The sequence below is a fragment of the Salvelinus namaycush genome, chromosome 36, assembly GCF_016432855.1.
Source record: "Salvelinus namaycush isolate Seneca chromosome 36, SaNama_1.0, whole genome shotgun sequence".
Taxonomy (NCBI): domain Eukaryota; kingdom Metazoa; phylum Chordata; class Actinopteri; order Salmoniformes; family Salmonidae; genus Salvelinus; species Salvelinus namaycush.
The window spans coordinates 20830218-21112214 of NC_052342.1; the positions used below are offsets into that span (position 1 = coordinate 20830218).

At 42.4% G+C, this 281997-nt stretch overlaps 9 protein-coding genes, 1 non-coding gene and 1 pseudogene across 18 annotated transcripts; 6 read left to right on the forward strand and 5 right to left on the reverse strand.

The window, feature by feature from the left end:
• Positions 1-4547: 4547 nt before the first annotated feature.
• Positions 4548-5977, reverse strand: LOC120030471 (annotated as a pseudogene).
• Positions 5978-31422: 25445 nt separating this feature from the next.
• On the forward strand, positions 31423-82302 carry LOC120030401 (protein inturned-like). The gene is made up of 17 exons (XM_038975792.1): positions 31423-31679; positions 36171-36754; positions 39294-39379; positions 61720-61938; positions 68241-68359; positions 68794-68883; positions 69247-69324; positions 69546-69729; positions 70375-70428; positions 70714-70776; positions 71348-71587; positions 71880-72094; positions 75402-75711; positions 75896-75990; positions 76241-76430; positions 79164-79306; positions 80667-82302. Exons 1-17 carry the CDS (start codon positions 31528-31530, stop codon positions 80776-80778), a joined length of 2934 nt encoding a protein of 977 aa, XP_038831720.1. The 5' UTR covers positions 31423-31527; the 3' UTR covers positions 80779-82302.
• LOC120030402 (INO80 complex subunit B-like) lies at positions 82268-87819 on the reverse strand. 2 transcript variants are annotated; one of them, XM_038975795.1, is made up of 5 exons: positions 87287-87819; positions 85750-86023; positions 85328-85470; positions 83559-83737; positions 82268-83344 (listed from the first exon to the last, which is right to left on the reverse strand). In XM_038975795.1, exons 1-5 carry the CDS (start codon positions 87327-87329, stop codon positions 82877-82879), a joined length of 1107 nt encoding a protein of 368 aa, XP_038831723.1. In that variant the 5' UTR covers positions 87330-87819; the 3' UTR covers positions 82268-82876. The 2 variants fall into 2 exon arrangements, with proteins under 2 accessions (XP_038831723.1, XP_038831722.1); XM_038975794.1 differs by having other exon boundaries at positions 85316-85470.
• Positions 87820-89992: 2173 nt separating this feature from the next.
• LOC120030553 (microfibrillar-associated protein 3-like) lies at positions 89993-113875 on the forward strand. Of its 3 annotated transcripts, XM_038975967.1 has the most exons (14): positions 89993-90079; positions 91845-91916; positions 92090-92276; positions 93934-94066; positions 95105-95263; positions 96268-96641; positions 97405-97497; positions 99062-99123; positions 99360-99481; positions 100173-100270; positions 101120-101221; positions 103984-104404; positions 111453-111748; positions 111942-113875. In XM_038975967.1, exons 12-14 carry the CDS (start codon positions 104131-104133, stop codon positions 112608-112610), a joined length of 1239 nt encoding a protein of 412 aa, XP_038831895.1. In that variant the 5' UTR covers positions 89993-90079; positions 91845-91916; positions 92090-92276; positions 93934-94066; positions 95105-95263; positions 96268-96641; positions 97405-97497; positions 99062-99123; positions 99360-99481; positions 100173-100270; positions 101120-101221; positions 103984-104130; the 3' UTR covers positions 112611-113875. The 3 variants fall into 3 exon arrangements, with proteins under 3 accessions (XP_038831895.1, XP_038831896.1, XP_038831897.1); XM_038975968.1 differs by lacking the exons at positions 89993-90079; positions 91845-91916; positions 92090-92276; ... (4 more) ...; positions 99062-99123; positions 99360-99481 and having other exon boundaries at positions 100120-100270; XM_038975969.1 differs by lacking the exons at positions 89993-90079; positions 91845-91916; positions 92090-92276; ... (6 more) ...; positions 100173-100270; positions 101120-101221 and adding an exon at positions 102931-103102.
• A 3547-nt stretch (positions 113876-117422) lies between these two features.
• LOC120030631 (H(+)/Cl(-) exchange transporter 3-like) lies at positions 117423-178263 on the reverse strand. Of its 5 annotated transcripts, XM_038976061.1 has the most exons (15): positions 178152-178263; positions 172484-172676; positions 144060-144220; positions 141026-141125; positions 140081-140268; positions 138173-138295; positions 137409-137615; positions 136840-136920; positions 136061-136609; positions 135306-135492; positions 134784-135001; positions 134336-134516; positions 124743-124959; positions 121274-121349; positions 117423-118690 (listed from the first exon to the last, which is right to left on the reverse strand). In XM_038976061.1, exons 2-15 carry the CDS (start codon positions 172647-172649, stop codon positions 118514-118516), a joined length of 2631 nt encoding a protein of 876 aa, XP_038831989.1. In that variant the 5' UTR covers positions 172650-172676; positions 178152-178263; the 3' UTR covers positions 117423-118513. The 5 variants fall into 5 exon arrangements, with proteins under 5 accessions (XP_038831989.1, XP_038831991.1, XP_038831992.1 ...); XM_038976063.1 differs by lacking the exon at positions 121274-121349; XM_038976064.1 differs by lacking the exons at positions 172484-172676; positions 178152-178263 and adding an exon at positions 165722-165992.
• A 495-nt stretch (positions 178264-178758) lies between these two features.
• On the reverse strand, positions 178759-181680 carry nit1 (nitrilase 1). The gene is made up of 6 exons (XM_038975723.1): positions 181323-181680; positions 180614-180850; positions 180357-180460; positions 180112-180248; positions 179865-179990; positions 178759-179548 (listed from the first exon to the last, which is right to left on the reverse strand). The coding sequence occupies exons 1-6, from the start codon at positions 181418-181420 to the stop codon at positions 179279-179281; spliced, it is 972 nt and encodes a 323-aa protein (XP_038831651.1). The 5' UTR covers positions 181421-181680; the 3' UTR covers positions 178759-179278.
• On the forward strand, positions 181651-185131 carry LOC120030348 (prefoldin subunit 2-like). The gene is made up of 4 exons (XM_038975724.1): positions 181651-181832; positions 182706-182794; positions 183092-183215; positions 183822-185131. Exons 1-4 carry the CDS (start codon positions 181752-181754, stop codon positions 183999-184001), a joined length of 474 nt encoding a protein of 157 aa, XP_038831652.1. The 5' UTR covers positions 181651-181751; the 3' UTR covers positions 184002-185131.
• Positions 185132-186347: 1216 nt separating this feature from the next.
• trnas-gcu lies at positions 186348-186429 on the reverse strand. The gene has a single exon. It is a non-coding gene; the product is annotated as a tRNA-Ser (tRNA).
• A 4577-nt stretch (positions 186430-191006) lies between these two features.
• On the forward strand, positions 191007-195630 carry LOC120030407 (beta-1,4-glucuronyltransferase 1-like). Of its 2 annotated transcripts, XM_038975800.1 has the most exons (3): positions 191007-192413; positions 194177-194377; positions 194751-195630. In XM_038975800.1, exons 1-2 carry the CDS (start codon positions 191307-191309, stop codon positions 194366-194368), a joined length of 1299 nt encoding a protein of 432 aa, XP_038831728.1. In that variant the 5' UTR covers positions 191007-191306; the 3' UTR covers positions 194369-194377; positions 194751-195630. The 2 variants fall into 2 exon arrangements, with proteins under 2 accessions (XP_038831728.1, XP_038831727.1); XM_038975799.1 differs by having other exon boundaries at positions 194177-195630.
• Positions 195631-211552: 15922 nt separating this feature from the next.
• LOC120030692 (homeobox protein SIX6-like) lies at positions 211553-218662 on the forward strand. The gene is made up of 3 exons (XM_038976141.1): positions 211553-211963; positions 217457-217620; positions 218449-218662. Exons 1-3 carry the CDS (start codon positions 211556-211558, stop codon positions 218660-218662), a joined length of 786 nt encoding a protein of 261 aa, XP_038832069.1. The 5' UTR covers positions 211553-211555.
• Positions 218663-221860: 3198 nt separating this feature from the next.
• LOC120030661 (actin-related protein 2-like) lies at positions 221861-230693 on the forward strand. The gene is made up of 9 exons (XM_038976101.1): positions 221861-222061; positions 223154-223264; positions 226749-226907; positions 227150-227279; positions 227465-227601; positions 227791-227940; positions 228341-228486; positions 228909-229041; positions 229228-230693. Exons 1-9 carry the CDS (start codon positions 222014-222016, stop codon positions 229396-229398), a joined length of 1185 nt encoding a protein of 394 aa, XP_038832029.1. The 5' UTR covers positions 221861-222013; the 3' UTR covers positions 229399-230693.
• The last annotated feature ends 51304 nt before the right edge of the window (positions 230694-281997 follow it).

Genomic DNA, 281997 nt, shown 5'->3' on the forward strand with positions numbered 1-281997 from the left:
AACCTTGAAATCAGCCCTTGCCTTAACAGGAAGCCAGTGTAGGGAAGCTAGCACTGGAGTAATATGATCAAATTTCTTGGTTCTAGTCAGGATTCTAGCAGACGTATTTAGCACTAACTGAAGTTTATTTAGTGCTTTATCCGGGTAGCCGGAAAGTAGAGCATTGCAGTAGTCTAACCTAGAAGTAACAAATGCATGGATTCATTTTTCTGCATCATTTTTGGACAGAAAATTTCTGATTTTTGCAATGTTACGTAGATGGAAAAAAGCTGTCCTTGAAACAGTCTTGATATGTTCGTCAAAAGAGAGATCAGGGTCAAGAGTAACGACGAGGTCCTTCACAGTTTTATTTGAGACGACTTTACAACCATCAAGATTAATTGTCAGATTTAACAGAAGATCTCTTTGTTTCTTGGGACCTAGAACAAGCATCTCTGTTTTGTCCGAGTTTAAAAGTAGAACGTTTTCAGCCATCCACTTCCTTATGTCTGAAACACAGGCTTCTAGCGAGGGCAATTTTGGGGCTTCACCATGTTTCATTGAAATGTACAGCTGTGTGTCATCCGCATAGCAGTGAAAGTTAACATTATGTTTTCGAATAACATCCCCAAGAGGTGAAATATATAGTGAAAACAATAGTGGTCCTATAACGGAACCTTGAGGAACACCGAAATGTACAGTTGATTTGTCAGAGGACAAACCATTCACAGAGACAAACTGATATCTTTCCGACAGATAAGATCTAAACCAGGCCAGAACTTGTCCGTGTAGACCAATTTGGGTTTCCAGTCTCTCCAAAAGAATGTGGTGATCGATGGTGTCAAAGGCAGCACTAAGGTCTAGTAGCACGAGGACAGATGCAGAGCCTCGGTCTGACGCCATTAAAAGGTCATTTACCACCTTCACAAGTGCAGTCTCAGTGCTATGATGGGGTCTAAAACCAGACTGAAGCATTTCGTATACATTGTTTGTCTTCAGGAAGGCAGTGAGTTGCTGCGCAACAGCTTTTTCTAAACATTTTGAGAGGAATGGAAGATTCGATATAGGCCGATAGTTTTTTATATTTTCCGGGTCAAGGTTTGGCTTTTTCAAGAGAGGCTTTATTACTGCCACTTTTAGTGAGTTTGGTACACATCCAGTGGATAGAGAGCCGTTTATTATGTTCAACATAGGAGGGCCAAGCACTTGAAGCAGCTCTTTAAGTAGTTTAGTTTGAATAGGGTCCAGTATGCAGCTTGAAGGTTTAGAGGCCATGATTATTTTCATCATTGTGTCAAGAGATATAGTACTAAAACACTTAAGTGTCTCTCCCGATCCCAGGCCCTGGCAGAGCTGTGCAGATCCAGGACAGCTAAGCCCTGGAGGAATACGCAGATTTAAAGAGGAGTCCGTAATTTGCTTTCTAATGATCATGATCTTTTCCTCAAAGAAGTTCATGAATTTATTACTGCTGAAGTGAAAGCCATCCTCTCTTGGGGAATGCTGCTTTTTAGTTAGCTTTGCAACAGTATCAAAAATAAATTTTGGATTGTTCTTATTTTCCTCAATTAAGTTGGAAAAGTAGGATGATCGAGCAGCAGTGAGGGCTCTTCGATACTGCACGGTACTGTCTTTCCAAGCTAGTCGGAAGACTTCCAGTTTGGTGTGGCGCCATTTCCGTTCCAATTTTCTGGAAGCTTGCTTCAGAGCTCGGGTATTTTCTGTATACCAGGGAGCTAGTTTCTTATGACAAATGTTTTTCATTTTTAGGAGTGCAACTGCATCTAGGGTATTGCGCAAGGTTAAATTGAGTTCCTCAGTTAGGTGGTTAACTGATTTTTGTCCTCTGACGTCCTTGGGTAGGCAGAAGGAGTCTGGAAGGGCATCAAGGAATTTTTGTGTTGTCTGAGAATTTATAGCACGACTTTTGATGCTCCTTGGTTGGGGTCTGAGCAGATTATTTGTTGCGATTGCAAACGTAATAAAATGGTGGTCCGATAGTCCAGGATTATGAGGAAAAACATTAAGATCTACAACATTTATTCCATGGGACAAAACTAGGTCCAGAGTATGACTGTGGCAGTGAGTAGGTCCAGAGACATGTTGGACAAAACCCACTGAGTCGATGATGGCTCCGAAAGCCTTTTGGAGTGGGTCTGTGGACTTCTCCATATGAATATTAAAATCACCAAAAATTAGAATATGATCTGCTATGACTACAAGGTCCGATAGGAATTCAGGGAACTCAGAGAGGAACGCTGTATATGGCCCAGAAGGCCTGTAAACAGTAGCTATAAAAATGATTGAGTAGGCTGCATAGATTTCATGACTAGAAGCTCAAAAGACGAAAACGTCATTTTTTTTTTTGTAAATGTTAGCAACACCTCCGCCTTTGCGGGATGCACGGGGGATATGGTCACTAGTGTAACCAGGAGGTGAGGCCTCATTTAACACAGTAAATTCATCAGGCTTAAGCCATGTTTCAGTCAGGCCAATCACATCAAGATTATGATCAGTGATTAGTTCATTGACTATAACTGCCTTTGAAGTGAGGGATCTAACATTAAGTAACCCTATTTTGAGATGTGAGGTATCACGATCTCTTTCAATAATGGCAGGAATGGAGGAGGTCTTTATCCTAATGAGATTGCTAAGGCGAACACCGCCATGTTTAGTTTTGCCCAACCTAGGTCGAGGCACAGACACGGTCTCAATGGGGATAGCTGAGTTGACTACACTGACTATGCTAGTGGCAGACTCCACTAAGCTGGCAGGTTGGCTAACAGCCTGCTGCCTGGCCTGCACCCTATTTCATTGTGGAGCTAGAGGAGTTAGAGCCCTGTCTATGTTGGTAGATAAGATGAGAGCACCCCTCCAGCTAGGATGGAGTCCGTCACTCCTCAGCAGGTCAGGCTTGGTCCTGTTTGTGGGTGAGTCCCAGAAAGAGGGCCAATTATCTACAAATTCTATCTTTTGGGAGGGGCAGAAAACAGTTTTCAACCAGCGATTGAGTTGTGAGACTCTGCTGTAGAGCTCGTCACTCCCCCTAACTGGGAGGGGGCCAGAGACAATTACTCGATGCCGACACATCTTTCTAGCTGATTTACACGCTGAAGCTATGTTGCGCTTTGTGACCTCTGACTGTTTCATCCTAACATCGTTGGTGCCGACGTGGATAACAATATCTCTATACTCTCTACACTCGCCAGTTTTAGCTTTAGCCAGCACCATCTTCAGATTAGCCTTAACGTCGATAGCCCTGCCCCCTGGTAAACAGTGTATGATCGCTGGGTGATTCGTTTTAAGTCTAATACTGCGGGTAATGGAGTCGCCAATGACTAGGGTTTTCAATTTGTCAGAGCTAATGGTGGGAGCCTTCGGCGTCTCAGACCCCGTAACGGGAGGAGTAGAGACAAGAGAAGACTCGGCCTCAGACTCCGACTCGCTACTTAATGGGGAAAACCGGTTGAAAGTTTCTGTCGGCTGAATGAGCGACACCAGTTGAGCATTCCTACAGCATTTCCCTCCAGAAGCCATGAGAAAGTTGTCCGGCTGTGGGGACTGTGCGGGGGGATTTATACTAACGTTACTATCTGTACTTACTGGTGGCACAGACGCTGTTTCATCCTTTCCTACACTGAAATTACCCTTGCCTAACGATTGTGTCTGAAGCTGGGCTTGCAGCACAGCTATCCTCGCCGTAAGGCGATCGTTCTCCTGTATATTATGAGTACAGCGACTGCAATTAGAAGACATCATGTTAATGTTACTACTTAGCTTCGGCTGTTGAAAGTGCTGACGAACCATGTCCAGATAAAGCGTCCGGAGTGAAAAAGTTGAATGAGGGAAAAAAGTTGTGATGGAAAAACTAAAAATATAAACGGTAATTAAAAAGAAAAAAAAAAAAAAAACGTAAAGTTTGTCAGCTAGCAAAGTAAGGTTGGCAACAAAACGCACAGCAACACGTCTGCAAATTCAAGAGGAAGTGACGACAAGGCTTTAATGTAACAAAATGTGGAAAAAGTTAAGCGATCTGAATACTTTCCAAATACGCCGTCTATTACTTTGTTTTTTTCTTTTGGAAAAGTTTTATGAGTTTTATGATTGCATTTCCTTTAACAGCAGCTCATATTTTTGTACACAAAAACAGCATAAAAGCCTAAAAACTGCATTTGAATTACATTTCAATTTGTTAAAACAATAGAAACAACCATAAATAAAAGTACTTTTCCTTGTCCAAACATAAAATCTGTAAAAGCCATTTAACATGTGTACAAATGATTGAACAAAATTAAATCATTTTTAAGACATGAAAACATGTTTAAAAAAAAAAACTTTGTTAAAAAAGCTGTCTTCGGTCCTTTGTACAGGAGCAGGGTGAGTCCTTATCAAACTCGCCTCCTCCTGCTCTTCCGAATCGTTCACCGTCCCGTCTTTCGGGGTCCAGAGAAGATCCATCCCCTAAACGCATCGCACCAGGCACCGCAGCGCTGTCAGGCCGTGGCCGCCAGGACCTTAGGTGTTGTGGGGGACCCTTCACCTGGGGTCGAGGCCCCCTTTCTTCTGTACTACCCCAGGGCTTCCGTGGCTACCATGGCCACTGTCTGGGGGGGTGGTCTCTACTCGTTTCACTACCAGCAGGTTGCGGGAGGACCACAGTGCTTCCTTCAGACACGTGAGGGTGGGCCAGAGCTTGGTGAAGGCCTTTTGTGGAATAGGCCTTCGGCCCACCCCATACAGCACGAGCTGGGGCGTTAGGTCCTCCCCTGCTGGCAGACACGGGGCGATCAGGGGGCCTGCTTCCTTCCATAGGTCCCTGGTGGCTCTGCACTCCAAGAGCAAGTGCCTCATCGAACTCATTTTGGCCGCAGCGTGGTCGGGGGCAGGCGGATGTCCTCGCCATGCCTCGGGAGTGCATAATGGCCCTGACCGGGAGGATCTCATGGGCGACCATCCAGGACAGGTCCCGGTGTCGGTTCAGCAGAGCAGGATAGGCCATGTTGCGCCAAACCGTTGTGGGCTCGCCTGTAGCAAGCCCGCGCACTGGACACACTGGTTCCCACTCCTGCACAAGAGAGAGAAGAGAGCAATGTTTAGTTAAAACCGTGACTGCCTCTTTTTCCAGTTTAAAATGTATTAAAAACTTTTGGAGCTGGACGTAGTGTGTGGGGAGCAGGAAAGAGACTGGGGCTCACAGGTCGAACGGGATCAGCCTCAGGGTCCTGAGGTAAGATCCCAGCCAGAACTGTGTGAGGGACTGGGTCTTGTTGTTAACCGGGGAGATGGCAAGAGTGAGATGTAACGCTGTGTAGCAGCTGCCCAGGAACAAGTAGAGGTCAGGCAAGCCTTTCTCCCCCTTGGACCTGGGTCTCTTGACAACCTCCCTCTTCAGCCTCTCCCACTTGCTTCCCCACAGGAAGTAAAACAGCATCCGTTCCAGAGCTAAAAGAGTTGTTCGTGGGGGGATAAAAACAGAACTGATTAATAACAGCACCGGTAAAATCACAGCTTTAATGATTAAAACATTGCCCTCACAAGTCAGCTGTCAAAGTCCCCAAAAACCCAGTCTCTGTCGTACAGTCCCCAGGATCCCACTCCAGTTGCCGCTTCCTCCTCCCTCCCTGTCAAACTTTACCCCCAGTACCCTTATGTCGGTCATTTTAACTGTCAGTGGTAGTCTGGTCAAGTCTGGGTCTGCCCATGGTCCGAAAAATTGGGCTTCTGTCTTGTCTCTGTTCAGTCTCGCCCCAGAGGCTCATCCATACCAGTCAGTCCTGTCCAGGGTCCTGTCGACAGATTAAAGGTCAGTGCATAAAATCACAGCACAGATTGATGGGTACACTTCCAGCTTTTACTTACTACTTTACTCCTATGGGTGCACTCACAATGGCCGGAAGTCCACCCATTATGCCATCATTGTCTTGAATGGATACAACCATTCAATTCAATGAGGGGATTCGATTACTCTGGCCTGGGCGCAGGGGTAGGTGTGTCTCATCCAACAAGTGCTCTGCATATATGGGAACTCCTTCAAGACTGTTGGAAAAGCATTCCTCATGAAGCTGCTTGAGAGAATACCAAGAGTGTGCAAAGCTGTCATCAAGGCAAAGGGTGGCTATTTGAAGAATCTCAAATATAAAATATATTTTGATTTGTTTAACACTTCTTGGGTAACTACATGATTCCATATATGTTATTTCATAGTTTTGATGTCTTCACTATTATTCTACAATGTAGAAAATAGTAAAAATAAATAAAAACCCTTGAATGAGTAGGTGTGTCAAAAGTTTAGACACACCTACTCACTGTATACTGCTTATGAAACAAACAGTCCGCCTCCTGCTCATATCAACACAATGATGCTGATAAAGCGATGGTGATAGAGCACCATAAAGCGTGACACATTATAGACTATCTCTTGTTTGTCTCAGAATATGTTTCAATGAAATTTATGCACTTGGATTTTGACCCATCTTTCCACTTTATTACATCCAGTGGAACTTGCAGGTTGCAATGACTCAAATGTCAATATTTTTCCTTTATCTTTCAAGAAAGAGTCAAATAATAGTAGGAGCCAGATCAGTATTTATTGACTTGGTCATTGCCGTGACTTCCAAGTGAGGCTTTCAAATTCTGAAGAATACCATTTTTATTAAAGGCAGTTCATTGTCTTTGACGGTTGATGTGTAACATGAGACTAGTGGGAGACTGGAAAGGGGGTTGTGTAATTTCTTAAGAACTGACATACTTCCAGGATTTTGACAACTATGTGCAGTGGTGGAAATGGGGTGGAAATGGGGGAACTGTGTTCTGGGAGCGAAATCCAAGACAGAACTTGTGTAATTTTGACTTGGAAAAACGTGCACCTAACATTTTACAAGAAGTGAACTGTAAAAACATTCAATGATTTTACATTGGAGTGATCCCGGAGTCATATTTTTGGTAATTTTCCTCCAATGAATGTGTGATAAAGAATCTCAGCAGTGAGGTTCACTTTTAGAGTGAAAACAGTATGAACATCCAAAATGTTATGCAAAAATATTATTTTCTGGTTATAACTACAGTGTTAACCAGTAATGTTATTATTAACCAGGTATTACCACTGGTTACAGTTAAGTACTATCCAATAGTAGTAGGCCTGATAACCAACAATGACAAGACAGCCTACAGGGAGAAGGTGAGGGCCCTGGCAGAGTGGTGCCAGAAAATGAAGGAGCTAATCGTGGACTTCAGGAGACAGCAGAGGGAGCACGCCCCTATCCACATCGACTGGACCGCAGTGGAGAAGGTGAAGTTCCTTGGTGTGCACATCACTGACAATCTGAAATGGTCCACCCACAAAGACAATGTGGTGAAGAAGGCGCAACAGCGCCTCTTCAATCTCAGGAGGCTGAAGAAATTTGACTTGGCCCCTAAGACCCTCATAAGCTTTTAAAGATGCACAATTGAGAGCATCCTTTCGGGCTTTATCACCGCCTTGTACGGCAACTGCACCGCCCGCAACCGCAGGGCTCTTCAGAGGGTGGTGCTGTCTGCCCAACTCATCACCGGGGTCACACTGCCTGCCCTCCAGGACCTACCGTACCCGATGTCACAGGAAGGCCAAAAAGATCATCATGGACATCAACCACCCGTGCCACGGCCTTTTCTCCCTGCTATCATCCAGAAGGCGAGTTCAGTACAGGTATATCAAAGCTGGAACCGAGAGTCTGAAAAACAGCTTAAATCAAGGGCAATCAGACTGTGAAATAGCCATCACTAGCCGGCTACCACCCGATTACTCAACCATGCACCTTAGAGGCTGTTGTCCTATGTACATAGACATGGAATCACTGGTCACTTTAACAATGTAACACTAGTCACTTTAATAATGTTTACATACTGTGTTACTAATTTCATATGTGTATATACTATATTCTACTGTATTTTGGTCAATGCCACTGACAATGCTCATCCTAATATTTAGATATTTCTTAATTCCATTTTTTTACATTTAGATCTATGTTTATTGTTGTGAATTGTTAGATACTACTGCACTGTTGGAGCGAGGAACACAAGCATTTCGTTACACCTGCAATAACATCTGTTAAATATGTTTTTGAGACAAATAAAATATGATTTGATTTGAATATTCTGATAGTTACAACAGACCAAGAAGTTTGTACAACATGTCGATGAAATGGTCCTATTTCTTTGGAATGTTCATGCAAATCAGAGGTAAGTGAGGAGGGGGAGGGAGCAGCAGAGGGAGTGCTTGTTTTTGCGGTAAGTAACACATACACAGAATGTAAGGTTTCCTGGGGGAGGGATGAACACGGGTCGCGCAGCCACTTCGTACAGGGAAAATGTTTATAAGTTATAGGAGGGATCATCAACTAGATTCAGCCGTAGGACGTTTTTTTCTTGAGCGGATGGTCAGAGGGCAGGAACATAATTACTAGTAATTTATAGACTGCAAATTGACTGCAAGAAGCCCAAACTTATAATATCTGACTAAAGCAATAATTTCAAACCTTTCTTACATTTGTATACGATCACGTGACTCTATTATGTGTGGGAATACTTGGGAGCAGATTTCCAAAATTAAAATAACTTGGAGCTGATTTCCTGGTGTTTTTACAGTCTTTTATGTCCAACAATGAAAATTATATATATAAAAAGGATATATAGAGTGCCTTCAGAAAGTATTCATACCCCTTGACCTATTCCACATTTTGTTGTGTTACAGTCTAAAATCAAAATGGATTAAACATTTGAGCAACATTTGCCCATTATTCTTTTCAAAATTCTTCAAGCTCTGTAACATTGGTTGTTGATTATTGCTGGACAACCATTTTCAGGTCTTGCCATAGATTTTCAAGTAGATTAAGTCAAAACTGTAAATTGACTACTGAGGAGCATTCACTGTCATCTTGGTATGCAACTCCAGTGTAGATTTGGCCCTGTGTTTTAGGTTACTGGTAGAAAGCAGACTGAACCAGGTTTCCCTCTAGGATTTTGCCTGTGCTTAGCTCCATTCCATTTATTTTTTATCCTGAAAAACTCTCCAGTCCTTAACGATTACAAGCATACCCATGACATGTTGCAGCCACCAGTTTGTTTGAAAATATGGAGAGTTGTACTCAGTAATGTGTTGTACTGGATTTGCCCCAAACATAACACTTTGTATTCAGGACAAAAAGTTGATTTGCCACATTTTTGCAGTATTACTTTAGTGCCTTGTTGCAAACAGAATGCATGTTTGGACAGGCTTCCTTCTTTTCACTCTGTCAATTAGGTTAGTATTGTGTAACTATGTTGTTGAACCATCCTCAGTGTTCTCCTACTACAGCAATTAAACTCTGTAACTGTTTTAAAGTCACCATTGACCTCATGGTGAAATCCTTGAGTGGTTTCCTTCCTCTCCGCCTGTATTTTTGTAGTGACTGGGTGTATTGATACCCCATCCAAAGTGTAATTAATAACATCACCATGCTCAAAGGGATATTCAATGTCTGTTTGTTTTTTTACCTATGTACCAATAGGTGCACTTCTTTCCAAGGCATTGAAAACCTACTTCGTCTTTATGGTTGAATCTGTGGTTGAATCTGTGTTTGAAATTCACTGCTCAACTGAGAGACCTTACAGATAATTGTATGTTTGGGGTACAGAGATAAGGTAGTCATTCAAAAATCATGTTAATCACTTTTAATGCACACAGAGTGAGTCCATGCAACTTATTATGTGACTTGTTAAGCACAATTTAACTCTTGAACTTATGTAAGCTTGTCATAACAAAGGGGTTGAATACTTATTGACATTTCAAATTTTATTTTTTATTCATTTGTAAAAATGTCAAAAAACATAATTCAACTTTGTGTGTAGGCCAGTGACCAACAATCTCAATGTATTCCATTTTAAATTCAGGCAGTAACACAACAAACATTTAGAAAACGTAAACTTTCTGAAGGCACTGTATATTTTTGGGGGGCTCACCCGTGGGCCGCCAGTTGGGTAAACCTGAGTTATAGGTTTATCTTACCAGTCTCTTCAGACTATACAGGTTTGATTAATGCTGAAAGGAAGTAATAATAATACATTTTTAAATGACTGACTAGTAACAGGAACGAAGACTCCACTCATGCAACTAGACTACAGGATGATCAGTTCATGTGCAATCTAGCTGCATAAATACATGATATAATTGTTTTAAATATTTTTTTTAAATAAACATCAGACACTTTCCAATGTCAAGGCTCGTATATAAAAGCACTGAGAGACTTGAAGGAATCTTAGATACTCACAAGTGTTTTGTTTCAAGTATTTCACAAGGTTAACAACAAGTAAACAAAACAAGATTCACTGGGATAACAAAATAAACATAAAACTGCGTTCATCCGGCAAACCCTCTTTATTTATGTATTGAACCAAAACTTCCACTAAATAGGTCATAGTGGCTATTTAAGTAACACCACATGCTTACAGAAGAAGGCCCTGCATGTTAACCACTGATACAGGAACAGAAATACACTGAGAGTACAAAACATTAGGAACACCCCCTTTTGCCCTCAGAACAGCCTCAGTTCATCGGGGCATGGACACTACAAGGTGTCAAAAGTGTTCCGCAGGAATGCTAGCCCATGTTGACTCCAATGTTTCCCACAGTTGTGTCAAGTTGTCTGAGTGTCTTTTGGGTAGGGACCAATCTTGATACACACAGAAAACTGTTGAGTGTGAATGAAACAGCAGCGTTGCAGTTCTTGAAACACTCAAACCGGTGCACCTGGCACCTACAACCATACCCCGTTCAAAGGCAATCAAATATTTTGTCTTGCCTATTTACCCTCTGAATGGCACACATACACAAGCCATGTCTCAATTGTCTCAAAAACCCTTATTTAACCTGTCTCCCCCCTTCATCTACATTGACTCAATATTTATCAATAAGGGGTCATAGCTTTCACCTGGTCCGTCTATGTCATGTTTTGTTCACTCAGTTTCCCATCCCCCTGGTGGTTAGGGGTATAATTTGATCCTAGACCTGTGGTTATGGGAAACTAACTCCTATACCTCAAGCATGGGACCTACTGTACTACTTACTACTGTAAGATCACACAAATTTACTTATTTACAATGGCAGCCTAGGAACAGTCGGTTAACTGCCTTGTTCGGGTGCAGAACAATAGATTTTCACTTTGTCAGCTCAGGGATTCAATCCAGCAACCTTTCAGTTACTGGCCCAACGCTCTAACCACTAGGCTACCTGCCACCCCTAAATCCCAGAGGTTTGTTTGAGTTATCTCTCTGGGTGCATCCCCATTGGCACCCTATTCCCAATACAGTTTGTTTGGTCAAAAGTAGTGCACTATATAGGGAACAAGGTGACATTTGGGATGCAAGCTCTGTATTTCTGCATGAGGTCCTCTGCCTGTCCAGCAGGTAAACAAAAATGGACACTTCTGCCACCTTGTGGACGATTTGTGCAATGTTCCCATTAAGTACGATACCAACAACTGTCCTTCCTAATCCTACTGGTTCAGAAACCCTCTTTAGAACGGAGGTTATTGGATTGATTGTATATATTTACAGAAATAATACAAATACAAATAATCTGTTGCCTGTTTGAGTGTTTGTTTAATAGCCTACTGATTCCGTGAGCTAGAAGCCTCACACAACCACATGTTAGATAAATAATTTCGCAAATGTGGCTGTTTTTAATCTTTGTTATACTGCAATAAAGGCTTTACACATTTTTTTCGTTAGAACAGCCTCTCTGGTATTACTTATGATATATTTAGTGTTGTTTACACTTTTACAAATAGTCCAAAAAATAATATTCATAATAACAATAATAATAACCCTCCATTTTCTTGATCTCCTTCTTATTGTTATTATTATTATTATTATTATCATCATTATAATGAGAAGTAATGTCATTATCATTAGTAGGCTTAGTATGGCAACCTTGTAAAGCCACCATCGAGATGTAGGTCTAAGAGCACATCCTGTTGAGTCTTAATACCGTAACTTACTTAGGCCCTTTATTTCAAAACTTTTATAGGCTACTGTATCAATCAATCATTCATTCGTCCGTGTCATCATGTTTTAGTTTTTGCTGTAATAAAAGTTTTACAAAAAAAATAAAAAAATTACAACAGGTAAAACATATCATTTATTTTGTGTTGTTTACATTGTCTAAACGGTCAGACAAATTATATTGTAATATAACAGCGCCTGTTTAGCTCCTTACCCTCTGTTTCTTGATCTCCTGTGTTTCCTACAACTAGTCAAATGTATTACATTCACGCGTTTACATTTTATTTGTCACGTCCTCTGCATCCGTTTTGCTGTCACGTGTTACGGTGTTCGGAGTTTGTTATAACCAATTTATTAATGTGATTATGATATGCTAGAGGTCAGGCCCTATTGGTCACGTGCATGCAATGCATATATTATGTCACATAAAGAGTTGAGGGAATAGGGAATGTTTTTCCTAAACAAATTATGGATTTTGGTAAAATAACTTTTCAGTCAGAAATGGCTGTAATTATGTTGCAGCTTCAGCAACAAGGTTGGTCGCTGCAGCAGGGAGGAGACAATGGGTGCTAGTCACACAGTCACTTGCTGAGCCCAGCATGGCACAATCAAATCCATTGTGGTCGGACACTCTAATCATTTATGTGTCTTAATTATTTCATCAATAAGTGCGCTTAAGCATCAGACAAGCTTAATTCATATAGTTTGATTAGAACACATATGTTTCTACATATGAAAAATACAAGTCTTAACACTTTGACCAATCGATTGGTCGAAAGAACAGTCACCAATATATTTTTGGGGTCACCAATATTTTTTGGGGGTCGGGACAGCCCTATAGTGTTTTCAGTATAGTTAATGATTTCTTTTTTTGCCATGTAACAGTGTAGCTAATTATTGGAACTACACAACTTTTTTTTTAAATGTATGCAAATGTATTGCAAATAAAATACAGAAATATATAATCTACATACGTTTTTACACCCCTGAGTAACTACTTTGTAGAATTAGCTTTGGCAGTGATTACACTGCCAAAGCTAATTCTACAAATTCTTCAAGCTCTCACAAATTGATTGTTAATCATTGCTAGACAACCATTTTCAGGTCTTGTCATAGATTTGCAAGTAAATTTAAGTCAACATTGTAACTCGGCCACTCATGAACATTCACTGTCATCTTGGTAAGCAACTCCAGTGTAGATTTGGCCTCGTGTTTAGGTTATTGTCCTGCTGAAAGGTGAATTAATCTCCCAGTGTCTGGTGGAAAGCAGACTGAACCAGGTATCCCTCTAGGATTTTGCTTGTACTTAGCTCCATTACTTTTATTTTCTATCCCGAAGAACTCCCCGGTCTTTAATGATTACAAGCATACCCATAACATGATGCAGTCACCACTATGCTTGAAAATATGGAGAGTGGCACTCAGTAATGTGTTGTATTGAATTTGCTCCAAACATAGCACTTTGTATTCAGGACAAAAGTTGAATTACTTTGTCACATTTTTTTGCGGTGTTACTTTATTGCCTTGTTGCAAACAGGATGTATGTTTTGGAATATTTGTATTCTGTACAAGCTTCCTTCTTTTCACTCTGAAGATGGATCAACAACATTGTAGTTACTCCACAATACTAACCTAAATGACAGTTTTCTCCTATCACAGACAATAAACTTTGTTACTGTTTTATGGTCACCATTGTCCTCATGGTGAAATCCCTAAGTGGTTTCCTTCCTCTCCGGCAACTGAATTAGGAAGGACACATGTACAGTTGAAGTCGGAAGTTTACATACACGTTTAATACATTTAAACTCAGTTTTTCACAATTCCTGACATTTAATCCAAGTATAAATTATAGTCTTAGGTCAGTTAGGATCACCACTTTATTTTAAGAATGTGAAATGTCAAAAAAATAGTAGAGAGAATGATTTATTTCATCTTATAGTTCTTCATCACGTTCCCAGTGGGTCAGAAGTTTACATACACTCAATTAGTATTTGGTAGCATTGCGTTGAAATTGTTTAACTTGGGTCAAACGTTTCGTGTAGCCTTCCACAAGCTTCCCACAATAAGTTGGGTGAATTTGGCCCATTCCTCCTGACAGAGCTGGTGTAACTGAGTCAGGTTTGTAGGCCTCCTTGCTCGCACACGCTTTTTCAATTCTGCCCACAAATTTTCTATAGGATTGAGGTCAGGGCTTTGTGATGGCCACTCCAATACCTTGACTTTGTTGTCCTGAAGCCATTTTGCCACAACTTTGGAAGTATGCTTGGTGGCCATTGTTCATTTGGAAGACCCAATTGTGACCAAGCTTTAACTTCCTGACTGATGTCTTGAGATGTTGCTTCAATATATCCACATAATTTTCCTCCTCATGATGCCATCTATTTTGTGAAGTGCACCAGACCCTCCTGCAGCAAAGCACCCTCACATCATGATGCTGCCACCCCGTGATTCAAGGTTGGGATGGTGTTCTTCGGCTTGCAAGCCTCCCTCTTTTTCCTACAAACACAACGATGGTCATTATGGCCAAACAGTTCTATTTTTGTTTCATCAGAACAGAGGACATTTCTCCAAAAAGTATGATTTTTGTCCCCATGTGCAGTTGCAAACTGTAGTCTGGCTTTTTTATGGCGGTTTCGGAGCAGTTGCTGAGTGGCCTTTCAGGTTATGTCGATATAGGACTCGTTTTACTGTGGATATAGATACTTTTGTACCTGTTTTCTTCCATCATCTTCACAAGGTCCTTTGCTGTTGTTCTGGGATTAATATGCACTTTTCGCACCAAAGTACGTTAATCTCTAGAAGACAGACCGCGTCTCCTTCCTGAGCAGTATGACGGCTGCGTGGTCCCATGGTGTTTATACTTGCGTACTATTATTTGTACAGATGAACGTGGTACTTTCAGGCGTTTTGAAATTGCTCCCAAGGATGAACCAGACTTGTGGAGATCTACAATTTTTTCTCTGAGGTCTTGGCTGATTTCTTTTGATTTTCCCATGATGTCAAGCAAAGAACCACTGAGTTTGAAGTTAGGCCTTGAAATACATCCACAGGTACACCTCCAATTGACTCAAATGATGTCAATTAGCCTATCAGAAGCTTCTAAAGCCATGACATCATTTTCTGGAATTTCCCAAGCTGTTTAAAGGCACAGTCAACTTAGTGTATGTGAACTTCTGACCCACTGGAATTGTGATACAGTGAGGTAAAAGTGAAATAATCTGTCTGTAAACAATTGTTGGAAAAATGACTTGTGTCATGCACAAAGTAGATGTCCTAATCAACTTGCCAAAACTATAGTTTGTTAACAAGAAATTTGTGGAGTGGTTGAAATACAAGTTTTAATGACTCAAACCTAAGTGTATGTAAACTTCCGACTTCAACTGTATCTTTGTAGTGACTGGATGTATTGATATACCATACAAAGTGTAATTCATAACTTCACCATGCTCAAAGGGATATTCAATATGTGCTCTTTTTATTTTTACCCATCTACCAATAGATGCCCTTCTTTGTGAGGCATTGGAAAACTTCCCTGGTCTTTGTGGTTGAATCTGTGTTTGAAACTCACTGCTCGACTGAGGGACCTTACAGATAATTGTATGTGTGTGGTACAGAGATGAGGTAGTCATTCAAAAATAATGTTATACACTATCCATGCAACTTAGTTCATTTTTACTCCTGAACTTATTGAGGCTTGCCCTATCAAAGGGGTTGAATTGACTCAAGACATTTCAGATTTTCATTTGAAATTAGTTTGTAAACATTTCTAAAAACATAATTCCACTTTGACATTATGGGGTATTGTGTGTAGGCCAGTGACAAAACAAATCTCTATTTAAACCATTTTAAATTCAGGTTGTAACACAACAAAATGTGGAAAAAGTCAATGGGTGTGAATACGTTTTTAAGGCACTGTAACATCATATCGAAGTGAACTTGGAGTCACACACTTGGAGTCATGCAATGATGTGGTGTGTGGTCCTCCCACTACCACTCGGGAAACCATGCAGTTTATTAGGCTACAGATTAAATCAATTATGATGAACTTCACAGGGTGGTGAAAGTGCACGGTGATGAGCTTGATGCTCCTTTCCAATAAATATCGAGGGTCTAATTCTGGTGACATGATGATCGATGCTTGACTGCCATTTGACAAATAAAAATATTATCTTATCTATAATCTCATCATGTAGACTAGCCTACCTGCACCTCACTGTATCTGTGAGCTGTTGGCTAGAGCGCACTTGCCAAGACCAGAGTAGGCATATCTGCTATTTAAAGCAAATAAAATTGTGACAAAACTATCAGTAGGGTTAAAAATGCGATGAAAACACTTGAACTTTAAATTTTTGTTCGGTACATGAAACCTTAAGCAAAAAAGTACATTTTGTGTGCACAGTATTAGATTTGTATCCGCAACAAGTCAATTTGGTGGAAAGACACTACTGGTGGGAAAATGTGCATATTTTCTTTATGCAGATTTGAGAATAGTCACATCTATCTTATGACATTTCAGATAGATATGATCATTTATCACCAAGTAGTTTGGATGTAGTGAACTACTTTTTCAAAGTAACTTTAGTTAAGTAAACTATATTTTTATTAAGGTTAGCTTTAGTGTAGCTTAACTTCTTCCAGTGTGAAAACTATATTTTCAGAGTAGCTTCCCCAACACTGATGATACCATTCAAACAGTTGCATTTCAAACATTGAGTACATTTGACTTACTATATAGCTAATTTTGTGACGTTTTGTTGCAGTCTGACAATTTTGACAGGAACTATCTAAAATATCACAAAATGTAACGTCAAAGACAGTACAGTATGAAGATAGGTTAAAACGGCTTCTGCAATAGAAGTGCCCGATCACACTTGTAGGCGACCTTTATTTATTTATTAAATGTTTTATTACAATACAATAACAAAAAAAACATAGGACATCACTATATGTATATTTTCTCTAAAGAAACATAAAATAACATTAAAGTAAAAAATACAATAAAGTTTCAAAAAGTTTCAAAAGTTAAAGTACCTATAATAAAATAAGGTCAGGGGTTACAATTGTATAAACCTATGATAGAGTTGTAAGAATACAGTGTTTTTTTGTTTTTTTGTTATTGACTAATTCTAGAGATTTTATTAAATATTCGATTTCAAGTAAAAATATATTGCATTTGGGGACAGATTTCAACTATTTGTTTTGGTGTATATAACATTTACCAGAGAGAATGAAGAAATGCACAACTAATTCAGTCGTTTTGTTTTCATTTGAATAATAACATATTACATCTTTCACTGTAAATACAAGGGTCTTATTAATTAAATAAAAAATGTAATTACTTAACTCGCTCCAAAATAACTTCACAGAGTCACACATAAAAAATGAGTAATAATAAGAATTTCCCTTCTTTATCACAGAAAAGGCATGTCATCCAAGACAACAAGTTATTGCAAGAGTATATTTTGTGCAAGTTAAAGTTAAAGTTCATTTATTTTATTTTATTTGATATACCAAATTTGTGAGGGAGAAACCAAGCTTTGTTCCATTCAATTTCGGTATATATGCATTCCAAGAATAATTTCCCTCTAGGAGAGATCTTGTTCTTGGAGTTAAAAATTTATCTTAAGAGTGTATTATTACATTTCTTATCCAGCAGGGAGCAACCTTCTAACATAAGTTGTGCATCTATCTTGACATGTTCTCCAAACACAAATGAGATTTCATTAATTGAGTAAATCCTGAAGGTATTGCTTTGCATGCTTAGTATTACATTCTTTCTAATGCATTGTGAAGTTCTATGTTTTTAAGAACTTTCTATAAGATAGTATTGTCCCTTCTTTATCAAATAAATCAAGCACAAATATAATATTTCTTTCAAACCACTTAGGGAACAACAAAGACTTGTTTTCAACAAAAATGTATTTGTTGTTCCACAGAAGGGCTTTGTGTAGGGAGAAGTTGTGGACATTACATCGTTTCCAGGCTAAAAGGGCTGTTCATTAAATTTGGACAGTTTGATTGGTAATTTTTCTGGAGAAAAGTTGCACTTCCACAAAAATTGAAGACAACACAATTTCATGGAAATGTGACAGGAAATGAAGTACCATATAGATTCAGAGCTAAGCGTACATCTTGTTATTCAATTTCCTTTAATGGTATTTTTGATATCATTTAAATCTAGTACTTCAAACCCACCGTCAGTCTTTAGTTTGATATTACATACTTCTTAAGTTTGTGTTGTTTATTTTTCCATATAAAGTCTAGGAAAATGTTGTCGATATCTCTGAGAGAAATTGAGATGTTGACGGAGAGTATGATTTTTCGCCATTGCTGACTAGCTAATCTCGGGGCTAACGTTAGTCTCGCGCTGAACTGCGCATGTGCAGGTGTCAAATCAACAGCACTCCTTCAATATAAAATAGTACTTGACAAAAATGAAAACGTATCAGTTTCTCACTTTCCCGAGATTGGAGTAAAAATGTTATCAACTACTTATGACATTGGCTCTAATCTAAGTTGTGCCTTTAGATTTCGAAAAAAATAACAACTAAGGAAGAATTTTTCACTACTCTCAATGACTTCTCAAACTCTAAACCCCGGGCATTTCAGTTTGGTCAGTTCGCAAGCATTACCAGAAGTATTTTACATGTCTGGTAATATGCAGAATATCAGAAAGGGAGAAGTCAGGTTTGAACATTGTCTTCATAATGAATATATCTGTGAAACCATGTGAAGGGCTCCACTATGTCTGTACTCCAGTCATTCCCTCCTTTTCCCATTGGGGGGAGGAGTATGGCAGTGTCTGGAACCATTGTATTACCCCTCTGATGTTGCACTTATCTTTCATAGTATATGACCTAGAGGCTCACTCCCCTCCGTGGGCTTGTCCAGGAGGGGGTGTATTTGAGATGGGAGTATCTAGAATTGACAATTGATATATGCCATTGGATGAGGTAATGTTTTGGTACTAGGAAGTACCAAGAACGAGAAGTAGAACCTCGTCTAAGAGACCAAACTGAACGATAATTTATAGCTAATGCTATCTGGCTACGGGATACTCCTCTTTTAAGTAAAAGGCCCTTTGTGAAGTTTCTAAGATCTGTGGTTCGTCATGTGAGTTGAGAGGGGTGTATCTTGGCTATAAAAGATACTAAGTATTCTTTTGTAAGCACTCTCAGAGAATTCAATTATAGACACTGAATTGATCTGAGAGTCAAAGGGCTATGGTGAAGCTAATTTAATTAAAGATGGAGTTTAAAATATAACTGACTTGTGTGTGGTTTGTAAACTCTCCTCATTTAGTAATACAGGAAATTACCACGACACAATAGAGAATGAATACCTCATCCCCATACTGTATTTTTTTATCTTGCTCCTTTGCACCCCTGTATTCTCTACTTGCACATTCATATTCTGCACATCAATCACTCTTGTGTCTAATTGGTATATTGTAATTACTTCGCCACCATGGCCTATTTATTGCCTTACCTCCCTTATCCTACCTCATTTGCACACACTGTATATAGATTTTCTTCAACTGTATTATTGACTGTATGTTTTGTTTATTCCATGTGTAACTCTATGTCGTTTGCTGTATGTGTCGAACTGCTTTGCTTTATCTTGGCCAGGTCGCAGTTGTAAATGAGAACTTGTTCTCAACTTGCCTACCTGGTTAAATAAAAGCTGGGGGGGAAAGAATTGTAAGCACCAAAGTGTGTTTGTCAAAATAATATCTGAAAATGTCAGCTGTTGAACATAATACTTCTATTTGCAATAGCAATTTATGATATATGCAGTTGAGGAATACTCCATGTACTAACACTACATGTAGGACGGACATAAGACATTCCCACATACAGCATTTTTTATTTTTTTATTTCACCTTTATTTAACCAGGTAGGCCAGTTGAGAACAAGTTCTCATTTACAACTGCGACCTGGCCAAGATAAAGCAAAGCAGTGTGACACAAACAACAACACAGAGTTACACATGGAATAAACAAATGTACAGTCAATAACACAATACAAAAGTCTATATACAGTGTGTGCAAATTAAGTAAGATTAGGGAGGTAAGGCAATAAATAGGCCGTAGTGGCGAAATATTTACAATTTTGCAAATAAACACTGAAGTGAGATGTGCAGAAGATGAATGTGCAAGTAGAGATATTGTGGTGTAAAGGATATATCTTTTTTTATCAAATAAAAATAACAATATGGGGATGAGGTAGTTGGATGGGCTATTTACAGATGGCCTATGTACAGGTGCAATGATCTGTAAGCTGCTCAGATAGCTGATGCTTAAAGATAGTGAGGGAGATATGAGTCTCCAGCTTCAGTGATTTTTGCAATTCGTTCCAGTCATTGGCAGCAGAGAACTGGAAGGAAAGGAGGCCAAATTAGGAATTGGCTTTGGGGGTGACCAGTGAGATATACCTGCTGGAGCGAGTGCTACGGTTGGGTGCTGCTATGCTGACCAGTGAGCTGAGATAAGGCGGAGTTTACCTAGCAAGGACTTATAGATGACCTGAAGCCAGTGGGTTTGGTGACGAGCCAACGAGAGCATACAGGCAGTGGTGGGTAGTATATGGGGCTTTGGTGATGAAACGGATGGCATTGTGATAGACTGCATCCAATTTGCTTGGTGGAGTGTTGGAGGCTATTTTGTAAATGACATCGCCGAAGTCAAGGATCGGTAGGATAGTCAGTTTTACGAGGGTATGTTTGGCAGCATGAGTGAAGGAAGCTTTGTTGCGACATAGGAAGCCGATTCTAGATTTAATTTTGGATTGGAGAAGCTTAATATGAGTCTGGAAGGAGAGTTTACAGTCTAGCCAGACTGTATACAGAATGGTGTCGTCTGTGTAGAGGTGGATCAGAGAATTACCGGCCGCAAGAGCGACATCATTGATGTGTACAGAGAAAAGAGTCGGCCCGAGAATTGAACCCTGTGGCACCCCCATATAGACTGGCAGAGGTCCGGACAACAGGCCCTCCCATTTGACACACTGAACTCTATCAGAGGAGTAGTTGGTGAACCAGGCGAGGCAGTCATTTGAGATACCAAGGCTGTTGAGTCTGCCAATAAGAATGCGGTGATTGACAGAGTCGAATGCCTTGGCCAAGTCGAGCGATACGGCTGCACAGTATTATCTTTTGTCGATGGCGATTATAATATCGTTTAGGACCTTGAGCTTGGCAGAGGTGCACCCATGACCAGCTCGGAAACCAGATTGCATAGCGGAGAAGGTACGGTGGCATTCGAAATGGTCGGTGATCTGTTTGTTAACTTGGCTTTCGAAGACCTTAGAAAAGGCAAGGTAGGATAGATATAGGTCTATAACATTTTGGGTCTAGAATGTCTCCCCTATGAAGAGGGGGATGACCGCGGCAGCTTTCCAATCTTAGGGGATCTCAGACGATACGAAAGAGAGGTTGAACAGGCTAGTAATAGGGGTTGCAACAATTGCGGCGAATCATTTTAGAAAGAGAGGGTCCAGATTGTCTAGCCCAGCTGATTTGTAGGGGTCCAGATTTTGCAGCTCTTTCAGAACATCAGCTATCTGGATTTGGGTGAAGGAGAAATGGGGGAGGCTTGGGCAAGTTGCTGTGGGGGGTGCAGAGCTGTTGACCGGGGTAGGGGTAGCCAGGTGGAAAGCAAGGCCAGCCGTAGAAAAATGCTTATTGAAATTCTTGATAATCGTAGATTTATTGGTGGTGAGTGTTTCCTAGCCTCAGTGCAGTGGGCAGCTGGGAGGAGGTGCTCTTATTCTCCATGGACTTTACAGTGTCCCAGAACTTTTTTCAGTTTGTGCTACAGGATGCAAATTTCTGTTTGAAAAAGCTAGCTTTTGCTTTCCTAACTGCCTGTGTATATTGGTTCCTAAATTCCCTGAAAAGTTGCATATCGCGGGGGCTATTCGATGCTAATGCAGTACGCCACAGAATGTTTTTGTGCTGGTCAAGGGCAGTCAGGTCTGGAGTGAACCAAGGGCTATATCTGTTCCTGGTTCTACATTTTTTGAACGGGGCATGCTTATTTAAGATGGTGAGGAAAGCACTTTTAAAGAATAACCAGGCATCCTCTACTGACGGAATGAGGTCAATATCTTTCCAGGATACCCGGGCCAGGTCGATTAGAAAGGCCTGCTCGCTGAAGTGTTTTAGGGAGCGTTTGACTGTGATGAGAGGTGGTCGTTTGACCACGGACCCATTACGGACGCAGGCAATGAGGCAGTGATCGCTGAGATCCTGGTTGAAAACAGCAGAGGTGTCTTTAGAGGGCAAGTTGGTCAGGATGATATCTATGAGGGTGCCCATGTTTACGGATTTGGGGTTGTACCTGGTAGGTTCCATGATAATTTGGGTGAGATTGAGGGCATCTAGTTTAGATTGTCGGACGGCCGGGGTGCATATCCCAGTTTAGGTCACCTAACAGTACAAACTCTGAAGATAAATGGGGGGCATTTAATTCACATATGGTGTCCAGGGCGCAGCTGGGGGCTGAGGGGGGTTTGTAACAAGCGGCAACAGTGAGAGACTTATTAAAGTAGAAGCTCGAACTGTTTGGGCACAGACCTGGATAGCATGACAGAACTCTGCCGGCTGTCTCTGCAGTAGATTGCAACTCCACCCCCTTTGGCAGTTCTGTCTTGGCATAAAATGTTGTAGTTGGGGATGGAAATTTCCAAATGTTTTGGTGGCCTTCCTCAGCCAGGATTCAGACACGGCTAGGACATCAGGGTTGATGTCAACCATACATAGAGGCATTTTTCAACTATGATTTTACCACTCAGAATCCAGAATGGAAATGACAATGGGGCCAGCACAGGACGTAATACACCCTTACAACTTTCTACTTTTTGATCTTCTTGACTTCTTATCTGGTAAACTGCTACTGTGTGTCAAGAAAAGAGCCCTGATTAGGGGTTAGTGTACTCCAGTAAAAAAGGTCTGGTTTAGATTAAAAACTATTGCCCTGTGTCCCCGTTCATAGGGGCATGAGAGACTAGTCAGTGGTAGAATTGAGTTGGCACTTTATCGGCCCAAACACCCATAGACCCACAAGGTTGAGGTTACTCATGGACAGTAATTAGTAATAAAAAATTGTTTGCATTGATGCATTGTGTCTTCTAACTGTCCAAGAAAAGGATCCAAAGTGTTAGGAAATATTTGTTCCCATAAACACTGTGGAAGGACCACCAGAGGGCAGGCTGTGCTCACGGATGGTAGCCCAACAAGGCATGGGAGACAAGGTAACCAGAGGCAATTAAGCACAGCTGACACTACTAATGAGATATTCTCCTTCCCCTATAAGAGAGAGTATGGAACCAGCAGAGAGGGAAACTATCTCTGGAAGATGGCCACCGAGACAGAGGAGCTATCTATGAAGAACCATTAAGACGGTGACAATGCCGTGACTTTTTGTTGTAGTTTAAAGACAATCATATTGTGTTCCTGTTTTGATCTGGAGAAGAAGATATGTTTTCTTTTTCCTTTGGGAGATTTTCGTTGATTACGTTGGAGTGTTTGTGTTGACCAAATGCCCTCAATATAGAACTTTGTTCAATCAAGAAAACCTACTCCTGACTCGTTTGTTCCACCTTCCTGCTTTTGAGTGACGCCCAATTACTTGGTCCGCTCACAATACAAAGGAGGATGTCTCTCCTCATACCTCTGGCACTTTAGTCAGACTGCCAGACTGTGCACCACAGAGCCAATCAGGAGAGAATACATACAGGTCAAAGGTGCCAATTGAAAGTCAAGGGGTGTCTGTGCCTTTTGGATTACTCTCTCTTTACAGATAACCCCTGTGGTTCAAGTCTGCTCTGCTCATGTCTGAAAGTGACAACGCCAGCAGCCAAGAGAGTTTTTCACAGTATGTCATAAAAAACTATTACACTTATGAATGTATGTAAAATGCTAATATGTATTAGATACAGTACAATGGAATAACTAAGACCTGAATTTGAATGCAGCGTGTTCCGATTCCTCCTTCTCTTTCTGTCCAGCAGGGTCAACCAAAAACACTTGGCCTGATGGTTCATGCAGATACTGGGGAAGCAATATAGAAATGTATTGATCCATTAAATGATTTTACTATTAAATGACCCATATCACAACCCTCGTACCTCTTCACAAAAATGTACCTAAATCAATTTTGGAAAAAATATTTTACTCACAAAAGACATAGGAATTTATTTTCCCAGTTAGAAATAGTATGCCAATCATCAAATAACTATTTTCATCAGAAAAACGAACCCTCAAATGCAATATTGCATTTTGTAAGTTGTCTGCAGGTGGCTTGTTGTGAATGCACTCAAATATCAAGTCATTATCAGGTTATGTAAACTGCGTTCTAATACTCAACGTAGAAGGATTTGTCTTAATGTACAGTATATGAAAGTGATGCTATGAAAAGGATTATTTCACGTTATCAAGCTCACTGTGACTGACAAATCACTGCCTATTACTGTGATTAAAAAGAGCATATGAAACAGTGTTTTTCATGAGGCCTACCTTTAAGCACCTCTGTTTGAACACCTCTCCTGTCCTTGATCCATACCACATACAGCCATTTGTGGATCTTTTCAGTGTCCATGTGAAAGATAGTTATTGCGAGGATGGAACATTTGTTGACTTAAAAAAATATAATTAAACACCCATGTAAAATGAAGGCCTGCAAAGCTTACAGATTTAAGTCTAATAGCATGAGATGAAAGTAGACAAACATCAGAGTGTGCGATATGGAGTGGACATTCTGAACCTTGTTTGAAGTCACCAGGTCACATGAACAAGGAGCTATTGAAATTCTACATTTTGAAAAATTCATGTAAAAGCATGTGAGATAAAAATGGACAAACTAAATGGTGTGCAATGTGTAGGGCCACTGAGTGGACATTCTGAACCTTAATTGAAGTCACATGACCAAGGAACTATTGAAATTTTACATTTTGAAAAAGTCATGTAAAATCATGTGAGATGAAAATGGACAAACTAAAGGGTGTGCAATGTGTAGGGCCACTGAGTGGACATTCTGAACCTTGTTTGAAGTCACTAGGTCACATGACCAAGGAGCTATTGAAATTATACATTTTGAAAAATTCATTTAAAACCATGTGTCACGCCCTGGCCTTATTATTCTTTGTTTCCTTTATTATTTTAGTTAGGTCAGGGTGTGACATGGGGAAGGTATGTGTTTTTGTATTGTCTAGGGTGGTTGTATGGTTTAGGGGGTTAAGTAGAGTAGATGGGTTTGTGTTTAGTGTAGGTGTCTAGCTGTGTCTATGGTTTCCTGAATGGTTCTCAATCAGAGACAGATGTCATTAATTGTCTCTGATTGGGAGCCATATTTAAGACAGCCATAGGCACTAGGTTAATGTGGGTAATTGTCTATGTTGTACGTTTGTAGCTTGTGTGTGCACTTACGTCTATAGCTTCACGGTTGTTTTGTTTCAGTTTGTTAAAGTGTTCGTTACGTGTTTTTTCCTTTCTCTAATATAAAAGAGAATGTATTTTGCACACGCTGCGCCTTGGTCCACTCTCTCTCAGCAAGACGATCGTGACACCATGAGAGATAAAAATGGACAAACTAAAGGGTGTGCAATATGTAGGGTCACTGAGTGGACATTCTGATCCTCGTTTGAAGTCACCAGGTCACATGAACAAGGAGCTATTGAAATTCTACATTTTGAAAAATTAATGTAAAAGCATGTGAGATAAAAATTGACAAACTAAAGGGTGTGCAATGTAGAAGGGTAGTCAGTGGACATTCTGAACCTTGTTTGAAGTCAATAGGTCACATGACCAAGGAGCTATTGAAATTCTACATTTTGAAAAATTCATGTAAAAGCATGTGAGATAAAAATGGACAAACTAAAGGGTGTGCAATGTGTAGGGCCATTGAGTGGACATTATGAACCTTGTTTGAAGTCACTAGGTCACATGACCAAGGAGCTATTGAATTTTACATTTGGAAAAATTCATGTCAAATAATTTGAGAAGAAAATTGACAAACTAAAGGGTGTGCAATATGTGTCTATGCCATTGGGTTAGCTACAACCAGTTTTGAAAGTGTTAGGAGTAATGGTTAAAGAGCTATTGAAATTTGAAAAAAATCATTTGTCACTATGTTGACGGTCCCTAACTGCTGTTGGTGGGCGTAAGGAAAACTACAGGCGAATATCCTTTGAATATCCAACCTGAAACTGTCTTTACCTCGGTCCGTTCCATGTCTTCTCTGGGGATATGGAGGAAGTATGATCAGAGGGGTAGCCTTGTATATTTGAGAAAGTCAAAGATGTTGTTTTTTTTTACAAAATATATGAGACTCAAATAAGGTGTAAGTCCTACAACAAAGCTTGTATAGTATATTCATAGCTACACAGAGATGTGTCTGGTTAGACTGTAAACTCTCCTTCCAGACTCACATTAAGCATCTCCAATCCAAAATTAAAGCATCCTTCACTCATGCTGCCAAACATACCCTCGTAAAACTGACTATCCTACCGATCCTTGACTTTGGTGATGTCATTTACAAAATAGCCTCCAACACTCTACTCAGTAAATTAGATGCAGTCTATCACAGTGCCATCCGTTTTGTCACCAAAGCACCATATACTACCCACCACTGCGTCATGTATGCTCTCGTCGGCTGGCCCTCGCTTCATATTCGTCGCCAAACCCACTGGCTCCAGGTCATCTATAAGTCTTTGCTAGGTAAAGCCCCGCCTTATCTCAGCTCACTGGTCACCATAGCAGAACTTTAACTGGTCACCCCAAAAGCCAATTCCTACTTTGGCCGCCTTTCCATTCAGTTCTCTGCTGCCAATGACTGGAACGAACTGCAAAAATCACTGAAGCTGGAGACTCATATCTCCCTCACTAACTTTAAGCACCAGCTGTCAGAGCAGCTCACAGATCACTGCACCTGTACATAACCCATCTGTAAATATCCCATCCAACGACTTCATCCCCATACTGTTATTTATTTTATTTATTTAGCTCCTTTGTACCCCAGTATCTCTACTTGCACACTCATCTTCTGCACATCTATCACTCCAGTGTTTAATTGCTATATTGTAATTATTTCGCCACTATGGCCTATTGATTGCCTTACCTCCCTTATCCTACCTCATTTGCACACACTGTATATATACTTTTTCTATTGTATTATTGATTGTATGTTTGTTTATTCCATGTGTAACTCTGTGTTGTTGTTTGTGTCGCACTGCTTTGTTTTATCTTGGCCAGGTCGCAGTTGTAAATGAGAAGAATGTTCTCAACTAGCCTACCTGGTTAAATAAAGGTGAAAAAAAATTAAAAATTAAAAAATGTGTACAAAGCTCTCTCTCGCCCTCCATTTGGCAAATCTGACCATAATTCTATATTCCTGATTCCTGCTTACAAGCAAAAAGTTAAGCAGGAAGCACCAGTGACTCGATCAATAAAAAAGTGGTCAGATGAAGCAGATGCTAAGCTACAGGACTGTTTTGCTAGCACAGACTGGAATATGTTCTGGGATTCTTCCGATGCCATTGAGGAATACACCACATCAGTCACTGGCTTTATCAATAAGTGCATTGAGGACGTCGTCCTCACAGTGACTGTACGTACATACCCCAACCAGAAGCCATGGATTACAGGCAACATTCGCACTGAGCTAAAGGGTAGAGCTGCCACTTTCAAGGTGCGGGACTCTAACCCGGAAGCTTACAAGAAATTCGAAACAGGCAATGTGTCAATACAGGACTAAGGTTAAATTGTACTACACCAGCTCTGACACTCATCGGATGTGGCAGAGCTTGCAAACCATTACATACTACAAAGGGAAGCACAGCCGAGAGCTGCCCAGTGACACAAGCCTACTAGACAAGCTAAACTACTTCATGCTCGCTTCGAGGCAAATAACACTGAAACATGCATGAGAGGACCAGCTGTTCCGGACAACTGTGTGATCGCGCTCTTCGCAGCCGATGTGAGTAAGACCTTTAAACAGGTCAACATTTACAAGGCCGCAGGGCCAGATGGATTACCAGGACGTGTACTGCAAGCATGCAATGACCAACTGGCAAGTGTCTTCACTGACATGTTCAACCTCTCCCTGTCCGAGTCTGTAATATCAACATGTTTTAAGTAGACCACCATAGTCCCTGTGCCCAAGGACAGTAAGGTAACCTGCCTAAATGACTACCGACCCGTAGTACTCAAGTCTGTAGCCCTGAAGTGCTTTGAAAGGCTGGTCATGGCTCACATCAACACCATTATCCCATAAACCCTAGACGCTCTCCAATTTGCATACCGCTCTAGCAAATCCACAGATGATCCAATCTCTATTGCACTCCACACTGCTCTTTCCCACCTGGACAAAAGGAACACCTATGTGAGAATGCTATTCGTTGACTACAGCTCAGCGTTCAACACCATAGTGCAATCAAAGCTCATCAATAAGCTAAGGACCCTGGGATTAAACACCTCCGTCTGCAACTGGATCCTGGACTTCCTGACGGGCTGCCCCCAGGTGGTAAGGGTAGGTAACAACACGTCCGCCACGCTGATCCTCAACACAGGGGTGAGTGCTCAGTTCCCTCCTGTACTCCCTGTTCAATCATGACTGCACGGCCAGGCACAAATCCAACAACATCATTAAGTTTGCCGATGACATGCATTTGGTGGTTGATCTACTTCTTTTCTGTGGGTGGCACTGTGTGCTCTTTTCGACGGATGGATCCCGGACTCTCCGGGGCTATGGGATCCGGGGGGTCGGGGGTGGTCTGCCGGGCATTGGGATGACAACCCAACTCGGGATGAGGAGGGCTTTTAGCGGGTGGAATAGTGGTGACCAATTGGAGGTTTACTTAGTAGCAATGCAAATATCATGGTACAGCTATATAGACACTCAATCATCATGTTACTTTTTGATGGTACGTTTACAAACATATATTATGATAAATAGAGTTGAAACTTGTATCTCATTATGGTAAGTGGTGAAATAAGTATAGCCAGTTATAATTGTAATGGCTTAGCAGATAATAAGAAAAGACGATCAGTATTTACCTGGCTAAAAGAGACGGAATATAATATCTATTGTTTACAGGAAACTCATTCAACAACTTTAGATGAAGTTTTGTGGAAAAAGGACTGGGGGGGCAAAATATATTTCTCACATGGGCAAAGAAATTCAAAAGGGGAGATGATATTAATTAACAGTAATTTTGATCCAAATGTGCAAATTGGCCAAATAGATCATCAAGGTAGATGGATTATTTTAAATATGTTATTGGACAATAAACAGATATGGCTTATTAACCTATACGGTCCAAATAATGATGATCCAAGCTTTTTTGAAAATATATATAAGAATTTATCAACTCTACAAGCAACACTAGACTCTATTATTATGGTGGGAGATTTTAATACGGTCTTAAATACCTTTATTGGACCGGAAAGGAAATAACACTACAAACTATCACCCTTAGGCACTTAATGAAATCATGAATGTCATGGATATATTGGAATTAGTAGATATATGGAGGCTTAAATACCCTGACCTAGTTAAATATACATGGCAGAGGCTTAATCATGCTAGTCGTCTTGATTACTTTCTTATGTCATTCTCTCTGGCACCAAAAATTAAAAAGGGGTTGATAGGGGACAGAATGCGGTCAAATCATCACATAATTGGTATATATATTTCTCTTAAAGAATTTCCACGTGGGCCAGGATATTGGAAATGTAATCAAAGCCTACGTGATGACAACTTGTTTATAACTAGGACAGAAGAATTTATAACTGACTTTTCCCGACATTACATAGGTACAGCAAATCCCCTTATTGTATGGGACACTTTTAAATGTGCTTTTAGAGGCCATGCAGTTCAGTACCCTTCTATAAAACAAAAGCAATTTAGATCAAAATAGTCCATATTAACAAAGGAAATTAATAACACTACCTACATGTACTGATTACCTCAATTACTTCCACTAACCTTCATTGACTCTGTACCGGTACCACCTGTTTGTAGTCTCGCTATTGTTATATTACTGCTGCTCTTTAATTACTTGTTCCTTTTATTTCTTATTATAATTCGTATTTTTTAAACTGCCTTGTTGGTTAGGGGCTTGTAAGTAAGCATTTCACTGTAAGGTTCTATTCGACGCATGTGACTAATACAATTTGATTTGATCTATTGAGCAAAAGAGGCAGCATTTTACGCCACCTGCCATGTACACCCGCTAGACCAGAAGCGGTTCAACTCGTGCATGTGCTGCCTTGCGCTCGCTTACCGACTGGAGTCTGGGGAAGTATTCAGGACTGCTTTCTTTTCGTTTTCAAAAGCATCGGGAGGGAACTGCGTGTCCTTGAGTCCGTGATTGACGTGAGAAATCGTGAGGATAAGTTTATATAATTTTTGTTAGGATCGACAGCAGCATTAGGCTTTTCATTCAGACTAGGGCATGGATTCTACATTCACCACCGGACCACGATTTAAACATGTAAAATGCATTTAAAAATGTAGAAAACGCCTGCTGGTAGACGACTGGTCCAAAACGGCACTATTCATCCCAAGCCGTGAGTCAGGACTTTTTGTCCGGATTGGAAATGTTTTATCGGAAAGCCTTGATGATCTGTGCTGAACTCACCCTATCCGTTAAAACATGAAACATAAATGATGTTTAATATTGCTACAGATAGGGGAACGTCCAGGTCATTCTCTAATAATTTTGAGGATTTTGATTCCATACGCAGGGTGCTTCTATACAGGTCAGTATATTGATACATGCTATGCTATGGCAACGACGAAGGGAGTTGATATGAACATGTTTAGGTAAACTATTTGCACTTTCTTTGTCTTTCTTCTCGCATTCATTGCACTTTTGTTTGACTGTTGTTGCTTTGTCCAAAGCACTCTTAATGCCATATGGGATTTTAAAGGGGATTTAAAGACCTCGTGCAGTTCGTGAGGATGGGGAGGGGGCGAACTAAACATAATTGGTGCTCCTGCCCATCTATTCAGAGTGAGATAGCGTGTTAAAATGTCGCAATGTTTTTGATTTAGCTGCGTTTGTGATTTTATTAGATACTTTGCACATTTGAGATACATTTGTATCTCATATTTCCAGAGCGTTTCAGACAAATGTTTCGCTTAGTTTAGGCATAGTCAAGAAGAGGTACCTAACACTAGTTTAGATTTTTGTTATATTAACGTTGTTACACTGAAACATTTATTCAATCAACCTCTTTTTATTGCACGCGTATTAGTGGCTAGACGGGGGCACGGGTGATTCTGTGTCCCTACTCCCTTGTCTGTTTTCTACCCTGCTAACGGAAAGCTTCCATGTTGTCAAGGAAACACGAACATCAGCCAACCACACTGAGACAATTTGCGTCACGTGGCGTAGTTGAAGAGCCCGTATGCAGACAACATGGCGATAGACTGCCAATGCTCACAAAGTAGAAAGTAGCTCAAACGTATTAGCTTAATGTTTAGAGTTATGACCTGTATCATCTTGTCGAACACATTTAACGAATGGAATTATGACTACTAAAGATTATAGCGGGACGCTCGAGCCCCATGCAGCTGCGCGTAAGCACCCGAGACGGGAGGGCGACGACAGGGAGGAACTGCATGACAACGGGAATGATAGTGAATCAACATCATCAAGTTACTGTCAGTCCGACTACTCGGAGTAAGATAACCCTGTACATTATTGCTTGTTGCTTCCAAAGAGAAACCCTATTTTTGAGAGGGCTATGGTATTGAAGGGCTGCCTGACTGTTTGCAAAATACAAATCATATCAAATTGTATTGGTCACATACGCATGGTTAGCAGATGTTAATGCAAGTGTAGCGAAATGCTTGTGCTTCTAGTTCCGACAGTGCAGTAATATCTAACAAGTAATCTAACAATTCCCGAACAACTACCTAATACACACAAATCTAAATGGTTGAATGAGAATATGTACATATAAATATATGGATGAGCGATGGCCGAGCAGCGTAGGCAAGGTGCAATTGATGGTATAAAATACAGTAATACATATGATATGGGTAATGTAAGATATGTAAACATTATTAAAGTGGCATTGTTTAAAGTGACTAGTGATCCATTTATTAAAGTGGCCAGTGAGTGGGTCTCAATGTAGGCAGCAGCCTCTAAGAGTTGGTGATTGCTGTTTAGCAGTCTTATGGCCTTGAGATAGAAGCTGTTTTTCAGTGTCAAGGTTCCAGCTTTGATGCACCTGTACTGACCTCGCCTTCTGGGTGGTAGCGGTGTGAACAGTGGCTCGGGTGGTTGTTGTCCTTGATGATCTTTTTGGCCTTCCTGTGACATCGGGTGCTGTAGATGTCATTGTGGGTAGGTAGTTTGCCCCCGGTGATGTGTTGTGCAGACCGCATCACTCTCTGGAGAGCCTTGCGGTTGAGGACGGTGCAGTTGCCGTACCAGGTTGTGATACAGCCCGACAGGATGCTCTCGATTGTGCATCTGTAAAAGTTTGTCAGGGTTTTGGGTGACAAGCCAAATTTCTTCAGCCTCCACCACACTGTCTGTGTGGGTGGACCATTTCAGTTTGTCTGTGATGTGTACGCCGAGGAACATAACTTTCCACCTTCTCCACTGCTGTACCTTCGATGTAGATAGGGGGTGCTCCCTCTGCTGTTTCCTGAAGTCGTCAATCCTCTCCTTTGTTTTGTTGACATTAAGTGAGAGGTGTTTTCCTGACACCACACTCCGAGTGCCCTCACCACCTCCCTGTAGGCTGTCTCGTCGTTGTTGGTAATCAAGCCCACTACTGTTGTGTTGTCTGCAAATGTAACCGATGTGAAATGGCTATTTAGTTAACAGTGGTGCGCGCTAATAGCGTTTTAATCGGTGACGTCACTCGCTTTGAGACCTTGAAGTAGTGGTTCCCCTTCCTCTGCAAGGGCCGCGGCTTTTGTGGAGCGATGGGTAACGATGCTTCGTGGGTGACTGTTGTTGATGTGTGCAGAGGGTCCCTGGTTCGCGCCCGGGTCGGGGTGAGGGAACTGACTAAAGTTAAACTGTTACATTGATGCTGTTGACCCGGATCACTGGTTGCTGCGGAAAAGGAGGAGGTCGAAAGGGGGGTGAGTCTAACCGATGTGAAATGGCTATCTAGTTAGCGGTGGTGCGCGCTAATAGCCTTTCAATCGGTGACGTCACTTGCTCTGAGACCTTGAAGTAGTGGTTCCCCTTGCTCTGCAAGGGCCGCGGCTTTTGTGGAGCGATGGGTAACGATGCTTCGTGGGTGACTGTTGTTGATGTGTGCAGAGGGTCCCTGGTTTGCGCCCGGGTCGGGGCGAGGGGACGGACTAAAGTTAAACTGTTACACAAACTTGATGATTGAGTTGGAGGCGTGCAGGGAGTACAGTAGGGGGCTGAGCACGCACCCTTGTGTGGCCCCAGTGTTGAGGGACAGCGAAGTGGAGATGTTGTTTCCTACGTTCACCACCTGGGGGGCGGCCCGTCAGAATGTCCAGGACCCAATTGCACAGGCCGGGGTTGAGACCCAGGGCCTCCAGCTTGATGATGAGCTTGGAGGGTAATATGGTGTTGAATGCTGAGCTGTAGTCAATAAACAGCATTCTTACATAGGTATTCCTCTTGTCCAGATGGGATAGGGAAGGGTGCAGTGTGATGGCGATTGCATTGTCTGTGGACCTGTTGGGGCGGTATGCAAACTGAAGTGCTTCTAGTGTGGTTGGTAAGGTGGAGGTGATATGATCCTTGACTAGTCTCTCAAAGCACTTCATGATGACAGAAGTGAGTGCTATGGGGCGGTAGTCATTTAGTTCAGTTATCTTTGCCTTCTTGGGAACAGGAACAATGGTGGCCATCTTGAAGCATGTGGGGACTGCAGACTGGGATAGGGAATATGAATATGTCCGTAAACACACCAGCCAGCTGGTCTGCGCATGCTCTTAGGACACGGCTAGCGTTTAAATGTTTTACTCATGTCGGCCACAGAGAAGGGGGGGCAGTCCTTGTTTGCAACCTCAGCTGTCTAGCTGTCTAGTTATCGTTATCAGTTGCCACCTCAACTTTATAACTTGACAACCGAGGCAGCTCACTGGAAGCGACTTGACAGGTGAAGCAGGATGCACACCGACTGTAAAGTGGTCTAGAGGTGGCTTACTGGCTACTGTTATTCTTCACCAATGTGTGGACAGTGATCGATGCATGGCTTTGCAGTATCAACATCTGTTTCATTAAGCTCATGGCATACATTCTTATTATAAAGGCAAGGTAGGCCTTTGCTATGTTCACCTAACAAATTCTGTGTAGTGTATGGATTCTATGAGATTAGTTTATAATTATAATTTATTACATTTCTATAGCGCTTTCATAGAATCTCAATGTACTTCAAGAGCAAAAAACAAACAAGCAATATATCATGACAGATCAACCAATAGAGGCCAAGTCTTTGAAAGCTGCATGGTTGATGATGGTGATGGAGTCTGCTGTTGATCTTATAGCCACTGGACTTCTCTTCCACTCTGTGTAGCAGACACTTGATGCTTCATCAGGTCTGGGCGCCAGAAAGATCACCATTCACAGTTCAGAATAGTAGCCAGTTGTCCTCACTACGTGCCCTCTGCCTCAGCACTGCTGTAGTCCTCTATCTTACGCTTCAAGCGACTCTTGCAAACAAAAAGCTAGCCAAGCCAAAAAGTGCTAATTTGTCAGTCAATATGGAAATCCGGGGCTCAAAAACAGCAGATACTGTATATATACAATTAAAACTCTTATGTTATCAAAAACAAAAGAGCTGATTTCAAATTCTATAATTAAAAACACCTAAAAAATAACTAAATATGTAGCTACACTTTTACCGGAGCTCTGTGCTGAGGCTGCTACTAGGGCTCCATGGCAACTATATGTTATTATTTGTATGTTTTTATTGTTGTCTGGCCGTCTCATTGACTTGGCCATTGTTTGCCTCTAGTCTACCAATTCCAAGCAATCCAAATACAATCAGTTTAAATGTTGAGTTCACCGTATCCAACGAGCCTCTCAGAGTATGAGTACTGATGTAGGATCAGTTTAGCCTTTTAGGTCACCGTGAATAACATTATATGGACTGGTTGGGACCTGATCCTAGATTAGTACTCCTACTCTGAGATGTTTTGAGGATAATGGACCAGAGCTCTATCTGCACTGCTGCACTGGTATGGACAGATCATCAGTGTAGTTGCACTATTCCGGGCCTAGTATACTACTCTCCTCCTCTTTTCTATCAAAGTTTGGGGAAATGTATTTTTCCAGTTTGGAAACTTAACCTTCATAAATAATTATATGCTATTTACCATCCTTAGTGAATTTATGGATGTGTTTTCCAAGAGTCTACCAGAGGCAGCACAGCTTCATTTAGAGGGAGACCGACTGACAGAAAAAAATGCCTGGCAGAATTTTTTTGGTTTTCTTTTTTGCTGAGATAGGGAATTTTCTCCCTCGGGGCGGTGATGTGGGTTTCCCTTTTTCTCGTCTCTGCCTGTCTCAAAAAATGCAATTTCTAGTCTTTCTCCAGGCGTGTTGTTTTCTTTTCCCCCAAATGCCACACGATAAATTAGAACAGAAATGCACTCCACTGGGAATGAGTAAGAGAGAAGATTAGGGGATAATAAAACATCTTGTAAATGTAGTTGTTTTGAAGTATTATTAAATTAAAACAACAATGTATGTCATACAACTTTATACCTGTAGCCTACATGGTGGTTGTCCTCTTACAAATGTACCTTTCAGTCATCGCTCTCTCCTTGACTGGAGTTATTCACTGACCCAGAACACAATACAAGATGGGCTATCAGACTTTCTGTCTGTTTGACGGAGTTTCACTTGTTACACAGTAGTATAATTGTGTTACTAACCCGTTTGAATAGCATCATACAAGACTCATACAAGACTCATGTTTAGATGGGGATTGAAGTCGACAAGGGCTAATCTGACATACTGTGATGAAAGCCAATGTGCTCTAAATTGATTAGAATATATGCACTTTTAATCCTCAAGCGAGCCTTACGCCTCTACACTGTAGTTCTTGCCAAATTAACCTGACAATCCCTATCAGATGGGTTCACTGGGCAGGCAAACCATCACTTTTGACTCTGCTCTCAAACAGTTTCACTCAGTCTATGCTTTTTGTCTGTTCATTCCCAGCGACCTAGAGCCAGAATGGCTGGACGATGTCCAGAAGAACGGCGAGCTCTTTTACCTGGAGCTGAGCGAGGGCGAGGAGGAGGCGGCATTAGCTCAGGCTGCCGCCAATAACGGCCTCTCCACCAATCACGTGCACTTCAGCGAGAAGGAGGCGGAGATCATCAGTGAGGAGTGCAGGAAGTGTCCTGATGGCACTCCAACCAAAGGAGAGCCCAAGCTGAAAAGACTGGCCAGGATACTACGGAGGAAGAGGCGGCCATCCCAGCGGAGTGGGCCCGACGGAGGAGCCAAAGACTCGTCATCGCTTCCGACGTCCATCTTGAAAAACCAGGCGGGGCAGAGGGCGGGGCTGGTGGTCCAGCAGCAGCAGCTGAAGGAGGTGTGTGTCTACCTGAACCCCAAACGGCTGGGCAGCTGCTCCCCTCCTCCCCCGGAGAGAGGGGGTCTACTGGAGGCTCTGCTGGGGGTGGTGCATCGCCCGTCCTGGGGCCAAGGAGACCCTGCAGGGGGGAGGGGGGAGAGGATCACTGTCCACGGCCTGGTGCCCAACAGCCCCGCCATCAAGTGTGCACAGATACTGATCGGTGAGTGTTCAAAACCTCACTGTGGGGATGTCCGAAATGGTACCCTATTCCCTATATAGCCAACTGATTTTGACCATAATCGCCCTGGTCAAAAGTAGTGCTCTTTAAAGGGAATAAGGGTGCCATTTCAGACTCACCTAATGTGTCTGTCATATACACATTGCCAGACCTTTGGATGGGCACTGGCAGAAATCCCAGAAAGACATTTTTTATTGACATAATTGACATGATATTAAGTACTTATAAAATTGTGTTTTACAGCAAATCGTTTCTTTTGTGGAGACTGACGTCGACACAGTTGCTTTGGGCAGACCAAGGAATGCAAAGAAACTCCACATGAGTTAGTGTTTAAAGCCATGCCTTTCATGTAGCCTACCACTCCATGCTAAAACAATTAGCCTAGACTCGTTAAATACTTGATATAATTGAGGTGAAGTCTTTGTTAGGGAGATAGGAATGGATAGAGGTCTGCACAGGGGCAGGTGAAACTCCTTGATATACAAAAAGAAACAACAGCACGTTTGGCTATTTCTATATCCGTGGACTGTATCTCCAGACTGTGCTCCTCTACTAAAACCGTACTATTTGGAAAACAGATGACACAATACTTTTTCGCCGTACCAACCAAAGTTGTTAGGAATTCGACTTAGTGCAGCTCATTTAAAACAGGGCCGAAAAGATACACGCATACATGCAGTTGAAGTGGGAAGTTTACATGCACCTTAGCCAAATACATTTAAACTCAGATTTTCACAATTCTTGACATTTAATCCGAGTAAAAATTCCCTGTCTTTGGTCAGTTAGGATCACCACTTTATTTTAACAATGTGAAATGTCAGAATAATAGAACAGAGAATGATTTATTTCAGCTTTTATTTTTTCCATTACATTCCCAGTTGGTCAGAAGTTTACATACACTCAATTAGTATTTGGTAGCATTGCGTTTAAATTGTTTAACTTGGGTCAAACGTTTCGGGTAGCCTTCCACAAGCTTCCCACAATAAGTTGGTTGAATTTTGGCCCATTCCTCCTGACAGAGCTGATGTAACTGAGTCAGGTTTGTAGGCCTCCTTGCTCGCTCACGCTTTTTCAGTTCTGCCCACAAATTTTCTATAGGATTGAGGTCAGGGCTTTGTGATGGCCACTCCAATACCTTGACTTTGTTGTCCTTAAGCCATTTTGCCACAACTTTGGAAGTATGCTTGGGGTCATTGTCCATTTGGAAGACACATTTGTGACCAAGCTTTAACGTCCTGACTGATGTCTTGAGATGTTGCTTCAATATGGGGCGGCAGCGTAGCCTAGTGGTTAGAGCATTGGGCTAGTAACTGGAAAGGTTGCAAGTTCAAATCCCCGAGCTGACAAGGTACAAATCTGTCATTCTGCCCCTGAACAAGGCAGTTAACCCACTGTTCCTAGGCCGTCATTGAAAATAAGAATTTGTTCTTAACTGACTTGCCTAGTTAAATAAAAAGATATATAAAAAAATCCACATAATTTTCCTCCCTCATGATGCTATCTATTTTGTGAAGTGCACCAGTCCCTCCTGCAGCAAAGCACCCCCACAACATGATGCTGCCACCCCAGTGCATCACAGATGGGATGGTGTTGGTCATAATGGCCAAATTGTTCTATTTTTGATTCATCAGACCAGAGGACATTTCTCCAAAAAGTACGATCTTTGTCCCCATGTGCAGTTGCAAACCGTAGTCTGGCTTTTTTTATGGTAGTTTTGGAGCAGTGGCTTCTTCCTTGCTGAGCGGCCTTTCAGGTTATGTCGATATAGGACTCGTTTTACTGTGGATATAGATACTTTTGGACCTGTTTCCTCCAGAATCTTCACAAGGTCCTTTGCTGTTGTTTTGGGATTGATTTGGACTTTTCGCACCAAAGTACGTTCATCTCTAGGAGACAGAACGCGTCTCCTTTCTGAGCGGTATGATGGCTGCGTGGTCCCATGGTGTTTATACTTGCGTACTATTGTGTGTACAGATGAACGTGGTACCTTCAGGCGTTTCATAACAGAACATGGTCAAGATGTTCAAATGTTCATAAATGACCAGCATGGTCAAATAATAATAATCACAGTAGTTGTCGAGGGTGCAACAGGTCAGCACCTCAGGAGTAAATGTCAGCTGGCTTTTCATAGCCGATCATTGTGAGTATCTCTATCGCTCCTGCTGTATGTGAACTTCTGACCCACTGGAATTGTGATACAGTGAATTATAAGTGAAATAATCTGTCTGTAAACAATTGTTGGAAAAATTACTTGTGTCAAGCATAAAGTAGATGTCCTAACCGACTTGCCAAAACTATAGTTTGTTAAGACAAGAAATGTGTGGAGTGGTTTGAAAACGAGTTTTAATGACTCCAACGTAAGTGTATGTAAACTTCCGACTTCAACTGTACATTCATTTGTATAGCCTACAGTACGGACTCGATAGAGTACGTTTGCAGAAATATCACTATTGACGCTTATTTTTGCTATCTATGTCAACATGCTGCTGTTATGCATTGACTTCCTCCTCCTCTTCCTTAGGTGATGACCTAGTAGCAGTGGACGATGTGGATGTTACCACAGAGAACATTGAGAGGGTTCTCTCCTGCATTCCTGGGCCTACACAGGTGTGTATGTGTGTGTGTGTGTTTCCAAGACCACCCACCCCACTCATTACTGCCGTATTAAAAGAACAGTAGTTAGAGGGAAGTATGCACTGTTGTGTTTGAGGTAAATTTATTATTAGCTGTAATGCTGCTTTCACAATGCAAAAATATACCAAAGACCTTCAACAGATTAGATGTTTGTTGAGCTCTATTCACATGAATTGACCCTAGTGATCATGTATCTTTCTCAGCTCTTGGTTTTCTTCATGAATAGACCACATAAAACCTACACGTCTCTGTGTCCCAAATGGCACCTGGTGCCGATCAAAAGTATTGCCCTATGTAGGGATTAGGGTGCAATTTTAGGCGTGGCCTCTGCAACAGCCACCAAAGAAAGGGAAGTCCTCCACATGAACTCAATTAAAAACAAACACATTTTTTCAAACCACCACGTCTGCTCGAAAGTGTTAGAAGCTGGTTTCTACACACAAGGCAGAAACACACACACTAAGACGCAAGGTAGACACACATACAGACACGCAAGGCAGACCAAGAATGTGTGTCAGGATCATTCCACTGCCCCACACGTTAAGTGAGGGCTAGGATGTCACTGCAACATGTTGGCATAAACCCAATGGATGCTATACTGTAGCTCTGATCAAAGTCACACATTCATAAGGCTAGAATGCCTTGAGTTGGCCGAATTCAGAGCTGAGATAAGTGAGCTACATCATTAATTGACCTCAATGAGAGACGTGCTTGAAGTTTCAAGATAAAGTGTGTGGATCTGAAGTACGAATACCAGATACTTATCTTGCTCTGCACAATGAATTAATGAACCAAACCAAGCTAAATGTACAGTGCCTTCAGAAAGTATTCACACCCTTTGACTTTCTCCACATTTTGTTGTTACAGCCTGAGTTTAAAATTAATTAAATAGAGATGTTGTGTCACTGCCCTACACATGAATCACATTATTCAATAAATAAATGAACCAAACCCAGCTAAGTGTACAGTGCCGTCAGAAAGTATTCACACCCTTTGACTTTCTCCACATTTTGTTGTTACAGCCTGAGTTTAAAATATTGTGGTAAACCGTGGGGTGTTGGGTTGAGCGTGCAGAGATTGACACAGAGACGGGGAGGTTTTAGTCCGCAAAAACAACTTTAATAAGACAGAAAATAAACATAACAAAGAAAATCACTTAGGTTTGGCTCGGTCCTTCTCTACTGTGGCTTGGTGTCGGTCTCTCCCCGGTCTCTCTCGCGGTTTGCCACCGTGCTCCTTTTATTTGGCCTCCACGGCTGGTTGGCACTTTCCTCTAATTACCTCCACTTAGAGCTGTCTGTGTCACGGTGCCCAGCTCCCGTATTCCCAGCAGAGGGAGCCAACGTCGCCTCACCAACCTCCCCTCTATTACCATCCCCCAGGGTAGACCTCCTGGGATAGTCGGGCCTTTGTTAACCTGTCTCGCCCCCCGTTCCGCTAGCGGAACTCCTCCCACATTCCACTGAAAAGGCAGAGCGCGAAATTCAAAAAATATTTTTTTAGAAATATTTAACTTTCACACATTAACAAGTCCAATACAGCATTTGAAAGATAAACATCTTGTGAATCCAGCCAACATGTCCGATTTTTTAAATGTATTACAGCAAAAACACCACGTATATTTGTTAGCTCACCACCAAATACAAAAGAGGACAGACATTTTTCACAGCACCGGTAGCATGCAGGTAGCATGCACAAAGCCAACCTAACTAACCTAGAACCAACCTAACTAACCTAGAAACAACTCCCTCAGATGACAGTCCTATAACATGTTACACAATAAATATATGTTTTGTTCAAAAAATGTGCATATTTGAGCTATAAATCAGTTTTACATTACTGCTACCATCATAGCTACCATCATAGCTACAGTCAGAAATCGCACGGGAGTAGCCAGAGTAAATACAGACACCAACGTCAACTACCTAATTACTCATCATAAAACATTTCAGAAAAATATATGGTGGATAGCTAATGAAAGACAAAGATCTTGTGAATACAGCCAATATTTCCGATTTTTTTAAGTGTTTTACAGCGAAAACACAATATCGTTATATTAGCTTACTACAATAGCTAACGCACAGCAGCATTGAATCAAGGCAAACGGTAGCGATAGCACAGTTCGACAGATATATGAAATAGCATCCCAAATTGGGTCCTTATCTTTGTTGATCTTCCATCAGAATGTTGTACAAGGGGTCCTTTGTTCAGAACCGTCTTTGTTTGGATCCAGAACGAACTATTTCCCTCTTGAATTAGCAAGCACACTGGCCGTGCGGCGCTAACCTCTCCTTCTTGAACAAATTCCTCCGACGCATCACGTCTAAAGTCCCGAATAAATTTCAATAATATAATTAAACTATATTGAAAAAACATACTTTAGGATGATATTGTGACATGTATCAAATAAAATCGAAGCCGGAGATCATATTCACCTATAACGACGGTTTTCCAGGAGGCGATTCCAGGTCCAACTTCGCGCCTTCCAAAAAAATATAATGGCGGACTTCTCACTCCAAGAGGTTGTATTCAATCCCAGAACGAGATAATCAAGTCATTTCTGCTCTCACTTCCGCATGACACCCAGGGGAAGGTGTATGACGTGTTTCTACAGTCATAAGTGACATGCCCTTTTATAGACAAGCTCTTGAAGAGAGACCTCGCTTTTGGAAATCTCACTTCCGGATAGGAAATGGGCTGTAAAAAGAGTTCTGTTTCACTTAGAGAAATAATTCAAACGGTTTTAGAAACTAGAGAGTGTTTTCTATCCAATAGTAATAATAATATGCATATTGTACGAGCAAGAATTGAGTACGAGGCCGTTTAAATTGGATACGATTTTCCCCAAAAGTGAAAACTGCACCCCCTATAGTCTGTGGGGAGAAGCTATTGCGGCAAAGTTAGGTACAAATCTACTGTAGTACCCTGCTAACCCCAGGAATGACTTCACCTGCCTCTTGGTTTGGGGGACCGGCTATCCCCTAATGGCAGCAATCTTTCTTTCTTTCTTGGGGTTTCACATTTCCGCTCCCGATCTGATAGCCCAGGTACTCCACCTCGGTGTAGCCCAGCTTGCACTTGTGGGGGTTCGCGGTCAGACCTGCATCCCTTAGCGCATCCAGCACGGCCTGTAACCTACAAAGATGTTACTCCCAACTGTCACTGTGCACAATTATGTCTTCCAGATAAGCAGCGGCGTACTCACTGTGCGGCTGCAGGACGCGGTCCATGAGTCGCAGAAAGGTCGCTGGTGCCCCGTGGAGCCCGGAAGGCAGAACTCGGTAGTGGTATAGCCCCCCCGGGATGAAGGCAGTCTTCTCCCGGGAGACCGCTGCCAGTGGCACCTGCCAGTACCCCTTCGTCAGGTCCAAGGTGCTGACGTATCTCGCTATCCCCAAGCGGTCGATCAGTTCGTCCATCCGGGGCATGGGGTAGGCATCGAACTTACTGACCTCGTTCAGGCTGCGGAAGTCATTACAGAAGCGGGCGGTTCCGTCCGGTTTCGGAACCAGCACTATGGGGCTAGACCACTCACTGTGTGACTCCTCCAGTACCCCCATTTCTAGCATTGTCGCCACTTCCCGCTGGACCGCCACCCTCTGGGCTTCTGGTATCTGGAATGGCCGTTTACGCACTTTTTCTCCTGGATGGGTGTGAATATGATGTTCCACGAGATCCGTGCGCCCCGGCACCTCGGAGAACACGGCTGTATTCCGCTGGACCAACTCTCTGAGCTCTTGTCGTTGGGTCGGGCTGAGGTCTTCCCCCATTGCAACTTCGACCGAGGGCGGGCCCTGCTGTGGCCGGGTCCATGTTACGCACAGCGCCTCGCGTCCGTGCCATTTCTTCAGTAAATTCAGCTGGAGGGGTTTTCTCCACCCCGGTTGGCGGACCTTATAGTTGACGTCGCCTACCCGCTCAACAATGTCGTAGGGCTCATGCCACGTAGCCAGGAATTTACTCTCTGTTGTAGGGATCATCACCAAGACCTTCTCACCTGGTTGGAACTCTCGTGGTTGGGCCCCCCGGTTGTAGACACGCTCCTGGGTACGTTGCGCCTGGGCCATGTGCTCTCTCACCACTGGCCAAATCACCGTCATCCTCTCCCTCATCTCCTCCACATGTTCTACTACACTGCGAAGGGGGGTCGGCTGCTATTCCCAGATCTCCTTGGCTAGGTCCAGCAGCCTGCGGGGCAGACGGCCATACAGGAGCTCAAAGGTGGAGAACCCCGTGGATGCTTGGGGTACCTCGTGCACTGAAAACATCAGGTGGGGCAGCAGCTGGTCCCAGTTCCTCCCGTCTCTCTCGGTGACCTTCAGCATCTGTTTTTGGGTCTTGTTGAAGCGTTCCACCAGCCCGGCCGTTTGTGGATGGTACACACTGGTCCTCACCTGTTTTATTCGTAACAGATTGCAGACATCTTTCATCACCCGAGACATGAACGCGGTGCCCTGGTCCATCAGGATTTCCCGCGGAATACCCACCCGACTAAATAAATGGAAGGGCTCCCGTGCGATACCTTTTGTTGCTGCCGTGCGTAGCGGGATTGCCTCAGGATACCGGGTGGCGTAATCCACGATGACCAGGATGTATTGATGTCCCCTCGCGGTCTTCACTAACAGACCCACCAGATCCATTTCCACCCGCTCGAATGGCACTCCTATAATGGGCAAAGGAACCAAAGGGTTTCGATAATGCACCTTCGGAGCTGTGATCTGGCACTCCAGGCAACTATGGCAGTAGTCCTCCATGGCACGCTTGACTTCGGGCCAGTGGAACCGGTTCCCGATCCGCTCCCTGGTTTTCTCCATCCCCAGGTGTGCCCCAAGCAGGTGGGTGTAGGCAAGCTGCAACACAGTCCTAACATACTGGCTGGGTATGAGTAACAAGTCTTGTCTCCCCATTATGCTTTACTACCTGATACAATAAATGATGCTTGATTGCGAAGTGGGGGTAGCGCCAATCACTTACCCCAGGTAGTATGCCATCCACCGCAATCACCTGGCCCCTAGCGTTCTGGAGATTGGGGTCTTCTAACTGGGCCATCCCGAACTGACCCGTGAGGATTCCAGTGTCAGGAGGTCCATCTAGGGCCTCCACCTCCATAAAGGGAAGCCTGAGGTCTTCCTCGCATGGTGGCTCGCTTGCCGAAGCGGGGTCATCTCCCTCCTCCAGGTCCGACTCAGGCCCAGTGGACACATCTCGTGGCGGGGGTTGGGTTGCACAGTCTTTTCTTCCCACCTCCCGTGCTCGCCTCCCCTGGTCCCTCCTCCACAGGGCCTGGAAGAGAGGGCAGTCTCGACCGAGGAGAATGGACACGGGTAGGTTAGGGACAGCTCCCACGCACATCTGGCACTCCCCCGTTGTGGTGGTTATCCTCACTGGCACCGTTGGGTACCTCTGTCACCTCCTCGTCCACCGGTTCCTCCTTCCCCTCTCGTGTGAGCCACAGCGGGTGGGCCAGGGTCACCATGCTGCCGGAGTCCAGCAGAGCGCTGGTGTCGATGCCATTGATTCGTACAGGAACCATCGGAGGGGCCGTCTCGGTGTGCGCCCAACAGGAGGTGACGTAACTTGCCATCCGGGTTACCCCAGAGCTGGGGGATGCGGAGGGCATGGCCTCCTCCCGGCCGGGACAGTGCCACGCGAGGTGCCCCGGCTCAGCGCACTTATAGCAGCGTCTCTGATCTGGGTCCAGCAGCAGCAGCCGCCGCGGTCGGTTTGGGTCACCCTCCCGCTTCACAGCCTCTGCTGGTTCCGTCCGGGCCCCCTTCAGCCCCTCGCCTCTCTCTGTGTTGTTCGTCCCCCTCGCCGCATCTCCTCTCTGCTCGGGCCCCTCTCAGCAGGTCCTGGGTGTTCTGGTGAATTTCCACCGCAGTCAGCAATTCCTTCAGGCTCTGGGGGTTCTGCATGCTCACCGTCTTCTTCATCTTGTATGGCAGGGCCCGAAGGTATTTATCCAGGACGAGCTTGTCGAGCATTGGGAAGGATCGGTATTTCCGTCAGTAGCCAGCCCTTGGTCAGGTGCACCAGGTTGCTCATCTGAGCATGGGTGGAAAGGGTGGGGTCAAAGGCCCAGTTGTGGACCAGTTGTGCACGGCTTGGAAGATTGAACCCGTAACGGCTCAGTATCTCCCGTTTGAGTCCCTCATAATTTGAGGCCTGGTCAGTGTTCGAATCAAAGTAGGCCTTCTGGGCCTTCCCAGAGAGGTAGGGTGCCAACAGGCTAGCCCACTTGGGCTTGGGCCATCCTTCCCTCTGGGCCGTCCTCTCGAAGGTGCACAAATACGACTCCACGTCATCTTCCTCCCTTAACGGCTACCAGTCTGCGGTTTTGTTGGGGCTGCTCCTCCAGTGCTTGCTCCTGGAGAGCCTGTTGCTTCTGCTGGCTGAGGATGAACTGAGCCACCAGCTCCTCCATGGTAATCTCCGTACGCTCGACCCCACGGCACCCAAAGCTACTGAGATACCCGCATTCTCCACCATATGTGGTAAACCGTGCAGTGTTGGGTTGAGCGTGCAGAGATTGACAGAGAGACAGGGAGGTTTTAGTCGGCAAAAACAACTTTACTAAGACAGAAAATAAACATAAAGAAAATCACTTAGGTTTGGCTCAGTCCTTCTCTACTGTGGCTTGGTGTCGGTCTCTCCCCGTTCTCTCTCGCGGTTTGCCACCGTGCTCCTTTTATTTGGCCTCCACGGCTGGTTGGCACTTTCCTCTAATTACCTCCACTTAGAGCTGTCCGTGTCGGGGTGCCCAGCTCCCGTATTCCCAGCAGAGGGAGCCAACGTCGCCTCACGTACCTCCCCTCTATTACCATCTCCCGGGGTAGACCTCCTGGGATAACACAATATATTAAAACAAGATTTTGTGTCACTGGTCTACACACAATACCCAATAATGTCAAAGTGGAATTATATTTTTTGAAATGTTAACAAATTATTTAAAAATTAAAAGCTGAAATGTCTTCAGTCAATAAGTATTCAACCCCTTTGTTATGGCAAGCCTAAATAAGTTCAGGAGTAAAAATGTGCTTAACAAGTCACATAATAAGTGGCATGGACTCATTCTGTGTGCAATAATAGTGTTTAACATGATTTTTGAATGACAAAAAAAAGCAGACATTGAATATCCCTTTGAGCATGGTGAAGTTATTAATTCCACTTTGGATGATGTATCAATACACCTAGTCACTACAAAGATAAAGGCGTCCTTCCTAACTCAGTTGCCGGAGAGGAAGGAAACTGTTCAGGGATTTGACCATGAGGCCAATGGTGACTTTAAAACAGTTACAGAGTTTAATGGCTGTGATAGGAGAATACAGAGGATGGATCAACAACATTGTAGTCAGTCCACAATATTAACTTAAATGACAGCGTGAAAAGAAGGAAGCATGTAGAGAATATTTTTTTTTCCAAAACATGAATCTTGTTTGCAATAAGGCACTAAAGTAAAACTGCAAAATATGTGGCAAAGAAATTTACTTTATGTCCTGAATACAAAGTGTTATGTCTGGGGCAAATACAACACAACACAACACTGAGTACCACTATTCATATTTTACTAAAGTAAAACTGCAAAATATGTGGCAAAGAAATTTACTTTATGTCCTGAATACAAAGTGTTATGTCTGGGGCAAATACAACACAACACAACACTGAGTACCACTATTCATATTTTCAAGCATGGTGGTGGCTGCATCAAGTTATGGGTATGCTTGTCATCGGCAAGGACTAGCGAGTTTTTTGGTATGAAAATAAATGGAATACAGCTAAGCACACGCAAAATCTCAGAGGAAAACCTGGTTCAGTCTGCTTTCCAACAGACACTGGGAGACAAATTCACCTTTCAGCAGGACATTAACCTGAAACACAAGGCCAAATATACACTAGAGTTGCTTACCAAGACGTCATTGAATGTACCTGAGTAGCCTAGTTACAGTTTTGACTTAAATCGGCTTGAAAATCTATGGCAAGGCTTGAAAATGGCTGTCTATTAATGGTCAACAACCAGCTTGACAGAGCTTGAAGAATACATTTATTTTTTTAGGTGAAAATATTGTACAATCCAGGTCTGCAAAGCTCTTAGAGACCTTCCCAGAAAGACTCACAGCTGTAATCGCTGCCAAAGGTGATTCTAGCATGTATTGACTCAGCTTGATTAGATAAGTATTCAACCACCTATGTTAGTGTTTTATTTTTCATAAATTATAACATTTGTAAAGAAAATTATCTTCCGCTTTGTCATTACAGAGTATTTTGTGTAGATTGTTGACAAAAAAAGGACAATTAAATCAATTTTAATCCCACCTTGTTACACAACAAAATGTGGAAAAAGTCTAGTTGTGAATACTTTCTGAAGGCGCTGTATCTACAATCTCTGTGTGTGACTGTTTTAGGAATTTTATGTTTGTCCATATTTAATTGGCTCCCTTGATCAAGAAAGATGTCTTTGTCTCTGTAAATCCATTGTAGGAGGAATGGTTGAGTAGAATGGCGCTCACCACATAGGAACGGTGGGTTAACTGCCTCGTTCAGGGGCAGAACGACAGATTTTTACCTTGTCAGCTCGGGGGATTCAATCTTGCAACCTTATAGTTAACTAGTCCAACGCTCTAACCACCTGATTACATTGCACTCCACGAGGAGCCTGCCTGTTACGCGAATGCAGTAGAAGCCAAGGTAAGTTGCTAGCTAGCATTAAACTTATCTTATAAAAAACAATCAATCAATCATAATCACTAGTTAATTAACTACACATGGTTGATGATATTACTAGTTTATCTAGCATGTCCTGCGTTGCATATAATCGATGCGGTGCGTATCGTTGCTCCAATGTGTACCTAACCATAAACATCAATGCCTTTCACAAAATCAATACACAGAAGTATATATTTTTAAACCTGCATATTTAGCTAAAAGAAATCCAGGTTAGCAGGCAATATTAACCAGGTGAAATTGTGTCACTTCTCTTGCGTTCATTGCACGCAGAGTCAGTGTACATGCAACAGTTTGGGCCGCCTAATTTGCCAGAATTTTACGTAATTATGACATAACATTGAAGGTTGTGTAATGTAACAGGAATATTTAGACTTATGGATGCCACCCGTTAGATAAAATACGGAACTGTTCCGTATTTCACTGAAAGAATAAATGTCTTGTTTTCGAGATGATAGTTTCCGGATTCGACCATATTAATGACCTAAGGCTCGTATTTCTGTGTGTTATTATGTTATAACTAAGTCTATGATTTGATAGAGCAGTCTGACTGAGCGGTGGTAGGCAGTAGCAGGCTCGGAGGCATTCATTCAAACAGCACTTTCCTGCGTTTTGCCAGAGGCTCTTCGCTGTGCTTCAAGCCTATCAACTCCTGAGATTAGGCTGGTGTAACCGATGTGAAATGGCTAGCTAGTTAGCGGGGTGCGCGCTAATAGCGTTTCAAACTTCACTCGCTCTGAGACTTGGAGTAGTTATTCCCCTTGCTCTGCATGGGTAACGCTGCTTCGAGGGTGGCTGTGTCACGATCTTTCAAGATCGAACCCAGAAGCAGACCAGGACAAGGAGCGTAGGAAGAAGGTGAGTATTTATTTACAATTAAATGTGAAAAGGTAGATATATCCAGATGGCGTAGCGGGCAGCGGTGGTGAATAGATGAGGGGAAAAAGGTGAATCCAATGTAGTAGTAGAATCCTCTGTCAACCAGGCGGGAATGGAGTGAATGATCCAGGTGAGTAACTGAAGGCAAAACAAACGGAGGTAAGTTCAAGGCAAGCAATACGTAAATGAAAACAACAAAACAAATACTATCCAACTGGAGTCTGGTACTCAGGCACAACATACTGTTCATGGCTAACGATCCGGCAGGGAATGGAAGTCAGGTCAGAGCTTTTGAAGGGAAGAGATGATGATCAGGACAGGTGTGCAGATTACTGATGGGAAACAGGTGCGGGTGAACATCAATCTCCCAACGAGCTAATTCGCCCGGCAACCAGACAGGGTGCGTTCCAGGACACCTGAAACACACTCCAGGACAGACACACAGGCAAACCCAGACTCAGGAAGCGGGATTCGTGACAGGCTGTTGTCGTTGTGTTCCTGGTTCGAGCCCAGGTAGGAGCGAGGAGAGGGATGGAAGCTATACTGTTACACTGGCAAAAAAAAAAAAAAAAAAAATGCCTATAAGAACATCCAATAGTCAAAGGTTTATGAAATACAAATGGTATAGAGAGAAATATTCCTATAATAACTACAACCTAAAACTTCTTACCTGGGAATATTGAAGACTCATGTTAAAAGGAACCACCAGCTTTCATATGTTCTCATGTTCTGAGCAAGGAACTTAAACGTTAGCTTTCTTACATGACACATATTGCACTTTTACTTTCTTCTCCAACACTTTGTTTTTGCATAATTTAAACCAAATTGAACATGTTTCATTATTTATTTGAGGCAAAATTTATTTTATTGATGTATTATATTAAGTTAAAATAAGTGTTCATTCAGTATTGTTGTAATTGTCATTATTACGAATAATGACAATTATTCGAACGAATTGCAAAAATCTCTGAAGTTGGAGACTTTTATCTCCCTCAACAACTTTAAACATCTGCTATCTGAGCAGCTAACTGATCGCTGCAGCTGTACATAGTCCATCGGTATATAGCCCACCCAATTTACCTACCTCATCCCCATATTGTTTTTATTTATTTACTTTTCTGCTCTTTTGCACACCAGTATCTCTACTTGCACATGATCATCTGATGATTTATCCACCCCAGTGTTAATCTGCTAAATTGTAATTATTCGCTCCTATGGCCTATTTATTGCCTACCTCCTCATGCCTTTTGCACACATTGTATATAGATTCTCTTTTTTTTCTTTTTTTCCCCTACTATGTTATTGACTTGTTTATTGTTTACTCCATGTGTAACTTTGTGTTGTTGTCTGTTCACACTGCTATGCTTTATCTTGGCCAGGTCGCAGTTGCAAATGAGAACTTGTTCTCAACTGGCCTACCTGGTTAAATAAAGGTGAAATAAAAAAATAAAATTACAAATATTTTTTTTTTAAATCGTCCGATTAATCGGTATCGACTTTTTTTGGTCATCCAATAATCGTTATCGGCATTGAAAAATCATAATCGGTCGACCTCTAATATAGTAGGTAACAATCTCCACTTTTTTACGTGAGGAAAACTGTCCAATTCTGAGAAATGGTGCTTTGATCGCCATTCAGGAAACCGCTCAAGCTTTTTGCTCATTCGTCTCCTCACACAGTCAAAACAGGGCCTCCAAGAAGTAGGAATTTGTAAATGACAGAGTGTCTGGGGAGTGATGGCGTTTACAAAGAGAGAGGGAGACAGAGGTAGAGAGAGCGAGAGAAGCCAGACTGCGGCGGGGGTTGTTTTGGATAACCACAGGAAAACGACCATTACGCTGTGGCCACTGAGAGAACAGCTGATTAGAAGACTCGGCCAGATAGAAAATTACACTGTAGAGAAGAGAGGAAGAGAATAGATGAGAGGAGAAGAGAGGAGAAAAAACAACAAGGCCTCTCGTCGGTCCGTCGTGGCTTAGGACGGAGCTACTGTAGAACTGGCATACTCCGAGGAAACTTCAACTTTGGTGGTGGTTCTCTCTGTGTGTGTTTTGTCTGTGTGTGTGGCTACATGCGCGGCTGGCCAGCTGTATGTATGTTGGCACTTTTGCATGTGTGAACGTCTGCCCTCCCAGGTAGAGCATGGTAGACAGTAGCTATTACATGGGCGTAGCAGCAGTTTGTATAAAGGTTTGGACCACCATGCCCTCTGCCTACCCTCATAGTAAAGTATCACTGATGATACTATACTATTCTGTCTCTCTCTATCAATTACATTCAAAGGGCTTTATTGGCATGGGAAACATACGTTTACATTGCCACAGCAAGTGAAATAGACAATAAATAAAAGGGAATTATACAATCAGAAATGAATAGTAAACATTACTCACAAAAGTTTCAAAAGAATAGAGACATTTCAAATGTTATATTATTGGCTATGTACAGTGTTGTAACAATGTGCAAATACAGTGCCTTCGGAAAGTATTCATACCCCATGACTTTTCCACATTTTGTTACGTTAGACTTATTCTAAAATTTAATAAATAAATAAAATCCTCATCAATCTACACACGATACCCCATAATGGCAAAGCAAAAACAGGTTTTTAGAATTTTTTTGCAAATGTATTAAAACTAAAAAACAGAAATACCTTATTTACATAAGTATTCAGACCCCTTGCTATAAGACTCAAATTGGAGCTCAGGAGCATCCTGTTTCCATTGATCATCCAGATCTGGGGAAGGGTGCTCAAAAAAAAACTGCAGCGTTGAAGGTCCCCAAGAACACAGTGGCCTCCATAGTTCTTAAATGGAAGAAGTTTGGAACCACCAAGATTCTTCCTGGAGCTGGCCGCCCTGGCCAAACTGAGCAATCAGAAGAGCTTTGGTCAGGGAGGTGACGAAGAATCCGATGGTCACTCTTAACAGAGCTCTAGAGTTCCTCTGTGGAGATGGGAGAACCTTCCAGAAGGTCAACCATCTCTGCAGCACTCCACCAGTCAGGCCTTTATGTTAGTGGCCAGACGGAAGCCACTCCTCTGTAAAAGGCACATGACAGCCTGCTTGGAGAAATTGCCAAAAGGCACCTAAAGACTCTCAAACCATGAGAAACAAGATTCTCTGGTCTTATGAAACCAAGATTGAACTCTTTGTCCTGAATGCCAAGCGTCACATCTTTTAGGAAACCTGGCACCATCCCTACGGTGAAGCATGGTGTTGGCAGCATCATGCTGTGGGGATGTTTTTCAGGGGCAGGGACTGGGGGACTAGTCAGGATCGAGGCAAAGATGAATGGAGCAAAGTACAGAGATCCTTGATGAAAACCTGCTCCAGAGCGCTCGGGACCTCAGACTGAGGCAAAGGTTCACCTTTCTACAGGACAATAACCTTAAGCACACAGCCAAGACGATGCAGGAGTGGCTTCGGGACAAGTCTCTGAATGTCCTTCAGTGGCCCAGCCAGAGCCCGGACTTGAACCCGATCGAACATACTACTGCAACTCGCTGTTGGCTGGGCTCCCTGCCTGTGCCATTAAACCCCTACAACTCATCCAGAACGCCGCAGCCCGTCTGGTGTTCAACCTTCCCAAGTTCTCTCACGTCACCCCGCTCCTCCGCTCTCTCCACTGGCTTCCAGTTGAAGCTCGCATCCGCTACAAGACCATGGTGCTTGCCTACGGAGCTGTGAGGGGAACGGCACCTCCGTACCTTCAGGCTCTGATCAGGCCCTACACCCAAACAAGGGCACTGCGTTCATCCACCTCTGGCCTGCTCGCCTCCCTACCTCTGAGGAAGTACAGCTCCCGCTCAGCCCAGTCAAAACTGTTCGCTGCTCTGGCACCCCAATGGTGGAACAAACTCCCTTACGACGCCAGGTCAGCGGAGTCAATCACCACCTTCCGGAAACACCTGAAACACCACCTCTTTAAGGAATACCTAGGATAGGATAAAGTAATCCTTCTAACCCCCCCCCCCCTTAAAAGAGTTAGATGCACTATTGTAAAGTGGTTGTTCCACTGGATATCATAAGGTGAATGCACCAACTTGTAAGTCGCTCTGGATAAGAGCGTCTGCTAAATGACTTAAATGTAAATGTAAATGTACATATCTGGAGAGACCTGGAAATAGTTGTGCAGCAATGTTCCCCAGCGAACCTGACAAAGCTTGAGAGGATCTGCAGAGAAGAATGGGAGAAACTCCCCAAATACAGGTGTGACAAGCTTGTAGCATCATACCCAAGAAGACTCAATGCTGTAATCACTGCCAAACGTGCTTCAACAAAGTACTGAGTAAAGGGTCTGAATACTTGTGAATTGATTTTTCCGTTTTTTATTTTAAATATTTTAGCAAAACATTTTAAAACCTGTTTTTGCTTTGTCATTATGGGGTATTGTGTGTACAGTCGTGTCCAAAAGTTTTGAGAATGACACAAATATTAATTTTCACAAAGTTTGCTGCTTCAGTGTCTTTAGATATTTTTGTCAGATGTTACTATGGAATACTGAGGTATAATTACAAGCATTTCATAAGTGTCAAAGGCTTTTATTGACAATTACATGAAGTTGATGCAAAGAGTCAATATTTGCAGTGTTGACCCTTCTTTTTCAAAACCTCTGCAATCCGCCCTGGCATGCTGTCAATTAACTTATGGGCCACATCCTGACTGATGGCAGCCCATTCTTGCATAATCAATGCTTGGAGTTTGTCAGAATTTGTGGGTTTTTGTTTGTCCACCCGCCTCTTAAGGATTGACCACAAGTTCTCAATGGGATTAAGGTCTGGGGAGTTTCCTGGCCATGGACCCAAAATATCGATGTTTTGTTCCCCGAGCCACTTAGTTATCACTTTTGCCTTATGGCAAGGTGCTCCATCATGCTGGAAAATACATTGTACGTCACCAAACTGTGTTGGTACCATTCTTTATTCATGAATGTTTTCTTAGGCAAAATTTTGAGTGAGCCCACTCCCTTGGCTGAGAAGCAACCCCACACATGAATGGTCTCAGGATGCTTTACTGTTGGCATGACACAGGACTGATGGTAGCGCTCACCTTGTCTTCTCCGGACAAGCTTTTTTCCGGATACACCAAACAATCAGAAAGGGGATTCATCAAAGAAAATGACTTTACCCCAGTCCTCAGCAGTCCAATCCCTGTACCTTTTGCAGAATATCAGTCTGTCCCTGATGTTTTTCCTGGAGGCCATCCTCCAAAAGTCTTCACCTCACTGTGCGTGCAGATGCACTCACACCTGCCTGCTCTCATTTTTGAGAAAGCTCTGTACTGGTGGTGCCCCGATCCCTCAGCTAAATCAACTTTAGGAGATGCCCTGGCGCTTGCTGGACTTTCTTGGGCACCCTGAAGCCTTCTTCACAACAATTGAACCACTCTCCTTGAAGTTCTTGATGATCCAATAAATGGTTGATTTAGGTGCAATCTTACTGGCAGCAATATCCTTGCCTGTGAAGCCATTTTTGTGCAAAGCAATGATGACAGCATGTGTTTCCTTGCAGGTAACCATGGTTGACAGAGGAAGAACAATGATTCCAAGCACCACCCTCATTTTGAAGCTTCCAGTCTAGTATTCGAACTCAATCAGCATGACCAAGTGATCTCCAGCCCTGTCCTCGTCAACACTCACACCTGTGTTAACGAGAGAATCACTGACATGATGTCAGCTGGTCCTTTTGTGGCAGGCCTGAAATGCAGTGGAAATGTTTTTTGGGGATTCAGATAATTTGCATGGCAAAGAGGGACTTTGCAATTCATCTGATCACTCTTCATAACATTCTGGAGTATATGCAAATTGCCATCATACATACTGAGGCAGCAGACTTTGAAAATGTATATTTGTGTCATTCTCAAAACTTTTGGCCACGACTGTAGATTGATGAGGGGAAAAACTATTTAATACATTTTTCGAATAAGGCTATATCATAACAAAATGTGGAAAAAAGTCAAGGTGTCTGAATCCTTTCTGAAGGCACTGGAGTTGAAGTATGAAAGAGAATAAATAGACAGATAAATGTAGGTTGTATTTACAATGGTGTTTGTGCTCCACTGGTTTCTTGTGGCACAGGTCACAAATCTTGCTGCTGAGGTGGCACACTGATAGTTCACCTAATAGATATGGGAGTTGATCAACATGTGATTCTTTGTGAGTGTGTGTGTAATCTGAGGGAAATATGTGTGTCTATTATGGTCATACATTTGGCAGGTGGTTGGAAAGTGCGGTTCGGTTTCCACCTTGTTTTGTGGGCAGTGGCCATATAGCCTGTCTGAGAGCCAGATCTGCCTATGGCAGCCTCTTTCAATAGCAAGGCCATGCTCACTGAGTCTGTACTAGAGGTCGACCGATTATGATTTTTCAACGTCGATACCGATTATTGGAGGACAAAAAAAGCCGATACCGATTAATGGGCCGATTTAAAAAAAAAAAAATATATATATATATATATCATACACACACACACATTTTTGTAATAATGACAATTGCAACAATACTGAATGAACAATGAACACTTTTATTTTAACTTAATATAATACATAAATAAAGTAAATTTAGTCTCAAATAACATGAGAACATATGTTAAAATGAACCACCAGCTTTCATGGGTCTTCAATATTCCCAGTTAAGAAGTTTTAGGTTGTAGTGCAGAAAGCAGAGCTTGTCTGCATGGTCCCCTGTCAGTCTGCTCCTCCGCGAAACACAGACCTTATTTGAAGTAGATCAAGACATTCTCTATGGAAGACATGAACGGTAAAATAACGAAGGAACCCCTTTCAAGTTCAGCCGCAAGTTATTACAGGAATTATAACGCGTCGACTATTTCTCTCTAAACCATATACCTTTGACTAATCCGGAAACTATCACCTCGAAAACAAAACGTTTATTCCGTTCCGTATTTTATCTAACGGGTGGCATCCATGAGTCTAAATATTCCTGTTACATTGCACAACCTTCAATGTGATGTCATAATTACGTAAAATTCTGGCAAATTAGTTCGCAAAGAGCCAGGCGGCCCAAACTGTTGCATATACCCTGACTCTGCGTGCAATGAACGCAAGAGAAATGACACAATTTCACCTGGTTAATATTGCCTGCTAACCTGGATTTCTTTTAGCTAAATATGCAGTTTTAAAAATATATACTTGTGTATTGATTTTAAGAAAGGCATTGATGTTTATGGTTAAGTACACATTGGAGCAATGACAGTCAGTTTTTTATAAGATAAGTTTAATGCTAGCTAGCAACTTAGCTTACTGCATTCGCGTAACAGGCAGGCTCCTCGTGGAGTGCAATGTAATTAGGTGTTAGAGCATTGGACTAGTTAACTGTAAGGTTGCAAGAATGGATCCCCCGAGCTGACAAGGTTAAAAATCTGTCGTTCTGCCCCCGAGGCAGAACATTCCTAGGCCGTCATTGAAAATAAGAATGTGTTCTTAACTGACTTGCCTAGTTAAATAAAGATTAAATAAAGGTGTAAAAATAAAATAAATAAATAAATAATATTAATCTGCAAATCGGCGCCCAAAAATTCCGATTGTTATGAAAACTTGAAATCGGCCCTAATTAATCGGCCATTCCGATTAATCGGTCGACCTCTAGTCTGTACATAGTCAAAGCTTTTCAATGTTTGGGTCAGTCACAGTGATCAGGTATTCCGCTACTGTGTACTCTGTGTTTAGGGCCAAATAACATTTGTTAATTCTTTCCAATGTGTCAAGTAATTACCTTTTTGTTTTCTCATGATTTGGTTGGTTCTAATTGTGTTCCTGTCCTGGGGCTTTGTGGGGTCTGTTAGTGTTAATGAACAGAGCTCCCATACCAGCTGGCTAAAGGGACTCTTCTCTAGGTTCATCTCTCTGTAGGTGATGGCTTTGTTATTGAAGGTTGGAGAATCACTTCCTTTTAGATGCTTGTAGAATTGAATTGCTTTTTTCTGGATTTTGATCATTAGTGGGAATCATCATCCTAATTCTCCTCTACATGCATTATTATTTACGTTGTACACAAGGATGTTTTTGCAGAATTCTGCATGCAGTCTCTCAATTTGGTGGTTGTCCCATTTTGTGAATTCCTAGTTGGTAAGTGGACCCCGGACGTCAGCAATGGGTTCTATAACTGATTCAAGTATTTTTTGCCAGATCTTAATTGGGATGTAAAATGTTATGTTCCTTTTGATGGCATAGAAGGCCCTCTCAGATCGTTCACAGCTTTGTGGAATTTACCTGTGGTGCTGATGTTTAGGCCGAGGTAGGTATAGTTGTTTGAGTGCTCTAGGGAAACAGAGTCTAGGTGGAATTTGTATTTGTGGTCCTGGCAACTGGAGCTTTTTTGGAACACCATTATTTTTGGCTTACTGAGATTTACTGTCAGGGCCCAGGTCTGACATAATCTGTGCAGAAGATCTAGGTGCTGCTGTAGGCCCTCCTTGGTTGGGGACAGAAGCACCATATCATCAGCAAACAGTAGACATTTGACTTCATGGTGCACAAGACACGTCTGATTCGCACCTGATTCCGTTGTGGGATGGTACAGTTCATCACTCTAAAATGTGATACTGAATTTATAAATGGTTATATTATGTAAAGATAATGGTGCAACACTAATAAATCAAATATTATTTTATAACAAATGCGCTTTCTCCCGCGTTGGATACAGTCGCTGTCTGCGGTTCTGGAACAATCTTCAGTGCGCTGTAGAATTGGCACCTTTCCCTATGTTGCTATCCTGTTTGGGCTAGGCATCCCGCTGGCGGGACAACTTCCGTTGAAACTGGAGGGCGTGCAATTCAAATAAATAATCATAAACATTATGGATATTAAACATTTAGGTACATACAAGTGTCTTATATCGGTTGAAAGCTTAAATTCTTGTTAATTTAACTGCACTGTCCGATTTACAGTAGCTATTACAGCGAAAGCATGCCATGCGATTGTTTGAGGACGGCGCCCCATATCAAAATATTTTTCCACCAACACAGGTTTCATAAATTCACAAATAGCGATTAAATATTCACTTACTTTTTGAAAATGTTCCTCTGATTTGTCATCCAAATGGTCCCAGCTATAACATGTAGTGTCGTTTCGTTAGATAAAATCCTTCTTTATATCCCAAAAAGTCTGTTTAGTTGGCGCCATCGATTTGAGTAATCCACTCGTTCAACATGGAGAGAAAGGAATCCGAAAATCTACCAGTAAACTTTGTTTCAACAAGTCAAATTACGTTTCTATTAACTCCTCAGATACCCTAAAATGTAATCAAACTATAATATTTCTTACGGAAAGAAGTATGTTCAATAGGAAACCGATTTTAGCAGGTGCGTCTTGTCTTCATCGCTCGCCCAAACACAAATTTCCAAGACTGTGTCCGTGTACTAAAACTCATATTTCTTTATCGTTTTGGAAGTTACAAGCCTGAAACCTTGAACATAGACTGCTGCCAGCCTGTGGAAGCCATAGGAATTGCATCATGGGAGCTAGAATTCAGTATGTGTCATGACTTCCACCGAAGGTGGCTCCTCTTCCTGTTCGGGCGGCGCTCTGCGGTCGTCGTCACTTGTCTACTAGCTGCCACCGATTCCCTTTTCTTGTTCTGTTGGTTATGTCTGTATTGGTTTCACCTGTTTCTTGTTTGGGGTTGTTTCAGGGCTATTTAAGCCTTCTATGCCCGCCTGCTTTTGTGCGGGCATGTTCTCTGTTCTGTTTGTGGATGGTTGTGTTTTTGTTCTTTTTCGGACTGTTTGTTGTCCTGTTTGGGTCGGTCTTTATTGCGCCTGTTGTTTTTGGTGTGACCATTACTTACCGGAATAAATACGGTTTTCCCTATACCTCTGCTCTCTGCGCCTGATTCCGCACCCACCACTCCTAGCTACGTGACAGTATGCCCCTATACTTTCTATTGTTAAGAGCATGGGCTCTCAAAAGAACAATTCTGGTTGGTTTTTCTTTGGAATTTCTCCTACCATATCTATTGTGTTAGTCTCCTACATTATTTGAACCTTTCTACAAACTTATAAGTGTTTTCTTTCCAATGGTACCAATTATATGCATATCCTGGCTTCAGGGCGTGAGCAACAGGCAGTTTACTTTGGGCACGTCAGTCAGGCGGAAATTGAGAAAAAAAGGGGCCTAGCCCTTGTTCTTAACTGACTTGTCAAGTTAAATAAAGGTTAAATAAAAAAATAGACATCCCTGTTTTTTGAGAGGAATGTCTGACTTTGACAGGTGTTGCCTACGGTTTGAGCAAGAAAACAATAACTGATTCGATAAATTGAACGAAGTTGCGCATAGTGCTATCGGAAAGTATGCAGACCCCTTGACTGACTTTGACATTTTTGCAAATGTATTAAAAATAAAAAAACAAATACCTTATTTAAATACAGTACCAGTCAAAAGTTTGGACACAGCTACTTATTCAAGGGTTTTTCTTTATTTTTTGACTATTTTCTATATTGTAGAATAATAGTGAAGACATCAAATCTATGAAATAACACATATGGAATCATCTAGTAACCCCCCAAAAAAAAATTATTTTATATTTGAGATTCTTCAAAGTAGCCACCCTTTGCCTTGATGACAGCGTTGCACACGCGTGGCATTCTCTCAACTAGCCTCACAAGGTAGTCACCTGGAATGCATTTCAATTAACAGGTGTGTATTGTTAAAAGTTAATTTGTGGAATTTCTTTCCATCTTAATGCGTTTGAGCCAATCAGTTGTGTTGTGACAAGGTAGAGTGGTACACAGAAGATAGCCCTATTTGGTAAAAGACCAAGTCCATATTATGGCAAGAACAGCTCAAATAAGCAAAGAGAAACGACAGTCCATCATTACTTGAAGACATGGTCATTCAGTCCGGAAAATTTCAAGAACTTTGAAAGATTCTTCAAGTGCAGTCGCAAAAACCATCAAGCGCTATGATGAAACTGGCTCTCATGAGGGCCGCCTCAGGAAAGGAAGACCCAGAGTTACCTGTACCAGCTGAGACACAGGGGTGACCTACTATGCTATACTATACAATACTATGCATGCCTGTCTCTCTTGGCTAAGAGTCGAGGAAAGACTGACCGCATCGCTTCTTGTTTTCATAAGAAACATTCATGTTAGAAATTCCAAATTGTTTGCATAGTCAACTTACACACAGCACTGACACACACACACCCTACCAGACAGGCCACCAGGGGTCGTTTCACAGTCCCCAGGTCCAAAGCAAATTCAAGGAAACGTACAGTATTACACCGAGCCATGATTGCATGGAACTCCCTTCCATCTCATATAGCGCAAGCGAACAGCAAACCTGGTTTCAAAAAACAAATAAAGGAACACATCACGGCACAATGCCTTTCCCCCCAATGTGGCCTACTTTTTGTGTGTACGTCCTGACATGTACGTGTAACTGCTAGATGCACGCACACACACTACATGTTCATGTTTTTAAATGTATGTAAATTGTAAAGTATTTTGTCTGTGATGTATTTTCCCGTTATGTGTCGGACCCCAATAAGACTAGCTGTTGCCATTGGCGTCTGCTAAGGGGGATCCTAACAAAATGAAAAACTACGCAAATCAACAGCGTTGGATTGGTGTAAGAATGGACTTTCTACCATATTTCTGACACCAGTCCATTCATTTGTAATCCATTAGGGCAGTGAACAATTCTTGGAGAGATAGACAGACCGTTGCCAGTGTCACAGTGTTGAAGACGCATCCACATGCGCACACACACACACACACATCTGGTCTCTGGTCCTGATTTGTCTTGATTAAAGTCAACCAGAAATCCATAGCAGACCTCTCAAGTGGTGACAGGTTACTTCCCAGAGCCAGCCTGGTGCGTATGTGCATCTCGTGTGTGTGTGTGTGTCTACACAATTCTTTTCGGCATTTGTACAGTGTGTTTGAGTTTGAAGCTGCGCGTGTGCAGGCCATAGTATTTAGGGTCTGTTTTGAAATGTGAGGATGACCGACATTAATATTCATCTATAAATTTGTCAAGCATGAATCTCTCCACCATACTGTTTCTGTATGTGTTTCCATTTGTGTGCCTGTCTGCCTGGGTTGGTTTGTAAAGTGTGTGTGTGTGTGTGTATGTGTTGTACAGTGTGGAATGAGCTCTGAGAATGACAGAGGGTTGTGCAGCTCTATGTTCTTCTGTCACTATTCTGGGTCGTGCCTTGTGGTGGAATCTGTTTCTGATTCACACACACACCCATGTCGCTTCACTTTCAGTGATCAGGAGGAATATAATCTCTCTCTGACAATCAACATTTTTCTGTTTACGCTCCTTCCTCTTTTCCTAAGTAAATCACATCACTGATGGCTCTGTATACGTGGTTTAACTGAACCCTTTCCTGTAGTGCCAGGCCAAACCATGAAATGGGGAGCACATGAGTTAAGCTGCAGCCCTAATGGACGGGATAAAATGCTGTTTATGACCATATTATGATCACAGTGTAGTTCCCATGCTGATTCTTGCCAACAGTGATTCTTCAGACTCGTACAAACTCACTGCTGGCTTATGTTCTGTGGCCAAACCCACAAACGGGTCTTTTTTAAAGTGTTCAGAAAGGAAAAACTATGTAGAATGTGGTGGAAAGATGATGATCTCTTTGGATAGCTAACTTGCTTTGTCTCTCTCTCCCTTCCCTCTCTTTCTTTTCCTATTCCCCCCACCCTCTCTCTCTCTCTCTTCTCCCCCCTCCCGCCCGCCCAGGTGAAACTGACCCTGGTGACAGCCAGTCCAGGAGGACCAGGGGAGGGGGGTGTGGACGTGTCCTCTGCCCCCAGGCTCAGGCCCTCTCCCCCGGTCAGCCAGCTGGTGCGTCTGCTGTGGGGCGAGGACACGGTGGAGCTCCAGATGTCTATAGGACACATCCCTCACATCGTCATGTACCTGTCACTCAAACTGGACTCAGACTCCCCCCTGGAAGAGGTCAGTTCAGTTGGTCTCAGAAATGGCACCCTATTCCCTATATAGTGCACTGCTTTTGACCAGATCCCATAAGTAAAGTGTAGGACTGGGCGTTACGGTAATCTGATCAACGGTCTAAGGTAACCTCTACCGTGATCTTTCTTTACATTCACCAACACAAATCTACATTTAAAGATGCAATTTGTACATTTTGTCACCCAATCTGCAAGTCGAGGTAGTAGGAACACATTCGACCAAGAAGCAAAACCTGAAATGAAATAAAACGTATTGTGCCTCTAACTCAGTACTGCTCTAACTGCAGTTTAAGTGCTTCCTTCAGACCCAGTGAAAAGCACCTCATGGATGCAGTTAATTTTTATACAGTCAATAAATGAGTACTTGACTGCATTAAGAGTCATTAAATGTAAAAAAAAAAAAAAAAAAATACCCATGGAGGAAATTCCTTGGCTGTCACGTTCTGACCATAGTTCTTGTGTGTTTTGCTTGTTTTAGTGTTGGTCAGGACGTGAGCTGGGTGGGCATTCTATGTTGTGTGTCTAGTTTGTCTGTTTCTATGTTTGGCCTAATATGGTTCTCAATCAGAGGCAGATGTTTTGTGTTGTCTCTGATTGGGAATCATATATAGGTGGCTTGTTTTGTGTTGGGGATTGTGGGTGGTTGTTTCCTGTCTTTGTGTTTTCTCTGCACCAGATAGGGCTGTATCGGTTTGCCACATTTTGTTATTTTGTATTGTTGTAAGTGTTCACGTTATTGTTAATTAAACATGTTGAGCACTGGCTACGCTGCGTGTTGGTCCGATCCCTGCTACACCTTCTCTTCTCTTGAAGAGGAGGAAGGCTGCCGTTACATTGGTGCAACACTTAAAAAGCTTGTTGGCACACAATGTTTTCTGACACAAAGCAGAAGCTTTAGAGAACAGAACTACCGCTCTGGTAGGCTTTCAGATCCAGGGCCTCTGGCTCTTTATAACAACATCCAAAATGTGTGTGCACACACACACAGTGGAAAAATAGAAACAGGAGAAAGGTGTGAAGAATAAAGTTAGTTCCTCTTGATAATATCTCCCCTGACGATACAAAACCATTACATCAGTAATGGGATAAATAAATGCCAATAATTGCACAAGGATTGAAGTGATTAACGTTAGTTTCACTGACTTCAATACAACAAATTAATTGGATTATATGATGCTTTTCCAAGTGCTCAAAGTGTTTTACATTGTAAGGGGTGAACTCACACCTCATAGATACATATTAACTATTTTATACTTTTTGGGCCAGTTTTCCCGCACACAGAACAAGACTTCTCGTGACATAAAAAGAATGCTCAATTGACAAAGTCTAGCAATAAGCCTAAACCTAAACTGTGTCCGGGAAACTATCCCTTTAGCTTTGCGGAAGGCAGCCATGCTGGGGCAGACTCAGCAGAGGTCAGAGGTCCTGTAGTGAAGGGCTATGTTTTCTTGCTCTGTGGGAAAGTAAAGTACACTGAACAAAAATATAAACGCAGCATGTCAAGTGTTGGTCCTATGTTTAATGAGCTCAAATAAAAGATCCCAGAAATGTTCCATATGCACAGAAAGCTTATTTCCCTCAAATGTTGTGCACAAATGTGCTTGCATCCCTGTTAGTGAGCCATTTCTCTTTTGCCAAGATAATCCATCCGCCTGACTGGTGTGGCATATCAAGAAGCTGATTAAACAGCATGGTCATTACACAGGTGCACCTTGTGCTGGGGGCAATAAAAGGCCACTCTCAAATGTGCAGTTTTGTTACACAACACAATGCCACAGATGTCTCAAGTTTTCAGGGAACGTGCAATTGGCATGCTGACTGCAGGAATGTCCACCAGAGCTGTTGCCAAATAATTGAATGTTAAGCCGACTCCAACGTTGTTTTCAAGAATTTGGCTGTACGTCCAACTGGCCTCACATCCACAGACAACGTGTATGGTGTTGTGTGGGCGAGCGGTTTGCAGATGTCAAGGTTGTGAACAGAGTGCCCCATGGTGGGGTTATGGTATGGTCAGGCATAAGCTACGGACAACTAACACGTGTATTTTATCGATGGCAATTTGAATGCACAGAAATACTGTGATGAGATCCTGAGGCCCAACATTATTTTTTTTATAAGGTATCTGTGAGCAACAGATGCATATCTGTATCCCCAGTCATATCATGTATTTATTTAAATTGACTGATTTCCTCATACAGTGGCTTGTGAAAGTTTTCACCCCCCTTGGCATTTTTCCTATTTTGTTTCCTTAAAACCTGTAATTAAAATATATTTTTGGGGGGTTTGTATCATTTGATTTACACAACATGCCTACCACTTTGAAGATGCAAAATATTTTTTTATTGTGAAGCAAACAAGAAATAAGACAAAAAAACACAACTTGAGCGTGCATAACTATTCACCCCCCCAAAGTCAATACTTTGTAGAGCCACCTTTTGCAGAAATTACAGCTGCAAGTCTCTTGGGGTATGTCTCTTTATGCTTGGCACATCTAGCCACTGCGATGTTTGCCCATTCTTCAAGGCAAAACTGCTCTAGCTCCTTCAAGTTGGATGGCTTACGCTGGTGTACAGCAATCTTTAAGTCATACCACCGATTCTCAATTGGATTGAGGTCTGGGCTTTGACAAGGCCATTCCAAGACATTTAAATGTTTCCCCTTAAACCGCTCGAGTGTTGCTTTAGCAGTATGTTTATGGTCATTGTCCTGTTGGAAGGTGAACCGCCGTCCCAGTCTCAAATCTCAGGAAGACAAACAGGTTTCCCTCAAGAATTGACCTGTATTTAGCGCCATCCATCATTCCTTCAATTACAGTTTCCCAGTCCCTGCCGATGAAAAACATCCCACAGCATGATGCTGCCACCACCATGCTTCACTGTGGGATGGTGTTCTCGGGGTGATGAGAGGTGTTGGGTTTGTGCCAGACATAGCGTTTTCCTTGATGGCCAAAAAGCTCAATTTTAGTCTCATCTGACCAGAGTACGTTCTTCCATATGTTTGGGAAGTCTCCCATATTCCTTTTGGCGAACACCATATGTGTTTGCTTATTTTTTCCTTGACGCAATGTTTTTTTTCTGGCCACTCTTCCGTAAAGCCCAGCTCTGTGGAGTGTACGGCTTAAAAAGTGGTCCTTTGGACAGATACTCCAATCTCCACTGTGGAGCATTGCAGCTCCATCAGGGTTATCTTTGGTCTCTTGGTTGCGCCTCTGATTAATGCCCTCCTTGCCTGGTCTGTGAGTTTTGGTGGGCGTCCCTCTCTTGGCAGGTTTGTTGTGGTGCCAAATTCTTTCCATTTTTTAATAATGGATTTAATGATGCTGCGTGGGATATTCAAAGTTTCTGATATTTTTGTATAACCCAACCTTGATTGTATTTCTCCCCAACTTTGTCCCTGACGTGTTTGGAGAGCTTCTTGGTCTTCATGGTGCCGCTTGCTTGGTGGTGCCCCTTGCTTGGTGGTGTTGCAGACACTGGGGTCTTTCAGAACAGGTGTATATATACTGAGATCATGTGACAGATCATGTGACACTTACATTGCACACAGGTGTACTTTATTTAACTAATTATGTGACTTCTGAAGGTAGTTGATTGCACTAGATCTTATTTAGGGACTTCATAGCAAAGGGGTGAATACATATGCACGCAACAGTTTTCCGTTTTTTTTTTTTTTTTTTTTTTTTTTTTAACAAGTAATTTTTTTCATTTCCCTTCACCAATTTTGACTATTTTGTGTATGTTCATTACATGAAATCCAAATAAAAATCCATTTAAATTAGTAATCCAACAAAATAGGAAAAACGCCAAGGGGGATGAATACTTTTGCAAGGTACTGTATGAATTGTAACTCAATAATTGCATTTATATTTTTGTTCAGTATAGTAGCTGCGCTTCATTTCAGACACTTTCTCTCTTCTCTCTCTCTTAAAATTCTAATTCAAATTCAGATTGCTTTATTTTCAATTTCAATTTTTAGGTATTGCCAAAGCAGTAGAGTGGTACAGCATTTCAGTAAATACAGAACACTGCAATGAGGATCATGAAATCCAGTTCATTTCAGTAGTAGTAATAATAGTACAGTTGAAGTTGGAAGTTTACATACACCTTAGCCAAATACATTTAAACTCAGTTTTTCACAATTCCTGACATTTAATCAGAGTAAAAAGTCCCTGTCTTAGGTCAGTTAGGATCACCACTTTATTTTAAGAATGTGAAATATCAGAATAATAGTAGAGAGAATGATTTATTTCAGCTTTTATTTCTTTCATGACATTCCCAGTGGGTCAGAAGTTTACATACACACAATTAGTATTTGGTAGCATTGCCTTTAAATTGGGATAACTTGGGTCAAATGTTTCAGGTAGCCTTCCACAAGATTCCCACAGTTGGGAATGTTCCTGACTAATGTCTTGAGATGTTGCTTCTATATATCCACATCATTTTCCTCCCTCATGATGCCATCTATTTTGTGAAGTGCACCAGTCCCTCTTGCAGCAAAGCACCCCCACAACATGATGCTGCCATCCCTGTGCTTCACGGTTGGGATGGTGTTCTTCGGCTTGCAAGCGTCCCCATTTTCCTCCAAACATAGGATGGTCATTATGGCCAAACAGTTCTATTTTTGTTTCATCAGACCAGAGGACATTTCTCCAAAAAGTACGATCTTTGTCCCCATGTGCAGTTGCAAACCGTAGTCTTGCTTTTTTATGGCGGTTTTGGAGCAGTGGCTTCTTCCTTGCTGAGAGGCCTTTCAGGTTATGTCGATATAGGACTCGTTTTACTGTGGATATAGATACTTTTGGACCTGTTTCCTCCAGAATCTTCACAAGGTCCTTTGCTGTTGTTCTGGGATTAATATGCACTTTTCTCATCAAAGTACGTTCATCTCTAGGAGACAGAACGCGTCTCCTTCCTGAGTGGTATGAAGGCTGCGTGGTACCATGGTGTTTATACTTGCGTACTATTGTTTGTACAGATGAACGTGGTACCTTCAGGCGTTTGGAAATTGCTCCCAAGGATGAACCAGATTGTGGAGGTCTACAATTTATTTTCTGAGGTCTTGGCTGATTTCTTTTGATTGTCCCATAATGTCAAGCATAGAGGCACTGAGTTTGAAGGTAGGCCTTGAAATACATCCAGAGGTACACCTCAAATTGACTCAAATGAAGTCAATTAGCCTATCAGAAGCTTCTAAAGCCATGACATCATTTTCTGGAATTTTCCAAGCTGTTTAAAGGCACAGTCAACTTAGTGTATGTGAACTTCTGACTCACTGGAATTGTGATACAGTGAGGTAAAAGTGAAATAGTCTGTCTGTAAACAATTGTTGGAAAAATGACTTGTGTCATGCACAAAGTGGATGTCCTAACCGACTTGCCAAAACTATAGTTTGTTATCAAGAAATTTGTGGAGTGGTTGAAAAACGTGTTTTAATAACTCCAACCTAAGTGTATGTAAACTTCCGACTTCAACTGTACATACTGTGTAATCATATATACAGGTACAGCACTACTGTTGTTGTATGGTGGAATCTTCGGTGGATACATTTAATTTAAAAAAAAATTTAAAGGCTAGTAAATCAACAACAATGTGTAGCCTGTGTGTGTGCATTTTGAAATCTGTGTTTCTGTGGGCACACACACAGTGTGAGTGTTTCTAGATTTATTTTCATGGAAAAAGGAGGACTTGACAGACTTGACAGGTGAAAGCGATATGGTGGAAGCTGATTTTTAGGTCAGAACATTAAGATGCATCTTGAAGACTGTGCTGGACAGAAATGTTTATTACTAGGAAGCCAATCATAGTTTCAGTGCCTGAAGTGTATACTACAAAGCAGGATCAAGGAGTTAGCCAGCTAACTTGCCTGAATATAACTTTGTCTGTGGTACGAGTGTTGGTGTTGTTGACCGCGAGGTGAATGTATGGCATTTTAAGGATTCTCCCAGCTTTTGTCCTTGTTTCCAGGGCTATGAGGCCCTACTCCTCATTCACCCCCCCCCCTCTCAGCCCCTGTCCAAAGTGGTCGGCCCAAACTCACCCCGGCCCTCTCCTGAAGAGGTCGGCTCCACACCCTTCATAACAGACAGCATGTTGTGGAGAATACTAATATAACAGACAATACAGGGAACCTGCCCTGTGCTCTGTCTTCTCTAACTGTCTGTCTGTCTGTCTGTCTGTCTGTCTGTCTGTCTGTCTGTCTGTCTGTCTGTCTGTCTGTCTGTCTGTCTGTCTGTCTGTGTGTGTGTCTGTGTGTGTCTGTGTGTGTCTGTGTGTGTGTGTACCTTCTCAGCAAGAGATCCTGTACCAGTACCCTGTTTCTGAGGCATCCAGCCAGCTGAAGGGAGTCAGAGGGATCTTCCTCACTCTGTGTGACATGCTGGAGAATGTCACCGGGGGACAGATAGTCAGGTAAACAAAGTCTGTACAATCATATACATATTGTGGGAGCTCAGTAAGTTTTCCAAGGAAATAAGAAAATGTCCACTTCCTGTTTGCCGTGGCCTCCAGAAGTACTGAAGAAGTTTATTGGGAACAGCAAATAGAGGGTTAGGTTAGTCATGTAAGACTGCGACGGAGGTAGTGAATATACAAAGCCCCAATTAAATATACAAACTACTAAAAATGGAAATTCCTGCCATGGTTATATTTCTTCACTATCTTTTCTCCTGCACCGGTTCTTCCTCCCTATTTCCTCTCCTCCTCTCCCCCTCTTTTTTTCTGTGCTCTAACCTTCTGCCTTCTCCCCCTCCTCTCCTCTTCTGTCTTATTCCCCCTCTTTTTTTGTCTGCACTCTACCCGTCTTCTCTTCTTCTTTCTCCTCACCTCCATCCCCCTCTCCTCAGCTCGTCTCTCCTGCTCAGTAAACAGCTGGTCCATGTGGGCTACTGGAAGGAGAGCAACAACCTGCTGGTGATCGGCCTGCCTGCTGAGAGGTACCGACCAGTGGAGGCTGCAGAGGGGAGGACGGCTCATAATAATGTCTGGAATGGAGTAAATGGAATGGCATCAAACACATGGAAACCATGTGTTTGATGTATTTGATACCATTCCACTTATTCAGCTCCAGCCATTACCAAGAGCCCGTTCTCCCCAATTAAGGTGCCACCAACTTCCTGTGGTACCAACACATCCAATGTCAATCATAGCATCAAATACATACTTCCATATTCAATACACTGTCTCACTCAATCACATGTCAGCTAAATGTTATAGCTTTTCTTGACCATGTGCTCTAATAATTTGTTTGATGTCCTCCTCCTCGTTGACTGTGTGTTATGTTCTCTTGTTTCCTTCAGGGTTCCTCTGCTCTCTCTGCAGACGGTAGTGGGAGGTGTGGTCAGGACTCTCAACGTGATGTATGGCTCTCTGGGCAGGTCTGTTGACGGTCTCCAGTCCTGGTCATGGACTAGGGATGCATCCTAAATTTGACCAAAAGTAGTGCACTATGTTAGGAATAGGGTGCCATTTCGGACGCTGGTTTGATTTCCTGGTTCAAGCGGTTCCAGTCTTTATATTATATAATATTACATCAAACCTAAATAGGCTTCTTTCCCTCCACCTCTTCCCTTCCTCCATCCCTTCTTCCTCTCCTCAGTGCGTTCTGCCAGGTGGACCACGCCCCCAGACTGGACCATTTCTTCTGCCTGTTCTTCCAGCAGCTGATCCACCCCTCCAGGTTGAGTGACAGCTCTGTGGCCACGCCCCCTGACATCTCGGAGACTCTCTTCCTGGACGGACTGCCGGCGGTCCGGTGGCTCACCCTGCCCCCTGAGATAAAGGTCTGCATGGGTCACAGCTTCGGGCCATGGATGTGATGAAGCACTTTTAGGAACTCCAGTTCATTTGTGTCTTCACCATTTGGTGTTTGTGCTTTCTCATGCTTTAACTACCTTTCTTGTCCTATGAAAAGTGTTTTAGACTCAGGTCAGTGATACGTTTAGGAATTTGCTCTTGCTATAATATGAATGTTTTTTTTTCAATCTTGATCAGGGATTGGCAACTCCAGTCCTCTGGGGCTGGAGTTGTCACTCTTTCCCCCCATCCCTAGCAAAACACAGCTGATTTAAACTATTTGCATTCTAAACTGAAGATCATGATTAGTTGATTATTGGAGTCAGGTGTGTTAGCTGGGACTGGGGCAAAAGTGTGACACCAATCAGGCCCCGAGGACTGGAGTTGCCCATCCATGATCTTGGATGTCTTTATTGATTTATGTCTCGTCTTTGCTGCCCTCTGCTGTCTGGCGGTAAAAATGACAAGTGATCCTGCCAACCAGTATACTGCTCAGACTCTGTTCCATGTCGAGATGCTCCAGACCGTGGTTGACTCTGCAGCCATTGTTAGTGCAGAAATAAGTCACTACGTCTGTGATGTAGAATTACAATGGTATGTCAGAATTCTACTGATCATCTGTCTATCCACAGATGGAGGTTGACACTGTTCTCTCAGACTTTGAATCATCAGATTTTGGAGAAATGGTAAGTCAAATCGTTACATAGGACTCTGGTTAAATCAGTGCACTTTATAGGGAGTAGGGTGCCATTTCAGGCGCACAGAAGAAGGTCCAGTCCCCATCCCCATTAAACAGAGCCACCAGCTGTCTCCTTCCCTCTGTTGGGCCTTGTAGTGAGGAGAAGGTGAGTCTATTTCTGGACCTGCCTGTGGATATTTAATGAGCCAGTGAGTGAGAGAGCAGCAGGCTACTGAATCTTTCATGTCTGACCTTCTGAAACTGATAATGAAGATAGTCTTCTCTCTCTCAGTCAGAGGACTTCTATGGCATGAGGCGTCTCTACGTGACGCTGGGCTCCTGTCTGTTCTACAAGGTGGGTGTCACACACACACACACACACACCTGTCTGCTGGAGCGCTGTCCTTTCCACACACACTTGACACCTGGGCTCACGGTGAAGCCCAACACCTCACAGACACCCTTGGATGGATAGGAAGAAAGAGCCAGTTAAATGTGATTATATAGATAGCATATCATCACCCAGGATAACACGCTGTACTTCTTCATTCCCTGGATGTCACACCATCAGCCTAACAACTAATGCTGACATATGAATGATGTGTAGAAGTAGGTCGTTCAGTAGACTCCAGTCTCCATCCCCATCACCTTAAGTGTAGAGAAGGTGTGGCTCTTTAATAAGATCAGGCAACCTGTGTTACTAAAAATATCAACACTATTTTATATTTATTGGGTTATCTGTGTGTGTGTGCGTTCTTTCGTTCCTGTGTGTGTGTTCTCTGTTTGTCTACGTGTGTGTGTGTGTGTGTGTGTGTGTGTGTGTGTGTGTGTGTGTGTGTGTGTGTGTGTGTGTGTGTGTGTGTGTGTGTGTGTGTGTGTGTGTGTGTGTGTGTGTGTGTGGGTGTGTGTTCTCTGTGTCTCTACAGGGCTACCTGATAGCCAACCACCTCCCCAAGGAGGACCTGCTGGATGTTTGTCTGTACTGCCAGCACTACTGTCTCCTCCCCCTGGCAGCAGAGCAGCGCGTGGGCCAGCTGGTCATCTGGAGAGAGGTGTTCCCACGACATCGCACCCAGAACCCACAGACACAGACCAATAACAACCACTGTACCAGGCCAGGCTACTGCCAGCCACAGGGACGCTACTTCCTGCTCATAGTGGGACTGGTAAGATCGTAGTATTAAATAGAACACTACGGATGGACATTGGTATCCCGGCAACAGCACTAAAAGGACAGCCATCTTGGTCTGGAAAGCTTTCATTCTAGAAACACATTATTTTCTTCTGCATTACTAAAAATAAGAAATGCATCTTAATCCAGTTAGACTTGATCCCTGACCAAAATGGCTGCCATTATCAACTTAGACTCCTATCAATCTTTTCCATCTGTGAGTGAGTTGACCCTTTTCCTCCCAGACACTTCTGTGAACCCACACATTCTCTCTCCTTCTCCCCCAGAGGCACTTCATGCAGTGCGTCCTCCTGGAGGCGGGGGGCTGTGCGTCCCCTGCCCTGGGGGCCCCGGGACCAGACTGTGTGTACGTGGACCAGGTCAAGGCCACCCTCCTGCAGCTGGAGGGGCTGGAAGTAGGGATGGAGGAACGCCTGGCCGCCCCGCCCACACCCTGCCTGTCTTGTGCTGACTGGTTCCTCCCCTCCTCTGCCCGTGACAGGTTAGTTTTAGTTTAATAGTTAAGTTTAGTTTGTTTACAACAAATTAAACTTAGTTTAGTAGTAAAACACACATACACATTTAGGATCTTAATTTGAGCCAGTTTGCTACACCTGGAAAATAAGTTTGCAGCAACAGGAAATGTGAATTATAATTAATTGACATTTTTGTAGGGTTGATACCTTTTTTGTAAGGGAAAATCAAGTCTGAAATTTCAAAGTGGAAATTACAAACTTCAGAAGCCTTTTTAAACCTCAAATACAGTGCTTTCGGAAATAATTCAGACCCCTTCACTTTTTCTACTTAGTTACATTAGAGCCTTATTCTAAAATTGATTAAATACTTTTTCCCCCTCATCAATCTACACACAATACCCCATAATGACAAAGTGAAAACTTGTTTTTAGACATTTTTGCAAATGTATTAAACTTAAAAAAACAGAAATACCTTATTTACATAGCTATTCAGACCCTTTGCTATGAGACTCAAAATTTGAGCACATGTGCATCCTGTTTCCATTGATCATCCATGAGATGTTTCTACAACTTGATTGGAGTCCACCTGTGGTAAACCCACAGTTGACAGTGCATGTCAGAGCAAAACCAAGCCATGAGGTCGAAATAGATCTGGGGAAGGGTAACAGAAAACACAGTGGCCTCCATCATTCTTAAATGGAAGAAGTTTGGAACCACCAAGAAACTGAGCCATCGGGGGAGAATGGCCTTGGTCAGGGAGGTGACCAAGAACCCGATGGTCACTCTGACAGCTCCAGAGTTCCTCTGAGGAGATGGGAGAATCTTCTAGAAGGACAACCATCTCTGCAGTACTCCACCAATCAGGCCTTAAAACCTCTTATGGCTGAGACGGGCTAAGATCCCGTTAACAGGATCGATTTGACAGCAAGCCAGTGAAAGTACAGGGCGCCAAATTCAAACAACAGAAATCTCATAATTAAAATTCCTCAAACATACAAGTATTTCACACCATTTTAAAGATACACTTGTTGTTAATCCCACCACAATGTCCGATTTCAAAAAGGCTTTACGACGAAAGCACACCAAACGATTATGTTAGGTCAGTACCTAGTCACAGAAAAACACAGCCATTTTTCCAGCCAAAGAGAGGAGTCACAAAAAGCAGAAATAGAGATAAAATTAATCACTAACCGTTGATGATCTTCATCAGATGACACTCATAGGACTTCATGTTACACAATACATGTATGTTTTGTTCGATAAAGTTCATATTTATATCCAAAAATCTCTGTTTACATTGGGGCGTTATGTACAGTAGTTCCAAAACATCCGGTGATTTTGCAGAGAGCCACATCAATTTACAGAAATACTCATAATAAACATTGCTAAAAGATACAACTGTTATGCATGGAATTTTAAATCCACTTCTCCTTAATGCAACTGCTGTGTCAGATTTCAAAAAAACTTTACGGAAAAAGCACACCATGCAATAATCTGAGTACAGCGCTCAGACAACAAAACAAGCCATACAGATATCCGCCATGTTGTGGAGTCAACAGAAGTCAGAAACAGCATTATAAATATTCACTTACCTCTGATGATCTTCATCAGAATGCACTCCCAGGAATCACAGTTCCCCAATAAATGTTTGATTTGTTCGATAAAGTCCATAATTTATGTCCAAATACCTCCTTTTTGTTTGCGCGTTTAGTACACAATCCAAACGCAAGTCCAAGTGAAAGTTCAGACGAGAAGTCATATTACAGTTCGTAAAAACATGTCAAACGAAGTATAGAATCAATCTTTAGGATGTTTTTATCATAAATCTTCAATAATGTTTCAACCGGAGAATTCCTTTGTCTGTAGGAATACAATGGAACAGAGCTAACTCTCACGTGAGCGTGCATGATCAGCTCATGCCACTCTGGCAGACCTCTGACTCATTCAGCTCTCATTCCCCCCTCCTTCACAGTAGAAGCGTCAAACAAGATTCTAAAGACTGTTGACATCTAGTGGAAGCCTTAGGAAGTGCAATGTGACCCCATAGACACTGTATATTGGATAGGCAAACCTACAAACCTCAGATTTCCCACTTCCTGGTTGGATTTTTTCTCAGGTTTTTGCCTGCCATATGAGTTCTGTTATACTCACAGACATCATTCAAACAGTTTTAGAAACTTCAGAGTGTTTTCTATCCAACTCCACTAATAATATGCATATATTAGCAACTGGGCCTGAGTAGCAGGCAGTCTACTCTGGGCACCTTATTCATCCAAGCTACTCAATACTGCCCCCAGCCATAAGAAGTTAATGGTAGAGTGGCCAGACAGTAGCCACTCTGCAGTGAAAGGTACATGACAGCCTGCTTGGAGTTTGCCAGAAGGCACCTAAAGGACTCTGACCATGAGAAAAAATATGATCTGGTTGATGAAACCAAGATTGAACTCTTTGGCCTGAATTCCAAGTGTCATGTCTGGAGGAAAACAGGTACCGCTCATCACCTGGCCAATACCACCCCTATGGTGAAACATTGTGGTGGCAGCATCATGCTGTGGGAATGTTTTTCAGCAGCAGGGACTGGGAGACTAGTCAGGAATGAGGGAAAGATGAATGGAGCAAATTACAGAGAGATCCTTGATGAAACCCTGCTCCAAAGCACTCAGGACCTCAGACTGGGGCGGAGGTTCACCTTCCAACAGGACAACGACCCTAAGCACACAGCCAAGCCAACGCAGGAGTGGCTTCGGGACAAAGCTGAATGTCCTTGAGTGGCCCAGCCAGAGCCTGGACTTAAACCCGATCGAACATCTCTGGTAGGAGACCTGAAAATAGCTGTGCAGCGACGCTCCCCATCCAACCTGACAGAGCTTGAGAGGATCTGCAGAGAGGAATGGGAGAAACTCCCCAAATACAGGTGTGCCAAGCTTGTAGCATCATACCCAAGAAGATTCGAGGCTGTAATCGCTGCCATAGGTGCTTCAACAAAGTACTGAGTAAAGGGTCTGAATACTTATGTAAATGTGATATTTCAGGTTTTTTTGCAAAAAAAAATAATCAAATAACCTTTTTTTTTTGTTGTCATTATCGAGTATTGTTTTTAGAAAAAAAACGATTTAATACATTTTAGAATAATGCTGTAACGTAACAAAATGTGAAAAAAGTGAATGGGTCCGAATACTTTCCAAATGCACTGTACACTACAAGTTTTACATTTCCTGCATTGTAAGGAAGTTATCCTGCGAAAGGGTGATCAAATTAAGATCCGACATTGGTATAAAATCCTCCAGGATGAGACAAAAAGGTCAGAATACTTACTTCCATTGTGGTCCTCAGGTTGGACACCATGGCTGCATCGTCCCCTGTCCTCAGTAAGCTGGCTGGGGCTGTGAAGCCACCGTCCTCCACCCAGGGAGGGGGGAAGGGAGTGGGCAGGAGCCTCTTCGGAGGGGGTGCCCGGAGACCTAGCCCCCAGAGGAGTCAGTCGGACAGTGGGAGCGAGGGACAGCCGGAGGGGGGTGTAGGAGGGCAGACAGGGCTCAGTCCACACTCCACCCCGGACTCAGCCCGGAAGCTGGACGGGCGGAGAGACTCGCTGGGTTCTGGTGGATCTGATGGGAGTGGAGCCAGTGGAAGTATATTCAAGGTATCGTCATAACCTTCCCCCTTGCTAAGGTTCCATCAGCTGTATTGACTTTGATACATTACATTTGGTAGACACGCATACACAACTAGGAGAAAGGATAGTTTTTAGTGAGCACAGTATGCGTGGGAATCTATGGCTTTTGTCATTTACCAATGGATCTTTTGTTGTCTATTTGTCCCCCTAGATTCCCAAGATGAAGCACCCTAACCCATTCTACCTGGGCACCCTGAAGAAGAGTCTGACAGAGAGAGAGACAGAGGAGATGTACCACACCATTAAGTGAGTGAAACAGGCCAACAATGTTATAAGTTAGTTTATCCTTGTTGTAATAATGGTCTAACGCCCCATTCCATCTCATTCAATTCCATTCCATCATTTTTTTATTACATTCCATCCATTCTATTCCATTCTCTATCATTCCATTCCATTATTTTCTATTCCATCCATTCTATTCCATTCGTTTCTATTCCATCCATTCTCTACTATTCTATCCCATTCCACTCTCTCTCTCTCTGTGCTGTGTTCCCAGGTTGACATCTGGGGCAGAGAACACTCTGTTCCACTATGTGCTGATGGAGACAGTACAGGGTATCTTCATAGCTCCGACACACAGGGAGCTGGCCAAGCTCAGCGGCTCCATCCACCCTCAGCTCATACGTAACTTCCACCACTGCTGCCTCTCCATACGGGCCACCTTCCAGCAGAGTCTACCGTCCAGGGTGAGATACAAAACACACACACGGGTGTGTACATGCACATGCACGCACATACCCAGACACACTCGTGCGCATGCTCTCACACACACACACACACACACACACACACACACACACACACACACACACACACACACACACACACACACACACTTTCTCTCTCTCTCTCTCTCTCTCACACACACACACACACACACACACACACACACACACAACACATCCTCATATGTAACAATGTGTCTGAGTTGTAATAGCCTCGTCGCGAACTAGGCTTCCCTAAAATGGGAAGCCTGGGGAAGTTCCATGGCAGAAATCATCTAGAGAGGGGTCGGAACCCGTTGTAAATCAGTGACGCCTCGCAACACATCAAACCAATCAAATTAGTGACGTAGGGACAACATTTCTCTGTTATTTCGAGATGAGCTAAAGCTGCAGCAAGAGGGGAGAAATGGCCTACAATGCTGACCATATCAATATTTTAAATGTTGATGTATTTGGCTGGAAAGCATGAGGGACAATAAATAGCTAGCCACAATGCGGTTCGTGTTGATAAGTCAGCTAACCTTGTAAGCTACCTAGGTATAACTAACTAGCTAGTTACATTTCTCTCACGATTATAAAGCCTACACATTTTTTATAAAAACAGCATATTATTGACCTAAAAGGTTAGCTGTGTTAGCCCAGTCGCTAGCTTATACAGGGTCAGTGATACATAGAGCTACCATGTGCTGTCTATCTATGGGAACAACTACAATCATTTTGCATGTAACATTGCTAAAATGAATGAATGACCGCAGTGCTGAGGCGCCACTACAGCCTGGTGTTTGATCCCAGGCTGTTTCACAACCGGCTGTGACCAGGAGCCCTATAGGATGGCCCAGCGCAGTCCGGGGCAGGGGAGGGTTTCGCCGGTGGGGCTTTTCTTGGCACATCGTGCTCTAGCGACTCCTTGTGACTGGGCCGGGTGCCTGCAAGCTGACCCTGGACGTCAGTCGAACGGTGTTTCCTCCGACACATTGTTGCGGCTGTAGGCTAACTCAACTGAGCTGCTCTCTAGTTAACTTTTCACACTGTTAAACTATATTCATTCAATGTCATCAGCTAGCTAACTTTCTATTAGATCGCTGCGGGATAAGCGAGCAGTGTGATAAGAAGTAGCGGAACACACCTGTTCAGGGCCTGGTTAGTACTGGGATGGGAGACCGCCTGGGAATACCAGGTGCCGTAAGCTAAAAATATATATATATATTTTTTTTAAATACAATGTTACCTTTTATGCTCATCCCCTATACCAGCGGTGGCCAACCTTGCTCCACTGATCCCTGATCTATTGGGTGAGCAGACTTCTATTCGAACCCAGCAATAGCACACTTGATTATCAACTCATTAGATTTGATATGTAGAATCAGGTGTGTTATTGCTGGGCTGAAACAGAACCCTGCACACCCAGAGACCTCTAGCAGGATTGGCCTGCTCCAATTCTAATAGGTTTATACATTGTGTGTGATTTCTAACTGTATTTTTGTATACAACATTTGCTAACATATAGGATATACCCTTAGTCTCTTGGGATATTCATTGGAACTCTATTCATCTGCAAACATGCTTTCACAGCTTTCCATATCTGTGGACAGAAAACATCACAAAGAAACAGGCTTCAGAATACTCATATTAGACAATACTGAATATTATGTTGCTATTATCTCTCTCTCCTCAAAGTTGTCCTCTCTAGGGACTGGAACAGGAGAATATTTTCCTGCCACAAAATTACCTGCCCTATCCAGTAGCCTTTACTGACAGCTGGAGCTGCAATTTCACCCTCTCCCATGGCTGTTATCTACAAATGCATTTGGAGACTGTTTTTAATTTACAATGATTACATCAAGATAGCGATCTAATAGGAATTTAGCTAGCTGATGACATTTAATTAACTTCGCTAAACAGTGTGAAAAGTTAGCTAGATAGCAGCTCAGTCGAGTTAGCCTGCAAAGTGGCCTACTGTAGCCAGCTAGCTAGCTAATAATACATTGTTTTTAACATTTAAAAAATTGATTTACTTACTTGAAAATGTTCTCCCGTTGCATCTGTTTTTTTGGTCCTTACAAAAACAAAATAATGGACAATCTTTACGATATTTTTGGTGGTAGCACGCTGCGGTCTAAGCCACTGCATCTCAGTGCTAGAGGCGTCACTACAGACCCTGGTTCGATCCCGGTTTAGAACGTGCTAGGACGTTTGACTTTACCAGCGTAATCCACTCTCAATTTCAATATATATAAATCACAGACTGTCGGCCACACTTGATAACTTAAAAAATAGCACTTGAAACTAGCATAGGGAACAACTACCCAGACGGGAAACAGTGACACACAGAACACACCCTTCTATGGGTGTGTGGGGGAGGGTTCTTGAAATCTAACATCCTATCAAAATCTTGCAGTTGAGGAATAACGGGGCATTGTCTGTGTCATATTTTGATGATTGTTAAATTGTAAAAAAAAGAAATGCCAATAAATATATTCTACCAAAAAAAATATTATCTTGCCGTTGGGAGCCAGCAAACAATTCAAACTGTTTTTGCAATACAAAATTCTCCATACCTCCAAGGGAGGTATGACAACGATGATTTTTGGGATGTATGGCAATGCGAGACTAGAGTTGAAATAACAAAGGTAGTGTTTATGTATAAAATCATAGACTTCTCTCTCTATATAAATGTGTGTTTATCTCTGTTAGCAGGGTAGGCGGGGTACAGACAGACCCCAGAGGACCCATGGGCTGGGCCCAGTGAAGGAACACGGGGTTCTGTTCCAGTGTAAACCTGAGAACTGGACCGACCAGAGGAAGCCTGCTCCCACCATGACCTACTGGGTGATAGGGTATATGACAGTACAAAATACTAAATGGTACCCTGTTCCCTATGTAGTGCACTATTTAAAATGTGTGAGGAGTCAATACTGCCATCTCAAATGGCATCCTATTCTATATAGTGCACACTAGGGCGCTCCGCTCATATGTAGTGTACAGTAAATGGTGAATAGTGTACGTGAGAGAACGAAGTGTTTCTAGTCAGATCTTAAATGGCACCCTATTCCCTATGTAGTGCACAATTTAGAGACCTAGCCAATATACTATATGAGGAAACACTTTGTCTTCTCACGTACACTATTCTCCATATGCTGTAGACTAGATTTGACCAGAGTGGCTCAGTGTACTATATGGGGAATAGGGTGCCAATTAAGACAAAGCCAACTGTGTCTGTGCTTACATAGTGTGACAGCCCACCCAACGCCACTGTATATGATTGAGTCTCCTATTATGATATTTATTTAGCCTCTGTTGCTATACAGGGTCAGTGTTATGGATTTGTGTGTGTTGGCAGCATTATGAGTGATGTCTGTATGAATGAATGTAGGGTTTGTAGTGTAGGGATGGTGGTCTGTCCTTGTAGAAATGACTGATAGCACTTTGGTTCTGTCTCGGGCTGTTGATTTTGGACGTGCTCCTGGGTTTGGGAGGGCTGTGTGTGTGTGTGTGTGTGTGTGTGTGTGTGTGTGTGTGTGTGTGTGTGTGTGTGTGTGTGTGTGTGTGTGTGTGTGTGTGTGTGTGTGTGTGTGTGTGTGTGTGTGTGTGTGTGTGTGTGTGTGTGTGTGTGTGAGAGAGAGAGAGACTACAGGTGGCCCTCAGGGAGAGAGGTCTATCTGAGTGGTAAAGAAGGGAAGTAAAACTGTCTGGGTGGTAGAGTAAAGAAGGGAAGTAAAACACTGGAGTTAACTTTGAGTGAGAGGCTTGGAGTAGCAGATCACCATGTAACAGCTGGGTTCTAAGTTTCAGTGGCAGTTAGACACATACTGGGCAGAGAGATCTTCGTTTATCAAGGTGGTCCTGTATTGCCTACTCTCCTGACCTCTAGAGCTGTTAGATTTTTTTAATCACTTAACAATTATATGTCCTGCCTACCTATGCTCCTCTACCTTGGGTGCGGCTCAATAATATCTCCTTCCTCCTGAAGTGTGCACTCGTTCACTATTCCCCACAAAATGAAAAGCATTGGATTGGTGGAGGCATGGGCTAGAGGGTGTTTCCATATACCTGTCAATTCCTTTAAAATCCATGAACGGAAGTGAACAGGTGCACACTTCAGGATAAAGTAGATATTATTAGGATGCCCCAGAAACCCACTCTGCCATTTTCCTCCTCTTTCTCACTTTGAAGCTCTGTTTTCTCTCTGTGTTCCAGCCGGATGCTTCTAGAACCCGTCCCTCAGGAATTCTATGTGTGTTTTCATGACTCCGTGGCAGAGGTTCCCGTTGAGATGGCCTTCCGCCTATCTTTCGGCCTGGCCTTGTGATGAGCCGTCTGCCAACAGTCTCTTAATGAACTCTGATAACACTACTACCTACAGACAGCGGTGCACAACCCTGGGTTCTTTTCATTAGGCATCAAATGGGAGAAAACTGATAAACAGGGAGGGGCTACCTGAACTCCAATAAGAACCGCTTGTTTGTTTCCCGTCACAAAATATTTTACAACAGTACACCCTAATGAACACGACCCTGGTATTCAACATTTCATAGTCGACCTCAACGCCTGCTTACTGTCTGTCTGAGATATTGCGGGAACTAAGACTTGTCTTGTTCCAGACAGACATTGATCACCTGACAGCAGATAACAGGAAAGACCAAGGTTGTTCTCTGTTAGACTTGGACCAGCTCCAGTGGAACAGCAGGGCTGCGTTCAGCAGGGCACAACGCTGTGGAACATTCAGATAGAAATATATTAAATAGAAAAAACACACCTCTGATATGTAGAATATTATTGTAAGGAATCACGTCAGCTCTATTCATGGCATTTCTATCTGTAGCGTCCCACTACACTTGCCTACTGAACGAAGCCCTGGGTTTACTGGATGCAACAATTTTCTGTCCGAAATGGCACCCTACTCCGTATTGAGTGCACAGCTTTTGAATCTGGTCAAAAGTAGTGCACTATGTAGGGAATAGTGTGCCATGAGTGTGGAAGGTAGGACAAGCCACTAAACTCAATAATACCTCAGAAAACAGGCTGACGTGACTGCAGCGAAAGCATTTTGCTTCTGCTCTGACCGTTGAACTAGAATGAGATTCTATTTCTGTGATTCTGACATTGCTGTTCACTTAAAGGTGCTACACATAGGATTTTTATTTCTGCATTTTAATTTCTGAAAATGTCCATATTATATCTGCAGTAATAGTGGAATGACAGTGTTTCACAGTACTACTTACCCGCCAGTGTTGTGATTGGCTGTGATATTCATCTATTGATTTTGACCCGCCAGAGCAGCATCTGTTGTCAAAGTGAGAAAGCTGTTCTGACTTTGGCTGTGTTATCTAGTGGAAATCGCTCTGTCATTTCCTGGTTGCAAAAATTCTACACTGTTCGCTCAATTCCAGTTTGTGTGAAAACAAGCACTGGATAGTGTAGGGAATCATTGTACAATCTAAATTGCTGTGAAATACCTTGCAAGTCACCTAGCATTAGGCTGCATTCCAAACAAAACTCCCCCTCATCCCATTTCCCCGTAACATGGCGGAGACTTGCACTTGAGCCTTTACTTTGGGTTTTGGTCCACCAGCTTCAAACAGCTGACAGCTGAAATTGCAGTGCAAAAATCCTGTGTAGCACCTTTAAGTATGCCTGACCAAATAATGTGACTGTTCTTGCCTGCTAGCCTCTCCACGTTGGCATGGCAACCGCCTTAAGTGGAGTTAAATTCCTATATGCTGTTGATTGTGGGGAGGGTATTGTATTTAAGATGTACAGTATTTTGTATAGAAGTCAAATAATTTGTGATACAAATGCACCTTTGAGTCTGTTAATTAAAATAAAAACCTGTTTTGGTTTCCTGGGGTAATTTTCTCCATTTATCAAACAGTGTGTAACATGTTAACATGACGCTATACAGTGCTTTACGGCTTCCTAAATGAATACAAAACCATTAACGATATATTTACACAAATGAAAGTCCTTCATGATCAACAGGCAAAAGAGCACTTTGTAATTTTAGGAAAAAGCTGATTTACTTCAGCTGATTCATTTCACAGAACAAGGTTACCTTGTTAAATTCTTATACAATCTACATCACGTGGACTACCACAAACAGGATCTAGAAATGAAATACAAACTGGCTAATGGGGCTGTAGCCTCCATTATAATGATGCGTGTTATCAGGGCTACATTTGACTGACTGATGCATTGATTTGAACAACATTCATCTCTTTTGTAAGTACACATAATTATGTCATTAGTTTGCCACCAGAAATGTAGAGGAAATGACCAATTACTGGACATGTCAACAACAAAAAAAAGCATTTTTATAATCTGCTAAATAAAAAATATCCACCTTGTCCTTTGATTTAGCCCTAGAGTCTGTACGGCCAGCAAGCCGAAACCTTCCAAAGAGGTCAAGTTCAAATGGCGCTCTCCACAACAAGGACCAGATTCTTCTTGTAGCACTCCAGACTACAGAGAGGGATCCCTGTCTTGGAGCACGAGTACCTCTTCAGATTACTGCACCCGTTTACTCCGCACCCTACCGGTGCCGGTGGAGGGGGGCACAGGGGAGCAGGGGTGGGGGCTAGCACCCCCTTGGGAAAGGAAATCCCCATTCCCTGGGCCGAGTCGCAGTAGCGGACCATGGGACACTGGGCCTGCTTGGACTTGCGTTCCCTCATGCTCTTGATCTTGGCCTTCGAGGTCTTGGTGAGCCTCTCAATGGTCTGGTTCTTGTTCTCCTCTGCCTTCTTGGCAGCCTGCAGGCGCCTCTTGCGGGCGCGCTCCTCCCTCTTCTGCATCATCTCAGCGGTCATCTCCTTCTCCTTGTAGCCCATGGGCAGCTCCAGGAGAGGCTGGTTCTGTTGCTTGTGCAGGAGGGCTTTCTGTAAGGCAGAAGCACACACACACAAATACACAGTCAGGTACAGTAGGATGTAGACCTAAATCTATAGGGTTAGATCATTTCTGTAACCTTCCAAGTTTTTAACCACTAGCAATTTCGCAGGTCATATCGTAACCTTAAATCACATGGTGGAGGAAAAACTCAGAACTCTACATGTCAGACTAGCCTAGGCCTGTCCGGACGGACCCTGTTACCTGTCTGGCTGTGAGCAGTGACTCATCGACCTCCTTCTTCAGCTCTCCGTTGTCGTCGAGCTCTCCTTTCTCCAGGGCGTCCAGCCACTTCTCCTCCTCGTCCACCGGCCCCCCCAGTCCTCCCAGGGAGTCAGAGTCCATGTCTGGCAGAGGAGACGGGTCCAGGTTACTGTCCTCATCTAGAGACAAGAAACAGAAAGAAAAGTGCATGGTCAAGATATTAGAATGACATGGCTGCGATCCAAATGTTTACACAAATAAAGCTGAAATGTCTTCAGTCAATAAGTATTCAACTCCTTTGTTAAAGCAAGCCTAAATAAGTTCAGAAGTAAAAATGTGCTTAAAAAGTATCACAATAAGTTGCATGGACTCACTCTGTGTGCAATAACAGTGTTTAACATGATTTTTGAATGACTACCTCATCTCTGTACCCCACACATAGAATTATCTGTAAGGTCCCTCAGTCCAGCAGAGAATTTCAAACAGATTCAACGACAAAGACCAGGGAGGTTTTACAATGCCTCGCTTAGAAGGCACCCATTGGTAGATGGGTAAAAAAAAAAAAAATCTAAGCAGACATTGAATATCCCTTTGAGCATAGCGAAGTTATTAATTATACTTTGGATGGTGTATCAATACACCCAGTCAATACAAATATACAGGTGTCCTTCCTAACTGAGTTGCCAGAAAGGAAGGAAACCACTCAGGGATTTCACCTTGAGGCCAATGGTTAATTTAAAACAGTTACAGAGTTTAATGGCTGTGATAGGAGAAAACTGAGGCTGGATCAACAACGTTGTAATTACTCCACAATACTAACCTAATTGACAGAATGAAAAGAAGGAAGCCTGTACAGAATAAAGAATATTCCAAAACATGCATCTTGTTTGCAAAAAAGTAATACTGAAAAAAATGTGGCAAAGCAAGTAACTTTTTGTCCTGAATGCAATATTATGTTTTTGGGCAAATCCAATACAACAAATTACTGAGTACCACTCTCCATATTTTCTAGCATAGTGGTGGTTGCATCATGTTATGGATATGCTTGTAATCTCTAAGGAAGGGGGAGTTTTACAGGATAAAAAAAGAAATGGAATGGAGCTAAGCACAGGAAAAATCCTAGAGGAAAACCTGGTTCAGTTTGCTTTCCACCAGACACTGGGAGATGAATTCACCTTTTAGAAGGACAATAACCTAAAACACAAGGCCAAATCTACACTGGAGTGCTTACCAAGTAGACAGTGAATGTTCCTGAGTGGTCGAGTTACAGTTTTGACTTAAATCTGCTGGAAAATCTATGGCAAGACCTGAAAATGGTTGTCTAGCAATGATCAACAACCAATTTGAGCTTGAAGAATTCAGAAAATAATAAATTGGCAAATGTTGCACAATCCAGGTGTAGAAAGCTCTTAGACACTTACCCAGAAAGACTCACAGCTGTAATCACTGCCAAATGTGTTTCTAATATGTATTGACTCAGGGGTGTGAATACTTATGTAAATACGATATTTCTGTATTTAATTTTCAATAAATTTGCAAACATTTCTAAAAACATGTTTTCACTTCGTCATTATTGGGTAGATGGGTGAGATTTTTTTTTATTTAATACATTTTGAATTCAGGCTGTAACACAACAAAATGTGGAATAAGTCAAGGGGTATGAATACTTTCTAACGGCACTGTGTATAGTAAATCAATCAGTTTAAACAGGAAATTACATTTATATTGATTGGACATGATGAGAGTAAGAGACAGACCTTGGCACTCACCAAGCCAGGCCCGGTACTGCTCGAGTGGGACGCCCTCAGAAGGCTCCTCATCGTCATCATCATCCGAGTCGTCATCATCGTCCACGATCATCAGAGGAGACGGGGAGCGGGCTACACCAGGGACCACACTGAATGTTGGCACACTGGTTCATAAAAAAAAAAGGAGAGATAATGAGAATGGGGTTAGAATTTCAGGTCACGTGAACGCTGGACCTATATTTTGTATCAGAAGTCAATAAGAACTGATTAGGGCCAGGGTGAGTTTCTCCAAAATATAAAGATTATCTTTAGCACTAAGACCATGTTAAAACCATTGGTAGGCAATGGGCAAACCACGATCTTTATGTTTTCTGAGAAACTCACCCTTGTTAAGCTCAGTGGTCTCTGTGTCACTCTTAAAGTAGAAGCCAGCGAGGTCTCACCTTTTGGTCCCCAGCGTTTGGCCTCCCAGTTTGATTTTGAGTCGGAGCTGCGTGGGGGGCTTGAGTCGGAGCTGCGTGGGGGGCTTGAGTCGGAGCTGCGTGGGGGGCTTGAGTCGGAGCTGTGTGGGGGGCTTGACCAGGATGCCAGAAGATGACTCCAGGGCCTCGGAGTAGGAGCTGTGCCCGTCGTCACGGTGATGCTTCTTCTTGTGCTTCTTATGCTTCTTGTGTTTCCTCCTATGTAGGCTGTGTAACCCCAGGTGGTCTCCATCACCTGTAGTCACAGATAACCAATAAAGATGTAGACAAAATAGATAGAAAGACAATCAAGCCTATTTAGAATTGTTGTTCACAGGTTGGTGGCATCTTAATTGGGGAGGACGGGCTCGAGGTAATGGCTCGAGCAGAAAAGGTGGAATGGTTTCACTCCGTTCCAGCCATTATTATGAGCCGTCCTCCCCTCAGCAGCCTCCACTGGTGTTACGGGCTAGGTTGGTAGAGCATGGCGCTTGCAACACCAAGGATCGTGGGTTTGATTTCTGCTGGGGACACCCATCAGAAAAATGTATGCATGGTTGTTCACGATAAAAAAAAAAAAAGAGTGCTCTGTTCTTTAGACCAAACTGGTCGTAATTTTAAAACATGTATTTTTTTCATATATAGACACACACCATGTGTATGAATAAATCAACTATATGCACTGAGCTTGTCTGATGCTTTAAGCGCAGTGTATGATGAAATAACTAAGACACACAAATGACTCAAGGGGTAGCCCAATGGCAAAAAATACCTCATTTGTTTAGGAACATCATTCCCTATTCCCTCAACCCCTTCTCTCTTTATGTGAAACATGTATGCATTGCATGCACTTGACTAATAGGGTCTGACCTATCTAATAGGACCTATCATAATCACATCAATAAATTGGTTATAACCAACTCCAAACACCGTAACACACCATGGGTACCAAACAGGTGCTTTTAGAACACAATATGATGCAGAGCTGTTGTGAAGGAAGTGAGTTTGTGTTGATACTTCCCCGCAATTGCGTCACACCATCAATATGGCGCCTCCGACCACATTTTCGGATCAAGCATACATTTTCTCTTAGAGTGATGGACTGTGCCATCCCCATGACCTCCGCAGTGGATTAGTCCACTGAGACAGGCGCTAATCAGACAGGTGTTTTGTGCACCATGGATTTTTTTGCGACTGCTTGACTAAGGACATATCGGGCGACCAACAGCCTATTGACCAGTCGACTAAACAGTGTCTGCTAAATGGCATATATTATTATTATAATGCCATGTATGACTCAAAATAATGACTAGTGGCTTCTGGACAGTTCCTAATGGCTTCTTATGGCAAGTGAATATGATGGTGTCAAATCTTCAATTCACAAACAACCAACCAGGCATTTGTATCCAGATGATTACAGGTTAGATCAGTAACAGGGAGAGGGGGTGGGGACTAAAAGAAAAGCAGCCAAGCTTGCGTCATGGGAGCATAACATCAACAGTAAAAAAAAAAAACTCACCTAAAAGAAACCTTGGGTGGATCATGTCTTTCCTTTTCCCCATTAAAACGACTATGTAAATCAAAACAAGCAAAGGCGTTCTGCAAGTTTACATCACAGCAAGGTCGTTGGCCTTGATCTAGCTATATGCGGAAAAGTCGTGTTATCAAACGCGATAGCTTCTCGACACACGAGCAACCTACTCGAGATTTTTCACACGATTTGATAGCCTGGTAAATTGCAAATATTCTACTTTGCTAGCTAACGCAGTTGCAAGCACAATTGATGTGACAAATAACAACTGACTAGCTAGTTGGAATGATTAGCTATCTACTGTAGCTAACATTAGCCTTTAGATAAATTAGTTGCTCACAAATCAATGATTCACGGTGCGGATGCAGCTGCTTTCCTTCGGTTAAGTTGCTAGTTATTTGTACAAACGGGACAGTAATGACTGAGTTATTATTTGAAAATACACAAGCCCGAGAAATCAAAACAAATAGCTAGCTAGCTACGTGCTAGCAGCAAGGGAATATTTCCCTCGCGGGTTTCAATACGATTATTTACGTGTATTCGGGTACGCTGCCGCCACCCACCGGTGCGGCGGTGGAAGTACTGTCTAGCCTTGACTGTTACGTTCAGTATTAAATTATCGGAGATCATTTGTTACGATTTTATTATCAGGGATTCTTTTAATTTTTTCCCCATCATGCAGTTAGTTGATTTACGTATAATTACTTGTACAGTAATCTCAAAATGATATTATTATATATATATATATTATATTATAATTATTTTGACCCCTGGGTAATGTAGTAAGTAAGCATTTCACTGTAAGATCTACACCTGTTGCATGTGACAAATAACATTTGATTAGGGTTGATTTGTAGTCCAAACACTCCAGTGGACTATTGCAGTGAAAATTACATTATCCAGTGGCCACTGTACGTTTAAGTGTAAAATGCTTAAGGTCAGTCATGAAACAAACGTGGTTGTATACATAAATCGGTTGTTCGTTTGCTCAAATGTATTTATATGATACGATTTTTGTGCACTGTATTTCAGGTTTAATCCGTGCATTATGTTCTTTATTTTAATTTTATTTATATATTTTTTTGTTTGTTGGGGGGGTAGTTCAGCTTTAATATTGCAGATAGATTGTGGCTTCAATCAATTTAATGGTCTGCATCATTTCCAATCCCCCATATATATTTTTTGTAAATATACAGCATATATATATTTTTTAAATATATTTTCCTTTATTATTTCCCCTAACCCTACCATCCCTCCCCTAATTGGAGTAAACTAATAGTGAGCAACTCTTAGGCTTCTACTTCCAGTTTATACATACTATATACATTTACGGACACATTATATTTTAAATAGATATCTTCTGTTTGTTTTTAGTCCCATCCTTCAGCTCCACTCAACCCCTTCCATCTATTTCTGAACACCATCCAGTTTATATTTCTATTTGCCATATATTTTTCAACTGTCCTGTGATGTTTCACAAAAGTGCTGAACCTTTCTATTCTCATAGTTTCTACAGATTGTAAATTAAATATATATTTTTTTAAGAGTTGTCTTATATTATTGATCGATTGACTATGACTTTTCAAAACACCCAGCAGTGCTATTTGCAGAGTTAGCTCCAAATAAATGTCGCAATTCTTCAGCCATTCCCGAACTTGTGACCAAAAACAAGCTACATATGGACAGTACCAAAACAAATGATCTAATGATTCTGTCTCTTCGCAGCAAAATCTGCAGAGCTGGGATGGTTGTATCCCCATATATATAACATTATATATATATATATATATATAACATTCCTAAAACCCGGAAATAAGTTACATCTGGTTCGTTCAGCCATTCCTATGTCAAAAATGAATGGGAAAGGAAAAGGGTTTTGGGATAAATGCTGAAAATAAAGTCTGAGGTTAACACAGATTTAGGAGATTTTATATGTTTTCTTCTATGAGATAATATCAGTCAGTTAACATGACCTTTATGAATTATGAAGTCTTTGTGCTTTCTGTGTCTTTTTATTATTACATAAATTCTAGTGTCGTTTGCTGATGAAGATGATCTCATCAGTGAAGGCTCCTCAGAGGAGGAAGGGGAGGACCATCCTCCTCAGTGAATTTCATAAAAATTGAAATTGTCAAACATTTTAAAGTTATCCTTTTTTGATAAAACTATACTGAATATATTCACGTCACCAAATAACTGATTGAAACACACTATTTTGCAAAGACGGTCTACAGTAGCGTCAACAGCACTCTGTAGGGTAGCACCATGGTGTAGCCAGAGGACAGCTAGCTTCCATCCTCCTCTGGGTACATTGACTTCAATACAAAACCTAGGAGGCTCATGATTCTCACCCCCTTCCATAGACTTACATAGTAATTATGACAACTTCCGGAGGACGTCCTCCAGCCTGTTAGAGCTCTTGCAGCACGAACTGACATGTTGCCCACCCAATCAAGGGATCAGATAATTAATCTAGTACAGAAAGCATAAACTACAGCTAGCTAACACTGCGGTGTATAAAATGTGGTGAGTAGTTGACTCAAAGAGAGAGAAAGACAATTGTTCAACAGTTTTGAGCAAATTAATTTCTTCCAAAATGAAGGACAAGCAAGAGAGAAATAGATTTCGTATTTTTTTCTTCACTTTCAGTTTCACTTACTTAGCTAGCAAATGCAGCTAGCTAGTTTAGCCTGCTGAAACACCCTACTCAAACACAGGGATGGTATGTTAGCTAGCTGGCTATGACTTACCAACACAACACTGGAACTCTTCCAAGTCAAGGTAAGCTTTTGGTATTACTAATTTATTGCCACCGGGGCCAGCCGGTGTACCTGCTTATTGACAGTACACTAACATTACTGCATGATTGTAGGGGTTTACCAACGCGTTAGTTATATTAGCTATGCTGACTATGAGGTTACTTGAGCTAATATGGTGACAACATGTAAGCTGTTTGTAGAGGTTTGGCTTGGAAAGGTTTTCTCGCCTGGTCACTTGCAGCTGATTTGTTGTGCATTGAAGTCCACAAGCAGCATAAGATGAGGGACAGACAAACCAGCCTGCATATGTCCTCTATTATTATTGTTCAGCGTTTGGTTATTTTGACCCTTGATTATTGTTCTTACTGTTGTCCCGTTGACAACATAGATTTTTATAATTTTTATAATATTAATATTGCAAATCTCCAAAGTAAGCTTTGGCAATATGTACATTGTTACGTCATGCCAATAAAGCGAATTGAATTGAATTGAATACAACGTTGCTGTTATGAGAGTGAACTCTGTTTACCCGCGATCGGGTGTATTCATTTAGCAGATTCTGTTGAAAAACGTTTCTTAAACGGAAGCAAATGGAACAAAACGGGGATAAACATGCCTGTTTGCAACTGTTGGACTAATGATTACACCCTATATCAGCTAGATGCAGGCAAGAGTGCCTTACAGTTGTCTCTCGGCCTGTGTGCGCCTACATTGTAAACTTTCATTCATAGGCTAGGTTGCAGCAACCTCATGGTGGATATAGGGAAAATTCGAGTATCATGTAGTAGCCTAAACCTATCGCTGTTACATTGAACTGGGTGAATGGAATATGAATGAGAGTCATCCGATGTGCTGCAATATAAATAAAACCAGGCTCATGAAAAGAAAATGGTCCTCTAACTGTATCTCACAGAACAAAACGTATAAACTCTCCTAAGCCTGTGTCTGCCACAGACCTTATTTCTGGCGTTTATCGAAAACCCCTACAAAAACGCCATTCAATTTTCCATAGGCTTTGCCCAACAAACCATGGCAGAGTTAGTGCCTAAAAAAGACTCCATTACTATTGAGCTCTATTCGCGCTGCCTTTATTGAGAGATAATCCACTCCAGTGTTGCTGTATGCAGGAGCAGGACAACATAGTAACCTTACTATTTAGGAGTTTAGTTCGCAGCCTACTACTGTACTTGTCTTGCCAGTAACATAGAAGGTACTTTATCAACGTGCCAAGGATATCACACTCAAACTAAACATAGTATAATACATCTCATCATTATACCATGATCAAGTTTTTCTGAAGATGATTCACATGGGATGGGTGAACAGTATTTACATGTCTTGTTGTAACTTGACCCAACAATCAACATTAGTAGACAGAATGTAAATACCCTATCTGTCCATATGTCCCTACCTCTTCAAACAGTATCTTAGATAATTATCCTCCTCACGTCGACATGCCCCCCCCCCCCCCCCCCCCCCCCCCCCCCCCCCCAGCTACGTTAATGAGGAAAATGTACTTTATTTGCCTGTGATATGTGGTTGTCCCAGCTAGCTATCTTAAGATGAATGCACTAACTGTAAGTCGCTCTAGATAAGAGCGTCTGCTAAATGACTAAAATCTAAATGATGTAAAATGTGTCATCATGCAGCATGATGTCATGTGTTGCTGTTAACAATCGTACACTGTCACATTGTATATCTCTATTCCTCAGGAGTGTTGACATACCACAGGAAAGCCTGCTCTGTCAGTGTCAATTGTTAGAAACCTACCTGTGTTGATTTTACAGGAGCCATGAACTACGCTCGGTTTTTGACAGCTGTAAGTGCAGCTCGGAAGCCCTCCTTCATCCTAATGTTGAGTAAGTCATGGTTCTTTGTCAGTTTTCAGGTTTGATCCATAGTTCAATTTATTTAATTTTATTCAGTTCCTAAAGTGTTGGGGTAAAATAATTTGGTTCAGTGTAAGCCACATTACAATTTCATTATATGAGACTTGAGAAACCAACCTGTCTTTCCCTCTTCCACCCCTAAGCTGAGCTCCAGCAGAGGTCTCTCCCTCCATGATCTCCCTGGCCGGAGGGGCTCCCAACACCTTCCCCTTCCAGTCCTGCTCCATCCAGGTGAAGAATGGGGACAGAATGGGGACACGATCACTTTCAACGAGACCATGAGGAAGAGGGCTCTACACTACTCTGCCTCCAGCGGGTGGGAAACACTGGGTGTGTACGAAATAACACTCAATTCCCTATATGCTGCACTACTTTTGACCAGGATATTGTTTATTATGATTTATAAACTGGGTGGTTCGAGCCTTGAATGCTGATTGGCTGAAAGCCGTGGTATATTAGACCATATACCACGGGTATGACGAAACATTTATTTTTGATGCTCTGATTACAGTGACCAGTTTATAATAGCAATAAGGCATCTCGGGGGTTTATACCTAAGAACAGCCCTTAGCCGTGGTATATTGGCCATATACCACACCCCCCTTAAGTATTTTAGCCCACGAAAGGGCTAGTCTTCTAAAAGTTCCTGGAATCTTCTTCAGAGCATGATATTGTAACGACCTTAACCCAACACCTAGTGACCTCGTCAAGAGGTTCGGATCTCTTGGCGTAACGGCTAAGGTGTTGGGTTGACAGTTACTGGTTCGTGTCCTGGTCAGGGCTACCCTCGTATTGCTAAAATATAGGAGAGTCAACAAGAACATAGCTTCCAAAATCTCCCCTTGACACAAACAGAGTAATATACAGTACATGGCTAGCTCTAACACACAATGCATATGGTCAGGAATTGGCTAAGTTTACAATGTAAATCATTGGCCTGTTTAAACTTTTGACCTGTCACAGTGCTGTTCAACATTGAAAAGGTTAGGACAACATGACACCTATACTAGTCAATGGCAGTGTTAGAAGGGAGGTTATCTCTCTAATGGCTCCTTATCTAGCTTTATAACTATCTGTGTAAATAGTGTCTCATATTGGTCTATAGCTCTCTCAACCTGTGTGTGTGTGTGTGTGTGTGTGTGTGTGTGTGTGTGTGTGTGTGTGTGTGTGTGTGTGTGTGTGTGTGTGTGTGTGTGTGTGTGTGTGTGTGTGTGTGTGTGTGTGTGTGTGTGTGTGTGTGTGGTCTGCATTGGTTCAATCACAGCTGATAAGAGATGCCGGGACAATAAAGCCAAGGCTGCGTCTCAAATGGCATCCTATTACGCACCACAGTATCCAATACACACATCAAATACTGAATATGTTATTAATACATACCATGGCTGCTATTCAAATGTAATTATTAATGATTAGGCCAATTTCTTATTTTAAAAAAAGATAAGAGAATTGGGTGAGGTTGGGTGAGGAACTGTAGGTTATTCTGTATGGGGCGAATCCTAACCTCCAATTTCACGTCTTTTACTTCGCCTCTCATTGACTTAAATTAAAATTCAACTAAACTTAGGATTCTCCCCTATGAATGGAAAGGTTAAAGTAACTGTCCAGTGAAAATCTGACTTTTGAAAGTGTATATTCTGTTAACTCATACCCAAGTAATGTTGTTGACTCGTCTTATACTCGCATTTGTGGCTAAAGCATAAATTGGAGAAAAAACACTTCAGACTGTTCAAAAAATGCTTGCTATTTCCTCATATGGGATGATGTCATTCTCCTAATATTTTTCATGACAGATGCCCACACCATTCTTATGTTGGGGTACGTCCACATCATTCCAACACAGAAAAGCTGCTTTCTAACAAACTTAATTACAATTTTTTTTGGAAAGGAAAACTATTTCACTCATATTGCAATTAATTATTGGTCATATTTCATAGAAATCTGGAGAAACACTGGACAGTTACTTTAATCGTCTTTCTCCCCTGTATAGAATCCCAGAGCTGTTGACTTGAATGAAGAACCTGCAGAAGAACCATCACAACCTTCCTACAGCCAACTACAGTCCAGAGAAGGGTCAAATGGATATGTGTGTTATTACAGGCAGCCAGGTGGGCCTCTGCAAGGTGGGACTATCTCTAATGATCTCATGATATTGTCCTATTCTCACCCTCTCCTCTACTATATGGAACAATTTCAATGTTTTTACTGAGTTACAGTTCATATAAGGAAATCAGTCAATTGAAATAAATTCATTAGGCCCTCATCTATGGATTTCATATGACTGGGCAGGGGCACAGCCATGGGTGGGCCTAGGAGGGCATAGGCCTACCCACTGGGGAGCCAGGCCCAGCCAATCAGAATTAGTTTCCACCCACACAAGTTTAATCAGCTGTCCAGGTGGATGGTCTCAGATGATCGCAGGTGAAGAAGCCAGATCTGGAGGTCCTGGGCTGGTGTTCTTACACGTGATCTGGGGTTGTGAGGCCTATTGGACATACTGCCAAATTTTCTAAAATGACGTTGAAAGCGGCTTATGATAGAGAAATGAACATTCAGTTTTCTGACAACGGCTCTGGTGGACATTCCTGCAGTCAGTATGCCAATTGCACGCTCCTTCAAGCCTTGAAACGTTTGTGGCATTGTGTTCTGTGACAAAACAGAACATTTTAGAGTGGCCTTTTATTGTCCCCAGCACAAGGTGCACCTGTTTAATGATCATGCTGTTTAATCAGCTTCTTGATATGCCACACCTGTCAGATGGATGGATTATCTTGGCAAATGAGAAATGCTCACTAACAGGGATGTAAATCAATTTGTGCACAAAATTTGAACGAAATAAGCTTTTTGTGTGTATGGAACATTTCTGGGATCTTTTATTTCAGCTCAGGAAACATGGGACCAACACTTTACATGCTGCTTTTATATTTGCGTTCAGTATACTTTTGTCTATGTTGAAGGGAATGTTTTGATTCTGGGTACGGGATAATTTTTTTCCTTTTTTTGGTAGGTTTTTGAAATGCTTGTCAATCCTGGAGACGTTTTACTCCACGCATCTACCTACTCTGGAACTCTCGCTGCAGTAAGAAGCACTTCTCTTTCTCTCACACACACTCTCTTTCTCTCTCTCTCTTTCACCATCCCTCCCTCCCTCCGGTGACCAGCACGATATGATCCTGGGAGGCCTGAAGGAGGTGCTGTCCCGCTGTGACCTGGCAGACGTCCACAAGCCACACAGCACCATACCCAGGGTCCTCTACACCATCCCCAATGTAGGAAACCCCACTGGGGCCTCCTTGACCACCCAGAGGGAGATTTACAAGGTACAGTCCAGTCTGCAGACCCATACACTCTCAGAAAAAAAGAGTGCTATGTAACACCATTTGTCCCTGTATTTAACCTTTATTTAGTTAAGCAAGTCAGTTAAGAACACATTTTTATTTACAATGACGGCCTACACCGGCCAAACCCGGACGATGCTGGGCCAATTGTGCGCCGCCCTATGGGACTCCCAATCACGGCCAGTTGTGATACAGCCTGGATTCGAACCAGGGTGTCTGTATTGACACCTCTAGCACTGAGATGCAGTGCCTTAGACCGCTGTGCCACTCGGGAGCCCTTTAGGAGAACCCCCTGAAAATAGGCTCCCTTTTTCAGGTCAGAGAGAACCCTTTTATGTTCTAAATAGAACCTGGGTTTCAAATAGAATCTGTTAAAGGGTGCTATTTGGAACCAGAAAGAGTTCTATCTGATCTTAAATGGTTTTATCTGGAGCTTTTTTTCAGAGGGTTCCCCTATGAGGACAAGTGGTGCCAGATATCACTCTTTTTCTGAGAATATAGGCCTTGTTCAAATACTTGAAAATGCATCCTTCCTTTCTACCTTCCTTCCTTGAAGTCATCACAGATTTGAATTGGTTGAATTGGTGAAAGTAAGAGGTTGGTAACCTTGCTTTCACCTATTGAATCAGTTATAGATCAGTGCTTACCTCAAGGAAACAAGAAAGGAAGGATTTATAAAATATTTAAACAGGGCTATGCATTAGCCAAGGAAAGAGAGGGAACCAATCTGAATCCATTGTTCTAGTTCTCATTAATGATTTCCCTAACAGTCTGATTCATGTTGACCAGCCTATGACTAGGACCTGGAGTTTGACACGGTCCTGGTCAGGTCACAGGGCCAGTAAAAACTACTGACCCTAAAACAATGACTTATGCAAATGGCAGCAAAATTATTGTGCTTGTTCTTTTCTGACCTGAGTGGAAAACTGATTTCCCTAAAGGTCTACTTCACCAGAACTAATCAGCTTTTGTTCTCGTTTTGACAGCTTGTCAGACAGAATGACCTCCTTATTATCGAGGATGACCCCTATTACTTCCTACAGTGAAAAGGTAAAAATGGTGTCATTGTTTCATGTATTTTGACTTTGTGTGTTTTATTGGGACACAGCACTGGCATCACCCCTACTGTATATCATAAACGGGCTGCTCATGTGTTTCTGTCTCTCGCTCTCTGCCTGTCTGCCTGTCTGCCTGTCTGCCTGTCTGTCTGCCTGTCTGCCTGTCTGCCTGTCTGCCTGTCTGCCTGTCTGTCTGTCTGTCTGTCTGTCTGTCGCTCGCCCTGAGCTCCCACGTGTCTCTCCATGGACGTTGACGGGCGGATCATCAGGACAGACTCCTTCTCAAAGATCCTGTCATCATGGTGAGGCACACTGTCAGATCGCCAAAGCAACCATGTGGGGTTAGAGGTCAGGGAGGAAGTAGGAAGTAAACTGTTTTAATTTAACCTGTATTAATGCAGGTTAATCTCATTGAGATAATAATCTATTTGGCAAGAGAGACCTGTTCAGTAGTCTGGGGTGGTCTAGCGGTCTATGCTGCTGCCTCTGGAGCAGAGGTCGGTTGTACCACTGCCAGAATGGATTCGAATCCGTCCCACTGCTCTTTCAGCACTCGCTCTCCTACCTTTCACCTCTATCCAATAAACATACAAAGACTTAAAAATATCGTTAAAAAAAGATAACTGTTTAGTTTCAGTTATTACACTATTACTAGTTATATCAGTGTAATGTTGTAGTAGTCTCTCTCCCTCTGAGTACAGAGTGTTCAATGAGACACGTTGGCAACGTGGTTGTCTATTTACACGTCTGAACTTGTTTACAGAGAGATTAAGTCAGAATGTGTGTAAACAGCTGGTTAGTGGCACCTTGATATTCCAGTTCATGTTGGACAATTTAATTACACACACACACACACACACACACACACACACACACACACACACACACACACACACACACACACACACACACACACACACACACACACACGGACACACAACACACACAGGATGCATATGCAGAGAGTATTCCCTTCATTATTAGTCAATATGGACCACAGGGACTCTTGGGGGGTGACTGTGTGTGTTTGTTTGTTTGTTTGTTTGTTTGTTTGTTTGTTTGTAGGCTGAGAATAGGCTTTGTGGGCACAAGCCGCTGGTGGACAGAGTGGTACTACACATCCAGGCTTCTACGATGCACAACAGCACCTTCACACAGGTGAATGAACCTCTACTTCTAACCCCAACACCCCCTTTAAAATGCATCATACTCCCCTTTAAAATACATGTCATAATAAATTACCCCACCTTCCCCTTTAAAAGTAGGCCTAGTAGTAAACTACCCCACCATCCCCTTTAAAATAAATGTAGAAATAAACAAGTAACTACTATTATGTACATGTAGCATGCATGTCTTAGTAAACTTTCATACCACCCCCCTTTAAAATGCATGGTAGGTAGTAATAAAAACTTCAGCCATCTTTAATTTCATGTGATTGTATTTTCTACTTTGTGTCTAGTCTCTAGTCACTTTTTAAATACCATAAGAGGCTTATTTCCTGTGACTGTAATAAGAGCAAAACTGGAAAGCTCCTGGGTGATATTCATTAGTGCACACCGTCGCATCATGTTTCGCAAAAGAAAACGAGAACAAGCGTTTCTTATTGGACAAGTTTAGGTAGTCCCTCACCATTTTGGTCTGTTTGCTTCCCTTTGGTTCCTAGTGAATAGCACCATGATTAAAAAACCTTTTAAAGTGCTTTTCCCAGAAGAGACAGTTGGGCTGGGTTTTATAATGAGACAAATGCAATCATCGAGAGAGAGAGATTTAAAAAGTGTTCTATTTAATTGTGTGAATGTACTGTAACATTCTCAGTATAGATTAGTGACATAATTGTCTAATTACCTCCCAAATGGCACCCTACTCCCTATATAGTGTACTACTTTTGACCAGGGTGGTCAAAAGTAGTGCACTGTGTAGGGAATAGGGTGCCAATAGGGGGACACCCCCGTGTTTCCCTGTAGATGAGAGTAGACAGAAAGTGTTGGTAGTTTAATCAGTGGCATCACCGAGATTAACACAATGCTAATTCATCTTTCATGAGCTGGCTGCAAGAGCCAGTCCCACTCAGTCACTGCCTGCTCTTTGTAGACCAACGTCATGTCATCGTGACACCTGTGGGTTATTCTGTCACACGCAGGAGGAAGTTAGGGAATAGATAAATGAGGATGTGTGATTAAAGAACAAGCACACTGTCTAGCGCCCTAGAATAGATGGAATTACATCGGTCAGTCTGATCGTCACTTCAGTTTCTCCTCAGTAAATGTAGATGATAGAGAAGTATGGAATGTTATAGACAATATGGAATATAGAAAGAGTTAATTCCATTTGTTTACAATGTGAGAGAAGAAAATACAAAAAAAATACAGTCATGACATAGCTATACTGTATATTCCTTTTCCATGGTCAAGTTCTCAAAGGTTGGTAGTACCTTACATTATTGCTTAGTGGGGGCTGGTGAGAAGTCTCGCATGACTACCAAAACATTAAAATGTAGCTGGCCAGCGTGCGCCAACGAGATTTGGTTATCGGTGTCGAGATTGTGGTGACTTCTACCTTTGACTACTATACCCTGGCCTGGTTCTCAGTCTCCTCTCTCGATCTCTCCCTTTCTCTCCATCTCTCCCTTTCTCTCCCTCCATCTCTCCCTCTCCCTTTCTCTCTCTCCATCTCTCCCTCTCCCTCTCTCTCTCTCCATCTCTCTCCATCTCCCCCTCTCCAGCTCATTGTGTCCCAACTGCTGCATGGCTGAGGTCAGGAAGGTGTCCTCAACAACATAGATGGGTAGGTCAAAGGTCGTACCAATGTCACCTGAATAAACAACACACCTACAGATGTAGGGTCTTAATTTGATCACCCTGTTGTTGCAGAAAATTCACACAAGCATTGATATTTAACCCTTTCTTCTATGCTGAGTCTCCTCCTACACATCTGAACAGACAATACATCTCTGTTGCTAGACAGAACCTTAGTGATATCTGTTCTTCCTCACTTCATCTGACTTGACCTCTGCCCCAAAGTGCTCACTCCTCCCCAACTCACGGCTGTCATGGTGACTGGTACCAGGCTGTGTCTCTTCTCCTCCCAGAGGATCCCTCCTATAGGATCCCTGACGGCTAACAACAACATATCCCAACGTAATGTAAACGTTATACATTACCCTTTCTCCCTCAGTGACATGAATAAGTATATTTCATTTTCTCAGAACCCAACATTGCTAAACATTGTATCTGTATTGCTAGGCAGGAAACTAAGTGATATGGGCCATAAACTTTTCTTTCTCCTTTAACGTGACCTGACCTGAACTCGACCCCCTTCATCATTAATCCATGGCTCTCTCCCCTAATCAATGTCTGCCACGTGATCGCTTTTCCTACTCTCAGGACCTTCCCCCTACAGATAACCCTTCACCTCTGGTGTAGCCCCTCAGCTATGGCACCCCTCAGGTCTCTATTACAACTAATGATTAATAACATTTAAAGTTCAGAAGTCCAAACCCATCAAAGCCTAACATTATTATAAAGCCATCACATAACACAGTGCTGGGAGCTTGTTAAAAGGTTATAACAAAAAGAGTCTATAGAGGAATTAGCATTTTGCTAAAGGCATAATACAAGTAACAATCCCTGCACCAAACAATACCCAGACCCAACCATTCTGTTTCTCTTTCCTGTGTGTGTGTGTGTGTGTGTGTGTGTGTGTGTGTGTGTGTGTGTGTGTGTGTGTGTGTGTGTGTGTGTGTGTGTGTGTGTGTGTGTGTGTGTGTGTGTGTGTGTGTGTGTGTGTGTGTGTGTGTGTGTGTGTGTGTGTGTGTGTATGTGTGTATGTGACAGAGTGGCGTGATCCAGCTGCAGGCATGTTCCTGTGGATCAAGCTGAAGGACATCGCAGACACCCAGCAGCTGATCATGGAGAAAGCTCTGGAGGAGAAGGTACACACACACACAAACAAACACGCACACACACCTTACCTCGGGCTCACCACAGCTGACACATACACTGACTAAACTAATACAGCCTGTTTGACTGAATGAGATTATGTTTGGGGTTCTAAAATAGTCCACTTATACTGAAGTCATGCATCTTTGAGAGATTCCTGTCATTAAAATGATCTATATTTGGGATATTAAGGACAGGTTGACTACAGGTAACCCTACTGTGTGTCTTGTGTTATTTGGTTGTCTAGGTTTCTAGTCCTACTCATGCATCATGATCAGCAGCAGGAGGTTTGCAGGGCGGGGCTAGTGTTGTCAGGAATAGGATGTGGGATAGGATGGAAAACAGCCAGTATTCACCAAGGCAAACGGATTTAAAAACCCACCATTTCCCCTCCCACACGAGAACACTCCAAATCCACGCTGATTGGTCTGTTTCTATGTGAAAATAGCAGGGAACACTTTCAGATTTTATTTTATAATCTAACATGGGGGATTTTCCCTCACAGCACTAAACAATTGAAGCCTTTTGCAGTAGATTATTAGGCTTGTTATGTGCAGAGTGGGACTGGAAGAGGAAGAAACAAAGAGCAACTCTAATATCAGCACACAGAATCTCTAAGCAGCAGTTTTATGACACATAATTCTGAGCTTCAAGATAAGAGTGTTTGTGTGTTTGTGTGTGTGCGTGTGCGCGTGCGTGCGTGCGTGCGTGAGAGAGAGCAAATGGAGTCACCGGGATATGACGTAAGTTTATAACCACACCACACCACCACCACAGTTTTGGCTCTGTCATGAGATTTGGTATGTAGGTCCTGGTTTGTTGAATATTGTCTGTTGTCCTAGGTGCTGCTTGTCCCTAGAGGTGTATTCATGATCAACAGCTTAGACCCTTGTCCTTATGTCAGAGCGGCCTTCTCCCTCTCCACACCGCAACAGATCGATGAGGTGAAGAAACAGACACACACACACACACACACTTAAAGTCAATAAATGAGTAATAAATATACCTTCTCTCTCTTTTTACACTGGCTTTCAAGAGGCTCTGCACTCATCAAGGAAGCTTTGTAAGGAGTACTTCAGATAACAAAAATATTAACTATTTTCATTGACAGAGATATATATATATATTTCAAATACTGTACACTAATTCACATTTGAATCACAGAGATGCTAACTTACCCCGGACAAGATACGCATTTTGCCTTGGAGATAACTGTAAATGTAACCACCATGTGGCAGTCATCGGCCTAGTTTAGTAGCTAGCACTGTGTAACTCTGTTAACATCTTTACAACTAAATCAGCATTACTTGAGCCAAGCATTTCTGAACAAAAAAATATTCATTGTTTTTAACTGTTTTTGTAACTTGAGAGGCACCTAGGCAGCCGGCCACGTGTCTGTGTTTCATCTGAAGCAACCCCTATGTCTCACTCCTGCTTAGAATTGAATTTGCAGTTCATTGAAACTCTGCTGTTGTGTATATTTATTGGTAAATAACACTCTTTCCACAATATCAACACTTGCTAATGCGAGATAGCTAGGGTTATGGATTAATGAATTGAGTCTTTTAATAGCACGTGTCCATTTCAGAGATTGATTCATGCTTTTAAAGCACCGACAAGGTTGTCAATAATCCACTCCGGAAGGCAGATATGACCTACTTGAGTTGAGCCAAACAGTTTGTTCTTTTTACCTGAACTTTATACACTCTTTTGACTACAACAGTTTGTGTGTGAGTGTGTGGAGAGAGAATGTGTGAAGAGAATGTGTGAAGAGAATGTGTGAAGAGAGTGTGCCTGCAATGTATACAGTAAGCTACTGATAGCATTGATTTAATTTGTTTGTATCCTAGTTATTTTGCCTATTCAAATTAGTCGTGTTCTGAATACAACTCATCTCATTGGTCATTTATATATACAAAGGGAAGTCCGAGGATTAAATAGAACCACAACATTAACTGCCCTGGCATTTGGCCTCTTCATCAGTCTTCAGTACTGTAGTTACATCCATCAGATTGAACAATGCAGTGGTTGATGATGGCAAACTGCCTGGACCTCAGAGACAGTGAGACAGTGGCCTCTGTTTACTGTCTGGAGAACTGTATGTTAATGTGTAGACTTCATAGAAAGAAAAATGGCAGACACAAAGCAGTAAGCCCTAAATGTAGCCTACAGTTTAGTTCATAAATGCACTTCATTCATTCATGAAAAAACAACATGTTTTAGTTGCTATGTGTTTTAGTTTTTGGAAGAAGCTTGGGCTCCCGAGTGGCGCAACAGTCTAAAGCACTGCATCTCAGTGCTAGAGGTGTCACTACAGACCCTGGTTTGATTCCAGGCTGTAGGCGGTGCACAATTGGCAGTGTCCGGGTTTGGCTGGGGAATTTGTTCTTAACAGGCTTGCCTAGTTAAATAAAATACAAAGAAGTGATGATGTTCTTTTCAATTATTGCAACAAAAAAAAGAAAAAATTTAATATCGTATTTTTCTAGCAACATTTAAATCCACTAATTACACATTCATGATTGCCATGTGCACGTGTGGACCCCTTCAGGTCGGATCAAATAAAGTTGGTGCGTGGCCAATGACCGACCTAGTTTTCTTGCTGCTTGCTTGTAATTTGACTAGGGTAGGGAAGCTGAACGCTGCAGCGAACGAATGTTGTGTCAAGCCTCCAGCTGAGCAAAAGACAAGCGATTTGAGGATGTGGAATAAATAGCGCAACGCAGCGGTGTCCGAAAGACAGACGGCGATCTCCTTCTTAACCGCATAACGATAAAACATCTTTAGTAGCTAGCTAAGCAAACATAACAGTGGACGACTATCGTGTAAGTATGCAATCAGATGTTGGAAAACGTTATTAATCGAGATAGCGTTATCGCTAGCTATGATGATGGTTAGCTACTAACGTTAGCAGTCATCATTCCCTGTACCTAGTAACGTTACTAACTACAGTAACCGTTGATTATGTTTCTGTTAGTTAGCTAACGTTACTACATTAAACATTACATTTAACGAACGAACTATATTATGTGAGCTACTTGGCCGTTTATATAACTCCATCTAAGTTATAGCTAAGTTAGCTATATCAAAGAAGCTAGCTAGTTAGCCAACCCGTTGTGTCCTTTCCAGGCTGGCTAGCGACGTTAACGTTAGTTTGCTAGCAAGCCTCCGCTATTTTGCATCCAGACCAATATTAGTTTGCTATTGCAAATAGCCCAGAATAGCTAGCTAGGTTAGCTACTTTTTGCATTCAAATTGTCGGTCAAATAAATATATTGATTTATACTACTAACTAGTTAACAATATTTATTGTTATCAAGTAACTGATTTTAGACAATAAGTTAGGCCTAACGATAGCTAATAAAAATAGACCGAAAATAAATATTATGTAGGCGTCAATATTATAATTATAATCATGTCTGTAACATTGCAGCTCTATGTTGTAACAATGCATTAACAGATACTGTTGCTGTAACAACAATATTACATTCATTGTTGGCTATACAGTAAAAAACTGTTATTGCATTTGGTAGTGTTTCTTTGTTGTTGTCTGAGTCAAAAACTATTGGGTCGGGGAGTCATTTATCAACCAAAGGTCCCTGGCCTTATCTTATGCCTCAGCAGAGAATTCATTACTATCTAAACAAACGAACTGTTCAGAATGTTCATGAGTGCTTTTCTTTCATTAATTGTTTTCCTCTTCCAGTGGAATGCTTCAAGATTTGGAGCAGAATACCAAATTGCCTTTCATTACCGCAATCAGGAGATAGCCAGTATGTGTTGAACATGAAGACGTGAGTGGCATGACAAACTATCCTCGGGGGAAAGTGACGGTCAGGAAGAAGGGGAAAAAATGAGTCGGTCAAGTGGCTACGCTTTTAGCCTCTTGCTACTGTCCACTATCAGCCTCTACACCGCCGGGGTTCTATCGGCGGTTTCAGATAGAAACAGCACAGAAAACGGAACGGTGGCAGATGGTGGATTTGTCCCCCTGGTGTTCTCGAAAGTAAGCCAGATCATCGCCCGCGAAGGTAACTGCGCACTGATTGATTGCAACGTCACTGGAGAGCCTGTGCCGAATATACAGTGGTTCAACTCACGTGGAGACCTGCTGGACACGGAGACAAGTAAGTCAAGCTAATTTAATGTACAGTTATCAATAATATCCTTGATGTGGCATTAGCCACAGAATCAGCTACTCTCAACACCAATTTTAACTGCCTGTGTCCGGCTTAAGGCAATACCATTCAAGTTCTATTTCAATAATAAGGCGTTATGAAATAAATCGTGTGACTATGCAGACCATCTGATGCAGAGGATGACAGGCATTAACACAAACTGTCATGAAAAAAGCTAGAATTATGATTTATAGTTAAAATAGCCCCAATCCCTGAAAACCACTGACTAAATCCCTCTGTATTTAAGTTTTTGTATGGCCAAAGGGCAGCATTTGTAGACTACAGTCAAAAATATTTGTGTGCTGTGGACAACGGAGGGAGGGAGAACAGAGAGGGGTGGGGGGGGATTTCATAGGAAGGTCACATTGAGTAGTTGCATTATGACAGACTATGATGATATATATATATATGGGGGATTATTTGCTGCGATTATGCAATGCCAACCCAGCAGATAAGCATAATCATACACCAAAGCCATGATGATGATGATTACAAACCAAACAAGCTGGCCTGTCCCCTCTTTTTCCAAAACATCAAGAGTTAAAAAGTTACGGCCACTACTTAACTTCAGATACTTGATAAAGTACATAGTATTGCTGGCATTGATAGGATACTATTGTCATTGTTCTCTCTTTCAGTTGTAATCTATCTACTGTAGCCTATATGGAGGCAGATTGGTGGTCACTGCCACTACCTAACTATTAGTATCCTACTAGTATCCTGTTAGTCTCCTGCCTGTCAGAATCATGTTAGTCTCCTGCCTGTTAGTCTCCTGCCTGTTAGTATCCTGTTAGTCTCCTGCCTGTCAGAATCATGTTAGTCTCCTGCCTGTTAGTATCCTGTTAGTCTCCTGCCTGTCAGAATCATGTTAGTCTCCTGCCTGTTAGTATCCTGTTAGTCTCCTGCCTGTCAGAATCATGTTAGTCTCCTGCCTGTTAGTATCCTGTTAGTCTCCTGCCTGTCAGAATCATGTTAGTCTCCTGCCTGTTAGTATCCTGTTAGTCTCCTGCCTGTTAGTATCCTGTTAGTCTCCTGCCTGTTAGTATCCTGTTAGTCTCCTGCCTGTTAGTATCCTGTTAGTCTCCTTCCTGTTAGTCTCCTGCCTGTTAGTATCCTGTTAGTCTCCTGCCTGTTAGTATCCTGTTAGTCTCCTGCCTGTTAGTATCCTGTTAGTCTCCTGCCTGTTAGTATCCTGTTAGTCTCCTGCCTGTTAGTATCCTGTTAGTCTCCTGCCTGTTAGTATCCTGTTAGTCTCCTGCCTGTCAGAATCATGTTAGTCTCCTGCCTGTCAGAATCATGTTAGTCTCCTGCCTGTTAGTATCCTGTTAGTCTCCTGCCTGTTAGTATCCTGTTAGTCTCCTGCCTGTTAGTATCCTGTTAGTCTCCTGCCTGTTAGTATCCTGTTAGTCTCCTGCCTGTTAGTATCCTGTTAGTCTCCTGCCTGTTAGTCTCCTGCCTGTCAGAATCATGTTAGTCTCCTTCCTGTTAGTCTCCTGCCTGTTAGTATCCTATTACTATCCTACCTGATAGTATTCTATTAGTCTCCTACTACTATCCTACCTGATAGTATTCTACCTGATAATTATATCCGCTAGTATTCTACCTGTTAGTATGCTATTAGGATCCTCCTACCTGTTAGTATCCTATTAGTTCCTACCTTTTACTCTCCTATTAGTATCCTACCAGTCCCCTACCTTTCAATCTCCTATTAGTATCCTATCTGTTAGTATCCTACCTGTTAGTATCCTTCCTACCTGTTAGTATCCTATCCGATGCCATTCATATTTACTAGTAGGATACTAACAGGTAGGGGGTAATAGGATACTAACAGGTGGGAGAGGGTAATAGGATACTAACAGGTGGGAGGGGGTAATAGGATACTAACAGGTGGGAGGGGGTAATAGGATACTAACAGGTGGGAGGGGGTAATAGGATACTAACAGGTGGGAGGGGGTAATAGGATACTAACAGGTGGGAGGGGGTAATGGGATACTAACAGGTGGGAGGGGGTAATAGGATACTAACAGGTGGGAGGGGGTAATGGGATACTAACAGGTGGGAGGGGGTAATGGGATACTAACAGGTGGGAGGGGGTAATGGGATACTAACAGGTGGGAGGGGGTAATGGGATACTAACAGGTGGGAGGGGGTAATGGGATACTAACAGGTGGGAGGGGGTAATGGGATACTAACAGGTGTGAGGGGGTAATGGGATACTAACAGGTGGGAGGGGGTAATGGGATACTAACAGGTGGGAGGGGGTAATGGGATACTAACAGGTGGGAGGGGGTAATGGGATACTAACAGGTGGGAGGGGGTAATGGGATACTAACAGGTGGGAGGGGGTAATGGGATACTAACAGGTGGGAGGGGGTAATGGGATACTAACAGGTGGGAGGGGGTAATGGGATACTAACAGGTGGGAGGGGGTAATGGGATACTAACAGGTGGGAAGATCCTAATAGCATACTATAACAGGTAGGATACTAGCAGGTAGAATGCTAACAAGTAGGAGGTAATAGGATACTCACGGGTAGGAGATAATAGGATACTAACAGGTAGGTAGGATACTAGCGGGTAGAATGCTAACATATAGGATAGTAATAGGATACTTGCAGTTAGGATACTAACAGGTAAGATATTAATAGGATACTAACAGGTAGGATACTCGTATACTATCAGGTAGGATACAAACGGGTAGGACACTAATAGCATATCATCAGGTAGGATACTATCAGGTAGGATACAAACGGGTAGGACACTAATAGCATATCATCAGGTAGGATACTATCAGGTAGGATACAAATGGGTAGGATACTAATAGGATCATTTCTTTCATTCAGTCCTAATCTATCTGCTACATGTGGAGGCAGATTGGAAAGAGAAAGGAGGAGATTGGGGTGGGGGGGAGAAGAGATGTGGAAAAGAAAAAGGAGTTGAGAAAAGATGTAGAGAGAATATTGTCTATGTAGAGAAAATACTGTCTATGTAGAAAAGATGTAGAGAGAATACTGTATGTAGAGAGAATACTGTCTGTGTAGAAAATATGTAGAGAGAATACTGTCTATGTAGAAAAGATGTCGAGAGAATACTGTCTATGTAGAAAAGATGTAGAGAGAATACTGTCTATGTAGAAAAGATGTAGTGAGAATACTGTCTATGTAGAAAAGATGTAGAGAGAATACTGTCTATGTAGAAAAGATGTAGAGAGAATACTGTCTATGTAGAAAAGATGTAGAGAGAATACTGTCTATGTAGAAAAGATGTAGAGAGAATACTGTCTATGTAGAAAAGATGTTCCAGATAAATAGTCGGCTACAATAATGAAGAATCTAAGCTTTTAACCGTGTGAGTCACCTGCTATAAAACAGGAATGCTAAATGAGCATTGTATGTTCCATTTTGAACAGACCTGTTGGAACTTGCTCTGGCGCAACAATCATTATTGAACCACTAGGGCCTGTTACCTGTAGCATGCAAACAACATTTAATACATTTGTCAATGTTTAGATTGATGTTTGTTGTGGTCATAGCTGGGGCTATTTTACTCATGGATGACGGTGAGCCAGTCAGTAGAAGACTTCATGCTCCACAAGGATCTGTCACAGACCTGTTATGACATGCACAACAGTTGTTTCTTCCCTGTTGCTCATTACTTTTCTTTTATAGCTGTTGACACTTGTTTTTTAGAGAGCTTTTGCTTTCCACACGCTCACGTACTTTCGAAGGAAGCCTTGAAACACTTCACACGGGGGCAGGGGTGTATACGCTTAGAAGTCTCTAGTCTCATGGAAATAAATTGATGTCCAGGTTCCCCGGTACATTTCCTTTACGCATTCAGTTTTTTTAGAGACACGACAGACAGGCTGGAGGCTTCATGGATTTAAGTGTGTGTGGGAAGCGAAGGTGTGTGTGTGTACTAGTCTATTCATGCTCTGTCTTAAGCCTAACACTACTCGCCTCCAGAATTGGTTTCATGCTCTCTCTCATTCTGTGATCGTTTCTGAGTCACCCACCCACTCAGGATGAGCTGCCAGAATCTGGAGAGAGAGAGACGCGAAGTCATCCATCCATCCACTGTCTCACCACATGCCTACGTACGTTGATGTTCTAACGCAATGGCAGATGATGCCACTTCATGCAGCGATAGGAGAATAGTGATCAATGTAGACCATGGTGAAATATAGCCTGGATGACATTTATACTGAACAAAAATATAACCACAACATTAAAGTGCTGGTTCCATGTTTCATGAGCTGAATAAAAAAAAATCCCAGAAATGTTCCATACGCACAAAAATCGTATTTCTCTCAAATTATGTGCACAAATTAGTTTACATCCCTGTTAGTGAGCATTTCTCCTTTCCCAAAATAATCCATCCACCTGACAGGTGGGGCATATCAAGAAGCTGATTAAACAGCATGATCATTAAACAGGTGCACCTTGTGCTGGGGACAATAAAAGGCCACTCTAAATTGTGCAGTTTTGTCACACAACACAATGCCACAGATGTCTCAAGTTTTGAGGGGGCGTGCAATTGCCATGCTGACTGCAGGGATGTCCACCAGAGCTGTTTCCAGATAAGTGAATGTTAATTTCTCTACCATAAGCCGCCTCAACGTTGTTTTAGAGAATTTGGCATTACATTTACATTTACATTTAAGTCATTTAGCAGACGCTCTTATCCAGAGCGACTTACAAATTGGAAAGTTCATACATATTCATCCTGGTCCCCCTGTGGGGAATGAACCCACAACCCTGGCGTTGCAAGCGCCATGCTCTACCAACTGAGCCACACGGGACCACGCATTACGTCCAACCGGCCTCAGAACCGCCGACCAGGTGTAACCACGCCAGCCCAGGACCTCCACATCTGGCTTTTCACCTGCAGGATCGCCTGAGACCTGCAACCGGACAGCTGATGAAACTGAGGAGTATTCATTTCTGTAATGAAGCCCCTTTGTGGGGAAAAATGTATTCTGATTGGCTGGGCCTGGCTCCCCAGTGGGTGGGCCTCTACCCAGTCATGTGAAATCTGTAAATTAGGGCCTAATTTATTTAAATTGACTGATTTCCTTATATGAATTGTAACTCAGTAAAATTGTTGCATGTTGCGTTAATATTTTTGTTCAGGATATTTTGCCTTGATAGGTATAACAAAAGAGCTTCTTAATAAATTGGATATTATACCAAGATTAGTTGTAGCCTAGTAGTAGAAGAAGACGAACCAATTTCGACAGTCGACAGATGTTTGTAACATGCTTTAATGTTTGGCTGGCTACTTCCTTGGTTCTACATTTACATGATAGCTTGTATGTTTGTGTTCCGCTCCAGGCGTTTGTCTCCCTGTTCACCAGCAATCACCACATGGTATTTTCCCAGACAGATTGTAGCTTCCCTCAGCCCCACTCTCTATTTAAATATTGACCACAGGCTACATCCCAAATGGCACCCTATTTTCTATTCACCTTGTCATCCCCAGGTCAAAGCTTCGGAAACAGGGCCTTCTCCACGTTTGCTCCTAGGCTCTGGAACTCCCTCCCTCTAGCCAACCGTGACTCGGCGTTCATCACTATCTTTCAGTCCCTCCTATAGCCCCACCTCTTTGAAAAGGCCTACCCTTTCCCTTTCCCTTTGAGCCCAACCCTCTTTTTATTCATGTTTTGTTTTGACTCCTGCTTTCTTTTTAATTTCTATACATTTTAAAGCGACATTGGGTCCTTGAAAAGCGCTATAGAAGGCCCATTTATTATTAAGTCGCACTACTTTTAACCAGAGTCCTATGGTCCCTGATCAAAAGTAGTGCACTAAATAGGAAATAGGGTGCTGTTTGGAATGGAGTTTTTAATTGAAATGAACAAGGAACAAAACGCATCGTACTGTGACACTTTCTGTGTTTTGAAAGTTCTATATCTAGAAAACTTGATTGTTGACATGCAACATGTTTTTGGACTGTATCAACAGTGGACTAATGAAACAAAGATCGTTTCTCAGTAACTAATAAAAAGGGAAGACTGGTCCGCTTCGGGGGGGGGGGGGTCGAGGATTCCAATCCAAAGTATGTTTAAAAATAGCTGGTTGCTGGATTGCAGGCTCAAGGACAGTCCTGCAGTTGGCATAATATCACTCAATGTCAATTATGTAACCTACTTAGTGGATTAATGAATTGCTGTTTGTTGCAATAAATTAATTACAGGAGTCCTTTATAGGCCTAGATTATGGGGGATAATGAATGAATCGAGCTCTGTGCCAAAAACATGCATTTCATTAGTGGCATAGCCTGATTCCAAAGGTAACGTGATGAGGGAGAGCTGTAAAGTGGCTTCCGGACCCAAGAAGTGCAGTGGAAGCATAATAATAGAATAATTTTAGAATTGGGGGGGGTTGAATGGGAATTTCTATTCATTCTCTTTCTATTTAGTGCAAACCCAAAGGCCTTCTCAGAAAGCCTGGCCATGGCAGCTAGCTATAAATAGCTGTTGCACGTGACTGTCTTGGAAAAACTAGTAGATACCTTCCCCCCTGGCCTAGCATAGTCGGGCCTGGCTGCTGTCTTTGCAACCAGGAAATGCATATTGCACTGACCTTGAATCACAAGAGGTTGGTGGCACCTTAATTGGGGAGAACGGGCTCGTGTTAATGGAATGGCATCAAACACATGGTTTCCAGGTGCTTGATGCCATTCCATTTGCTCCGATACAGCCATTATTGTGAGCCGTCCCCTCTGCAGCCTCTTGTGACTTGATTGATCCATAGAAATAGAATTCATAGAAAGGATAGCCCATTCCTTGAAGGAAAATCGACCCTGTTTCTATGGTATGATATTTCTTTCTGTAGCAATGTATCATGAGCTGTTCTAGTTGTCTGTCCTTTACCATTGTTGATGTGAAAAACCTACAGTTGGTTTGGGTGAATTTTGGGTTTAATTGGTGGGGGCTGATTTTTGAAGCTACAGTCCTCTAAATGACTGTCTCCGTCTGTCTCTTTCTCCTCCGAAGGTGACAAGTGGTTGCTGACGGACGATGGCATCCTCAACATCACAGAGATCACGTTCGCCGACCGTGGCAAGTACACGTGCATGGCGTCCAATGTGCACGGCAGCACCAACTGCACGGTCACCATGCGTGTGGTCCTGCACAGCGGGGACCTGGGGGCCTACTATGTGGTCGTGTGCCTCGTCACCTTCACCATCATCATGATCCTCAACATCACGCGCCTCTGCATGATGAGCAGCCACCTGAAGAAAACTGAGAAGGCCATCAACGACTTCTTCCGCACTGAGGGCGCCGAGAAGGTTTGTGTCGCATTTTGCTATACTTGTGAGGACCGTACAAAGATATAGCTAGTAACTTTGTGTGTGTGTAACTGTTTTGAATGTACATAGGTGATGTTTTTAATAAAACATTTTAAAAATCAAAACATTTCCATCCATGATAACTTTATTGGACATTTAATTAACTTCCAATCTATTCCCTTCTATTTTAAAGCTTCAGAAGGCGTTTGAAATCGCCAAGCGTATCCCCATCATCACGTCAGCCAAGACCCTGGAGCTGGCCAAGGTGACCCAGTTCAAGACCATGGAGTTTGCCCGCTACATCGAGGAGCTGGCCCGCAGCATCCCGCTGCCCCCGCTCATCATGAACTGCCGCACCTTCATGGAGGAGATCCTGGAAGTGGTGGGGGTTGAGGAGATGAGGCACACGTTCCTCCGCCAGGCTCCAGAGGGGCACCACCTGGGCGGGGCATTGGGATGCCGGGCGGCCCTGGTGCAGGGGGCCCTGGTCGGGGTGGGGCCCGGCGACGTCTTCACCATCCTCCGGGAGAGGGATAGGGAGCGAGAGAGGGAGAGGGAGCGTTCCGGATCCCCAGCAGCGGATTCTGACGACGCGTCGTTGCATGAGCAGCCTCAGCACATCGCCATCCAGGTGTCCATCCACCCCCCGCTGCCCATGGAGGCCCCGGCTCTGGCCGAGGCCACGCCCTCATCTCCTCCACCATTGGCTCCCCTGCACCTAGAGGAGGAGCAAGAGGAGCAGGGTTCGGAGCCGGAGCAGGAGCCAGTGGAGGAGGCGGCGTTGGGGGTGGTGCTGGAGGCGGAGCCAGAGGTTACTACTAAGCTACAGCCTGGTCAGGTGATTTATGAAAGCTATGTGTAAACAACAACCGGAGGAGAAAAAAATAACGGGATGAACGATCCTGTCCTATGCATTTCCCTCCCCCACTTTCAAAAACAATATGTCAAGAAAAGGTCATTTTATTTCACTTCTCAACAGAACTAGCTTAAAACTGGAATCTAGATACTACGTATGTAGGTCCATCTGGATTATATTCTAATAATCTAGTCTGGATTCCAATAAATCAACTTGATAAGATATTGAGTATAATCATCATCCTTCATGCTTATGGATCTTCATGTTGAATATATTGTGGCTGGAGAGGATAACCAATAAGCGATATGCGTAAGTATAAAGCATTGTAAAGGCCATTTTAATTAGTATTAGTGAGCAGACGAAAGAGCTGTTTGTTTTTTGATTCAAGCATTTCCTAAATCGATTTCAGGAAGAAAAAAAACTATCGACTTGTTGACGGTTATGCTTTTATCTCTTTGCAGTATTATTACGTTTTATGATAAATTCATAAATTAGCTCTTCAAGCTGCCGTTGTGCAATCACTGTTACTAAGCAGACCACAAAGGCTTCTTTTGTTTCAGCTTGAAAAGACTGCACATTCTCCTACCACTGTTACAACCAACCGACCTGAAGTTTCAGTATCATGTTATAGTACGTCAAATGCATGCTGGACTCTGAGAAAAAATATGGATTTGAAAGTGTGGTCTATAGTCAAATTTAGTCAGTTAAACTCTGTACAAGTGATTTATATAGACTGATATAACTTCTGTAACATCTGAATTATTGGATCATGAATAAAATTTCAGGGGATGATTGAAGACCTAGATGTTTCAGGCCTTCTGGTCTGTGATGCACGTAATTAACAATTGCATAGCCACTATAGGCCTTCTAGTGTGGTTCATTGAAACATTTTGAGAAATGACATTTATTATTCTGATGCCCACTGTGGCGTTTTGACTTCTTAGATGTTAGACGTTATACAATTTTGCCGCCTTTATACGGTCTGTGTTTCCAATATTTCCATCTTATTTCTTTTTGTAATATGTTAAGTTTCTTATCTCGTTTTAAATGGGTCTCAAACCCCAGCCTCCCTCCACCTCTGTACGTGTTTTAATTAAAGAGGCTTCATTGACAGTCTGATGCATGTGAAATGAGTGCGACGTATTGGGATTAGTCTTTTAACAGGACTAAAATACTTTATGTGCTTAATAGTCTGGGTGGGGGTTGATGTTGCTCTGCTTTAAACTATACTCTTTTTTTGTAGTGAAAATAAAGTCTGTGTTACCATGGTTTCCTCCAGCTTGGTTTTAATTGTGCAGTAACAAAACATTATGGGCCGTCCTAGGCCTCTCCCTCCCTCTCTCTTTCTCTGAGGACCAAGGACACCTAATCGTCACCTGATTCATTCCCCCAATCAGCCTCGCCGGCTCCCACTACACCAGAACAAAAGGCACCCATCTTGTTCTTGTAACCATAGTTTTGGTGGTCATTATAGATGGGTCGTGAGCTAGCAAGAAAACATTTGTTTTAGCTCACTGCTCATCTTGGCAGGAAGGAATGTTCAAGGGAAGCAAAGTGTGAAGCATACCGACGGCGGTGTGCACGCATAGAACTAGCCCAGTGCATGTTAAAAGGACAGGCACAAAGGCTTGAAGAGCAGATAAGAATTGGAATGGAAAACCTAGGCCAGTGACTGACAGAGCGTGAACGATCCCTGTAATATGAGACGTGTGTGTGAGAGAGAGAGGTGACAGTGTAAACTGACTGGCTTTGTCTTTGTACTGCTTCCAACTCTCACAGGAAAGGAAGCCTTCAAAGACTGGTTTGTGTTGGAGGTCTGGGTGGCATAGTCCCCCTCCTCTCTCTGTTCTTTAACCAAGTGTTTATTTTCTCTCTTTCAACCAAGTGGAATAGAGAAACAGAAACAATATATACAGTAAATATTACACCCACAAAAGTTCCTGAAGAATGAAGACATTTCAAATGTCATATGTGCAAAGAGTTAAAGTACAAAAAGGAAAATAAACATGGGTTGTATTTACAATGGTGTTTGTTCTTCAGTGGTTGCCCTTGTGGCAACAGGTCACAAATATTGCTGCTGTGATGTGGGTCTGTGTAATCTGAGGGAAATGTGTCTCTAATATAGTCATATTTGGCAGGAGGTTAGGAAGTGCGGCTGTTTCCACATGTTGTGGGTAGTGTGCACATAGCCTGTCTTGGTCAGCCTTTCTCAATAGCAAGGCTATGCTCACTGAGTCTGTATATAGTCATTGCTTTCCTTAAGTTTGGGTCAGTCACAGTGGTCAGGTATTCTGCCACTACTCTGTTTAGGGCCAAATAACATTCTAGTTTGCTCTTTTTTTGTAAATTCTTTCCAATGTGTCAAGTAATTATCTTTTTGTTTTCTCATGATTTGGTTGGGTCTAAATGTGTTACTGTCCTGGGGGCTCTGTGGGGTCTTTTTTGTGAACAGAGCCCCTGGACCAGCTTGCTTAGGGGGCTCTTCTCCAGGTTCATCTCTCTGTAGGTGATGGCTTTGTTATGGAAGGTTTGGGAATCGCTTCCTTTTTGGTGGTTGTAGAATTTAACAACTCTTTTCTGGATTTTGATAATTAGTGGGTATCGGCCTAATTCTGCTGTGTTCATTATTTGGTGTTTTAAGTTGTACACAGATTTTTTTGTAGAATTCTGCATGCAGTCTCAATTTGGTGTTTGACCCATTTAGTGAATTCTTGGTGAGCGGACCTCTGACCTCCACAACCATAAAGGGCAATGGATTCTAACTGATTCAAGTATTTTTTAGCCAGATCCTAATTGGTATGTTGAATTTTATGTTCCTTTTGGTGGCATAGATGGCCCTTCTTGACTTGTCTCTCAGATCGTTCACAGCTTTGTGGAAGTTACCTGTGGTGCTGATGTTTAGGCCGAGGTATAGTTTGTGCTCTAGGACAACGGTGTCTAGATGGAATTTGTATTTGTGGTCCTGGTAACTGGACCTTTTTTGGAACACCATTATTTTTTGCCTTGCTGACATTTACTGTCAGGGCCCAGGCCTGACAGAATTTGTGCAGAATATCTAGGTGCTGCTGCAGGGCCTCCTTGGGTTGGTGACACAACCCAACCTCTCTCTACACCAGTGTTCCCTCTCTCTGTCTCTTCTACACCAGTGAAAAGATAGGTGGCGTTTAGTGTACTACTGGGAACAGAGATTATCTGGATCTTTGTTCCTAGGTGTACTGTACCGTCAAATTAATAAGTCACTGGAAAAGCTTTTGACACATTTTAGTTGTATAGCAGAATACCGGCCTGACAGTAACTGAGGTGTGTTCAGCCTTTTACCCCAGTACATGCTTGTTAAATGTTTAAAACATTCGTTAAGAACCCAGTCACTTTTTTTGCAATTCACATTTAATTAAACAAAATGTTTAATCTTTACATATAGTTTTAAAATGTACAATCAATCCATCAATGTAATCATACATACAATTCTGCTTAATGTACAACTACCATAAAGGAAAAACATTGATCAGTATGAAGACAACCACCACAGGGGACGATGCGCTCTTCAACCGACAGGTCTTATCCATTAGGGCAAGCAATGGAAAACGTTTAAAAATGTTTGGCAATGTAAAATGGGTCCAACTAGTCCCTCTGTTTCAGTTTTTTTTCTTCCGTTTGGTCCCAAATGAATATGACCTAGGACAGTCACTGCAATAGTAAGAAACTAGAGCGAAAATCATTGTCAGCAGTAGTCATGACCTGCCCTTCCCCCTTTAGAATGTGTCCCAAATTGCACCCTCTTCCCTATGAAGTATACTTCTTTTGACCAGTCCTTTGGGCCCTGGTCAAAAGTAGTGCACTATATAGGGAAAAGGGTGGCATTGACACAACCCTTAGCCTTCACTCAGCAGGTAAGATGCTACTCTACGCATCGTGTCATGGAAACAAAGCAAGAGAGAAAGAGGACTCCTTTGGCTAGTGCACGCATTGTCACTGCTTCCTGTGTTGGGCCACACAGGGTGAATCAGACATAAGATTCTATTTACAGTTTTTCATGAGTCTAGGTTTACACGTGGCTGGTTCAAAATGATTGCCTTTGGTGTGCTGTATGTTTCAACAACTCAAATATACACGTTTACTTTATTGAAGTTTAAAGGAGTTGGTGGTACACTGCATTGTTGTACCTTCAATTCATGCTTTTAAGAATTAAATATGGGCTTGTGTCCCAAACGATGCCCTATTCCCTGTATAGGTTAAAGGTTAAAGAAGGATTTTTAAGCATGCCTTTCAGAGGGTTAATGGTCAAGACAAAAGCCTTACATGCCTTTTGAATGGCATATGGTGGTAGGGGCCAGGCGCAGCGGTTTCAGTTTCCAGTGTGTATCAAGATTGGTCCACCACCCAAAGGACATCCAGCCTATTTGACACAACTGAAGCATTGGAGTCAACATGGGCCAGCATCCCTGTGGAATGCTTTTAACACCTTGTATAGTCCATGCCTGACCAATTGAGGCTGTTCTGAGGGCAAAAGGGAGAGCAAGTCAATATTAAGTTGTTCCTAATGTGTTGTACACAGTCTATAATGCACTACTTTAGACCAGAGCCCTATGGGCCATGTTCAAGAGTAGTGCACTATATAGGGAATAGGGTGCCATTTGTGACGTAACCATGGAATGCTGGAAGTAGATTTAAAATGGTTTATATTGGTTTAAACTGGCATGCAAAAAGAAACATGTATGTTGAATTGTTGACGACTGGGCAGAGGAGCCTTGCAAGATACATTTCTCACACCATGAAACAGCTTAATTAAGCAAAGTAAAATCGTCAAGACACGGTTACTGTGCAGTATTACCATCGACATCATTTATTGTGTTCACTTGGAAAGAAAAGTGCAGTTTTCCAGTCTTGACTTTGTCTCGTTACTTGATTATGTAGATATCAATACTAAAAGTAGTAGCAATAGTAAAAAAAAAAAATACAAAAAAAAAAGTTATCTCCAGTTAGAGCAACAGAAAAACTCAACCTTTTTTAATATTTTCTTTTACAAACTCTGCCCACCTTCACTGTCAGAGTTGCTAGGTCTCCATCTTCATGGGACATGCTCACACAGTTCTTTAGTTCAACAGGGAGTATGTAAATGATGAGTATCACACTCTTCTGTACAACACTGCATCTGTTTTCACGTACTGAACTACAACACACATCCATACACTCCGACATGAACCAACTACTACAGTACATCCTGCTTGTATCCTTGACAACCCTCTAGCTCTCTCTCCTCACACATTAAAGCAAATCTCCCTTGGATCGAGGCCCAGTCTAATATCAAGACAGCGGTTGTCTTTAGGGGGGTTACTATAACAACCTGAATGGAATGTTGAGGTGCTCGTGACACACACATAAGCACTCTTGATTGCTCTCACACACAGTTCACAGGTAAACAATTATTTTAAGGATGGATGGGGTGTGAGGGAGGGACACAGTGGGGTCAGAGCCTGGCAGGGCGTCTGGGAGACAGCCAATCAGCGTGTCTGAACGTCCCTCCTTGGGTCCTACAGGATCATTCTGACCTCTCACCCTGGCAGCCAGGCATCAGGCTCACAGCCATGTCTGCTAGTATAAACCAATAGGACAAGGGTGGAGGAGCTTGAAGGGTGTGTGTAGGAGGTCCAATTGGTCAAGTGTGTGCTCTTGTGTGGCATCTGTGTTTGTGTGAGCGTGGGTGTGTGTTAAAAGTGCGTTCCTTGGGTATATATGTCCCAGTCCGTAGTAGCTGCGACTTTGTGGCCGGAACATCCTTCAAAACAGCCATTTAATGTCCCTTTAGTCTGTCTGTCTCTTCCTTCCTGTGGCCACTAGGGCTCTGTGGGGCTCAGTCAGTATGGTTAGGGACAGGGTTCCATGGGGTGGGAGGGTCGGGGGGGTCTGTGTCATAGAGAGGAGCCTCGACCCTCCAGTAGGTGCACCACCTCCTCCTCGCTCTCCTCATCGTCGTGACGACCTGGGAAGGAGGTGACTAGTTGAACATTATGTTGTTGGGGTCTTGGTTGGTCAACTGGGCCATATGACGAAGGATATCTTTTTTTGTGATAATACCAAGGAGACGCCTGCAGGGGGAGAGATTGATAGAGGAGAAAGAAAAGAGTTATTCACGGAGGAGCTGGCAGGGAGCACAGTCTGGTTGGTGTAGGAGAGAATTACACGTTTTTGTTGGCTCGTGCGGTCGGTCAGTCAGTGGTGGTTTTGGCCGGGGATACAATATAGTGGAATCAATCAACACAGAATGATAACGTACCAATAACCTAAATAATGGGCTCTGTTAACCAACTGACAAAATTATGGACATTTGTTTAATGTCAGAGGAAATTAATTATTTTGGGGTCTGAAGCTTAATGATCAGATGTCATAAATAAAAATGACAAAATAGTGATACATTTTAGTCAAGAGAAGTAACGTACCATTACTACCACACTGTATCTGTATTTTAGCCCAAGGTGATACAGGGAACTTAGTAACCACTCAGCCGACTGTGACCGTCAATGCAGCCAGGCCAACAAAAACAAGTCCCACTGGTGCCGAGGAAGGACAGAAGGAGGAGAGGAGGGGGTGAGTAACCAGGGGAGAATGGTGAGTGAGTGATTCTCGTTGGAAGCCTGAGGAGGAGATTTACTGAACACCTACAGGAAGAGCAGGTGAGATGAACACTAGAGGAAGAGCAAGGCAGAACACTTCTGCCTTACCAACCGACCAACCCTTCACCCTGTCAGAGATACACATACTGGAACGCTCACTCAACATTTCTGGTTAATTCAAGAGCACTTGTATCTAAAATACAATGTGGGTCATCACTACAGGCGCCCTTACAGGTTCCTCCTTCTTCCCAGAGCCAGGTCACAATTGGTTGAAATGTAAATGAGTTCTAACACAGAAAGTGTCAATTACGACGTTGTAAGAGTGTGCAGCTGGATAACAACTAGATGTCAACAGCACAAAATGTATTCCTAGAATTGACTGTTTATGACTTGTGCTCTTGAATTCAGCTATGACGAAAGCTTGAGATTTAGTGAGACATCTGGAGACATTGGAGAGAGAGACAGACGTGAGGGCAGAGTTGAGCTGAGAGAGACAGACGGTGAGGGCAGAGTTGAGCTGAGAGAGACAGACGGTGGGAGGAGAGTTGAGCTGAGAGAGACAGACGGTGGGAGGAGAGTTGAGCTGAGAGAGACAGACGGTGAGGGCAGAGTTGAGCTGAGAGAGACAGACGGTGAGGGCAGAGTTGAGCTGAGAGAGACAGACGGTGAGGGCAGAGTTGAGCTGAGAGAGAGAGCGGTGAGAGGAGAGGCTGTATGTCTATCTGTCACAGCTACAGTCCAGGGTAGAGCTATAGATTCAGTACTGTAGGAAGTGGTGGGAGGTGTTAGTGCTGCAGAAACAGGAGGCATGAAACACCACACAGACTAGGAATGGGGGGGAGGTTGAGGTGGGAGGCACCGGATGAGGCAGGGGGGTTGAGATCAGGTTAGAGGGGGGTGAAGGAGGGGTGGGTGGGTATGGTTTAGGATCAGGTTGGATGTTGTAAGGGGGGGGATGGGTGTGGCTTGGCTTAGTTAGTTACCGCTGCTGGAGGTATTAACTACCAACACACTACTACCACCACCATCGCTCCACCACCATAGACAGAGTTTGCTCTCTCACTACAGGAGGGTGGTTCTATTAGGTCTACGGCAGGGTGGGAGGGACACTAGATGCTAAATCTCCCCTCCCAGAAAAAAACATCAACCAACGTTCTGCTCGGTAAAGGCGACGCCGGAAGTGCTACGCGTTGTCGGGTCAGATGTCGTTGATCTGTTGGTCCGTCGTGGGGCAAGAGGGAGAGGGAGGGGTTAAAAAAAAAATGGTATACATAAAGAAGCAGTAATTCATTGAAGTAAAGCTGTGTATGCGTCCAATATAGCACCCTATTCCCTTTATAGCGTACTACTTTTGAAGTAGTAGTACACTATATATGGAGCCATTTGGGATGCACACTGTTTGAGCTTTTAGAGTGAAATGATGTAATAGTGTGTATGTGAAGGTTTTCTAAGTGTCGAGTGAGACAAACGCTCTAAAAACACAGGCATGGCTACATGACTGTATGCAATCAGTATATTCATGCTTATATATCTATATTCTAGAATGATTTCATATAGCGGATGAAACAGCCCATACTACTGACTAACAGCTAGTAGGATGTTGTTGAAAGGAATGGCTGTGGAGCAATAGTAAAGGATGGATATCTAACTAATCAAGGTTCAAATGACAGTTCCCATCAAAGTCCAACATTACAGGACCCATAACACTCATATAGAGTAGATCTTTAAAAATAAATAGTAATCTTACTAACTCTTGTCAATGACTAGTAGGGAATGAATAGGGAGATCCGTGATAGTGTGGCACAGTAGGTAGGTATCCAGTGAGGAGAAAGTGGATGCACACATCCCAACCAAATCAAACCAAACAAACCCCCTCCTCAAAAAAAAGAGTGTATTCATGAGTGAGTTGAAAAGACACAGTAAGATGAGTGGGTTGCTATTGGAAACGGGAACTGTCAGTTACATGCGTCGCTCCTAGGAGGGCGGGCCTAAGAGGTGGGAATGGGAGAGGGGAAGGGGTCAGTGGAATGGGAGGAGACAGGGGGCGGGGCTAGTCACCAGGGGCTCCGTGTGTTCCTTGAGCTCCTCCAGATGCGCTAATATATTCTTCTTAGTGATGATGCCCAATACAATCCTGTACAAACACACACCTGTTATTCAGAAGACTGCCCGTCACACACACACAAACACACAGAGACAGCAGCACAAAGCATAGTACACAAAAATAACTTATATAAACAACTTAATGACATATCATAAAGTGGCAAATCATAACACAACCTACATATTCTAATAGTATTGCTAAAAAAAAAAAGCTCAATGAACAATATATTTTACTTTTCCATAAATATACCACTTGTACTGATGCTGAGTGTGTATAAGTGCGTGTCAGTTGGATGCCAACTAATGTTATCGTTGCATATCATTCATCCTTGTGTCAGTTTCAACAACTTCCTTATTGATTTGTAATGGTATCTAATCTTCAGAGTAGTAGACTCAAGTGTGGTAGGCAAATTACCAAGGATTCCATAAAATATGTCTGATGTTTTGGCTATTATATGTATTGATATACTGAATGATGATTTAATTGAGAACCAAACAATAGAAAAGGATAAAATGACAACAAAATGATCAAAACTGAAAGTATAAAAACAAAGGAATGCTGTTATCTGTAATCTCATTCACTCTCAGTGCTCTCCTCTCCTGACGAGGCGTCTAAACACTCATCTTTAAACATTTACACACTGACTGCCACGCAGTGGTGGGAAAAGTACTCAATTGTCATACTTGAGTAAAAGTAAATGCTATACATCGAATTCCTTACATTAATATTAATATGCATGATTTAAAAAAAATTATAATAAACATTTTGCGGCCTGCCAGAGGCACACTCCAACTCATCATTTACAAAAGCAATATGTGGTTAGTGAATCCGCCAGATCAGAGGCATTAGGGATGACAACTCGTTATATTGAAGGTGCGAGAATTGGACCATATTGCTGTCCTGCTTTAGCATTCGAAATGTAATGAGTATTTTTGGGTGTCAGGGAAAATGTATGGGAGTAAAAAGTAAACATTTTCTCTTTACAGGGTTCAAACACATTTTGACAGATGGAATTTCATGACTTCTCCATGACTTTTAACCAAATTTCCATGACCAACCGTTGGCGGCGTCTCCATGTATGTAGAGAAAGAATGTATGCGTAATGTGGTATTGACACTGGGAGGCTGCTCTCTGATCCCATGTACAAGTGCAAGGCACAAAGTAGAATACCTGTTAGGCAACGGTATAAAACACACGTGGTCAACCCTTAGTCTGGAGAGCTACTGGGTGTGCAGGCTTTTCATCAAGCCCTGCTCAAACACATCAGAGACAGCTTATCAAGCCCTGCTCAAACACATCAGAGACAGCTTATCAAGCCCTGCTCAAACACATCAGAGACAGCTTATCAAGCCCTGCTCAAACACATCAGAGACAGCTTATCAAGCCCTGCTCAAACACATCAGAGACAGCTTATCAAGCCCTGCTCAAACACATCAGAGACAGCTTATCAAGCCCTGCTCAAACACATCAGAGACAGCTTATCAAGCCCTGCTCAAACACATCAGAGACAGCTTATCAAGCCCTGCTCAAACACATCAGAGACAGCTTATCAAGCCCTGCTCAAACACATCAGAGACAGCTTATCAAGGTCCGGTTGAGCAGCTCATTTCTAAAATGTGGTTTGTTAGAAGGGCACTGGAATAAAATCCTGCCCACCTATTAGCTCTCCTGGAGGATGGTTGACCACCCTTGATGTAAAACATTGCAACCAAATACATTTCATGCCTTCTGAAATAATTCACTCATTTAACATATCAAAGATCAAATGGCTATGGTAGGCTACAAATCTTTTTATTCAGCTGAGCCAAGCCCACAGACTTCCTTCAGGAAATGTACCTTTTAATTTAGTCATTTATCTTAGAAGTGTTAACTTTGCAGGCTGACTGGCATGTATTGAGTTGCAATGTCCCATACATTGGATGCCCAAATCAACTGGAAGTATCTACAAAACAAGTGTTGAAGCCAAATAATCCAAAAGAAACCTTTTTTCCTAAAATTACTGTTCGCGATTCACAAATTATTATTTTGATTCACATTTGATATTTTGATTCACCTTCAATTCATTGCATTGAACCGAATCACAGCTAATACAATAGCGAAGGGAATCGTTTGTTTTTTGTATGTGCCGTTTAAATGAATCAACTTTGTATGGCCTTGCTCGCAAGCAGTAGCGGTGCGCGGTTAAATCACTGTTGATTTTTATTTGATTGATAAAATATTTAAAAACTGTGCCTAAATAAATGACATCAACAGAATTTATTAAATACATTTCCATCATTTTCCAAAAGTTTAAGGCCTCGAAAACACTTTTAAAATTCCATAACTTTTCCAGTATTTTCATGACGTACGAACCCTCTTTTGGAATTGAGTGTAGTAAAAGTTATCCAAAATATAAAATAGTATAAAGTACAGATACCCCAAAAAACGACTTCAGTATTTTTACTTAGTTACAACACACAGAGCAAGGGTTTATCCAATGATCCTTGAATTCCTATTTTAACCACCAGGTGTCTCTGAAGTATCATATACAACCAGTGAGCTCATCCACAGTAATTGACGATGACCACCAACTTCTAAACACATCACAAGTCTCTCAAATATTTTTTCCAGAGGGAACTGGATAAAACGATCCAACTATTTGTTAAGCGGTATCACAGTTGTGTTATATTGGTTAGCATAGCACAGCTAGCATTTAGCTGAGAAGCCATGCAGCGTACAGATTACAAGGTTATACAGTTTATAATCCCAGGGTTTCCAGTCCCAGTGTCCATGCATCACTCAATCCCTTACAGAAAAAAGATTGCAGTTTTGAAACTAGAGTAAAAGTGAAGTAACTGCAGTCGACTGTGGTATTTTGGTCAGAGTAATTGTAGAATAACTATAACTGCTGTCACACTGCAAAATTACTGCAGTAAAAAAGAAAAACATGATTTCAGACGCAGTATTTGCAGCACAAAACGCAATACTTCACTCTAACTGCAATCTTTTTCCGAAAGGATGTGAGGGGATGCTACTATATCCCAATATCCACACTAGCATACCACTTAGAATAGATGACATCCAATACACTGCTTCATTCTAAGTAGTAGTGTGTACATTGGAACAGAACTTGAGAGTGTGTGCTGGGTTTGTACTGGGGGAACTCTGTCTGTTGCCTGTTGAGGTGTTTGTTAGTTCAAATTGAGGTTAGGAGGACTGAGGAAGACTCTTTCCCTCCAGTGTTCCTTCCTTCTCTTCCTCCTCTTCTTTCACCCCCACCCTACCAAAACACATTCCCCTATTTTGAGGCTGTGATTCCCTCCCCATTGTTCTCATCCAAGATCACTTTTAAAATCGCCTCTTCCCCTCTCTCCACTCCCCCTGCCCTCTTCACATGCCAACCCTACCCCTTTCCCTCCTCTCCCCCTACCCCTTTCCTCTCACCCGTTGTGTGTCACCAGACACTGGCGGAGGCCCAGCTTACGGAAGATGTCCACCACTATCTCCATGGGCGTGTGGTCAGTGACGGTGAAGGGGCTCATGTCCAAGATGGAGCGCAGCTTGAGGGGCCGCGGGCTGTCGGCGGGCAGGGTGGGGGCGTGCTGCGTGAAGTAGACCCGCGAGGTCAGCAGGATACCCTCCTGCTTTCGCCGTGCGTTTTCTGTGAAAAGGAGGAGAGAGAAAGATTAGCGTCTAAGGAGTGCCAGACAGGCGAGGTTGGCACTTATGAGACGATTCCATTGGTTCCATCGCGCTAGCCAGGCAAGCTAAGTCAAGTGCAGCTAAAGTATAAAAAATAAACACTATTTGAAGTTTTGAACCCAGGTCTGAGCACCCCCCACAACCTTTTTATTTATTGAATATTCGAAACATACAATATACTTGCAGTGAAGCCGCTGAACAAGTACATCATACCAGTCATCCAACAGATTCCCATTCAGAGCGACACACAGAAGCATCCAGGATCAATGCCATACTCAAGGGCATGTTGACCGATCTACCACCAGGCCAAAAAACGTGAACCCGAACCCTCCAAGATCCCCCCACAGTTCCCCAATAGCTGTCCCTGAACCATTCGAGACCCCTCCCACAGTCCCCCCAGGAAGAACAATTAAAAACACAATTAATTCCATTCCCCACCCCCACGAACCCCCCAAATGCTCCAACAACCAAGAGAATGAACTAAAGAGAAAAAAGGAAAAGACAGAAGAAAACAGCAAACAACAATGCAAAAAAATATATTTTTTTTAATAAGAAATTTAAAAGAAAGGACATCAAGGACAACTAAAATCATAACAGCAATGCCAACTATATATGTTTGTGTATATGTCTGGCACTATTACATGTACAGTGGGGAGAACAAGTATTTTATACACTGCCGATTTTGCAGGTTTTCCTACTTACAAAGCATGTAGAGGTCTGTAATTTTTATCATAGGTACACTTCAACTGTGAGAGACAGATTTACTAAGATAATTAGTAATTGACTGACCCGGTCTCTCCAGATCTCCTAACAGTACTATTTCTAGGTTCAATTTTAGATCACTGGTATGCATTTCAGGCCATTCCTGAACCTGAGACCAGAAACAGGCTACCTGAGGGCAATACCAAAATAAATGGTCTATTGATTCTGTATCCTCACAACAAAATCTGCAGAGCTTCGATGATTTTATGCCCCAAATATTCAAAAATAATTTGTTGGCAAGAATTCTATATAATCATTTTAGCTGAAAAGCATGAAGTCTTGAATCTTGCGTTGTTTTATATATCAACTCATATACCCTGTACCATGGAATCGGTACATCAAAAATCTCTTCCCAACTATTTTGCAATCTGTATGGCACAGTTGTCAACATCCTGGTCCTCAAATGAAACTGGTATACTTTCCTATTTATGCTATTTTTATTCCTCTGCCAGTTTTGATCCTTTATATTGGGCAGACAGACCAGTTCCCCACCTCCTCCCGCTGCCACCTGACTCCTCCATTTTTTGGGTAATGCTGTAATCAATTGGTTGTACTCTTGGATTGAGCAGACCTTTCCATACAATACTGATAACTCCATGAATCGGCAGTAAATCGGCAGACATAACTCTACCATTCCAATATAATTTAAGAACAAAATACCCTTTTCAAACATCTTTCCCATAAATACAGGTATTTTATCAACCAGCACATTTGAGTTTAGCCATAATATTTGTTATATCTTTTCAGGGGGATGAAATTGAAAATGTAGCCAGCTCTGCAATGCTTGTTTGAAAAAGAGAGATACTTTGAAAAAAGTATAATTTTCAATTAATCAAATATGAGACATGGCAATCTGCACAAAGGCAAAAAGGACATTTTTTTTTAAATGGATGAGCTTATCTTAGTAATCTACTTGAGAACCATTTAGGGTTCAAATAAAACTTTTGAATGAGTGAAGCTTTTAGAGAGAGGTGTAGTGCTCTTACATGTAATAATCTCAACCCACGCAATTCATATTCACTATATAGAGAGGCACATTTAATTTAGTTTGGTTTAGCGAAATATTTTTGGCTAATATGATTTGAAAAATTAATCATCAGGAGTAGGCAGCGCCATAAGTAAGTGAGTAAACTGAGATATGACTAAGGAGTTAATCAGGGCAATTTTTCCATAAATAGACAGGTATTTAACTCTCCATGGTTGCAGGATCTTGTCTATTTTTACAAGGTTTCTATTGAAATTCATTGTGGAGAGCTTATTTATATCTTTTGTGATATGAATACCGAGTATGTCTACTTCGCCATCAGCCCATTTTATAGGTAAACTGCAGGGTAATGTAAAAGTTGTATTTTTTAAGGATCCTATACATAATATTGTACACTTATCATCATTAGGTTTTAGTCCAGAGAGTACAGAAAAGTTATCTAGATCTTCAATGAGACATTGCAGGGATCTAGCTTGCGGACTTAATATAAAACTTGAGTCGTCGGCATACATGGACACCTTTGTTTTTAAGCCTTGGATTTCTAATCCTCTAATGTTGTTATTGTATCTGATTTTAATAGCTAGCATTTCGATGGCCATAACGAATAGATATGGTGATAGCGGACACCCTTGTTTAACTCGTCTTGACAATTAAAAACTCTGAGAAGTAGCCGGTATTTACTATTTTACACCTGGGGTTGCTATATGTTATTTTTACCCATTTTATAAGAGAATTACCGAAATTGAAAAAAATCCATACATTTATAAATAAAACCTAGTCTTACTTTATCAAATGCCTTTTCAAAATCCGCTATAAATACCATTCCTGGCTTCTTATATGTTTCATTATGTTCTATTATTTCTAGTAGTTGTTGTATATTATCTCCAATGTATCATCCATGTAAAAAACCTGTCTGATCAGGATGAACAATACATGGTAAAAACCCTTTTAATTCTGAGTGCTATGCATTATGCTAGTATTTTTGCATCACAACATTGAAGTGTAAGGGGCCTCCAGTATTTTAGATGTAAAGACCCAGTCTATTTTCAATCTGGGTCTTGTTTAAATAATAGAGAAATCAGACCTTCCTGCTGAGTACCTGACAGACTACCATTTCTATAGGAGTAGTTAAAAACAATCTAACAATGGAGCTTTTAGTATAACAAAAAATAATTGATATACCTCTACCGGTATGCCATCAAGACCTGGGGTTTTTCCAGACAGAGGATTTAATAGCGTCAAAAAGTTCTTCCTCTGTAATTTGGCCTTCACACTGATCTTTCTGTACATTAATTAAAAAAAAATATATATATTATTTGGAAAGAATTCCTTACCATAATCTTCATTCAGTGGGAAAGGATGAGAGGGAAAAGAGAACATCTGCCTAAAATATTTAGCTTCCTCTAAAAATATAATTTGGAGAATCATAGATGACTCCGTCTTCAGTAACAAGTTTCTGCAAATTCGTTTTGTTAGCGTTCCTGTATTGGAGATTCAGGAAGAATTTTGTGCATTTTTCTCCATATTCCATCCAGTTTGCTTTATTTTTGTAATAGATTACATTAGATCATTCTTGAATAAGTTCCTCAAGTTCTTTTTGTTTTTCCGCTAACTTATTTTGTATCTCTGTAGTATCGTTTCAATTGCTATCTACCTGTACTATTAGTTCATGGATTTCCCATGTTAGTCTTCTCTTTAGCCAGAAACTGCTTTTTTATTATTGATGAATATTGAATTGAATGACCCCTGAAGGTACATTTAAAAGGTATCCCAAACAATAAGAGGATTTTCTGAACCTATATTATACTGAAAAAAATTCAGTTATAAATTATTTTGTCTTAGTTAAAAATACAGTTGAAGTCCGAAGTTTACATACACTTAGGTTGGAGTCATTAAAACTCGTTTTCAACCACCCAAAATTTCTTATTAACCTTTCTGAACCACCCATCCCGGATCCAGGATAATTGTCATCAGCAACGCTGAATAGCATAGCGCCACAGGTAAATAATATTACTAGAAAATATTCATATTCATGAAATCACAAGTGCAATATTGCAAAACATAGCTTAGCCTTTTCTTAATCCACCTGTCGTCTCAGATGTTGAAATTATGCTTTACAGCGAAAGCAATACAAGCGTTTGTGTAAGTTTATCGATCGCTCGACAAAACAATAAGTACATTTAGCATCAGGTAACTTGGTCACGAAAATCAGAAAAGCAATCAAATTAATCGTTTACCTTTGATGATCTTCGGAAGTTTTCACTCATGAGACTCCCAGTTAGACAACAAATGTTCCTTTTGTTCCATAAAGATATTTTTTATATCCAAATACCTCCGTTAGTTTGGTGCGTTATGCCCAGGAATCCACCGGAAAGAGCGGTCACGACAACGCAGACAAAAATTCCAAATTATATCCATAATGTCCACAGAAACATGTCAAACGTTTTTTATAATCCATCCTCAGGGTGTTTTTCAAATATCTATTCGATAATATATCAACCGGGACAGTTGGCTTTTCACTAGGACCGGGAGTAACAATGGCTGCCTTTCTCTTTTGCGCACAACTCACTCTGAGAGCCCCCACCTATCCACTTACGCAATGTGGTCGTTCACGCTCATTCTTCAAAATAAAAGCCTGAAACTATGTCTAAAGGCTGTTGACACCTTAGGGAAGCCATAGAAAAAGGAGTCTGGTTGATATCCCTTTAAATGGGCAATAGGGATGCATAGGAACAGAGAGGTTTCAAAAACAGGGGCACTTCCTGATTGGATTTTCCTCAGGTTTTAGCCTGCAATATCAGTTCTGTTTAACTCACAGACAAACCTTTGACAGTTTTGGAAACTTCAGAGTGTTTTCTATCCTAATCTGACAATTATATGCATATTCTAGTTTCGGGGGCTGAGAAATAGGCAGTTTCAAATGGGTACGTTTTTTAGCCAAAAACGAAAATACTGCCCCCTAGCCTTAAGAAGTTTTAACAAACTATAGATTTGGCACATCGGTTAGGACATCTACTTTTTGGATGACAAGTCATTTTTCCAACAATTGTTTACAGACAGATTATTTCACTTTTACCTCACTGTATCACAATTCCAGAGGGTCAGAGGTTTACATACACTAAGTTGACTGTGCCTCTAAACAGCTTGGAAAATTCCAGAAAATGATGTCATGGCTTTAGATGCTTCTGATAGGCTAATTGACATCATTTGAGTCAATTGGAGGTGTACCTATGGATGTATTTCAAGGCCTACCTTCAAACTCAGTGACTCTTTGCTTGACATCATGGGGCAATCAAAAGAAATCAGCCAAGACCTCAGGAAAATAATTGTTGACCTCCACAAGTCTGGTTCATCCTTGGGAGCAATTTCCAAACGCCTGAAGGTACCACGTCCATCTTTACAAACAATAGTATGCAAGTATAAACACCATGGTACCACGCAGCCGTCATACTGCTCAGGAAGGTGACGTGTTCTGTCTCCTAGAGATAAACCTACTTTGGTGCGAAAAGTGCAAATCAATCCCAGAACAACAGCAAAGGACCTTGTGAAGATGCTGGAGGAAACAGGTATAAAAGTATCTACATCCACACTAAAACAAGTCCTATATCGACATAACCTGAAAGGCCGCTCAGCAAGGAAGAAGCCACTGCTCCAAAACCACCATAAAAAAGCCAGACTATGGTTTGCAACTGCACATGGGGACAAAGATCGTACTTGTTGGAGAAATGTCCTCTGGTCGGATGAAGCAAAAATAGAACTGTTTGGCCATGATGACCATCCTTATGTTTGGAGCAAAAAGGGGGACGCTTGAAAGCCGAAGAACACCATCCCAACCGTGAAGCACAGGGGTGGCAGCATCATGTTGTGGGGGTGCTTTGCTGCAGGAGGGACTGGTGCACTTCACAAAATAGATGGCATCATGAGAGGAAAATTATGTGGATATATTGAAGCAACATCTCAAGACATCAGTCAGGAAGCTTGGTCGCAAATGGGTCTTCCAAATGGACAATGAACCCAAGCATACTTCCAGAGTTGTGGCAAAATGGCTTAAGGACAACAAAGTCAAGGTATTGGATTGTCCATCACAAAGCCCTGACCCTAATCCTATGGAAAATGTGTGATCAGAACTGAAAAAGTCTGTGCGAGCAAGGAGGCCTACAAATCCGACTCAGTTACACCAGCTCTGTCAGGAGGAATGGGTCAAAATTCACCCAACTTATTGTGGGAAGCTTGTGGAAGGCTACCCGCAACGTTTGACCCAAGATAAACAATTTAAAGGCAATGCTACCAAATACTAATTGAGTGTATGTAAACTTCTGACCCACTGGGAATGTGATGAAAGAAATACAAGCTGATATAAGTAATTCTCTCTACTATTATTCTGACATTTCACATTCTTAAAATAAAGTGGTGATCCTAACTGACCTAAGACAGGGAATTTTTACTAGGACTAAATGTCAGGAATTGTGAAAAACTGTGTTTAAATGTATTTGGCTAAGGTGTATGTAAACTTCCGACTTCAACTGTAAGTTGTTCTCCATTAAACTTTGATAAAATCTCCAATATCCCCCTCCACGTAGAAAATCTATAAGAGTTATGTGAATGCCAATTAGATGATGATCCGATCGCATTCTGTCTCCTATTAAAACTTTTTTAACCTTTGATGAAAGAGACAAGAAAGTAGTCAAGACGACTAGCTTGATTAAGTCTCCTCCATGTATATCTCACTAGGTCTGGGTTTTTTAGTCTCCAAATATCCACTATTTCTAATGTGTCCATAATATTTGTGATTTCCTTAAGGGCGCGGTGATGATAGTTTGTAGTGATTACCTTTACGGTCCATTGAGGTACTTAACACTGTGTTATAGTCTCCTACCATAATGATTAGGTCATTTGTTGCCTGTAAGTTTAATAAATTGGTATAAATGTTTTCGAAGAAGTGTGGATCATCCTGATTTGGACCATATAGATTAATGAGCAAAATGTATTTTTAGTCCACTTTCATATTCAAAAGGATCCACCTTCCTTGTGAATCATTCCTGACTATTTGCACATTCAGATCGAAATTTTTGTTAATTAATATCATCACACCCTTTGAGTTCCTTTGTCCATGACAGAAAATTATTTCACCACCCCATTCCTTTTTCCATGCAACTTCACCTAAGGATGTAGAGTGAGTTTCCTGTAAACAGTATATGTTATATTACTTTTCTTTTAGCCATGTAAAGACTGATCTTCTTTTTTTATAATTTGCTAAACCGTTACAATTATAACTGGCTATACTTATTTCACCCCTTATCATAACTAGATACTATTCTCAGTCTAAATTGATCATAATTAGTGCTTGTAAAGTTACTGCCATCAGAGGTATTATGAAGGTCAAAACTAGAGCTTTCAAATGTCTGATATTTAGAATTCAAGAAATAGGTTCTAGCAATATTTGTTTTATTCCCTTGCCTGTTTGCCTGTGAGCCAATGCCACAGATGTTAGAAAATTGAGACAAGGTATTATGTGTGTAGTAAATCTGAGTAGGTTGATGTGTATGACATTGGATGTGATATAGTGAGAGTGTGTACAATGTCTGTATAAGAGTAAGACTATAATGTGTGATGTCCAAATAAATAATAACTCTGCCAATTTGCATGGTTGAGTGTCTATGTGTGTAACATGTAGTGCGTATAGCCTTAACTTCTCTAGGGTAGGGGGCAGCATTTTCACGTTTGGATGAAAAGCATACCCAAATTCAACTGCTAGTTACTCATCCCCAGGAGATAAGATATGTATAGTATTAGTATATTTGGATAGAAAACACTCTGAAGTTTCTAAAACTGTTTGAATCATGTCTGTGAGTATAACAGAACTTATTTAGCAGGCGAAACCCCGAGGACAAACCATTCAGATATTTTTTTTTTAGGTCACTGTCTTTTCAATGAAATTTCATTGGGAAACCAGATTTCTAAGCGAATTGCTTGCAGTTCCTACGGCTTCCACTAGATGTCAACAGTCCTGGGAAATAGGTTGAGGTTATTCCTTTGTGTAATGAAGAAATACGGCCATCTTGAAGTCGAGGCACTCCAGGTGTCCTGGACATGCGCTTCAATCAAACAGAAGGCATGCAACATTTTGTTTTAATCTTGTATTGAACACATATCATCCCGTATTCAATTGTATCGATTATTAACGTTAAAAAAATACCTAAAGTTGTATTACAAAAGTCGTTTTTTGGCAAAGTTTACAGGTAACCTTTGAGATATTTTGTCGTCACGTTTGAGCAAGTTGGAACCGGTGTTTTTCTGGATCAAACGCGCCAAATAAATGGACATTTTGGATATATATCGACGGAATTAATCGAACAAAAGGATCATTTGTGATGTTCACGGGACATATTGGAGTGCCAACAACAGAAGCTCGTCGAAGGCATGAATTATATTTTTATTTCTGCGTTTTGTGTCGTGCCTGCAGGGTTGAAATGTTTTCTCTCTTTTGTTTACTATGGTGCTATGCTCAGATAATAGCATCGTATGCTTTCGCTGAAAAGCCTATTTGAATTCTGACATGTTGGCTGGATTCACAACCAGTGTAGCTTTAATTTGGTATCTTTCATGTGTGATTTAATGAAAGTTTGATTTTATAGTAATTTTCATAGTAATTAATTTTAATTTGGCGCTCTGCATTTTCTCAGGCTTTTTGCCAAGTGATACAGTAGCGTCTTGCCTAAACTCAGATTTTTGGATATAAATATGGACTTTACCGAACAAAAAATACATGTATGAAGTCCTATGAGTGTCATCTGATGAAGATTATCAAAGGTTAGTGATTCATTTTATCTCTATTTCTGCTTTTTGTTACTGCTCTCTTTAGCTGGAAAAATGGCTGTCTTTTTCTGTGACTTGGCTCATACCTAACATAATCGTTTGGTGTGCTTTCGTCGTAAAACCTTATTGAAATCGGACACTTTGGCTGGATTTACAACAAGTGTAGCTTTAAAATGGTGTAAAATACTTGTATGCTTGAGGAATTTAAATTATGGGATTTCTGCTGTTTTGAATTTGGCGCCCTGCAGTTTCACTGGCTGTTGACGAGGTGGGACGCTACCGTCCCACATACCCTAGAGAGGTTAATATTCATGATGATAATTGTAATCCATATCGTATCACCATCATAGTTGCATCATAATTACCTTTAACATCATTGAAAAACACATTCCAGCATTTCCATAGCAATTGACGTTTCACATGATCACGAACGAGACCTTGCATTACTCTAGAGACGGCTTCACTACAGTACAAATGTTTTCCGTTCAATATATTATTATTCCCCAATACCCCTATTCTGACATCTTCCCCTTGCTTGTTGTAAACATATATAAACTTGTAGACAAATACATAAAAAAGATAGACAAACAAACACATTAAATTATAAAACAGTTCTCAACAATAGAGAGAGCGGGAGAGAAGAGATGAGAAAGAGAGTGAGAAGAGAGCGAGATCAGGTGTGTGTGTGTATGTATAAGTCCGTATGTGTAAGCAAGCATGTAATTGAGTACGTGTGTGCCCCCCACAACCTGCCGTCTCAGTTTCTCCTCACCTATAGCGATGGTGATGTCCCTGCGCAGGGCGAAGCCCACCAGTCTCTGAGACTCCTTGGAGACGATGACAGGGAAGCCATTGTAGCTGGTCTCGTTGATGATCACCTGGAGTTCCTCCACCGTCAGGTCGTCCTGCGTCAGCACCGCTAACGGCGGATCACTACGCTGCGGGCGCATCACCTGAAGTCACACAGAAAGTGGTTTAGGCTGAACCCTAACTGACGCCTTTAAGTCAACTTTTTACTTAATCATACATTGATGTCAATGGTACTGCATCTAACTGTTAATGATTCAGTGTGCCAATGTATTCATTTAATCTGTCCATAATAAATATTTGTTCCTTACACACACAATATGTTGATGGAGCTTGCATGCAAGTATTTCACCGCACCTTTTATACATGCTGTAAACTGTGTACGTGACAAATAACATTTGATTTTGACACACCTCCCGCGCCAGCGTGGTATGTGTGAACTCTGACTTGGCGTCCAGGAAAGGATACCCGTTGAGGCGGATGTGTGACTCGTAGATGCCCTCACGCCCAAAGGCGTCGCCCACCCACTTGCTGGTCATGACGGCCGCCATGAGGGGCACAATGTATTCCAGACCGCCAGTCAGCTCAAACACAATAACCACGAGAGACACGGTCATCCTCGTCACACCACCTGAAAAAAATGTATATATATATATATTATTGACTTTTTATTTTACCAGGTAAGTTGACAGAAGTGAGAACCTATTATTTTTATACAGCAACGACCTACAGACAAAAGGAAAGGTTTGAATGGGAGAGGACCAAAGCCATCCAACAGGATAGATTACATTTTACACAGCTTCGTGTTTCTGTGATCCATTGACAAACACAGTCTATATAACAATGTATCACAAGAATGGGGAATGAACACTGAGTAGGAGTATCAGACGTGACCATATCATTACAGACACCCACATCCAGTCAGTGTAACTCACCCAGACATGCAGCAGCCCCCACCATGGCATAGAGTCCCGGGGTGATGCAGTCGGTGCCTACCTCACACCACTCCCTGAACACTAACCAGTCGTGGTGGTAGTATGCCAGTTGCTCCACGGCGATGCCAACAATCCGCCCGGCGATCGCCCCGATGGCCATACTTGGGATGAATAGGCCTGCCGGAACCTGGGGACAGGAACCACAAAAAAACTATCCGGAACTGAAATTCCAATTCTGATTTTGCTCAGTATTTCTCAACCCTAACCATGAGCAGCATTACTTAAAGTCTAGACTACAATCTAAGATTTGGATTAGACCACAATCTGAGAGACATGCATACCCAATACCATCACATTAAAAGGGGAAGTTCACCCAAAAACACTTCTGGGCTCTTTATAAAACTTTCCCGAAACGACATTCATAAGTTAAAAATGTGCCTACTGAAATAAGTTAGCAGAAAAATTGTGCAGAGAAAGTCATTACAAGGACTATCTCGATCATGGGAGGCCAGAGCGGTGTGTTGAGGTATTTAGGATGGACTTTTGACATTGCATGGGGTTTCTATGGGGAAGGCGGGGGGTAGAATCAGCGTATTACCTACATCTAAATACTCAAGCAATAGACCTAAAAACTGTCTGGGGTACTGACAAACGACCAGGCAATAGTAGTTATAAAGGATGTTTTTGGCTGAACTTCCCCTTTAACTGCCGGGCTACATTAACTAGACGGTAGTACCCAACCTGCCCTGCCTCACCTTGAGTCCGAAGGTGAATATTGTCATGATGATCTTGAAGACGAGCGCCAGGCACAGCTGCCACATGGCTGTGTACACCCCGGGCCCCGCCGGCTTGTTAGGCGACGCATCCACAAACGCCTTGCTCCCGTTCATCTGACTCCTGTAATGGCACAGCTGGGACGACTCCAGCGGCCCACAGTCAGTGAACAACTCCTTTATCAGCTCGCTGGTGTTCTGCCGCGTGTACGGGTTGGGGAACGCCACCACGGCGGTAATGGCCGCCACGAAGATGACCTCCAGGACGGGGTATTTCCCGAAGCGGGTGGACTTCCTCCTTCGGCACCAGGCGATGTTGGCCTTGATGAAGAAGGCCCCCCAGAGGCCTCCAAACACCCCCAGCAGGATGAAGGGGATAAGCTCAAACAGGTACCAGGGGGTGTGGTACTCCACGTAGAACAGGACCAGACGGCTGTTGCCAAACGGGTTGATGGATCGGAGGACGAAGGCTGCCACTAGCGCAGCGAAGAAGGAGCGCCACAGAGTCTTCAGAGGGAAGTAGTAACTCACCTAGAGAGAGAGATGCAGAGAGACAGGTGAATAGGGGACATTATAGTGGGATGCATTAACTCATACAGAGACACAAGAGTGCATGAACAGATTTTACATCAGTTGTCAAAGTGCTTACACAGAAACTCGGCTTAAAACGAGGCTATAGTGTGTGTGATGTGCTTACTTATACGGACACACTCATAGAAACACACACACACACACACACACACACACAATATAAAATGTACCTCCTCCAAGCTGAAGAGTACTCCGCCTATGGGAGCACCAAAAGCCACAGACACCCCAGCCGCTGATGCTGCAGATAGGACCTGCAGAGAAAACAAATAAAAAAGATTAGTACCAAAACACAGGCCGAGTCAGCTGAAACACTGACAGGAATTTACCCAAAACACAGGCCGAGTCAGCTGAAACACTGACAGGAATTTACCCAAAACACAGGCCGAGTCAGCTGAAACACTGACAGGAATTTACCCAAAACACAGGCCGAGTCAGCTGGAACACTGACAGGAATTTACCCAAAACACAGGCCGAGTCAGCTGGAACACTGACAGGAATTTACCCAAAACACAGGCCGAGTCAGCTGAAACACTGACAAGAATTTACCCAAATCATAAATCATACAACAGAAAAGGTCACCAAAAGAATGTCTTATAACAAAACTCTAAACTTTGTAATGTAATACAATGGATACATACACCAAACCATACACTCTCTCTTCTTGGCCTCATTCCTACTGTACTTGGACAAAGTTATATTGTATTTCTCCACACCTAATAGAACAGTAGATCATACATACCTCTCTCTTCTTGGCCTCGTTCTTGCTGTACTTGGGGAAGAGGTATGAGAAGATGTTTCCACAGCAGCAGGCCACATGAACCAGGGGTCCCTCTTTCCCCAGGCTCAGCCCAGACGCTACAGCCAGCACCAGGGTCACCGTCTTGATCAGCAGGGTCCACTTCCCCAGGTAACCCCGGATGATGAACCCACTCAGGATGGTCTTTATCTGGGAGACAGAGAGATGAGGGGAAATAAGGTAAATATACTACTGGAGAAATTATTTCTAGGTTTAATCTGGAGAAGCACCGAGGGTAGAGGAGGTAGATGGTTAGGTCTGTTGAAGAAATAAGGCAAATGTCCAAACATATTCCAAACTGCTCCCGAAAAGCCACCCTGATATAAACGATATACCCTGACAAATCGTTTCTCTCTATGGGCAAAATTTGTTGTCAGTCTTAGAACCAAATAATCATATTTATTGAGACCACCGCGACTAGCTTGCCAGATATGGTCAATGTCACGATCTAAGAATTTTGAAGAAATTAAAACTCCAACTGCTCCGCAGTGCTCATCCCCATCTCGCTTGCTCTCCTGTTGCCATGGCAACTAGAAAGTGAGATTTCGAGTGCTAGACTAGAGCAGACAAGCTCACCTCAACATGAATTTTTCCTACAAAGCAGGTGCAGAACCCACCTGAATTACAATACATAGTGTGTGTGTGTATCCATGTAAACTTGTGAGTGTTTGCATTCCACCTGTGCATGTGTGTGCGTGCGCTCTTACCTCAGGTATGCCTGAGCCACAGGCGTAGGGGGCGAACACCTTAACCAGTAACACAGCCAGCAAGGCAAAGGACAAAGCCCAGTAGATGTACATGAAGTAGTTCATGATGTAGGAACCAGGACCCTGGGAGATGAGGAGAGAGAGAGAGGAGAAGGAGAGAGAGAAGGAAGAGGCGAAGAGGGGGCAGTCGAAGGAGGGAGAGGAGCACGTTTACACACAAACTACCATTAAAGGGATAGTTTGGGATTTTGGCAATCATCAGAACTCATGAATACCATCTTTTTTTAAATCTATCTGCATCCAGCATGAAGGAAGTTAAAGGTAGATTGCGAGCCAATCCTAACTAGCTTAGCACACAAAGGGAAAGGTTTTGGGTACAGCTAGCTTCAAAATACCAACTATCCCTTTAACGTTACTACATTAAGACAGTTTGAACTATTCTGAGTGAAAAGGTAATGGAAAAGAGTGGTGAACTACTGCTGGAACACAGAAGTATTACTTCACCCAATCTCTTCCACTGATGATACTTGTCCATCTCAGCAATGGAAACTACTAGCTTATAACACCTATATGACACCTGTAACATGTCACTTAAAACATCTTAAAATGTTAAGTCCCCTATTTAGGGGACTGAGCAGTTCTGGACCGGTTCCGAACCAACATTTTTGTGTACAAAGCGCTCTGCTTCGCCTGCCGTTCTCCGCTCTCATCTGAGATGCAGTATGTGAAATCTGAAACCTCATTTGAATAGGGAGTGATACATTTTCTGGCCTATCCAGACAAAGGATCGAACTCCCCTGGCCGTGAACCTCACAGCTTAGAATACGGCATATGAAACGGGAGAGCCTAGTGATTACAGCAACAGTCTCATCTCGCTATGATGCTCTCAGATGGATTTAGAGCACTCAACATGAACATTTAAAAAAATATTTTAGTAGATTTGAAACGAGACCACTTTCTCTTGGTCACAGAGAGACAAAATCCCTTTGTGCTTAAAACTAAAGTTGTAACAAGTCAGCATGCATATGAATTGCGTCTGTGCGTCGCTCAGAGGACGCGGAGCAGAAAATGCTCTTTCACAGCAGGGGTTCGATCACAGGCTGTGTCACAACCGGCCGTGACTGGGAGTCCCATAGGGCGGCGCACAACTGGCCCAGCGTCGTCTGGGTTAAGGGAGGGTTTGGCCAGGGTGGCTTTACTTGGCTCATAGCGCTTTAGCGACTTCTTGTGGCGGGCCGGGCGCCTGCAAACTGACTTCAGTCGTCAGTTGAACAGTGTTTCCTCTGACACATTGGTGTGGCTGGCTTCCGGGTTAAGTGGGCGGGTGTTAAAAAGTAGCGCGGCTTGGCGGGTCATGTTTCGGAGGACGCATGACTCGACCTTCGCCTCTCACGAGCCCGTTGGGGAGTTGCAATAATGAATAAGATTGTAATTGGATATCAGGAAATTGGGGAGAAACACATATTTTACAGTTATAAGGTGAAATCTTATAGTAAATTGTTTATAACTTGATTGTTACTATATTTAGAAAGCAGTACAAACATGTTAAACCCTATTCCCACAAACATGTTAAGCCCTAATTCCCACAAAAATGTTAAGCCCTATTCCCACAAACATGTTAAGCCCTATTCCCACAAACATGTTAAGCCCTATTCCCACAAAAATGTTAAGCCCTATTCCCACAAACATGTTAAGCCCTATTCATCATATTTGTACTGTGTACTTGTATCCTCAAAAGTGACTACGACTCAGCAATTTATTAACTATTTTTACTAGAAAGGTGATATTTTAATCATTCTGGCAGTATAATCATTACTTGGTATTTTTTATGGCCCTCTCATGATAAATAATGATGTCTGTTTAAGCGGAAATCTACATTTTGACATTACATTTTTAAATCCCTCTCACCTCTTCCTGGCCCAGGATGAGCCCCGCCCAGCTCTTCCACTGAGGACACTTGTCCCTCTCAGCGAACGTGGTCTCGTTGGAGCCCCAGCAGCACTGCTCGTGGTTAAACCACATGGCATTCAGACACACCCCCTCCTTGATGTCGTTCAGCCAATCAGCAGAGATGTCGATCAGACCCGCCAGGGCACCTGATTGGACAAAGAGAAGGAAACAATAGTTTAAACCTGTGCCAGTGTGACATAACAAACAAGATGAACAACAAACACGTTGTCAATGACGAGCCTGCATTTACCGTAAATACACTTGACTACTGTCGTGGAAATGTTCATCAATAATGAGGAAAGACAAGGTCAATCACCAATCAGAATATTACTTTATTCAAAACGTATTAATAACATCGATTAATTATTGCAATAAAGAAGCTTGTCAACGACCCACCCATAGGTGATTAGTTGAGAGCCCAACGAGGGGATTTGAGCCACAGCATTTTATAGCAACGTATATCCTCCTGAATGTTCATGCCAAACAGATGCATGAAATGGGTCACAAGGTTAGGATTCGTATGAAAAGATACTAATAATTCACAGCAAACTGCATCTGCTGTAAAGACTGTTCTCATTGTGTAGAATCCAGGGTCTGGCCCCCAAAACAACGTTCCTCTCATAATTATCCATACTGGAGCCATCTCCACCCTGGTACCTCATAGAACAGAAACACCAACTCATGCTATGGAATGTGGTCTTGTTAGGTCACCCAATACATCGTAAATCTTCAGCATTAAGCCTCCAGAGGCCCATTCTCAGTGGAACACACACAGATGAGTGTTATAAAACCCTCTATTCTGTTGCATAAAACAACCATTTGATGCAATAACAGCATTATAACATAATCTTGTAATTTTGCTCTCACATTACTAGTACAGGTGAGCTCAGGTGTCTGTATTACCTGAGGCCAGTCCTGTCAGCGTCACTACCAGCCATCCAGACCAGGCATCATACAGGCTCTTGGTGAACTCCCATGCAGACTCCTTCTTCTTAGCGTTGATCTGTACACACACACACACACACACACTTAACATAAATACTCAAAGTCACAGCTGGCTAAAAGTATTAAACAATATATGGTTCTCCCCTTTTTAGAGAAACAATTATCAAAATGATCATATTATTTTATTACCACTCATAATGAGAGGCCTAACCATCCATGAACTGCTGCTTCTGCAGTTTGTCAACTTCAGAGCAATTGTTACGTGTTCCTGTTTGTCGGGTGATAAAAAAATAAAATAAACTCCAGGCAACATTCAAATGTGGGAGTGAATGGAACCTTGAGGAACGATGTAACCCAGATTCATATCACTAAAGACAAAAAGGTTTTCCTCGTGGTGCTCAGTCAGGCACACAGAGCCACCACAGAGAGCATAGGAGGGAACACCTCAACAACAACAACAAACATGACCCCTGGCAGACACTGTAGAGACTTGGGCTGTATACCGTATACCGGGGTATTTGGAAATAGCCTTGGGATGTTTTGTTTCTTCTATTTATTTTGACGTTATCTTTCTACTTAAGTAAATACCTGCAGTCAACTTGTACAATACGTTAGGAGATAAAGCAGATTGCATTCTTCATTTCACCTCACCTGTCACAATTTTTCATTATGAAGTTTACCAGTAATCCCCAGTCATGTAGTGTTTGTTTACAAGCACACAATGACGAGAGACCGGAGACTTGTGAGTCACTCACCGTTATGCAGCATGCGCCAGGTGATCAAGTTACAGTATGGAATTCACAACCAAAATGTTTGCCAGCTAGATATCTTACAGTGGTAAGAACATGTATGTGATCCCTTTGCTAAAACATGTATTTCTGCAAAGATTGGTCATAAAATTTGATCTGATCTTCATCTAGGTGACAACAATAGACAAAACACAGTCTGTTTAAACAAATAACACACAAACAATTATATATTTTCATGTCTTATTGAACACACCATGTAAACATTCACAGTACAGGGTGGGAAAAGTATGTGAACCCTTGGATTTAATAACTGGTTGACCCTCCTTTGGCAGCAATAACCTCAACCAAACACTTTCTGTAGTTGCGGATCAGACCTGCACAACGGTCAGGAGGAATATTGGACCATTACTCTTTACAAAACTGTTTCAGTTCAGCAATATTCTTGGGATGTCTGGTGGGAACTGCTCTCGAGGTCATGCCACAGCATTTCAAATCGGGTTGAGGTCAGGACTCTGCCACTCCAGAAGGCTTATTTTCTTCTGTTGAAGCCATTCTGTTGTTGATTTACCGAATTTACAGTGATTTACAGTGTTTTGGGTGGTTGTCCTGTTGCATCACCCAACTTCTGTTGAGCTTCAATTGGTGGACAGATAAGATAGCCTAACATTCTCCTGCTTAATGTCTTGATAAATTTGGGAATTCATTTTTCCGTCGATGATAGCAAACTGTCCAGGCCCTGAGGCAGCAAACCAGCCCCAAACCATGATGCTCCCTCCATACTTTACAGTCGGGATGAGGTTTTGATGTTGGTGTGTTGTTCCTTTTTTCTCCACACATAGTGTTGTGTGTTCCTTCTAAACAACTCAGCTGTAGTTCCTTCTGTCCACTGAGTAGTTTGCCAGGAATGCGGTGGAAAAAGATGATTTTCTGAGATCTCTTTTGTTTGGGGCATGGTTCACAGGCAATGCGTCATGTGAATAGCAAACTCAAATTTTGTCAGTGTTTTTTATAGGGGAAGGCAGCTCTAACCAACATCTACAATCTCGTCTCATTGATTGGACTCCAGGTTAGCTGACTCCTGACTTCAAATCAGCTTTTGGAGAAGTCATTAGCCTAGGGCTTCACATACTAGGGGTTCACATACAACCTACACTGTGAATGTTTAAATTATGTATTCAATCTAGACAAGAAAAATACAATAATGTGTGTGTTATTAGTTTAAGCAGACTATGTTTGTCTATTGTTGTGACTTAGATGAAGATCAGATCAAATTTGATGATCAATTTATGCAGAAATCCAGGTAATTCCAAAGGGTTCACATATTTTTTCTTGCCACTGTTTAACTATTAAGTTAACTGTCTAAAATGTGCTAAATGCTCTTGAGTTGTGCACTTGGTTTGCTAATTTAGCAGCTAGTTAGCTATGTAGCTAAGTGGTTAGCTTCTTCCAAAATTAAGTTTCGCTGAACTGTTTTTTGGTAACAGCGAAGAATCTCCTCCTGGATCAAAAGCCTGTCTAGTATTTGTTTTGTTCGTGCAGCAAACTGAGTAGCATTTTAGAGTTACTTGTATCATTTTATGAGCTGAGATGTTTGTCCTGCAAATACTCTAGGTCAGAGACTGTATAAAATGTTTGCAATGCGCTCGTTAGCACTCTCTATGGGATGTTACATGTGCTTGTTAGCATTGCTAACCTTCGGATATTACCGAATATCCCGGTATGGCATAAGGTCGGTATGAAGGTGTGACAATTTATATACTGCCCAAGCCCAGTAGAGAAAGACTAGGTGTTATAAAATAAATGGTACTGAAACAAAAAGGCTTGTACATGCACACTGAGCCACCACAGAGAACAGGGATCAGGGAACACTTCTAGGGCACCATTTCTTTCACAACACAACAACAAACATGAGCCCTGACCTGTGGCAGACACTGTGGAGAATAGCTCCCTCTCCCCCCTACTCATCCCACAAGACAACAACACAAGCAACAATGAAGACCTGACCTGGAAATTACATTATTGCTCATAAGACATCTGTTCAGACACAAAACTACACTATACAGTGGTAAGAGGGTCAGAATGTAGAATCTAGATGAGTCCTTGGGGACACCCTTGTGGTTATTTTACCTACCCTAGCCGAATACACTGATTGTAAGTCTGCTAAATTACTAAAAATCTATATATATTTAGTGTGCAGCTATTCTTTTCTTAAATTAGTTTCTAAAATGTAAACGCATCCTCACCTTGCGGTGGCGTTCGCGGTCCTTGCACTTCTCCCGGACCCAGTCGATGGTGTGGAAGTCATCGTAGGTGCCGACCCCCGGGATGGGCTCCTCCAGGAAGTCCAGCAGGTGGGTGGTGCTGCTCACCACCCCTCCCCCGTTAGACATGACGTAGTTAGATCCTACAGGTGTGAGAGAGAGAGTTTGTGAGAGACCAGACAATGGCATACTAGTTCCTTCATAGCCTGCTAGAAGTCTGGATGGGCCAAATGCTGTTATGAATAAGCCATCTGGGTCAGACAGACAGTGATGTAATGATCTTCCCTGTCAGCCTCCACTGAAAAACCCAGGTAAAAGGAGGCAACAGTAACAGCGTCAGAGAAAACCTCCCACTGAGTAACACAGTCACATCTGACACAGAAGATATGATTACCTCCGCCCTGACAAGGACCAACAGCAGAAACACTGCTACTGTACATAAAACCCACCAGCAGAGGCATAACTACAGTGTGCTTGTAGCCTTTTCTGCTTCTCACACGATTATCATCCCTGAAATCAAATTACACCAACCCCAGTTTCATGTTTATTCTTTACACTGTGTGCATCAACCTGGAAGTGGTAAATATCTACTCCATTAGGAACACTGCATTGTACATGCTGCCTGCTGGCATATGAAAACAAGAGTTTGTCTGACTGACTGGTACTTGTGGCACACCGGGGAAAACCCCGTCCATCCAGCCATCCGTTGGATGCCTGCTGCATCTCAACCAGAGTCAGACACAGTGAAAAAACTAACTACTGACCCGTGTACACACACAGCTCCGTAATAAATCAGATGACTAAATCCTCTTTACTCCCTTTACCCCCTCACCACCAGAGCACTGTGGGTAAACCTGCAGCTCAGAGCCAAAATGGAGGTGCAGTTGCAGACGTTCAATTGCAGATTGAACACAGGGGGTAGAATCTGAGCCAGGGCTCTACGTTTCCTTTTAATGAATCACTCACTGGTCATGGAGGTTAGTCTCAGAACAGTGGTTCATTCACAATCTAAAGACTTCCTTCAAAAAGGACCGTTCCGGTTTAAAGGAGAATGTTTACTTACAAGTCTGTGAGGTTTTCTTCCTCGAATCTCATTTCACAATCTCTGATAACAGTTCCCCATAAAAATTGCCACAAGGACACAAGGGCCTTTCTACAGTCACATGCCTCTGTGTACACAACAGGCTGTGTTATGTTGTAGTAAAAATGTGGCAAGGGAAACAGAGGCACAGTAGTAAAGTGTGACTGTAAAGTGAACACTGGCCAAGGATTACAACAGTCTGCCATTCTTCTCGGTCTAGGTCTGCTTGTTTTAATACAGGATGTAGGCTACACCACACCAACAATGTTCAATTGATGTTCTGTTCACCAGTAGGGATTTGAACACACAGCTCTGGGCACCCTTCTAGCATGATCAAAAAGCACAGAGAATGTAGCAATATTTTAAATTGCATTACAACACTTAAAATGTTTCAACTGGCAGAGATGCAGGATAGGAGAAAAATTTCCATATTTCCAAAAATATATATTCCAAAATGATGTCCTTCATGACGATAATCAAGAATAATGCCTGATGATCACTGCTAATGCTTGATATCCCAGATCCAGTCATGCTCGACTATGCTGGTTGGTAGCAGTGCATCGGCGCATCTAACAAGGATAGTTAAATAGATTATACTGGCTGGCTGGCTGGCTGACACACACACACACACACACACACACACACACACACACACACACACAGAGAAAGGCGGAGATGGAGCAGAGGTGACTTGTAGTGCTCAGCACTACAACTCAGCTGGGCAGCCAACCGCCATTTTGAAAAAGGTCATCTCTCTCTGCAGTGGATGTGATCTGATAGAAACAAACACTGCTACAGTAAGACACATTCATGCGAAGTAGCACCGGACAACGGCACGTAGTCGTCAGAGATGCTGCTCTTTAATTACTTGTTACTTTTCTCTCTTATTCTTATGTGTATTTTTTTAAACTGCATTGTTGGTTAGGGGCTCGTAAGTAAGCATTTCACTGTAAGGTCTACACCTGTTGTATTCGGCACGTGACTAACACTTTATAAAAATCTAATTGTAAGTGCACTATCCAATTCAGTGGATTGTTTTGCAGTATTCTCTGACTATGATAGGGATTACATATTATTTTCAAAGGCACAGAGACAGCCCTACATTCATCTACCCATACAACTCTACCAATAAAGAGGGAAATCGCTCACGTTGCGCAACTCCCATGTCATTCTGACAACTGTACGAGTCTGTTGGAATGTGTCCGGGAAAGAACAAAGTCACTATGTGTCCCCAAAAAAACATCAGAAGAGAATGTTGTCTCCTCAAGTATGTGCTTTAAACAACTGGTAGGCATGCATAACATTAGACCCATTCTTTGTTGTGCAAATTCTTCTTTTCAGCTCTCTGAAATACAATACAGTGTATTGTGTATTTTTACAGAGAGACATTTTACCTGAGCGAGAGAGAAATAGGAATACACTGCAAAGCAATACCGGCATAGCTCAAATCTGTTGATAATCTGGCCTTGTAGTAGGAATTATTCACCTAAAACCCTTTGTGACATCACATCAACTGACATAACCCGATTTAACCCTAACAATCTGCAGAAGATGGATGCAAAGCTAATGACAAGTCGTTGTCAAGTTACGGCTAAATACATTAAAGATATTTTTTTCCCCATTTAGCATACACTCTTATGCAGAGCGACTTACAGTAGGGAATGCATACATTTTTCATACTGGTCCCACATGGGAATCGAAACCACAACTCTGGCGTTACAAGTGCCATGCTCTACCAACTGAGCCACGGGTATGTGATTCATTTATGATGATGATTCAGGGTTTGCTGACCTTCGAAACCATTCTCCAATGGCATGCGGTCAGGGACACACCACTGATGTGTAGTTGCTGAACTTCCCAGCAGTGTGTGATATTGTGCTGGAGTTTGTTAGGTAGGGTGGCATACAGCCACAGGGGCTGTTTAGTACAACCATGTCATCCAGGGGCTAACGTTGTGTGGCTTGGCACAGTTGGCACAATGACATCCAAAGCTGTAGAGCCTAGTGTTAGCCTATAACGATACCTAGGAGAGGCAGTTGGTGCTAACTGCTAAGCTAAATAAGGATATCAATGCTAGGAAACAAGGCGCTAACTGCTAAGCTAACTAAGGATATCAATCCTAGGCACTAACTGCTAACATAAAATACTAGAAACCTGGGACTGTCACCTGATCTGTGGGAAGTGGGAATGTGATCAAAGTTCAAACACTGGTGAATGACGAGTCACTCACTAGCAGGCTGGTCACTTCAATAATGGAACACTAGTCACTTTAATAATGTTTTCATACTGTTTTACTCATTTCATATGTACAGTGCCTTCGGAAAGTATTCAGACCCCTTGACTTTTTCCACATTTTCTTACATTACAGCCTTATTCTAAAATTGGTTAAATAAATAAAAATCCTCAGCAATCTACACACAATACCCCATAATGACAACACACAAACAGAAATACCTTATTTACGTAAGTATTCAGACCCTTGCCATGAGACTTGAAATTGAGCTCGAGTGCATCCTGTTTCCATTGATCATCCTTGAGATGTTTCTACAACTTGATTGGAGTCCACCTGTGGTATAGGAGGTCCCACAGTTGACAGTGCATGTCAGAGCAAAAACCAAGCCATGAGGTCAAAAAGGAATTATCCGTAGAGTTAGGGGACAGGATTGTGTCAAGGCACAGGGGAAGGGTACCAAAACATTTCTGAAGCATTGAAGGTCCTCAAGAATACAGTGGCCTCCATCATTCTTAAAATGGAAGAAGTTTGGAACCACCAAGACTCTTCATAGAGCTGGCTACCCCGCCAAACTGAGCAATCGGGGGAGAAGGGCCTTGGTTAGGGAGGTGACCAAGAATCCGATGGTCACTCTGACAGAGCTACAGAGTTCCTCTGTGGAGCTGGTAGAACCTTCCAGAAGGACAACCATCTCTGCAGCACTCCACCAATCAGGCCTTTATGGTAGAGATAAGCCACTCCTCAGTAAAAGGCACATGACAGCCCACTATGAGTTTGCCAAAAGGCACCTAAACACTCTGACCATGAGAAACAAGATACTCTGGTCTGATGAAACCAAGATTGAACTCTCTGGCCTGAATGCCAAGCGTCACTTCTGGAAAAAACCTGGCACCATCCCTACGTGAAGCATGGTGGTGGCAGCATCATGCTGTGGCAATGTTTTTCAGGGGCAGGAAAACTAGTCAGGATCGAGGCAAAGATGAACGGAGCAAAGTACAGAAAGATCCTTGATGAAAACCTGCTCCAGAGCACTCAGGACCTCAGACTGGGGTAAAGGTTCACCTTCCAACAGGACAACAACCCTAAGCACATATCCACTCCTGTGTTGTCTTGGCTTCGGGACAAGTCTCAATGTCCTTGAGTGGCCCAGCCAGAGCCCGAACTTGAACCCAATCGAACATCTCTGGAGAGACCTGAAAATAGCTGTGCAGCAACGCTCCCCATCCAACCTTACAGAGCTTGACAGGGTCTGCAGAGAAGAATGGGAGAAACTCCTCAAATACAGGTGTGCCAAGCTTGTAGCGTCATACCCAAGAAGACTCTGTAATCGCTGTAATAGCTGCCAAAGGTGCTTCAACAAAGTACTGAGTAAAGAATCTGAATAAAATGTGATATGTTTTTTTGTTTTGATAAATTAGCAAAAATGTCTAAAATTCTGTTTTTGCTTTGTCATTATGGTGTATTGTGTGTAGATTGATGAGAAGTACTTTGAAAAAATATATATTTTAGAATAAGGCTGTAACCTACCAAAATGTGGAAAAAGTCAAGTGGTCTGAATACTTTCCTAAGGCAATGTATATACAGTATTTTAGTCAATGCCACTGACATTGCTCATCCTAATAATTATATATTTCTTAACTTTTAGATTTGTGTGTATTGTTGTGAATTCTTAGATACTACTACACTGTTGGAGCTAGGAACACAAGCATTTCGCTACACCCGCAATAACATCTACTAAATATGTGTATGTGACCAATAACATTTCATTTTTAGGAAAGTAGGACCATGGCGAGGATGAGAAAATAAAGTAAACTAATTTATTAACACTAATAAACAGAGACGCTATAAATGTGTGCTTTCACTACACTACTTGCTACCACTAGGAGTAGAGAAATGAGTAAAGGATTTCTCAGACCTCTAACCTGATTTTAGAAGGCCAAGCCAAGCCATTCCAATTACAGTATTAGGTCTATATGAAGCCCTTTGATGTAGAAATAGGAGTGTAAGAGAGAAATAGGCATTTCCCAGAGAGCAGCAGGAACTAGTGTGTGTGTGTTACACTAGTTTAATAGCTTTCATCTGGTGCTTCCCTTCGTGAGGAAGACCAATGTGAAATGGCTTGTTCTTGTGGAGTCAGCTGAAACAGTCTCAGCCTGGCAAACAGAGCAGGCAGTCAAGTCAATCATTGAGATGGACATAATCGCCTTCTACTTTCCAACCAACCTGATTTGTGAGTGAAATCCACAGGGGGGAGATAAATAATGTCTTCATAATGAGGTTGAGTGGATGTTCTAATCTAGACTCTAGAACAGGGGTAGGCAACCCTGGTCCTGCAGTGCAGCATGCACTTCATGTTTTGATTTAACCGACCTGTGTAGGCTAACACACAGCATCCAGCTGAATGATAACAATATGAAAACAGAATCCTACAAGAGACTGATTTCAACCACAACACTGATCAATGAGTTCACAACACACACACAAACACACACACACACACACACACACACACACACACACACACACACACACACACACACACACACGTGCACTTTGTGTGTTCAGTTACATGCCTAAAGTGAGACCATTCAGTGTCAGGGTTTAGTGCACATAGGCACTACTCCAGTATCAGACTACTCCAGTATCAGACTACTCCAACACTACTCCAGCATCAGGATACTCCAGTATCTGTCTACTCCAGTATCAGACTACTCCACCACTACTCCAGCATCAGGATACTCCAGTATCTGTCTACTCCAGTATCAGACTACTCCACCACTACTCCAGTATCTGTCTACTCTAGTATCAGACTACTCCAGTATCAGACTAGTGCAGCATCAGACTACTCCACCAATACTCCAGTATCAGACTACTGCAGCATCAGACTACTCCACCAATACTCCAGTATCAGGCTACTGCAGCATCAGGCTACTGCAGCATCAGGCTACTGCAGCATCAGGCTACTGCACCATCAGGCTACTGCAGCATCAGGCTACTGCACCATCAGGCTACTGCAGCATCAGGCTACTGCAGCATCAGGCTACTCTAGCATTACTCCAGTATCAGGCTACTCTAGCATTACTCCAGTATCAGGCTACTCTAGCATTACTCCAGTATCAGGCTACTCTAGCATTACTCCAGTATCAGGCTACTCTAGCATTACTCCAGTATCAGGCTACTCTAGCATTACTCCAGTATCAGGCTACTCTAGCATTACTCCAGTATCAGGCTACTCTAGCATTACTCCAGTATCAGGCTACTCTAGCATTACTCCAGTATCAGGCTACTCTAGCATTACTCCAGTATCAGGCTACTCTAGCATTACTCCAGTATCAGGCTACTCTAGCATTACTCCAGTATCAGGCTACTCTAGCATTACTCCAGTATCAGGCTACTCTAGCATTACTCCAGTATCAGGCTACTCTAGCATTACTCCAGTATCAGGCTACTCCAGCATTACTCCAGTATCAGGCTACTCCAGCATTACTCCAGTATCAGGCTACTCCAGCATTACTCCAGTCCTGCAAAGCAGATCAAAGAGGCTCAGCTCAGCAGCTGGACTGACTGGGGCTGGAGAACAGCAGGCTGCAACTAACCCTGGCCTGCACGAGGCTAGTAAGGAAACGTGACCGAAAGGCCTACCTCATAACAGACTAGAGAGAAAAAAAACATTTAGGGAACGAGAGAGAGAGAATCCTTTGCCAGTGTATTTCATTCAGCAAGGGAAAGTAATGAACAAGGACTACACCAACACAAACCATTATCTCGGACACACAGATAGGGACGTACCCTAAGGAGCTCAACCGTAAACTGAAAGTGGATGGAATAGGATGACGTTAAGTAGTTTCTCTCTTTTGAGATAATCAGTGACGTGGTAGGTTAAGTTTAAGTTGAGCGATTAACGGAAATGTAGGTTATTTTTCGTTTTGTAAACAACTAATTGACCAACTTTGTTAAAGTATTTGAATTCCATTTTGTTCCGTTTTTTTTGTTGCTGTGAGCTCAATGCACAGTTTCTGTAGAGACAAATCAGATCAAGCCTGAACTGTGCGATGTAGTAGAGAGTTGTAGTTGCCAACAGGCCAATATTCTAGATAGTTTAGCACAGAAAACGTGGCAACTACAATTACCACAACCCATTGTGTACCCGCATACTTGTCCTGTCTGTGTGGAGCACTGAGCTATAATAAGAATGGTGTGGAGCACACAGAGACTGTCCTGTCTGTGTGGAGCACTGAGCTATAATAAGAATGGTGTGGAGCACACAGAGACTGTCCTGTCTGTGTGGAGCACTGAGCTATAATAAGAATGGTGTGGAGCAGACACAGAGACTGTCCTGTCTGTGTGGAGCACTGAGCTATAATAAGAATGGTGTGGAGCAGACACAGAGACTGTCCTGTCTGTGTGGAGCACTGAGCTATAATAAGAATGGTGTGGAGCAGACACAGAGACTGTCCTGTCTGTGTGGAGCACTGAGCTATAATAAGAATGGTGTGGAGCAGACACAGAGACTGTCCTGTCTGTGTGGAGCACTGAGCTATAATAAGAATGGTGTGGAGCACACAGAGACTGTCCTGTCTGTGTGGAGCACTGAGCTATAATAAGAATGGTGTGGAGCACTGAGCTATAATAAGAATGGTGTGGAGCACACAGAGACTGTCCTGTCTGTGTGGAGCACTGAGCTATAATAAGAATGGTGTGGAGCACTGAGCTATAATAAGAATGGTGTGGAGCACACAGAGACTGTCCTGTCTGTGTGGAGCACTGAGCTATAATAAGAATGGTGTGGAGCACACAGAGACTGTCCTGTCTGTGTGGAGCACTGAGCTATAATAAGAATGGTGTGGAGCACACAGAGACTGTCCTGTCTGTGTGGAGCACTGAGCTATAATAAGAATGGTGTTGAGCAGACACAGAGACTGTCCTGTCTGTGTGGAGCACTGAGCTATAATAAGAATGGTGTGGAGCAGACACAGAGACTGTCCTGTCTGTGTGGAGCACTGAGCTATAATAAGAATGGTGTGGAGCACACAGAGACTGTCCTGTCTGTGTGGAGCACTGAGCTATAATAAGAATGGTGTGGAGCAGACACAGAGACTGTCCTGTCTGTGTGGAGCACTGAGCTATAATAAGAATGGTGTGGAGCAGACACAGAGACTGTCCTGTCTGTGTGGAGCACTGAGCTATAATAAGAATGGTGTGGAGCAGACACAGAGACTGTCCTGTCTGTGTGGAGCACTGAGCTATAATAAGAATGGTGTGGAGCAGACACAGAGACTGTCCTGTCTGTGTGGAGCACTGAGCTATAATAAGAATGGTGTGGAGCACACAGAGACTGTGTGTTTTTTCTTCTCTCAATCTAGAGGGATAGAAAGCAGCTGCTTCCAGAGGTATTGTCATCTGAAAATACATGATCTAAGAGATTGATAGTTGGTATTCAGCAGTCATAAAAGTATGCCTTATTTACTTTGCTGTCAGACAAAATCACTATTTTAGTAGTTCTTCACAGGCAGCAGCTCTATAGAGATGAGATGATGACTTGGAATTAAATAAAGTCATCAAATTAAACAAATATTGTATTAAAGTAATGTGAATAAATTATGTTAAAGCAGTAATGGGCAGCCACTACAATTTTAAAAAAAACTTTTATTAATTGTTTTATTCTGCGCTTACACAGCATTCAACCCATATTATGCACAGTTGATTAAAAAAAATAATGAAAAAGTTATTATTTTTTTATAATCGAACTGAAACAACCTCAAAAAGCACTAATTGCTCAGCACTATATTGAAGGCAAGGATATTATTAAGCGGTGTGCCATGAATGGCTAAGGCCTTGGGGAAGATAGAACAATATATTAGTTAACTGTGAAAAAAAGGATATATCCACACAACATTGAATCATGTTGAGAATGTAAAGGTTTTGTACAGGTAATAAGGAGGATAGCAGATGCTTTATAGATGTTAGTGTGAGTTAGTGTTTTGTTCTCTAGAACCCCTTTTTTTATACTAAATATATCAGGGACTCCCTCATAATCAGAACACAACTCAAGTGAGATCAAAATAGCATACACAGAGTTTTACTAGGACTTGTGCAGCGCATGGCTAGATGAACCAAGTCTCGGGCCCTGGGAAGGAACATTTAGGAATCGTAGAGAATCTTTAATTTTTCAAGCTAATTATCCTGACAATTTACAGAGAAAACTTTGCAGTTTAATAACAATAAAATGGGATTACACGAAGTATTGCGATGAAAAATGTATAATTGGTGGAGTAAGCCTAGTGTGGATACCTATATCCCTGTGTTCTTAACCCAGGCCCATAATGCCCTGGGTTAAGAACATCAACAATATTACAATACATTGTATTGTATTAAACACTCAAAACGTTTTCCACTGATCCCTTGACAAAATGTGTTTAAAATCGGGTGCTGTTAGTAATATTCATAAAATATTTATTTTTTTCTTCAAACACTGTTGCATGTTAAATGGATCAGCACCACACGGAGACCAACATCTGGAAGCTGTTATAGAGGTGTTCCCACACACACCAAACACGTGTCTCTCTCTTGAACACACACAAACATTTAACGGCTTATTCTAAGTCAAGAGACTAAAGGGAGGAGGCAGTGGCACACATTGCTACTCCTTGGCCACTGCTTCATCCCGCTCAGCTAAGCCTTCCTGTGAAAAAAACACACCCAGCTAATTCACCACGCAGATAACGCACACACACAGCCCAGATATTGGGTCACAAACTGCCAAGGTTAATCATCAATGAGCAGGGGAATGGTCGAAGAATGACAGCCAGCTAACATTAGTTAGATAATATTGTCGCCCACACACACACACACACATTACAGCCCTCCTATCTGTTCTAAATCATAAGCGCCACACCATTTTAGTCTTTATAACAACAGCTGGGAGCTTGAGCGTTAGATTATCCAGCTCCATGACTAACTGTAGCCAGACGCACATATGGACAGACAGACAGAAATGAACCTCCAACCTCCATACAGAAGGAAGGAAAGGTGCGGGGATCGTGGCATACCTCTTTTAGGCAGTTCCTGCAGGGGAATGGTATCCCCTCCCCCGTCGTAAGGGAGATAGGGGTCGGTCTCGGCTGAGATATCCTCCATGGTTAACTGACAGTTGGCCGCTAAGCTTACGTTAGCTCTCTCACTGCGCGTTAGCTACTCGTCTCTAGGCGAACTGTTTACCATGGAGGCAGCCTCCATGATTTACAGCAGCCACGAATAGAGTAGCGGGCTGTGTGCGTAGGCTTATTTGTGACTGTGTGTGTGCGTGAGTGACGATGTGTGTGTGTGTGTGTGTGTGAGAGCCGAGCTCTCAGCAGTTGACTGCTAAGGGGCCGGTGATGTCGTCACAGGAAAGACGATCGGCTCGCACTGGTTGGTTGTTAGGGTAGACAACTGCCAGTACTGCTGGCATCATATTGATCTGTATTGACTGCAGCACTATACAGTACATTACAGTTTTAATTTGCTGCTTACCAAGGAATTAACAAATGAATATATTAATGTTAGAAAAACTGTTTTTCTGCACAATCAATAGGCCTAATTGACTTGAATGAAGCAATTTCTCAGAGGCAGAACAGCGTGTGCGCACACACACACACACACACACACACACACACACACACACACACACACACACACACACACACACACACACACACACACACACACACACACACACACACACACACACACACACACACACACACACACACACACTAAAATCAAAATGCCATTAGAGCAAAAGCCACAGCAGGGGAGAGCAAGAGAAACAGCCAGAAGATGAAAACTACCATAAACAAATGAGTGAAACCATTAGTGCGAGACAGACTCTCCTCTACCTTCTCCTTCCCTTTTCCACAAACACATGAACTTTCTCTCTTTCGCTCTCAAACACATATGCACAAAGAGGATATGAAGCTATGTGTGAGATTTCTTCTGAAGGGTTCATAGCTACCAACAGAGCCTTCAGAAAGTATATCCCTCGACTTAGTCCACATTTGTTGTGTTACAGCCCAAATTCAAAATGGATTGAATATATACAGTGGGGAGAAGAAGTATTTGATACACTGCAGATTTTGCAGGTTTTGCTACTTACAAAGCATGTAGAGGTCTGTAATTTTTATCATAGGTACACTTCAACTGTGAGAGACGGAATCTAAAACAAAAATCCAGAACATCACATTGTATGATTTATAAGTAATTAATTGGCATTTTATTGCATGACATAAGTATTTGATCACCTACCAATCAGTAAGAATTCCGGCTCTCACAGACCTGTTCGTTTTTCTTTAAGAAGCCCTCCTGTTCTCCACTCATTACCTGTATTAACTGCACCCGTTTGAACTCGTTACCTGTATAAAAGACACCTGTCCACACACTCAATCAAACAGACTCCAACCTCTCCACAATGGCCAAGACCAGAGAGCTGTGTAAGGACATCAGGGATAGAATTGTAGACCTGCACAATGCTGGGATGGGCTACAGGACAATAGGCAAGCAGCTTGGTGAGAAGGCAACAACTGTTGGTGCAATTATTAGAAAATGGAAGAAGTTCAAGATGACGGTCAATAATCCTCGGTCTGGGGCTCCATGCAAGATCTCACCTCGTGGGGCATCAATGATCATGAGGAAGGTGAGAGATCAGCCCAGAACTACACGGCAGGACCTGGTCAATGACCTGAAGAGAGCTGGGACCACAGTCTCAAAGAAAACCATTAGTAACACACTACGCCGTCATGGATTAAAATCCTGCAGCGCACGCAAGGTCCCCCTGCTCAAGCCAGCGCATGTCCAGGCCCGTCTGAAGTTTGCCAATGACCATCTGGATGATCCAGAGGAGGAATGGGAGAAGTTCATGTGGTCTGATGAGACAAAAATAGAGCTTTTTGGTCTAAACTCCACTCGCCATGTTTGGAGGAAGAAGAAGGATGAGTACAACCCCAAGAACACCATCCCAACCGTGAAGCAGGAAGGTGGAAACATCATTCTTTGGGGATGCTTTTCTGCAAAGGGGACAGGATGACTGCACCATATTGAGGGGAGAATGGATGGGGCCATGTATCGCGAGATCTTGGCCAACAACCTCCTTCCCTCAGTAAGAGCATTGAAGATGGGTCGTGGCTGGTTCTTCCAGCATGACAACGACCCGAAACACACAGCCAGGGCAACTAAGTAGTGGCTCCGTAAGAAGCATCTCAAGGTCCTGGAGTGGCCTAGCCAGTCTCCAGACCTGAACCCAATAGAAAATCTTTGGAGGGAGCTGAAAGTCCGTATTGCCTAGCGACAGCCCCGAAACCTGAAGGATCTGGAGAAGGTCTGTATGGAGGAGTGGGCCAAAATCCCTGCTGCAGTGTGTGCAAACCTGGTCAAGAACTACAGGAAACGTATGATCTCTGTAATTGCAAACAAAGGTTTCTGTACCAAATATTAAGTTCTGCTTTTCTGATGTATCAAATACTTATGTCATGCAATAAAATGCTAATTAATTATTTAAAAATCATACAATGTGATGTTCTGGATTTTTGTTTTAGATTCCGTATCTCACAGTTGAAGTGTACCTATGATAAAAATTACAGACCTCTACATGCTTTGTAAGTAGGAAAACCTGCAAAATCGGCAGTGTATCAAATACTTCTTCTCCCCACTGTATGTTTCCCCTCACCCATCTACACACAATACCGCATAATGACAAAGTGAAAACATGTTTTTGGAAATGTTAGCAAATGTATTGAAAATGAAATACAAAAATGTCATTTACATAAGTAGTCACACCCCTGAGTCAATACATTTTAGAATCACCTTTGGTAGTGATTACAGCTGTGAGTCTTTCTGGGTAAATCTCTAAGAGCTTTGCACACCTGAAATGTACAATATTTGCACATTATTCTTTAAAAATTCTTGAAGCTCTGTCAAGTTGGTTGTTGATCATTACTAGACAGCCATTTTGTAACTAGGCCACGAATTCAATGTAGTCTTGGTAAGTGTATACTCTGCCTTTTGTTTTAGGTTATTGTCCTGCTGAAAGGTAAATTCATATCCCAGTGTCTTGTGAAAAGCAGACTGAACTAAGTTTCCTCTAGGATTTTGCCTGTGCTTAGCTCTATTACATTTATTTTTTATCCCCCCCCAAAAAATACTCCCTAGTCCTTGCCAATGACAACTATACCCATAATGTGATGCAGCCACCGCCATGTTTGAAAATACGAAGAGTGGTGCTCAGTGATGTGTTGGATTTGCCCCAAACATAAACTTTGTCCTGAAAACAAAGCGTTATTTGCATTTTTATTCAGGGGTTGGAACCGGTTCAGGGAACAGAACTGAAAACTGGAAAATAACGACATTTTTCAAGGAACAGAACCAGACCGAGAACAAAAGTGATCTATACTGTTCTGGAACAGAACCGCTATTTTAAAAGTATGGGAACCAGTTAATGTTATTTTACGTTCCGAGCATGTTTTTCAGCCCCACAAAAAAAACGCAACAAAGCGCCTATGCAAAGCCCTCACTGTCACTCAGAAGTGCATTCCAGTGCCTGCCAACTGAAAATCTTTGCCAGTGTGAGTGTGTAGACTATATGCCCCTCCCCCTCCCTACAAAGCATGCATAGTCTACTGTAGCTACTGACATTACAGGTGTGATTCAGAAATTAAGGGGAGATATTTTTTTATTAGAGAACAATTGATTAACTTTTTCAACTTTTAAGGATACCATAGTTATGGCGTTTCACAGTTGATGTATTAACTACAAAAAGGTAAGACATGTTTTTATTTTAATTCTGGTGCCGCTCTGAACACAAAAGTTTGTTAGCTAGCTAGCTTGATAGCTAGCTCTGGTCTAGCTCTCGAAAACTCTAGGCAGCATTACGTGTAATGTAATGGAACTGAGAGTCTTGGTCAAGGGCTAGCTCTGGTTCAACATTAGTTAAGCAAACTCTCTGAAATTCAAAGACATCCAAAGTTCCTTTAAAGAAGCATCTTCTCCATATGTATAATTTTGTGTGCCTAATTCAGATAAGGCATGTCATAACAACAAGATGCCCAGCGCTATCCTCACCCGCAAAATGTACGTTGCATGCCGCACCCTACACTACACTTGTCTGTCCAATGCGTGTACATAGCTTGCCCGCTCCATAGCACGTTGCTCTATCCATTGGTGAAGTAATTTAATGTCGAGCTAAATAAAAAAATATATATTTTTGAGATTTAAAAAGAAACAAAAAGGAACGATTATTTAGCTGGTCGGAACAATAGAAAGTTAAAGAAAAAATTATGTTTCTGTTCAGAACAAAACGATTGGAAAATAATTTAGGTTCAAACGCCTGGTTTTACTTTAGTGCCTTGTTGCAAACAGGATACATTTTTTTTCAGTCATTAAACTCTGTTTTAAAAAGTGACCATTGGCCTCGTGGTGAAATCTCTGTGCGGTTTCCTTCTGCTCCGGAGTTAGGAAGGACGCCTGTATCTTTGTATTTATTTTATTTAACTTCTTATGGCTGCAGGGGCAGTATTGAGTAGCTTGGATGAAAGGTGCACAGAGGTGCCCATAATAAACTGCCTGCTCCTCAGTCCCAGTTGCTAATATATGCATATTATTACTCATATTGGATAGAAAACACTCTGAAGTTTCTAAAACTGTTTGAATGATGTCTGTGAGTATAGCAGAACTCATATGGCAGGCAAAAACCTGAGAAAAAATCCAAACAGGAAGTGGGATTTCTGAGGCTGGTCGATTTTCAACCACGATCCTATTGAATTCACAGTGAGATATGGATGAGTTTGCACTTCCTACGGCTTCCACTAGATGTCAACAGTCTGTAGAACCTTGTCTGATGCCTCTACTGTGAAGGGGGGCGAATGAGAAAGGAATTAGTCAGGTCTGCCATGACCTGACCATGCTCTAACCATGCGCGTTCACTTGAGAGGGAGCTCTGTTCCATCGCTCATCTGAAGTCAATGTAATTCTCCGGTTGGAACGTTATTCAAGATTTACGTTAAAAACATTCTAAAGATTGATTCAATACATCGTTTGACATGTTTCTACTGACTGTTACGGAACTTTTGGACATTTCGTCAGCTTTTAGTGAACGCGCTTCCTGACGTTGGATTTGTTTACCAAACACGCTAACAAAAATAGATATTTGGACATAAATGATGGACATTACCGAACAAAACGAACATTTCTTGTGGAAGTGGGAGTCCTGGGAGTGCATTCCGACGAAGATCAGCAAAGGTAAGTGAAGATTTATAATGCTTTTTATGAGTTTTGTTGACTGCACAATTTGGCGGGTAACTGTATGGCTTGCTTTTGTGGCTGAACGCTTTTTTCAGATTATTGAATATTGTGTTTTGCCGTAAAGCTTTTTGAAATCTGACAGAGCGGTTGCATTAAGAACAAGTGTATCTTTAATTCTATGTAAAACATGTATCTTTCATCAAAGTTTATGATGAGTATTTATGTTATTTGACGTGGCTTTTGACGAGGTTTTTGGATATAAATATGAACTTAATCGAACAAAACATATATGTATTGTGTAACATGAAGTCCTATGTGTGTCATCTGATGAAGATCATCAAAGGTTAGTGATTAATTTTATCTCTATTTCTGCTTTTTGTGACTCCTGTCTTTGGCTGGAAAAATGACTGTGTTTGTCTGTGATTTTGCGGTGACCTAACATAATCATTTGTGGTGCTTTCGCTGAAAAGCCTATTTGAAATCGGACACTTTGGTGGGATTAACAACAAGATTAACTTTAAAATGGTATAAGATACATGTATGTTTGAGGAATTTTAATTATGAGATTTCTGTTGTTTGAATTTGGCGCCCTGCACTTTCACTGGCTGTTGTCATATCGATCCCGTTAACGGGATTGCAGCCATAAGAAGTTTTAACTAGGAAAGTCATTAGTCTAGTGTAGTGACTGGGTGTATTGATACACCTAAAACACTTCAGCGAGCAGGCCTTTCTAATCGACCTGGCCCGGGCATCCTGGAAGGATATTGACTTCATTCCGTCAGTAGAAGATGCCTGGTTATTCTTTAAAAAGTGCTTTCCTCACCATCTTAAATAAGCATGCCCCATTCAAAAAATGTAGAACCAGGAACAGATAAAGCCCTTGGTTCACTCCAGACCTGACTGCCCTTGACCAGCACAAAAACATCCTGTGGCGTACGGCATTAGCATCAACTAGCCCCCGCGATATGCAACTTTTCAGGGAAGATAGGAACCAATCTAGCTTTTTTTAAACAGAAATTTGCATCCTGCAGCAAACTCCAAAAAGTTCTGGCACACTGTAAAGTCCATGGAGATTAAGAGCACCTCCTCCCAGCTGCCCACTGCACTGAGGCTAGGAAACACTGTCACCACCAATAAATCCACAATAATCGAGAATTTCAATAAGCATTTCTCTACAGATAGCCATGCTTTCCACCTGGCTTACCCTAACCTGGTCAACAGCCCTCCACCCCCCACAGCAACTTGCCCAAGCCTCCCCTATTTCTCCTTCACCCAAATCCAGATAGCTGATGTTCTGAAAGAGCTGCAAAATCTGGACCCCTACAAACCAGCAGGGCTAGACAATCAGGACCCTCTCTTTCTAAAATTATCAGCCGAAATTGTTGCAACCCCTATTACTAGCCTGTTCAACCTCTCTTTCATATCGTCTGAGATCCCCAAAGATGTCATTTACAAAATACCCTCCAACACTCTACTCAGCAAATTGGATGCAGTCTATCACAGTGCCATCCGTTTTGTCACCAAAGCCCCATATACTACCCACCACTGCGACCTGTATGCTCTCGTTGGCTGGCCCTCGCTTCATATTCGTCGCCAAACCCACTGGCTCCAGGTCATCTGTAAGTCTTTGCTAGATAAACCCTGCCTTATCTCAGCTCACTGGTCACCATAGCAGCACCCACCCATAGCACGAGCAGGTATATTTCACTTGTCACCCCCAAAACCAACTGCTCCTTTGGCCGCCTTTCCTTCCAGTTCTCTGCTGCCAATGACTGGAACAAATTGCAACAAAAAAACAAAAAAATAATCACTGAAGCTGGAGACTCATATCTCCCTCACTAACTTTAAGCACCAGCTGTCAGAGCAGTTCACAGATCACTGCACCTGTACATTGCCCATCTGTAAATAACCCATCCAACTACCTCATCCCCATACTGTTATTTATTTTTGCTCCTTTGCACCCCAGTATCTCTACTTGCACATTCATCTTCTGCAGATCTATCACTCCAGTGTTTAATTGCTAAATTGTAATTATTTCACCACTATGGCCTATTTATTGCCTTACCTCCCTCATCTTACCTCATTTGCACACACTGTATATAGACTTTTTTTCTTCTGTGTTTGTTTATTCCATGTGCAACTCTGTTGCTTTATCTTGGCCAGGTCGCAGTTGTAAATGAGAACTTGTTCTGAACTAGCCTACCTGGTTAAATAAAAGGTGAAATACAATTTTTTTAAAGTGCAATTAATAACTTCACCATGCTCAAAAATTCAAAAAACATAATTCCACTTTGACATTATGGGGTATTGTGTGAATGACAGTGACACAACATCTACATTTAAATCATTTTAAGGCTGTAGCACAACAAAATGTGAAAAAACTCAAGGGGTGTGAATACTTTGAAGGCAGAGCACTGCCACATTTGGCAATGAGTGTGCACATGAGTGAAACTGTCACACTGCAAAACTGAAGCAGCTCTATCAAAATCAGTCACTAGAGAGCACTGCACCTGAAATGTATAGTCACACTATGACTTGTTATTATTAAGAAAGATGACATTTTGACTGCTGTGCTGGCACCATCAAACCAAACAAACAACCAAGGAAGCCCCTACCTTTTAGCACTGTTCCTGTTGCTAGGCGATGGCACAGGCGATATCAACCATCTGGAGTTTGGAAGTAAATCCCAAAAGAGAGTACAAAGTTAACGTGGCACCAGGGTTCTAGAAATCAGATGAACCAGCACTCCAGAACCAAATATGTTCTATCTCCACAGTTCCAATATGTAATTCCTCTGTTCTAAGCCTGGATCAGGTAGTTCCATTCTGTTCCACTAAAGAACATTCCCACGTCTGCCTGACACAGCACACAAGGTGGGCCAGACAAGGGTCCACTTCCACCCCCAACACACAGTGCATATAAATAGCACGAGACACACAGAAAGGCAGCTTAACCTACAGGCACAATCCTGACAGATACCGGCATTTACACTTCATGGATTGCCACTAGGCACGTGCTGATTGGACGGCAAGCTGCCAAACTGGTTCATGAGAATTCATTTTTCACTCCCCTAGTCACTTCATCCAGTTCCTACACTATATATACACAAAAGTAAGTGGCACCCCTTCAAATTAGTGGATTCGGCTATTTCAGCCACACCCGTTGCTGACAGGTGTATAAAATCGAGCACACAGCCATACAATCGCCTGTGATGGAAATGTTATACTCATGTGCTTCTCTTAGGACTAATTTCTGTGTTCTATTCATGTGCTGTTCTAATGACCAATTTCTGTGTTCATGCAAGTGGTTGACTGAACGAATCCTCACTATCAGTATCTGCAATTTGGCAGTACGCCCAGACCTTGTTTTGAGAACGAAAGATTTCTCAGTTTCAGGGTCTCAGCTTAGAGAGAAGAAGCCTTGTGAGGTATTGGTCTGTCACATGTTATGAACCAGTATTGGTCGGTCACATGAATGAAACAAACCGGTAATGATTCATTAACTATGCTAAATCATGCAAATATAACTTGTCTGTGTATAGCCATATATAAGGCAACTGCTGGGACTACCCAGGCAGAGCTCCTAATTGACATGTGTACTATGGTGCATTGAGTTGGTTGAAACCTCTCCAGCGCGCTGGCAATAAACAATGATTCATTTAAGATTGACTATGGAGTGTTGTGGAAATTCTTACACAGGGACACTGAAAGGCAAACATTGGCAGTAGAATGCCCCGTACTGAAGTGCTCAGTGACTTTCAACGTGACACTGTTATAGGATGCACACCTTTCCAACAAAGCAGCTCTTCAAATTTCTGCCCTGCTAGAGCTGCCCTGGTCAACTGTACGTGCTGTTACTGTGAAGTGGAAACATCTAGGAGCAACAGCGGCTCAGCCACGAAGTGGTAGGCCACACAAGCTCACAGAATGGGACCGCCGAGTGCTGGAGAGCATTAAACTCGTCTGTCCTCGTTTGCAACACTCACTAGAGTTCCAAACTGCCTATGGAAGCAACGTCAGCACAAGTACTGTTCGTCGGGAGCTTCATGAAATGGGTTTCCATGGCCGAGCAGCCGCACACAAGCCTAAGATCACCATGCGCAATGCCAAGTGTCAGCTGGAGTGGTGTAAAGCTCGCCACCATTGGACTCTGGAGCAGTAGAAGCGCGTTCTCTGGAGTCTGACAGATGAATCTGGGTTTGGCGGATGCCAGGAGAACGCTACCTGCCCAAATGCATAGTGCCAACTGTCAAGTTTGGTGGAAGACGAATAATGGTCTGGGGCTGTTTTTCATGGTTCGGGCTAGGCCCCTTAGTTCTAGTAAAATGGAAATCTTAATGCTACAGCATACAATGACATTCTAGACTATTCTGTGCTTCCAACTTTGTGGCAACAGTTTGGGGAAGTCCCTTTCCTGTTTCAGCCTATGGTTTGTCGAGATCGGTGTCGAAGCCAACTGACATTTACTCCTGAGGTGCTGACCTGTTGCACCTTCTACAACCACTGTGATTATTATTATTATTATTATTATTTGACCCTGCTGGTCATCTATGAACATTTTGGCCATGTTCTGTTATAAATCTCCACCCGGCACAGCCAGAAGAAGACTGGCCACCCCTCATAGCCTGGTTCCTCTCTACGTTTCTTCCTAGGTTCTGGCCTTTCTAGGGAGTTTTTCCTAGCCACCGTGCTTCTACACCTGCATTGCTTGCTGTTTGGGGTTTTAGGCTGGGTTTCTGCACAGCACCTTGTGACATCAGCTGATGTAAGAAGGGCTTTATAAATTAATTTGATTGATTGATTGATTGATTGATTGAAGAACATGACTGGTCTGAACAGAGCCCTGACCTCAACCCCATCAAAACACCTTTGGGATGAATTGGAACGCCGACTGCGAGCCAGGCCTAATCGCCCAACATCAGTGCCCAACCTAACTTGTGCCTGTGGCTGAATGGAAGCAACTCCCCGCAACAATGTTCTAGTGGAAATCTTTCCCAGAAGACAGGAGGCTGTTATAGCAGCAAAGGGGGGGACCAACTCCATATTAAAGCACATTATTTTGGAATGAGATGACGAGCAGGTGTCCACATACTTTTGTATATAACATGTGGGCATGTGTATGAACACTGACTTGAGTAGCCTGTTACTTAGTAACACATGGATAAACCTACAGGCAGTAGCTTACACCTAGGTTCACTGAGAAAGTTTGCAGACTTGGAGAATGGAGACCACTGATTGGGAGGAGATTACTGAGAGTGACCTTGTAACCCAACTCATACTCATTCCCTAGGGGGAAGGGAAACAGGACTTTATTAAATATGGTACTTAAAACATACATGGTTAAGTAGTTTTCTATAATTATCTTGTAACAAAGTACTGATGTTCTACCTTTGACCTGTGTAACTGCCAGTATCAAATGTCTGCCAGTGTTGAATGTTATGGATAAAGTTAGACTCCAGACTGAGTCAAGGGTTCACTGATAATGTATCTGTGACACTATGTGATTCTGTAGCAGCTGATGTTGTGACATCCTACAAGCCTCTCGGCTGATGTTTACAGAACATTAGGTGCTGTGTGATTAATAAGAAGGGTATTCTCAGAGAAGGCCGGTTACAATTTGTTTCTGCTTCTGCTCTGGAGGTGTCTCCCTGTTGCAACTGTTAAATAAACAAGATTGGATTCTGACTGATGTTATCAACAACTGCTCTCCTTTTGGTTCACCGGAAATTTCCCTTTACACACAGACACACAGTGGCCCGCCTTGGCATGCTTTCTCGGTGTCCTACTAAACAAAACCTGGTCACCCTCACTGGAGCAGTACTACTATATAGCCAGTCTCCACTGGGTCATTAATTATCAATGGTCTCTGGTCTCCAGTAACACTAAAGAAAAACATATCCACATGGCCTAACCAAGTTATGGAAGGTTACAGCAGAGTGCACTAGTTTGACATAACATTTCCTCGTTAGCTGGCTGTGAGGACTCCCAGAAAGAAGCAATGTAGCCTTAACATGCCCTGAGGCTCCAGCAATGTTGCATTAAAGCATTCAGACTCACTAACCTGGTTTCCCAAGCGTTTCAACATTCAACTGCTACATCCGTTCATTGTCATGCTAGGAAATATGACGAGAAGTCCGCTAAAAAGAAGTAGAAACACACTGGCGCTCAGGCAGGCAGCAAAACAGGCGTTAGGCTACATTTTGGTATTCACACATTGTGCAGTATTAGCAGTAGCGTTAGTGCCGGTCCATTCTCTGGTTACACATCTTCATTTACTTCTGGACTCTGTGGGGGAGCTTAATATGAGAAAAACTAGCCCTGTACTCAGCAATTCATAACTGCTTTCAGAGGCGCACGCACGCACGCACAAACATTTAAACACAGGAGGAACTCTGCGCTTGTACACACTGGTGAGAGACAGTGGATAAGGAGTATTGTGCAGCAGAGTAAATATGTCAAGCACTGTGTGCCCCTAAGCACAACTTCAATTACATTATAAAAATGTAAAAACCTAGTTTCGACTAGTATTACATCCAATCAGACTCAATCAACATAAACAAGACAAAAGGCTGTCATTATTTTGGTTTTCCTTGGCCTCTCCTTACATCCATGGTTTGATAAATGTACTTTAAAACTTCACTGGATCAGTGTCCCGAAATTGGGACAGTTGTTGCTCGATATACGATATGTGACTAGAATGCCGTTGTAAACAACAGCCAACTTTCCAGGACATAGACATGTTAATCTAACTGCTGTGTCCAATTTACAGTAGCTATTACAGCAAGAGAAAAAAACATGCTATTGTTTAACTTAAGGGGCAGTATTGAGTAGCTTGGATGAAAAGGTGCCCAGAGTAAACTGCCTGCTACTCAGGCCTAAAAGCTAGAATATGCATATAATTAGTATATTTGGATAGAAAACACTCTGAAGTTTCTAAAACTGTTTGAATGATGTCTGTGAGTATAACAGAACTCATATGGCAGGCAAAAACCTGAGAATAAATCCAACCAGGAAGTGGGAAATCTGAGGTTTGTAGGTTTTCAAGTCTTTGCCTATCCAATATAAAGTGTCTATGGGGTCATATTGCACTTCCTAAGGCTTCCACTAGATGTCAACAGTCTTTAGAACCTTGTTTCAGGCTTCTACTGCGAAGGAGGAGAGAATAAGAGCCGTTTCAACCAGGTGTCTGGCAGAGTGCCATGAGCTCAGTCAGGTGCACGCCCGTGAGAGGTAGCTGCATTCCTTTTCCTTTCTAAAGACAAAGGAGGTCTCCGGTTGAAACATTGAAGATTTATGTTAAAAACATCCTAAAGATTGATTCTATACATCGTTTGACATGTTTCTACGAACTGTAATATAACTTTTTGACTTTGTCTGGCCTGCGCATCGTGAATTTGGAATTGTGAACTAAACGCGCGAACAAAAAGGAGGTATTTGGACATAAATGATGGACTTTATCGAACAAAACAAACATTTATTGTGGAACTGGGATTCCTGGGAGTGCATTCTGATGAAGATCATCAAAGGTAAGTGAATATTTATAATGCTATTTCTGACTTCTGTTGACTCCACAACATGGCGGGTATCTGTTTGGCTTGTTTTGGTCTATGAGCGCTGTACTCCGATTATTGCATGGTGTGCTTTTTCCGTAAAGCTTTTTTGAAATCTGACACAGCGGTTGCATTAAGGAGAAGTATATCTATAATTCCATGTATAACGCTTGTATTTTCATCAACATTTATGATGAGTATTTCTGTAAATTGATGTGGCTCTCTGCAAAATCACCGGATGTTTTGGGAGCAAAACATTACTGAACATAAACTGAGATGTTTGGATATAAATATGAACTTTATCGAACAAAACATACATGTATTATGTAACATGAAGTCCTATGAGTGTCATCTGATGAAGATCATCAAAGGTTAGTGATTCATTTTATCTCTATTTCTTCTTTTTGTGACTCCTCTCTTTGGCTGGAAAAATGTCTGTGTTTTTCTGTGACTAGGTGCTGACTTAACATAATCGCAAGGTGTGCTTTCGTCGTAAAGCCTTTTTGAAAATCAGACACTGTGGCTGGATTAACGAGAAGTTTATCTTTAAAATGGTGTGTGATACTTGTATGTTTGAGGAATTTTAATTATGAGATTTCTGTTTGAATTTGGCGCCCGGCAGTTTCACTGGCTGTTGTCAACTCGATCCCGTTAATGGGATTTGAGCCAAAATAAGTTAACCCGGTCAAGTTCGGTTTCTGTGCAATCCTCAGACACTCTAGAAGGCAACCAAACTTGTTTCAACATTCTACATTGCGTATTGGCTACACAACATGTCAATTAGCCCATGAAGGTAAGCCATCATTACGCACCAATGAGACGAGCGTGTTCACTTGATTGAGTGTGTCATGGTCCAATGACCACCTATCATTTTGAAACATAGCTAACTAGATAGCCAATGAGCTGGGCTTTACAGTAGTATGTGAACGCCCTTTGTACAACAAACAACCATCATGCTAGAGCTGTGGGCAACAGTGTTCATTCTCAAGGGGAAAGCAAACAGGACGCACAGTAGTTTACATTACACAGCGGTTCGTTATCTTCTACAAACTTTTCTCAAAACTGAAAAAGTAAACGGATGATCTCCGCATGTGTATTTCCCACCATAAAGCATGGAGTAGGGGGTGTTATGGTGTGCTTTGCTGGTGACACTGATTTATTTCAAATTCAAGGCACACTTAACCAGCATGTCTACCACAGCATTCTGCAGCAATACGCAATGCCATCTGGTTTGGGCTTAGTGGGACTGTCATTTGTTTTTCAACAGGACAATGACCCAACACACCTCCAAGCTGTGTAAGGGCTATTTTACCAAGGAGAATGATGGAGTGCTGCATCAGACGAGCTGGCCTTCACAATCCCCAGACTTCAACCAAATTGAGATGAGTTAGACCGCAGAGTGAAGGAAAAGCAGTCAACAAGTTCTCAGCATATGTAGGAACTCCTTCAAGACTGTTGGAAAAGCATTTCAGGTTAAGCTGGTTGAGAGAATACCAAGTGTGCAAAGCTGTCATCAAGGCAAAGGGTGGCTATTTGAAGAATCTCAAATAAACAAATCAAAATATATTTTAACACTTTTTTGGTTACTACATGATTTCATGTGTGTTATTTCATAGTGTTGATGTCATCACTATTATTCTACAATGTAGAAAATAGTAAAAATAAAAGATAAACCCTTGAATGAGTAGGTGTTCTAAAACTTTTGACCGGTAGCGTGCATGTATGTATGTATGTATGTATGCATGTATGTATAGAGCAACTACAGATTGCCCCTTTAAGTCTATCAAAAGTGTGCAAGTTTGAGCATGTGTCCATTAGGCCTATGGATTTTTTTATCAGCATGAATTAGATTTAGCAATAAAAGCCCAACTTTTATTCCATAGGCTTGGATCCGCATTATGCAGCTGTAGCAAGTACGCATGTTTCACTGGCTGTCCAGTGGTTTCAAAAACAATGATTGATAGGCAGCTTAAACTTCTTGAATTCAACCATTGTTTAGGGTCAAATACACATTTAGATTTGTGAGGAGCCATCCACATCAGCCACAATCCGTAAGGCGCAAATAGCTAAATGAGAGAGCAGCAGTGTGATTCACATCAGCGCTATGTAGATATTAGAGGTCGACCAATTATGATTTTTCAACGCCGATACCGATTATTGGAGGACCAAAAAAGCCGATAGCGATTAATCTGACAATTTTTTTATTTTTTTGTAATTTTGACAATTACAACAATACTGAATGAACACTTATTTTAACTTAATATAATACATCAATAAAATCAATTTAGCCTCAAATAAATAATGAAACATGAACGCAAGAGAAGTGACACAATTTCACCTGGTTAATATTGCCTGCTAACCTGGATTTCTTTTAGCTAAATATGCAGGTTTAAAAATATATACTTCTGTGTATTGATTTTAAGAAAGGCATTGATGTTCATGGTTACTAGTTAATATTAACTAGGGAAATTGTGTCACTTCCCTTGCGTTCAGTGCAAGCAGAGTCAGGGTATATGCAGCAGTTTGGGCCACCTGGCTCGTTGTGAACTGTGTGAAGACCATTCCTTCCTAACAAAGACCGTAATTAATTTGCCAGAATTGTAAATAATTATGACATAACATTGAAGGTTGTGCAATGTAACAGCAATATTTAGACTTACCCCTCATTCTATAAAATACAGAACGGTTCCGTATTTCACTGAAAGAATAAACGTTTTGTTTTCAAAATGAGTTTCCGGATTTGACCATATTAATGACCTAAGGCTCGTATTTCTGTGTGTTTATTATAATTAAGTCTATGATTTGATATAGCAGTCTGACTGAGCGGTGGTAGGCAGCAACAGGCTCGTAAGCATTCATTCAAACAGCATTTTACTGCGTTTGCCAGCAGCTCTTAGCAATGCTTGATGCACAGCGCTGTTTATGACTTCAAGCCTATCAACTCACGAGATTAGGCTGGCAATACTATAGTGCCTATAAGAACATCCAATAATCAAAGGTATATGAAATACAAATGGTACAGAGAGAAATAGTCGACGCATCATAATTCCTATAATAACTACAACCTAAAACTTCTTAACTGGGAATATTGAAGACTCATGTTAAAAGGAACCACCAGCTTTCAAATGTTCTTGTGTTCTGAGCAAGGAACTTAAACGTTAGCTTTTTTTACATGGCACGTACTGCACTTTTACTTTCTTCTCCAACACTGTTTTTGCATTATTTAAACCAAATTGAACATATTTCATTATTTATTTGAGACTAAATTGATTTTATTTACGTATTATATTCGGATAAAATAAGTGTTCATTCAGTATTGTTTTAATGGTCATTATTACAAATATATATAAAATAATAATAATAAATTGGCCGATTGAATTGGTATCGGCTTTTTTTAGTCCTCCAATAAAATCGGTATCGGCGTTAAAAAAATCATAATCGGTCGACCTCTAATACCTCGTCAGTTGTACAACTGAATGCCTTCAACTGAAATGTGTCTTCCACATTTAACCACGCTGTAATCTGATTACAATATTTTTGCTGGTAACGTTTTCTAATCCATTACTCCCTAAACTTGACAGCTTCCTATTTCAATGTATGGCCTTTCTTTTGCATTTCATAGATGATGCAACAAAAATCTAAATAGATTTTTTTGTTTGTTTGTTTAATCTTTTACCAGATAGATCTATTGTGTTATATTCACCTACATTAATTTCGCATCTCATCAAACTTCAAAATGTTTCCTTTCAAATAGTATCAAGAATATGCATGTCCTTGCTTCAGGTCCTGAGCTACAGGCAGTTAGATTTGGGTATGTCATTTTAGGCAGAAATTGAGATGAAGGGTCCTATCCAGAAGAGGTTTAATACCGGTAATCCATTTATAATCCTTCTTTCAGACTCACATATTCAGTTCAGACGCACTTAAAATTGTCACACAAAAACCCTGAAATAAGTTCATGAGGTAGCTTAGCTTTCGATTCAATTCCACTTAAAAAGACCTTCAGATTGTGAATAGTAATTAGGGAAGCTTGCACTGTCACTGCAGCCAACTGTGACTTGTCATATTAAGGGAGTTGAGGGAGTTGTTTCTCTGTGATTTGTCATATTGAACATATCAGATAGGAGGGAGTTGTTTCTCTGGGACTTGTCATATTAAAACATCATAGCACAGATACACGAGGGAGTTGTTTCTCTGGGACTTGTCATATTAAAACATCATAGCACAGATACACGAGGGAGTTGTTTCTCTGGGACTTGTCATATTAAAACATCATAGCACAGATACACGAGGGAGTTGTTTCTCTGGGACTTGTCATATCAAACATCATTTCAGATATGAGGGAGTTATTTCTCTTTTGATCAGCTACTAGAACCCAAACCTAGAGCAGCAGCAGGAAGCCAGTGTAACTACGGTAACAAGACATGACTCAGCAAATCAAGCATCAGGCCAGCAGGCAGCAACAGGAAACAGGCAGGAAAACCTATAAAAGCAGCAAATAAGGTCAATAGCAGCACAACCATAAACACTGCAAAATGTAACGCCACAAGTCACGACCACAAAGTAAACAGGAAGTGAAGCACAATGAATAGAGTACTGAATGAGGTACCGTATGGATGGCGATAGCAGGGAAAGTATCAAAATAAAACAGGATTACAGGAATGGACAGTCTGGTTCCAGATCTGTTTCTTTGTACTATATTAGCCCAGTCCTATGGCCGTTGTCATGCAAAAACATGTTTGTTGATCCGGGACCAGGCTAATATGGACTAGGCTGTAAGCATAAAACAAAAACAAGATGGCGGGTAAGTTTGCAACCACCAATCGCTGGTATGGAGATGAGACAGCAGGCAGGAGACATCTGATGGAGGATGGTTTGGGATCAGGTGGCATGGATGGATGGAGATGGTTGATGGGTGTATGTTGGGAGCTGAAACAAGGGGGGGGTAAATCAACGGCACAGCAGCAGGCAGGGGCAGGGCAATATGTCACATCACAGCCAGGGTAGTGAGCGACCCAACAGGCAAGGCAGCATTGAGTGGGATCATCAGTGCAGATTTGGCAAGCTGGCCAGGATACGAAGTACAGTCACAACAACACAGCTCACAACATCCATCCATGGATGGACCCACAGCTTCCGGCCTGGAACAGACCCTCTTTATCTGAACAAATCAGCCCAGCCAGACCCTCTCTCCGTTAGGAACAGCAACCCAGCGTCATGGGCGGTTGTGGGGGTCTGATGGCGTAGTCAGCAGCGATTAGCAGTGGGCCTACCTGGTGAGGTGGTGTCTCCATCCAGAAGGTTGTCATCCTCGGAGGTGTGGAAGTCCATGACAACCCCTGTGCCATCCAGCAGCTCCTCGTCGCTGCTGGCGCTGGTGATACTGTTGTAGCCGTTCCTGTAGTAGCCGTTCCTGTTGAAGAGCTGCTCCGACTCCATTTAGCTACGCGCTACACACGCAGTGGCCTGTGTGGAGAGAACACACACAAACTCAGATCACAGGGTAGGGCACTGTGGCGATGCCATTGTAGCTGACACACACACACACACTCAGGCAGACAAGGAAGTCCACAGGCTGGCTGATTAGGAAGTTGGAACCAGAGGGCCGAGTCTGGTAAAGGTTTCTGTTTCAGATTAGGTCTGACTCCGAACCTGGTACCAACCTCAGTGCAGGGTTGTTTCTAGTTGGTGACGGAAGGAGGAAGGGGCGGAGGTCATTAGGAGACATGAGTGTGAGCCGTCAGACCCAGACACTTCATTATGCATCACTATGCCCATGCATCTCATTACCTCCATCTGTCTGTTTGTCGGAGTGTGTGCTAGATAGCAGTGATGAGTCTGTACGCCCTGCATGTTGTGCACGACACCTCTCTGTCCCAATCTGAACTCTGTCTTTTTGTGTTTGTTCCTTTGTTTATATGGTCCCCCCCTCAGATGGAGATATCGATTCCTATTTGAAATATTTATACCTCTCCAGTCCATCAGTTATGTGGGGCATTTTTGCTGCATCCGTTTTGTGGAAACACATGAATGCAAACAAAACATTTCTGTGTGGGAAGAACCAGCCAGGAGTGTGTGGTCCTATTTTTAGATTGGGGATTAGGATGAACAGAGTGACACACACATGAACAGGAGTGGATACATCCTGTCCACTGATGTGAAGCTGGCTTAGAACAACACTCCTAGAGCACAGTAACTTCACTATTGTGCCCCCTAGTGTTGGCAGGGGAAAACACCTTCCAGATCATAAATAAAATCCAAATGTATTCATCACATGCTTGGTAAACAGCAGGTGTAGACGAACAGTGAAATGCTTACTTACGGGTCCTTCCCAACAATGCAGAGAAAGAAAAGAGAAATAATAGAAAAGTAAAACACGTAATAATAGATACACAATGAGTAACGATAACTTGCCTATATACACGTGGAACCAGTACAGAGTCGAGGCGCAGGGGTACTAGGTAAATATGTACATATAACTAGGAATAAAGTCACAGTTAATAAACAGTAGCAACAGTGTATCTGATGAGTTAGTAGAGAACCAGAGAGGAAGGGCTGATACACCAACATCTGACCTAGATCATCAAAGATAGTAGCTATCCTATCTGACTGAATAAGCAGGTTAGTGATTCTTCTAAACAATGGTTTCTGGTCTAATGCAGCAAGATGTGATCTTTTTCCACTAGCTAGCCTATATGACTGTGAATACGCAGGTTAATGATTCTTCTAACAATGGTTTCTGGTCTTATCTAGCAAGACGTGATCTTTTTCCATGTGGTAAAACAAGCTAGGCCTAGGATTTGAAATGGAAGCAGGTTGAGCTAACGATATGTTTAAATTTAATAGAACTATGTAGTGTATCATCATCCCAACCAGACCCAGTCAAATGAAGAACTAAATTAATCCAAAAGTGAACCATATGAAATCAAAAGGCAGGCAGCAATTGATTTCATCTGTAGACGAGTCACCAAGTAACAGCCAGAGAGCCTGAGGGATAAAGTCTGGGTAGAGTAACTGACTATAGGCCTAATCCTCTATTAAATGTATTGTTCTGATAACTTATTTTAAGCTGGCAGTGGTATCACTGACTCTTCTGGGGAGATTAGATATAGTCTAGTATCCTCTCTCTTTAAACATAAATTAAAATCTAATCAAATGTTATGTCACATGCTTTGTAAACAACAGGTGCAGACTAACAGTGAAATGCTTAATTACAGGCCCTTCCCAACAGTGCAGAGAGAAAGAAAATAGAGAAATATTAGATTTTTTTTTTTTTAAGTAATAAATACACAATGAGTAATGCTAACTTGGACATATACAGATGCAAGTCACAAACTCATTATGACAGGAAGAAAGAGTCAGAAGTCCTCCTAGGCCTAATCCAGATCATTTGCACTCATCAACATTCAACAATGAAAGCAAAAGGACATGATAGTTTAACTGATGTCACTACAGCTCATGTTTCATTCAAGTATAATCATTGCAGACACACCTCTGTGAACACGTTGTGAGACAGACACACATCTTGTCACATCAACATTTTCTCATAGGTGTCTATGGAGGAAGAAACACACCAGAGAGCCTACATTTCACTAGCCTGGTCCCAAAACTTTATATACAGTAACCTACTATTTTCTATTGTTGTCATGCCAATACACCAACAGTCTGGACCACTAGGCTAACAACTCCCTCTCACCTTGAATGAAGAAATCAATTTGAGCTGTATCAAATCAAAGCATGAAATTAAATTCTGTTTGTTTTTAAACGCTAGTTGAGAGAATGCCAAGAGTGTGCAAAGCTGTCATCAATGCAAAGGGTGGCTACTTTGAAGAATCTAAAATATATTTTGATTTGTTTAACAAATTTTTTGGTTACAAGATTCCATACATGTTATTTCATGGTTTTGATGTCGTCACTACTATTCTACAATGTAGAAAATTGTAAAAACAAAGAAAAACCCTTGAATGAGTGTGTGTTCATAATTTTGACTTGTACCGTATGACATATGTTAGTAATTTAAATCTTGTTACATTTTCACATGGAACTGTCTGTTCCTACCCAGTCTGGAGAGGCGCATGTTTGTTCCTCTCACCTTTTCACAAGGTTGAGGTAAAGTCGTGAACATTTTTGGTAAATTAAACAACCTTCAGGCTTCATTATCAACAGAGGGAAGGTTTTTAGTTTACAACAGCCCAATAAGAGCCAATAGTGAAATGAACACTCCCAGGGGAGTCTCAGAACCAGCCTGACATGACAAACCAATAGGGTATGAAATGATCAATCATAAATTGGCGAAGTATCTTTATAGACTTCAATCCAACAGATGTCAGGTACATGAAGTTGCCTACTGCACACTTAGGCTAAGCTTTTGATCTCGTATCAGAACAAATACAGCATTAGGTTAAAGTTGACAGGATGATGACTTTATAAAACAGCTACTAAAATGCAGTGATGGGGTCAATTCCATTTTAATTCGGAAAGTAAACCAAATTCCAATAAAAAAAATATTTATTGAAAAGCTGTGACATATAATTGGAATTTCAGTGTTCTTCGTGAATTGACTGGAATTTAAATGGAATTGCCCCCAACCCTGCTACAATGGATACTTGTTCCTTATCAATTTTCACTCTGACATTTTAGAATGTGTGAGAGGAGTGAGGTGTGTAGAACACATGTGTTTGAATGGCAACAGCATTATTGCCATCTCCTACAACTTATAGAGTAGGAGAGAAAGCGGTCCTCTTCTGTCAGTAGTCAAGGAGCTAAGTGTTGCCAGGGGAAACTGTTGCTGGGATATGACTCAGCGTTTTGCCTGTCCCTCAGTGATATGATCACATCTCCTGTAAGGCATAGTCCCCACTGCCAACACTACAGGTTGACTTGACACACCTCCAAACAAAATAAAAGCAATAACTTTTTTTTTAACTACTATACCTCCCCTACCTACTGTAATAATCAAGGATATAGCCTTATAATGCAAAACTGTTCAATTGCAAGTTGTGAGAAACCTTAAATAAAATCTCAAGCGCTATAAGCTTGCATTATGCTGCATATTCTAGGAATCAGACCATAATGGTGAAGCACCCTCCTCAGACAGCGCTGCCTATCCCCAATCCCCAAGCAGAAAGTTTCAAAGGAAGACCTGGTACATCTCAAGAAAAATAGGAAGTGCTTACTTCGAGAGCTGATTCAACAAAAATGAAAAAAGATGTAGGCTAGGCCTTCAGAAATATGCCACACCATCTAGAAGCAACAGGGCAGGAACTTGGGTTGTGACATTGTAGAAGTGAGAATTAAAAACGGATGATTCTTCTATAATATGTCAGCACTGTCATAGATGGAACACCAAATATGGACATGAATATTGTCTCTTAAATACTATGAATGCCACCCTGCACTTAAATAATATAAAGAGTACCAGCAGGCACCTATTTCAGTCCACTTCAAGCACAATGGACTCCAACTGGATGCTCTGGTCAAGAGCTCCAGAAAACTAACTTAATCATGCAGCACTGAAAAGACAAGTGTGGTTCCTGAGTTTATTAAGCAATAACATCCCATCATGCTAAGGGTCATGTATAAAAAATTATGAGCAGGCCATTATTTTGCCTACCATGGCTATGCCCCCTTAGGATGACAATCCCCTCATCCACAGAGTGGTCACTGAATGGTTTGATGAGCATGAAAACAATGTAAGCCATATGTCATGGCCGTCTCAGTCACCAACTGAACACTTACGGGAGATTCTGAAGCGGTGCCTGAGACAGCGTTTTCCACCCCCAATAAAACACCAAATGATGGAATTTCTTGCGGGAGAATATTGGAGGGATGCGACACCAGAGTTCCAGACACTTGTAGAATCTATGCCAAGGTGCATTGAATCTGTTCTGGCTCGTTGTGACCCAATTCCCCAATAGGACACTTTATGTTGGTGTTTCCTTTATTTTGGCAGTTACCTGTAGCTGCATGGGGCAAATGAATACGAGCAGAAACTAGAAAAAGACATCGACTTACCCTAAAAAAGCAAATTTTCACCCAAAGAAATTGTGGGTGAGGCCTGAGGTTCTTTCCTGTTGCTCACATGCAGAGGCCAATCTATGCCCCATACTCACCCTAGCATCATATTTTGCAGCATGTAAAACAAAGCTGACACATTCCATTCATATAGTTATGGTTTGGTAATAATCACGTGATACATAGGACAATGCATGGGTGAAAAGGAAGGAAAAATAAATATCCATATGCAATACCTCCATATAGATTTATGCCATAACATCTGCATGCAATACAAACTATATGTATCTCTGTTTTACTGTGTAAGCTACCTGGCCACTAAATAAGCATGAAAATACCAAGTTCCACTGTAACTACAGTATCTGTCATCACGCGCCTTTCTGATATATCATGCCATGGGGGTGCTATGACATTTTTTAAAAGCTAGGTCAGCAGTGTTTCTGGATGATACAACAAATGTTATAACTTACAATGACATCATCCTAAATGTCACATAAAAGATGCAGCCAGCTAGTTAGAACCACAAATAAGTACGATTTATCTGCGAATAACTGTCTCGTAGTATGATATAAAAGCCAACAAGAATTTTGCTAACAAACAAGCTACGACTGGCAGGGGCTCGAGCGCTCCTTCATAACATCAGTTGGTTAAGGGGGGGCCTGATCGATTTTGATGCAACTCCACCATTTGGCATGATGAATTTCACAAAGCGATTTCTTATTATATGCATAACTGACCTGTCAAACTTCTCTATAAATGCATCATATGCTGAATATGTGCAACATCATTATGGTGAAAATGATTTAAAAAATAATGCATGGAGAGATGAGCAACCTGTATTCACAGTTAAAATTGCCAACGGTAGTTACGATAGTGTGTAAAATATAACCTCATCACACCGCGGTGTGCACCAGCAACATACTTTACCTTTGCAATCCCTATTCCACCCGGGACATACCGAATCATCCTTTTCTTGAGTAAAAACGGAGAGTTTTTACTAAAATATATTTGACATTCTCCCCATGTTTTTTTTGTCCCGTTCCTGTGGGTCGTCACTAGTTAATACATACATAAAGTAATAAACCCCGCCTATTTCTACAATTTCGATTCGATTTTTTAAAACCTAACCGTAACCACACTGCTAACCTTATGACTAACCCTGGCGTTAAATTAAGACCAAAAGTTATTTTTTGTTTTCATGATATTAACGACTTTGTGGCTGTACTGTCTAGTGGGGGGGGGGGGGGGGGGGGGGGAATCCTGTACCAGTGACGTTAACATCCGGTTTCTTGATCGCCCGCCGTCGTAAGGAGCGAGAGAAGAAGCAAAGAGGCTGGATTTGACATTATTATTCAAATGTTTCATCAAGTACAATAAAACAATATACATTAAAAGCCAAAACTATGACATTGGATTGGGAATAGTCAGAGTGCAATGTTTTAGATTTGAAGTCAAACAAGTTCATATGACACATTTCTTGCAACAAAGGATTTTTGACCTATATAATAAATGTATTATTAAACAGATTCTTTCATCCATGTCCTCATTTAATCCGTCATAACACACACATACAGTGCTTCATTGGAAACCTCCATGCATTTGGTAAGAGAGGAATATCTTCTGGTCATGGCTAACATTGGAGTGTGGCTAGAAAATCTAGTTTCTCTTATTTGAAAGGTCAAAAAGCCAGAAAGTCGATCACATCTTTAAAAGATTGGGAACTTCTTGATTACAGCATCGATAATAAATTTGCGGGAAAAAAGAAGTGTAAAAGACTCATACCAATATCACCATCTACTGGTTGTATACAGCATACCAACGTTGACATCATTAACATGGTAAATCTGCTCTTCCAGTGTTTTTTTCTGATAGGAACGTGCTTAGTCCCAATTCTCCACCCTCTTCCCTGAAATTTGCTTGTACCCCAAAAATGATAGGATTGGTGTAATAGCCACATGCTTACACAAATCCTATGCTGTTAAATCTATGTGGGGGAGTGCACAAGTGTACACTTCAAGAAAAAGCGTGGAGAATTAGGACACACACTTTGATTGTCAGTCCTTTCCACCCAAACTGTAGTAGAAGCTAGTGTCTCTGCGATGTTGCTGCACAGGCATGTTTCTCTGTGTGTCCCTGAGCTTCTCCAAGTCGATCTCCAGCAGAGCCATGCCTGTGTTCTCTCCTCCACAGTCCCCCATCACCACCCCCCAGGGGTCCACAGCCAGGGCGTGGCCGTACGACGAACGCTTCTCATGGTGACTGCCCACTTGGGCTGCGGCAAGGACAAAGCACTGGGTCTCAATGGCCCTGGCACGAAGCAACACCTGCGGTTAGAAGAGCAGCGTGTTTTATATTGGTCCACATTCTTCAATACTGGTGCTGAAGAGTAGGATCCACAGGGATTCTAGCCCAGTACTAAGGCACCTGAATCAACTAATGAAGTTTATGATTTGAATCAGGTGTGTAAGTATTGGACTGGAACAAAAGCCTGCTAACCCTGTGGGTCCCCAGGACCATGTTCGAACAACACTGTTATAACTTGTATTAAAACATAGAAACAGCAGTGCTTGAAATAGTAGCTAGTAGAAATTATAGTACAAGACAGAGGAAGATGTGTGTTTCTGCAAAAATCTATCCCACCTCCCAATGAGCAGCACCTGTGGCCACAGTAAACGCTGACGGGTAGGTGAGAATCTCCGCCCCCTGTCGCAGCAGAGCCAATGACAGCTCAGGGAACCTCAGGTCATAACAGATACCCAGTCCCACCTGGAACACAATACAGTGACAGAATACTGGGGTGGTAGATCTAAGAATCTGGTGTACAAAGATGGAGGTTAGTTGCAATAACAATTCAATGAGAGCAGAATTGGTGGAATCATAGAATGACCTTGCCAATGGGAGTTTGGACTGGAGGAATGAGACTGGATCCAGGTATGGTGAAGGCACTCTCTTTTAAGGACACACCTCTTCCTGGCAGCTCCACATCAAACAAGTGGGACTTCCTGTATACGGACACTATATCACCTGTAGGGTTAAGTGAAAGTGTCAGCACTTCAGTGTGTGTGTGTGTGTGTGTGTGTGTGTGTGTGTGTGTGTGTGTGTGTGTGTGTGTGTGTGTGTGTGTGTTCATACCCTTTTCATTTATGATGATGTGACTGTTGTAGATTCGCCTGTCCGCCTCCCAGTCATGCCCTCTCTCATGAAACCCTCCAAGAGAGAGCCACACGCTCAGCTTCCTAAGAAAGGACAGATGTGGATTAACTGCAAAAACACTAATCAATAACAGAACAAGATGAGATGAAGTCCCCCATTCAAGAATTGTTATTAGACTAGGATGTAATAGAAATGAATAGAATAGACAACCACACTGAGTAGCTAGTAGTACTCACTTGGCGAGCAGTGTATAGCGTGAGATAATGTCTCCCGTTAGCCTCTCAGACAGATTCAGGGTCTCCTCTCGACTAGAGCCGATGTAGTCAAACCCCTCAGGTAGGAAAACCATGCTGGCTCCACCCTCTTTTGCCGCCTGCACCAATCGCTTGCAGGCAGTGAAGTTGGCCTCCTTGTCAGGGGTTGCGGTCACCTGGCACACCGCTGCCACTGGATGAGGCGATGATGATGACATCCTGGAAAGAAAGACACTTGAGTTTAGATTAAGTCGGGGCGGCAGGTAGCCTAGTGGTTAGAGCATTGGGCCAGTAACCGAAAGGTTATTAGATCAAATCCCAGAGCTGACAAGGTAAAAATCTGTCATTCTGCCCCGGAACAAGGCAGTTAACCCACTGTTCCTAGGCCAACATTGTAAATAAGAGTTTGTTCATAACTGACTTGTCTAGTTTTAAAAAAGTCAAGCATCTAAAGGGTTAATATTAGTGTAAGAGGTCAAAAATGTGGCTAGTTATAATAGCTGAACATTACTAATTGACCTACATTCACAAGTCAGTGACACCTTGACAGAAAATGAATTAAAGGCATTACGTTTTCATTTTAGAATAACCAATTCACCCCTATTGCCCCCCAAAAATGGGCTATGGTAACAGACGCATGCATTGTAAACAACTTTCAGCTGTCAGTTAAAAGGTTGACTGGTGTCGTTACCTTTGATGCACCCCAATGCAGCTCGAGCCCCAAGACGAATGACAGTCCAGTAAATGTTTCACCTGAGTTCTTCTTAAACTGCACCTGAGCACGAACATTGGCTTGACGCAAGTGTCAAAACAAATCTGTCTGTATCCAACTGAGCAACACCAGATAAGTCTCTTCTTTGCTCGTGCTGTACTTTGGACTCTGTTTTAATTTCAAGTTAATGCAAAATCCAGTCAGTAAAGTATCTTAACATCAACAATGTAACTACCTACTGCATGCGTTGTGTTTGCGGCGCCAAATTGCACGACTACGAGACAAGCTAGTACAACATTCTTCATGTGTTGTTTTGATTACGGGTTTCCTAACAGGCAATCACATGAGACAGCTCAAGATAGTCAGCCTTGGGCCCTCAGCCCCCACCACTAGCGACACCCTTCCAAGATGGCAGCGAACAGTAGCAACACGGTTAGCAAACCCAGCAACATTATCGGGGGGAAACAATCAGGGCCGTCGGCTGAGCAGGTATCCCCACTTTCCTTTAAATCCTTAATTGTCAGAATATTCATGTGTTGTTAGCAAATGCTTTTTAATAGTTGCGGACTTTGAGATACAAACCCGGACTTGCCAGTCACGCATCTGGCTAGCTAACGTTAGCAAGCTAGCTATCTAGCTCGCTCCCATCGTCTGCTTCTTACTAGTGTTTTCCTCAAAACTGATATTTTATGATTTAGAGGCCAAGTCTGATATCAGTCGTATTCACAATACCTCATTGCATTTATAATCATTTTAGCTAACTACAATCTGTTAGCCTGGCTAGGTTTCTATCAGTATTCATTAACGTAAGATACTCAGGCGAATTGCAAGGAAGGGATTGGTTGTGCTGTCGAGCAGATGAGAAACTATTTCTGCCTGTCACTGTTCGTGCTATTAGCGTCGCTCTCCCTTGCCAACCAGTGGCATACAGAACCGCATTAGTAATACAGCCAGTTTGACAAATCACAAATAAACGACTATTGTATTTACTTGTAGCTAATCAATAACTGGTCTAATAATATTTCCTTTTCCAGGTAGGCCTATATAACGAGGCTTTTTGCAACTTTGTTCAATCCAATGTAAGTTCAGAAATCTGTGTGTATTGTGGCTGCCCTGAGTTGGTAGAGCATGGTGCTTGCAACGCTAGGATCATGGGTTCGACTCCCACTAGGGACCCGGATACGAAAATGTATGTATGCATGCACTACTGTAAGAGAGCTTTGACACCGACTAAAGTTGTTGCCCACGCAGGCCTTCCCGCAGGTCACCAGATTTTTCAGTCACTTTGTATAAAAGGGTTTGCTGAAGGGCATATTATAATGAGAGAATGTTTAAATGTGATGCATTTGGTGTGTTCAAAAGGTTGTGGCTGCATTCCAGAGGATGCGCTCAGAACAGCGCAGCATGGCCTCCAAGGCTGCAGAGCTGGAGATGGAGATCAACGAGCATAGGTAACTACAGTACTAGTTACCGCTCCTATTTCACTCACTGTTCACTTCTGTTGACTTAACTATGGACTTGGCCACAGAGAGGAATAATCTTTGATCGGTCTGTAAGGTGTTAGAGATGAGAGATTTGGACACTGTGGGATGAATCAAGTCTTCCCTGGATTCCTCATTTCATCTCTCCTCGCCTCCCTCTCAAAATGCATTGGAGGAAAAGGTCCGACGGGAGGAGCCTCATGTCTTAACTTTTTGATATTCACTCTTATTACATTCCTCTCACAACTTCCCTCTTTTTTTTCTCAGCCTAGTCATCGAGACCCTAAAAGACGTGGATCCAACCAGGAAGTGCTTCCGACTGGTGGGCGGGGTGCTCGTGGAGAGGACGGTTAAGGAAGTCTTACCAGCTCTGGGAAGCAATAAAGAACAGGTAAGCTTTCGCTTTTGTTTGCTTGCTCTTTGGGGTATAATCCGGGGTTGCTGTAAAGCACTTTGTAATGACTGCTGTTGTAAAAAGGGCTGCCTAAAATAAGATTGCTTGATGAGAAGAAACCATTAATATATCAACTGTCAGTATGTACATGATGTGGTGGCCATGAGCATAGTCCGACTGGGGAAGAAAACCTCTAACCTTCTGGTTCCAAAGTACTCCAGCCACACTACAGTCAAACACTCCAGTCGCATAACGTTCCCAAGGGGGCAAACTCGCTTGGAAGTGTTTTTAATAAAGAAAAAGCACTAGAGCAACTGACGGCCGAGTGTACTTAAAAACAGTAGGTGGCCGTCCTATCGCCTCCGACAAGAATGCCGGCCATTACTTTATTTTCATTTCCTGACAATTCTACATGTTAAATCACTACCGTTCGTCGACACCCAGCACATAATCAACTGCACACGATCGACGTTAATTATGGTGCGTCTTTGCTTTAGCATAATTACCAAGGCTATAGGTTGTTGCAATACTATCTTGTAAAACTAAATCACTGCTGATCATGCATCATGATTATCATTCTGCTGTCCCCTCTTTTCCTTACAGATATCAAAGATTGTAGAGTCCCTCAACACACAGATGCAGACAAAAGGCCGGGAGCTCACGGAGTATCGGGAAAAATACAATATCCGATTGGTGGGAGAAGGAGAGGAAGGACAGGGCAAATCGGCAGCTACCTCCAATGGGGGCGGGTCTAAAGGCGGTGCCGGCGTTCTAGTTTCATAGCTTTGTGTGTAGAGACTTTAGTACGATAGGAAATTGTGCGGAATGCCATCGAGCATCGAGTCAGCACAGATCCTGGAAGGCATTTCAAAGGCAGAGTTTGACGTGTGTCTTGCATGAAATAAATTATATAATAAACCAATGTCACAAGGGCCAGATTATCCAGAACATTCAATTCAGATCAAAGTGATCCCTTTTCACCTATAGTTCAACAAAACTTAAACCAACATTTCACTTACACTCTGGTTTAATTACAAGCCTTTCGCCTTTTACTCGAGACAGTGTTTCATCAAAATCTTACGGGATGATTGTTGTAAAAGACATGCCTTCTTGATGACCATATATTGATTTTAAGTTTATTTATACTCTATTGTCAGTCATATTTCAATGTATATTATGATCCTGTTGTTGGGGGCTCTGTTTTTGAGAGGTTTGTCTCTGGCATGCTGTAAAATAATGCTTGCAAAAGGAATGACAATCTGATTGGTAAAACACTATTCATAACAACACACTGTATCATTTCAATCTTTCTTGAAGGTGCACTGTGCAGAAATCGCTCCGCCATTTCCTCATTGCAAAAATTCTAGTAGTTCTCCTAATTTAAGTTTGTGACAAAACAAGCAAGTGTAGAAAATCATTGTACCATATAAACTGCTGTGAAATATATTTTTCCATAACCAAAATGTTGTATTTCCAGCTGTTGGAAGCTGGTGTACAAAACCTAAATTAAAAGATGCAAAAAATGAAACTTAAGATCAGGGAGCATAGAAATTGCGCGCACAGAACAGATTTACTGCTTCTTAGACTTGCGTTCAATGATAATGACAGATCTATAACTCATTTTTCTATGTGCATTTGAGGGGGGAAAAACAGTGTGCCCAGAGTATCTGGATAATGTAAATTAGCGTCCCAAACGGCAGCCTGTTCCCTATATAGTGCACTACTTTTGCTGAGGGTGCCATTTCAGACACGCCCAGTTTCTGACAGCTAATGTATTGGTATAGTCTTAAGTGCCCCCAATGTATCTGAAGCACACAGCCCTAGACTACATTATCTATCACCATGTAGTTGTGTGGAGAAAATTTGTTTTTTTGTGAATGTTTAGGAATAAAAATAAATACATGTTAACATGGTTTCTGATGTCTGCTGCTTTTTGCTGTATATGCGTAATATGTCATATTATACAATCAGTTTGCTGGTGGTATAAGGGATTTGTGTCAATTCAAATCTTGTATCAGGACAAAATGTGATTCAGAGTCACCGAATATACTTTAAGTATTTTTATTAAACACAAGCGATAAATGGTAAATGCAATTTTTGTATATACGGGTTCTCTGTATCACCTCTGCAGGGCAGAACAGAGAACTGGCAGGATGTAAGTAAACAGCTGTTCTTATACAGTGATAGACGTAGTTCCAACCCGTCTGTTGGCCTATCACAGTAGAGGCTGAGCTTGGTTTAAACTTTGCTCAGCCTATTGCCGGCGCTCAGACTGGTCCCAGCCTCTTGGCGCTCCTTGGTGTCCGGCGCTGTTGCTGTGTACATTACGCTCCCACACCCTGGAGACAGGTCAGACAGCTCTGCAACATTGTTTGAGCTATTTGCACCTGCATAGAAAGCATACTGTTCTCGCTCAAAGTTAACCACAGCTTCTCAGCACACTATCTGGGGCACAATGTTACTTTCAGCACACCCAGGCGCCCAGGCTAACAGTTGCTAATATTATATCACGTGATATAGTATTGGGTTATAGTGCAATAAACACAGATCCTCACAGTGGTCACTGTTTAAAGCGTCTTTAGCAAGCCGCCAGGAGTCTCGTTCTACTGTGGACAAATACCTGAAAGACCACATGAAACAAACCTGGACAACATCTGCCGATACACTGGTCTTAGAACAGAGGACCTACCAGCTGTCATGAACAGAGCTATGGCATGCCATCCCCGGGCGCAAGTAAACTATACAGTACCTGAACCAGTACCTGTTAGAAGGGTGCGTTAACGAGGTTCATACAGTGCCCATACAAATAAGGTTTGGATTGTGTGTCCAGGGTAGGTTATGGAACTGTACACAGGAACATGAACATGCTCTTGGTACTGTGTATATAATCCATCATTCATACATCTACCACAATTTAGTGAAGTAAATAGTTTGGCTATACTTATTCGCAACATATGTTTTAATGTAACGTTAGAATAGTTTCATAGGAGGCAAAGGCACTGGTGGTTTTGACCAAGATCGTCTTCATTTCTACGCGCACGGATAAGGATTATTTGGCAGATAGTGTTCATTCAAGTACTGTTCAAACTAGTTACAGCACTACTATTCGTGAGATGGGAAAATAAATGCCGACGAGGATGGGATTCGAACCCACGCGTGCAGAGCACAATGGATTAGCAGTCCATCGCCTTAACCACTCGGCCACCTCGTCCCCTACGTTTACAGATGAAGCAAAAATACAATTTATCTCAAATCCACGACAAATCAGTGTTTATTATTTATTAATTTTGCTATATCGGTTTATCATATTCAAGATATCATTTTCATAAAAGTGCTAGCTAGCCGCACAGCATATTTGAACGTCCAGCTGTTTGCTACGAACACAATAAATGCTCCATTATGTCAAAATGCCCTTCTATTCTAGGGTTTGTGGTAATATGAAAAGCGCATAGACATGCGCCACAACATCACAGGTGCCCCTACTCCAAATGCCGGAGGATTTGAGCAGGCTTCGAGTCTGAGCTTGAGGCTAGCGATCAATCTTTGATTAAAAAAAACAATCAAACTTTACTCGGCACGACTGTGCTGAGATTGGGTCAGAGATGGTAGGAGATAGTGATGGATAAGAAAGTGAAGCATAGTGGTACGAATGTAGGAGGGAGTAAGACAAATAAAGTGGGATAGAAAGGGAGTAGGGGTTTGAAGGGGAGCGAGAAGTCTATGGAGGCAGAAAAGGAAGTTTGAGGATATCAACATAGTTTCCAACGATAGCGGCAGTTCGGAGGTAGAAAGTGCCGAGGAAGGGCAAGATAAGTCGCGAGGGAAGCATGGAGGTGAGAACCATGAAGTGATTCTGAAGTTTAGGGAGGAAGGAGGAGTTGGGGCGATGAGTCCGATAAGGTTGATGGCTGTGATAAAAGAGTTGATTGGGGAAGTTGTCAATGCTAAAGTGTTAAGAGATGGGAACTTGTTGGTATTCTGTAAGGACATGGCGCAGAGGGAAAACGCTCTGAGTGAAGCAAATAGGGAAGTGTAAGGTGGTGTCGAGCAGCTGGACTGATCAAGCAGGGAAGCAGTGGATTAAAGGGGTGATATCAGGAGTGCCTGTGAGTGTTAGCACTAAAGAGGTACAATTTGAGAGGAGGTGTTCTAGTGTGTTCAAAGATTGCAAGCAACAAGGGGTGGAGTTAGGGTAGATAGCATGTCTATTCTGTTACACTTCAAGGACCAGGTACTGCCAAATAAAGTAATCATAGGATATATGAGTTATTGTGTAAGGGCTTATGTACCAAAGCCTTTAAGATGTTCTAACTGCCAGAGGTTTGGGCATGTGGCAACAGTATGTAAAGAGAAAAAGACATGTGGAGGGGAGTATGGGAAGTGTGGGGATGGTGTACAACCAAAGTGCAGAGATGTAGGGGGAGGGGGGTGATGTGCCACCTTCAAAAAACAAGTACTTCACTATAGTATGCTAGGCAGAGGTATTAAACAGGAATATGTGGTGGTGGAGGGGTGCTAGTGGTAGTGAACTACCAAAATCCCTGTCAGATATTGGACCTGGAAGTGCTGAAGAGGGTGGAGGGCCAGGATAGAAGTAATGTGGTGTGGGGATTTTAATGGGGGGGGGGCACATTGATGGAAATGGCCGAGTAATGGAAAATCTAATAGAAATGAAAGGTCTGCTGTGCCTGAATGATGGCAGAGGGACCAGGATTGATGTAGCCACAGGGAAAGACTCTACCTTGGACCTCACTCTGGTATCTAGTGCGATGGCAGGAATCTGTGAGTGGGGGGTATGGGAGGAGTCGACAGTAGGGAGTGATCATTACCCCAAAGTATGCACAGTAGGCTGGAGGGAGGAGGAGGTGTCAGTGGATGGAGTAGGCAGGTGGATGTTTGGAAGGGCAAAGTGGGATCAGTTTCAGGAGCTGAGTGAGCAGGTGATGGCTCGGGTGGATATAAGAGGGGATGTGGATAGTATGAATAACTGGGTGAGAACAGCGATAGTGGGGGCAGTTACTGAGGCTACACCTAAGAGTTCAGGGAGGTGGAGGAAAGCAGTCCCATGGTGGACAGAAGAGTGTGGCAATGGTGAGGAGTAGGAACAGGGCATTTAGAGTACTGAAAAGGATGCATAACTTCCAACATCTGATTCAGTATTATCAGGCCCTGGTGAGGAGAACTATCCGTCAGGCAAAGAGGTCATGTTGGTGTCGGTTCTGTGACACCATTGGAAGGGTGACACCTGTGGGAGATGATGAGTGGGATTACCCAGTGTTGACGAGTGGGAAGGGTGTGGCAGTAACAGATGAGAAGGCAGAGATGATGGCCAAATTATTTGTCCAAGTGCATAGCTTGGCAAATTTGTCAGAGGGGCAGAGGGAGAACGAGAGAGGAGCATCCTGGAGCGCTGGCTAGGAGGGAGGAAGTTAATGATGCGTTGAATGCACCATTTACCATGGCAGAGGTGAAAAGGGCAATAGGTAAGGCTGGGTTAACTAGAGTGTGGGAGGAGGGGAAACTACCAGGCAGTTGGAAGGAGGCAGTAGTGGTACCAATCCGGAAGCCAGGGAAGGACCCAACGAGGCCAACAAGCTATCGGCCAATAGCTTTAACATCACATGTATGTAAGATTATGGAACGTATGATTATGGAGACGCTAACTTACTTCCTGGAGAGCAGGGGGCTAGTATCGCCACATCAGTGGGTTCAGGAATGGTAGGGGACCCAGTGCTCTGCTTAGAAGCAGAGGTCAGGAAGTCTGGGGTGAACAAGTTGACTGTTGTAGCTGTCTTTTTTGATGTGGAGAAGGCGTATGATGTGGAAGGAGGGGTTGTTAATCAAGCTTGATATTATGGGGGTAGGAGGAAGAACATACAACTGGATAAAGGATTTCCTGTTTGGAAGGTCTATCCAGGTGAGGGTGGGGAAGTCACTATCAGGCAGCTACCTGGTGGATAACGGTACACCACAGGGGAGTGTGATTAGTCCTCTGTTGTTCTCAATCATGATCAATGATGTTTACTCTCAGGTACAGCCAGATATTGGGAGGTCGTTATTTGCAGATGGGGCCTTATGGAAGAGGGGAAGAAATGTGCCATACGTAGTCAGGAAGGTACAGGAAGGAATTGATGAGGTAGAGCAGTGGGTGTTAATGTGGGAATTTCGGTTCTCTGTAGAAAACTCACAGTGTTCTTTACCAGGAGGAAGGTGGGAGATGAGGTATGCTTGAGGTTATATGGGAAAAACTTGGAGAGGGTGGGGACCTTCAGGTTCCTTGGGGTATTCTTTGACACTAGACTGACCTGGGCAGAACACATTGAGAAAGTGGTGGGAAAGTGTAAGAAGCTGCTAAAATGTGATGCACTGTCTGACAGGGAAGGAGTGGGGGCTGGGCGTTCCTCACTGAGGACCATGTATGTTGCATTGATCCAATCTTTAATAGACTATGGCAGTATTGCGTATGGTTGGGCAGCCCGGACCTCATTGGAAAGGCTAGATGTCAAACTGGAGCAAGGACTCAGAATATGTAGAGGGGTGTTTCGGACATCCCCAGTGGCTGCACTACAGGTGGAGATATGGTGGGAATATGCCATTGCAGATTAGGAGACATCAGCTGACATTTAAAAAAAATATATATATATATATTATTTCACCTTTATTTAACCAGGTAGGCTAGTTGAGAACAAGTTCTCATTTACAACTGCGACCTGGCTAAGATAAAGCAAAGCAGTGCGACACAAACAACAACACAGAGTTACACATGGAATAAACAAACATACAGTCAATAACACAATAGAGAAAAAGTATATATACAGTGTGTGCAAATGAGGTAAGATAAGGGAGGTAAGGTAATAAATAGGCCATAGTGGCGAAATAATTACAATTTAGCAATTAAACACTGGAGTGATAGATGTGCAGAAGATGAATGTGCAAGTAGAGATACTGGAGTGCAAAGGAGCAAATAACAGTATGGTTGATGAGGTAGTTGGATGGGCTATTTACAGATGGGCTATGTACAGGTGTAGTGATCTGTGAGCTGCTCTGACAGCTGGTGCTTAAAGTTAGTGAGGGAGATATGGGTCTCCAGCTTCAGTGATTTTTGCAATTCGTTCCAGTCATTGGCAGCAGAGAGCAGGAAGGAAAAGCGGCCAAAGGAGGAATTGGAATTGGCGAAGACAGAACACAAGCTTTGGGTGGGTGGGTGATACCCAGGTGAAGGAGATGGGACTGTATGCAAGGGAGTTTAGTCCAACGGTAACTATTCCTGTAAATCCAACATGGCTACTCCTGCCTCCAGTAGTTGATCTAGAAGTGTTGGAGAGACTACAGATACTAAGGGAAGGCATTTATTTCAAGTACAGAGGACAGTCGGGGAGGACGGCAGGAAGGGACAGAAAATAGGAGGCTATTTTTTACAAGATTAAGGGTGGGACACAGCTAGTTTAATAAGAACTTAAATGTGATAGGAAAGCATCCAACAGGAAAATGTGATTATTGCCAGGAAACACATACCTTGGAGCAGGTATTGCTACAGTGTGGGCAGTATCAGAGGGAAAGAGAGAAGCTGACATCTAGTATGAGGGAGAAGGGGATACAGGAAATTAGTTTAGAGTATATTGAGTAGAACGTCATTAGATATAGTCACACATATTTTATATTTTTAAGAGCAACGGGGCATGTAGGATTTCGTTTTCCCCTGTCCCACACTCCAATACAGTAGGTGTCGGTAATGCACCACAAAGTTGGATGCCAACTGCTGATAAACCCCACCGAAGAAGAAAAACACGTCCTAACGTCTTGTTGATGTTGCTGAAACGCTATGAGATTGACAGAACCGCAAAGCATCAGATATGAAGGAGGCACGTACAATGATTTCACGATCTAAAATCGAACCCTGTGGCAGCACTGCGTGGTGTCAACGACACGAGATAGTCGAGCTCCCCCACGTACCCAAATTGCCAAATTAGATAGCTAGCGCCTTGTAGCTAACTAGCTAGCTAGCAGTGGTAGATTTGATACCTCCCTGGGCCATATTGCTCAAGTATTTTTGACTTGCTGCATGTGGTGTACATGTAATGGTCGGGAATGCATTTATCTAAGAAATGTTCTGCGTTCAAAGTGGTGCTCGGCGCTCTGGTGCTTGTGGCACTCTTACAAATGATCTATCTCTCCTTCCTATCGAAACTGCACGGTAAGCAGCAGCGCTACCGATACTCAGAGCTCTTCGGGAGCTCTGGCAAGAAAAATGCCAACCCGGAGAAAAACTCACGGAAAGAGCGTCTCAGGTACTCTCTGTCCACAGGGGGTATCTTTGATCCCAGCGGACAATACCGCGTGTACAAGAATTTGATCAAAAGCGATTTCTCTACCAATCAGAAACCAGGAGTGGATGCCAGCTCTCACTTCTTGGCCTTAGCAACGCACACATCCATCAACAACTTGCACCACCTGAATTCTTTGGTGGAAAGGTGGCAAAACCCTCTCTCTGTGGCCATATTCGCTCATGGCCAAGATGTCAAGTTTGCCACAGCCCTGGTCTACGCCCTCACCATCTTCTGCCCTCAGATCCAGGCCTTGGTGGACTTTCACTTGGTGTGCCACTCTGGGCAGATGGCTAGTTTCCCAGAGCAGGACCGGGAGCATTTTACCGGGCTTGAGGACTGTGCCGCTGTGTTCGCCAGGCTCGAGACGCACCGAGACAAATACCAGAACTACGCCATCGGTGGAAATGGAAACGTCTCCTACCCGAATAATCTCCTTCGGAACGTTGCCCGCGGCGGCACGGAAGCCAACTACATCCTGGTCATTGACATCGACATGGCGCCCAGTGCTGACCTCCACCAGCAGTTCCTGGCGCTGGTCGTGAGACGTGAACCCGCCACGGACGAGGTCTTCGTGCTGCCCGCCTTCGAGATCCGCCACGTACGCAAGATGCCCGCCACCAAGTCGGAGCTGGTGCAGCTGTACCAGGTGGGCGAGGTGAGGCCCTTCTACGAGGAGCTATGCCCGCGGTGCCAGGCCCCCACAAACTACTCTCAGTGGGTGAACAGACACAGCCAGGGTTTGGGGCCCCTGGACGTGGCCTATACATTATCCTGGGTGGACCCCTGGGAGCCCTTCTACATTGGGCACCGCACCGTGCCCTTGTACGACGAGAACTTCAGGCAGTACGGCTTCAACCGCATCAGCCAGGTATGTATTGTATGGATACGGGTAACCGGGCACTCTTAGATTGCAGTGGAGACGCGGCACGTGTGTGTGTATGGTTGCACACAGTTAGGGCTTCATTACATCAACTGACACCTACACTGCATAAACCCTTGCACTGCAGTAAAATATATAGTGTCTTTGGAAAGTATTCAGACCACTTGACTCTTTTCACATTTTATGTGATAGCCTTATTCTAAAATATATTTTAAAAATCCTCAGCAATCTACTCACAATACCCCATAACGATGAAGCGAAAACAGGTTTTTAGACATTTTTGTAAATTTATTAAACGAAAAACAGAAATACCTTATGTACATAATTATTCAGACCCTTTGCTAGGAGACTCGAAATTGAGCTCAGGTGCATCCTATTTCCATTGGTCATCCTTGAGATGTTTCTACAACTTGATTCGAGTCTACCTGTGGTCAATTCAATTGTTTGGACATGATTTGGAAAGACACAACCTGTCTATATAAGGTCCCACAGTTGGCAGTGCATGTCAGAGCAAGCCATGAGGTCGAAGGAATTTTCCGTAGAGCTCAGACAGGATTGTGTCGAGGCACAGATCTGGTGAAGGGTACCAAAACATTTTGGCAGTGTTGAAGGTCCTTTAAAACACAGTGGCCTCCATTCTTAAATGGAAGAAGTTTGGAACCACCAAGACTCTTCCTAGAGTTGGCTGCCTGGCCAAACTGAGAAAATGGGGTGAGAAGGGCCTTGGTCAGGGAAGTGACCAAGAACCCGATGGTCACTCTGACACAGAGCTCCGGAGTTCCTCTGTGGAGATGGGAGAACCTTCCAGAAGGACAACCATCTCTGCAGCACTCCACCAATCAGGCCTTTATGGTAGAGTGGCCAGACGGAAGCCACTCCTCAGTAAAAGACACATGACAGCCCGCTTTGAGTTTGCCAAAAGGCACCTAAAGACTCTCAGACCATGAGAAACAAGATTCTTTGGCCTGAATGCCAAGCGTAATGTCTGGAGGAAAACTGGCACCATCCCTGCGGTGAAGCATGCTGGTGGCAGCATCAAGCTGTGGGGATGTTTTTCATCGGCAGGGACTGTGAGACTAGTCAGGATCGAGGGAAAGTTTAATGGAGCAAAGTACAGAGATCCTTGATGAAAACCTGCTCCAGAGCGCTCAGGACCTCAGACTAGGGCGAATGTTCACCTTCCAACAGGACAATGACTCTTAGCACAGAGCCAAGACAACGCAGGAGTGGCTTCGGGACAAGTCTCTGAATGTCCTTGAGTGACCCAGCCAGAGCCCGGACTTGAACCCGATCGAACATCTCTGGAGAGACCTGAAAATAGCTGTGCAGCAATGCTTCCCATCCAACCTGACAGAGCTTGAGAGGATCTGCAGAGAAGAATGGGAGAAACTCCCATAATACAAGTGTGCCATGCTTGTAGCGTCATACTCAAGAAGACTTGATGCTGTAATCGCTATCAAAGGTGCTTCAACAAAGTACTGAGTAAAGGGTCTGAATACTTATGGAAATGTGATATTTCAGTTTTTGCTTTGTCATTATGGTGTATTGTGTAGATTGATTAGGGGGGGGGAAACGAATACATTTTAGAATAACAAAATGTGAAAAAAGTCAAGGGGTCTGAATACTTTGAAGGCACTGTACATTATACTAAAATAATATAACTTTTAGCTGAATAAAGTATTTATCACCATTTCATGTCCCCCTTACCTCTTCTCCCCCCTCTCTTCCGCCTCTTCTCCTCCTCTCCCCAGGCCTGTGAGCTCCATGTGGCAGGCTACAGGTTCTCCGTGCTGAACTCTGCCTTCGTGGTGCACAAAGGGTTCAAAGTTCAGGGCGAGTTCCACAGCAGGAAGGACGAGGAGAACCGAAGGAACCGCCTGCTCTTCCGCAGCTTCAAGGAGGGCCTGAAGATCAAGTACCCCTCCTCCCCTCGACGCTGCTGAGGAGACCAGGTGAGAACACTGGTGCCTGATTGACACTATACCTTAAATCAATGGGTTGGCCTGGTTACGCAGCCACCGTAGTTGCTGGAATCGTGCTAGGGAGGATATCCAAGCCAACATAGTACGGTCTGGCCCTATAGTGTGATTCAGCATTGGATCACTTCTCCCCTAAGTATGGCTCTAGGGGTTGATTTGGAGTTCAGCAGTCCTGTAAGTTCACAAGACTTCTGTCCAGCAAGAAATCATCAAATGACTCACTACACTACAACATGAACCAGTCTGGTCCCTCAATTTCTGCTCATTTTTCTGTCGTTCAACCCCTGGAGAGACACCTGACTCTACTAGGGTTTCTAAATCATCATCGTTACCTATGTATTTACAGTGAGGGTGGTCCTATCATTTCCAGTGGTTTCCAGTGCCCTCTGACCTTCATCCAGCCCATGGAGAACAAAACATTGAAACTTTTTACTTACAGAGCATTTGTGACACAGAATATTTAGTAAATATGACCTTGCTCTATTTAAGTTGGGACACTACCATAGAGAGATGCAGTCTATGTAGCGGGAACGAGTGAGTGGTCTGGGTCTACCACTGTTATGATACCAGCGTGTTAACTGGAAAAAGTTATTTAATACCTGCAGGTTTAACAGACACTGATGAATGTTTAGAGAGACTGTAAAAGCAATGGATAATACACATGTTATTCACTACTACTGACATAGATACTCTATTTAATTGAAATGCTCACTTATTTATAAAGGATTAGATTTTTATGGTTTGCGATTATTTGAAGTGTAAAGAGTTTTGTGAACACTGATGTTGTTTTCTTAAAGGTGATCAGCTGTTCTGGTCACGTACAGTATGTAGGCCCTAGCGTCCGTCCCAAATGGCACCCTATTCCCTATAGACTACTAATAGAACAATAGGGTGCCAATCGGGACCTACCCATAGTCTGCATCCTGGATATTTGGCGTTGTGAAAATATGGTACAGTATTACTATTTTCTGCATAGATGGGGACTGACTTGTTAGACCTGTGAAGAACTTACTGTAGCGCAGAGAAACTCCGTACTCCAACCACTAATAAATGTTATTTTTAGTTATTTGGGAGAACATTTTTAATTACATTTTGAAAGTTTACATATTAGTGAGATATTTTTCAAATGTAATGTTTTCTCCCTGACCTGAGAATGGTTCAAGTTGTCCGAATGTAAATGTCAATGGTTTGTTTGGTTTCCTATTAAAATACAACGAAAACTTTAACTTCATTCTTAAATTGCTTTTCATTAAATGTCCTTTTTGGGGTGAAAGTTAATTGGCAGACTGAACTATGTTACTACATTATTTAAAATGATCAAAATATTTTTGGACCATTTCAATTTGCTATGTAGACCGTTTTTTTTGGCACACATTTGTGTGTAGTAGCAACACAAACCAGCAGAAGGCAGTGGAGTAGAGGTTCTCTGTTCAGAGGATTCATCATGTAGGACTGCAGTTCTTGTTCTGTTGATTCTACATCAAGTTCCTGAGTACGTCAATCCAGTAGATTTTCATGCTAACCATTTACTTCTTAGATGATTGGGAAGGAGATCTACATATTTATCTCTACATTTCCCTCATATTTCTGTGAAAGTGGTTGAGTATCAGGTTCAGGGTGAATTCAGCTGTCAATTTAAAGGCCCAGTGCAATCAATTCTGTTTTTCCGGTGTTTTTATATCATATGTGATTTGTTATTTCCTGATTGTTGCTGGTTGAAAACGCAATCTAGACAGGACTTTCTAATCAGCAGGTTTACATGGGTGGGAGGATTGGCTTTCCATGGTGACATCGCCATGCGGTAAATTGGTTAATAGACCAATAACAAAGTTCCAAACCTCTCTGCCAATAACAGCTTGTTTTCAGTTTCACCCTCCCCACTGACTACCCCCAGACAGTCTTAGTAAAATGATTGCTTGAGAAATAGTTTTTAGCAAAAAAATGCTACTTTTGTCCCTTTTAGTGGAAATCTATTACAGTAAGGTAGTTAATTGTTGCCCAGAAATTATTTGATATTGATATAAAAACAGCTTAATCGGGCCTTTTAAGTTTAATGAGTTGAAATAGGGTATTTTTTTAATTCATCAATTTAATTTAAAACCATATCTGATAGTGTATCAAATATTCCTGACACAGTTTGCAGAAAGATACAAGGTATCTCTAGTGTGGTGTTTACATCTTAGATAAGTGTTCAACTCCAGTCCTCCAGTACCCCCAACAGCACACATTTTTGTTGAAGCCCTGGACAAACACACCTGATTCAACTCATTGAGGGATTGATGATTAGTTGACAAGTTGAATCAGGTGTGCTTGTCCAGGGCTTAAATTAAAATGTGTTCCGTTGGGGGTACTGACTTAGATGATTGGATGCCAAAACTACACATTAGGTATATCTCAATTTCTCTCCTGTTTTTTTATGAATTCTGTTGTCAATTTAGGAAGTGAAAAAGTCAACATATATAAAATAACGGACAGTTATCAATTCATGAATTTGCAAGTGAACTTGTATCTTTCCATCCGAACAAACCGTATCTGTGGTGTTGTTCACAGCTTGTGAGGCCACAACATGTCTGAGTTTAAAAGATATCCCTAAACCGATGGGAGCTGACGCCAAAGGTGATTCGGCCTAATATCCAATTAAAGGCCCCTTTTTAGTAATCAGCATGACCTGTATTGAAGTAAACTCTACCGAGCCCTGTGATCTTGCCTAACGCCTGATAGGGGTATGTTGAATTAGATCTGTAAGGCAGAAACACATCTAGTAGGGTTGCGTCCCAATATTATCTAATAATATTTCTGCTTTCCCACAAATCTGAACGCATTTGGAGGGTGGACGAGGTGGAGGCAAGGGTTAGTGGAAGTTCCCACCATATTTCTTAATATACCAGTAATTTCTTTTCAAATCGGTGTAGGGAAGTGAACAAGTGCACACTTCAGGAGAAAGGTGATATTATTGGGACGTAGCCTAGAAGTCTTCCAATAAGAGGGAACGACAGAGCAACACTCTAGAATGGCCCAAAATATATAATTTCCAGTTTGGTTTTCAGATATGCCTATACTTGCGGAAGTGATGTTTTGGTTTTTTCTAACCTAATGTATTTCTAGGGGGAAATCATAGGCCTTCATAGGCTGCTGTTACACAGGCAGTCTAATTCGGATCTTTTTCCACTAATATTGGTCTTTTGTCCGATCAGATCAGCTCTTTTGCACATAATTGGGCAACACAAATCTAAATTGATCTGCCTGTGTAAACACAGCCGTATAGGCATATCTGAAAACCAAACTGGAAATTATATATTTTTTAATAACGAGTAGGGACTAAAGACTTGCGAAACAGTCTCTCGCAAGTGATTACGGTATAAAAAGTATACGTTTATATGACAATCTCTCATCTCCGTTTTATAGAGAAACTTAATAGCAACAACACAAGTTAATGAGGTTATCTGACTAGTGGTTTGGTGTGACGGTTGCCACGTGATGACGTTCGTGGCATTTTTGTGGCTAAGCCGCCTTGCGTTCCCGAACCAGGTGGAGAGACAAAGAAGATAACACGCTATCACTGCTGCTGGGCACTTGGTTCATCATACCAACCCTTTCAGCTCATAATCTCAACACCAGCTGAACATTTCTTGGAAGTCTTCCTATCTAAACCGATACCGATATCTCCTCTCACTCCAACAACTCCACTTCACAACCATATCATATTTTTTTAACATTCTTTTGTTTTGTTTATTTTTTGTGTTCCTCTCCTTTATCTCACTGGACTAATAACTATTAGCATATTGTCTCTTCCTCTCTGTTTCCCTTCCCTTCTTCTCCTCAGTGTCTCCCTCAGCCCCCTCCTTAGTAACCCCCACCTCGTCCCATCCATGGTGTTTGGGGGGGGGGGGGGGGGGTGGTATTAAGCAGGTTTGGTGAGGTAAAGTGGGGTTTATCTCCACAGCTTTGGAGAGCTGCAGCTTATTTGGGTCAGGGAGCTTTACGACAAGAGCAATTAGGGCTGGCCTCTGTGTGGGGCTAGCAGGAGGCCTACCACTGGATTAGCAAGGAGAGGAGGAGGAGAGGAGGTGTGTTTCACACAGTGTGTGTGTGGACAGCTTCAGTACTACGGGGGGAGGCCAGACCTGCTGGAGACCCCGGCCTAATGGTGTTTTTGAGGGGGGGGGGGGGCTTCTTTGCGGAGTGAGGAGGCAGTGACCGCAAAACTAGGACTAGTGACAGTTGCGTCCCAAATGGCACCCTATTCCCTTTATAGTGCACTACTATTAACAGAGCCCTATGGGTCCCGGTCAAAAGTAGTGTACTATAAAGGGAATAGGGTGCCATTTGGGACGTACACATAGAAATTAAAGTATTGCTGAATGACCTGTTGTCTATGGCCATAGCATGTTAAACAGTCAGTCATTGAAAAGGTTCACCATTAAAACCTTATTGCGTGCTGCTAATGACGGCTACCTCTGTGGATTGACCATTAGAGAGCACTTGACTGGAAATCAATCATCAATGCCCTTCTTAATTGAATGCCCCTTAAGAGATAAGTAAAGGTGTATGAAATTGAATTGGAACACGACTCTGTCTCTGTATGCTGAGTTGAATAACATAACTCTGTATGACGCAGTACAAGATAAATACTGTCTGGTTATCTCAAGGTGCATTTTGAGTCATTGTGTGTCATTAAAACAACATTGAGGTAAGTTAAATATTAATGTCACCAACTAGAAAAGGGAAATCAAATCTGCCCTACACTCTCCAAGTAGAAGTTGTTGAGTGTTACATGTCTGATGGGTCTGCCTGAATTCCACTGAGGTCACTCTCTAGCTGTTAGGTCATGACCGATCAACAACATGTTAAAACTTAACTACGACTTATTTTATATGTATATATATATATATATATAAAAACAAGTAGCTTATGACTACATGGAAATGTTTTTTAAAATCACTTAAATAAGTAATATCCTAACTATAAACCAAATAGGACTACATTTCAGTAAAATGTGAGAAGTGCTTGTGTCTCAGGGTGAGAGGAACAGGTTAATCACAATGGGACTTTATATACATTTCACCAAAGGAGGAACAGGTCGGCGTTTGTCACCTGGTAACACTGAACTCCGGGAGGGAGTGATCCGTTTCACTTAGACGAGTGTGAGCTTATCAGTCATCAAATGGCAGCTTCAGGAGTAGGTTATGTCTGCTTATGGAACAAGCTCCCACCGATGCACGCACCCAGATCACTCTGGCCAGTTAAGTCAAGTGTTCTTGGACACCCTGGCTACTAGCGCCTTAAACGTATCCTGCTAACACGTCTTCCTTCCACCCTCCGCCCCTTGGTATCCAGCTAGCAGGGGCTGTTCTTATAGGACGTGACACTGACCGGGGGCAAAGAAAATTAGGCCTAACGGATCTAGGTAATCTCTCTCACCGAGCCTCATCAGCGCCTTGCTTTTAGCCTCCCAGTCCTCCCCGCCTCTTTCGCCTTCAAGTCGTCCTCCCCCCTGCCCAGCGGCTTCCTTGAAGCCTCCAAGTTCTCCCCTCCTCCCCGCTGTCGCATGAATTCATCAGGAGAGAACAGACGGACGGCGGCGGGCAGGGCGTCCCCCTCTGACACACAGGTGTGAACACAGTCGCATACATACAGACACACACACACAACAAGGAACAAACAAGTTGGAGCGGGAACCTACTGACCAGACACTGACACTGGTCACACAGAGCTAAATTAAACCTGTCTCCTCGATCGATGCGCTAATGCAAGATCCTCTATCACAATCATTTAGTAACATGAAGGGTGACATGATATTGTACTGTGTTTGTACACCAGCTGCACATTCATTGGGCCCTCGGTTAGGATTTGACATGATACATGTTGTACTGCATTAAGACTAAGTGGAGGCGAGCGCACCCATAGTTCAAGAGGGGATACAATAAAGCAGGGTCAATGAGTTAGCCAGCTAACTTTTGATAAACAACCAGAAATAACAAGGATTTTCTGGTTCATTGAAAAAGCTACACTTAGATTATTTAGGTAAGTTAGCTGGCTGGCTAACTCCTTGATCCTGCTTTGTAGTAAACCTCTCTGGTACACACTGTGGTACACATGTTTTTCCATAACAAAAAGCAGTAGAAATAGTTTTCATTTGTTAAACATCACTCAAGAATAAAGACAATTATAGAGTGCTGGGTCAGTAACCGAAAGGTCGCTGGTTCGAATACCCGAGGTGAAAAATCTGTCTGTGCCCTTGAGCAAGGCACTTAACACTAATTTGCTTCAGGGGCATTGTACTACTATGGCTGACTGTAAAACAACACATTCACTCGCTGGAAAATAAAACATTTGTATTTGTTATGAATTAATAATAACCATGCTAACAATGTGTCTCAGAATGTGTATCTCTGAGTATCTATCCATCAATCAATTAAGTCTCTTCGGTGCTCTTTGGAGTAATTATGAGCTCAGGTCAGTGTGTATGTAGTACTCTCCTATCAGTGCATCTAGATGACACACAAACAAATGTTATGCATGAGCCTTTAAGCACTCTTAAATCACCATCCCCTTCATCCCTCCCCCACTCCTCACTCTGTCCACCTGTCCCTCCCGCGGGGCCCGTTGGCTGACCACCTCTCCTCTGACGGGCGTGGCTGTGGGTGAGGCGGGAGGGAGGATCAGAAGAGGTAAGTCACTGAAGCAGGAATTAATGAGTATTAAAGTATTAGGTGAGAATAAGTCGTACCTTTAAGCCATTTAGCATTTCTAAACAACTCCAATAACACCTGTTATATCATGGAATCGCAGCGAGTCTGCATAGCATGAGAATGAAATCATTTCCCCTTGAGAGACACCTAAGACAATAAAGACATGATGGCCAAACTGGTGAGTGAAAAGTTATCAGTGAGTTCACAGGTATGGACACTTGAAAGACAAGTACACATTTTAAGCACAATGTTTATGAGTATGATATTCAATTTGACTACAATTGGTAAAGGAGTGGTAACCATCAAATATAACTCAATACCAATAGAATTGAGACTCCAATCCAAATCCACAGAACTGCCTATTGGGTTGCAGACGGAATACAAGAAGCGAACAGTGAATAATTGTTTTGACAAAGAGGGCTTCTAAGATTTAAAAGAATTGTAAGACTCTCTTTCATTTTTCTTTGATATTCTCTTCTAGTCTCTGGGTTAGGATGTCATGGCGGCAGGGTGGCTGTAGTTGCATATGAGGACACTGAGGTCCGGGCCTGGGTCATTTGTTTGAATAAAAAAATATACATATAGACTCAGTCGGAGTTAGAATAGTAGATTACATAAGGTGAAATTTCAAAACTTGTTCATCAGCAGTTTTCCTTTTGTTATATGTCACTCAATCAGGCCATGTCAGTATAACATTTATAAATTGGTAAATCAGTCTAGTTAGTTTAGCCAGCTATCTAAACCTGTAGTAATCATGGCCATATTACCTACCGGGCATATGCTCGCAGGACACATGCCCAGGGGCCCTGACCTCCAGGGGGCCACCCATTGATTTTGTTAGTCACTCTCACTTGGATATCATATGGCATAATCATGCCAAAATGTGTAGAATTACAGGAAATGTAAAAATGTAGCAACAAAAAAGTTATGTAAAGCAAATGAATTTGTTTACCTTTTCTCAATAAAATACTTTTCTACTAACAGATCCCTCTGTACGTATTACATTATAGTTTTTAATCCCGGTGCTGTATAAATGTGAGTTCATGTGTAGCGGCTAATAGTATAGCTCATAATAAGCTGTGTGTCTGTAGATCAACTGAGGTGAATGAAGCTACAGCAACCAATGTGATAATGGCTGGGGTCATTTTTGCTTGTTTTTGCTGTGCTCCGAATAGCATTTTAGAGTTTTTAAATTGTATAGAAATGCAGTAAATGACCTTTAACTTTCTAAAAATGTCAAGACAGACATCACCATGACCACTAATAGCCACCAGGATCATCTCCTATAGTACAAAACAACGAACGAAAACGTATGCACTCTACTGAAAGTTGCTCTGGATAACAGCGTCTGCTAAATTACAAACATGTCAATACGTAGTTCTTGTAGCCTTTGGTGCTAGTCACTAATGACAGATTCAGAGCACAAAGGCCAATGACCAGCCCAGCAAATAAACAAACAAACCCTGAGAGTGATCTGTCCACCCACCCATCCGTCCCTGGATCTATTTTCTCCTGCAGAGAGCCTAAATTAGAATGTGTCGTCAGTTGGTCGGTTAGCCACCGAGAGGAGATCCCCTTGTGTAAACTAATCTTCACACACAGCAATGGATGATACCTTCGTTAGGGTGGATCCATAGAAATAGTATTACTAGAGAGCGGGCATCTCCATCCAAGTGGCGATTCCATGATGGGTGGCCAGAACTCGTGCTTCAACTTCTATGGGTGGTGGAGTACTTTCTGGGACTGTATTAGGAGGATGGGCCGTTAACTGAAGCGGAAAAGAACATCTCATTATGATATATAATCTCTGTTCGGCTTTATGACCCCCCGGTGACATGTAGACTAATTTGACCATTGATTCAAGTTAGAAGGGATTTTCTGTAGAATCTCTCCTGGAAATGAGATGTGTGTTAGTTAGGTAACTTGTCATTGTGGTAAATATTGTACAATGTGGTAAACTTTTTTTTTGTTTATTTTCATTAGCATGAAAAGTTACATAGACAGATAACCTTTATGCTTTTTAGTTGTGTTTGAAAACCTATTCCTGTGGATATCATCATATCACAGGGAGAAAATGATGCATTTATTTTAAAAATTATAAACCCGCCATACCTCTCAACAACAACAAAAAAGTCAACAGATATTTAGTACAATGCAAACAAGAACAATAGGTATGTTGTTAATACGTGGTAGATGCTGGTTAAAATAAGAGCTCTGCGGTGTCCTTCTGACTGATGAGATGAGGATTCCCCCTTGTCTTTTGCTCTTTCACCTCTATAGCACCTCTCAACAGCATAAGGGGAAGTGAATATATTGTTTGTTTGGTGCTGTGAGGGAGGCCCTGCTAGGTGGGGAAGGAACAGGGGGGATACTAGACCTGTCTGTGAGTATACTGCTATTGAGTTGCAAATGCATTTGTAATTAGCCCCTACTTCACTTGCAGGGAGGGAATTAGTGTGTTGGTGTGTTACGCTTATGCGAGTGTGTGTGTGTGCTTACTGCGTGTGTTTCGCTGTGTGTGTGTTGACCCCCTTTTCTTTGGGGAGGAATGGGGGTTGGGGCCAGTGATGAGTAAATAATGGTAATTAGTTCTCCTCCCAGTTGCTTGTTAATTGTGTTGTGTTGTGGATTTATACAGCATGGTTGGATGGATAATACCCCGCCCACAGGGCCTAACACCCCCTGCCTTTCCTGATGGCAAAACCAACAGCTAGTTTTTAAGCAGGGCTTCTTGCTTAAGCCTAATTAATTATGCCAAGTGGGGTTCCACCATCATAATGCCTTGGACTGCATCACAAATGGCTCTCTCTTCCCTTTATGGTGCACTACATTTTCCCGGGGCCCATAAGGCTCTGGTCAAAAGTAGTGCACTATTTATAGGGAATAGGGTACCATTTGGAACGCAGGCCTTGTCTTGTCCAGAAAGGGGAAGAGGGGAGGGGGGTACGGGAAGGGGGTCCAGATATGTGCATATGGTCACAGAATGAATTAGAACACAAAAGTATTATGTTGTATCTCTATGATACAGACTGTAGAAGTAGTGGTGTTATAGCACATTCTGCTTTGAGATCGGAGTTGTTTAGTCACATAACTTATGAGACCATTTTTTTCGGCCAGGTAGCTAAACCATCGTTGTTCATTTCCTTACCTTTACCTTTATAGTCAATATTCCGCTCTTGCAAGTTTACAAGCTGAACAAAACACATTGGAGAGTTGGTGAAGCCGCAGGTCATGCTCTTACTAAGACCAAGGGCTCGATTCAATCCCTAGCGCTGAATATCAGAGTTACAGAGTGATTGAAATGTAAAGGCAATGTTTCCTGACACTTCAAATAACTCTGCTAACAAATTGATAAATAGATAGAAATGTTGCTTCAAGGTTGATGACCACTCTTCAGCCCCAATATGTTTGATTCAGCTTGGAAACTTTGCTTGCTCAGCTTGGTTTTTGGTATTTGGTATTTTATTATAATTAGCTGTTGCAAAAGCAGCAGCTACTCTTCCTGGGGTCCACAGAAAACATGAAACATGACATAACACAGATCATTAATAGACAAGAATAGCTCAAAGACAGAACACAATAAAAAATGTAAAGGCACACGTAGCCTACATATCAATGCATACACTATATAGGTCAAAGAGTGCAATACTGATAATTAAGCTAAGAATATGAACAATTTTATTAGGTTAACATTGGCAGACTCTATCAGCACGCTATTGTATGTATCATATCAAAACAATGCCTCTAAGAATGTATAGCATTCAATAAATCAATACAGTTTAAACACCCTGATACTGACTGACGCACACACACACACACCATCATCCTCTCATTCCCTTATCCCATCTTCATTTTATGATTCATCCCATTCTAACGGCTTGGGAATGGTTTATCAGATTTCAGCTCCCTCAGTCTGCTCTCAGTGTTAATAGATTTAGGGTTGGTTGGGGTTCAGGGAGGGGGATAGAGGGGTGTGTGTGGCAGTGGAGGGAAGTGTCTGAGACCTAACAGGGTCAGATTAATGGTATGATCTTCCCCCGGTTCATCTTTCTCCCTCTCTCTGTTCCTCTAAATACCGGCTGTGTGTCACTTGAACACACACAGTACAATCCCCTGACACACACACACACACTGCACCCCACTGCCCTGATAATCTAATCTAGTTTTAGGATATAACATATAGCCAGGCTATCATCCGCTGCTCTCTGGGAATCTGTACTCTTTCCTTGAGTTAGGCTACTTGCTGTTTCTGCTGAATCCATTTGAAAAATACTATTTTTGTCACAAACCGTTTTTTTAACATTGCAGTTATAATGTTGTACATTTTTAAACCTTAATATTTTGGTTGATATTAAAGTTAAACTGTATATTTTTATATGGACATACTGTATAAACATTTAGAATAACAATGTTCCTGTACATACAGTGTAGACCTTACCGTGAAATGCTTACTTACAAGCCCTTAACCAACAGTGCAGTTCAAGAAGAGTTAAGAAAATATTTACCAAATAAACTAGAGTAAAAAATAATAAAAAGTAAGTAATGTAAATAGTAAGTAATGTAAGTAATCCGGTGGATTTTTGATGAATTGTTCAGCAGTCTTATAGCTTGGGGGTAGAAACTGTTAAGGAGCCTTTTGGTCCTAGATTTGGCGCTCCGCTACCGCTTGCTGTGTGGTAGCAGAGAAAACAGTCTGTGACTTGGGTGACTGGAGTCTGACAATTTTATGGGCTTTCCTCTGACACCGCCTATTATATACACTACCGTTCAAAAGTTTGGGGTCACTTAGAAATGTCCTTGTTTTTGAAAGAAAAGCACGTTTTTTGTCCATTAAAATAACGTAAAATTGATCAGAAATACAGTGTAGACATTGTTAATGTTGTAAATGACTATTGTAGCTGGAAACGGCAGATTTTTTATGGAATATCTACATAGGCATACAGAGGACTATTATCAGCAACCTGTGTTCCAATGGCATGTTGTATTAGCTAATCCAAGTTCGTCATTTAAAAGGCTAATTGATCATTAGAAAACCCTCTTGCAATTATGTTAGCGCAGCTGAAAACTGTTGTCCTGATTAAAGAAGCAATACAACTGGCCTTTAGACTAGTTGAGTATCTGGAGCATCAGCATTTGTGGGTTCGATTACAGACTCAAAAGGTCCAGAAACAAAGAACTTTCTCCTGAAACTCATCAGTCTATTCTTGTTCTGAGACATGAAGGCTGTTCCATGAGAGAAATTGCCAAGAAACTGAAGATCTCGTACAATGCTATGTACTACTCCCCTCACAGAATACCGCAAACTGGCTCTAACCAGAATAGAAAGAGGACTGGGAGGCCCCAGTGCACAACTGAGCAAGAGCACAAGTACATTAGTGTCTAGTTTGAGAAAAAGACGCCTCCGAAGTCCTCATCTGGCAGCTTTATTAAATAGTACCTGCAGAACACCTGTCTCAACGTCAACATTGAAGAGGCGACTCTGGGATGCTGGCCTTCTAGGCAGAGTTCCTCTGTCCAGTGTCTGTGTTCTTTTGCCCATCTTAATCTTTTATTTTTATTGGCCAGTCTGAGATATGGCTTTTTCTTTGCAACTCTGCCTAGAATGCCAGCATCCCGGAGTCGCCTCTTCACTGTTGACTTTGAGACTGATGTTTTGCGGATATTATTTAATAAAGCTGCCTTTTTACTACAAAACATAGAAGCGCACAGTTTTCACATATGTTGATGTTGGGGTGGTGCTGGAGATAATGAATATGAAGTTACATTTTTTTTTTTTTTTTTTTTAAATATCACTGCTTTTATGTAATGATATTTTATATTTTATACCTTGTCCCAGACATGCTGTTTTCGACTCTTCCTCTCTCTCCCTCTCTCTACCGCACCTGCTGTCTCAACCTCTGAATGCTCGGCTATGAAAACCCAACTGACATTTACTCCTGAGGTGCTGACCTGTTGCACCCTCTACAACCCCTGTGATTATTATTTGACCCTGCTGGTCAAATACCCAATCTGGCCTTAATGGCCTTGTACTCTTATAATCGCCTCCCGGCACAGCTAGAAGAGCACTGGCCAACCCTCAGAGCCTGGTTCCTCTCTAGGTTTCTTCCTAGGTTCCTGCCTTTCTAGGGAGTTTTTCCTAGCCACCGTGCTTCTACATCTGCATTGCTTGCTGTTTGAGGTTTTAGGCTGGGTTTCTGTATAAGCACTGTGTGACATTTGCTGATGTAAAAAGGGCTTTATAAATCATGATTGATTGATTCAATTGGACTAGTTATTTTCAGAGGTGTACAAAAGAGTAAGCAATAAAACAAAATAAGAAAACCAAAAACCTTCTAATACAATAACATATTTACTTACTAACTCAGCTATTACACTTACATTTTGCATAAAGTCTGAATATCTTGTCTGTTGACTTAATTCTATAATCAATCATCACCCTGAATGTCCCCAGCTAAGCCAGCATTGTCTGATAAGTAAACCCATATTTGTGTTGTGTAGACAGATTATTAGACAAGACTAAATCCATTTACCTTATTTTAAACCATGACCTCTTAATTTGACTACAACCTCTATTTTAAAACATATATGCATACAAAGCCCATAAGCTTGGTTTGGTGGTGGTGGATTGGCAAGCATGTGGCACTCTAGACTAGGGATGTACTGGGCAAGGTTGGGGTCAATTCCATTTCAATTCTATCAATTAAGGAGAATTATTGGAATTTCAATTCAAGAATAGCAAGATATATTTTTAATGTGGATCTTCCTAAATGGATCCCAACCCACCTCCACCAACATATAGGCTAGCTATCATAGTAGTTTGGGGGGATATGTTTTCTCAGATATTTTTTATTTTTATCACCCCTACATCCTGTGGCTATGCTAGCCATCATTGTACACAAACCTATTGACATTACTCCCTAAACAAAACAATAATATATTCAACTGCAATTTGCATAAAGACCAAGATCTGTTGAATGAAATAGAAACGCTATAGGCTATAACCTATTGGGCTAATTGGGCCTATCAATTCCCTATAGCCTATACTAATATCATAGCCTTTCATGTGTGTTTGCTGTACGCATTCATAGACAGATGCTTATTCTAAACTGGATTTATTGTCCCCTAAAGACTGATTAATACTATAAGATCAGAGAGGTATTGAGCCCATGGGGCAGGATCATGTAATACCGTGCCCTCGTGTAACTGTCGTGGATCCCCATCATCCTGCCTTGAGAGACTGGTGGGGGTTTTTCGATCCTGACCCGGGGACCAACCGGGATGGGGAGATTACGGTATAACAGTGTCCACTTGAATTAACATGCGATTCGTTTGTCAGGTGCGTTGAGAGGATGCAATCGCCTCGGAAATGTCGACGCGGTAAATGGACGCTGCCGCATCGCATGTGATATAGGTTTTCATGCAAGCCTAACGCGCTCTGGCGCTCAGATCCGATCCTTATTATTAAAAACGGAGGGTATATTATAGCTGTCTGTCATCTATAGCCCATACATTTTCTGAGCCAGGGTGCATCCATCCACCAACACTGTAAATGATAATTACGGGGTAAATTAAAAGAAAAACTACAACATATAGGCCTACATAATAAAAATGAGATCAGGTCATTTCAATGATTTGTTCATTTCATTTGACCAAAAAAATATATATTTTATGAGGATAACCAAAAAGATAGAAGAGTATGTGATTTAATTTACTAAATGTTAATACATTTTGTAAATATTAATAATAATAATAATATTTCTCTCAACTTAACAATTTTAAGTTATTGCAACAATTTGCCCGTTTTTTGGAGGATTGTGGGTCCATTTTATTTTTTACACAATGTTGTATGCATTTCTGAAGAAAGAAAAGTAGGCTATATTTCTATATTAGTATTGAGCAGCTTGTTGTGCCATGATGGATTATGATGAACGGATATCAAAACCGTTGACAAATTGATGTTCAATGGCGAGACCACCCATTCCCACCATGACCATTTTTAATGACAGAGGCAAATTCAGCATCATGCAATGCCTGCAGTTCTACCTCCAGGTAGGCTACTGCTGGTGGATTAATAACTTGCTCACATGATAGTCAAAGCGTTCATCCAGTTAGCAAATCGGAAATTCAGACTTCCGACTAGCACGTGAACACTCATGTAGGGTTTACTAAATATTGGTGTTACATCAACTCATATTTAATCATATTATCAGTAAATCCGATAGGTAGCCTAGCGGTTAGAGCGTTGGACCAGTAACCGAAAGAAACCCCCGAGTTGACAAGGTAAAAATCGGTCGTTCTGCCCATGAACAAGGCAGTTAACCCACTGTTCTCCGGTAGGCTTTCATTATAAATAAGAATGTGTTCTTAAGTGACTTGCCTTGTTAAATAAAGGTTCAATTAAAAAAATCGAACACATTTTTATAGCTATTATTAATTCTCTGGACTTACTTTATTTGTGTGAATCGAAACAATTTATTCAAACAATTGTTACTCAAAAACAGAGTTACATCTACTAATAATATTAAGTATATTCTTGTTGCCTTCATTTTTTTAAGCAGATTCAAAACTTAATAATAAAAAAACATCTGAAAACAATTGTAGCCTAAATTCTGTTTGGTTTAGGCCTATCTAAAAGAAAAGAGAAACCAGCATACTGCTCTTGCTAGTATCACTGTTAGGCATGCCTGAAATATACACAATTTACCCAAGACCTAAAATAATCAGTCGCCAAACTCTCTGTAGGGTGAATTTGGAATAAGTGGGACACGTTTTGCATTTCTGTCTTCTGTAACCTCTTTCATCATCTATCCAACATATTAGCCCAACACCTGATACATTTCTGAAGTCTTTAAGATGTTTCCTAATCACACCCCCAAAAAACAAATGTTCACAGGAGGCATGACACACCCGTTTGTGTACTCTGAGCCAAAATCATGTGGTAGACTGGGACAGCAGATTAGATCAATTGGGACACCCTTATTATAGTCCCAATGGTACCCCAATGACAATTCAATTTTTTTTGTGATTAGGAAGCATCTGAGGATTTAATAAGTGTATGACATTCTGTGTTAATATGTTGGATAGATGTCTGAACAGGTTACAGAAGACGGACAGTTTTCTGAATTCACTCAAATAACAGTCTAATAACAGAAAGAAAAGGATATAGTACAACAACACAAATGACTGAATTACAAAATTGAAATGATGTTAGCAACTTTTTAAAATATATTTTGATACACCAGTTCATAGTATGCACATTTACATCACTATTTTCCACAGTGCATTATGTATTACAGTTGTATAACCTTAACATCAAAATAAAACAAAAAGTGTACTGTGTCCTTCACGGGGTGAGCTTCCTTTTTAACGCGTGCTCTGCCCCTCTATGATGTCACACCAATGAAGTGATTTGATTTTGATCATGTGTGTTGTCTGTAAGGGTTAGTAAGAATTGTTTTTATTTTCTCTTGTAAAACCAAGAATTAAACGCATCAGGATTAAGCTGTCCCAGTTTATATGATGTCCCACTCTTTCTGAATTCACCCAACATTTAAACTATACATTCGTCCTATCCTGATTTTTTTCAAACGATTTTAAGCACAAAAGTTATATGACACATGTACTATTCCAATATAAAGTGTGCTATTGGTCACAGAAAAGTTATTGATTATTCATCACTTCATTATATTTGGGTGATTAAACTCTTTCCAGGAAAAACCTGCCTAATGGGTAAATCTTGTTTACCCATATTTTCCTGCTCACTTCTCTTCCCATCTTCCTCCCTCCCTGTCCCCTGGCCTGAAATGGATTTCGCCCGGCCTGCAGGTTATGCAGATCAGACCAATTAAATATCCTTGTTGTTTGCTTACCAATCAGCCTGACAGTCAATGTATCCCTCGACTAAGCCAAACAATCTGATCAGGCTGCCCCCCCCCCCCCCCCCCCCCCCCCCCCCCACACACACACCACCCCCTAAGTGGCTAATGACCTCCGAGGCGCATAATCCGTCTCAAAACAACTACAACGATGCTAATTGCATCTAGCTATAAATACCGGTTGACTCTTGGCGTTCATTCTTTAGCCTACTAGAACGGCCTGAACTCCTGGAAGCGCATGACCCCGCCACGAATCTTCTCACATATAGCATAGCTCGCCAATACCGGGAAAAGAGGAGACACAACTTACATAAGCAACTCGCTACCAATCAGATTTTGTTTGGTGTCTTTTTCACTGCAAAACTAGGCCTATATTTGACTCAACTGAACTTTCACATCACTCTGTAGGCGCACGGTGACCGTGGTGCGTAAAAGGACACTTCAAGCGCGTTTTGCTTCATCGCAGGCTACGGTCTCTTTATTTGAACACGCACCAGGCAGTTGGAATGATATGACCATTGGCCATGTCTATTTAGCAAATTTAGACTATTTTGTTTGTTGACAAAGTCTGAGAACAACGAAATATGTTCCCTCTGCCTATGTTCACCCCGGAGCAAGTGGCTCGGGTGTGCGAGAACCTCGAGGAGACCGGCGACATCGAGCGCCTTGGGCGGTTCTTATGGTCCCTGCCTGCCGCTGTCCCTGGCTCCGCGGGGGAGGCGCTCAACCGCCACGAGTCAGTGATGCGCGCCAGGGCGCTGGTTGCCTTCCACGGAGGAAACTTCGAGGCGCTTTACCAGATCCTCCAGAGCCACCGCTTTACGCGCGAGTCTCACGCCAAGCTCCAAGATCTGTGGCTGGATGCGCACTACCGCGAGGCGGAGCGGCTCCGGGGCCGTGCCCTGGGACCCGTGGAGAAGTACCGCATCCGCAAGAAGTTCCCCCTGCCTCGCACCATCTGGGACGGCGAACAGAAGACGCACTGCTTTAAGGTGAGACACCAAGCTGTAAGTAATATTCTTTCGCACCAATAGTAGTTAGGCACTTTACCTTCCATAACTATAGTGACGCAACTTTCCATGATCCATTTTACGCACCACCTGGCTATATATTAGAGAATAATTTATATATGTAGCTACTTATATTGAACTCATATCTCTAACCATGCATTTCAATACTTGGGTACACTGGGCTGACTCACTACATGCTAATTTGTAAAACATTTTTTTTTACATTCTTACACTGAAACATTTGAAATTAATTCAGAAGGTCCCATTATGGAACGTTGGCATATTAAGTGTAAATAACATGGACCAGGGTTATCTATTTTTCTCCAGCCCTGATCGCTCTTCACGCAGACTATAGGGTCAATGCCACCCTGCAAGGTTAGAAATAGTAAATCACTTAATCTCGGTTAACCCAGAACTAAAATGGGGCGTCATTTGGTTTAGGTAGTCTGTTCACGAAAGATTATACATCACGTAGGCTATTTATAAATAGAAACGAATTTGTTTTATTATGTTTTACGTCTTTACTTATAATAACAACGGAGTAGTCAGACATTGATATTTGAATAATAAACACTTCATTTATCTGTGTTGTGCTGATATAGAATTATTGTGTTTTTACAAGTTATGAATACTTAATAGTGAACATGGCTCTGTTTTTAGAGGATTGTGGGTAATTCAAATATTGTGGACTTTTACACAATGTTGTATGCATGTTTAAAAATAAAAAGGTGATTTTTTTCTAAAATAGTATTAAGCAATTTGTTGTTCTGAGGTGTAATTTATCATGATGAACGGATATCAAAACAGTCAGACAAATTGACGTTCAATAATGACAGATGCCATTTCCACCATCAACAAGGTAATGTGCACCACTCTTAATGACAGAGGCTAATGCGGCATCTTGTAATGCTTACAGCTCTTCCCGTTTACTGCTAGAGGAATGAGCACTGTGATCGACAATGCTTGCTAAGGCAGGTTAAAATGACAAGTCATCAAATACATAAAACAATATTAAACAGTAAGACACAACCACTGGAAATTACTAATCAGAACTACTTACTAATTACACTTGAAAACTATTTGTAAGGAAGGTTAATAATTTAAGTAGAAGGGACCCCACATTTTTATGTTCAGTACAACAAATAACTTTAAAAAATAACCATATGGGTGGTGATGTCACTTTATTAATTAAGTATTGAACACTGCAATACTTTGAGTTGGGTTACTTCAATGGTTCTAGGCAACGGGTTTCCACACAAAAAATTGGGGTTAGCAGAACGAATGACTTTTTACAGTGTAGGGAAGCAATACATGACTGTCTATACAATCTCATTGCTCAACCATCTCTGGCTTTGCCACTGATCAATATGCATCAGCATCTATGTGTGGAATCACAAAACGAATGTTGGAAAGTGTACCGTATGACTTACAGGCTGAAGCTCAAAAGACTGAATAGGCTACACAAAGAATATATATTTCATTTAAAAGTATTCTCAAACTTTATTTTGATCTAAATCTCAACATGTAAAGGACATAGGCGGGAAGTCATGCCTCTGCTCTTCAACCTCAGCCTGGGTACCAGTCTGTTTGTGCTAACAATCTTAATTTTAGCACAAAACAGGTCTGGATGTCAGGCTACTTCAACCTGCAGGTAGTAATCCTGGGGTTAAAGAGCACCAGGCGAGCCTGTTAAACAGGGACTGTGCTGCCGTAGGCTAGGGCTGAAGTTCATGGGCTGTGTCTCAAATGGCACCATATTCCCTATAGAGTGCTCTGCTTTTTACCCAAACTCTATGGACCCTGGTCAAAAGGGTTCCATTTGGGACGCAGCCATGGAGAGAGTCAGTCTGCTTAAGCCGTGTGTGTCAGAGTCCACCTGCGGCAGTATTTTACTCTGGGGTTTCCATCCCTCACAGCAGTGAGCAATCACCTAGGTTGTGTTCCAAAATGGCACCCTATTCCTTCTATAGTGCACTACTTTTGGTCAGCGGCCATAGGGAACATCCCTGGTAATGATAGGGGAGCAGACAGCACTTCAACCAACTAAACCCAATTAAATGCATATGAAAGCACTTGCCTCAGGGCAGGGAATAGGCATTTCAGAACATACAGCGTAAAGATCCATGACTGACTGAGTAGCCCTAGACTTAACCCTGGACAGATACACGCTTTGAGCAGGTCACATTTCCACAGACGGTCCATGGACGTTAAACAATATAAGCCCCGTGTGTCAGTCTCTGGCCCAGGTTGTTGTCTACAAGATTGAAGGGATAAAGTCTGTGCCTGAGCATTAGGTGAAAGGGCAGAAGCTGAGCACTCACTGTTGCTATAGACAGTATATAGGTCAGGGGAGCTTAGGGGATATCCCCACTCCCCAGGTTACATCAGTACTAAGCTTTTCATCCTGAGCCTATATACAGTGCAACATATTTATGTTGATAATGTGGATTATAATTATTATCCCTTAAATCCAATTATTTCATCCAATTATACGATTATTTGGTTGTAATGTCTTAGGTCTAGGCGATCTTCTCTAACTGATAACAATGGAGTAGCCTAGTAAAGACACAGCACCAACATACTGTATACACTACCGGTCAAAAGTTTTAGAACACCTACTCATTCAAGGATTTTTCTTTATTTGTACTATTTCTACATTGTAGAAAAATAGCGAAGACATCAAAACTATGTAATAATACATATGGAATCATGTAGTAACCATAAAAGTGTTGAACAAATCAAAATGCATATTATATTTGAGATTCTTCAAATAGCGACCCTTTTCCTTGATGACAGCTTTGCACACTCTTGGCATTCTCTCAACCAGCTTCACCTGGAATGCTTTTCCAACAGTCTTGAAGGAGTTCCCACATAACCACCTCAATTTGGTTAAGGTCGGGGGATTGTGGAGGCCAGGTCAACTGATGCAGCACTCCATCACTCTCCTTCTTGGTAAAATAGCCCTTGCACAGCCTGGAGGTGTGTTGGGTCATTGTCCTGTTGAAAAACAAATGATAGTCCCACCAAACCAGATGGGGTGGTGCATCACTGCAGAATGCTGTGGTAGCCATGCTGGTTAACTTCTTCTTAATAGAGGGCGCTGTTTTCACTTTGGGAAAAAATCGTGCCCAAATTAAACGGCCTCGTACTCTGTTCTAGATCATACAATATGCATATTATTATTACTATTGGATAGAAAACACTCTGAAGTTTCTAAAACTGTTTGAATTATATCTGTGAGTAAAACAGAACTCATTTGGCAGCAAACTTCCAAACAGGAAGTGAATATTCTGAAAATGGGGCTCTGTGTCAGGGCCTGCCTATTCAACTGGCTTATATTTATGGTTCTGTATGCACTTCATACGCCTTCCACTAGATGTCAACAGGCAGTAGAATGTTGAATGGGGTGTCTAGCTTGATCTGAGACCGAATGAGAGCTTTTGGAGTGACAGGTCCGCTCTTTTGTCAGTATTCAACTGCGCACCGGGGAACCTAACATTGTCTTCTGAAATGCGTTACGTATACACGACGAAATGCTCCGGCTCTGATTTTATTGGATACATATGAGAAAAACATCCTAAAGTAGGATTTTCAACCGAGTTTGACCAGTTTATTTGACGTTTATTGGGAATTTTTGAATTTTTCGTTCAGTGCGCAAAAATTTCTTGGACATGTGCCCTCCACATGGCTAGCCAAAGTTGCTAATTCGACAGAAGAAATGGACATTCTAAAACAAAACAATGATTTATTCTGGAACTAAGACTCCTTGCACAATATTCTGATGGAGGATCATCAAAAGTAAGAGAATATTTATGATGTTATTTCGTATTTTTGTGGAATATGTTGGCTCCAACAAGGCGGAGAATAGGTGAGTGCTGTCTCACAATATTGCATGCTGTATGTTGTACTAAAGTTATTTTTTTTAAATCTAACACAGCGGTTGCATTAAGAACCAGTGTATCTTTCATTTGCTGCACAACATGTATTTTTTAGTAAAGTTTATGATGAGTTTTTTGGTTAGATTACGTGACTGTCCAAAATTGCTCCGGACAATTTGGTGCATCATGGCTACTTATTCACAATGTAAAACCAGGATTTGTAGCTCTAAATATGCACATTTTCGAACAAAACATAAATGTATTGTATAACATGATGTTATAAGACTGTCATCTGATGAAGTTGTTCAAAGGTTAGTAATTAATTTTATCTCTATTTGTGGGTTTTGTGAAAGCTATGTTGGCGGTGAAAACATGGTGAAAACATGGCGTTGTGTGTTTGGCTATTGTGGTGAGCTAATATAAATATATATTGTGTTTTCGCTGTAAAACATTTTAAAAATCGGAAATGATGGCTGGATTCACAAGATGTTTATCTTTCATTTGCTCTATTGGACTTGTGATTTCATGAAATTATATTATAGCACCCCCACACCATAACACCTCCTCCTCCATGCTTTACAGTGGGAAATACACATGTGGAGATCATCCGTTCACCCACATCGCATCTCACAAAGACACGGCGGTTGGAAGCAAAAATCTCCAATTTGGACTCCAGACCAAAGGACAAATTTCCACTGGTCTAATGTCCATTGCTCATGTTTCTTGGCCCAAGCAAGTCTCTTCTTCTTATTGGTGTTCTTTAGTAGTGGTTTCCTTGCAGCAATTCAACCATGAAGGCCTGATTCACACAGTCTCCTCTGAACAGTTGATGTTGAGATGTGTCCGTTACTTGAACTCTGTGAAGCATTTATTTGGGCTGCAATTTCTTAGGCTGGTAACTCTAATGAACTTATCCTCTGCAGCGGAGGTAACTCTGGGTCTTCCATTCCTGTGGCGGTCCTCATGAGAGCCAGTTTCATCATAGCACTTGATGGTTTTTACGACTGCTCTTGAAGAAACTTTCAAAGTTCTTGAAATTTTCCGTATTGACTGACCTTCATGTCTTAAGGTAATGATGGACTGTCATTTTTCTTTGCTTATTTGAGCTGTTCTTGCCATAATATGGACTTGGTGTTTTACCAAATAGGGCTATCTTCTGTATACCCCCTCCCACCTTGTCACAACACAACTGATTGGCTCAAACGCATTAAGGAAAGAGATTCCACAAATTCACTTTTAAGAACGCACACCTGCATTCCAGGTGACTACCTCATGAAGCTGGTTGAGAGAATGCCAAGAGTGTGCAAAGCTGTCATCAAGGCAAAGGGTGGCTACTTTGAAGAATCTCAAATATAAAACACTTTTCTGGTTACTACATGATTCCATATGTGTTATTTCATAGTTTTGATCTCTTCACTATTATTCTACAATGTAGAAAATAGTGAAAATAAAGAAAAACCCTTGAATGAGTAGGTGTTCTAAAACTTTGGACTGGTAGTGTATGTCATATCTCATTGTGATAGATATAGTTATTAGGAACACTGTTGGTTACATGAAGCAGGGAACTGACCATTATTGTGTCCTTTATGTATCACAGGAGAGAACTCGCAGCCTGCTCAGAGAGTGGTACCTCCAGGACCCGTACCCAAACCCATCCAGGAAACGGCACCTGGCCCAGGCCACGGGACTCACGCCCACACAGGTCGGCAATTGGTTCAAGAACCGACGCCAGAGAGACAGGGCTGCATCGGCAAAGAACATGTACGTTAAGACAGAGAGGAACTCTACTCAGCCGAAACCTTTTGACCTCTTGTGTCTTGTTGAACACTTTAGAAATTAAATTAAATGAAGAAATTTAAAATAATAGAAGTCATTTAAAAAAAAATATATAGGACTGTGGACATCTTAATTTTTGTTTTACATCAAATACATAACCAATGCTGCACCCTGGACTCAGGGGTACACGTAGCATAGTACACAGATACCCAGGACACTCCAATTAGTATGATATCTTATGTTTCGTATGCTATTTATTAATTTGTGGATGTCCATCATCCATTTTGTATGATATGTTACGAATTACAATTCTTAGGATATGTTACGAATTTGCCAAACATGTGATATGTTACGAATTCCAATTTGTTGTGGCTACTGTTAGCCAGGTGGTTAAGGGTTAGGAGTTAGGTTAAAGGGTTAAGGTTAGGGTTAGGGGAAGGGTTAGTTACATAGTGAGTAGCTAAAAAGTAGTAGCTAAAAAGTAGTAAGTAGTTGAATAGTTGCTAATTAGCTAAAATGCAAAAGTTATCCGTCATGATATTCAAACACGCAGGTTTTGGGTTGCTAGACGTTTGCGTTATACGCCCGACCAACCACCATACTTTTTTTTGTTGCCTTAAATAACCTTCTATCTTATGTAACCATACCAAATGGTTAATTTTAGTGTCCCGGATTTACAATTAGCAGTCTAGCCTATGAGACCAGGCTGAATGCTCTCATTGAGAGAGAGTACCAGTTAGGTACCACTTAAACCAACCATGTATCTCTAAAAACTAAAACATACTCCTCTCTCTTTCTTCTCTCTTCTCTCAGACTGCAGCAGGACCCCACCCACCTGCCTTCCGGAAGCTCCCCTGAGGGTCCTGCCCAGGAGCATCACGCCCACCACCCCCGCCTGCTGGCCGCCTCCCCGCGTCACCCGGGCAGCCCAGAGGCCAGCGACTGCAGCACGAGCACCGACCGCCGGGGCACTGGCACCTCCACCCCAGACAACTCCGTTAGCAGCGACAGCGAGTTCGAATCCTGAGGGTCGGGTCACTGACCACAGCAGGAGAGAGGCTCTCATTGGTTAAATCCTGAAGAGAGAGGCTGTGATCAGTTCTCAGCCAGGAAGGCCTGACCCCACAGATATATAGAGACAATAGACACTGTAGAACTACTATGTCTGTAGCTTGAGATTGGACACTTGGACAGGAAGTTCTCTATGAGAGACTTGATATGGACACTTGATGTGGTTGCTAGTGGACAAATGGGGAGGGGTGGGGGATTGGGGATTAGACCATCTACAAACACATGCACTTAAAATGCACCATCGAACATGACTGTTGGGAAACTGTTGCTAACTACCGTATGACTGTGCTACTGACTGCTATAAAGACCCACTACAATTCTCTGTTCTGTAGATTTGGACTGGAATGTGGGTAGAAAAAAGTCAGTCAGTCAGCAGCGATAACATATTCTAGGACAGCAATAACTATTCTCAGGCACGTTATTTATAGAAATAATATAAACATACAATGTCGTAGAGTAATTACTGAGCTTGAATTATAATATTATATGTTTTGATACTTAATGGTTTCAACTCATCGGGGGTCTATTTTTGAGTAGTCTATCATTGAGCGCTAGCTTTAATCCCATTTCTTAATTAGCCCCTTACAATGACCACTGCCTTCTGTAGGCTGTTGGTTTCCTACATGATCAGTCGTTGGTGGACACAGAACTGCTTGATTGGATTGGACAGGTCTGCATTTCTCTTCATACACGTCACTGCCTTATAAAGGAAGTATATTGGCATCACAGCCCCAATCTTCTAGTTTGGCTAACACTAGGTACTGTTGCAGACCATAACTGTCCCTAAAGCTAACACAGCCTAAAGAAATGGTCTCTAGACAATCTTGTAATGCATGGAAAAGACATTACACATCACTATACATTTCATATAGATGGTTTAAATGTTTTCCTGTATTATGACAATATAACTACTGTATAACAATGCTGATGTGTATCCAAAACATCCTCATCCTAATATTATCCAGTTCAAACCTGTTATATCCTTTTAGACTGTTGTATGAGGCATCATTCAGTGTGGAATCCTCTGTGCAGCTCTCACTAGAGATGTCCTTGCATGAATTGCCTGTCAGAGCAAAACAAAGTAAGTGGGATAAAAATGAAAGCAATATTGAAAAAGTGAAGCACAACTTGGTCTTAATTCATTGATGTGCCTATAAATGTTTGAGGACTGAATGACCTGTTTAACATGACAGTTTCATCTTTATATATTTTAAATTGAACCAGGAAAATCAGTTAAGAACAAATTCTTATTTACAATGACGGCCTACCGGGGAACAGTGGGTTAACTGCCTTGTTCAGGGGCAGAACAACAGATTTTTACCTTGTCAGCTCGGGGATTCGATCCTGCAACCGTTCGGTTACTGGCCCAACGCTCTAACCCAGGGGTGGGAAATTCCAGTCCCCGAGGGCCTGATTGGTGTCACAGTTTTGCAGCAGCCCCAGCTAACACACCTGACTCCAATAATCACCTAATCATGATCTTCAGTTTAGAATGCAATTTGATTAATCAACTGTGTTTACTAGGGATGGAGAAAAAGTGTGACACCAATCATGCCCTCGAGGAGTTGCCCACCCCTGGACTAACCACTAGGCTACCTGCCACCCCATATAGGCCTACCCATATAAATATCACCATACAATACATCGTCGTGGGATTCATTCATAGAAAAATAAGTATTTTGTAAAAATGTGTCTAATGTATGCATTTGGAATAAATGAAAGTATTTTTATCCAAACCTGTTGAAGTCTGTGAACAACGAGTCCACAAGCGTTTCCAGGTGAAACGGCGTGAACATTGGATAGGGTGAAAGAGGATGGAACCATATTGTTTGTTTGTTTGGGAGGGGGGCTCATATGCATTGTATTTTCTGACAAATAATTTGCTAAACTCTAAACCTCATTTAATCTTATAATGAATAATGTGGCAATTGAGGAGACTAAACTGCTTGGTGTAACCCTAGATTGTAGACTGACATGGTGAAAACATATTGATGCAACGGTTGCCAAGATGGGGAGAGGTCTGTCCCTGACCAAGCACAACTCTGCTTTCTTGACATCACAATCAACCAATCAAGTCCTAGTGTTATCACACCTGGACGACAGCCCAGTTATTTGATCAAGTGCTGCAAAGAAGGATATAGACAAATTACAGTTGGCCCAGAACAGAGCAGCCCAACTGGCCCTTCAATGTACACAGAGGGCTAATATCAACAACATGCATGTCAATCTCTCCTGACTCAAAGTACTGTAGAGGAGAGGTTGACTGCATCACTACATGTCTTTGTGAGAGGTATTGACAAGTTGTAAGCACTGAGCTGTCTGTCCAAACGACTAGCACACAGCTCATACCCCACAAGACTTCTTCACAGTCCCCAAGTCCAGAACACAGGCTAGGAGACGCTCAGTACTATATAGAGCCATGACATGGAACTCTCTTCCACATCAAGTAACTAAAGCAACCAGTACAATTTTACTTAAAAACAGATATTAAAAAAATACACCTCATGGAACAGCATGGACTGTGAAGACACAAACACACACACACACACACACACACACACACACACACACACACACACACACACACACACACACACACACACACACACACACACACACACACACACACACACACACACACACACACACATACACACACACACACACAGATACTCTCCAATCAGACACACATTGTGATATTGTACATTTTAAATTGTAAATGTGTAGTATTGGAGCAATACACATTTGTATAATGCACACTGTCTTGTATGATGTATTGTTTTATTATGATGTATTGTTATAACCCTGGTTGGACTCCAGGAAGTGTAGCTGCTGCTGCTAATGGGCATCCTAATAAAATACTAAATACTAAATATGTGCTGGTTTCTAAAGGCTTACGACAAACTACATAATTCTCTGACTTTTTTTTATTGAAGAAAGAAAGTGAAGTGTGAATCAGACAGTGTAGAATTGAACTAATAAGAGTTATTTTGACACCACCGATTTAACTAATAAGAGCTGTTTTGACACCAACAGAATGACTGTACAGCGTAGACATATTGACACATAGCCTTCCTGTACGCCCAGTCGGCGTCGCCCCCCTCTCCCTGTTATTTTGACCCCGCCCACATTTCAAATTCCTGAAGGAAGAAGAATACAGCTGCTGTAGCTCCTATATGCATTTTGCATGAATCTATTCCGCATGTTTTGAAAGCAATCAAAACGTGTTGCTTAATTGGATTAGCCCACCTGAGAGCCCCGACTGGAGGGAACAGATTGAGATCCTCTCCAGCAGCATCAGTTGACCATGGACAGCGAGGGCAGAAAGGTTGTCGTCTGTGACAATGGCACAGGGGTGAGTGAGTGTCGATTTAACGTTATTTTAATAACTTTTTTTATCACTACACCATGGAGTTAAAAAATGATAATACTGAATGTTTATTTAGGATTTGGGAATGAATTATGAGAGTAGTAACATGCATTGGAATTTAACAATTTGCAATAAGTAATAGACTATATCTTAATCACGTGTATTTGTGTTGATAACAACAGCACAAATTAAGTTGTTTTCTAAGCACCCTGCTACAAAGCTGCAACATTTTATTCGTAAAGGAGATAACACAGTGTCTGTCACATTAAACGGTATGGTGTCGTAGAAGCCTTAGAATCAGGCTGCTCTCTTTGCGCGCTAGGTAGGGGTGTGGGTCTAATATGAGTGCACGTATGTCTGGACTTGTCGCAGACTCCTCTTATCCACACACACTGCCATACATGGTGTTGATGTCGTGGAGTGAGCTGTTATTGGACGGGAAGAAGGAACACAAGCAAATAATTGAAACAATTCTCCATTCCCCATGCTTCTTGCGTTCACTCGCACCATGTCAATGTCTATTGGAAGCCCCTTTAAACTTTCTGTACCGCAAAAGCACAGTAGATTCATGAGCTACATGTTAACTGATGACTGTAGGCTAGCTTACCCTACCTCCACTTGTTGCTGGTGCTTGGAATGTATTGTACACCTTCAGGCTATGGAATGTGTCTTGGCTACATAGACAAGTTAGGACATTTCAATAAATGGTGTTGTAAGCACACAGGTAAATAGACAGAAATGTCCCAATAAAATGTATAATTTACTATTTCAAGATGCATTTTACAGTGTTGTTTCTGACTTGATACAGTTTGACACGTCCACTATTAAAGTTGAACTGAAAATATTTTGCAGAAGTTCAGCACAAGAGAAGTGACATTCTCTGTGGTTAAATTTTGGTTTCCACTCAATGCACAAAAACAAGGACTTTTTCAGGAGCCTGAACTGTCCCTCACCCCTCATATTGAAAGTGTATTGAACGTGTATTTAAGGACGACAGAAAGTGTATTGAAATACTATTGAAAGACTGTTGAAAGTATGTAATACCATCATGTTTCTTTCATATTGGTTCCCATGCAGTTTGTCAAGTGTGGCTTCGCTGGCTCCAACTTCCCAGAGCATATCTTCCCTGCCTTGGTGGGTCGGCCCATCATCCGGTCAAACACCAAAGTTGGAAACATTGAGATTAAGGTGAGGTCAATGGAGCAATGACAGTTACATTTACATTTACATTTAAGTCATTTAGCAGACGCTCTTATCCAGAGCGACTTACAAATTGGTGCATTCACCTTATGATATCCAGTGGAACAACCACTTTACAATAGTGCATCTAAATCTTGAGATCAGTTGATCTCTAGCCTAAACACAAACACTGACAGAGCCACTGTAACGGCTGTCGTAGTCGTTCTCCTCCTCAGACGAGGAGGAGCATGGATCGGACCAAGATGCGGATTGGTAAGTATTCATTATTTAATGGAAAAACAACAAACACTACAAAATACAAAAACCAACAAACGTGACTAACCCGAAACAGTCCTGTGTGGCCCAAACACTGACACAGGAACAAACACCCACAAAACACAAGTGAAACCCTGGCTGCCTTAGTATGATTCTCAATCAGGGACAACGATTGACAGCTGTCTCTGATTGAGAATCATACCAGGCCGAACACAAAATCCCAACATAGAAAATCAAACCTAGACCAACCCACCCAACTCACGCCCTGACCAACTAAAACAAATACATGACAAAGGAAAACAGGTCAGGAACGTGACAGAACCCCCCCCTTAAGGTGCGAACTCCGGGCGCACCAGCACAAAGTCTAGGGGAGGGTCTGGGTGGGCGTCTGTCCACGGTGGCGGCTCTGGCGCTGGTCGTGGTCCCCACCCCACCATAGTCAACCCCCGCTTCCGTGGCCTCCTCCCAATATTCACCCTCCATGTCCATCCCACTATTCCAAAGGGCAGTAACAGACTGAGGGGTAGCACCTGACTGAGGGGTAGATCCTGGCTGGCTGGCTCTGGCGGATCCTGGCTGGCGGAAGGCTCTGGCGGATCCTGGCTGGCGGAAGGCTCTGGCGGATCCTGGCTGGCGGAAGGCTCTGGCGGATCCTGGCTGGCGGAAGGCTCTGGCGGATCCTGGCTGGCGGAAGGCTCTGGCGGATCCTGGCTGGCGGAAGGCTCTGGCTGGTCCTGGCTGGCGGAAGGCTCTGGCTGGTCCTGGCTGGACGGCTCTGGCTGGTCCTGGCTGGACGGCTCTGGCTGGTCCTGGCTGGACGGCTCTGGCTGATCCTGGCTGGCGGAAGGCTCTGGCGGATCCTGGCTGGCGGAAGGCTCTGGCTGGTCCTGGCTGGACGGCTCTGGCTGGTCCTGGCTGGACGGCTCTGGCTGGTCCTGGCTGGACGGCTCTGGCTGGTCCTGGCTGGACGGCTCTGGCTGGTCCTGGCTGGACGGCTCTGGCTGGACGGCTCTGGCTGATCCTGGCTGGCGGAAGGCTCTGGCGGATCCTGGCTGGCGGAAGGCTCTGGCTGGTCCTGGCTGGACGGCTCTGGCTGGTCCTGGCTGGACGGCTCTGGCTGGTCCTGGCTGGACGGCTCTGGCTGGTCCTGGCTGGACGGCTCTGAAGGCTCGGGACAGACGGGCAGCGCTGGGCAGGCAGACAGTTCAGACCACGCTGGGCAGGCAGACAGTTCAGGCAGCGCTGAGCAGGCAAGCAGCGCAGGCGGCGTTGGGCAGACGGCCGACTCTGACCTGCTGAGGCGCACAGTAGGCCTGGTGCGTGGTGCCGGAACTGGAGGCACTGGGCTGGAGACACGCACCACAGGGAGAGTGCGTGGAGGAGGAACAGGGCTCTGGAAACGCACTGGAAGCCTGGTGCGTGGTGTTGGCACTGATGGTACTGGGCTGGGGTGGGAAGGTGGCGCCGGATATACCGGACCGTGAAGGAGGACACGCGCTCTTGAGCACCGAGCCTCCCCAACCCTACCAGGTTGAATGGTCCCCGTAGCCCTGCCAGTGCGGCGAGGTGGAATAGCCCGCACTGGGCTATGCGGGCGAACCGGGGACACCACCTGTAAGGCTGGTGCCATGTACGCCGGTCCGAGGAGACGTACTGGAGGCCAGATATGTTGGGCCGGCTTCATGGCACCCGGCTCGATGCCCAACCTAGCCCTCCCAGTGCGGCAAGGTGGAATAGCCCGCACTGGGCTAAGCACGCGTACTGGGGACACCGTGCGCTCCACCGCATAACACGGTGTCTGACCAGTACGACGCCCTCTCACTCCACGGTAAGCCCGGGGAGTTGGCTCAGGTAACCAACCCGGCTTCGCCACACTCCCCTTTAGCCCCCCCCAAGAAATTTTTGGGTGAGCCTCTCGGGCTTCCAGCCGCTCTGCCTTGCTTTCGCCTCATAATACCTCCTCTCCGCTTTCGCTGCCTCCAGCTCCGCTTTGGGGCGGCGACACTCCTCTGGCTCTGCCCAGGGTCCTTTCCCGTCTAGGATTTCCTCCCAAGTCCATTCCTCTTTTCCCCATTGCTGTTGTTCCTGCCTTCCTTCTCCACTCCGCTTGATCCTGTTATGGTGGGTGTTTCTGTAACGGCTGTCGTAGTCGTTCTCCTCCTCAGACGAGGAGGAGCATGGATCGGACCAAGATGCGGATTGGTAAGTATTCATTATTTAATGGAAAAACAACAAACACTACAAAATACAAAAACCAACAAACGTGACTAACCCGAAACAGTCCTGTGTGGCCCAAACACTGACACAGGAACAAACACCCACAAAACACAAGTGAAACCCTGGCTGCCTTAGTATGATTCTCAATCAGGGACAACGATTGACAGCTGTCTCTGATTGAGAATCATACCAGGCCGAACACAAAATCCCAACATAGAAAATCAAACCTAGACCAACCCACCCAACTCACGCCCTGACCAACTAAAACAAATACATGACAAAGGAAAACAGGTCAGGAACGTGACAGCCACAGAGGTGTCCTCAGCTCTTTGCTGTGCTGTGTATGATTGTGAAAGCATCAGTTGAATATTAGCCATCTCCAAAGACTGTCAATCCCCTCTCTTATTTTATTTGATTAAAATATTTACTTTTTTTACCCCGTTTTTCTAAAAAATTTCGCGGTATCCAATTGTTAGTAGTTACTGTCTTGTCTCATCGCTGCAACTCCCATACGGACTCGGGAGAGGCGAAGGTCGAGAGCCATGCGTCCTCCGAAACCCAACCAAGCCGCGCTGCTTCTTAACACAGCGCGCATCCAACCCGGAAGCCAGCCGCACCAATGTGACGGAGGAAACACCGTACACCTAGCGACCTGGTCAGCGTGCACTGCGCCCGGCCCGCCACAGGAGTCGCTAGTGCGCGATGCGACAAGGATATCCCTGCTGGCCAAACCCTCCCTAACCCAGACGACGCTGGGCCAATTGTGCGTCGCCCCATGGGCCTCCCGGTCGCGGCCGGCTGCGACAGAGCCTGGGCTTAAACCCAGAGTCTCGTAAATCCCCTCTCTGACAATCATGTTTGAGAGCTAGCCTAATATCTTAAAATTGCCATGTCTGTACTCTGTATGCATATTTCTGAATTATCAAATGTATCCAAACCAACTCCTTTTTTGACCCCCAACGCTGGGCCTGACCTCCAACCTCTAACTCCTAACCTATAGGACCTGATGGTGGGTGACGAGGCCAGTGAGTGTCGCTCCATGCTGGAAGTGTCCTACCCCATGGACAACGGCATGGTGCGCTCCTGGGAAGACATGCTTCACCTGTGGGACTACACCTTCGGCCCCGAGCGCCTTGACATCAGCCCCCCAGACTGCAAGGTCACAATTCTTTTATTTGTCCTTTTTCCTTTAATAACCTTTTTAGGCAGGTTACTGGGATTGAGATAAAATCAAATTTTTGAAGAAGAGTCATGGGCATGAAATCCATTTAGTCTGTTAAACTTCCAAAGTTTTAGTAGACTATTATGAAAATGGTTCGTTTAGAAAACACTTTTTACATTCCACCTACCTTCTGTATATGTTGTAATGTTAGGGATCAATTAAGTTTCATATGATTCAAGGTGCTTCTGACAGAACCGCCCATGAACCCCACTAAGAACCGCGAGAAGATCGCTGAGGTCATGTTTGAGACCTACCAGTTCCACGGCATCTACGTGGCTATCCAGGCCGTGCTCACACTCTATGCCCAGGGTAAGGGGAGACTAGACCCACAGACATGGCTCTCCCTGTAATATATAATGATATACTGTAGTATAAATGCCTAGACTTTAGCCCAGCGGGCTAACACAGTCTTGCAGGGCACTGATTCAAACCCACAGTCACTTTCATACTGTCTGTTATGTGACCCTGTGTGTCCTGCCTTGTCCTCTCTTTAGGTTTGTTGACAGGTGTGGTTGTGGATTCGGGGGACGGGGTGACACATATATGTCCTGTGTACGAGGGCTACTCTCTACCCCACCTCACACGCAGGCTGGACATCGCAGGACGTGACATCACGCGCTACCTCATCAAGGTGTGTTTCTACATATATTACCACCCCGTCACCTTATGAACAAAACTATGCCTTTATATCCCTTGTGTCAATCATAATCAATGCAAACTTCTTAAAAATGGACAGTTGAACTCGTTTCTAGTTATTTATGGCCCTAGAGAAACGGTTTCTGTATTTATGTTCATCTACATCACCTATGATCCCTCTCAGTTGCTGTTGCTGCGTGGCTATGCCTTTAACCACTCGGCTGACTTTGAGACGGTCCGCATGCTGAAGGAGAAGCTGTGCTACGTGGGATACAACATCGAGCAGGAGCAGAAACTGGCTACAGAGACCACCGTGCTGGTGGAGTCATACATGGTACTGTAGAAAACGCCTCTCCTCTCATGTCAATCAGAGAGAATGTTAATTATTATTTATGAATGGTCTCTTAGCCTGGGTGGCAATATGTTTCTGTGTTTATAGCAATGTAGCAAAACTCCCAGGCTAACCTATATGAATCTCTAGCCTATAACTTCTGCACTGTATATCAATCATGACATAAAATGAAATCCATCAGAGAATAGAGGTGGGAATTTGTAAGTAATATAATAATAAACCATTAAGCAGACACTTTATCCAAGCGACGTACAGTCATGCACATTTTCAATGTATTAGTGGTCCCGGGAATTGAACCCAATATCCTGACATTGCAAGCACCATGCTCTACCAACTGAGCTACTGAGAACCACAGTATTTATTAACTCTCTCTCTGCTATAGCTGCCTGACGGTCGACAGGTGATGGTGGGAGGGGAGCGGTTCGGAGCTCCAGAGGCCCTCTTCCAGCCCCACCTCATCAACGTAGAGGGTGCAGGCGTGGCTGAGCTGCTGTTCAACACCATCCAGGCTGCTGACATAGATCTCAGGTCAGAGATACACCCTCCTGCTGTTGGTCTCCACATGGTTTAACTGCTACTGTAGCCTCATCCTGTACCGTGTGGTGCTGTAGCCAACTTTTCTGTTGTTTGTTTTTAATGCCATACAAGTGGAGGAGGCTAGCCTATAGCGTCAGGTCCTACAGTACACTACATTGTGAGCCCATGCTAGAGTTAGAGGTCTGTGCAAGTGTTACATAGTTGTTCTATATATGTGGATATTACACATAATTAGACACATTACATAGGTGTGTACGAGCCCAAGCTATTTTGTTTGGTAGCTGTACTAAATAAATGAAGCTATGGTATTAGAAACCTATAGTTGACTTATTAAATGACAATTAAAACTGTATGCATACATACTGTACATACATATTTTTTGTCTTATACCATATTGTTTCTCTCTCCTGAAGGTCTGACTTGTACAAGCACATTGTTCTGTCAGGAGGCACCACTATGTACCCCGGCCTTCCCTCCAGACTGGAGAGAGAGATCAAACAGCTGTACCTGGAGAAGGTGCTGCAGGGGGACACTGAGAAACTCTCTGTAAGCACACACACATGCAAGGAAACGCACACACGCACGCACACACACACACACACACACACACTACAATAAGTAAACCTGTGTAATGACAGAAGTGGTATTATATGTTCCTTTATCTTAGTTTACGGTATATTTTTCTACCCACTCCCTCTCCCCTACGCGTCCTCCTTCCCTTCCTCTCTGCAGAAGTTTAAGATCCGCATTGAGGACCCCCCAAGCCGTAAACATATGGTGTTTATGGGTGGAGCGGTGCTGGCCAACATCATGAAGGACAAGGAGTCCTTCTGGCTGAGCCGGGCTGACTACCTGGAGAAAGGCCTGAGGGTTCTGGACAAACTGGGGTGTGGCGTGAAGTAGAGGTGAAATAGAGGTAGTTAGCTAGGGTCTCACACACACACACACACACACACACACACACACACACACACACACACACACACACACACACAGATAGATAAGGTCTGGGGGTGCTGGACAATCTGGGGCGCAGCAGTAGACAGAAGTCTGGGAGTCCTGGGTTGTATTCACTTGGCTCCAGAAAATGATGTGCTAAAAACAACACAATTTGGGTTATTTGGTAACTCAGCGCTGGTTAAATAGTGGACAGAACACGTTGGGTTATTTTGACCCTGTCAGTTGGGTTGCGTGAATAAACCAACAAGTTGGGTTGTTGGGATTACCCAGACATGGTTAATTTAACCATCAGTTGGGTATTTTTATTCTCACGCTGGGTTGACCTCGCAGCTGGGTCTTTTTAATATAATCCTTAGGTTCTGTTCAGGAGGCGTGCCTTATTAGGGGTGTGTCTTTCAGCTAGTTCTTATTGGTCACCCATGATATTAAATGTCATTACTGTTCATTACAGTATGTTAAATTTACATACTGCAAATGCATTTTTTTTTTACACATTCATCTATAATATTAAGATGATTTATTACATATTATAATAACGTAAACCACTTTATTGTATCCTGACAATTGGATTTACATTAGCTTTTAGGCAACTCATACACTTCTGTAAGCCAATTTATTTGGTTATTCCAAAATTCATTACATGTTGAAATTTCCAATCAAATTGAGTTCAACTTCATTTGTCTTACAGGGTCAGCCATAGTAATACGGCGCCCCATAAGCAAATTAGGGTTACGTGCCTTGCCCAAAGGCACAGATTTTTCACTTTGAGGTTAGAGGTGGTCAGCTAGACTGAATAGAAAACTAAGAGAATATGATGGGATGCTACTGTAATAGAGACATCTTAGTATAATGCCTTCCTGGTAAGAACCAGCCGTTGCCTGTCTGATGAAACATACAGTATCTGTTATAAGTCTGTTGTAAGAGAATAGAATAGCATTTTCATATTCGTCACTGTCAACTTTCCAAGTTGTTTCTTACTGTCAAGTTAACATATTGTATTGCATACAATGCAACAATTATACAGTACAATACACTTGTAAGGTTTCATATTTTTACCAATTGAATTCTCACTGTGTCTAATGGAATCATTTTGAAGTAGCCATTGTTTCAAATGCATATGCAAATAAATATAACTGACGTTAGCCTAAATGCCAAATTGAATAAAGTGAATGTCATTGTTTTTGATGACTGAATAGCAGTGGTGTAAAGTACTTAAGTAAAAATACTTTAAAGTACTACTTCAGTAGTTTTTTGGGGTATCTGTACTTTACTATTTATATGTTTGACTACTTTTACTTTTTCTCCACTACATTCCTAAAGAGAGTAATGTACTTTTTACTCCATACATTTTCCCTGAAACACAGAAGTACTCGTTACATTTCGAATACTTAGCAAGACAAGAAAATTGTCAAATTCACACACAAGAGAATATCCCTGGTCATCCCTTCTACCTCTGATCTGGCAGATTTTCTAAACACAAATGCTTAGTTTGTAAATTATGTCTGAAAAAAACAAGAATATCGTGCCGTCTGGTTTGCGGAATGGGAATGTGAAGTAAATTTTACTTTTACATTTGATACTTAAAGTATATTTTGGCAATTACATTTCCTTTTGATACTTAAGTATATTTAAAACCAGATACCTTTACTCAAGTAGTATTTTACTGGATGACACATTTTTACTTGAGCCATGTTCTATGAAAGTATCTTTACTTTTACTCAAGTATGAAAATTGGGTACTTTTTCCACCACTGGTGAATAGCCATTTGTATTGGACAATATCTTTGTGTTTTCAAAGAATATTTTGTATCACGTATTTTCTGTCATAAATAATTTAGGTAAACACATTTGAAAAAAAAAATACATATTTGTTCATTCTGACTGGAGAGAATATGATTATTCAAAAGGTTTTGTGACAGTTGTGCTTTGATGTGTTGGGAAGGGTTGGGGTCAATTCCATTTTAATTCTTTCAATTCAGAAGATTCCTTGAAATTCCAATTCAAGAATAGCAAAACAACGTACACCGAGTATACAAAACATTAAGAACACAGGCTCTTTCCATAGACTCACCAGGTGAATCCAGGTGAAAGCTGCGGTCCCGTGTGGCTCAGTCGGTAGAGCGTGGCGCTAGCAAAGCCAGGGTTGTGGTTTTTGAATTCCATGGACCGTAAGTCACTCTGGATAAGAGCATCTGCTAAATGACTAAGATGTCAAATTAAGTTATAATCCCTATTCGATGTCACTTGTTAAATCCCCTTCAAATCAGTGTAGATGAAGGGGAGGAGACAGGCTAAAGAAGGATTTTTAAGCCTGGAGACAATTGAGACATGTATTGTGTATGTGTGCCATTCAGAGGGTGAATGGGCAAGACAAACTATTGAAGTACCTTTGAACGGGGTATGGCAGTAGGTACTAGGAGGTAGGGAGGAAGGGGGGTGCAACTCAATATTAGGAAGGTGTTCCTTGTGTTTTGTAAACTCAGTGTATAAGAAAAGTAATTTGCTGCCTCCCAGTGGTGACTTGTAATATTCCCTTAGCAATATGCTGGAACTTCATCATGATATTAATACATATTGTAGGCAGCAAACACTGATAAACAAAGAACATCATGTAGTAGCATTATTAGCAGATAATGCAATTTTATTGCGATTTTGTATTACTGGACAAAATACAGCAATGTGTTATACAGCCAATGAAATAGTGAATGACATTATGTTGCCTTTTTCAACACAGTCAACACATGCATCACATACGAAACCACCAAAATCGTTACATTCAATTAAAAGAGCATGCAATAGTCCTCAAGGTGTCCTTGTTCGTCTTTACATGAACCCTCCTTCAGTAAAAGCTTTCATAAAGGTAAATATTTCACTTTCCTTTTTAGAAATCTGTGATTCATTTTCAATATAACTATTCCACTTTTTTTTTTTAAACAATTCATTATTGTAATAATACATTATTATAAGTGTTAACATTAAGTTGAACAGTCAGTTGGCAAAGATGATCTGCAGCAGGAGTCGTCGCCATGGCCACTTAGGTGACTTTACATTCAACTAATCGCCATGAGGCATAACATGGTCCCAGTTTTATTGGCCATTGTCACGTAGATTGTCTTTTCTCTCAGAAGCTACTTTTGTCATGGAATATTAAAGCAGTTCAATGGAAACAGTAAAAGTAAAACAGAAAAAAAGCAAATATTTTGACAAATGTGTCCTTTTTTATCATAAAGAGATTCAGTTGGCAAAAATCTTAAAACAAGGAAATATTGTGCCTTTCAACAAAATTCCTCAAACCGGTTTTCTATTTGTAAAGTTAAAAATGGTTTTACCCAAATCCTGTCAACAGTAAGTGACTAGAGATGGCAGAGCCAACATCAACAGTACCTCGGACTCACAATCCAAAATGGCTTCATGGTGTTTGCCTGTATTGGCTCTTATTCACTCCTTCTTTATCTGTAACACTGTAAATAAGTCAAAAGAACCAGGTCCATCTTACGTTAAAGCAAAGATTGTCCTCGGAGCTGCACACATTCCTATGTGTATGACTTTACTTTCTTAACTTTGGTATTGAGGTTCGGTCTTACAAAAAATATTTCTGTCGCTCTTACATTACAGTAGCAAGGACATACCGGTAGCTAGTGTTTAGAACCCTTAACAACAGGGTTCTGAACATAGAAATATAATTTATAGAATTCATTCTAATTCTATGGTTCCAACCAAGGAGCAGCAGATTGACAGAAGTGATGTGAATAATAGACAACCAACCTGCCCTTCCTCTAAGGCTGAGTCTCAAGTGACACCCTATTTACCAGAGCCCATACAGTGCAGTGCACTAATTTTAAACCTCCACTATGGAATAGGGTGCCAATTGAGACTTGCCCTTTAGTCTTTAGTGAGAGCTGTAGTTATGACAACACGTCCAAGACACAACACAGCTTTTTTAATCAATCAACCAATCGAAAAACGCTGAGATCCGAGAAGAACTCTTCCAACTCCTCTTCCTCCCTCCTTCCATCGCCCTCCCTCCTTCCTTCGCCCTCCCTCCTTCACTCCTCACACACGGACTCCCCCAGGTCCACAGCTCCCCCTCTGGTCAGGCGCCGCATCTTGCTGAAGTCATGGTCCGTGCGAAGGTAGGAGAGAGAGGGGCCTCCCTCACTGTGGCTGGCCAGGTCCTGAGGCTGTGTCTGGGGGGGAAGGGTCCTCATCTCCCCCCCGGACCTCCAGTAGAGGGTGTAGTCCTGGGGCTCGGAGACACCGAATGTGGAGGCACAGAGCTGGGCTAGGGCCTCGCTGCTCTCCCCGGCTCTCCACTGCAGCGTCCGCACAGCGCTGCGCTCGCCGTCCTGGAACAGTACCCGAACACACCTCTGCACAGAGAGAAACACATACAGGCAAAGATACGCACACAAACAGAAACACACACTCAAAATGAGTTACAAAATGTATCATCTTGTTAACTCACATAAACAGCCTTTATAACATAACCGTCAGAAGACTCACAAAGATTAGAGAGCTTCAAAATAATATACTGTCTTCCATTCATTTAAACTAACTCAATACTGTAAACAGTCCATAATACACCAGGACGTCACCCGGGATACAAGTCAGTATTCGATGTCTGAGGACGTCGGGAGATGAGGTGGAAACCGGCCACTAGGGGCAACAGTGAGCGCTGTTACCGTCAAGTAGGTTTCAGTTGTGGACAGGGGTGGCGGATGGGCGTAAGCATCTGCCTCTGATTCCAAAGGTTGCATGTTCGAATCCAGCGATAGAAAGTTCAGAGTTAATGCCTAACCTTAAGAATTCTGAGTTTATGTCTAATTTTAACCCTAACGTTAAAAATTAGGAGTTAATGCCGAAACTTAACAGTAAACATTTTGAAATGTGAGGTTTGTAACAACTTTGAAATTTGACATTTGAGAAACATGGATGAACGTCTAATTCTGACGCGAGACTGTGAGAGCTTGTAGTATACAGAGCCTCAATTGGCTACTGTTCATTATACTGCGTTACACACTGTAGGCGATACACCATAAATGCACACTCCTCAATATAAATCAATACCAATCAGTCTCAAAATATCCTACAATGAATACAGTCTTCACTATGTATCCAACAGTCTTCATGCATTGCCTTAATATTCAAACAAATTCAACACTTTTACTTTTCTACTTTAAAACACACACTTTAAACACACACAGTTTAAAAACACACTTTAAACACACGTACACAGCTCCATTAAACCACACTGTCCCTTCATCCTAACATCCTAACAAAATGAATCCATACACTTACACAGAAATAGCCTACATCAAAGTACAATAATATACATCTATACTGCATGTAAATACAGTGTGCCATAACCAGTCGAAACGTTGGGTATATACTATATTACATAATAGGAGAACCACCTACAGTACCACCTGCCTCCATATAACACAACCTGCCCATTCCAAAACACCCTTTATAAACACTCTCACATACCGGACACAGCCAAATCAGCAAGTTCCCCATGAACCACATCATTAAACAACATTAAAAAGCTGCAACTTACAGAGTCACTGAGCTCCTCACCGTCCGTGTGCATATTGTGTTTGCTCTCCTCTCTTCAGTGGGTTGCTGCTGCTCAGTAAATTTCATGCTATCTGACCGCCCACTTCTTCATAACACTTAGCTAGCTCACTGATCTCCCTCAGTGGCGGTACAGCAAATCTGTTGGCGGGTGTGTGGTGTGTACGTGTATTTTAGCTAGCTGCTATTTGAAGAGAGTGAGTAGCCCACGTGACTGACTAGCTAACTACAGTGTTTGTACCTTTTCATCTAGTGAATGGTCATCATTTGGGGACGGATCAAATACTAGGACAAAGGAGGGGGGTGTAGCAAGCTGCTATTTGAAGGGAGTCAGTATTCCTCACGTCACTAACCAGCTATCCACCATACTATGTTAGCTGGTGAATGGCGGTCATGATTCTGGCGAATAACAAGCACAAGGAGGGTGCGTCTGTCTGGAGTACTAGATGGGCGGGGTTTGCTCTTTTGGGACTATTCCTTTGGCATCTCAATCCAGTGCAGCTGAAGTATTTGAAAGAAAACAAATGCTATTTAAATCCAGGTCTGGTGTCGAGTGGCGTCTCGGAATAGGGTGAAGCTGCCCCTGGACACTGATCTTGGGTCAGTTTGGCAGTTTCCCCACTAATGGTTAAGGTTAAGACTGGAGATGGGAAGCTGATCCTAGATCTGTACCCAGGGGAAAACGTTACCCAGGAGCTAGTGTTTCACCTGGTTCTGTTGTCTCTCACGGTTGCTCTTGGCTTCCAGGCTGCGTCTGCGGCCCCACTCCCTCAGTCCGTCCAGGGCGTCGCGGGTCAGACCTCCTGGGGGGACCCGGTCCCCCTTCGCTTCAGGGCTCTGGATCAGACAGAGGCTGGCATAGACACTGCTCAGGTAGTAGCCACCTGGGAGAGTGGGTAGGGGCACAGCTAAATGTCAATACAGTGACTGTGAATGGCATCTAAATATCCATCAAGACCACAGTTATGTTGTCTTCATCAACCGCAATGTTATTTTAGAGGTAGAGTGTATAAAGGAAAAGAGTGTAGTTCGTAGTGGTGCCCTCTCCTGTGGGGTGGAGAGGGTAAACCAGATACCACATAACGTACTGAGAACCATATGTTTCTTAGAGCTTGGTGAGACTGTGGTTGTCCTAGGGTTATTTTGCATACAACCTTCCGACAACGTTCTGGGAATGGTGCAGGTAAGTTGCTTGGCTTTGGAACATTCGCAGCACATGTAGCCCTTTACCCTCGTACCCGAATACGGGTTGAAAACGGAAGATTTGAGCACTGATAAGCGCCTAAATTGGAACATTGTGGGTGTACAATAACATGCTATACATGGGTTTTGACTTCCACTAATATCCCTTCCACTAATTGGGCTACTTTTACACATTATTTGTTGTCTGAGTGAGGGAAACACTGCAAATTGAGAGGACTATGTATTTTGAAAGATGAGACGTTGAGGATTATAATAAATACCACTGATGTCATACAAGCAAGCCAAACACCTGTGAGTCCAAATGTGCACGTCTAGTTTCCAAATCATAAATCTCATGTCATATACAGTGTCAATGTTTATGATGAATATGTTTGATGTAGTTACAAGATGACATGGCGTCATACCCAGGGTTATTCTGAACAGAATGATTCTATGATTGTTTATTATGACTCCATTTTGCCACATGACTCCTTTCTATGCGCACCAAAATTACGATCCGTTTCTCTGAATGGCCTTGTGAAAGCCTTAGGCTGCCATTACACAACGTTGTGTAACCCCAGCCTAACACTTTACAATCATATTTTATAGCTTAGGTAGTCATGTTGGCAATAGAACAAGCTTTGAAATCATGCCCAGCTGACCCAGACCGTTTTTGGATTGCGCAAACAACAACAGTAATTGTGTGACTGCAGGGATGTAGGGCTGTGTTCCAAAGAAAACAACTAAAAGTGTGATTGCTCTAGTTCCTCAACGGCACAGCTTGGAGAGCTCAAAATAGCATCTTGTAGTTGAAGACTCTTCTTTGAGTCATAAAAGTGCATTAAAATTGCTTAGGAACTGTGCACACTTTGGGAGAGGTGTGTGGCCACTTTGAGACACCAGTTACTCCTCTCACTCAAACCCATGTCACATTTTTGTCTTATGTTGTGCTTACCCCACATTTTCCAGGAATAATCTTCTCATTTTACTGAATGTATCCACAGGATTTTCAGATTTTGTTGTTAACAAATGCAGCAAAAAGTACAGTAAATGTAAAATACACATAAAATCAACAGTGTAATGTCTTGCGTCAGGTGAACTGTGTCCTCACCTTTGGTCTAATTATTTTCCCATTATCTCCAAACTGTTCCCTTTCAATAACTACCATGGTTATGCATATGCTTTCATATTTCTTCTGTAAGAAATATTTCAATTTAGCCCTAATCATATAGGCCAATTCGTTAATTAACTTTTCGTCTCATCGCCGCAACTCCCCAACGGGCTCGTGAGAGGCGAAGGTCGAGTCATGCGTTCTCCGAAACATGACCCGCCAAGCCGTGCTCCTTAACACCCGCTCACTTAACCCGGAAGCCAGCCACACCAATGTTGTCAGAGGAAACACAGTGCAACTGATGACCGAGGTCAGCCTGCAGGCGCCTAGCCCGCCACAAGGTGTCGCTAAAGCGCGATGAGCCAAATAACGCCCCCCCGGCCAAACCCTCCCTTAACCCGTACAACGCTGGGCCAATTGTGTGCCGCCCTATGGGACTCCCAGTCACAGACGGTTGTGACACAGCCTGGGAACAAACCCAGGTCTGCAGTGACGCCTCAAGCACTGTGATGCAGTACCTTAGACCGCTGCGCCAATCGGGAGGCTACATTTGACATTTTAGTCATTTGGCAGACGCTCTAATCCAGAGCAATTTACAGGGGTAATACGGTTAACATAACTTTTCCTAAAAGTTAAAACATGGTTACATTTAATTTCCATTTTGGTAATATTCTAGGAACATTCTCCAACTGGTTTGACGTTGGGAATGTTCTCAAAATTTTCCAAGAACGTTAAGAAACAAAGTTCTTCTGTGGTTATTTCAGTACATCAGCATAACGTTTCCTACAGGTTTCCTCATGGTTCTATTTAATGTCATGTTCTCAAATTGTTCCGAAAACGTACTTTTTTTTCTTCCATAAAAAATAGAAGAAAACTTTAGTAACGTTCAGAGGAACATTCTAAGAATGTTATTTAAAAACATGCATTCCGTTCTCAGCATTAACAAAACTTTCTCTATCCTCTATCTTAAGTGTGTTCAGGTGTGTTGGCTGCGCCCACTAATTAGCCGCACCTGATCCTAAAGATGTTCTCCAGTGATTTTTTTACTTTTACTGTTGAAAGGCAATATCCCAAGTATAAATACAGTAAAGTACAAACTCTAAAAAATATGTTTTGAGCAAAATAGTTTTTTTAGACACAGCTACAAACTTCAAGGAGTAGGGCAGGCAAGGAGTTGATCTGATGTCATTGGCCGCTTGCTTGAGGAACAATAGAGGAGCAAAAGTCAACACAAGGGGAAAGCCCCCCCCCCCCCCCCCCCCCACTTGTGCTATGTCATGCCTTTTGTTAAGTAAAATAGCTTTGTATGCGTAAAAAAAAATGGTATGCTAGCTCCATCCTAGTAGCGTAGTGGACTAATTCCATGGATCAAGAACAGAATATTATAGATTTGAATCTCACGGACACCATGTCACAATAAAAATAAATGTGTTTTCATGATTAATGCCTAAGGAAATGCATTTCCATGTGTCCTATCTGTGCTTGGAGTTCAAAACTGTTAACTCCAAATAAGCTAGCAGTGTTATTAAAAGTCTTATTGAAACATTCAGTGAAAGTGTTGAGGAGGTTATTCAAAAACCTCCAAATAATCTATAAATTTATGTTCAGTGTTGATAAAACCTCCCAGGAAACAAAAATGGCACCAAATTTCGCCATAATACTGTTTCGACTGGGAAGCATGCGGTAAGTTTTAAGGTGGAAGGGATGTAGGCTATAATGGGTGTAGTTAGGGTGTAGTGCGTACCCTCCCCAGTGAGCCAGGAGGGCTCCAGCAGCTCCATCATGTACTCCACCTCTAGTAGGATCTGAGGCGTGTTACACATCACTATCACATAGGACAGCGCCGGCAGGAAGTCCTCAGAGCTCACTTCCTGTCCTGGGAGCAGGAAGAGGATGGTACAAGACCGCTTTAACAGATTGATTGATTAATAACAGTTGATTGATTGATTATGACAGTTGATAACAGCTTCTGGACTATAACAGGCAAATAAATGGTGTTCTTAAAATGTTACTATTTATAATAGATAATCACTGGCTGTGGTTACTTTATTTGACGTTTCAGATTAGGCAAATTGAAGGCCGACTCACCACCGTCGTGGAGGGCCCCCATGGCCTTCTGGACCGACTTGCAGACCTGCAGCAGCAGCAGCACCTTGTCTATGGGTGAGTGGGTGCGCTGCATGAGGCCCAGCTTCTGCCTCACCCTCTCCACTCCGCGGGTGTCGGGCACGCCCACCAGCACTCCGAGGCGCTCCATCGCCCCCTCTTGGCAGGCCAGGAGACTAGAGGCCAGGTGCTGGGTGGAGCCGTCCTGTCTGTGGAGGGAGAGGAGGGCCTGGTCTAGCAGCACCCTCAGAGGTTTCAGCACACAACCGAACATGGCCTTCTCCAGGGCTATGTCTGCATGGGAGAACACATACGTAGGTACGCACACACACACGGACACACACACACAAACAAACAAACATGCATAAACACACACACACACACACACAGTAGTAGTTGAAGATTATAAGGAAACATATTGTATGAAAGATTTACTTTATTTCAGATTACAAACATTTATCTAAAATAACAACGTACCAGTTCTATACACCCATAACACACACAACACACACCCATAACACAACACAGACCTATACACACAACACCCACTCATACACACAACACGCATCCATAACACAACACCCACTCATACACACACTACACATATCAACCACTTGTTCAGTCAGGAAATGATTAATCATTACTGAGGGACAGGGGGAAGTGGAGGGTCACATGATTCCCTGACTAGGCTGACATTGTCCAACACACATAAAGCTAATGTCAGCTCTACATCAATACCCAGTCCTCGTCCTGCCTCGCTTTCTTCCTCTATTCCTCTCGCTCTCCTCCCTTCCTCCCACTCTCTCTCCATATATCTCCCCTTCCATATCTCTCTCTCTCTCTCTCTCTCTCTCTCTCTCTCCCCCTCTCTCTCCTTCCATCCCTCTCTCTCTCTCTCTCTCTCTCTCTCTCTCCATATCTCTCTCTCTCTCTCCCTCCCTCTCTCCCCTTCCATCCCTCGCTCCCTTCCTCTCTCTCTCTATCTCTCTCCCTCTCTCCCCTTCCATCCCTCTCTCTCCATATCTCTCTCCCCTTCCATCCCTCGCTCCCTCCCTCTCTCCCCTTCCATCCCTCTCTCTCCATATCTCTCTCCCCTTCCATCCCTCGCTCCCTTCCTCTCTCTCCCCCCCCTCTCTCCATCTCTCCCTCCCTCTCTCCCTCCAGCCTGAGCATCGTGCTGCTCTTCAAGTGCGCGTGGGACTGTGATATCTTTGAATGATAAACGACGAGGTAGAAAAAAATGAAAATGCCTCCACCGACGCAAATGTGAGTGTGTGTGTGTGTGTGCACGCTCGCCAATCAAAACAACGGCAACTGAAACCAGCGGAGTCCACTCTACTCTCTCCAAAAGCCTCAGCACACACCAACCATCCTCCGTAGTCCCCCCCCCCCCCCCCCCCCCGAAATAAGAAACATCAATGAATGAATGTCCTATATCTCCCATCCAGCAACGTACAGAGATATTTGGCAGGCTAAATGTGATAGATCTAGTTCTCTGGCTTGGCTAGCAAAGCTTTATAAATCCTAGAGACAATATGAACTCATGGATGAAAAGCTACCCCCTACGCAGTGATAATACCTTTTCACTAAAAGCCTCTGGACAGTCTGTCTGAGTCTCATCTAAAGCTAGTCTGTTGTTTCCATAGATCTATGTCTCTCTCCATGGGTTTACTGTGTGTTATTATACATCCTGTCAAACCAAGACACAGTGGTGGTAATGCTTTCCCTAATTGACATGCTGATAGTATCTAATAATATTTGTGTTATAGTCTTTAGTGAATATTATATGGGCTTGTTTTGCAGCATTTAAATGTATTTGTAATGTCCTGTGTATCGTATCAATCTGTTTTGTGTGTTTGATGCTGAACACCTGAAGTTACTGAAGATCCTGCCCCGTCCAATTCCTTCCTCTCCTCAGTATCTCTTCCCTTCTTATGATATATTCCTCTCTCTCTTTCCTCCTCCTTCCTCCCTCCCTCCCTTCTCTTTTTCTTTTTTCCTCCCTTCCTTCTTGCATCCTTAGAGGTGAGAATGGTGGTACCTTTCTCGTTGTCAGGCACCAGGGTCTCTAGGGGGGGCGACAGTTCTCCGCTGTCCAGCAGGAAGCTCTTGGCCTGGGACAAGAAGCACCGCAGCCCCTGGAGCACCGCCAAGGAGGACTTCGGCGAGGAAGACGATGATGAAGAGGCAGCCTGGGTCAAGACCCCTCTCAGCTCCTCTTTCTGCTTCTGGAGGAACTCCTGGACCAAGGAACCAAACGCAGACCTCCAGAGACAGAGAGTTTGGACATTGAGGTTTTCCCACCAAAACATGATGAATTTACATGAGACTACACAATTCACGGAAGCCAGGTTAGCTCCCCATGGGCAATATCAACCAATAGCATTTCATTTAGGAATTTTAAACACTGCCATGTAAATTAATGTGTAGGATTAGAACAAGATTCCACCCTCCCAAAATCGTCATGAACAGAGAAATTGAATGTTCAAATGCACAAACATGGCATCAAGTTTTCCCAAAGTCTCTCTCTCTATATATAAGTGGTTTTGCTGACCTCCGTTCCCTGGACAGCTCCTCCACCAGCCTGGCGAGCCTCTTCTCTGGAGCAAAGAAACACACAAACGCAGCGCTCATCCTCTGCAGGCCTCCGTGACCCCCCCGCGAGCGCACCAGGGGTGGGCGGGGCTGAGGGTTGGGGTTTGGTTGTTTGAAGAACTGGTCCTCTGCTTCTGCGTCCTCTTCCTCCAGACTGCTGAAAGAGCTGCTGCTGTCCAGTTGGGCCAGAGAGGGGGCCGGGTGGCCCTCCAAGGCCAAGCACGCCTCCTCGATGCTGGGCTCCTCTGGAGCAGATGGGTCCTCCTCTACCTCCCCCACTGGAGGATCTGTTGGGGCCTGGGGAGAGACGGAGTCACGGTCATATCTTTATACGATGCATCAACTGGTCAGTGTGTTGACTGGATGTGTGCTTTCAGGAGAGAAAGAAAGGGAGTTAGGAAAAGAGAGATAAAATAAGACAGAGGATAGAGACATACACTACCGTTCAAAAGTTTGGGGACACTTAGAAATGTCCTTGCTTTTGAAAGAAAATGTAGAAAATGGTCCATTAAAATAACATCAAATTGATCAGAAATACAGTTTAGACATTGTTAGTGTTGTAAATTACTATTGTAGGCTTTTCCATATGAGAAATTGCCAAGAAACGGAAGATCTCGTACAACGCTGTGTACCACTCCCTTCACAGAACAGAGCAAACTGGCTCTAACCAGAATAGAAAGAGGAGTGGAAGGCCCCGGTGCACAACTGAGCAAGAGGACAAGTACATTAGAGTGTCTAGTTTTAGAAACAGACGCCTCACAAGTCCTCAACTGGCAGCTTCATTAAATAGTATGCGCAAAACACCAGTCTCAACGTCAACAGTGAAGAGGCGACTCCGGGATGCTGGCCTTCTAGGCAGAGTTCCTCTGTCCAGTGTCTGTGTTCTTTTGCCCATCTTAATCTTTTATTTGTATTGGCCAGTCTAAGATATGGCTTTAACTTTGCAACTTTGCAAATCTGAGTAGCAGGCAGTTTACTCTGGGCACCTTATTCATCCAAGCTACTCAATACTGCCCCCAGCCATAAAAAGTTAATTTAATCGCTATTTCTGACTTGTGAGCCCTCTCCTTGGCTGGAAAATGGCTGTATGGTTTTCTGTGACTAGGTGCTGACCTAACATAATCGCATGGTGTGCTTTCGCAGTAAAGCCTTTTTGAAATCAGACACTGTGGTTGGATTCACAAGAAGTTTATCTTTAAAATGGTGTATAATACTTGTATGTTTGAGGAATTTTAATTATGGGATTTCTGTTGTTTTGAATTTGGCACCCTGCAATTTCACTGGCTGTTGTCAAGGTGGGACGCTAGCGAGGTTAATTTCTCAGAACAAGAATAGACTGACGAGTTTCAGAAGAAAGGACTTTGTTTCTGGTTATTTTGAGCCTGTAATCGAACCCACAAATGCTGATGCTCCAGATACTCAACTAGTCTTAAGAAGGCCAGTTTTATTACTTTTTTAATCGGGACAACAGTTTTCAGCTGTGCTAACATAATTGCAAAAGGGTTTTCTAATGATCAATTATCCTTTTAAAATGATCAACTTGGATTAGCTAACACAACGTGCCATTGGAACACAGGAGTGATGGTTGCTAATAATGGGCCTCAAGACGCCTATGTAGATATTCCATAAAAAAAATCAGCAGTTTCCAGCCACAATAGTCATTTACAACATTAACAATGTCTACACTGTATTTCTGATCAATTTGACGTTATTTTAATGGAAATGTGCTTTTCTTTCAAAAACAAGGACATTTCTAAGTGACCGCAAACTTTTGAACGGTAGTGTATGTCATAAAGGGACCCTTACCGCTGGCGGTACAGGCACGAGATCCTCATCCTCGGCCGACATGGGGGACAGTGCATGGGTTTTCCTCAGGACGCCAGCCCCAGGATGGACCTTCCTGTGCGGGTTGGGACTGGGCTGGAGGGGTGTGGGCTGGAGCCTCTCCTGGTCCTTGGGGTTCTCCGGTGGGGGCAAGGGGAATGACCCAGGCCCCTCTCCACCACCTCCACAACCAGACAGAGTCATGGAGCTCTCTGTAGAGACACGGACCCTCATGCTGCGTTTGAAGCGGTGGCGTTTGTGGGACGCCCCCGGGATCGGCTGTTGCTGCTGGAGGGAGAAAGGAGGTAGAGGTAGGTAGTTGTCCCTATACCGACTGATTCAGGGTCAGATAGATATGTTTTCACTCTCCCTAATGGTTATGGTTAGGAATTTTGGTAGGGCAAACTGATCCCAGATGTGGTTAAAGGTAGACTCTGCAAGGTGACATCTTTAAAAACTGGGATGACTTCCCACTTACAGCCATGTTGATGTTTCTAAGTCTATACCTCCAGCTGAAGGAAGTCAAGTAAACTGAATCAGGGTAAGACATTATTTTTATTCCCCCAATGGTTATGGTGAGGAATTGGGGTGGGGTAATCTGTTCCTATATCTGTGCTTAAGGGTGACTACCTCAAGCTGGAGAAAGAGAGGGTTAATGAAGCAGAGAGACTCCTGTCTGCCGCGGGACAGCAGGTAACACAGGTCCTGGGACAGACCCGCCTTGACCTGCATGGCACTGGTGGGCGGAGCCTTGGTGGTAATGGATGAAGCCTTGATGGTGGGTGGAGCCTGTAGGGTCCCAGGTCCATTCTGGGTGTCAGAGAGTGAACTCCAGAACTCTGTCAGGTTGTGGGGAAAAGAAGGAGAAGAAAGACAATGTTTCCCGGTCCAGATTCTGGTATGTAACATTTTCATATTGTAGTGTTCAGAGGATAAGTAATTGATTCACGCCATAAAGAGACTGGTATTGAAGTGCTTTGAATACCATATCCTACTCTGCAAAACATTTAGGCCCAGTCCAGAAACAACCCCTAGACACATTATGCTCCTTTTCAAATCAAATCAAATTGTATTCGTACAACCTTACCGTGAAAAGCTTACTTACAAGCCCTTAAACACCAATGCAGTTCAAGAAATAGAGTTACGAAAATATTGACGAAATAAAATAAAAAATAAAATAACAAAAACGAGGCTATACACAGGGGGTACCAACGTGATTGCTACGGTGCGGTAGTCATTTAGGCAGGTTACCTTCGCTTTCTTGTGGTTGAGACCCCATCCCACAGTCTAATGTAATGTTGAATCTTAATTTGAGCCAGTTTGCTACAGCAGGAAAATAATCCTGAAGCAACAGGAAATGTGAATTATTATGTAGATTATAATTATTGGACATTTTCTGTAGGGGTTGATACATTTTCCTTAGGGAAAATCAATTCTGACATTTTAAAGCCTTTCTTAAACCTCAAATACACAACAAGTTTGCATTTCCTGCTGTGCAGGAACATTCTCAGCAACAAAACAGTGATCAAATTAAGATCCTACATCTGTATGCTATAGATCAGTTGAATGAATCCCTACCTAATCCCATATGGGAGATGGCCTCCAGCTTCCTGTGGGTGGAGGCCTGAGCAATGGCTTCTGGGAGCTCCAGCGGAAAAGGCAGCACATCCCTGGAGACAACACACACATATTGAGGTTATTTATGATCAAATAACACAGTGTGCCGTAGTGGGCTGGAACAGCATGGGGGTGCCCTGTTTTGTAATGGGAGTGCCATTATAGCGTAATTACAGTCTGTGGACAAAATAGACCAAAGCAGTGGCAGTGTTATTGACAGGTAGATGGGGTAAAGGTAGTGGTAATCACCTGCTGATGCAGTAGAAGGCCACCAATCGGCAGAGGTCTGGGAAGCTGAGGGCGGAGCTCTCCAAGGCGAAGGCTGGGGATAGGACAGAGAGCGTTTGACACCAATCACATCTTTGTAACATTTGGCAGCACCCTTCACAGATCCGGCGCCAGGATAAAGTGAATAAGGGGGCAGTTGAAATCGTTGAGGGGGCACAATTTTTGGGGGTTCCTGCATTGGAATTATATTGAATTCTGCTTATATCACGCTATACCATAATAAACATAAAGCTAAAATGCTGAGACTCCTAGACCAGTGAGTGCTTTTGAAGTGACAGGTTGGCGTGAAATCTGTAACCCATCTCCGCTGTGCTGTATCAGCACAAAGGACAGTGACCTACACTGAAGCAAGGCCTGTTAGGCAATGAATATAGGCTACAAGATAGATAGGATAATTCACCTATTTCAAACAGCCTATGTGAATGCATCTGAATACTAGGTCCTTACCACAGTGCAGTGCATTTGAAATGCTCCTTGCTTGAGGATGCCTAGCAAATCCTTTGGTACCATCAATAGCATTCTTCCAGTTAGAATACCCAGCTTGGGTGAAGGCCTTGTCTGCGTTGGCATTGGACCCAACACAGAACTTTCGACATGGAAACCAAAATGCCGCATCTGCAGTAACCGAGGACTCCAGCCACTCTCTTCCTATGAACCAGTTGCTATTAAATGAACGTTTTTTGGACAGAAAACCTGCGGCTAGGATTCTAGGCTAACCTGGGCTGGCTCCTCTGTTCCAAGATAGTCAGGAACAGTCGGGGAAGGGGTAGTGGGCTCTTCACGTGAAATAGCTGGTGCTCGGCAGCATCATCCCTGCTGGGTTTGGCGGCGGCCTTGGTGGTTTGATTTCCGATATCCATCGTGGCAGTGGCAGATGAACTGGTTAGAGCTCTAGGGTAATAACACAAATGCCTTTTACAGCTAGCTAAGAAGCTAACTGAACTCTGTAGTGGTGAGGCAGAGTTGAGTGAAGGAGCTTCAATTGTAAACTTGACCTTTTATGAAAACCCAAAGGAGACATACCTAACCACCCAGTGGCTTTTCATAGCCCTGATACAGTGCAGATACAGATTTTGCGCCAACCTGTCACTCAATCATTTGAACCTTTTTTGCAATTTTTATTTAGGGGCATAAAACTAAAACTGAGGTGGCACAAGTTTCAATTGAGGGGGCGGAGTCCCCTTTTGTCCCCTCGTGGAGCCGGGCCTGATCTTTCATTGATTCACAGTGGATGTTGATCACATGCAGTCCTGTGTGTGACTGAAACTGTTCAAGTGTTTTACTGTTAGTTTAGAGCAGTGTTCCTCAACTCCAGTCCTCCAGTACCCCCAACAGAACACATTTTAACTTTAGCCCTGGACAAACACACTTGATTCAACTGGTCAATTATTCATCAATACCTCAATGAGTTGAATCAGGTGTGTTTGTCCAGGGCTTCAGGTAGCCTAGTGGTTAGCCCAGGGGCGGCAGGTAGCCTAGTGGTTAGAGCTTTGGGCCAGTAACCTAAAGGTTGCTGAATCGAATCACTGAGCTGACAAGGTAAAAATCTGTCGTTCTGCCCCTGAACAAGGAAGTAAACCCACTGTTCCCTGGTAGGGCGTCATCGTAAATAAGAATTTGTTCTTAACTGACTTGCCTAGTTCAACTAAAATGTGTGCTATTGGGGATACTTGAGGACTGAGTTGAGAAACTGTGTTTCATTGTTAGTTTAGAATGTTGGTGTAGCCTACATGTATGTGTACTCACTGGAGTCTTCCTCACATATGAGACACTCCTTAATGGAGGATGCTGCTCGGTCTGCGGTCACTCGGACACACAACAACTTCCTCTGGCTGGAGCTGCACTTACGCACCAGGAATGTCTACACACAGGGGCCAGCCATAAATATTCACAAACATTGTTAAACAAGTACTTATGGAACTGTTCAATAAGAACTGTCAATAACAAGTAAGTAAGAGTATGCTATGGTTGGGTTTTATTAGGGTTCTTTGTGAATACTTGGAGTGAGGAACTGTACAGTAAGTTCCTGACTATCTTGTATACTACTCTATTGGAAAGCTATACTAAACATATACAGTTCACCTGGCAGTCAGGTTTAGTTAATTGATTAATTGATGGAATGATCTGATTGGTTTTCCCCTCCTCACCCCGACAGGTTCTCTGAGCAGGATATAGAGGGCGGAGTCAGCATTGATGGACAGCTGCAGCCAGACGGGGTGTGTGTGGAGGAGTCGGTCCAACACACTGAAACTCCGCTGGGACCCTAGATCCCCCTGCATCTAGATAGAACACAGGAAGGGGTCAATGTATAACACACAGACACAGACACACAATCTCTCTTGTCTCTCTTGTTTTTCCCCCTCTCTCTTCCTCTCTCTCAGAACTGCAGGCTGGATGTCACAGTGGTGACATTGTGTGGGCTGCCGGAGAGCGTTGCGAGCATAGCAGCAGATGGTTGCCTTGGTTACAGAGGCCTACACATCCTACCAGGCATTCCCACTCAGTAAGAACACCCCCCTCTCCCAACACGAGGCGATACACACCACACACACACACACAAATACACACACCAGGAGTGCAGGGAAACTACTGGCAAGGTGAAGTCTTGTTTTTTATTTCTAGAAAGTATCATGACTTTCTCTCTTGCATACAAAACAAACAAAGTGTATTTATACCCAGTGTTTGATTGGTAATTCCCCTCCACTGGTTAACAACAATACAACACCCTTCTCCCTCGTATCAGACAGTCAGGTGAGCTGTAATTCTGAACAGGAATGAGTCTTTTGTTATTGTTTTCTTTGATGACTTGATGATGATAACATTAGTCAGAATAGGACTCAGCCAAGTAGGAGAAATCACTTAGAAACAAGGAAGATAACACAATGATCAAATGTTCAAATGTTAATGTTGTCTAAACGCCTTTCTATAAAATAAGAAATGTTCTCTAGTGAGAAACAAGTCTCAAATGACAATAAACACCATGATTAGCCAGAGGTATAATGAGAACTCCAAGTCTCAGTAGTATCATTCATAAAGGTGTCACTTTGCCTCCCGAGTTGCGCAGTGGTCTAAGGCATAGCAGTGCTAGCTGTGTCACTAGAGATCCTGGTTTGAGTCCAGGCTCTGTCGCAGCTGGCCACGACCGGGAGACTTATGGGGTGGCGCACAATTGCCCTAGAATCATCCGGGTTAGAGGGTTTGGCCGGAAGCAATGCATGCTGACACGTTCTCCAGGTGTACGGTGTTTCCTCTGACACATTGGTGCGGCTGGCTTCTGGGTTAAGCGGGCGTTGTGTCAAGAAGCAGTGCGGCTTGGCTGGGTTGTGTTTCGGAGGATGCACGGCTCTTGATCTTCGCCTCTCCCGAGTCCGTAAGTGAGTTACAGCGATGAGACAAGACTGTAACTACCAATTGGATACCACGAAATTGGGGAGAAAAAGGGGGTATTTTTTTTTTCTTTTCACTTTATCATCATAACCTATCTTTATTCATTTCTACCAACCTAATCACCTGCCTGAGGTCACCCATCTCTAGAGCCAGGAGTTTCTCCCAACCACAATACCAGACTAGGAAAAACTCATGAACCTACTCGATTCCCTGGTCTTCATAAACTGATTTAACATGGTAATAGAAAACACACGTGACACACATCCTGTGCTCTCTATAACTAACATAAACAACCTCCCACCTCCAGTGAGTGTGCAGGGCAGTGTAGGGGTCACCCATACTTACTTCCAGGTCTCCCTTACATAAAACACAACACAGCCCCCACACACACACACACAGACTTATGTAATTCCCAGAAAGGGAGAGAGAGACAGAGAGCAAGATAGAGAGGGAGAGAAAAAGTCTGATATGCAATATCTCTAGGAAGAGAATGTAATAGATGTTTGTCTTGTTTGTCAGTTATTCTTACATGGACTTGTAAAGGAAAACATGTGTTATGGTCTTAAGGACAGGCAGGAGGCAAAGGATAAAGTGCAAAATGTGTGGTTTAATCCACAAAGTAATGGTTGTGATGGTAGCTGTGGTTATGGTAGATAAGAAATTCAGCAAAATAGGCAAAAAATAATTACAAAAACAAGCAAAAGATTAGCAAAAACAAATTTCTCCAAAGAAATTAAAATGTTAAATGTACTCAATCCAACAATCCGGGTTTCACCCTAATGGTATAAGAAACAGGTGATGGGTTGGGTACTTGGGGTAATCTCAAAATGTCACCAAATTATTTTCCCAACACTTTCCCTGGCTGCCACTGCTGTTGCGCAACAAAAAATGTCCTCTGTGTCCTCACAACTTTTGGAGATATTTCAACAAAACGATTTTGTGGTAAGTTGATCAAATTTTTTGACATTTTGAAAAAGTTGTAGATGCATTCCAATGAAGATAGATCTATAATTAAAACACATATATATGCAAGTAGGAAAGCCTTAAGTTTGGAGTAAAGTAGTAATATGTTGGATGAGTGTGTTGGGGGCACCTCCCTCCCCCCGGGGATAGTTACCACTTTATGGTTATGAATGTGTTTCCACCTGTCAGTTAATGCTAGTTTATGCTAACTTGCTAGCTAGCAACTTCACTAGCAATAAATGCTAGCCAGCTAGCCAGTTACCACAAGCTGCTAGGAGTGCTAGCTAGCAACCTTACTACCAGATTATTTGAGGTAAAATACATAAAAAAATATAACATAACTTAATGTCAGTTGTAAATGTTTCCACTAGTCACTGATAGCTTTAGAGTTAATGTTACTTTATAGCCTTTTAGCTATTTACCCCAGTACTTTAAAAAACCGCAACCTTTTCTAAAAACAAGATTTCATACAATACCTACAACTGTTAACTGTAGCCATTTATTTCCCTTTATAGTTTATATGCCTCAGCATGAACTTCATCCACGTATACCCACTTTTTCCCAAACGTTGCTTTTTAGTGTCAGAAATTAGGAAATTAGGGGGAGGGGGGGGGGCTAGTTACCCTATTATCAGGACAAAATACAGCCTACCCATGTACAAATACCTTGAGACTCCATTGGCAAAACCATTGCCTCAACAAGCAGCATACCACCCTGCATCCCACTGCTGTCTTGCTTCTAAAGCTAAGCAGGGTTGGTCCTGGATGGGAGACCAGATGCTGCTGGAAGTGCTGTTGGAGGACCAGTAGGAGGCCCCCTTTACTCTGGTCTAAAAAAAGATCCCAATGCCCCAGGGCAGTGATTGGGGACATTGCCCTGTGTAGGGTGCTGTCTTTCGGATGGGACGTTAAATGGTGTCTGGTCACTAGAGATCCCGTGGCACTTATCGTAAGAGTAGGGGTGTTAACCCTGGTGTCCTGGCTAAATTCCCAATCTGGCACTCATACCATCACGATCACCTAATCATTCCCAGCTTACAATTGTCTCATTCCTCTCCCCTGTAACTATTCCCCAGGTCGTTGCTATAAATGAGAATGTGTTCTCAGTCAGTTTACCTGGTAAAATATAAAACATAACCAAAATGACAGAACCCGCGGGGAAACGGGGTAAGCTCTTCTGAAGCAACTGCGAATATACGTGCACGAGCGGAGCTCTGAAAAGCAGCAACACAACAGTCGCATGACAAACATAAGGGGTGTGTTCAGTTCAAATAAATGTTTGCTTAGTTGCGTGACGGTCTGTACTGAATTACACATTTCCCCCAAATGTTCTTGAACAGATGTTGAGGTACGTTAGAGAGGAAGAGGCAAAGCAAGAGGTTTTACGCCGCCCAATATCTGTCCATGAAAATAAGCCCACGAAGTGAGGAATTTTTGTATGAAGGTCAATGAGAGCGTCAAACTGGGTTTACAAAAAATGGAATTTCTAATTGGCTATGTGAGGCTTATTGGATCTAATATATGTAATAGAAGTAGCGTATTGGTTAGGTTGTTACAAATGCACTGATTTAAGTGGACAACTTTATATGAGTCGTGCCTGTTGTCATAGAGATAGAGGACCACATTATGGATATAACCCTTGGGCTCCTGTGTGGCGCAGCGGTCTAAGGCACTGCATCTCAGTGCTAGAGGCATCACTACAAACACACTGGTTCGAATCCGGGCTGTATCGCAACCCCTAGGGTGGCGCACAATTGGTCCAGCGTTGTCCGGCTGGTGTAGGCCGTCACTGTAAATAAGAATTTGTTCTTGACTTGCTTAGTTAAATAAAGGTAAATTTTTTTTTTAAAGCATTGACATTGCCATGGATGGCTTCCACCATTTTAAAGTAGTCAACTGGGTGGGGATTCTTATGAGTTGGGAGCAATCAGCCAATAATGTTTAGGTATTTCCATCGAAAAGGACCCATGAGCACCAACATGTGAAGTTCATAGGAACATCAAATTGGGTGTCAAATGAAAGCTAAGAGTCTATATTTTAGGGAAATTAAGGCATTGATACATAAAAAATCCATATGAATTAAGCGAAGCCTTTGATTTCTGGATAAACAGATGGAAAAGTGGTCTTAGAAAACATCTACCAGAAAAAGTACCAGAAATACATCAAAACACAATCATGTTGATGTAAAGACCCCTGCCAACTAATATTAACACATATTTAGTTTGGGAGAAATTGTTTACCTTCAGTAAGTTTAAGAAATATTTCCCTGTGCCTTGGATTTGCAAAGGGAGGGTATATTACAGGAAACTTTCTAAGTTTACCAGTAAACTACCAGAATGTTGCCATCTTTCATGGATTTTGGGTACTTCAGATCATCACAGGTGTCTGTAATTATCTCTGGCCCTCTGTGTGGCCTTATCACATGTCAAATATATCAAATCATTTAATAAGATGATAAAAATATATATACAGTACCAGTCAAATGTTTTGACACACCTACTCATTCAAGGGTTTTTCTTAATGTTTTACTATTTTCTACATTGTAGAATAGTGAAGACAACAAAACTATGAAATAACACATGGAATCATGTAGTAGCCAGAAAAGTGTTAAACAAATCAAAATATATTTGAGATTTGAGATTCTTCAAAGTAGCCACCCTTTGCCTTTATGACAGTTTTGCACACTCTTGGCATTCTCTCAATCAGCTTCATGAGGTAGTCACCTGGAATGCATTTCAATTAACAGGTGTGCCTTGTTAAATGTTAATTTGTGGAATGTCTTTCCTTTTAAATGTGTATGAACCAATCAGTTGTGTTGTGACAAGGTAGGGGTGGTATACAGAAGATAGCCCTATTTTGTAAAAGACCAAATCCATATTATGGCAAGAACAGCTCAAATAAGCAAAGAGAAACGACAGTACATCCTTACTTTAAGACATGAAGGTCAGTCAATCCAGAAAATTTCAACAACTTGGAAAGTTTCTTCAAGTGCAGTTGCAAAAACCATCAAGAGCTACGATGAAACTGGCTCTCATGAGGACCGCCACAGCAAAGGAAGACCCAGAGTTACCTATGCTGCAGAGGATAAGTTCATTAGAGTTACCAGCCTCAGAAATGAACAGGCACATCTCAACATCAACTGTTCAGAGGAGACTGCGTGAATCAGGCCTTCATAGTCAAATTGCTGCAAAGAAACCACTACTAAGGGACACCAATAAGAAGAAGACTTGCTTGGGCCAAGAAACACTAGCAATGGACATTAGAGTGGTGGAAATATGTCCTTTGGTCTGATGAGTCCAAATTTGAGATGTTTGGTTCCAACCGCCGTGTCTTTGTGAGAAGCAAAGTAGGTGAACGGACGATCTCCGCAAGTGTGGTTCCCACCGTGAAGCATGGAGAAGGAGGTGTGATGACACTGTCAGTGATTTATTTAGAATTCAAGGCACACTTAACCAGCATGGCTACCACAACATTCTTCAGTGATACGCCGTTCCATCTGATTTGCACTTACTGGGACTATCATTTGTTTATCAACAGGACAATGACCCAAAAGTCAGGTTTGTAGGCCTCATTGCTCACACACACTTTCAGTTCTGCCCACAAATTTCCTATAGGATTGAGGTCAGGGCAAAGTGATGGCCACTCCAATACCTTGACTTTGTTGTTCTTAAGCCATTTTGCCACAACTTTGGAAGTATGCTTGGGGCCATTGTCCATTTGGAAAACCCATTTGCGACCAAGCTTTAACTTCCTGACTGATGTCTTGAGATGTTGCTTCAATATATCCACATACTTTTCTTTCCTCGTGATGCCATCTATTTTGTGGAATGCACCAGTCCCTCCTGCAGCAAAGCACCCCCACAACATGATGCTGCCACCCCCGTGCTTCATGGTTGGGATGGTGTTCTTCGGCTTGCAAGCCTCCCCCTTTTTCCTCTAAACATAACAATGGTCATTACTGCCAAACAGTTCTATTTTTGTTTCATCAGACCAGAGGACATTTCTCCAAAAAGTACGATCTTTGTCCCCATGTGCAGTTGCAAACTGTAGTCTGGCTTTTTTATGGCGGTTTTGGAGCAGTGGTTTCTTCCTTGCTGAGCGGCCTTTCAGGTTATCTCGATATAGGACTCGTTTTACTGTGGATGTAGATACTTTTATACCCGTTTCCTCCAGCATCTTCACAAGGTCCTTTGCTGTTGTTCTGGGATTGATTTGCACTTTTCGCACCAAAGAAAGCTCATCTCTAGGAGACAGAACGCATCTCCTTCCTGAGCGGTATAAACACCATTGTCCCATGGTGTTTATACTTGCGTACTATTGTTTGTACAGATGAACGTGGTACCTTCAGGCGTTTGGAAAATGCTCCCAAGGATGAACCAGACTTGTGGAGGTCTACAGTTTATTTTCTGAGGACTTGGCTGATTTCTTTTGATTTTCCCATGATGTCAAGCAAAGAGGCACTGAGTTTGAAGGTAGGCCTTGAAATATATCCACAGGTACACCTCCAATTGACTCAAATGATGTCAATTAGCCTATCAGAAGCTTCTAAAGCATGACATCATTTTCTGGAATTTTCCAAGCCGTTTAAAGGCACAGTCAATTTAGTGTATGATATCTTCTGACCCACTGGAATTGTGATACAGTGAATTATAAGTGAAATAATCTGTCTGTAAACAATTGTTGGAAATATTACTCGTGTCATGCACAAAGTAGATGTCCTAACCGACTTGCCAAAACTATAGTTTGTTAACAAGAAATTTGTGGAGTGGTTGAAAAACGAGTTTTAATGACTCCAACCTAAGTGTATGTATACTTCTGACTTCAACTGTATAAAAAATGAATACTATATATGAATACATTTTTAAAAAGTTATTAAAGTATAACATTACCAACGTTATGATAAATTGCCATAGATTTTATGTTAATTACCAAATGACTGAAGATTACAGTAACCGTGGTAAATCACAGATCACTTTGCAAACCTACCTGTGCCTTGTAATTCCCACATATCTTTCAGATATTTTCTAATTTCTCTCCCTCATGAGGAGGATAATGAAAGTTCACAGAAGTAACAAGTAATTGTAGATGTGTGATTTTACTAATATCAATTTTGTTTATGTATTATTAAGTGATTAAAACCAAATTGGTAATGACATTACCAAAAATTCAGTAACGGAATTACTGCAACTGAATTGGTTACAATGGGAAATCATTATTTTTTACAAACCACAGTCAACTGCTACTGTCCTCCAGTGTTAATTTTGGCACTCTTTTTTTAGATTTAGTCTAGTCTTCATGATATTTTAGTCAAAATGACCAAGTCTTAGTCACATTTTTGTCATTTGAATAATGGTTTAGTCAAGTTATTGTCAAAATGATGATAACAGTGGGCCATTTTGGTCAACTAAATGCTCTTTCTTTTTAGTCACATGACATTTGCATTGCCTCATGAACCTACAGTGCACTCGGAAAGTGTTCAGACCCCTGGACTTTTTCCACATTTTGTTACATTACAGCCTTATCTAAAATTGATTAAATCGTTTTTTGTCTTCCTCATCAATCTACACACAGTACCCCATTACATTTTTAGCAAATGTATAAAATAAAAAATAAACGGAAATATCACATTTACATAAATATTAAAACCCTTTACTCAGTACTTTGTTGAAGCACCTTTGGAAGCGTTGAGTCTTCAAAAGGTATGACGATACTGTATTTGGGGAGTTTCTCCCATTCTTCTCTGCAGATCCTCTCAAGCTCTGTCAGGTTGGATGGGGACCGTCGCTGCACAGCTATTTTCAGGTCTCTCCAGAGATATTCCATTGGGTTCAAGTTCGGGCTCTGGCTGGGCCACTCGAGGACATTGAGACTTGTCCCGAAGCCACTCCTGTGTTGTCTTGGCTGTGTGCTTAGGGTCGTTGTCCTGTTGGAAGGTGAAATTTCATCCCAGTCTGAGGTCCTGAGCATTCTGGAGCAGGTTTTCATCAAGGATCTCTCTGCACTTTGCTCCATTCATCTTTCCCTCCATCCTGACTAGTCTCCTAGTCCGTGCTACTGAAAAACATCCCCACAGCATGATGCTGCCACCACCATGCTTCACCGTAGGGATGGTGCCAGGTTTCCTCCTGACATGACGCTTGGCATTCAGGCCAAAGAATCTTGTTTATCATGGTCTGAGAGTCCTTAAGTGCCTTTTGGCAAACTCAAAGCGGGTTGTCATGTGCCTTTTACTGAGGAGTGGCTTCCATCTGGCCACACTACCATAAAGGCCTGATTGGTGGAGTGCTGCAGAGATAGTTGTTCTTCTGGAAGGTTCTCCCATCTCCAGAGGAACTCTGGAGCTCTGTCAGAGTAACCATCAGATTCTTGGTCACCACTCTGACCAAGGCCCTTTTCCCCGATTGCTCAGTTTGGCCGGGTGGCCAGCTCTAGGAAGAGTCTTGGTGGTTCCAAACTTCTTCCATTTAAGAATGATGGAAGCCACTGTGTTCTTGGGACCTTCAATGCTGCAGAAATTAATGTCCAATCAATTTAATTTACTACAGATGGACTCCAATCAAGTTGTAGAAACATCTCACAGATGATCAATGGAAACAGGATGCACCTGAGCTCAATTTCGAGTCTCATAGCAAAAGGTATGAAGACTTATGTAAATAAGGTATTTCAGTTTTTCATACATATGCAAAAATGTCTAAAAACCTGTTTTCGCTTTGTCATTATGGGGTATTGTGTGTAGATTGATGAGGCTTTTTTAATTGTATTTCATCTATTTTAGAATAAGGCTGTAACTTAACAAAATGTGGAAAAAGTCAAGGGGTCTGAATACTTTCTGAACGCACTGTATAGTAAACATAAATCACTGACTTCCATGTGCACAAACATACATAGCCTTGTCCTACCAACATATTTTTCTGCATAATGTCCTATTCTTTTCCCAACAGCAGACATATGCCAAATATAGAATATATAAGAATTATCTGGCCATGTAAATTCAGCCTACATAGATATTGCACTTTACACAAAAAACAAACAGGCCCACACAAGCGCAGCGAGCGAGAGAGAGAGAGCGCGCGAGAGAGAAAGAGTACCACAATCACCAGATGGTGTCGCAAAGTAGTATGGGGATGCACCTCCGTCACTCGGTCGCCTCATTGCCTTTGTTAACAACGTTCCACAGACGCCGCAGCCACATTGGTGTCCAAAAGTAGAACGGGAACTAATGACTGTTTCGCCCAGTGAGTACTGTAGTCGAGTCACTGAACCTAGTGTCCAAATCGAGTCCCAATGGTTGGGTCACAAGTCGAGTCACGAGTCCCTATGGCTGAAATCCAAGTCCCAGTGCTCAAATCTGAGTCACTGGGTCCACATTAACAAATAAAAAAGAGATTGTGGTACTACCAGTCAGATATAGTGTAGTGGCAAGGGGAATGTAGTCAACAAATGGTTTGCTATCCCCTTTCCTTTCTTTCTGTGGCACCAAATGTTTGCTTATAGACTACTGGTAATGTTACCAGGGCCATGTTCTGTTGCAGAACGTTCTCGAACGTTGCAGAAAAAAATATATTGAATAGAGCCGACGTCATTCCTTATTCAACATATCAGAGGCATGTTTGTTCTTCATAACATATTTATATATGAACATATATGAACGTTCCAAAACGTTGCGTCCTACTGAACGCTCCCCAGATTGTTAGCTCATTTTTATTTTACCTTTATTTAACTAGGCAGTCAGTTAAGAACACATTCTTATTTTCAATGACGGCCTAGGAACAGTGGGTTAACTGCCTTGTTCAGGGGCAGAACGACAGATGTTAACCTTGTCAGCTCGGGGATTCAATCTTGCAATTTTTCGGTTCCTAGTCCAACGCTCTAACCACTAGGCTACCTGCCGCATAATGAGGTAACATGACTGGTGAACAAGGTGTAGCCTAAACAAATGGTTAACGGTCCTGTCCGTAAGTAGCCACGTTTTATAGCTACATCGTTGTTTTACTATTAAACTCAATGATGCTATTGCTTTTAATTTCGTAAAGCAACTTGTGTTTCTTTACCAGGCAAAGGCTAGAAGGCTGGTGGTGACTACCTACGGGGAAGCAAGAGTCGCCTGCACGATGTGTATAATCGGAGACGGAGCCGGAGCGGAGCCAGTCTGCCCATACTGATTACTTGCTCCCCGCAGCTCACCAGCTGATTTAGGCTGTGTGTGCTGGGTGTTGCATGTCCTTCACACTGCTGAACAGAACTGCGCTGCACATCTGTGCTGCTAATATTAATTGTGCTTATCACTAAGCTCTCAATCTGCAAAAACTCTTGTCAAGTTTAGTAGTCGCACTTTAGTCAGAGATAATTTCGTCTCGTGATAGTCAACTGAAATAAAAAATATTTCCTTTAGTTATAGTTTTTGGTGTATATTTAGTCAGTTAAAGTCTCGAAAATTGCCACTGAAAAGAATGTTGACGAAATGATCACTACTGTCCTCCCTTCCACCGCCATACTGTTACGGTCAACTGATAACTGTTAATGTCGTCTGGTGGTCAAAGCAAAAGAGTTTAAACAGTCTGGAGAATATCTCTCTCCCTCCCTCCCTCCCTCCCCATGAACACACTCTTTTCATTTACTGTAACCAGCATCCTCACCCACTGAGCACCTACAGACACCAGACGTCCATGAAAGTTGACATTTGGTCAGTCCACCCTGGCCTTGATGTTAACTTCCACAGACAGACCAGACTGGAACAAATCTGACCCTATCATAGAAGTAAGTTTCACACGTTTGGATAGCACAGTACAGTGAGTAGAGCACTGTAGAGTACAGTACAACACAGTACAGTAGTACAATACAGTAGAATAAAGAAAAGTAGAATATACCACAGTATATTGTAATGTACTGTACTGAACTCTGTTGTATTGTACTGCACTGTACTCTACTGTGCTGTGCAGCGATGTCCAAACTTGTGAAACATGAGGACAATGACATTCATATCCATAATTATGCATTTCTGTGTACTACAGATCAGGGAGCCATGATGTAATTCTGTTACCGTAATTCCGTTACCAGGTGTATATCCACTTCACTTACTGTAGTTCAATAGCCAAAATAGATTTTTCCCAAACTCAAGGTGCCATGTCATAGCTGACACCCCATTCTTTCTGCAGATATCTTTTGAACTTAATTTGGAGCAGAGTTTTTGGGAAACATGGTCGCATAAAAACCTGAGGGAGATTTTACCATAATTCCATTACCAAAGTTGGCATCTGTACCATTCTTCTACCAAATTTGTTTTTGTGACTGTTTTATTGGAAATCGTTAAACGTAGTCCTTGTGCATAGATATGTATGGTTTGTTAAACTTTGGCATACATTTTAAAGTGAAAAAAAACTCAAGGAGTAATTCCGTTACCGTGGAATTGCTCTACTTTAAAATGGAGATAGCCTCAATGGCACTGCCCATGCTGTCATAGACGGTATAATGTCACAGATACAAAGATGAGTCATCCATCTATCTCTAAGGCATGTTGTTCACACGTGTATCTGGACTCTAATTGGCTAGAATGGTCCTATCTGATCTCGCCTCCTCCCACCTGCCTTCCATCTTTGAGGACATATTTGTATTGTTAGAGTGGTCACTTGACTATCTTGCAGTGGAGGCTCCTCAGAGGAGGAAGGGGAGGACCAACCTCCTCAGTGAATTTCATAAATATGTAAATGTTCAAACATTAAAAAGTTATCCTTTTCAGATAAAACTATACTAAATATAATCACGTCACCAAATAATTCATTAAAACACACTATTTTGCAAAGGTCAACAGTAGCCTCAACAGCACTCTGTAGGGTAGCACCATGGTGTAGCCGGAGGACAGCTAGCTTCCGTCCTCCTCTGAGTACATTGACTTCAATACAAAACCTAGGAGGCTCATGGTTCTCACCCCCTTCCATAGACTTACACAGCAACTGTGTTTACGCGTGATCAGGAGTGTATTTATTCTGCCTATTCTGTTGAAAAACGTTTCTTACACAGAAGCAAACAGAACAAAACAGGGATAAACATACCTGCATTTGTTCAATAGAAACTCTCGTTTGCAACTGTTGGACTAATGATTACACCCACTATTAGCTAGATGCAGGCAAGAGTGTGCAAGGCGGTATTGAATGTCACTGTCTGTCCATGTGTCACTGTCTGTCCATGTGTCACATCAAATTTGTGTCTCGACCTGTGTGCACCTACATTGTAAACTTTCATTCATAGGCTAGGTTGCAGCAACCTTATGGTGGATATAGGGAAAATGTGAGTATCATGTAGTAGCCTAAACCTATCGCTGTTACATTGAACTGGGTGAATGGAATATGAATGAGAGTCATCCAATATGCTGTAATAGAAATAAGACACTGACCGCCACTGCTATCTTGTCAACATAATAGACAATCTTTGGGTGTTTGCTCCGTTTGGTGGGTGTGGCATGAAGCAGTGACGTATTTAAAGGGCAGCGGCCATGCTGACAGCGTTCCCGAACCCCTCCCCGTTTTTCAACTGGTTGTTCAGAACGGCACCTTTTCTGTTTAAATGAATGTTGCACACCGTTTTTTTAGACTGAACACAGCCAAGGTAAGAATACATTTAATTAAGTTGTCAAAATAAATGCACAAACTGAAATAAATAATTTAACAAAAATGACACAGCTAACTGGGGGCACTTGCTAGCAATAATGGGACTACTTAGCAGTTGCAGTACACAACACGTTGAAAACTAGTAGAAAAGTCAGGATGTCACAATTTACCCAAAAGCGCACTGCAAGAACGCATGCCGCCATTACAAGACTGTGCTGTAATTTAAGTAAAAGACTGGAAAATGTAGTCTAGTTCACTGAAGTCTTCCTCATGTCATGTTGCATTAACACAAATTAATCTATCAGGACAAGACCCGGTTCAAATTCCAATGGAACATTTTACATGTAAAGGCCAACATAAAGCATTTGAGTTTATTACTTGTCAGCATTGGTCTAAATCAATTGTAATCCAGAGAACAGTGACACGGCCATAGAATCCATTTAAAGAGGTTTAAGAGGGGGCGACAGGAGGACAGATGCCAGCATGATGTACTGTAGTAGTACTAGAGAAGCTTGGTACAGTATGCAGAGAGCTTGCTTGCTAACAAGGAAGTGGAGATGAGGGAGAATGGGCGAGGAGAGAGTCTGAGGTGGATGAAAGAGAGTGGCAGGCCTGGTAGGGCAGACCCCTGGGGAAGCAAGAAGTAGAGCGATAGAGTGGAAAGGAGATGGATGGAGAGACAGAGAAGAGATGTGTGTCTGTCTACAGCATCACAGAGAGAGAGAGAGAGAGAACAAGACCTTTAGTTTGAAAGTGAGCAGCAGCCAGCAGTGACAGCGACGGAGGAGAGAACAAGGAAAGAGAGAGCGAGAGAGGGGAGAGAATGAGGAGTCAGAGAAGGAAGAGAATAAGAAAACGTTGCAGCAAAAACCTTAAATTAGTGTGAGTGTCAGACACGGAGAATACAGTTAATAGATAGTAGAGGAGGGCGAGACTTGAATGTGTTTACAATATATTGGAATAGAGTGGACCAGTGCACTAGGTAGAAGTGGCTAGTTGTTCTGGAACTCTGACATTTGGACTGTTTAAAGAGTAGATTTTACAATACGTTGTTACTTTATGATGACTCAGAATAGATTCGGATTCTGAATAACAACGCAGGCTTTCTAATGTCTGGGGATGATATTGGCGAAGTCATCTATGTAGTACGGAGAGGGCAAAGATTCAAACGGCTCGTCAGAATAGGGACGTAGTACATGATATCTATAGATCACCAGACATCAATGGATGTCATCACTTCCTGTACATAAGAGCCAATTATGTCAAAGCTATATACAGAAATAATTGCAAAGTAAGGTTGTGGAGTGAAACCATTCAATGTGACTAATGCAAGTGGATAATTGCTGTGTGAATCTACCTTGTGGGGGAGGGGGGGCACAGGGGTCCTTCAGACAGGTTTCTGTTTGAGTGGCTGTAAAGAGCTGTTGTTGGGGAGTTTGAGGGTAGAGTGACGGGAGAGAAAGAAAGAGAGGAAATAGAGAGTGGGAGGGAAACGGAGAGAGAGAGAGAGATGGGGGGGGTGCGCTCCTATTAAAGTATCTCTATTTTAATTTATTTGTCTTGTTTGCCATTTCTTCTAACATGGACTTCGCTGTAATTTAGAGAGAGCAATAAGGAGGCAGGCAGCAGCAGAATGAGTCAGACCATCACTTAGGCTGTGGGAGAAGTAGCGAGGAGAGGAGAGCTGTTAGCATAACTGTGAATATTCATAATTTTAGCCCTGAAATGGCCAATGGACAAGACAGTGATTCAGATCAGCCAGGAACTATGATGATAAGTACCCAGTCAATCTCAGCTTATCTCATCAGATCAACAGTTAAACCTGCATCGGTGGCTGGCTAACGTCTGTTATACCCATCATGTATGTTAGTGAGTGTCAATGTTCTTTATCAAGACAAGCTCATAACAGTTTATGCTGTGTAGACTATACATTTTCATGTGCACTGATGTAAGATCAGATTTTCTTTCTGTCCAACGACTGAGGTAGTTATAAACTGGTCCCGGATCAGTGAAGACAGCTCCCTCTGCAGTCGTTACAGAACCTAGACACTAGGGCTGACCCCAATTAGTTGACTGGTCGATTGTTTGGTCGTTAGGCTGTTGGTCGACCGAGACTGTTTTAGTCGAGCAGTAAAAAAATATATATATATCTCAGTGAACCGAAAATGTGGTCGGAGTCTCCATATGGAGGGTGTGATGCAATTGCGGAGCCTGCAGAGGCCACATCGAGCTCTGTACCGCATCGCCATGCACCAAATGTTTGAAAAATGCAGAGGGCTCTGTATAGCTCCGCATTGACATGATTGGTTGACGGTAGGTGGGGGCGGTACATCCTGTATAAACACAAACTCACTTCCTTGACAACTTCCTTCACAACAGCTCTGCACTGCTCCACGAAGAGCAAGAGGTATGAATGCCCTTACTTCTGCTGAGGCCGTATCACTGTAAATGCTACATAGCAAATGCAGATGTCGGATTGACCATGCACCCAGATGCACAATACACTTCTTTCTCCAGAATGCACTCTCTCCCGCTATCTGATTGTTAGTGTGTTAGTGGGACTATCATTTGTTTTTCAACAGGACAGTGACCCAAAACCCACCTCCAGGCTCTGTAAGGGCTATTTGACCAAGGAGAGTGATGGAGTGCTGCATCAGATGACTTGGCCTTCACAATCACCTGACCACAATTGAGATGGTTTGGGATGAGTTGGACCGCAGAGTGAAGGAAAAGCAGCCAACAAGTGTTCAGCATATGGGGGAACTCCTTCAAGACTGTTGGAAAAGCATTCCTCATTAAGCTGGTTGAGAGAATGCCGAGAATGTGCAAAGCTGTCAAGGCAAAGGGTGGCTACTTTGAAGAATCTAAAATATATTTAGATTTGTTTAACACTCTTTTGGTTACTACATGATTCCATATGTGTTGTTTTGTGATTTTGATGTCTTCACTATTAATCTACAATGCAGAAAAGAGTAAAAATAAAGAAAAACCCTTGAATGAGCAGGTGTGTCCAAATTTTTGACTGGTACTGTAAATCACCTGTAGTACATTTACCATTCATTCCTATAATTTCTAATCTACAATGTTTGTTACTTTGGTTACGATAATTTGTTTTAATGCATTCAATATTATTATTCTAGTATTTCCATTGTCATTGTCGGAGTGGACACATTGCTTGCAGAGTACACAACCTATGCTACACTTGTGAGAAACAAGTTTTGGTTTATCTCATTCCATTTACGAGTTTTGTAAATTTAGCCATTGTCTTTTGTTTGGAGCGCTCCTGTCAATAAGGTGTATGCCTATAGATGTATGCCTATAGGCTACCTGGCCTGCGTGCAAATGTAGGCATATCAATGTGCCCATTTAGGGATCTGATAGTATTTCTGATTGGCTTAACACACCACCACTAATGACCTGTGGAGCTTCTCAAAGTAATGTTTTCTCCACCTTAAACAGCAAGTAAACAAAGTCTGTTTTAACCTCCACTGAGAATTACAATAGTTCCTCAATGTATTTGAAAAATCTTTCCAGCTTTCTTCGGTTTATATTTAGGTGCAGGAGTTCCACAATGATTTTGAGCTAATATTCTATAAGAGGAACAGGAGCTCAAGCAGTAGAACATTTGAGAAGAGGTACTCAGCTCTGGTGAGCACCTGCCCAAGTCAAGCACTGCTTCTTATCCCTTGCGCAAATAGCCTGCAGCTGTGTTTGTCCCGAGCTCACTGTCCGGAAACTCTGAGGGCCAAGAATATTTTATACAATGTTGCAAGTTCGCTAGCACAAGCTTCTGGCTGGACCCAAGTTAATAGAATGTTTCAAGTTCGTTGCAGACAGGCCATGTGTAGCCAATGTGATTTATAGCATATTTATTTTTATCAGGATATTTTCTACCTGCAGGCTGCAATTTTTAGATGCATGCCAGCAAAGCCACTACACAACACAACACTAAAGAATACATTAATTGCACTATAACAGTGACAACCGGTGCCCACAAACTGTTAGGGCCTACATAAAGCTGTCCCAACCACAGATTGCTTTTCAGCACCATAGAGTGAATCCTTACCACTGCTACACCTGGCTATCAGTGGAGCCTTGTCTGGCAGCGAAACAGTTAATTCAGCTTCATTTAATGCCTTTTAAAAAACATAGCTGATATGGGTGACTTGCTTAAAGAAATGTGGTTTCTACTGACAATTGAGATGTACAAACTATGGCATAAGGGAACGTTGAGAGGAAATCAGTAATTTCGATTAAGACAATGAGCGAGCTAGGACGGACGTAGTCAATATAACTATTTGTTCAGCACTTTTGAAATGTACAGTGACAGAATATTGTGCGTTCTTACAGTATTCTCCCAGTACACCAACGTAGAACCATAGGATAAATAAAGGGGGCATATAAGCAGACAATGAAAGCTATTAAAATATTTGATGATGACATTTCTCTAAAACAGGCTATAGGCTACAAGTGCACCACCAAGTCAGAACAGTAGGCTAAGTTATGATGGGGAAAGGGACCAAATTATTAGGGTGAGGCACATGCAGCTTACTACACAACATACACTTAGTATTACTTTCTTAGCTACAGTATACATATCTCCCTGGCATATTACATCATTTATGCAGCAGTATACAATACATTTTTGGACTCACCTTGTTGTGCTGTGCTCACTTGAACAGGAAGGTGGCGCGGCGGTCTTTCGTGGTCAAATTTTGTCATCAAAGTCTGGCATTCTCTGGATTTATGGTGCTTTCAAGACATATGAGAACTCTGGGAAAAAACAAGGTTGAATCATGACGTAGTGATCTTCTGGTCGGAGCTCTAGAAAGAGGCCAGAGTTCCCGACTTGGAATTCTGAGTTGGATGACTGTTCAAAAAGTATTTTCCCAGTTGGCGCTTGTTTTTTCCCGAGTTCCCAGTTGTCTTGAACTCTCTGAAGTCTGAGATGTCCCAGTTCCGAGATTCCAGTTGTTTTGAACGCGGCAAAAGTCATGCTGGATTGACAGCATGACCAATGTATTCAACCTTTTCTGGCCCATGGCATGTGCATTTTTTCCTTTTAAGCTTGGAAAAGAGACCCTTAAACCCAGACTTGGACTACACACCACTCCACTGAATAGCAGGCTAGTGATTGTTTTGCAACACTTGCAGTTAGCCACTGATTTCTTCTAAACCACTCATTGTTGAATTTGCGATTTCCAACTTGTTGTGTAATGTTTATGTCCAATGGCCGATGAGCACCGATACGTTTTATCTATAATTTCTCTTCATAATTTCTCTTCATATGACAAGGACTGAAAAGGATTTGCCAGTAGATTGTCGACTTGATTCATGGTAATGACTGTTAGCTTGCTAGCTACAGTTGAAGTAGGAAGTTTACATACACCTCACCTCCTGACATTTAATCCTATTAAAAATTCCCTGTCTTAGGTCAGTTAGGATCACCACTTTTTTTTAAGAATGGGAAATGTCAGAATAATAGTAGAGAATTATTTATTTCAGCTTTTATTCCTTTCATCACATTCCCAGTGGGTCAGAAATTTACATACACTCAATTAGTATTTGGTAGCATTGCCTTTAAATTGTTTAACTTGGGTCAAATGTTTCAGGTAGCCTTCCACAAGCTTCCCACAATAAGTTGGCTGAATTAATCTAATGTAAATTTGCGGCAGCACCCAGGGGGCCTGAACTTTTGAGCTCTCCCATAGATTTTGCGGTGACGTAGTGTCCCCATAAGTGACAATCACGGCGCAGCTAGAGAACATTACCAACCCCTATGCTCCGTATTTTCCGCTGGCTGCCCCACCACAGAAAGCACGGAGCTAGGCTGAAACACCTGCATTTTTGAGCTGCCTTACGCAAGAAAACAAAAAGAGGCCATGTTTGTATGCGGCTTTATTAACTCAATGAACAGACGACTTCCGGTCGACCAAGATTTTTTTCAGATAGAGACAGCCCTACTACACACACACATACACACACACACACACACACACACTGAGATCCAGTGGACTGGCCACCCCTCAGAGCCTGGTTCCTCTCTAGGTTTCTTCCAAGCCACCATCCCTCTACATCTGCATTGCTTTCTCTTTGGGGTTTTAAGCTGGGTTTCTGTATAAGCACTTTGTGACAACTGCTGTTGTAAAAATGGCTCTACAAATACATTTGAGCACCTCTCACTGTTAAGCTTGTAGAACAACCAGGCTGCCAGGCTGGCTGGTGCTTGTGGTAAGAGAGGGAGAAAATAGCCAGCAGGCCTCTTGAGTTAAAGTGATGTGTCACTGTGTGATGTGTGGAAATATTCTCAAACCCCCAGTTAATGGATGTTCAGACCTCTATCTTATGACTAAGTCAATGAATAATACTGTGATGGACAGGGATGGGCTCTAGAGCACTCGTTGAACAAAGTGTTTTTTAGGGACTACTAAATAATATCAGATGATTTTGACTAGAGTGAGAGGGAATATCATATTGCTTTTCAAGTGGTTTTCCAGGGACTATGAAGAAAGTATCAACCCTCACAGAAACAGTTATGATTCCGTTACTTGGTAAATAAATGTACAGAGGAATCGAGATGGAAAAGCCCTAGACAGTGTCAATGTACAAACTTTTTGTAACCACCTTGTTGAATGAGGAATGCGTTTTTTATTGAGCTGCCCTTTTTGGCCAAGTCTCCCTTGGTAATGGGACTTTCTGGTTAAATAAGGTGAGATTTTTTTTATCCAATAACAACCTAACCTAACGTAGCAGGCGTAAAAGAAGCGCCTGAAACTAGATCCCCTACATACTGGTCTTAAGGAGAAGAAAATAAACTGTCAGGGGAGGTTCTCTTCTGCACTGTTCAACCAATCCAGTAAATGTTGAGGAGGAGTTAAGACAGTGTCGCCTTGTTAACGTCCAAAAGCGAAAGTCGCATCACAGGCTCTCTTTCCATTTCTCCTAAAAACCGGAACATCCGGTCGTTGGGGACTTGGCAGAGGCTGCTAACAATCTTACAATAGCAATTGGCTCTCCATCTACAGTGGTGGGTGTGACACCAGCCATGGCTATGATGACATCATCAGTAGGTGACAGTGGGGTTGCCATACTGTGTGTGAGGCACCACTTGTAGAAAAACAGCAGACTGCTCATTACCACATCACTGTCTGTGTGTGATCAACGTCATGCCTTTTCACTCTGCTACCACACTCACACTCCGCTCCCACAAAACAGGCTGGGATGAAACCCCATCCTCCGCCAGCACACACACACACACACACACACACACACACACACACACACACACACACACACACACACACACACACACACACACACACACACACACACACACACACACACACACACACACACACACACTCTGGGGATGACATGCCTCCCCCTAAATTAACATAACATGCCTCCCCCTAAATTAACATAACATCAACTGTCACATTCACTCTCCATATGACATATACACCATATGACAAATGCCCAATACGGCTCACTTATAGTACATTAACTATGGATTTCAAAAAGACTTTTTGGCCAGCATAGTGATGTTTCACACCGTGATGCAGAGTAAAACCTTTTCAACCACATCAAATGTACATGGATTTGTATAGCAACGATAGAGCAGTGGAAGAAGGCCCTCCTACGCAGACAGGCAGGATGGAGGAGACGAGGATGGCAGCACTCTGCTAAACTTATGTAACAATCCAATCATGTGAGATTACACTCTGATGTACCCTGTGAACAGAGCTAATAGGCAGTCTGAAATGGCACCCTATTCCCTACATAGTGCACTACTTTTGACCAGGACCCACCCATAGGGCTCTGGTCGAAAGTAGTGCACTATAGAGGGAATATGGTGCCACTTGGGATGGCAGTGTAGTGCACTTTAGGATGCCAATAAGAAGGCAGACAATAGCCATACTAACTGACTGTCACTGAGCGTCCAAACTGATTGCTTGTATTCAATGTAATAAAGTTTGTAACCCTGGGAGTGATTTGCACCAATCTTTTTGTTTTCTATCTGTCTTGCTTTATTTGGTAACCAACCCAGCAACAGATTGCTTTAATTTGGTAATTTATTTACAGCTACTTAGTTGTTGTTTAATATAATTCCTACCTTCTGAAATATTCTTATACCTAATCTATAAGAAGCATTCAGGGGACACAGGTCTGGATCTACATACCTGTGTGCTGTCAGAGTTATTTCCGGAATGTTCTCAAATGATGACAATAGCAAAAAAACAACCAACATCAATCATTTGATATGACTCACAGATGATTATGGTGGCCTGCAGCTAAAGTTAGATAGCAGAAATGTAGGCTAAGTGACCGGAAACGCTGTTTATACCAAAACAATTACCGCCAACACAAGTTGAACTCTCGGGGCATGAAGATAGGGAAAAGAACGGATCTTGACCACGAAGAAGAAAAAGAGAGAGCAATATCATTACACACCCGAATGATTCGCGTGGCAGTTCCGACTGATTTAGTTTGAGTAGCCAAATTACCAATTCCCCGCAATTTATCTTTCTAAATGACAGATCTAACACTTCAGGTGATTTCGAACGAGCTGTTCAAAAGCGCCCCCACATAATTAAATTAGGCTACTTACCTTTTTCTATTTCCTCTTTTCCTCTTCTTTAAGATGCTAACTTGATGTGCGTCCTTTCTTGTTCAGTTAAAATTCCACGGGATTTAGGGATGCAGACAACTGTGACATGCCCTTCGGGAGAACGTCCCTCTTTCAGTGACATTCTGTGAATTCCCTTTTCAGGAATGCGCCGTGGTATGATAGCGCAAAGACTTCTGCAAAAGCATCCTGGAGTGATTCAGTATTCCCCCCGCGGACGGACTGTTCCCCCAAAGGTCCGCTCAAACAATTTTGTCTCCCCCTCATTTTCTCTCTTTAGTGGCATACTAGTAAAATATCTGCCATGTCCTATACTTATGATTATGCCTGTACTTTTAACTGTAGGTGGTTGGCTATTGAGGCAATATATATCATCATTGTTTTAGTAAAGATAGATGATGATGACTATTTTCCTCTTAGAATTCAAACTATATGTAGACTACCCTGGGCTGTTGCAGAGAATGGAGAGAAAACAATTATTACAGTATCATGTCTTTTAGGACCTCGTTTGTCTCCTAGAACAAATTGGAGCAATATGGACATGTTTAGTTTGTTCTGTTGTTGATTTGGAGAAATTAGGTAACACAACACAAGTAATTGTGGACAAACACATGTAAATAATGCATGCGCTTGGATTAATTTATGGACGCATACATTACTTTAGAAATGTGTCCACTCATCTGAAGTTGATTATGCATAGTACTGCAGGGAGATAGGAAAAGTCGCGTCGAACTCTGAGGCCTTTTCTCAATTGAAAGCTCAACTCCTTCGTCCTCTCTTAACCGTCTTCTCTCGCCTTCTTTTGAAAAAGGTCAAAGGTAATCGAGGATAGGCCACGAGAAGAGGGAAAATTGACGAAAATGTGTAAAGGTTTTTACACAATAAAGGTGTAAAGTGATCAAAAAAAATAATAAGTTAGTTGTGCAAGACATTTTACAGATAAAACGATACTTAGCATATTATTTTTAAACGTGTGCATGCTTTTCTCCCCCCCCCCCAAAACAAACGCTGATTCAAAGGAGATGTCGGAGATTAAAATGTATTTCATGGAAGGACTCAGGTAGGATACACATAACTAACTATCCTCAATGAAATGTGGCTATTGAGGAGGGGAGGACGCGCTTCCGTTCGCCTACTAACGAATTGATATCTCCTCGACCACTTAACGGTTTCAGGATCACAGAGGAATGCAAACGGAGGAAAGGTGGAGGACGGTATTTTACCAATGAGAAAAGACCAGAAGTAGGTATGAAGCAGATACTGTACCAAGACTAGAGCACTGCGCACATTGCGCTTTTGGAGACGTGCGTAATGGGTAGATTACACCTTGTCATTCCTCATTCATCCACTGGAGGTCACCATAGGCCACATTTAAGACACATGGTATTGTAATTGGAATAGCTAGACTACAGCCCTCAAACTCAACTCTGGACCTCGAAGACAGTTCCATTGCATTTAAAAAAAAAAATGTTTACCCTCTAACCAGGGACTAATTTAAACCTAGGACACCAGGTGTGTGCAATTAATTATCAGGTCGAATAGAAAACCAGCAGGCTCCGGACCTCATAGGGTAGGAGTTGAATACCCCTGCTCTACAGTATATAAAGCATTATGTGAATTCAACAGCTTTATAATATTCTTACCTTTACCTGTAAGTGGATGAGTATTGAATACGTTTCTATAAACCAATAAGGGTGCCGTGTACACATGTAACAACATATGGATAAGATATGAAGTTGTATTGTTTCTTTTTAATCTTAGTAAAACAAAAACAATTCTTCCACCCGATAACCTCCAGTTAGACCCAGATGTTAGTAATAATGTTGTGTGTCCAACAGTAGACTCTCCCTGGGTTTGTGCCATGATAGGACAGACCCAGGCCCTGGGGTGCATCTTAATACTATCTCTCCTTCCTCCTGAAGTGTACTCTCATTCACTACTTCCCACAAATCTAAAAGCATTGGATTGGTGGATGCATGGGCTGTTAGGAGTTCCCACCATATTTTTTATATCAGTCTTAAGTCAGTGTAGGGAAGTGAACACTCCTGCACACTCTCTCTCCTCCCCTTCACTACCATGAGATCACTCTGGGCTTTATATCCACTGAATGGAAAAAGAACCAGCTTGATGTTTGACACACCCACGGATGCTCACACACACACACACACACACAACGGCCGGGAAACCAAACACAGCAACCCTGTTATTAATTAGTGAGCTGGAGTTGACAGATAGCAAGAAGATCTCATAGTTCCCTTGAAATTCGACGTACTATGGATTAACGTCTATTTTTGGTGCATTAAATCCACGTGTTTTATAGGGTTAATTCCATGTGTTTACAGGGTTAATTCCATGGGTTTACAGGGTTAATTCCATGTGTTTACAGGGTTAATTCTGTGTGTTTACAGGGTTAATTCCATGTGTTTACAGGGTTAATTCCATGGGTTTACAGGGTTAATTCCATGTGGTTACAGGGTTAATTCCATGTGTTTACAGGGTTAATTCCATGTGTTTACAGGGTTAATTCCATGGGTTTACAGGGTTAATTCCATGTGGTTACAGGGTTAATTCTATGTGTTTACAGGGTTAATTCCATGTGTTTACAGGGTTAATTCCATGTGTTTACAGGGTTAATTCCATGTGGTTACAGGGTTAATTCCATGTGTTTACAGGGTTAATTCCATGTGTTTACAGGGTTAAATCCATGGGTTTACAGGGTTAATTCCATGTGTTTACAGGGTTAATTCCATGTGTTTACAGGGTTAATTTACATGTGTTTACAGGGTTAATTCCATGTGTTTACAGGGTTAATTCCATGTGGTTACAGGGTTAATTCCATGTGTTTACAGGGTTAATTCCATGTGTTTACAGGGTTAAATCCATGGGTTTACAGGGTTAATTCCATGTGTTTACAGGGTTAATTCCATGTGTTTACAGGGTTAATTTACATGTGTTTACAGGGTTAATTCCATGTGTTTACAGGGTTAATTCCATGTGGTTACAGGGTTAAATCCATGTGTTACAGCGTTAAAACAGAAACAACTCAAAGGTTAACAGTTTAGGCATTCATTCCCAGTGGTTAAGGTTAGGACTATTGTTTGGGGAAGGCTTAAAACTAAATAATGAGTGCATCATTATAATGAGTACATACACACAACGTGGGTGAAGAACAAAGTCTCTGTCTCTCTTTAAGGACAGGAACATAGCTCACACAAATTCAATAAGAGGGTTGAGGGCAAGATGAGGACGTTCTACTGCAGTGGTTCAGGCTATACTGGGGGTGGATCCCAAATGGCACCCTATTCCCTATGTAGTGTACAACTTTTGACCAGACATCTATGAGCCTACATAGGACACCGATTCTGAGATCTACTTGGGAACAACGTATTACACTGGTTGTGAGTGATAGAAGGCAAGGCAAGGGTGTGGGGATGGATACCGTGTGTGTGTGTGTGTGTGTGTGTGTGTGTGTGTGTGTGTGTGTGTGTGTGTGTGTGTGTGGGTGTGGGTGTGGGTGTGTGTGCGCGTGCATGTCTGTGTGTGTATGCACATAACTTTGTGTGTGCGTGTCGGTGTGTGTGCATTCATGTCTGTATGTGTAATTGTTTCAGTAATGTTTGTGTCCCTGGGCAACTTGAGACGTTTCCATCCACATTAATGGACTGTATAACTCATTATTAGTCATCACACTGTGCCACCTTGAATAATATACAAACTTAGACATTATACACAATTCACAATACACACTTCAAAATACACACTTGCTCTAGACACTGTATGAAGAGTTTAGCTCTAAAATGCCATATCCACCAGTTTTTCACATTGTGCTTTTTTGTCAGAAATGATCGCTTATGGGTACCGTTATGTGTGTCTAAAATATTACTGTTCTCAGATTTTAAATTCATAGATTTTAGATTCCTATGCTTTTAGGGAATGAAAATGTGTTTTTTTGCTAAATGCTATATATCCATTGTTTAGCTGGATTGGAATGTTCGTATCCTGTATATTTATTTGACTGTGATATGTTGTTGTCTCACCTAGCTGTCGTAAGATGAATGCACTTACTGTAAATCGCTCTGGATAAGAGAATCTGCTCAATTATAAAAATGTCAAATGTAGATGTTTTACATCCAGATCTCATATTATTGTATTGAATTATTTATTTTGTAAGTTTTTAAGTATTGATTTCACAAATGTATAATTTGTACATTTCTTTATTACAGTAAAAATGTAGTTATTAGTTACATTTGACTGTGTAAAACATAGCAGTCCTACTTATTTCTCTGAGAGTGAGACGGACATATAGCATTTCGCAAAAAAATCATGATTATTTGTCTCTCTGAAATGAAACCATCAAGTGATAGCTTTTAAACAAATACATGGGAAACTGCGTAAGCAGTTCTTGACACAAACCGGTGCGCCTGGCACCTACTACCATAACATAAATCCTTCTTTAACCTGTCTCCTCACGTTCATCTACACTGATTGAAGTGGATTTAACAAGTGACATCAATAAAGGATCATAGCTTTCACTTGGTCAGTCTATGTCATGGAAAGATCAGGTGTTCCTAATGTTTTGTACACTCAGTGTATATATATATATATATATATATATATATATATATATATATATATATATATATATATATACATACACACATATATATATATGCACTTCATAATATACACACTTCATAATATACACACTTGAAAGTATACACACTTCATAGCATACACACTTCATAGTATACACACTTCATGGTATCAAACACACGGAAACCACTTGTTTGATGTGTTGATAGCATTCATTCCATTCCAGCCATTACTATGACGCATGTCCTCCCACATTAAGGTGCCACCAGCCGCCTGTGCTGTACACACTTCTTCACAGTTCAGTCCCTCGTGGTACACCAGTGAGATCCGTCAATGACCTTCTACCCTTCAGGTCCTTGGCTGTGTCTGAAATAGGGTGCAATTTTGGTAACAGACCCTCAGTGTTCCAGTGAATACTTAAAGAATTATTGTGAATTCCAGTGAATACTTAAAGACGTGCACCCCCCCCCCCCCCCCACTTAATTCTGTATTTGGGTACATGTGTGTGAGCCCTGGCATGCAGTGTCCCTCAGGGCAAGCAGAAAGCGGAGACAGGACACACACACATATATAAGCATACACACACATATTCAAGCACACACACACGTGCGTGTCCACACTGTGTGTTTGTGTGAGTGTGTGTGTCAGCGGCGGGGGAGTGACTCAGTGACACTTGTAGTCCAGTGTAGCTGACACCTTGTCACTTCTATAGTGTGTGTCCTGTCTACATCTCCTCCCACTGAGTCACTGCTGCAGCTCCATAGCATGATAGCCACTGGCTCTCCGGATAGACTAGCATCCCTGTCAGTGTGTGTTTGTGTGTTTCTCCAGAATAATGTTTGATATAGATCTGTCAGTTAACCCTCAGACTATTTTTACATTCTTCTCTCTCTATCTCCCCCCCCCCAGTATCAGATGGAGAGTGTTGACCTCTACTGATGCTCTGTGTGTGTGTGTGTGTGTGTGTGTGTGTGTGTGTGTGTGTGTGTGTGTGTGTGTGTGTGTGTGTGTGTGTGTGTGTGTGTGTGTGTGTGTGTGTGTGTGTGTGTGTGTGTGTGTGTGTGTGTGTGTGATAGCGATAGTATACAAAATGTGTATTAGTCAGTTTCTATTCATTTTCCATCCAGGTGTCCTGAACGTTGTCAATCTTGTGCTTGTTGCTGCTACCCTGGTAGGTCAGGTCTCAATCATCACCAGTGATAGGAGACACATGCATCAATATGAAACAATCTTCATATCCATCAGGACCCTCTGACTCCTCACACACACGCAGCACATACACACATACACACACACACACGCCAACAGCACTCTCCCAATATTGCCTAAGCAGGCCGATGCCAACTCTATCAAGATATCTGAATAAAATTAGTCTGATGGATAGAGAGAGATGGAGGGATGGGATGGAGGGAAAGAGAGAACACAGACGGTCCAGATAGAAAAATAGGACGAGAGACAGAGAGAAAAAAAGAGAACAATTTTTCACCATCAGGCAAGAGCGTGGGGGTGTGCGCGTGTGTGTGCCATTCAGTCAGTCAGGCAAGCAACTGATGGGAAATCTAACCAAAAAAACATGATTGTGACATAATCCCTGTGCCACTACAGCCAGCCAGCCATCACCAAATTAATCTGACAGAGTATGCCTAAATAAAACACAGCCTGAACTACAGTAATGCAAAATTATTAAAAAAGCAATTGCATATTTGCACGACAGTTACAGCTGTATAATCTCTCCCACATTAATTTCACCCTACTCAGAGAGAGAGAGATTTTCAATTAAAATTTTTAAAAATCCGGTGAGGAATCTTCTTGTGTAGGGATATAGAGCATTACTGGCACAATGTGCTTCTTTACTGAATCCTTGTCTGTGTCCCAAATAGCACCCTATTCCCTATATAGTGCACTACTGTTGACCAGAGCCCTGTGAATACTTGATGAATACAGGCCCTGCTGGAGAGAATAGGACCACTTTCAGATTCGGGCTACAGAGCGAAACAAGGTCTTCTTCTCATGTGCTGATCTCGGATCAGGTTCCAGCTGTCCATGTAACGCTATTCATTATGATCTAAAGGGCTGAACTAAATCATCACTCATACTCTGCTTGATGAATACAGGCCCTGCAGTAGAGAATAGGGTTCCTTGACTGTGATCACAACACACACAGTGCCCGTGTTGTCATATTTCCTTTAAGAGGGCTGTTCAGGCCAAGACAATGGACGACAACATGCAAATATTTACCGTTTTAATGAGGGCATGGCAGCCTGGAAGAGTGGCAGACACACACACATGCACACACAAGCATACACACACACACACACACACACACACACACACACACACACACACACACACACACACACACACACACACACACACACACACACACACACACACACACACACACACACACACACACACACACACAGGGGGGTAGGGGGTGTCTGAACAAAAACCCATCGGAGGGGGTACAAACCCCATTCAGCTGCCATAAGGAGGGGGGAATGGAGAGAGGCTCAGAAAGAGAGAGAGAGTTCTTTAATGTCAATAGGGAATCAAATTACACATCGGCACAAAAAAAACTTGACCCCCCTAACCCCCAAACTCAGCGCCCCCATCCTACAGATCCCCTTCGTTTTCAAAATCCCACTAACCCTAAATTCGTCCATGGTGGACAGCTACAAAGACCCCTGATCCTCTGTACTCCCCATTTGATAACACAGAGCTTTTATCAGGGTCTAGAATGACACACTTTCACTGGAACCCTATACAGACACACAGAGAGAGGGAGAGGGACGGAGAGATAGAAAGAGAGGGGAGAAGAGCGAGAAGGAGGGGAGGAGAGGAGGGAGGGAGAGAGAGAGAGAGGAGAGAGAAACAGAGAGAGACATCAGAAACAGGAAGAGAGGGTGAGAGATAAAGGGAAAGAGAGTAAGAGAGAGAGAGAGAGAGAGAGAGAGAGGGGGAGAGAGACTTTGATAAGAGCTCTAGGGATCCCGTCCCATGGGCCATTCGGTCTCTCTGTGGGCCGGTTGAGGTATCGACGGAGCGGATGACAGTGAGCCCGTTATTAGCTTTGTGAGGAGCTGGTAACACAAGATGCTGCTGCTCAGGGAGTCAGTAACATCATGTAGTTGGGTAGAGAGAGCTTTTCCTAGTAGAGATACACACACACACACACACATCGTGATTTTAGAAATTTCTATAAACTTGTAAACTTTGCAACTTCAGTCAATGCAAACCTGCTTGACTTTCTTTCCCACCAACAGCTGTGGGCTAGTTAAAGTGAAGGGTCATGAATCTATATGATGAAACTCCTCCCAGACCGTAGCCTACAGAGTACAAACCATAATAATAATAATAATAATAACTTCACAGAACAGGCCTTGTCTGAGTCCCAAATGGCATCCGATTCCCAACATAGTGCACTACTACCATATAGGACCTGGTCAAAAGCAGTGCACTATGTAGGGAATAGGGTGCCATTTGAGCTGCAGGCCAGTCTAGCCTGAACAGCTGTCTCTGGTACAGACATGACTCTTTAGCAGTCCAGCTCCCGCTAGCCAGTTCCCAGATCTTTTTGTGCGGTTTTACCAACTCCTAATGATCTGGGATCAGGGCCCATATGCACAAAGCGTCTCATAGTAGGAGTGCTGATCTACGATCAGGTCCCGCCCCCCGCCCATGTAATCGTATTCATCATGATCCAAATAGCAAAACAGATCCTAGATCAGCACTCCTACTTGGAGACACTTTGGGAATATGGGCCCTGGTCCCGAATTAATTGGCAAGACAGCACATACAAATCTGGGACCAGGCTATAGGGAGCTGAACTGCTAAAGAGTCATGTCTATACCGGAGATAGCTGTGAAGACGTATGGCCTGTGAAGTTATTATTTAATAAGGTCGTTTGGCTGTGGGCTGTATGATTCATACCCTGGCCTATGCTATAATGAGTAATCAGCTCCCAGTCATCTCCCACCTAGATTGACACAGTTTGCTTCCCAAATGGCACCCTATTACCTAAATAGTGTACTAGGAACCTGGTCAAAAGTAGTGCACTATTTCTGGAATACTTCCATTTGGGACATACCCAGTGACTGCATGGAATCAGAGTGCAGGGCAGATGCTTTCAAGCCTTTTCTTCCTCTTCCTCCTCCTCCTCCTCACAGGCAAATCTTTCAACAGCTCCTTCTCTTTATGCAGTCCTGCTGCTGCCACTGTGTCTAAGGATCTGTACCAAATGGCCCCCTATTCCCTATGTAGTGCACTACATTACAAAGGCCTCTGGTCAAAAGTAGTGCCATATGTAGGGAATAGGGTGCCGTTTGGGAGGCGGTCTATCACGACTCCCCTCACGAGGACTATACATACTGCCGTCGTCGATTGATCTTAGTTACTGGACGATAAGCTAAGTTGAGAGGATAGATAGCCTCCGAAGAAATAAGCTGCCTGCCTTGCATGCGTGCCTCGGGTCTCTCTGTGTGAGGGGAGGGGGTGTTGTGTGTGTGTGCGCGATTGTCTGTGTGAGGCTGGCAAGAGGGGGCGTTAGCAGAAAACACAGAGCTCTGAGAAATGACAGTTTGAAAGATTTGTTATCGCCAAGGCTGTGTGCTGTGTGTCCTATGGCTTGCTGACTCTCTCATTTTAAATCTTCTCTCACTCTTATCTCTTCTTTTCTTCTTTTCCTCCCTTCCCTCTCTCTTTCTCTCGCTCCGTGCCCCCTCCTTCCCCATCAATGTCTCCTCAAAATCCGTCCTGTCCTCTTTGACGGTCCTCCCTCCAGATTTCACCATATTATTCTCATCTGTTTGTGTCATCTCATTTGCATCTTATTTAAAAGTATCTCACTCTCTTTTTCAGCTGCCTTTTAAAAAATGTCTATCGCTCACGTTAATGTGTGTGTGTGTGTGTGTGTGTGTGTGTGTGTGTGTATGTGCATGTCTCTTCTAATCTAATCTTCTGATGTAATCTAATCTAATCTGTGTGTGTGTGTGCGCGTGTCAATGTCAGTGTGTGAAGTTGTTTATTCAGAGTTCTCTTAGCTTCTCCAGCTATCTTCCCCCACACTCGTTTCTGGTGTCCTCTTGATGTGTGAACTAATGTGTTCGGTCACAGAGCCACGGACCTCAGCCCACTTCAATCACTGACGGAAACAAAAACATTTGCAGCCACTTGAATCCCCTGAAGCTACTGTTCTAACTCAGTTCTAACTGAGTCTCATCTAGTCTCTCTCCCACACACTGACCCTGCCTGTCTACCACACATACTGACGCACCATACCACCTGGGTTCAAACAGTATTGGAAATATTTTCAAATTATTTTTCAAAAGAGGCCATACAAGCTCAGTCAAGCACAGATTAAGTATTTGAAAGGAAACAAACAGTGTTTGAACCCATGTCTGACTGATACACCATCACGACCACCTGCCACCGGCAGCACGAGAGAGTAAGGGTAGCAACGGTAATGAAAATTGTTAAAAGGTTTTAATAACAATTTGAATAAATGCAACCGTTGGACAATGGATGAAAATACTCCACATTTTTTAAGCTTGCATAATCCATCAGATATTGACTGAATTATAGCACATAAAACATTTTACTGGCACTGACAAATACATAATAGAGTTCATGGATTTTGGTGGTAATTCACGTATTTATTGTAAAATGTAACTTTTTTATGCTCTCGTATATGTTCTAATGGTATCGGGTATTTAAAAAAAATTGTTTAAAGAAAGAAAGTTATATGTGCGTAATTTGCATAAATACAACAGTGTAATTTGCATATATTAATAAATTAACATAAAGTGGTGGGTGGAACGGGGATGAAACCACTAAAACTTGCTCTGTCTAGGCCTACTTCCACTCACCTGCTCTGTCTAGACTTCCACATAAATTACTCTTGTTGTCACGTTCTGTTGCATAATTCAACAAGTGTGTCAATAGCAGGATACCCTCAGATTAAAAATCAACAGGCTTGGCTCTAGATTACACCTATCTATACATACTTTACATTGTTTGAGAGATCAGTCAACTGATCTCAACTGTATTAAATTAGAACTTTTTTCAATTTCACAAAAACTGTACACCCACAAAAGTAAAGTTCTCTTCTCTTTCTTGTGATGTAAGTATTGAGACGAAGCATTTAATCCCCAACAAAGCTTTAGCGTTCTTATGGAGCCAACAAAAAAATTATGTATAGGGAAATGGTTCCAATTGTTTTTCCACCATTCAGGCTTAAATCTCTCTAGGACAAGGTGACTTTTATCAATAGGTAGATCCAGAGCCAGACCCAGCACTCCAAACTGCACCTCTGGTAAAAGTGAAGCGTTCAGCAGAGCGAAAGAGAACATGATCAGGTACTCATGTTATTTAATCCCCGACAAAGCTTTAGCATTCTTATAGATGCTAACTGTAACACTCATGGTGGGTAACAAAGGCTCAAGGGTGCAATTTGGGACGAAACCACTATTTTCAGTGTTCCGACTGATTTTTGTTAGAGTATCGCGGTGTGACAAGGGCCTCAGTGTTTGGAGAAGTTCACTATATCTCTCTCTGTCTGTCTCTCTCTTTCTCCTACTCTATGATCCTGTGTTTCTGTTTAAATGTTTTCTGTGTGTCTCCTCATTCTCTGTTTGTGTATATCTGTGTGAGTGTGTGTGTGGTTTTTTCTTCCATTTTGTCTGTGTGTGTGTGTGATTGTTTCTTCCATTTTGTCTGTGTGTGTGTGCGTGTGTGTGTGTGTGTGTGTGTGCTTGTTTTTTTAAATATCTAGTATGTCTTGATCATGGGAGGTTGGTTTTGGTTTTGTTTGCGTCTCAAATGGCACCATATTCCCTATAGGCCATGGTCAAAAGAAGTGCACTAAATAGAGAATAGGGTACAACTTGGAATGAGGTTGTGGTCTCACAGGCTCCTTTCAATTAGCGTCTCATTAGAGCTCTGGTAGAGAATGGCTTAGTCTTCCGTTTGAAGTGACACAGATCTTAACAGTGCAGCCAGCCAGCCAGGCAGACACACAAACCTTCTCCACCTCAGCTACCGATAACACCATGGCAACAACAGCAGTAAATATCAAGCACATTATTTTGCATTTGTTTTTCCCTTTGAAAAGAAGAAAGACATTCGTTGTTAATTTTTTTTACAGGAAGTTGGGTGTGACTTGGGGGTGAATTTCCATTTTAGGCATCTCCGTGGCAGACTGAGTCGCTTGGGGATTTAAATCACTCTGTATTGTACTCATACTGTATTTGTCTTCTGAATTTTATAGTACGTCTTATAAAACTATTTATAACTAGTGTATACTAATATAAATTTTAGCATTTAGAACCATTTATAAACATGTTAAAGTCCAGTAAGCATTAATGATCAATTTACAAGCATTTATAATGGCTTATTAATAAAAGTAATACAAAACTGTTACTCCATGTAAAATGAAAAAATCACAACAAACATAATTGATTTTAATCATTAAACTTTTAATGGTTGCTTTTCCCCCATCATCCCTCAGTACAAAGCTTTGGGAAGTCTAGTTCTGATTGTCTCTAGCTGTATGATCTAGGTAAAGTTTCCCCTAGGTACAGATCTAGGATCAGCTTCCCCTTCCCCAATCATAACCTTAACCGTTAGTGGGGGAAATGCAAAACTGACCCTAGATCAGCGTCTAGGGGCAACTTCACACTACTCATATATGATCAAAGTCCCCCAGTTGAAAACAGAAAGGCCCCTTTCAGTTCAAATACAAAGTCAATAAATATCGTCTGAGAATGAATGGATGCCATGGAAAGGAGACAATGTCACTGAAAATATAGTCACAGGAAAAAGATCCAGCGCATCATTGTATCACATCGACACTTTCTCTCTCAAAAATACGCCCCCAACAAAGACACAGCATTTGTGGGAAGAGACACTCTAAACACAGAACACGGTTCATTCTAAAAGAACACTTTTGTTCCACGTTGTTCTAAAAGAGAATTTGAAAGCTAAACTGAAGAGAGTAGTAAAACATGAAACTGCTAGTCTAGCCTTCCTAAAACTAGGCCGGTTAACATTGAGTTGTGGATAAGTTCTATGCTGG

Coding starts and splice junctions, on each gene's coding strand:
- LOC120030401 (XM_038975792.1), top strand. CDS start 31,528: ATGACTACTAAAGATTATAGCGGGACGCTCGAGCCCCATGCAGCTGCG. Junction 68,884..69,246: donor ATCGGCCTGCCTGCTGAGAG/GTACCGACCAGT, acceptor TGTTTCCTTCAG/GGTTCCTCTGCTCTCTCTGC. Junction 70,777..71,347: donor GCTCCTGTCTGTTCTACAAG/GTGGGTGTCACA, acceptor GTGTCTCTACAG/GGCTACCTGATAGCCAACCA.
- LOC120030402 (XM_038975794.1), bottom strand. CDS start 87,329: ATGGGGAAAAGGAAAGACATGATCCACCCAAGGTTTCTTTTAG. Junction 86,024..87,286: donor CCACCCAAGGTTTCTTTTAG/GTGAGTTTTTTT, acceptor CTGTGACTACAG/GTGATGGAGACCACCTGGGG. Junction 85,471..85,749: donor CAAACGCTGGGGACCAAAAG/GTGAGACCTCGC, acceptor TTTATGAACCAG/TGTGCCAACATTCAGTGTGG.
- LOC120030553 (XM_038975967.1), top strand. CDS start 104,131: ATGAGTCGGTCAAGTGGCTACGCTTTTAGCCTCTTGCTACTGTCCACT. Junction 104,405..111,452: donor CCTGCTGGACACGGAGACAA/GTAAGTCAAGCT, acceptor TCTCCTCCGAAG/GTGACAAGTGGTTGCTGACG. Junction 111,749..111,941: donor GCACTGAGGGCGCCGAGAAG/GTTTGTGTCGCA, acceptor TCTATTTTAAAG/CTTCAGAAGGCGTTTGAAAT.
- LOC120030631 (XM_038976061.1), bottom strand. CDS start 172,649: ATGGAGTCGGAGCAGCTCTTCAACAGGAACGGCTACTACAGGAACGGC. Junction 134,517..134,783: donor ATACCACGCTGGCGCGGGAG/GTGTGTCAAAAT, acceptor GTGTGACTTCAG/GTGATGCGCCCGCAGCGTAG. Junction 124,960..134,335: donor GGACATCACCATCGCTATAG/GTGAGGAGAAAC, acceptor TCCTTTTCACAG/AAAACGCACGGCGAAAGCAG.
- nit1 (XM_038975723.1), bottom strand. CDS start 181,420: ATGTTCGTGCTCAGGTGCAGTTTAAGAAGAACTCAGGTGAAACATTTA. Junction 180,461..180,613: donor CGCTATACACTGCTCGCCAA/GTGAGTACTACT, acceptor GTCCTTTCTTAG/GAAGCTGAGCGTGTGGCTCT. Junction 179,991..180,111: donor TCCAAACTCCCATTGGCAAG/GTCATTCTATGA, acceptor ATTGTGTTCCAG/GTGGGACTGGGTATCTGTTA.
- LOC120030348 (XM_038975724.1), top strand. CDS start 181,752: ATGGCAGCGAACAGTAGCAACACGGTTAGCAAACCCAGCAACATTATC. Junction 182,795..183,091: donor ATGGAGATCAACGAGCATAG/GTAACTACAGTA, acceptor TTTTTTTCTCAG/CCTAGTCATCGAGACCCTAA. Junction 183,216..183,821: donor TGGGAAGCAATAAAGAACAG/GTAAGCTTTCGC, acceptor TTTTCCTTACAG/ATATCAAAGATTGTAGAGTC.
- LOC120030407 (XM_038975799.1), top strand. CDS start 191,307: ATGCATTTATCTAAGAAATGTTCTGCGTTCAAAGTGGTGCTCGGCGCT. Junction 192,414..194,176: donor GCTTCAACCGCATCAGCCAG/GTATGTATTGTA, acceptor TCCTCTCCCCAG/GCCTGTGAGCTCCATGTGGC.
- LOC120030692 (XM_038976141.1), top strand. CDS start 211,556: ATGTTCCCTCTGCCTATGTTCACCCCGGAGCAAGTGGCTCGGGTGTGC. Junction 211,964..217,456: donor AGAAGACGCACTGCTTTAAG/GTGAGACACCAA, acceptor TATGTATCACAG/GAGAGAACTCGCAGCCTGCT. Junction 217,621..218,448: donor GCTGCATCGGCAAAGAACAT/GTACGTTAAGAC, acceptor CTCTTCTCTCAG/ACTGCAGCAGGACCCCACCC.
- LOC120030661 (XM_038976101.1), top strand. CDS start 222,014: ATGGACAGCGAGGGCAGAAAGGTTGTCGTCTGTGACAATGGCACAGGG. Junction 226,908..227,149: donor TCAGCCCCCCAGACTGCAAG/GTCACAATTCTT, acceptor ATATGATTCAAG/GTGCTTCTGACAGAACCGCC. Junction 227,280..227,464: donor GCTCACACTCTATGCCCAGG/GTAAGGGGAGAC, acceptor TCCTCTCTTTAG/GTTTGTTGACAGGTGTGGTT.